Source organism: Dysidea avara, chromosome 2 (assembly GCF_963678975.1).
Source record: "Dysidea avara chromosome 2, odDysAvar1.4, whole genome shotgun sequence".
NCBI lineage: Eukaryota > Metazoa > Porifera > Demospongiae > Dictyoceratida > Dysideidae > Dysidea > Dysidea avara.
The window spans coordinates 21,704,687-21,993,044 of record NC_089273.1 but is presented as its reverse complement, the minus strand read 5'-3'; the positions used below and the strand labels follow the sequence as shown (position 1 = coordinate 21,993,044).

At 36.4% G+C, this 288,358-nt stretch overlaps 15 protein-coding genes and 7 long non-coding RNA genes across 57 annotated transcripts in view; 12 read left to right on the top strand and 10 right to left on the bottom strand.

Annotated features, from left to right (window-relative positions):
• LOC136243626 (uncharacterized) overlaps positions 1-5,580 on the top strand; it is a 10,555-nt gene extending 4,975 nt beyond the window's left edge. Inside the window, exons 2-3 of the long non-coding RNA XR_010694933.1 lie at positions 3,718-3,809; positions 5,497-5,580. This is a non-coding gene — a long non-coding RNA (uncharacterized lncRNA). The remainder of the gene's footprint in view (positions 1-3,717; positions 3,810-5,496) is intronic.
• A 28,311-nt stretch (positions 5,581-33,891) lies between these two features.
• Positions 33,892-41,159, bottom strand: LOC136246851 (uncharacterized). 2 transcript variants are annotated; one of them, XM_066038453.1, is made up of 7 exons: positions 40,674-41,159; positions 39,067-39,096; positions 37,781-37,876; positions 35,682-35,783; positions 35,361-35,454; positions 34,740-34,979; positions 33,892-34,165 (listed from the first exon to the last, which is right to left on the bottom strand). In XM_066038453.1, the coding sequence occupies exons 5-7, from the start codon at positions 35,383-35,385 to the stop codon at positions 33,951-33,953; spliced, it is 480 nt and encodes a 159-aa protein (XP_065894525.1). In that variant the 5' UTR covers positions 35,386-35,454; positions 35,682-35,783; positions 37,781-37,876; positions 39,067-39,096; positions 40,674-41,159; the 3' UTR covers positions 33,892-33,950. The 2 variants fall into 2 exon arrangements, with proteins under 2 accessions (XP_065894525.1, XP_065894526.1); XM_066038454.1 differs by lacking the exons at positions 39,067-39,096; positions 40,674-41,159 and having other exon boundaries at positions 37,781-39,015.
• Positions 41,160-55,108: 13,949 nt separating this feature from the next.
• Positions 55,109-58,120, top strand: LOC136246849 (uncharacterized). The gene is made up of 2 exons (XM_066038451.1): positions 55,109-55,510; positions 57,389-58,120. Exons 1-2 carry the CDS (start codon positions 55,183-55,185, stop codon positions 57,964-57,966), a joined length of 906 nt encoding a protein of 301 aa, XP_065894523.1. The 5' UTR covers positions 55,109-55,182; the 3' UTR covers positions 57,967-58,120.
• Positions 58,121-60,444: 2,324 nt separating this feature from the next.
• Positions 60,445-130,175, top strand: LOC136246844 (zona pellucida sperm-binding protein 3 receptor-like). Of its 8 annotated transcripts, XM_066038437.1 has the most exons (14): positions 60,580-60,595; positions 81,578-81,808; positions 90,240-90,341; positions 90,390-90,533; positions 90,601-91,302; positions 92,429-92,602; positions 93,010-93,174; positions 93,352-93,531; positions 94,302-94,472; positions 94,894-95,058; positions 95,232-95,411; positions 95,763-95,939; positions 98,153-98,335; positions 99,171-99,657. In XM_066038437.1, the coding sequence occupies exons 4-14, from the start codon at positions 90,521-90,523 to the stop codon at positions 99,338-99,340; spliced, it is 2,280 nt and encodes a 759-aa protein (XP_065894509.1). In that variant the 5' UTR covers positions 60,580-60,595; positions 81,578-81,808; positions 90,240-90,341; positions 90,390-90,520; the 3' UTR covers positions 99,341-99,657. The 8 variants fall into 8 exon arrangements, with proteins under 8 accessions (XP_065894512.1, XP_065894509.1, XP_065894510.1 ...); XM_066038440.1 differs by lacking the exons at positions 98,153-98,335; positions 99,171-99,657 and adding exons at positions 128,720-128,902; positions 129,783-130,175 and having other exon boundaries at positions 60,445-60,595; positions 90,240-90,533; XM_066038438.1 differs by lacking the exon at positions 60,580-60,595 and adding an exon at positions 70,792-70,892 and having other exon boundaries at positions 90,240-90,533.
• Positions 61,352-65,628, top strand: LOC136246847 (serine/threonine-protein kinase Nek6-like). Of its 2 annotated transcripts, none has more exons than XM_066038448.1 (8): positions 61,352-62,721; positions 62,778-62,919; positions 63,252-63,557; positions 63,617-63,809; positions 64,628-64,796; positions 64,849-64,966; positions 65,015-65,137; positions 65,189-65,628. In XM_066038448.1, exons 2-8 carry the CDS (start codon positions 62,884-62,886, stop codon positions 65,567-65,569), a joined length of 1,326 nt encoding a protein of 441 aa, XP_065894520.1. In that variant the 5' UTR covers positions 61,352-62,721; positions 62,778-62,883; the 3' UTR covers positions 65,570-65,628. The 2 variants fall into 2 exon arrangements, with proteins under 2 accessions (XP_065894520.1, XP_065894519.1); XM_066038447.1 differs by having other exon boundaries at positions 62,775-62,919.
• LOC136246848 (uncharacterized) lies at positions 65,421-71,539 on the bottom strand. 2 transcript variants are annotated; one of them, XM_066038449.1, is made up of 10 exons: positions 71,089-71,539; positions 70,954-71,039; positions 67,499-67,592; positions 67,371-67,450; positions 67,214-67,311; positions 67,034-67,170; positions 66,161-66,226; positions 66,067-66,113; positions 65,877-66,022; positions 65,421-65,823 (listed from the first exon to the last, which is right to left on the bottom strand). In XM_066038449.1, exons 1-10 carry the CDS (start codon positions 71,320-71,322, stop codon positions 65,624-65,626), a joined length of 1,188 nt encoding a protein of 395 aa, XP_065894521.1. In that variant the 5' UTR covers positions 71,323-71,539; the 3' UTR covers positions 65,421-65,623. The 2 variants fall into 2 exon arrangements, with proteins under 2 accessions (XP_065894521.1, XP_065894522.1); XM_066038450.1 differs by having other exon boundaries at positions 67,034-67,151; positions 67,214-67,246.
• LOC136246850 (uncharacterized) lies at positions 69,448-70,459 on the bottom strand. The gene is made up of 2 exons (XM_066038452.1): positions 69,877-70,459; positions 69,448-69,825 (listed from the first exon to the last, which is right to left on the bottom strand). Exons 1-2 carry the CDS (start codon positions 70,427-70,429, stop codon positions 69,518-69,520), a joined length of 861 nt encoding a protein of 286 aa, XP_065894524.1. The 5' UTR covers positions 70,430-70,459; the 3' UTR covers positions 69,448-69,517.
• LOC136246846 (zinc finger MYM-type protein 1-like) lies at positions 77,602-79,652 on the top strand. Its single transcript, XM_066038446.1, has one exon. The coding sequence runs from the start codon at positions 77,661-77,663 to the stop codon at positions 79,152-79,154; it is 1,494 nt and encodes a 497-aa protein (XP_065894518.1). The 5' UTR covers positions 77,602-77,660; the 3' UTR covers positions 79,155-79,652.
• LOC136246856 (uncharacterized) lies at positions 82,144-85,822 on the bottom strand. Of its 2 annotated transcripts, none has more exons than XR_010696874.1 (5): positions 85,598-85,822; positions 85,116-85,457; positions 84,997-85,069; positions 82,349-82,448; positions 82,144-82,301 (listed from the first exon to the last, which is right to left on the bottom strand). It is a non-coding gene; the product is annotated as an uncharacterized lncRNA (long non-coding RNA). The 2 variants fall into 2 exon arrangements; XR_010696875.1 differs by having other exon boundaries at positions 85,116-85,369.
• On the bottom strand, positions 95,074-97,020 carry LOC136246858 (uncharacterized). Its single transcript, XR_010696877.1, has 2 exons — positions 96,500-97,020; positions 95,074-95,359 (listed from the first exon to the last, which is right to left on the bottom strand). It is a non-coding gene; the product is annotated as an uncharacterized lncRNA (long non-coding RNA).
• On the bottom strand, positions 110,807-113,206 carry LOC136246853 (uncharacterized). The gene is made up of 4 exons (XR_010696860.1): positions 112,672-113,206; positions 112,591-112,625; positions 110,992-111,091; positions 110,807-110,944 (listed from the first exon to the last, which is right to left on the bottom strand). It is a non-coding gene; the product is annotated as an uncharacterized lncRNA (long non-coding RNA).
• LOC136246857 (uncharacterized) lies at positions 123,748-134,254 on the bottom strand. The gene is made up of 5 exons (XR_010696876.1): positions 133,945-134,254; positions 133,015-133,070; positions 132,867-132,959; positions 125,341-131,911; positions 123,748-124,014 (listed from the first exon to the last, which is right to left on the bottom strand). It is a non-coding gene; the product is annotated as an uncharacterized lncRNA (long non-coding RNA).
• A 13,623-nt stretch (positions 134,255-147,877) lies between these two features.
• LOC136246854 (uncharacterized) lies at positions 147,878-150,553 on the bottom strand. 13 transcript variants are annotated; one of them, XR_010696869.1, is made up of 6 exons: positions 150,037-150,552; positions 149,917-149,990; positions 148,810-148,887; positions 148,690-148,763; positions 148,324-148,638; positions 147,881-148,276 (listed from the first exon to the last, which is right to left on the bottom strand). It is a non-coding gene; the product is annotated as an uncharacterized lncRNA (long non-coding RNA). The 13 variants fall into 13 exon arrangements; XR_010696873.1 differs by having other exon boundaries at positions 148,690-148,752; XR_010696868.1 differs by having other exon boundaries at positions 147,882-148,276; positions 148,694-148,763; positions 150,037-150,551.
• Positions 150,554-158,498: 7,945 nt separating this feature from the next.
• Positions 158,499-165,549, top strand: LOC136246845 (sushi, von Willebrand factor type A, EGF and pentraxin domain-containing protein 1-like). Its single transcript, XM_066038445.1, has 10 exons — positions 158,499-158,618; positions 158,711-159,412; positions 160,003-160,095; positions 160,152-160,388; positions 161,333-161,506; positions 161,911-162,075; positions 162,252-162,431; positions 162,785-162,961; positions 164,046-164,228; positions 165,066-165,549. The coding sequence occupies exons 2-10, from the start codon at positions 158,725-158,727 to the stop codon at positions 165,233-165,235; spliced, it is 2,067 nt and encodes a 688-aa protein (XP_065894517.1). The 5' UTR covers positions 158,499-158,618; positions 158,711-158,724; the 3' UTR covers positions 165,236-165,549.
• Positions 165,550-166,909: 1,360 nt separating this feature from the next.
• Positions 166,910-186,375, top strand: LOC136247927 (protein NLRC5-like). The gene is made up of 8 exons (XM_066039746.1): positions 166,910-166,949; positions 175,235-175,518; positions 175,981-177,634; positions 178,245-178,610; positions 182,989-183,209; positions 183,269-183,976; positions 184,711-185,868; positions 185,983-186,375. The coding sequence occupies exons 1-8, from the start codon at positions 166,910-166,912 to the stop codon at positions 186,373-186,375; spliced, it is 4,824 nt and encodes a 1,607-aa protein (XP_065895818.1).
• Positions 186,376-199,896: 13,521 nt separating this feature from the next.
• LOC136247926 (uncharacterized) lies at positions 199,897-201,972 on the top strand. The gene has a single exon (XM_066039745.1). The coding sequence runs from the start codon at positions 199,897-199,899 to the stop codon at positions 201,970-201,972; it is 2,076 nt and encodes a 691-aa protein (XP_065895817.1).
• Positions 201,973-205,857: 3,885 nt separating this feature from the next.
• Positions 205,858-206,626, bottom strand: LOC136247925 (uncharacterized). Its single transcript, XM_066039744.1, has 3 exons — positions 206,389-206,626; positions 205,936-206,346; positions 205,858-205,871 (listed from the first exon to the last, which is right to left on the bottom strand). The coding sequence occupies exons 1-3, from the start codon at positions 206,624-206,626 to the stop codon at positions 205,858-205,860; spliced, it is 663 nt and encodes a 220-aa protein (XP_065895816.1).
• A 3,486-nt stretch (positions 206,627-210,112) lies between these two features.
• Positions 210,113-213,409, top strand: LOC136246843 (nucleotide-binding oligomerization domain-containing protein 1-like). The gene is made up of 3 exons (XM_066038436.1): positions 210,113-210,174; positions 210,267-210,530; positions 210,587-213,409. Exons 1-3 carry the CDS (start codon positions 210,141-210,143, stop codon positions 213,052-213,054), a joined length of 2,766 nt encoding a protein of 921 aa, XP_065894508.1. The 5' UTR covers positions 210,113-210,140; the 3' UTR covers positions 213,055-213,409.
• Positions 213,410-219,290: 5,881 nt separating this feature from the next.
• LOC136246842 (leucine-rich repeat-containing protein 74A-like) lies at positions 219,291-223,529 on the top strand. Of its 6 annotated transcripts, none has more exons than XM_066038435.1 (4): positions 219,291-219,802; positions 220,151-220,432; positions 220,486-221,320; positions 222,498-223,529. In XM_066038435.1, the coding sequence occupies exon 4, from the start codon at positions 222,527-222,529 to the stop codon at positions 223,334-223,336; it is 810 nt and encodes a 269-aa protein (XP_065894507.1). In that variant the 5' UTR covers positions 219,291-219,802; positions 220,151-220,432; positions 220,486-221,320; positions 222,498-222,526; the 3' UTR covers positions 223,337-223,529. The 6 variants fall into 6 exon arrangements, 5 of the variants coding, with proteins under 5 accessions (XP_065894507.1, XP_065894505.1, XP_065894503.1 ...); XM_066038433.1 differs by having other exon boundaries at positions 220,486-222,314; XR_010696859.1 differs by having other exon boundaries at positions 219,311-219,401.
• Positions 223,530-240,872: 17,343 nt separating this feature from the next.
• LOC136246837 (serine/threonine-protein phosphatase 5-like) lies at positions 240,873-286,435 on the bottom strand. 3 transcript variants are annotated; one of them, XR_010696857.1, is made up of 17 exons: positions 286,308-286,435; positions 279,127-279,296; positions 277,436-277,507; positions 272,855-273,002; positions 263,991-264,109; positions 263,599-263,664; positions 262,860-262,958; positions 257,807-257,912; positions 256,890-256,950; positions 256,667-256,748; positions 254,151-254,238; positions 253,457-253,497; positions 243,053-243,137; positions 242,831-242,924; positions 242,203-242,484; positions 241,109-241,187; positions 240,881-241,047 (listed from the first exon to the last, which is right to left on the bottom strand). XR_010696857.1 is itself a non-coding variant. In XM_066038421.1 (16 exons), the coding sequence occupies exons 1-16, from the start codon at positions 286,393-286,395 to the stop codon at positions 240,988-240,990; spliced, it is 1,458 nt and encodes a 485-aa protein (XP_065894493.1). In that variant the 5' UTR covers positions 286,396-286,435; the 3' UTR covers positions 240,873-240,987. The 3 variants fall into 3 exon arrangements, 1 of the variants encoding a protein (XP_065894493.1); XR_010696856.1 differs by having other exon boundaries at positions 240,924-241,047; positions 242,187-242,484; XM_066038421.1 differs by lacking the exon at positions 242,203-242,484 and having other exon boundaries at positions 240,873-241,047.
• Positions 264,603-272,156, top strand: LOC136246841 (uncharacterized). Its single transcript, XR_010696858.1, has 4 exons — positions 264,603-264,642; positions 265,481-265,534; positions 271,519-271,648; positions 271,817-272,156. It is a non-coding gene; the product is annotated as an uncharacterized lncRNA (long non-coding RNA).
• LOC136246839 (uncharacterized) lies at positions 267,758-270,171 on the top strand. Of its 6 annotated transcripts, none has more exons than XM_066038425.1 (9): positions 267,758-268,187; positions 268,242-268,422; positions 268,471-268,569; positions 268,760-268,864; positions 269,118-269,182; positions 269,239-269,267; positions 269,358-269,450; positions 269,895-269,959; positions 270,019-270,171. In XM_066038425.1, exons 4-9 carry the CDS (start codon positions 268,854-268,856, stop codon positions 270,092-270,094), a joined length of 339 nt encoding a protein of 112 aa, XP_065894497.1. In that variant the 5' UTR covers positions 267,758-268,187; positions 268,242-268,422; positions 268,471-268,569; positions 268,760-268,853; the 3' UTR covers positions 270,095-270,171. The 6 variants fall into 6 exon arrangements, with proteins under 6 accessions (XP_065894497.1, XP_065894496.1, XP_065894501.1 ...); XM_066038424.1 differs by having other exon boundaries at positions 268,471-268,633; XM_066038429.1 differs by having other exon boundaries at positions 267,764-268,187; positions 268,915-269,182; positions 269,318-269,450.
• Positions 286,436-288,358: the final 1,923 nt, after the last annotated feature.

Below are 288,358 nucleotides of genomic sequence, written 5' to 3'. Positions count from 1 at the left end.
TCGTGGCCATCAAATACGCACCTAAAACACTCGGTACATTCTCGTATACTATGTCGTGTACTAAACTTACCACCTGGAGGTGACGATTATAAACAGGCGCAGATAGTCACTACGGAGCTCTATGAGCGTTTCCAATCCCGCGTCCGGAGGTATATATTATCTATGGAGAAACCCACTAAACGTTGGCTTAGGAAACATGGTGTCTGTTTATATAGGCCTACAGAAACTAGAACAAAGCTATTCTAAACTAAGTTACTCATGCGGCACTTTCTCGAAGTGGCTTTCCTTAACTTTTGTCTTTAAACTGAATGGCCCGCTCGAGGGTAACAACTCTTCGTACAATTCCCTCGAATTACTGAAGTATTATTGATGTACACAATGTTCCAGACCGTTTTTTTTGTTTAGACTAATTAGTTTAAGGTGAATTCCCATAGTCTTGGTAACAGGTGAATCCCACAATACATTACGCATTGGGAAAAATGACGAACCGGGTTCAGAAACAGTGCTGGGCCCACGTATCCGCTGCAGCTACAGTCTTGAAAATAAGGTGGAGTATTCCTTAGAGGTATGTGCGTAATTAGCAGACCTTTTTTGTTGGTATCACTACGTAATGTTGTGGGCACTTCGAAAATGCATGAAAATCACTGTGTTTTTACACCATTTTATGCATTTTACGTACTTTTGGGGGCGTGTCCCTTTCAATATTAATGTATTGATTATTAACCAAATAAATTCAATATGATGTGTAATTAATTTTGTTGTTTTGTATGGTGTGTGTTGTCATGTTTTATAAAGTACATATAGTTGTGTTTGGACAGTACCTTGTACAGGCTTGTGTTTTGTACTGCTCCTTCCCTTTAATGTGTTAAATTGGTAGTAAATAAATACTAATACTAAATGGTATAGTGCTAATTTAACAACACTCGATGTCTTTGTGACTTCAACTTAAAACTTGAAGAAAAATAGGAGAGAGCTCGATTTTATCAATTTTTGTAATACGTCAGAGTTGTAACCACCGTATCACCGCTAGCTATACCAGCTGCTGGAACCCTGAATTTTAGACAATACAGTGGTCAATAGTGATGCACCGATACTGATAGTAGTATTGGTATCGGCCCTATTTGGTGATATCGGACTGGTATTGGTAAAGCTGTAAATGTCTGATACCAAGCGATACTTTGTAAAGTTTGTATGACATCATCTGATTGCTTTTTAAGATGGTGGCATACATAGTGCATCAAGCGAAAGTGATAAGCCACGAATTCTTTGAAAGAATCGTATAGTAAGCCATGAAATATAATTCCTTGTTATCCTCGTGTTTGATGGCCATAAAACCAGCAAACTGCAGTTTGTGAAATGTTTAGTAAGTTAGTCTATCAACTACTATTGGTATTACATAGCTGTTTCGTGAGTAATACTTCAGTGTGGCAAAATATCAGGATCAGATCAGTATCGGCCATTTTCATCTAAAATGTACTCAGTATTGGTAGTGAAAATGTGGTATTGATGTATCACTAGTGGTCGAAAGAATGATTTTAACCCAAACCCTATCTCTAACTGAATTTACTAGCTAAAGCTGAATCCAAACCCCAACTTTGAATTTTTCGAAGTAGAGGTTAGTGGTTCTCCCTATTATAGTATGTACGTAGGTGTTGAGATGAATCCTCAAAAACGTTTATTAACTCATGGATGAAATTACACACGATCTTGAAATTTGGCTCATTTGTAACACTGTTTGACCTGCTAAAAATATTTTCATTCAAATGCCCAACACAATATTTATGGCCAATCAAAATTTTCACCATACATTTCCTATGGGTAGGCCATCAAAATATGGTATCCATTGTAGTGTTGCACTGATAGCAAAATTAGCCGATTATTCTGATAACCGATATCAAGTAACAGAATTAGCGGATACCGATAACTGATCCAATATAGACTAATAACACTAACACTCATCTTCATCATTATTAAATGACTCACGTTAGTGACATAAGTGTTGAAATACAGCTTATTCTAGGCTAAAATGTAAAGTTAAAATGTATACCACAAGTAAAAATTACTCATGGTAAACAGGTTTTAAGTAAATTTTACTACTGCTATACAGTTGAGACAAGTGGCTGATATTACATAGAAACCTAAAACCTCAGTTTACTTTGGGCTTGGCCTAATAATACCTGACAGTTTACTATAGGAGGGAATATGTATAGGTTATTGCACAAATCCAGGTATCTTCGCTATTTTAGAGACCTGAGGAATGGCACAATAATGACTGAGGGTGAAGCCTGATGTGATTATGTGCCATGTCAAATGTCTCTAAAATAGCAAAGATACCGTGGATTTATGCAATAAATGATTTAGACTATGGCTCATGCCACTCTGGTCACTGCCAGTAATGGCGACTTCCTGATCAAATTAGTGCTAAAATAACTCACTAGTAGGCTTCCTAGATGAATACGATCATCTTTATGATCCAATGATGCTTTCTTTACATTCTAGTGATGATTTCTGATGGCTGTTGTGATTGGAATCCAGCAAAGCACATGACAAAAAGAATTGTCACAGGTGTCTAGATACCTACTCGCGGGTATCCAATGGATTTTAAATACCTCATTAACGATTAAACTTAAAAGTATACTGTGCGTGCCGTAATCTAATTTTTTGATATACACTGTACTTCATTAATGCATCCCAGGTATTCTTAGGAATCATAAACTGTGGTGTCTCCTCTGCTGTAATATAGTGACATTTCACAGGATCGATTGTGGGTTATAAGTTTTGTAAAATGAAAACATGTAGACATGGATAGTTTGTTGCTTTATTGAATGACTGAATGAAGGTCACAGGTTAGTGTTTTGATTATATTTGACACCTGGCATGATGTCACATATAGCACTGGGCATGGCACTAAATTGATTAGGCCATTCGACATTAACTACTTTAGTTTAATCATGTCTAGTAATGTAAATACTTTAGTGGACTCAAGTGGGCTTGCATTTTCGTCTTTATTTTGTTGTTTTGTAAACATCTGACGCAATCTCAACTTGGTGTGGCACTTAATTGATAGCTTTGTAAACATATTCACTACTTTAGTTATTCATAGCTAGTAAGTACAGTGGAACCTCGATTATCCAAACACTGATTAACCGAACACTCGATTATCTGAACGCCAAATCGACTGCTCAATTAGAGTATTTTGTCAACAAATGTATGCTTTATTAGAGTATTTGAGCAAAGTTCAGTATATGAATGTATAGATGTTTGATTTTACGCACTATTCGATTTTATGAACATCCCCCAATTAGTTCCTTAAAACATTACGAGCTCGCATTTCAGCTTTCTCTGTTTATTTGCATACCCGCAATCAAAGCTATCTACATGCTCGTATTGATACAATTATGTTTGGCCTCAGCAGAGATTGTTCTTGCATATGTTATCCACAACGAAATTTACATGGTTCCATATAAATACACTTGTGAAGCATTTCTGTAGTTTCCCACACTTGCAGATGAGTCACCCAAGTGGAATATATTAGTCTGTAACATGGGCACTTGTGATTTACCTGAAATATGCACATTTATACTTATACTAGCAGCTCTCATGCTCATGCGTATATTTCAGACAAATCACTTGTTTCCATGTTGCAACTATTACATACGTATGTCTTTGTGTATGCCAACACATATGTATGTAACTCACCCTTCACTTGTTTGACAGGTGTGCTGTGGGGGTGTCGCACAGGAGCGACCACACATATCCACTAAGGGAAATGGAACGAAGTGGCAAGCATAACAGAAGCTGTTTGAAAGGTAATCAATTACTATTGCACAAATTATCTGGTAAGCAACTGTAAGTCGGATTATTGGCCAAATTTTAGCATTATCAATATCGGTAATTATTAGAAGAATTAGCCGATTAATTTTACTGACCCTGATGATCAATAAAATGGCAGTTTTGCAAAATACATGTGGAACAGTTGTTAAAACATCTGATTGGTCCGTATCTCAGAAATGTCCGCAACTAAGAATAACATGCTATTATGTTAAAGTGACTACAAGTAATGTTGTTATTGCTATCAGTTAGTGGTATGAAGTTTAGTGGGTAGAGGGGGAAGTCACTACAAAACATTCATGGTTACTCTCCTAAGCTGTAAAAAATGCATTATCACCTAGCAACCAAGTGGTAGTTATTATTAGTAGAATAAACAAGCCACCAAACAGATAAACAGCAAGTTTTAGGCTCCCTCCTTGTGCTTTCATCTAAACCAAACTTCATTATGGTCAATGAACTACAAGCCACATGGCCAATTTGGGCTGTCCTGACAATGGAGGTGCCCAGATAATAGAAGTCTGGATAAGGAAGGTTCCACTGTGTATATATATACACACACAAGTACACTAAAAATTTGAGTAGTGCACGATACTAAATCACAGTAAAACAATAAGAAGTGTTACATCCCTACTGTGCATTTCCATTATGGTATCTTGAGCACAGTAGGGATATACTACTTCTTATTGTTTTACTGTGTTTGTTGACTTGTTTGTAAATAATAATTATTATGACTGGTGAACCCACGCATACCACATCAATAGAAAGAAATGGCGCCGCATGCCCTAACTATATAAATTATCACCTGAAAAGTGAAGTATCCATTACGCTTCGTTGTTAGCTATTTTCAACCCATTACACAGCATTATGAATCAAGAACTATTCGAAAAGCACCTCTGCAATCCACGCATATCGCATCAAAAGAAAGAAATGGTGCCACATGCCTCAATTATCATCTGAAAAGCAAAGTATCCAGTACGCATCCATGTCAGCTATGTTCAACCCATTACACAGCATTACAAATCAAGAACTGTTTGAAAAGCACCTCTGCAATCAAAGTAGCCACTATGAAAAATATGAATGATTTTCATTACAAAGGGAAACCATCACGTGCTACCACCAAATTGACACATTTTGTTGTCAGCAGAGATGAACGGGACACAAAGGAGGGCACTGATAGTCCATAAACAATACGTTGTATGTACTGTGGTATGCCAAAAGGCATGTGTCCGGCTGAAGTGACGTCAAACAGTGAAAAAATCAAGCCCATAGCCTTAGCCGTTATCGAGTTGTACTTGTCTGAAGGCATCAGTCAGTCAGTAACTCAGCCAGTCATTCACTAGAAAATTCCGTCAAATATTTTATTTTTTAAATTCCGTAGCAACTTGTTGAAAGCATTTTGAGTCAATCTGAAGGCTTGCTTAGTTTTATGTCATCAGGGAAAAGTGAGGCTGGTTTTGGGTGATGTTTTTCATGGACCATACCCAAACCTTTTTTGGTCCCTACTATTGTACTGTATGATTTGTGTTTTGTCACCTTTCATTTATCTTCCACACATGTTAATTAATGGTTTGTTGCTTGATTTTAAATGAAATCCCATGTAACTGATGCTTGATTCCATTGTGTATTTAACATTAATAATACACATGCATATTTCTATTATACTAGAAAATGAAACATTTAAGGCCACTGTAATTGATGGATATCCTGCCGAAGAAGGCAATGAATTACAATTAGAATTAGGAGAAGACATTATGGTTCTTAATAGTGATGATGAAGAATGGTGGTTGGGCAGAGGAAAGCATGGAGTGGGGTGGTTCCCAAAAGATTTTGTGAAAATCATTACAGACACTTCTGCATCGCATAAGCAAACAAGGCTATGCCATACTAAAACCAACCCACTAATGGAGGCAGTTCACCAGAGCCCAGGTAGTTACACTGTGGCATACTTTTTGCCATATCTCATTTATGGAATACAGTGGAGAATCAGTTATCTAAACGTCAATCTACCGAACTGTCAATTACCTGAAAACCTAAATGATTGTTCTATTAGAGTATTTTGTTACAGTGGATGCTCTATTAGAGTAATTGAACAGAGCTCTGTATATAAATCAATAGGTGTTAATTTAATGAACTATATGAACACACCTCTACCCATATTAGTTCAGGTGATTGACACTCCACTGTACCAAGTAAAAATTTTGGTAGCAAAAATGGGTGAGAACTTAAACAAAATTATATATTCTTTTGTATCCAGTAACAAACTACTACTACATGAGGCTAGGGACTGTACATATCACTACTAAGCAATACCTCGAGAAGTAGCTGTCAAACTATAATTCTAACCTTAAGATTAAGAGGGTACACAGGGGGCATACTCCTTCCCCCCAGAATTAACAGAGCCTATTCGTTATTTAACATAACAACTATTTTAAGGTGTGATATTCAGCCAGTAATGGATAGACACTAACTGGGGATATTTGTCCTCCTCCCCCTCGTTCCATCACATGACAGGACATATCTCAGTATTGGAATAGGCTACCATAGGGTAACTTATTATTTTCGAGAATCTAAAATTTCTAATTTTTTGTTTAGAAAAAAATCCAAGGGTTACGGGCAAGCCGCGAAAATTTACTACTGATGTTTGCATCTCTTTTCAAGTAGGGCATGACTGCATAGCACCGTGTGTAATGGTTAGCGTGATGTACACTCAGCCTCTTGCATTATGCAGTATTGATCAAAGGCTATGCCGACACCCCGCACTAGCATTACACAATTCAATCATGCACTACTGCAAATGTTGGTATTTGCTCTATCAATGGACGTAGCGCAAGAATGTTTGTATGGGCCCCTCTTAAGCAATTCCCCATCATTACTGGAGTTAAATCATGTGCTGAACTTCCTTAATAGCGGTGACTATTCCATTCGTAGATGTTGTGCCTTAGGCAAACTGCCAGTAAGTGATAGTAAAGGGGTCTTGACCTCTGCCTTGAAGTATTTCCACAGTGCCATTTCACCACCATGTGACCACCAAAACTTTTCAGTTCCATGGTACGAGAGAAGCAGAAAATTGCAAGGATGTTTATTTTCGTGGTTTAATGACTCCACGAAATCCTCGAAGTTTTTTATCCTCTAAAATAAGTCATCCTACAGTATTTGAATGCTGCAACTTGTATTAAAATGATGATTAAATGTTAAAACACACACTGATAATTGCATGGCCATGGCGTGATGGCACAAAAAGGTTATGGACAATGAAATTTTGTAAAAGTAAGCAAATTTTATTAGTCCACAAGCCCTGTTTTTGCAATCCCATTCACATACTTTGTAATATAGCTCCAATGGTATACCTGGAACTTTTCATGATATTTTATGCACTTTGTTGGGATTACGTAAAGATCACAGAACACTGTTGCTTGATTCAAAGACTTTTGTTCTCAACCAAATGGCTACGAAGAGTATGGATTGGTTTTTACTACAAGCGTCATACTGATTGCCAAAGTATGTCTGAACCAAGTAGCACTGTAGCAGCAATCCCTGTGGGGAATGATGACCAAGGTAATAAATGTGAGAGTTGATAATCAAAGTGACTGATACAGAGAAAGCCAAACATCCTATATGTGATATCCACATAGTACTAGCATCAAATTGCTGTTATTTCTTCACTGCACTTGTCAACAGTCATGACTCATGCATAATTTTCATGTGATAAAATTTTATGGTAGCTTTGCTAACCACAAAAACTGTAAAAATTATGTACCACGAAAATTTCCAGCTATACACGGTATATTTTACAAGCAGTCAAACACTCTAATAGAACAGTCACCTGTAAATATATACACTGTAATACAATTGCACAAGTTTTCAAGTGTGTAGACTATGGAATGCTGCTTCAAGTACAAGCCTTACTGTGCTTTACATTATCTAATAGTACTTTGCGTGGGCAAGATCAAAGGAAAAAGTGTACTTTAAATTTCATAAAGTACACTCTCAGCCGGCCAATAGTGCTTCATGACCACAAAGAGTGCTTTATTGCACCGCAAAGAGTGCTTTATTCGTTCAATAAAGCACTCTGTGGGCAATAAAGCACGGTTGCCCACGTGCCTTGTTGCAGGCTAATAGCCTGCGGGGCTCGCGCCAGTACGACTAATCACCCACGGTAGTGATGGCTGATAGCCTCGCCGTGCTGAGTGATCAATCACCCCAGCCAATACGAGTTTCACCACTGGATTGCTTTTATAGACATACCTAAATGCTTCGATGATGGGTGGGAGAAGGTAACGTTGCTGTTACGTTTTTAAATGTAAACGGACAAGTCCTGGAGATATCACGGAATTATTTCACTGTGACTCACAATAGAATCAATTGTGGGTTGCGAGTAAAACCTACCAAAATACGAGATGAACGTCTACCATGCCAAACTATGGTGAAATACGTGTGAGTTACTTTGTTAAACTAGTTTGTGTGCATTCAGGCTGCTAATAGTTCATGCAACGCGTGTTAATTACGAGTCCTAGTGTATGGTGAAGCTACACGACTAGAAAGTTCCATAAATCATTTAAAGCATAGCCTTGCTCGTGCTATATGAAAAATAAAGTACGAGGCGCACGACCAAGATGCTAATAAAGCACGAGGCGAAGCCTAATGCTTTATTAGCATCTCGGCCGCACGCCTCGTACTTTATTTTTCATATAGCACTCGCGGCTATGCTTTAACATATACATAACTTCAGTAGATTTCAGCCAATCAGAGCCTTGTTGGTAGGCCACCATACACTTCCTGTGCTTTACCAATATACATTATCCCTGTGCAATACTATGATAGTATTGATATTGTACTTAGTATCAATACTAGTTCTTTACATCACTATACTGTCAACTTACTCTAATAGAACAGTCAAGTTTAATCTATAGCTGAGCTGAGAAAAAATGTGCGACCCCCAAAAGGCCAGGTCAAAAAATCTAAGGTGGTGGCCAAGAAATGGCTGCAAGGATGCTAGCATCCACCATCTTTAGTGATAAGGTATCATTGAATTTGAAACACATTAGTTTCACTGCAGCCATTTCTTGGCCACCACCTTTGATTTCACAACTTTTTACCCTGGTCTATTCTTTTTCACAGTTCAGTTATTTTTTTTTTGTATAGCTTCTTACTGTAAGTGTAAGTCCCAAAACCAGTCACATGCCAGCTTTGGAACTGACTTTTTACCTTTAGGAAGAAAAGAAAAATCTTGCTTTGAAATGATTATTTTGTTGTTAAAATTATAGTTGTGATAAAGTAAATTAACCTGAATCAAGAGGGTAACTTGTAATATAGCTCCTGCAGAACTCTTTACAGAGTGACTTGTTTGTATCTCATCATGACCTTTATACTGGGTGACTTGTAACATAGCTGAGCTCTCTATCAGGAGATTTTTAATGTATGTAGCTGAAATCTCTACAGGGTGACTTTTTACAGAGCTGAACTCTACTGAGTGACTTATAATGTTGTCATTTGAATAAAGCTGAACTCTCTACGGGCTGACTTGATTTAGTTGAACTCTCTACTGGGTGACTTAAAATGTCTCTCTACAGGGTGACTTGTTTGTAGTTGAACTCTCGACTAGCGGTTTTGATATTTCATAGACAGTACAATATTGTTACTTGATATTGCGGTATAACTATATTATCTAGTTAGATGTCATTTTTAGTGTTGCACCGATATGCATTTTTTCACATTTGCCGATACCGATTATTTGCCTATTCCCGTAACCGATATGCCGATATTCTTCAGAACAGGGGAGGAGGAGCAGAAAATCACCTAAAGTTTATGTGTATAAACTGCATTTGTAATTAATTGTGTGGGCGGCCGACTTTTACAATATTTTATATAGTTTTACTACTATTTCCTTTCATGGAAAAGGAAGCCAAGTAGCTATAAAACAGCTAAGCCAGCTTATCAAACAGTGTTTTTAATGGGACTACAGACCCTTTGTGAAGAGTGATCAACTAATTGCGTGGGCAGTCAATAAATATACACAGCCTACTACGTATAGCCTTGCAACCATATTTGTGCAAACAAACAAGCAAAAACAGTTACAAATTAGTTACAGCAAACCACTTACTTCACCACCTTCCTTACTTTCACCTGTTCATTGCCATCAATTTAACGATTGATTGTGGGTTTCAGTTAATCGGCAAATTATTCCGCTTCGTAGCCGATACCGATACTTGTAAAATTAGCTAATATCGGTTGTTACCGATAATTCAACCGATTATCGGTGCAACACTAGTCATTTTAGACCTCTACTACTAAATCCAGATAAAAGTACAGTTTTACTTGAGACACAATTGTGTTAGCAAACTTATATTGCAGTATAATATTGTATGTCCTTTCATGTGTACACCTTTCATACAAATAGTGAAGCTTTAAAGACTGTTTTTGTAAAATCCATGGTATTGCGGTGTTAAGAAATTAGATGGAGTAAACAGATACCATGGTTTAACTAAATACTCAGTATATTTATTTATTAAGGCTTTACAGCATGAGTGCTGAAGGTCTCTGGTCCTACAGCCTGTTTAAGGTTGTTACAGAAAGTGTGTTTGAAAAGGTGGAGAAAGCAGAAAAAATCCATGACTGGACCTAGGCAGCCTCAAACCTACAGCCTATATTACGTAGCACTATACTAGGTGACTTATAATGTAGCTCTAATGGTGACTTTTAAGTAGCTAAACTCTCTGCTGGGTGGCTTGTAACTCTCTACTAGGTGAAGCTGAACTGTACTGAGTGAATCATAATGTATGAAATGTTGGAAAAACTAATATTTGGCAGTTTGCTATAAAATTGCAGTTGGTGAGATTTTAATTTGGCCAAATGCTCTCACTGAAAACTGATGACATATCACTGCACACAAGATTGTACATGGTCTAAACTGACAGAAGGATGAAGCGTGCATGCTATATAATCCTTTTTGTGCTGAATTGTTAATCTTATGGATTCAGTTACTGCATGCATCTGCGGTCAGGTCATCCAGGTCTGAAATGACATAGAATATCCAGGTCCTGCTGCAACCCATTTTCTTTTGTGGGCCATGCCCACTTATCAGGATCATGTGTTTCTGTAGAACCTCACATGGCATATGTAGAACCTCACATTTGTGTATAACTCCATTGTTCTTTATCTGATCTGTATGAAAATTGGACTGTATAAGCTGTGTTCATAGGCGGTTCTAAAGGGGGCCATGCCATGCCCCCTCCACCTGCTGAAACAAAACCTTTTTAAAATCTTGGAAATTTGCGTTATAGATTTGCATTGTTTATATTAGCATTTTTCATGTTTTTCGCATAAATTTTAGGCTGTTTTCAAGTCTTTAAATTGCAAAAATCCTACAGCTTCTGGGGGTTGCACCCCCAGACCCCTGAAATTTTGTTTTATATTACAGCCAAATAACAATAATTATGCTGTTCCCTACTTGGTCCCCTGCAGGTCAGGTCTACAATCACCACTGACTGTGTTATGATCTTACTTCCCTGTTAATTTGCATTACATCGACCATAGCACATGCTAGTTATTTTGGTTTTTTGTAAAGTGTGCAAAAAGAAAAAGAGAATTGAAGATAAATACAAAGAAAGCAATACAAACTTTGAAAATGCAGCCAGATTCAACTCAAATTTGGAATGGGAGATTCCCTACTCCAAGGGAGTTTCCACGCACTATCGTGCTATGCATACATGAAAACGACATTTTCTTGGTTCCTGTAAAATACATACCTACTTGTCTGTCACCTGCCTGCACCAGCTGTACTTGACTGCATGACGCACTATTGCCATGGTATCTACTCTAGTTGAAAATTCCAATTTTTGTATACTTGTATATTAAAGATCATAACAGCTAGCAAAATATCAAATAGAAATCAGCCTCACCACAATGACTTGGCAGCATTGGATATAATCAAAACATTATTGTATGACAAAAAGCACGCCCCCAATCAAATTAATAAAAAGTAATGTGTAACAGTTTCACATAATTTTCAACCACGACATATAATGTCCTTCCCATTAGAGGTTCTACATACGGAAAACAGTACAAGAAGCTAGCTACTATGACTGTTGTATATGCAGTACAAAAAATGCAGATAGTTTTTGTTTTCTAAGTGATCGGCAATGCAAAGCCACTGGTGCACCACCACAAAATGACACATTGTGCTGTCAGCAAGTCGAAATGGGACACTAAGGAAGATAAGGGTAGTCCATGATGCATGCATTTTATGCAATGTAGTATGCCAAGACACCTTGGGCTGAAACATCGAACAACAAAAATGGCTTCTCTGAATGAATCAATCCGTCAGTCATTCAGCAGATAATTTTCTTTTTTTTTAAACTTCACAGCAACTTATTGGAATCATCTTGGGTTGCACTAAAGACACTTTTGGGCTTGAGTATACCTGACCTATAATGCAGAGGCACTGCAAAAGTATTGTGAGGATAGTTTCTGGTCAATCTATTATGGGAAACTACAAACTTTAATGATCCCTAATATACAGTACTACCTATTGTATGACACTACTGTACTTGAATATTCTATCAAAACAACAAAACACATACATTCAAAGTTAGCTACATGTGACTGCACTACTAGGATAAGATGTTCTACAGTATTAAAGTATGCAAATGTGAACATGTTATTTGATAGTAAGCCTGCACAGCTTTTGCTCAATGCTCTTTATAGCCTGTTATGCCCTAAATGTTTGCTAGCATAGTGTTTATGATGATAACTACATGTATGACGAAGATGTGAGAGTGAATCAACATTGGAGTCTTAATAAGCAATACTAGAAACCCATAAGCATCGCAAAGCACAATAGTACAGTTAAAATCCATATAAGGCTTTCTATACATGGTTGTCAAATTCCAACTGTCACCAGAATTCTTTTTACTGATAATCATAAATTGTGTTTATGTATTAGCAAGGGTTCGTGGGTTTATATCATTCGTTCTCTGTAATGACTTCTGAGCACTGTAAAAATCTAGCAATCTAGCATTGTTCGTCCCTTTATCCACATCTTCACTGCCATTGAACTTCTTTACACAGCAGTGGTGAAAATTTGCTCATGATCTCAATAAGAAGCATAACACAGCATAGTCATAAACAAGTGCTACAAAATTTGTGCCTATCTTTATCCCTTCAAGTGCTGTATGTGATGAATGCTTCATTACAATGTTTCACTCTCTCCATCAAGACATCGATAAAAAGTACTGAAACAAGCCAGAGTAGTGCACGACATTGATTCACAGTAACAAAAAATAAGAAGTGTTGAATCCTTACCATGCATAAGATACCATATGTTATAGTTAAAGCACTGCCGCACATGTGTATGGAAAATACAGCACAAGAGGGTGTGTTGAGAGACTAATACAGCACAAGGCGAAGCCAAGTGCTGTATTTGCCTTGAGAAACCCCCACCACCCCCCGATTGCTGTATTTTTCGTATACACAAACATAGGTGGTGCTTTAAGTGATAATTATATTGTACTTCCTGGTCATCAGAGCAATTTTCTCTAGTACTCAAACCGCTGTGATTTCCAGTGATCAGGTTATCAGTAAGTGTTCATATAATCTATTTCTAGTCGTGGAACTAACTAATAGGATTAGTTAGGCTAGTTTTAGCAATTTGCAGTGTCACACATGTGATCAACCGTGCTATCTTAGTGGTTGAAAATTCTAATTTTTGTGTACTTAACTTTTTTTTTGCAAAATTAAATTATGATGAGTGGTGAACCCACACATACCGCACCAAAGGAAAGAAATGGTGCTGTTCGCCCCAGCTACCAATCATCGTCTGAAAGTGAAGTATCCATTACGATTCATTGTCAGCTATGTTCAACCCGTTACACAGCAGTATGAATCAAGAACTATTCGAAAAGCGTCTCTGATATCAAAGTAGCCACTATGAAAAATACGGATGATTTTCATTATGAAGGGAAGCCATCACGTACTACTGCCAAATCAACATCTTTCGCTGTCAGCAAAGATGAATTGGATACAAAGAAGGACACTGGTAAGTCCATGAAGAATGCATTGTACATACCACAGTATGCCAAAACCAAAGACGCGTGTGCAGCTGAAGCAACGTCAAACAGTGCAAAAATCAAGCCCATAGCCTTAGTTGTTATCAAATTACACTTGCTTGAAGGCATCAGTCAACTCAGCCAGTCAGTCACTAGAAAATCCATTAAAGTTTTTTTTTTTTTTTTTTTTAATTCTATAGAAACTTGTTGAAAGCGTTTCAGGTTGATTTGAAGGCTAGTTTGGGCTTAGTTTTACCTAACCAATACTGCCTCTTCATCATCATGAGGCTGGTTTTGGGTGATGGTTTTTCATGTGCCATGCCCGAACCTTTGTGGTCCCTACTATACAGTACTATCATACTGTATGCATGATGTATATTAGTATACGTACAGTATTATTTAGTGCAAATTTACCACCTGACATGTTTTGTAGTGTAACACTACATTAATTTGTTTGTTCCAAATTGTTTAAGATGTCACTTTATGTCTTATAATATATTACATAGGTAAACTGCTGCAAGAAGTATCAGAGTGTCTTCAAAAACAACATCAAAACATAATCCATAATTCTGAGGTAGTTCAATCACAATGGCCTCCTTATAAGTCTAGTACTATTACAAGTGTAATTCTAACTTACCATAATAATGAATATATCTGTAAAACTACACTGGAGATTTGTAGTACAATCAACCAAAAGAACAATAATGCTAGCATTCGAAGGGGTACCAAAGATGAAGCAAATAATTTAAGTGAACATCCTAAAAGTATATCAGATTTATTTGCTCCATTGAAGGACAAACCAAAGTTGATCAATCCCAATACGATTCTAATTGAAGGTGCTCCTGGCATTGGTAAGACTATGCTAGCCAATGAAATTGCTTCAAAATGGAAAAGCATTCCACTGTTATGCAATAGAGAGTTTTTGTTTCTAATATATCTCAAAGATCCTCAGGTACAAAAGGCTAAGAATTTAAGTGATTTATTACATATTATATTCCGAAATGATGAACTATCTACTAGTATCAATGACTTCGAAAAATTGATATTGATGAACAATGGGGCTAATCTTGCAATCATATTTGATGGGTATGATGAACTACCCCGTCACCTTATTAAGACTTCATTCGTTTCTTCGATTATCAGCAGGTCTTGCTTAAAGTCTTCTTTATTAGTCATCACTTCTCAACCTTCAGTTGCGAAAAACTTGCATATGTTATCATCCTGCAGGAGGGTTGAACTATTGGGATTTTCCAAAGTAGACAGGGACCATTATCTTAAAGTTTCCTTAAGTGAGCATAATGAGTATGCTGCTATTATCGAGCATATTAAAAAATATCCAGCTATTGATGCCCATAGTCGCATTCCATTCAACTTGAACATATTGCTGTATTTACATTGCAAAAAGGGTTGTCTTCCAACAACGAAAACAGAAATATTTGGAAGGTTTATTCATTTTACCATGTCTCATTTCAGTAGCAAGTCAGGTGGTTTACCTGAGTATATACACAAACCCAAAACTGATAAAGAGTTTCGTATAATTTTGAAAGAATTTGGTAAATTATCCTTTCAGTGTTTGAAAGCTAATAAGTTAGCCTTTTCACATCAAGACCTTCAAATAACATGTAGAAAATATCTTAAAATAAAGCAAGATAATGTGGAATGTCCATATGGTTTGTTACGGATTTCACGTTGGTCAGGTTCTCAGGAAATTTCCTACAGCTTTTTGCATGTGAGCATTCAGGAATATCTTGCAGCGTGGTATTTATCTGAGGAGGATCTTCTGTGGAGCTCACCAGAAGTAAAATCAATATTAGATCAGTACTTCTGGGATGAGAGGTTCTTCAACATGTGGGTGTTTTATATTGGTATCACCAAGGGAAAACAATGTACATTTGTAGAATTTATCACAGAGCAAACCTGGTGGGAAAAGGATTGGTATTATAAAGCAGCCAAATTACCGAGTATCCTGGATGACAAAATGAAGTGCTTGCATTTAGTCCAGTGTTTTATGGAAGCTGAGGATAAAGATTGTTGCCAAATGATCAGTGGTTTTCTTTTTGATGAATTTGTTGATTTGAGTAATCATCATATGTTATATGAAAGTCTCAACACACTTTGTTTTGCTATAATTCATTCTTTAGAATGCTGCTTGACTGAACTGAACTTAGCAAATTGCAGAATTGGGGATGATGGTTGCATGTACATCCACACTCAATTAGTTTCAACACCATCCAACTTCACTATTAGAGTTTTGAATCTCTCTGAAAACCAACTTACCAAGCTTTCAGTAAATTTTATTGTAGATTTAATAGTAAAATTTAACACTAAAGCATTAATGTTGTCTGGCAACCAGTTGTGCTGTAAAAGTGCATCAAAGTTAATCCAGAAATGTTCCACCTTACATTTTCTAGACATCTCAAGTAATAATATTTTGTCAGAAGATGCGGCTTTGTTGAATTACTTTTATAACACAACTAGTGATCTGTCAATAGTATTCTCTAAAGAAACTGTTTGTTTAAGTAACTGTGCATGTGTAAAAAAGGAACACAGCACTTGTTGCTACTATAGACTTAAATTTGACTATCACTCTTTTTCAGTAATTTTAACAATGGATTCCAGTGAATCAAGTAATTATATTGACAGCAAGTTTGAAAATGTGAGTCTCAGATCTTTATATCTAAATTGCACTCTAAACAACAACTTGGATATTATTTGTGCATGGATGAAAGTGTTGAGCCTTAGCAAATTGCATCTCATTGTAAACCCAAAACATTCTGAAAAGGTGCATTCATTAATTACAAATATGAGAAGCCTTAAAGAAGTACACATCAGTCATTTAACTGATGACATAACAGATAAAATTGCTCAGAAATTAGATTGTTCAGTAAAGTTGAGATCGATATCCACATTTCAGGCAAAGTTTATTCTAAATGCAAAAACACTGTTTGCAAACTTTCACACATTTAATTTCCAGTCACTATGCACTTTATCAGTACAGAAATGTAACATTGATGTTGAAATGTTAGCAGCTGCGATTGTAACTAGCAAGCATTGGAACTTAATCAGCCTGTTTGAATGCAACCTTGGTGATGACGAACTAAATCACCTGTATGATGCCCTGTGTCCATCAGAGCAAATTACAGTGCGCACGCTTAATCTGATGAGAAACAATATAAAACATGCTGGAAGCCTTAATAATTTACTGCATCAATGGAAAACTAAGCAGCTATATTTAGCGTGCAATGATTTGCAATACCCTGGTTTCATGGAGATCGTTGTATTCGCAAAAAGTGGAAATCTTGAACTAGACATTCTTGATGTACGAAATAACAATATATCTGAATTGGAAGGTTTATGTGAGCATTTATTATTGGATGTAAAATACAAAGTAAATTTGACACTATTAAATGGTGACTATGTTGTATCTAAAAGAATTTCCTACACAACTGCAATAATGCAGCATTTAACAAACAACAGGTCGCTTAATCTCTACATGCTACCTGTATCTGATTGCTTTGATACATTAAAAGCTATTGCTACTTTGTGTACAAAGACATTGCTCCGAAAGTTATATATGTGTTCTTCTAATATAGACTACAAAAGCATTTCATTGTTGGTACAAATGCAAGTAAACAAACCATTTGAACTTTATTTGAATACCGCAGTAATGGCTGATAGAGATATTGATGATTTATTTACAATGTTTACACATAAATCTCTATGTGTACAAACGAGAACAAGTCTGATCGCAAATAATTTTAGAATAAAAAGAAGTTTGCTTCTTTTCCAAGATAAAATAATAAGCTTGGATCTTTATAAATGCTTATTAGAGGAAGATGTTCTGTATGAATTTGGTAAAACAATTGCTAACAGTAATCAAAATTTTGAGATGGTTAGTCTTTGCGAGTGCGGTTTACATGATGCTGATCTTAGGTTGTTGTTGATGAAGAAGAAAAAGCATTGGCCTTTCATTAAAGTACTGAGTTTATCTGGTAATGCTTTATCACCATTAGCGGCTCCTAACATTAATGAACTATTATGTTTCTGGAGAGTACAACATTTGTCTGTGCACAGTAATCATTTGCAAGATAACGGAATTAATGACATTGTTAAGTGTGTAGTACAGCGTAATAATGTCAGGAGTATTGATCTTACCAATAATGATTCTAGTTTACAACTGAACGAAGTATGTGAAGAACATTTCTTTAAAGAGCACAACAAGTTTAGTTTTGTACTGATGGACAATGGCTTGTTTGCTGTACAACACATCAGTGAGGTGCATAGAGACTTTAAAGGAGTAAAAGGTTTGTATATATGTATTAGGAGCTTAAAAGAAAGCCCAGAAATTAATGTCTTGCTCTTACCACAAAATTGTGGCTCTTTAAGATATCTGTATATTGCTTGCAGTCAAATTTGCAGTGATGAATTTAAAAGCTCTTTGCAATCTCTTCATCAATTAGAAGAATTATATCTACATGTTGAAAACCTTGCAGGAAAAGATGCTGATGCCATAGCAGATGGTTTTGGGGAGCGGTTAGTTGGTTGTGTAATTGTCTCTCAAACTAAATTAAAAATAATTAATAGCAATGAATTGCTTACTTTTGTAGGTTTGTCAACTTGTAGAAATTCTGTTGTGATTGTTGAACTAATCAACTGCATGATCAATTTTCCGAGGGCCATTCAGTATTTGGCTATGATAGTTAACAGTAGCAGCAGAAATTTATTCCAAGCACTTAGTCTGAAGAAATGCTACCTAGAAGATCACCATTTCAAAACTTTAATAAATGCTTTGGATGATAAAAGTAAATTGAGGATCAAAGAAATAGACTTGTCACATAATTTATTGTCTTCGGCATCATTGAGTGATCTTCAGAGAATGGTTCATACATTTTTGCCTGAGTGTCTAGTGATTAGCAATAACAAATTATCTTCTGATGGTATTTTTATGCTGTTAAATGTTATTAAACATGACTACCACAATTTAAAATATCTGTCAATACAACACAATGATATCACTCACTCCGATGCAGACAGACTATGCAAACAGGTTGCCTTAGATCACAGTTTTAAACTTTGGTTTTTTCTTATAGCTGAGAGTATGGTAGTAGATGTAACTGCTTGTACTGAAGAAATTCAAAGCAAGATCAAAGGAGAGAGCTTAACAAAACTGTACATTAAATTGTTTTCATCAATTCGTGAGAGAAATAAATACGTGAAGTATCTAAAGAACTTATTATCATCATTTTCTTTGCTGGAAAGTCTGTTTATATTCATCAATGGTCCATTTGATTTAGAAAAGAATATTCTAAACATTCTTCAAAGAATACAAATATCAAATAAACTAGTAGTTTATGCAGAAAAGCTGCCAGACAATACATTTTCAAAATTGGCAGCATCTTTTACATCCTCCATCAAAATAGAATTGTTTTCACAAAAGAAGGTGTGGATTTCCAATTCTAATTGTAAAATGATAAATGAACTGTTGGATTATATTAGCTGTGATGATGTAGATCACGTTTCCATTGTCAACAGCCCTAAACTCCATGAAGATGTGCATCTCCTTGCTAACTTTCTTTTCTGCCAATGCAAACGGATAAAGCATCTAAGTTTATCAAGCTGCTGCAGTACAGATTCCAAGTTTGATGTATTACTTCAGACAATCTCTTCACAGTTGCAGCAGGCTTCATTCAACATGCTAGCACTTCAAAAATTAGATTTGTCATTTAATCAATTATCACCCCATTGTATTCCAATTTTAATTAAGACTGTCTTCATTACTAGAGTTGAAGAATTGATACTGGCTGGTAATAAAATTGGATATTTTGGGGCTGTATTGCTTGTTGAAGAATTGACAGTGAACTTGAGTACTGTGAAGTACATCAATATGAGCCAAAATGAAATTTATAAACCAGAAATTCTTTGTCAAAAATATTTTATTGATCTAAAGTTTGAATATAGCTTTTTGGCCACTAGCAGTGGTATTATAATTACTAAAGGATTTCTCACAGATTATCCAGCTATATGGCAGGATAAATATTTAACATCATTTTCTTCAGTGTATTTGGCAAGGAAAGGTTTGTTGTCTAGTCTTGAATTGCAGAACATCATAATCAAATCAAACCAAAAGCTTAAGCAGCTATACATGGTATTACTACAAAACAGTGAATTGCAGTTAAATTCAGATCAGATGTATTTAGTGGACATCCAAGAGCTCTGTCTGTTTACTCCATTGCTAGGTAGTAAAAGTAGAATAAACATTTGGGGAAAATATTGTCAAAGTAAAAGTGACAAGCAAAAAGTATTGTTACTTTCAAAAGAAGCATTGCAAGCAAAGAACTTTGAAAGCGAAGATAGTAGCAATGTTTTACTTAGGGCCTTTGAATACTGCCGTAGTTTGGTGGTAAATATTCAGCTAATAAATTGTAAATTATCTCCTTTGATTATGAATAATTTAACCCAAGTGTTAATAAATAACAGAGAATTACATCATCTGGAAATATGTGACACTGATGATTGTGAAATAGATTCAACCATTCTGAACAAACAAGATATTACAGTACGGATAAAATCCATCACTTTATTTAACAACAATTTGACCATGACATTTCTGAACAGCTTTATCAGTTTTGTTAATTGTTGGAATGTTGATGAACTGTTCGTCAAAGATAATGAAATTACTTTTGATGACTTTAGAATGTTAGTCTGTGCAACTGGAACTGGAAAGTCGCCAATAAAGACATTACACGCATTTCAAAATTTTATAGAGATTGAAAAAGCACAAGAACTGTGCAAAACAGTGTATTTTGATTCAGTCTATTCGATCGATTGCTTAAGGTTAAAAGAAAACAATTTTGATTTCCTAGTAATCAAACCGACATTTACTAGTTATAATGGAATCCGTTCATACACACATGACTTTGTTAAGTCTCATTATCGGTCAAAGGATAAGGAGAAACACAGTGCCTCTCAATCCTCCTTGTTTATTGAGACAGGTTATGACTCAATTGATCCATTAGTATGGACATGTGCTAGCAAATTATGCATAGTGGCTCCAGTGAAGGATCAAGAGAGGCTGGTGTCTAATCTAAAAGAGAATAAATATCTTACTGAGATTTATTTGTACGTGAACAGCATAATAGATTGTTCTTTGAAAGAGATAAGCAAAAATTTACCTGCTCCATGTCAAACAACAGTGTTCTTAACAGCAGAAGTGTTTGTAGCAAAGAATGCAGGTCTCCTTTATGTTGATAAGGGATTACAGATTTTGTCTTCTACTACAACCATTCTTCACACTATTATAATAAATCATTGTTCCCTTAGTGTTGAAATGTTAACACTCCTAAATTATATTCTGGAACATGGCCATTTATGGGAATGTCTTGATTTATCTCATTGTTCACTTGGTGACAACATTAAACATATTTTACAACCTTTATCTGGTGAAATCACTGTAAAAGCTGTCAGGTTGTCTTTTAATGGACTGCAACAGACTACAGCAGCCTCAATTATAAAAACTATACTCCACTGGAACACTGAGGAACTCTTTATTAATGACAACAATTTAAGAGACACTGGAGTTCATAAACTTGTTGCCGAAGTATGCAAATACAGCAAGAAATGTCAACTAACTGTTTTGAATTTATTCAATAATGGTGTTACATTAGACAAAGCTAGAAGTAGTTTAATTAAAGTTCACAAAGCCTTATCTAGTAGGCAGTTGGTGTTGTCAATGGATGATGCAATACTAGTTCAGGAAACACAAGGATTTCCCAGTGGTTTAATTTGGACTTCAATCATACAAACTTCAAAACTGTTTTACAGCTTTAATTGCGGGCAAGAGGTAATTTCTTCTGTTAAACCCCACCTAGCAAGTATAAATGAAATTGTTGTGTGCAACAATGAGTTTATTGAAGGTATTTCTTCAGAAGCTGTGGTAGAGACTGCTGTAGATAAAAATAAAGAAATCATTATTATAACATTACTTGACCAAAGACTTATAGCACAACATTGTAGCTTAACCTTGATTCAGATGGTGTTAAATGAAAGCATCAAAGTTAACAGTTTGGATTTTACATTTTGTGAAGTAAGCAATAATCTTTTAATTCAGATTGCACATTTGATACAGCATAATAGAGATTTACAGTTGCTGAGTCTGAAAGGGTGTAACTTATCAAATGACTTTTGCAAATTTCTGTTAGAGCTGTTAAAGGATACTAATAATTTACAGGTGAACTCGTTAATTCTTTCCTCAAATAACATTACTTCATCTGCTGTGGAAGATTTGAGCAAGCTATGTTGCATTTTGAAGACAGAAAATTTACATTTGGATAACAATGAATTAGGTGACAATGGTATTGAAAGGTTGGCGTTAAATTTAAAAGGAGGGAATCACAACCTTCGATATGTAAAGCTCACAGGAAACAATACACATTACATGACTGAATATGAATTCAACAGGCTTTGTGATGTAACAGAAATTACCATTCTTGTGGACATAAACCCTGGTACACAGCAACTTTACAAGTCTCTGCCACTTTTCCTTGCAGACATGGATACGGCCAATAATCTCTATTGTATTGAGTGCACTTTCTCCATTCAGAGTTTAGCAGATGTTTTATCACTAAATTTGAATCGCTTGCACTTATTTGGTACTTTATATACAAGTGTAGGTAAATTTAGCTCTCTCCCAAAGAGTACGGTTATACAGGCAAGAGAAATGATAATTGTTTTAAAGAATTGTGATGACAAGCTGGCATTTGAAATCTTTAGACAAACAGATTTTCCAATTGTGATAGTCTCAAAGTTTTCAATACAAGCTAAAAATATTAAGGAAGCTGAATTAATTAATGTAGCTCTACGGCAGTGTAAAAAACACTGTTTAAAGAAGTTTTTATTTGATAGTTGTAATGTAACTAAATGTTTTGAAGAACTGGCATCACAACTGAATAGTGTGTGTGACAAAACTTTGGAGGATTTTCAAATGCGAAATTGTTCTTTAAATGACACTGACTTTACAGCATTGGTTAAACTGTTGACTTTGATCAGAATTACATCAGATGTAGTGGATTTATCCTATAATCAAATTACTGCCAAATCAGCAAAAATCATTGGAACTATGGTCAAAGACTGGCACATCAAAAAATTATGTGTAAATTACAACCAAATGTCAATGGAAGGAGTAGATTGCATACTTAGTACTTGCGTGTTAACGTACCATCTTCAAGACATAATGTTTGAAGGCAATGCTAATGTAGATCACCTGCAGCAAACTAACGAAGTAATAGACAGAGCTGTTGGCAAATTTTTATCCTTGGATTCAAGGACTTATTTTAATGAGAGCCTCAATAACTGCATTATTATGGTTGTTTGTAGACTGCAAGCCTTTTACTTTCTCAGAGTTTCAGTAAACACTTCTGAAAGAACCATTTTGGAAGGTGAACAAAGCAGTCTTGAAATGGCAAACATAAGAATCTATGTAAATGCAAGGAATTTAACATCATTCCATTATGTTAAAGGAATTTTTAAAGCAATTCCAAATTTGTATCATCGTTTGGAAGAATTTTTTATACTGTATGATGGAACATTATCACAGTTTTATAATGAACCAATGGCAACAAATTCAGCTCTGAATATAAAATTAATTTACTCAAAGGAAACTCCATTAAAGGAAATGGCAATGGTCAATTATCCTAGCTTTAAAATCCAAATTAATTCAAGTAACATCATCCCCAGGTTATGTAACTTCTGTATAATATCAGGTATCACAGAATTGTTCATAGTTTTACATGTAACACAACGATCATATGTCAATAATGCAATAGGATACTTGCTTAATGATGTCAACAATATTGTTGGTCTTAGAGAATTAATTTTTAACTCTTTTTCAAGTGATTATGTCACTGCTGTTTCCAAAATGACATCCAGTAATACCTATCTTGAGTCATTAAATATTACAGGTAATGACTTGGATAACAGAAGATTTCTACAAGTATGCAGTAAATTAAACCATCTAACATCATTACGTTATCTTAACTTGAGTCACAATAAGCTAACATCATTTTCATTGCCAAGGCTAATTCAGCTGTTGTCATCATGCCCAGTTGAGGAATTGATATTAGAAGGTAATCAAGTGAACATTGATGGTGCTAAAATGGTAATGGAAAATTTGAAAACATTGAAACATGTAAATTTCATTAACATCAGTGACAACGATGTATTTGGTGCAGATAATGACTGTCGGAAATACTTCTTTGATTGCAAATTTCAATTTAGCTTTATCTTAACTGAAAATGGAATCTTAATTGCAAGAGACCTTGTAAATCAAGGCAATGAATGGAGTTATGAAAACATTCAATTGTGTTCATTGTATATCGGAAATGACAAAACGTTAGGTAGTATAAACGGTCAGAACATTTTTGGTTCCATGAAACTTGATGACCTTTCAAGGGTTTATATTGTGTTGCTTCAGAACAGGCCAGAGGTGAAAATCACATACATACTTCCTTTGTTAGAAGTAACACAGGAAATTTATTTGTGTATTCCTTCCTTAAACAGCGCAGCCTTAGACGTGTTTTGCCAGCATGACAAATACAAATCTGTCCTGATACTGACGAGTGAATCTCTTTATGCAGCTAATTGTAAGGATACTAAAGAATTGGCAAATATTTTAAATTACTCTAGAGATTCCATCAAATCATTTGAGGTTTATAACTGTAAGTTATCATTTTCACTATTGCACAAGTTTAGTTTGTTGTTATGTAAACATGGTGGAGACAAAGAGTGGGACTGCATGTCATTTTGCAACTGCAGTTTAAGTGATGAACACTTGTCTTACTTTTCAGAAAGATGTAATGAGTACATGAAAGAACTAACAACCTTGGTACATTGTGTTAATTTATCCAACAATGCTTTAACCTCAACAGCGGTAGATAAGCTTGTTAGTTTACTTGATATGTGGAGAAGTAGAGAGCTGTACATTAGCCACAATGATTTACAGTATTCTGGATTTGAAAGATTGATTATTTCAAGCTCTAGTGGTAGTCTTTCTTTGAGGGTACTAGACATACAGTACAATACCATAGATTGCTCAAGTGCTGAAAAATTGTGTGAAGAAATATTTCTAAATTCCAAGATTTCTTTCTGCTGTCAAATGACTTTAAAAGAAAAGCATTACAGCTGCATTGTCTTGAAACATGCAACTACCACTTGTGTATCACCTAATACAAACAATTGTGCTACTTTATCTGACAAAAATTCTACCAATTCAAGGAGTTCTTTGTTTCTTCAAAGCAATGATAGTGATGAAGTAATTCATCAATTAAGTAAAACAATAATGTTGAATAAGTTATATTTAATAACAGATATCAGTGACCAATCAATAATTTCTACTTGCTTAAAAAATCGTCACCTAACTGAACTATATCTATATGCAAAGAACTGGTTATCAGACCCACTCATTATTAAACAGTTGACTTCTTCATGCCAATTGAAATTAATTGTATCATCAGACAGAATTATGGCTAACAAAGTTGCATCATTGCTTGCTATCACTGAAGGAGTTTCTCTTTTACCGTCATGTGTAGCACTTAACACAATCAAAGTTGGCCATTGCATAATGAACGAAGAATGTTTAATACTTCTTAATACATTTTTGTGGACTTCTACACAACCAAGATCACTAAAATGCTTAGATTTATCTTGTTGCTCTCTTGAAAAGAATATTTCATATATTTTGAAATCACCCATCAAACCAATATTTAACATTTCAATAGAAACTGTTGACTTATCATCGAATAAATTAGATTCTGCTACAATGGATTTAATTGTAAATTTTGCTATTTGTTTAAAAGTCAAACAGCTTTGTCTTAGTGACAACAAAATTGAAAATGAAGGAATAAAAAGACTTGTCAGCAATTTGATAGCTATAGAAGATTTAGTTAAATGTTGCAGGCTTGATTTTCTAGATATGAGTGGAAATCTTGTGGAATACAATGCCATAAAGTCTATGGTACTTAAAATTCATAAAATATTTTTCAACAGAATCTTTTGTTTATTTATGGATAGATCAATGCTTGTACAAGGTGCATCACAAATTCCAAGAGAACTCAAGCATGTACCATTGTTTACAACACATTGTTATGTTTTCAATTGTGGCCATGACATTGTTGACTATGTAAAAGAAGAATTAGGTGAATTAAAAGAAATTGTAATTTGCAATGTTAATTCATGCAATGCCGGTGAAATATCTACGATTACTAACCAGGTACAAGTTATTTGTGGGAGCAATTCAGAGGCTACTTATGTTACTGCAATGAACGGAGAAATTCATGCACATAAGCAACAAGCTGATTGGATTGAAGTTATTTTAAGTGAAATATCAACTGTAAATGTTATCAGATTAAAAGATTGCAGTATCAGTGATGGAGTGATTTTCATACTTGCTATATTGATCCAGAACACCAACATTATATCTGAAGTAAGCTTAACTGGATGTCAAGTTACAAGTGCAAATTGCAAACTCTTATCACAGTCATTGTGCAATAGTAGCACATGCTGCAAAGTAACTTCCTTAAATGTTTCAGGTAACCTAATTACTTCTTCAGCTGTAATTGAGATTGTTGATTTACTTTGTGCTTTGAAAATAGAAAAGTTATATATAAACAATAACAGACTGTGTGATAGTGGAATTAGACTTTTTTCTAAAAAACTAGGTAAATGTAAACATTGCCTGAGCTATGCAGAATTCAAAGGTAACAACACTAAATGTATTACAGAATATGAAGTCATAAGTAATTCTAGAAGTGAACTGATGCAAGTAGTAATTAACGAAAATGCAAAGTTATTCTATGGAATATTGCCACCAGTGAATCAATTTGTTGGTAACATAGAAGACTTGTATATTATCAATCACAACTTTAGTATTGAGCAATTGACAGAGACATTAGCACTTACACTTAAACGGTTATATTTACGTGGAACTTGTAATATCAGTACTTTTGATATACAAAGAATTAATATCCATGTCAAAGAGCTATTTATTGTTCTGGAAAACCTCAATGACAAAATAGCAAAGCAAATATTCGAGATTGCCCAGTGTCCAATTGTGATTGCTTCAAAACCTGCTGTACGAGCAAAAAATTGTCACCATGTAGAATTAATAAACATAGCTCTCTGTGAGTCCCGGGAACGTCATTTGAAATTTCTTCGTTTTATTGCCTGTGATTTTGTTGACTATGAGCAAGAATTTGCCACTGAATTACTCAATACCATTAACAAACATTGGAAATACTTTCAACTAAGAGAGTGTTACCTTGATGATGAAAGTTGTAAAACCTTGGTAAAATCATTGACTTCAGTTGAAATTGAATCAGAAATAGTAGATTTATCTCATAATTTGATTACCTCACAATCAGCTGAAACTATTGGAGATTTGATCAACAACTGGCAGATAAGAGAATTGTATTTAAATGACAATCAAATTTCACCTGAAGGCATGGAAAACATTGTCAAAGCTTCCATGAAAGCAAGCCATCTCCAAAAACTAAATCTCAAACTGAACAACAAAACCAAATACATCCACCATAGTGGAATGGTAATTGAAAGGATCGTGGATCACTTTTTATCTTTAAACAAGGAAGACTATTGCAAGCAAGCAGCAGACAATTTTATTATGGTCATTCGTGGAAATGACACGTTTTATTTTCTAACGGTGTCAGTTGTTAATGGTGAAGAAGTAATTAGTGGTGAACAAAGCATCCTAGAAAAGGCAGACACAAAGGTTTATATCAACGCAAGATCCTCCACATCATCACATTTCATTGATCAAATAATTAGATCAAGAAACTATGAAGAATTGTACATCCTTAGTGATGATAGAGTGTTTGATTATTACAAAAAAGACAGCTTGATGGAGACGGCATTAGATATTATTTTCACTATCTCAACCACTGCTTTGCATCCATTAAGGTGTAACTATCCAAGTTTAAAGATAATTGTTAACTCATGTCAAGTTATACCAAAGAAACTAATTAATCTACAAAATGCATGTTTTTATCTTCAAGTATTATTGCCAATGGACGGTGTAGTAGATGTAATCAAGGATTTTTTAAGCTTCATTGTTGAATTTTCAAGTATCAGAGCACTGTGCATTAATTGCAATAAAGAACTTTCAAGAGTATGTAATATATCTGGAAGCATTGTTGGTATATTAGCAGCCAATATTGATCTTGAGCGTTTAAATATATCTGGTAATAATATAGTTGACAGTGATTTCTCCAAAATATCAGAAAAATTAGTGTGTATCTCATCTTTGGAATCAATTGATATAAGCAGTAATGAAATTACAGATAAGAACTTCACTGCTATAGAACTTGTCCTGCAAAATAACCATGGATTAAAGGAAATCGATTTTTCAGATATTTGTATTAATGAAATGGCTTATTCAGCATCTTTGAGAAGGTTGACACAATTAACAACACTTAAACTAAGTCGTGCTCTCATTGGCATGAGCAAGAAAGCAGTTGCAAATCTCAGTGAAATAATAGCAAACAATGTTGATCTAGAATACTTTGATATAAGTGGCAATCAAATAGGTGACAGTATATCAAAAATTTTTGAGGCCATGCAACACCACAAATCACTTAAAATGTTAAATGTCAGTGGCAACCAGCTTTCCAGTGCAGCTTTTAAAAGTTTATTTACTGTTTTAGAAAATAATGTCAGTTTACAAGACATTGATTTATCAAACAATCAGTTATTGTGTGAAGATTGCATTAGTCATGGCAACCCTTCCATAGCTACATCATTGAAGGGAAAACAGCTAAAGAAACTAAATGTTTGTTGTACTGGAGCTAGTAACAGTGACACCAATGACTACATCTCTGTTTTGGAGGACTGCAATGTTTTAGAGGAAATAGATCTTTCTCTTGCAAATTTACAAATTGACAGAATTCTGATTGGAATGAACAACATTTCAACATTAAGGAAGATTTGCTTAAGAAGGTGCAATATTGAATTCTTTGACACAAGCAATTTAGCTAACTTAATAGGTCAAAATGCTCTTCTGGAATTCTTAGATATTAGTGACAATTCAATCGAAAACATTGGATTTCACAGAGTTCTAAATGCTTTAGTTAGTCATGCTAATTCTCATTTGAAGGTATTACAAGCTGCTAATAACACAATGTTCTTAGACAGTGCATTGTTGGAAGAAGTATCACGTAAAAAATTAGAACTCTTGGAACTGGATATTTCAAAAAATGTTGTAGAGGAATCGTTTATTGTTAATTTATTTGAAAATTTTATGGACTTGAAGTTACTGCAAATTCTGAATATTGGTCAAACTTCCTGTGGCCCAAGTTGTACAATAGATAAAGTCCTCCATAAGCTAATGACTTCAGCAACTGAACTCAAAGAATTGGATATTTCTGGTTACACACTTACTTGTGATATGTCATTAAACTTTCAGCAACATCAGAAACTCAAGTCAGTCACACTACGAAACTGTAATATAAATGATGGCAGAGTAGAAAATTTAAAATGGCTATTCAATGTGAATAGTCTAAAATGCTTAGATGTATCATACAATCCCATGGAAATTTCATTTATTGGAATCCCCATTAAAAGAATTCATACATTAAAGCTTCAGGATTGCTGTGTTCTTAAGACTAATTTGGAGTGGATACTAAACAACAATTCATTATGTGTGCTCCATCTATGTGAAAATGATCTGGGAGATGGGTGGTTTGTAAAGATGCAACCTACAGAAATCCTAGCCAGTTTTATAGCACGATCTGCTCTATCACTTCGTGAGTTATGCCTGCGTCAGTGCAACTTGAAAATTGACGAGATGATTCGGATCATTAGTGCATTGAAGTTCATTCATGGCTTAAAAACAGTGCATTTCTGCAACAATAAGATAAAATACAAAGGTTCACATCTCCCTTACCTAAAACATGCTTTGGAAACTAACGATACTCTGGAAATGTTGTGCATTCTTGGCAATTCTATGAGCAGAGAAGAAAACATGTGGTTTGCGATGACTTGTGCAGTGAACTGTGGTGCCATTAGATGCATACCAATTCCATGGGTAACACAATTTGATACATTGGCAAAAATCAGAAGTACTATTGAAGACATTAAAGAAGGAAGATCACAGAAAGGAAACTACAATGGCCTTTATGCTGTTTTCACCAAAGATGAATGTGTACACTAAACCAATTTAGCTGCGTCATCAGATAGTTAGTTACGGGACTGATCAGAGTAGATTTATATGCATGTTCAACAAAATAACATTTATGTAGCTATTAGATATGTCAAATATTGTAATCCATTAAGGTGTTTTCTTACTGAGATTTTTTTTCTTTGTGAGGTTTTCCTTTTAGCCAGTTATTATCTGTATGTAATAAATTCTATTGTATTAAAAATGTTGTAAAAAGTTGACAGCTAAGCAAAAAAAACTCACTTTTTGTATAAAAGCCACATTTGTTTGCAATTGATCATGATTCATACCACTAAAATTACCAATCGTATCTTGGACAAAGAATCCAATGAATAAACAAAGGCTTGAAAAACCCATCAAAGTGTTTAATACTGCAATTTGCTTTTTTTTCGTTGTAAAATAATTTTCATATGCAAAACTAAATATTTTACATAAGATCAAACTACTCTAATAAAGCAGTCATTCACGTAAACCATACAAAAACCAGTTATTACGAAGATTTTTTTGCGTGAAAATAAAGCAAATTATGTACAATGTGGCAGTAAATTATTGTTTATACTAAAATCTTCACATCTAATTGCTAAGTATTTATAAATTTCACTACTTTAGAATGCTGAGTTCCAAGGAATCAATATTGTACCAGCTATGGAATATTTATTATTATCATCATATATGTGACTGGATCTGTAAAAGGGGTCTTATAGTCTTTCCAATTGCGTGTACTTGGCTACCCATAACTTGAATTGTGAATATGTTACCGCCCTGAAATTTGGTTACATTGCACTCCTAACATAGGACTATTTAGCATTGTAATATGAAGGTGACAGGATAAACACTCAAGGAGTTATGAGAAGTCAAACATAGAAATTTGGAAAGGCTATAAGACTCCTTTTCGCAGATCCAGTCACATCTTCTGACTTCTACATCATCAAAGGATGACTTTTCCAAGGAACAGATGAACCATGGCTGCACATGCAGTATTATCACAGCAGTAACTTTTGGAGCATCCAAATCCTTCCCACAAAGCATCACTATAGTAAGGAGAAGCCTCCCATGTCATAATTTGAAAGCATTTCTCACATAGCTATGTAGTAATTCACATAACTAATTACTAGTAAATTTGGATATATTCACAGATTGGAGACTACAATCACAGCAATATAGGTTGTGGTTGAACTGTTCATATTTTATCAACAGTGGATAAAAATATAAATATATAGTCCGTAGTATTAGTTAACAAAACCGAGGTTCAAGATAATATTTCTAATTGCCACTTGAGCACTTGCTATAGCTATTAAGGTTACGGGATACTATAAACCCCACATGTACACTATCAATCATTTTTCATGATTAGGGGTTTGATTTTTCTTAATGTATTGTTATCAAATATTTATGCATTCTTAACTTCTCATTAATCGACATGGAATTCAAATGTTGTTATGGAAACATGAGTTGTCCCCATGCCAATTAGTGAAAACTATGAACCAAAAATCAGACCAATGAAGAACCATGAGAACTTACTAACAATTCTAAGGTTTGAAGAACATCACTTGTGAGGGACTGACAAGAGGATTTGTGAATAATGTGTATAGTTGCTGAAATATGACTACAATATGGCCTAAAGCAAGACACTGATCACAAAATTAGATATCACAAGCACTAGAAACATTATGTCTGACAAATGGCTCCGTCAGGACTTAGACAAGTAGCCAAACTAGTAGTCTGTTTATACAAAATGTTAACTAGTTTGACAGTCCCGATTTTTGGTTCAGGAAAATATCGCCATTAGTCAGCAAAACTATGCATACGCTTACAGGTACGCCAGTTGTTAAGTGTGTTGTTTCTATGTTCTCTTGTACTGTTACATGTGTTTTCTTGTACCTGTCCAGTCAGCATGCTATGATTCTCCCAACAATTTAAGCCTGTTACCAGCTGATACACAACACAACAACACCAAGTAGGGACCCGCCGATTATGCTGGCATAATTATGAGCATAATAGGTGTCTCAAAGCATTGAGCATAATGCTAGCATAATAGGTAGAATATTTGTGTAATAGTATGAATTCTTGCTTATCAAAATAGCTATCACAAAAAGATCGATATACTCTAATAGAACAGTCAGTAACTCTAATAGAACAATAATATAACTGACTGTTCTATTAGAGTATATCGTTACAAGTAGGTTTGTGCTTCAGCCACTTATTAAATTGGAAATTATTACTAGAGCATGGGAACTGAAGTATAAATAATTGGGCATAATTTGAGCATAATGGGTAAGTATTGAGCATATATTTAAGCATAACAGGTAAATTTTTGAGCAGTGCAGCATAGCATAATAGGTAAGATTATGAGCATAATCGGCGGGTCCCTAATGGTGGGTTTCTTGATTGATTTTGGTCTGCATAGTAGTTCTATATATCAAAAAGAGGCAAGGCTGAAGGGGGATAGGAGGGGAGGGGCAACCTGGATCCACCATTGTACATAATGATTTGTGAAGTTTGGTACTTCACAGCCTGCAATATATTAGTTATATAGTACAGCACACATTGAGAATATGGCTTAATAACAATTGTACCATAATGTGTGACCCAGTCTGCGCAAAAAGGGGTCTAATAGCCTTTTCAATTGCATGTACTTGGGAACCTGTAATGTGACTTGTAAATGTGGTATCACCCTGCAATGTGGTCCCCTTATCCCCTAACATAGCACTATGGCTTGGTGTAATATGAAGGTGATAGGCTGAAAACACGAAGAGTTATAATTAGTCAAACTTGACAGTTTGGAAAGGCTACAAGACCCCTTCTGGTATATTTTACTTTAACTGTGTGAGATGCAGTGATAGACGTATACCATTGCTGATCAGGCTTGCGAAAACTGAACACACATGGGCACCGTATTATATAACAAAACAAGTCATACAGCAGTAGAATTCCGTAACTTTTATCTTGTATTACAGTAGCAATCAAAATTTTAAAAATTAAGGCAGCAATTTAATAATTAAGGCAGCAAGCAACTATGTCCTATGGCTTCCATATATAAAATAATGTGTACCATTATTTGAAATTGTAAAGCCAACATAAATACTGTCGCCACCTGATGAATAACACATGAGACATTAAACTTCTGCTTAGCAGAAATCCGAGTGAAAATGTACACGTCAAGTGGTTACAAAACACTGTAATTTTTACACTAAAATTGATTCTTCTCCTACAGCTACATTATTGTGAAACTCCCCAAAAATGTTTGTATTGGTATTATCTTTAAAAAGTACGGTAACAGATTTTTAGGTATGATTACTATGGCTTTAAAAGAAGAGAATACTGTTTCCTAGAAAAATAACTCATTTGAATAAATATTTCCAAATTTTACTTCAAAATTTTTGTTACAAATATTATCATACTTTGGTATAAGAGAACAAAGTTTAAGAAACACAAAACTAAAACTGAGAGACCAGATTCAAAATTGGTAGAATTATTCTAAAACACTAAACCAAGTCTTATGTCAGTACTTCTAACTGGAGATGATGATTTTTAAGTACCACAAACACATCTGAGAGAAAAGGGAATGGAAACAGAGCAGAGATTAATGATAACAATGTCAAGCCATAGGAATTAGTAGCATGCCCACATAAGGATGACTACAGTAAAGTGGTATAAAAAAAGAGAGTTACAAATCGAATCTTTGAAAAAGCAGGTGTAACTCAAATTATTCAGCTGCCAACATGTCCAGGTGGCCATTTATTACACACCTGGTCACATTTTTATATCTGTGCAGAAACATGCAGTAATGATAACAACTTGACTTATGGAAAACTGTATTGCATAAGTTTGAAGTAGAAAAATAAGCACTTGTACATTTAAGACAATAAAGAATTTATAATAACACTACTTATACAGCCAAAACAAAACAATACAAGCAATGCACACAACCATCCCACTCTGTTGTAAAATAATTTTGATTTTCTCTCTTGGTCCTGTAGCATCTCTTTTAAAGATTGGATTTCTACTTTGTTTTGTTCGTCCATTTTGTGCAGCCCTTGCATCTTTCCTTCTAAGGTTATCAGAAGTTTGTCTGTAGATAAATATCAATGACACATTATTATGTGTAGGTTATGTGTTATTACTGAGGTGCATGAATACACAAGGAATTTTAAACTACATTTGGGATTATTGTACTTAAGGAGAAACATGTTATGAGAAGAAAACCCTATACTGATCCACTTAAAAGACATCAGAGACAACCAACCACAGACTTCAGATCATTTACTTTCATGCATGATAACTGCTCTACATGAAAACCAAACATGCAAAAAGCTTGCTGAGATTTGGATGAACCTTTATCAAAACCAACAAATGTTCACAATTTGTGTACCACACTTCATATAAAGGCCAAGATATTCTGATAGAGCCAAACACTCTATTTTATCCATGCAATTACAGAGATGTACTGTTGAATGCTACCAAATTGACACTTAGGGGAATGCCCTCAGGTTTCCTAGTATCAGCATCCTTCAATTTGCACACCTGTACCACCCACATCACACCAAAATTTTCTAAATGAATTGTTACACCACATACAGTATCTAGCTACTGTATAATGTACACATTGTTTAAAACACACATTGTTTTAATATGAAAGACGTTACTTTGCTTTTGTAGCTGCTGTTGTAACTCTTGTACCCGTTGCTCTGACTCAGCCCTCACTGTTTTCAGTCCTGTGTTGCTATCCTTCTCCAGTCTAAACAGTGACTGATTGGTATCTCTTTTCATATCTTGTAGCTCTTTTCTTTGAAATCTAAAAGCTTGACTAAGTGAATCAAATTTTTCCTCTGCTTCCTTCTTCACTGTTTGTAGACCGTCCGCAAGTTTGTTGAAAACAGGTGATACTGCATGCAAATGAACGTATATTATATTTTACAACCATAATCAATTAAAAAGATCAGTGGTGTATAAGTGATGACTGCTATAGAGTTGGTGCATTAATATACTGTATCACTTTTTAACTTTTCAATGGGATTATTCTTAAAAAGTAACTGTACTTAAAACTGTCAACTGTTGTAGACGTGTTAACAAACCTTTCGATATTCTCTAATTACCAAAGGGTCTTGGTCTTAATCATACTAATTATGCACAATGCATAATATGTGGGACCAACCTCATCAAGCAATTGATAATTTTAATAGACTCAACTGCAGCTAATAGCTACTGTTGCACACTTATCAATTTCTTGTTGAAATACAATAGTTAAATACACACAACACACACACCTTCAGGTAGCTTATTATTCCCCATTATTTCAAGCTTGTATTGTAGTAGTTCTTCATGTTCTCTTACTATTGTGTTGAATTTTGTTTGATACTCCTATATGAACACAGTAGCCATAAACAACATTAAGTATGTGTAAGCAATATAATACAGTGTGGACAACCATTGAAACATCTAGTGCTCTCTAAGTACATAATAAAATTACATATGTACAAGTGCATGTACTATAATTGTACCAATCATAGCCACATATCATCCCAAGGAAAGAATCTCTCATTATTCATCTAGATACTTACTCTTACGTATGCATTCACAATGCCAACCTGATCGATAGTTGAGATGTCTTGCTTGCAACCATTGATGAAATAATTGACTGCAGAATTGTTGTCATTGTCAGCAGCCACCTGAAGTGGCACCTTCCCTTCCTGTAATAATGCACACATTTCTGTAGTATTAGAAGTACAGTGCCAGCGCTATGAATTAGACTATGGCACGCATAGTATGCTTTGAAGTTTAGTCATTAATGAGGTATTTAAAATCCAATAGATACCCATGGGTAGGTGTCTAAACTAGTTAGATACTCGTGACAAACTATTTTGTTACAATACAAAAGGAAAAATGGTATTTCGCATACTTCACAATGTTTATACATTGTATACTTAAACTATTACAGTTAATATCCAACAAGTTTGATACTGAAATTTGATTGGTTGAAAACATAGTCTCTAAATCCCATAGTGTTACACTCGACATGTTCTATAGAGACCACACTACATGCCTGTAATATTGGCAACATTGGCAAATTACACATACGTATGTTGTCTACTTACTAAAGTTCAGAAACTTTGTACAAACAAATATTCCATGGAAATAGCTCCAGTGAACACTACAAGTTACAAACAAAGAGACATTGTGCCATGTGCCACACAAAGACAGAGACTTGTTAGAATTTCTTAATACAGTGGTCCCTCGATTATCCGAACTCGTTGGGCCCTGAGTGTGTTCAGATAATCGAAAAGTTCGGATAATCAAAGCCCATTCATTCATATATAGAGCCTGGCTCAATTACTCTAATAGAACACACACCTTATATAAAATACTCTAATAGAGCAGTCATCGCTACAGTTCGGATAACCGAAAGTTCGGTTAATCAATGGCCGGATAATCAATGGCCGGATAATCGAGGGACCACTGTACCAAGTCCTTGATTAATACCCCCAGTCACTGAAGGTGCACTGAAGGTGTGAAGAATGAGTGGCCTATGCTAAGCAATCCAGACCCTAGGTGCAAAAGCAGGCATTTATATTTTATAATTGATCAAGGGAACCATGACAGAGAAATAGTGGTCTGGCAATGGAGACTAGCCACTGTAGCTTAAAAAGGTACATATCTAGTACAAGTATAGAATGTGTAAACATTGTGAAAAGTGTAAATTTCCAAGAAAAGTTGGGTACCTCGGTCCCTGGGTCCTCAGTCCCAGGATCCTTGGTCCCCAGCATCCACTGTATAAGTTTATACCAACTCAGGGAAAGGGTCTGGTGCAACTATACAATGGCCAATTTGCCCTGAATCCCCAGATTTTAGGGATTTTTGCAAGATGTTTTCATGTTCTTTGCACCTGCTACAGCTACCGAGCAGATTTCTGTGACAGCCACATGAAACACAAAATATAAACCATTTTGTTTTACTCATAGCTTGTTTGTAATATGTTTCAAACACTCCTCAAAATCTGGGGATTTGGAAAAAAAATACACATGGCTATTAAAGTTACACCAGACCCATTTCACCCCATCCAAATAGAAAAGGGAAAAAAAGTGGCCTAAGCATGAGACTACTTTGGTGGCTATGTAGGTAAAATTTTCCCTGAAGATGTAGATATTTGTGGTATTTTAGAGCATCTAGAATACAAGAAGCAGCCACAACAGTTTCCATCATTCAAGATAGATGTTTTCATGAGTGTTGGTAGATTACAAGTCCTCAAAAAGCAGTGGAAGTTGGAGGGTGGTGGGTGGGAAAAGGTTAGGGTTCAAAATGCACAAGTGTCGTGCTGGTAAGCTTCAGGCCAAATTACGTTTCCCTGGGAGGTCTAGATAGAATGCAATGACACAAAATATATACACATTTCATATTAGCTGAATTTTGTCAGCCACTCCAAATCTGAAGTCATCCTTTCATTAGCCATTGTTACTACCAACATTACAGGCCTTAGCTTCCTGACAGGTTTCTACTGGGATAGTACTAATGATGATGATTAAAGGACAGTGTTAGAATTTGGCAAAATACATAATTATTCTGTTACCAATCACTTCAAAGACTATGCATAATGCTACACTATATATGTACATACACAAATCATTTTATTCATGTACTTATAAAACATTTAAATATGTTAACATATAGGTATGTACACATGTAGTCTCACATGATTAATAGCAGTAATATCAGCTCCTAACTGTACTAATGTTCTGATACTAACGAGATTTCCACACTCTGCAGCATAGTGTAAAGCTGAGTAGGACTACAAATGCATATAATATATGTACTGTATGTTAGGGCTGAGCGATACTGCCATTTTAGTATCACGATCGATACTAAAGCCACTATTCACGATACTGAATAGTTCACGATACTTACAAATATGTCAATCATAGCTGGTGCTACATAATGTATTGCTCAGTATTCCTGCAGGAAGTCTTTAAAAGTAGCATCAAACTAGCCACTGTCATCCTTGTTTACAGTAACAGTTATTGTAACACATGCTTTGAAGTTATGTTATGGTGTTCACACCTCTCTGCAGGGGTAACCAGGTTATGACTTACAAGGATTCTTGAGCCTAGTACAGCATAACAAATGGATTTTTAATGACAGTAATGTACAGGCATGGTATCACAATAGTTAATAACAAAATATCGCGATATCAATACTTTCAAAATATCGCGGTATATCGCTAAAACGGTAGTATCGCTCAGCCCTACTGTATGTACATAAATATTTACACATATTCATACATAATACCTACAAAAAGAATAATGAGTGAAATACATGCCATATATTTTATTATACTCAATGATGAAAACAGCCCTTTGAATTCTAGTAAATTAATCATTTGGCAAAAAGCACAAAGCTAGTCGAAAGCAAGCTCAATATGAACATTGTTTTGGATCCTAAGCTTTCATTATGGTGTGATACATTTACCATTGTCAAACTGTAAAGTGTATTATAGTCAATCATGACAAAAACATAAATATTTGTAATGTTATTACATAACTATATATGCAAATACTTCACTGTCAGTGAATAATGATTATATGCAATTCCTATTCCATAAAAATAATCAGTCATGGAGCTAAAAACGAAGTTAATGATTATGTGACCGAATTTTCCAAAAGGGACCTTCCACACACATCCAATTTATCAACTTTGACAATTCATAAATTCAAATTAGAAAAATGCTGCAATTTGCTCAGTAGTCAGTACCTTAATGCATGGAAAAAATTTCAGATTTGTATATTTCTTGGAGAGTAAGTTATGGTATTCTAAGCTCATAGAATTGGATAGGTGTGGAAGACCCCTTTTCACAAATTCAGTCACATATTTCCATGGCTCAATTCCAATACTTGGTTCAATAGCATAACAGCACACTATAAAACACTTCAGTGTACAATGCACCGTGCAATATAGTAAGTACATGCATGCTACATAACTTACAATCTCTGTATCGAACTGAAGCACCAGATTCTGTATAAGTACATATATAAGAAAAGATAAAAAGACATTATGTATAATCATACAAAAGGCACTTATCATTGGAGTAAAGTTTTCCATTATGATCATTGCTAATTTTAAACCCTATCTGGCCACCTCCACATTCAACCTCTTCATGAGGAGCAACATACACAAGATAAACTTTTCTATAATGGTGGTAAACTGTAGGGGCTGCTTCTAGTACTCTAGATGCTCTAAAATGTCATAAATGTCTCCATCTACAGTGAAAATTTTACCTGCATATCTGTCAATGTTGATAAGTTGCTACCATTTAACATTTGTGCCCAAAAGGTATAGGTTGGACCCAAATCAGGTCACGTTTAGGTATATACTCACGGAATATATGTGACTGGATTTTGGAAAAACTATCCAAATCGCACATTAGAAGTTTCGAGATAAACGGTATTAAAGATTTCAAGTCAGCATAACTTGCCAAGGATAGCAAACACAGGTATGAAATTTACACAAAAGATGCATCAACCTATTACATTTCAGACCACGTCCAGTACTTGTAGCTGCTTGTAGAGTTTCCGGCCAAACAAAAAAGAAAATCTGAGTAGTTGGATAAGCGAAGTAGTATCATGAGTGCTCACAAGGGGTGGAGGGTGGCGGGTGGTGGGGTGGGTAAGATATAGGCTTCAAAATGGAGGCAGACCATGATTGGAGTCCAAACACAAGATTACAGGGCTGTGCTGGCTCCTTAGTGGCTGATATGTAGCAAAACCAACAGAAAAAGTAGGCCAACATTATCAGGCTGGCCATCAGTAAACCAATGATTCTTTCCAAGCCAGGTCGTTCGCAAGGCAGGAAACCGCCACTCAAGCACTTCACACTACCCAGAAAAGACATCAGCCTCTAGTAATTTGAGTAGTACTGAGGGTTAAAACTAGTAGTATGATAGTGTAGTTATCCACTGGTGGTATTAGATAGATCTTGTTTGATGTGCGATTTGGATCGGTTTTGTAAAATCTGGTTACATATGACTTTAAGGCTCCCTGTTATTCTTTCTAGCTATTCATTTCTCCTCTCTTCACCTATAATTCCCCAATTTATTTGCTAATACACATGAATTTAAGAAATTCCCAAAAAACAGCTTCATCACATCTGTTTTATCTGTAACTCTGTATAGAGGCAACTACTAGTAAGCATATATTACAGCTTAAAAGATTGAAATTCTCTAACAGAACAGTCACATTTCATTTGGTAATGCATACCAGGGTAGGTGGATGCTGTATTAGAGTATCTTGATTTTTGCTACTCAAATCATTTTTCTAGGAACTCCCAGTTCTACCTCTAAGTTAATTATGCTGACTATATAAGTAAAGGAACTGAGCTTTGTTTTAAAGAGACTCGCAAACTGCAACTATGTACAAAAATAGAATACAATATTAAGGATAAACAGAGAATGCGGTTTTTAAAGTTACAAGTCATGTGCACTAAATATTAAGTTTAAAGTTCAGACCCTTCAGTAAACCATCACTGGGGAGCATACATGCATGCACTACCTACAACATAGTTTGATATGATACACACACAATCAGTTAACTCACAGCGTAATTCTAAATGTATCCATCAGAAATGATACCATGTAATAAATGAAATTAACAAAAAACACGTTACTATTATTATTGTAACATATGTCACATATTATATTGTACGGTAGACTCCGGTTATTAGATGGAGATGATTACTAAGCAGATATTTGCTTGTTAAACTCTACTTGTGTAAGACACCTATTTGTAGAGCACTTATAGTTAAAATTGCTGCTGTAAGCTTGTGCTAAAGCAGAAGATCATTAGAACAAACCCAAAGTGTCATAGTACACTTGATGCCTGTCTAATAGAGCTGTGAAACTGGACAGAATATCATAACCAGTTTCTGAGCAGATCATAACTGCCGGTTATCTGGTAGTTATGCAAATGTTCAGCAAATGTTATGCTATACCCAGTATTTAGGCCTTGCACCTTGAAATTTGTAGTATGGTTTGTCAAATTGTCTTTATGGTGGCCAAAGTACATAATAGGCACCATGTATATACTACAAGTATGACATCATAATATTTGGGAATGATGAAAAAACACATTGTTGATTGAAAATGGTAGAGATCGGTTTTTTGGTTATGCAGAAAAATAACTGATAAATATGATAGGCATGAATAACACTAGCAGGAGCTCCTTGCAGCCATTTATAAGCACATGTGCTAGAAAGTTTCACAAACAATTTCTCTGAAAATATTAGTCCATGTGCTTAATAACTGGAGTCTACAGTATGGAAATATGATAATTTTCAAAATTACATCCACACAATATTGCATACGCCTTCAGTAAGGAACTTCACATTTTTAATACCTATATATAGCATGAGCATATTTACTGAATGTATGTGGAGTGGCATTTGTGAATAGCTAACTACTCAGTTCAAAAGTAAATTATGCCTCATATGTATGTATTATAGCAATGGAAGATCAGCAAGGTGAACCTCTTGTGACCAACTGAGGTTAGAAATTTTTGAAATCACTAAAACCGTGATAAAAATATGAAAACCAAAATTTCATTAGACAGTTAAATAGTAATGCAAACTATACATTCATTGACATACAGTGTTATTTCAATAGAAAACACATTTAGTGGCATGTATATATGTTGTGTTACAACATAATCAAGCAAGTGTACAATACAAGCATCTTACCCACTGCATATTCCATTAAAATGTGCACAGCAAAAATTATGTAAAGAAAAAAGATAAGTTATGTACAGACATTGCAGTAAAAAAAGCAGCCATGTTCACAACTGTACAACTCTATAGACAGCAAACTTGTGAACAAGCTTAAAAGTCTATATCTTGTGGTTAAGCAATTAACAATGTAATAACAATATCAAATAACAAATTTAAAAATAATTCCTTAATACAAAAAGCACAGTGATGCATGGCTTCAACTAGCTGACATCCAAGCATGGCTTACGCATGTGTGAATACAGTGGACCTTCTATTATCTAAATCCCAATGGTCTCAGACAATGATAAAAGTGTTCTGGCAGAATTGTTTAAATAATTCAAGCCAATATATTTGCTGGATATGTGAATAGAACTGCGAATCAGACTTATGGACTTTTGTATATAAATTATACACAGAGGAGAGTCAATTATCCAATTGGGGAGAGTATAAAATCAAACAGCCATTGATTTATAAGCAGGGCTTTCCACAATTACTGTAATAAAATTGTAATTGACTCTCTACTGTAAAAACACTTATATAAACCATAAATTTAATAGCAGTACACTTCATAATGTATCAATATGCTGTTCTGCAAACTAGTAAGCATATATGTACATATTATGTAGTTACACACATATATACACAGAGACCCCACCCCAAACTCCTTAAGCTATTATATTTTACATACACACTTAACATAACTTACAACCTGTACATGATCATCAGTAGAAATCAGACAATACATAGAAAGACAACACAACATTAATCCTCCAATGTGATAGATTTGGAAATGATAGCATACATGTAACCAGCTAAGCACAAACACTACCATTGTAGCTACATTTGAACCACTATTGTACTGTACATGCATAAACCATAGTAATAGATCATAGTTAAAATATGTGAAATTGGTGACAGGGAGAACTTCTTCTACTTGTAATCTTGTAAAGCTGTTTTTCTCCTTTTCGCTATTGTTACGTATATATTCTAACACCCCTCCATTACAGTGCATGGAACCTGCCTAAGCTGTCACATTTGGGCCAAAATTTTTTGACCTTAATAAACAGGTGACTGCATTACACAGGTGCATTAGCGTGCAAACATATCATTCAAGCTGCGTGATTGGTGTTCTTTCTGTACAGGTGGCCAGGTTTCACTGTACTAAAAACTCTCAATACAAAAATAGCTCTGTCTCATAAACTACCAGTATGCACATTCAGGTAATTGTACAAATCCTGTACATCCTGATCTAATCAAAAACAGCCAAGCTGTAAAAAAAGGGTGCAGCCTCCAAAAAAGCTAGGGTGAAAAAAGATGTGAAATCAAAGGTGGTGGCCAAGAAATGGCTGTGATGGTAAGTTAATGGAAAAAATTTTAATAACGACAATTCAGGTGAATTTGTGTTGCCTCTTCCAAGGATTCAGCACCAAATTCACCTGAATTGTCGTTATTAAAATTTTGCCGTTAACCTACCATCACAGCCATTTCTTGGCCGCCACCTTTGATTTCACATCCTGGCTTTTTTGGAGGCTGCACCCTTTTTTACAGCTTTGATTAGATATCTCTTCTTTTTGTAATTTCATGCCTATAAAGCCAGCCTATGGCCAACTTTAGGTATTTTTTTTAACTTGTCTTTTTCTTTACTACAGAGAGAAGATTATTTCATATGAAGAAGATTTTGATGATTTGTTTAGCTACATGTACATTTAGGCAATAATTTACAAACATTGTTGTGTTGATTGATCATAAAGGTTGAACTGTTTGCAGCTGACCACTCTATGGGAATTGTGTATGTAGTTCTACAGGGAGCCTCACAATGTAACTGTACTCTTTGACTACATGGCGGATGATTGGTAGTTGAACTCACCACATGATGACTTATTTCTAGCTGAAACACTCTACGAAATGTATCATTATGTTTATTATTATTATTATTATTATTACTAGGACCGCGTCACATACAACCAAGTACATACACCAATGTGACAGCCCCCTGGTGAGGCTATTAGGTGGTGAAGGCACAATCCCCAAATCAACTCAATATGTCACAGTAGTGACAGATACAACACAATAGTGGCATTGTAACTAAAGGCCACCAGTACATACACAACCTAAGTGCCAGTACATCATTGGTATGGTAATGGCACAATGATGTGCTAAGTACCAGTACATCATTGGTATGGTAATGGCACAGTGATGTGCTAAGTGCCAGTACATCATTGGTGTGGTAATGGCACAGTGATGTGTACACAGTATATGCATACACAACCTACAGGAGATGCACAATACTGTAGGAGTATACAAGCCAGGTGAACCAGATAAAGGAAGACAGCCAAGCCAGCCAGAGCCTAGTAAGCTAGGTAAAGGAAAAATATACCAATAATACAAGAAAACATTTAAAACATACCACACTCTTTACAAAACATTAGTACAAACAGACAACCAAACCAACCAGAGCCTAGCAGGCCAGAAAAATATACAAGACATATGTACATTACAATACAAACAAACATACCTGTCCTTGTGCAGCTGGCATGTCAAACCTATTCAGGTGTCCTGCAGCCATACATATACGGAGCGCATCCACTTGCAGCTGGCATGGCGACTTTAGACTTAGTATGCCAGCTGGCAACACTTTCAAACACAATTGAACAGCAATTCGCTCGTCTAAATAGCCATTTGGATCTGCCCGATTGGTAGTGGGTATATCACATGCTGTTTTGATCGACATTAAATAGAATTGTCGTACGTTTCTATCACCTCCACGAAAACATTCACCCATTATACGATTATCTCTTCATACAACATGGATTCCATTCCCGGTGAGTGCGAAGCCTTAGGCCTTGTAGTTTTCTCAAACATTATTTATTAATTATTTATTTATTTATTTATTTATTCATTCATTATTAATGACGTAATTTTAACCGCGTTTCGTATTATTCTTAGTACTTGGTTGTATAATTACTAAGACCGCATCACATACAACCAAGTACATACACCAACGTTGCAACCTACCCATTGGGCAAGTATAAACAGTGCCATAGGAAACACTAAGAGCAGTGTGCGTGTACCTGTGGAAATGATACATACGCATCCGTACACAGGCAAGGGAGTTTAACTGGCATCAGAAAACCACAATACTAAAACACAAACTACACAAAACCAAGTTAAGTTAGCTATATTGAAAGTAACTATATATTGTAGGTGTGACGTGTCTCTGAAGATGACTCAGCAGTGAAGTGAGGCTATGCAGAATAAGGGATATGGTGAAGGCACGATTAGCAATTGATCCCAATCAAGCCAATATGGCACAACAGACTCTGTTGTAACTAGAGGCCACTGGTGATGTACCTGTATATCAGCGGTGTGGCATTGGCACAGTGATCACAGTCTATAATATTATGCATACAGCCATGCACAACATACAGGAGATAGTTACACATTGTTGTATATGCAGCACTGCATCGGCTTCTTGTTTAGCTATTACAGACTCACAGTAGACTAGTAGTTAAGCCGAGTGGAAAATAATTCCAGCCGCCAGCAAGCCAGATGAAGGTGCTGGTATAACGAAAATAATTCCAGCCGCTAGCAAGCCAGATGAAGGATGAAGATGTAGACCTATAATACAACTACCGGTACAAGTATTACATTACTCATTACCTTGCTGTTCCAGCTGGTTGTTTATGAGCACATCAGCTGGTATCCCAACTGGTCATCAGCTGGTCGTTCACTGCATGACGCCTGGAGCACATATCCTGCACACAAAATACACAGTTACAAACATTTAAACATACTTGTAATGTTGTTGCTTACCAGTAAAGTGGCGCCTGACCTCTCTGCCTCTCCGCAGATGTTTACTAATCTTCTCGTTTGAGCAATCTGTAATTAAACAAGGGCGTGGTGCCGGGTGTTATATAGAATTACACGTACGATAAAGTCATCAGCACGAACAGGCGTACTTATTATACGGTTGTGCCTTCATTCACAGGCGAATCTATCCCCGCTTACTTCATGTCTTTAGGCCTCGTAGTTTTCTCAAACATTATTTATTATTATTTATTTATTATTTATTTATTCATTCATTATTAATGACGTAATTTTAACTGCATTTCGTATTATTCTTACTACTTAGTTGTATAATTATTAACACTTTACAGTGACCAGCACTGTAGCTGAATTCTCTCTTGTTTCCAGCTGATCTCTCTACAGGGTGACTTGTTTCTATAACTGATCTCTCTACGGGTGATTTGTTTCTAGCTGATCTCTACAGGGTGAATTGTTTCTAGCTGATCTTTCTACAGGGTGACTTGAAATGTAGTTGAATTCCCTACTGGGTGACTTGATCAAGCTGATCTCTCTACAGGGTGATTTGTTTCTGGCTGATCTCTCTACAGGATGATTTCTTTCTAGTTGATCTCTCTACAGGGCTGCTTGTTTCTACTGAGCTCTCTACAGGGTGATTTGAATAATACTTGAACTCTTGCAGGCAACTTGCCTAACTGATCTATCTACAGGATGATTTGTTTCTAACCAAATACTGTACAGGGTGATCTATTTCTAGCTGTGCTTTCTACTGAGTGATTTGTTCATAGCTGGGCTCTCCATGGGGTGACTGGAAAAGTAGTTGGGCTTTTACAGGGTGACTTGATCATGCTGATCTCTCTATGGGTGCCTTGTTTCCAGCTGATCTCTTTATATAGTAGAGTGATTTTCTAGCTGATCTCTCTACAGTGTGATTTGTTTATAGCTGATCTGACTTATTTCTAGCTGAACTCACAGTAAAGAGCCTGTGAAAATGCGATGGTAAACCATGAAATTTCATGTAGTTTTCATGGACACTACCTATAAATAATTGACAATTCATGGACACTTCCTATGAAAATTTGACAATTCATGGCCACTGCAACCATGAAATTTTCTTGTGCCATGAAATAATTTGTCGGTAATATGAAATTATCTTGAAATCTCCACTTTTCATGAGTATTTCATGGCATGGATATTACTGTACTATGAAATTTCAATGAAATGACTTTCATTGCACTTTATAGGGATTATTTTACTATTCATGGTTAATCCATAGGTTTTTGATGGTACTGTTCTCTGGTAGTGCTACACGGTGACTTCATTCTATCTGATCTCTCTTTAGTTCTAACTTGTTTGAGGCTGATATTTTTACAGGTTTATTTGTTTCTAGCTGATCTCTCTACAGGGTGACTTGTTTCTAACTGATCCTTCTATAGGGTGACTTGTTTCTAGCTGACCTTTCTACAGGTGATTTTTTTTCTAGCTGATTTCTCTACAGTGTACTTCTTGCTGGCTGAACTCTCCACAGGGTGACTTGTTTCTACCTGATCTCTCTACAGGGTGATTTGTTTCAAGCTGATCTTTCTACAGAGTGATTTGAAATGTAGTTTATCTCTTTACAAAGTTAATTATTTCTAGCTGTTCTCTCTACAGAGTGACTTCAAATGTAGTTGAACCCTTTGCAGGATAACTTGCTTCTAGCTGATCTCTCTACTGAGAGAGTTTGTAGTTGAACTCTCTGCAGGGTTGCTTAATTCTAGCTGAATCACTCTACAAAATGTAGCTGAATTCTCTCTAGGTGGTTTGTTTCTAGCTGATCTCTCTACGGATGACTTGTTTCTGTCTACAGGGTGACTTAATTCTAGCTGATATCTCTACAGGATACAGTGGAACCTCAGTTATCCAAACCTCTTGGGACCAGAGGTGGTCCATAAGTCTGAAAAGTCCATATCTCTGAAACTGTGCATAAATAACATTAAAATGGCATAATCAAAAATTTTAAAATATCAGTATTTCAACTATCCTAATAGAACAGTCACTAACAGTCATTTCCGTAATTTGGTTAAACAGAGAATCTGGACAAGTGGGGTCCAGATAACTGGGGTTCCATTGTAATCTGTTTCTAGCTGATCTCTACAGGGTTCCAGCTGATTTCTCTACAGGGTGACTTGAGTCTACCTGATCACTCTACAAGGTGATATGTATCTAGCTGATCTCTACAGGGTGAATTGTTTCTAGCTGATCTCTACTAAGCTCTTTACAGGGTGACTTGAAATGTAGCTGAATTCTCTACAGAGGGATTTGTTTGCTGATGAACTGTTTTCAGAGTGTAGTTGAACTCTCTACAGAGTTATTTGTTTTTGATACTAGTTGAAGGGTGACTTGATTGTAGTTGAACTCCCTTGTGGGTGACTTGTTGTTAGCTGAACTCTCTATACGGTGACTTTATTGTAGCTGAACGTTCTAATAGAGTGCATTGCGCAGCTGAATGTTCTATTAGGGTGACTGCACTATTAGAGTATCTCGATTGTGCACTTGTTACACCTACTGTAGTTCACTTTCATAGTGTAGCTCAGTGGATTTTAATCTGATTCCTTGTAAACCATTGAAAGATTGTTCTAAAATGATTTGTCTACCTCTCTACCTGATTCCGTTATCTAGTTTACCTGGTAAGTGTGGCAAGTATTACTGTTCAGTTGCAATCCAAGTTTCACTCTAGGAGCCATCAAGAGCAACTTCAATCTGCCAATCATTTGTTCGATGAACTTCCTCCTAGCATGCGTTCCTCAGTCATATTGGCTCAGGAGAAGGGTGCATCGAATTGGCTCTCTTGTCTTCCATTGAAGTCACATAATTTTGTGCTTCATAAAACTGCTTTTCGTGATGCAATTGCGCTTCGCTATCATTGGCTACCATCTGCCTGCCCTACTTCCTGTGCCTGTGGTCACTCTTTTACCATAGAACATGCTCTGTCTTGCCCAAAGGGCGGGTTTCCTTCTCTGAGACATAATGAAGTGCGTGATCTAACTGCCAATTTACTTTCCGAGGTCTGTAACAATGTTGTCACTGAACCCCACCTTCAGCCTCTTTCTGGTGAGACCCTTCAATACAAAACAGCTAATCGTGATGATAACGCAAGGCTTGACATTGCAGCTAATGGTAGACGATTTGAGAGGTCATACTTTGATGTCAGAATTTTTAACCCTAGTGCACCCTCAAATCAACCCCTACACTCTGCATACCGACGTCATGACAAGGAAAAGAGACGTGAATACCAACAACGGGTTCATGAAGTAGAGAATGCCTCATTTACTCCCTTAATTTTTACTACTACTGGTGGAATGGGTGATGCTGCTACTCAGTTTTATAAGAGATTGGCCAACCTTTTGAGTGCAAAGCACAGTCTTTCCTATGGAATAGTGATGGGATGGCTGAGATGTAAATTGAGCTTCTCTTTGTCGAGGTCTGCAATTATGTGCATTCGCGGTGCCAGGTCCAGTTTGCGCTGTCCCATTGCTGAGGCACCGATTGCTGTGCAGGTCGCTGAGGCCCATATGTAAGATAATTTGTTTTTGTTTATTATGTACTGTTTTATCTTATGTCATTAATTTGTAAAAAAAATAAAAAATAAAAAAATAAAAAAAAATAATAATAAAAAACTAGATCTTGTGCATTTTACATATGGTTGGTATTTTTGTTATAACTCCATGACTGTTACTGTGATTTCTTTCAAACTACAAAAGGTTTGTACTACAAAGGTTACTCCATGTACAATTCGATTTTCAAGTCATTCCTTCAAATGGTTTACCTTGTGGCCGTGACAAAAAATCGTTATCGAATATTTTGAAACTCGTGTATAACTCCCTCGTTCTTTATCTGATGTGTGCGAAATTTGGACTGTAAATGTGCTTTATTACGTTCTTACTGCCCTCCAAATTTGAGGAAAATCGACTAAAGCATGCGCAAGTTATAGCGATTTTTCTCGAAGAATAATAAGAAAAATACGAAGAAATTAAGACGAACTTTGAAGACACATATCTGAGTGATGAATTGGCAGATTCAGCTCAACTTTGAAACTGGAGGTGCCCCACCCCTAGGGAATTACCACAGCAAAAATTAGAAGATATTTCACTGGTTGCGTGTATGGATGATCTTGTGGCACTGTACTGTAGAAAAGTATGAGGCTTTATGATGTTGACTGTTTCATAGTGGCCAAATATTCAATTCAGCTACAGATGCGTGAAAACGGCATTTCCTGGTTCTTGTAAAATACCCACTTATCTGTCACGCGCCCGTAGTCTACTTGGCCGCATGACACACTATCTTGTGTCTTGATTGACCATCCAAGATTTCGCTGACTAGCTATTCAGAGCTAGGAACTAGAAGTGCACTGGCTTGGAATTTATCAATATAGAGAGTACAATTATAAAAGTGACAAAAGTGGTTGCCAAAACATTTTTGTAAAATAAACAAAACACTTTTGAAAACTGAGGTGTGATGTAAAGGTTTGGGCAAAGAAATAATAATCCTAACTTGGGAATTGAATATTTGGCCACTATGAAACAGTCAACATCATAAAGCCTCATACTTTTCTACAGTACAGTGCCACAAGATCATCCATACACGCAACCAGTGAAATATCTTCTAAGTCAAATTTTTACTGATTTCCCAATATTACAGATATCATCCTCCTAGAGTGATTAAACTTGCTTAGACTCTATTTAGGCTGTTTTGGGTGGGTAATAAATCTCATATACTCCACTCCTTCAGGTACAATATAACATACGTTCAAAATCTAGGTTTGTCCAACCGCTATGCATTGTTCATGTGAAGTTATTTAACGAGCGCGATTATTTTGTCACGTGAGGATGCATAGTTGCATGGCGCTAGTATTATCGCAAGAAAACCAGCCGTTTTTGCCAAGCTTACAGCAGAAACAGCTGTGGACAAGGTAAGTAATCGGAGTGTAAGGTGAAATAGAGTCTAAAGCAGTTATACAGGCACAATGTGGAGTCTATGAATTTTATAGCCCTTAGTAGCGCCCTCGTTTCGCTCGTGCGCTACAGCCTGGGCCTTCGGGTTTATAAATTTCATAGACTCCACATTGTGCCCGTATAACTATTATTTATCTATACACCTTAATTGATATTGCTACAAAATGAAGACGTAGTTCTATTCTTAGGGCAAACTATAGCTGGCCTTCAGGTGTATCTGACCAAATTTAGTAGAGTCACACTACTGAGTTAATGGAGTCCAGTAATTGTGTTTGTCTTTAAAATACTCATTAGATTTCAAAACTATTCAGGTTTGAACCAAGTAGTGTACGTAGGTGATTTTATAAGTTTAGCGAAGGTATAGCTAGATTGTTTTAGAATGATCGGTTGAGGTAGTCATTCTATTTAATGCTCATCCAGTTACTGTTTATTCATTACCGTGGTGTGCCAATATTGCCATGCAGAGCAGTTACAAGGAAAATAAAATATATTGCTATAAGATTTGTATAATCTGCAAAAGATATTAAAATTTTGCTTATTCTGATATTCCATATTCCATGTTTTACAAACTCCCATAATATACGTAGATATGATTGGTTGCTCTGAAGATACTTTTGGGGTTGGTTCTACTTAACCAATACTGCTGAGGCACCATGAAGTTATTATGAGGCTGGATTCTTTTTTTTTGTGAGAAAATGCAAACTTACATGATCCTTAATATATAGCACTACCATATTTGATTAAAACAAGATATACGTATTGCTTGTGTAATAAATAGCCACATGAACACAAGGGGTATTTTTATATGCTACTCACATGCACATTGCCATTGACATCAATCAAATCAGTGTTGATCATTTCAACTATAGTTTCTTTGTCACCATTTTCTATAGCTGTACGCATAGCCTTCCGTTCTCCCTATAACAATGTGATAACAACATTGACTGCAATTATATTATTGTGCATGTATCTGAACAGTGTTGTACATCTACAGGTTCATGCTATAAAATTACATTATTTGTAAGCACTCTATATTGTAATAAATATCACTTGATTGCTAGAAATTTAGTATATATTTTTATTTGCAAGCAACGTTAGTGACCATATATACAGCATAAACACTGTAACAGGAGGGGAGGTGGAGCAGGCCATAAAGTGAGAGGGCCAACTTTTATGATGAATTTTACACAGTGGACTGAAGAGTTAGAAGCATACAACAGATATGGATGTTATTCATGAGGATCTGGGGCTTGCCCCTAGGAAAATTTTCATATAGTAGAAACTCTGAGAGTGTATTTCAGATTATTTCACTATGTTAGGCCACGAAAAAGTTAATTATATGTTTCTGGTTTCCTTTCTGGACATAGTTTGAATTAATTGTGCAATCACCATACAATAATTTATACAAGTGCACAGAAAAATTTGGAATTTTCAACTAGAGTAGGGACCATAGCACATCGATAAAAAGTACTGAAACAAGCTGGAGTAGTGCACGATATTAAATCACAGTAAAACAATAACAAGTGTTATATCCCTACTGTGCTCAAGATACCATAATAAAAATGCACAGTAGGGATAGAACACTTCTACTGTGATTTGATATCGTGCACTACTCCAGCTTGTTTCAGTACTTTTTATAGATGTGCTATGGTCCCTACTCTATTCCAAATTTTCTGTGTACTTGTTTGTAAACTTTTTTTGTAAATATTATTATTATGACTGGTGAACCCACGCACACCACATCCGAAATGGTGTTGCGTGCCCCAACTATTTGTCTGAAAAGTGAAGTATCCATTACGCTTCATTGTCAGCTATGTTCAACCCGTTACACAGCATGCATTTCGGACCTAGAACTGTTTGAAAACACATCTGCAATCTATGCATACCGAAAGAAAAGGTGCCGTGCGCCCCAGTTATATCAATTATTGTCTGAATAGTGAAGTATCTATTACGCTTTGTTGTCGGCCGTGTTCAGCCCATTACACAGCATTACAAAACAAGAACTGTTCGAAAAGCACCTCTGCAATCAAAATAGTCACTATGAAAAATACGGACGATTTCCATTACGAAGGAAAGCCATCACGTGCTACCACCAAATCGAGACTTTTCGCTGTCAGTAAAGATGAATGGGACACAAAGGAGGACACTGGTAAGTCCATGAAGAATACATTGTACGTACTGTGGTATGCCAAAAGGCACCTGTCAGGCCGAAGCAACGTCGAACAGTGAAAAAATCAAACCCGTAGCCTTAGCCATTATCGAGTTACGTTTGTCTGGAGGCATCAGTCAGTCAGTCAGTCAGTCAGTCAGTCAGTCAGTCAGTAGAAAATTCCATTAAATAAAGTATTTTTAAAATTCCGTAGCAACTTGTTGAAGCGTTTTGGGTCAATCTAAAAGCTTGTTTGGGCTTACTTTTACCTAACCAATACTGCCTCATCGTCGTCAGGAAAATTGAGGCTGGTTTTTGGGTGATGTTATTTCGTGGACTACGCCTACTCCTTTGTGGTCCCTACTATACACTACTATCATAGTGTATTATATATTTTTACGTCTTGTAAATACCTTTTTCTTATAAAGATGCACTAACTTTATACATTAACTTTGTTTTCCCCTACAATTCCATGTACTGCTATGTCAAATGCAGTGCACCACATCAAAAAGTTGCAAAAACAAAACAAAACAAAAAAACAAGCCTGGTCATCTGGTCAGTTTTGAGGAACAGTAAACATGTAATTAACTTTGCATGGCCTTATTGCAAATAAATTAAGTTCTACTTACAATTTTTGAAAGAATGTAAAGATGACTGTTCTATTAGAGTGATTGACTGCAGTATATCATCTTTAGTTGCAAGTATCGTCCAATGAAAGTGCCATGGCTCCCCTTGTCCCCTGTTTCAATGTCCTATGCACTATAATTACTTTCTCCACGTACAAAGCAATAAAACCACTAATTTAATATTTACAAATTGGCACCAGGGTTGAAACTGGGTCAGTACTGTTGACTCCGATTACTTTAGCAATCTGGGTCTGATGGCTCAGATCCTGGTTTAATTACAACCAACGCATGCACATGTTAGGTGCTTCACTGGCATATTAAGTAAAAATGTAGCTACATATCTATATGATAAACAATGTAGATAAGTTTTACAATTGATGAACATGATTCCTACAAACGTTTCCTATACGAGGATGTAGCTTCACACATATCTAACTAACTTCAACAGATCTTTACTGATGAATTAACGTGGCTCCACATATGCCTACAGACAGTATCACATAATCCTAGTAAGTGGGAGTGGCTCACCAAAAAGCTGGTATGTTGCAAGACTAGACTATGACTCAAACAGTAGCAACAGATTAGTGGGCATGGAGCTACATAAGTCTGCAGACAGTAACTGACATTGCTTCATTCACACAGACAGACTGTATCACATCTAGTCAAATAGTAGCACAGTGAAGGCTATGGATTTTGATTTGTGGAATTTTGCTTGTCAGGAACATCTATATACATCAGTAACTTAATACAGTATCTGTATTATTACTATTGCTTGGAAAAGTTGTATTGTGTCACATAAGTATTGCTACATGTAGTTAGTATACACTAGAGTATATACCCGAATACTAAAATTCATCTTGTACTAGAGAGTAAAGCATGGTTGAAGCCTTACAATCCTGCATGTACGTACTCAATTATCAAGGATGCATGCCATCTAATCTGCTAATTAAGGAATCACGGAAAGCCAATTACCTTACATGTCTTTGGAAGAAAAATGGTAGAATATGTACATGTCAAAATATACATACAAAAGTATATACATTAACTTATAGCAACAGGATAATATTTTCCATACAGAAACTCACATCAGACAAGTAATCTCGTTTTTGATAATGAGACATGTTGTGTTTGTAAGGTCAAAGTAATATCACTGTAGAACAGATGATATAACACATAAAGCTACTGGCAAATATTTGATAAATACAATACAAAGTAGAGTACACATCTCTATGAGCCATCAATCTAACCATGATATACACACATTAGCTACTGTAATTGCTATTTCTCTTTGCACGTGAAATCATGGTGAATTATGTATATTGAATAAAAAATTTACACCACTTCAGTATTATCTCGGTCCCTTTTCTGTTTCACTTTACAAGTCATTTAAGTCTAAGCCCTTGCAATCATTGTTAGGTCAGGTAATCCTATAAGGCTACAGCACATGTTGCTGCCAGACCTTCAATGCTGGTCACTGTAAAGCATTAATAATAATAATCTGAAACAAATTTCAACCAAGCAATCAATATTACTATTAAACAAATTTTACTATCTCAGATCACAACTCTATCACAGATTCATGTCCACAACTCTATAGAATTGTGGTTTTGACTGTTGTTGTTGGTATAGTTACCAAGCAACACTTACTGTTTAGTAAGTAGTAAACAACTTCTGTGGATATAAATATCACCCCATAATTGAATAAGTTTAGTTCAGTGTCTATAATACAAAGAGTATTGGTAGTCATTATTGCTGCATTAGCCTAACAACTATGCTTTTGTGGGGGGTAGTAGTATTTGGACTAATTTTAGGAGCTAAGGTAATCCCCATGGAAGGAGCTAATGAAAACCCCTATGAAGGAGCTAATGAAACCCCCATGGAAGGACCTAATGCAATCACCATTGAAGAACTTAAACAAAAGCTTCAAGAACTTGAAAACAGATTAGCTGCTACAGAAAAGCAGTTAGGAGGACTTGAAGAGCTTGAAAACAGAACAGAAAAGCAGTTAGGAGGACTTCAAGATCTTGAAAACAGAGTAGCTGCTACAGAAAAGCAGTTAGAATATGGAGGAAAGCGTTTTGGAAAATTATTAGAATTAAGTAAGTGTCACACGACATATGCAAAAATACATAATATTTCTAATTAAACTAGTGCAGTTCTCACAGGTCCCTAGTGAAATAGCACTCACAGTACAATTAAGAAGTAATTTTTGGGTGCAAAAGTTGTATATTGCCACTTTGAGGTGAAGTATTCAACATCTACATATGCACAAAGGAGAAAGGGTACATGCTGCATTATGGGAGATAAAGTTGTGCTAAGTACACAGGGACTAGTTGTGTCAATTCAAGGGGAGAGTGAGACAAGGATCGGTCCAAAACAGCTTATCTTAACTTGTCAACTATACATTTTGCAACTACCATAAACCAAGATTATTTGTGCAGTTGGGATGCAAACTGTTTCTTCATAACTGTAATCTTTACAACATGCAGTAGTGATTCATCGTTAGTGTATAAATTAGTTTCAAAATGTAACCGGGCCTGCAAAATAGGGCATGTGGGCATAAACTACATCCGATCACATAACAGGTCATATCTCAGTTCTGAGATGGAATATTTTCATTCTGTAACTTGCAATCTAAAGCCAACTAAACATTTAATAAGTGCTGAAAATTGCATGGCCAAGCTACGATGGAATACAAAGTTATGACACATCAAAGTGTGAAAAAGTAGGCAATTTTCATGTGCCCACATGCCCTAATTTTGCAGGCCCAGTCACAACTGTTATCTATATAGGTAGTCTTCAATTCTCCTTAAATTAAGGAGGAAAAGTTTACAAAGTGTACACATTTTTTTTATTCTGCTGGTATTGTCATGATAAAAGTACTGTCACTTTTACAAGACGTAATTATTTATTCATTAGTAAACAATATAAATCGTAGTATGGCATATCATTTTGATGTTGAACTATAGCCTCAAAGTGATAAATATTGGCCTCAACAAAATTCATTTTAAATGCCTCAGCCAAAATGTTACATTCTTAGCAAAAGGAAGCTCATGCAAGCAATGTAAGCCCCTTAGTTCCAACACTGAGAGACCAGTTAAACTATACAATAAAGTAGACAATTTGGCCATGCAGCAGTAGTATGTATTGTTTAGTGAACCCTGATTTTGGCAGTAAAATGGTGAGCAAGAGTTTGCACTATCAGTGCTAATTTCAAATAAGAATCAGCTACTATATAGAATGTTGCTGTGAATCAGGATATTCGTCATAAGGTACAAAAAATAAACACATCAGAGGTGTCAAAAAATATATATAATTAACATTCAGAGCTCAGCTAGAGCAATATGCATGTTTGTAAAATGTGTACAGTGTACGTAGCTTTGCTCAACATGATTATAGTATATCGCATTTGTGACAAATAAACACATTCTATCTTGCACATTGTATTGGCAATAATACAATTGCTGCAAATAACTTTTGACATAATAACCACAGTGTATCACTAATGATACATGTTTACTGTTTACCATATTATTATTTTTAGTAAAAATGGCTTCTCAGACTTCACGTCAGACAACTCTATAGATAGTGGTTGACCACTTGTTGTTGCACCTTTCCAAGTAATAACATGTCTCTATGTAGTAAACAACAACTGAGCATATAAAGCCAATCTGAGTTAGTTCATTTGGTGTTTCACATCTAGAGATATTGCAATCATTATTACTATACTAGAGTTGTGCTTTGTAGCTATCAGCACAATAGTAGCTGAACTTCGTATATATATATATGAGTTAAGGTAATCACTAACTTGAGCACCACCTTGAGAAAAGAAGAATAAGAGGGCAATACGCTACCAAACAATGCCACTCAGTAATTATTTATTATACTACAGTATCTAGCTACATGCATGTCATAAAATGTATAAATTTTGTATATTATACAAACTATAATAGCACTTTGTATTGTTACTTGTACAGGTGAAGTACCATTAAAAGATCGGGACTACATTAAACTGCAGTTTTTGGGTGCAAAGGATGCTTGGCTTGGCTGTCCTAGTACTTTTAACGGTGTTTGTGACATACGGACGTGTCCAAACTATGGACAGTATCGCTACTTTGATGGAAGATGTTATGGAGAAGATTTTCAGATAATCAATGAAGGTCTCGACTTGAGCCCAATTAAGTCAGGTCAACGCATTCGAATTCGCTATCTTCATGAGCAAAACACATGGCTTTCATGTCGAGAACATGCTAACAACCATTGTAATAAGAAAACTTGCTCAGGGACAACTGCACAAGGAAAAGATTTTACAAATAACAGATGTTGGGGTGAAGTCTTCGTCATTTATGCAAGAGGTAGAAGGAATGGTGATATAATTTATAATGGAGATTTTGTGATGTTATACTATCGACAACTTACACGATATGTGACAATTCAAGAAGAACAGGTATACAGTGATACAAGTCTCAACAATTGTCCTGGTGAAGTTCCACCTGCCTACCTGTCTTATAGCATATGCTCTAAAAACGTCTTTCGCATCTACCGTAAACCATGATATACTAATATGTACATGCTACTAAGACTATATTTACACCTGAAAACATTTACAACTATGCTTTTATTAGTGTCTGCATATACTACATAGCAAGACTATTGAGTTATACATTGTACTACATTTCTTCTATAATGGAGATAGTGCGTGCAGGAAATTACTAAAACATCGCAAAAAAAAGTGACGTTACATCATAAATTCAACTGCGCACATATCCACCTAAGCTATGTGTACTGGTATCAACATAATTATATATAGGCATGTACACTTTGACCATACCATACCAAAAATGATGCACCTCTTGAGTAGCTATATAGTGGTACCATAAATAGGAGCTATAATTTTCACAAATCACAAACAATCACCCTTCAAATAATTATTTAGGTCACCACACATGTAATGCATGAAGTTTGATTGATCAGTCTTACCAACTAGTAGCTGTCTTGCATTACATAATAACTAGGAGACACATGCATTATAGAATTCTAGCTAGCAAAAATCGAAGCAGGATGGTGATCAATGACTGATACAGGTTATCACATGAATATTATGCATTAAACAAACATACTCCTTTGCAGCATATATACGTAACTGCTGATACTCTAATAAATCAATCATAACACTATTTGGGATTGCAGTGATGGCTAGTACTAAATTTTAAATAAGGTAGTAAAATTCAGGACCTAGACCTGCAAGTCCAGTGCATTATTAATATGCCAGTAATCAATAGGCACGAAAATGCTATACAAGAAAAAATATTGTAGTATGTCATCATTATAGCAACTATTGTAAAGTAATCAGTGCAGCCACAACTGTAACAAGATAACCACATACACTGGTCCCTCCATTATCTGGCCATGCATCAATTATCCAAACTGTAGAAGTGACTGTTTTATTAGACTATTTGTGACTGGATCTGCAAGAGCCTCACATGTTAGTGTATTATTTGAATTCCACTTTATTCCATTTTCTTTATCCAGATAGTTAAAGGAATGGTCAGCCAAAGTTTCAGCTCTAAAAGCCAAGAACTTTTGAAGCTACAGTATTACAAAGTGGCAACAACAGAAAGATTGATTTGTACAGTGACAATATGAAAAATAAACTACAAGCACTTGATTAAACGGTCATAACTTACAAACGCAGTCCTCCATGAACAGGCAAATCCATTGCTGGGTAAGTTTTTTTCTCCTAGGTCCTTCCAGGGCTAAGGTGCATGAAAACATCAGGAAAATGTCAGGGAACCACTTGTCCAATGCAAGGCAGACTAACACTCATATCTTTCATCTACTTAGGAGTACTGACATGAAACAAACTCCTCTTGCTTTGGGGAACATGATGCTACCAAGGTGTTTGCCTTTAGCACCTTCCTTCATGGTGAAGCAAGAGCTTTAAAAATTTACAGATATTTTTATGTTTTGCATACATTTTATCCATTAGCATATCAAAACATTTGTCAACTTTTGCTTTTACCATAGATCCTTTACCGTACATTATAAAAATCTGTAACGTAAAATATACGTAAAAATGACACCGTTTATTATACATGGCATCATAACTTCCACATACTTCAATTTATGGAGATCTGGTATGGCTCATCAGAACCCTCAATGGCGAATCGAGTGATATATAGGAGTCTGTGAAGTTACCAAGAGAAAAGCCATGATAGAGCCTTGTATTGCCAAATTACACATTCGGATATGTAATAAAACAGTGGGAAAACCCCATTTTTTCGTATGTTTTATAATGTAACTCGGTATAATAATTGGTTAGGCATTTACTTCAGGTGGATTCTTAATCAACAAGTGTTGACACGTAGAAATGATAAGAAGTTTAGTGAATTTGGTTGAGGGTAACAGGTTGCTTTTGGAGGGTTTTCCCACTAGAGTAATTAAATTTTCCAACATAAATTGCATGGGCGTATATTATGTTGTAATCAATAGTAAATAAATGTCACTATGGTAACACTAGAGCGTTACTTCGGGCGGAATCGTGTAGAGCAATTCAAGGGCTTTAATTTTTTGTATAATGTCCTGTAGAGATTATGAATGCTAATGGTTGCTTTTTTGTATTTTCTGTATTTAGTACAAAATGCATGTATTTTACATAGGACAAGAAATGATGGGTGTCCATATCAAAAATAGCCATTGGATTTACGAATCTAATAAAAATAAGATAAATTTACATATTTTAGTGGGATCCCGCATTTTAGCACACATGATAAGGCTCAAAAACATACTAAACTGAACTCTAGGAAACATAAATCATGATGAAATAGGCTACAACAATCAAGAACAACATCTTCATCAACAATTTAACTCACGTAATAGCTTCAAGGGTGACTCAGTCGTAAATCTTGTAAACAAACTGAAAAAGCAGACCCCAGGAAATAGGCCTCGGTCCAATTCCTACGAAATATTGATGGTTAATCAATATATACAGTATACCCGACCGTACTATGTCATAAATTTTAAGGTGAATTCCCATAGTCTTGGTAACAGGTGAATCCCACAATACATTGCGCATTGGAAAAATTGATGAATCAATGGCGGAAACTGTGAAAAAGCACAATTCGAATACGTATATATCTACTGCTGCTATAAAAGGGGAAATTCATATGGAGCATTCCCAAAAGGTATGTGAGTAATTATCCATCCGTATTAGTTGGTTATCCCTTCGAAATGTTACCAGCGTTTCGAAACTAGTCTAGAATCACGGTCATTTTGCACCATTTTATGCATTTTACGTTTTTGGGGGCGTAGGCTTTTCAATAGTAAAGTACGGTAAAAGTTCTAAACTTTTTGATATGATCAAGGTTTCTCAACCAACTGGTTTGACCAAGCTAAGACTACCAAAATGACATGGGGTTGATTTTTAGCTGTTATATTACATAATTCATAAGAACTAATAGTAAAACTTGATGTTATGTAAAATTTTATTTTGACCACTTCGGTTTACAATTCCCAATAGCAAGTTTTGATATGGTGCATTGTACATTCTATATGGGATTCTTGCAGATCCGGTGACATTTGCCTAAAGTGTATGTTCTATTAGAGTATTTTAACTGTATGTATGGGTCTACATTTATCCAAACTTTTCCGCCATTATTCGAACACACTGACCTAGGACCCAATGAGTTCGGATCATCAAGGGGGTGTCACGTCAGCTCACGTTGTAGGTAGATCTGTGACCGCAGTCAAAGTCTTGACCGGGAAAAATTTCACCTTCACCCTTGACTTGCAGCGTTTATCGTCTTTGACCTGTGACTTAAGCATTTCTTGTCGAACTTTTGACTTGCACTAATTTCTCTATTTTCCTATACGCATCTGCGCTTGTAACCTAGTATAATATTTTCTTAGTGCGTGCTACCAGCAGCTGGGAGAGAAAAATCATTATAATTACGGCGAAATACCTGTTGGAGCTTTAATACATCCTCTTAGAGATCCTTACTTCTTGTGAGTTACATATAATCCCATAAACTTGATAATAGCTACGTATACTTTTCGATTGTGGGTTTCGAACCTTCCATATCATCTTGACCCTTGACCCACTATAAGAGCTATTTAGTGGCCTTGACCGTTGACTTAGAGTTTGACCGCGGTCGCAGATCAACCTACAGCAAGAGCCTGGCTGACACCCCCTTGATCATGGAGAGACCACTAGATGTAAGACTACTACCCAGACTGCTTTACTCTGGCTGACTTTCTAGCTGAAATCCTATGTCACACTCAGCACATACTCTAGTAATAAGCAATCTAGTCTTGGCTCTAGTCTCGTGTTCCCAACCCTTTCAGTACGAACCGGGCCGTGCTCAAGCGTACACCGACCCAACTTTAAATTATACGGTGCTCATGGTAACTGTTGTTGTACGAGTGATCATATACTCCCCACCATCCCACTTTTGTGATACAGCGTTTTCCAAATCCCAACTTCTGACCGACTGAGGTAGGTGGGGCGTACTCTGGCCGTGTACATTGGCATAGGCTGGGTGAATGCATACTCTAAGATTTCCTTTAATATAGACAGCTGCTGCTTGCAACTTTACACGAAAAAATTAAGTGTAGATCAAAGTCCCAGGCCAGTGAAGCCCGGTGAAGCCATGTTAGAGTATATTGACAAAGAAACAAGACAAGAAATAATTTTCAGGCGCTAGTAGCTATCTCTCGATATGAATACAAAGTTACAGAAGCTACTCACCCGTGTCTACTCACTGGCAGTGAAATCGTTGACAAAGTTCAGGGGTAGAATGAGTCAACTCCATCTGCGGTCGACATGGGATTCCTACGGTGGCCGGTTCCGGGAGTTTCTCACTTCTTTTCTCAGTTATTTCCGAGAAATTTCTCAGTTATTTCTCACTTCTCGGTTATTTTCTCACTTATTTCTCAAATATTTCCCATTTCTCACTTATTTTCCCGATTATTTCTCGATTATTTCTCACTTCTCAGTTGTTTTCCCAGTTATTTCTCAGTTACATTTCCCATTTCTCAGTTACATTTCCCATTTCTCAGTTACCTTCTCAGTTATTTCTCAATCGATCACGTGGTTTTGGCGCTTATTGGCGGGAGAAATTAAACCCTCGTGTTATGATGGATGAAGTAAAATTTCTTTATGAGTGTGTGAAAGCAGGAAAACTTTCCAATGCAGAAGCCAAAGAGTTTCTATCTTCTGGTGGGTCGTCTGAGAGTCGAGAACGAGGTCAACAACTGAAAGTCGCAGCGGGGGCTGCAACGGTTCCAGCGGTTCGAAATGAAGCAGATACAGGTACGTATATAACTATTCTGAAGACAATTAGTGGCTAGTTGTTCCTTGTACAGCAGTAGGAGTATTAAGCAAGAAAGCTGATTTGATGGCGAAATACAAAGCGATTCAAAAGGCAAACCGACAAGACAGTTTGAGTTCAGGTAAAAAGGTTGGCGGTATTAGATGAAGTCCACCGCTCGTAGCCCAGTCTTGATGAAGGTAAGTGTTGAATGTATCAAATGAGCTTAGATTCTGGTCTATATGTATACATAATGGTACTTTTGCACTTGTGAATTGTCCATTTACCAGTACTGCATGATTGGTTTAATTTCATGCTGCAATTTTCCCGGACAATGCCCAGCTCCCAAAATAGAATGAACTTTCAACACTTTTACCACCCAATTTGGTACCTCTGCCACTCATTGACCTGCCCTTGAGCTGATTGTTTCAAGACCCAGTCCTGAAATTCATTTCACTTTAATGATCATAATTATAACTGGGGCATAATGGGGTGTACATTCACTCACTGCACGGTGTATTTATTCTTTTAGATTTCCATGGGGGGTATGAAATTCAATGACCTCAAGCAATGTGGGACACGATGCAAGGAATTGGGTCCAATGGTTGCTATTTCACTACGCCCTACAGCTACATATGAAGAGATAGTGGGAATGGCCAAGCAACAATTCTTTGCAGAGTCAAATGCCAGTACTGATGAGGAGAGATATGAGTACTTTTTGGCAGACCCACAAGGTAGTAAACTTATGAACTCGATTGCTGGAAAACCGTGGAGTTTAGCACAGTACATTCATGTCCATGGATACTACCCATCAAAAACTAAAATTTACTGTGTTCAGGTATGTGCACATGGTAAACTACGTATGCACTTTAGTATGGTTGCATGCACACCTTTTAGTGTGACAAAGGTCAAAATGCTTTAGAAGAATATGTAATGAAAAAAGATTCCAACGCAGAAAAGTTTACACACATAGGCAGCAACAAAGACTCCATGAATCATTCATCAGCAGACATATGTGATAAGCGGCCATTAGTCATAGAAGTCAGTGAAGGCGCTCCAGGAAACTTAGAAGTGACAAAGAAAAACAAAGGTATATCCCTGCTAAACGCGTTTGTAATTTTGTGCATGTTAGTATATTGTAGCTATAGTTTGCTGTTTGACTGGATACTGTTAGGCCATCATTATTTCATTCTTTGTTTACTATCACCACCCACATCTGATTATAGATAGTCACACCAAATTTTATAATTATTATTAATGTTGATCACATGGATGCACTATTATGTTAAAGAGTCAATTGCTTAAGGGAGATATGTTATGTATGACTCAATTGTCAAGGTAAATGCACTAGCTATATGTACATAAACATGTACTAGTTGAGTGGTTGGAGTTTCTCCACTCTTGTTAAACAGGCTGCATACCTAGAAGTCTAGTAATGCAGTCACAGACTAAAATAGCTAGAACAATCTAGTGTGCAACTGATTATTGCCCATTAACATCAGTTTGTGCTGCACTAGGTGACGGGAACAAGCAATGTATTAATAATGGCCTAATCACATCTCTGCATATGTGATATCACACTCAGCAATTGAGTATCATAATCCTGGGGTCATCACACAATGGGGGACATGTTAAATGGCTTTTTAAAATTAACTGGCATTGACAACCAGCATGGGTTAGAACACTGTATTTGTGTATTTAAGTACGAGTTGGTAGGTATGCAGTTGCTCTCACAGTAGGATGTTATCAGGCTTGTTATAATAGATTATCTATTTGGCAATACTAAACTTGCAAGTATGAGGGGAACATGGAAGCCTCTTGTGAAAACTGACCAGTACAACTGTTGCATGTAATCATTGATGCACATGCTAATATCACTGTGACAGTCAATCATGTTCTTGCACACAGATCCGTTCTTGTTGTCTGGCACTCAAATCTCACTTGGGAGAAAATTAGGAGAGGGTGGGTTTGGGATGGTGTATTTGTCACATCTAAATGGAACTGAAGTTGCTGTCAAGCAACTTAAACTAGACAAAAGGGCAGATGGAGACCATATGGACGAAGTAAAAGCATTAAGGTAATATTAACTTGAGCTTTATGTGATCAAGATGTTATGCTATGTCAAATAGTGCTCTTCGCCATCCAAACATCGTAGTCTTCATGGGTTACACGTGTGATGACAACAGCATTCAAATTGTGACCAACTATGTTCGTGGGAGTGACTTGTACAAGCTACTGTTCACTGAAGTATGCTAGCTAGTTAACACAATGACTTGTGTATGATTCTGCATGCAGAAAAAGCAGCTAACTGTGAGTAACAGGAACTTCATAGCTGAGCAGATTACCCTAGCCTTGACATATATGCATACTTTGAGCCCTCCAATGATTCACCGGGATATAAAACCATCAAATATACTGGTTAGAATTGCACAATGTCATTTATGTACTAGCTGTTATCATATGTTACAGGTAGAAGAAAGTACACTTCATGTGTACTTAACTGATATGGGTATGGCAAAGGTTAAGTTTAGTTGTTCAACACTCACAGAAGCTCGTTGTGTGGGAACCCCATACTATGCAGCCCCTGAAACCTTCGACGGAGTAGTTGGAAAAGCTTCAGATATATGGTCGTTAGGCATCGTATTGATAGAATTGTATGGCCAGCAACATGCTTGGAGAAATGTCAAGACCAACAACCAGCTAATGATGCAATTATTAACAAAGAAGTTACCAACATACAGCCATTTAGATCAACATGTACAACAAGTATGTGAATCCTGCTTAAAATATGAGCCTAAGCAACGCTCATCTGGGGCTGAAATCTTGCAGTTAATCAGGACATCAAACTAACTTGCCTACTGTTATTACTGTATTTGTGATTATTCAAAGAGATCAACTTTCAATTCAAAGTATTGCTGACTTTAAATGTCTATATAATGCCAGTCCCTCGTCAGCATTAGTGGGACTATTAATTCTAGCTTCAGCCATGAGTAGCTCAGCTAATTCCTTAAACTCAGGTGAAGTAGGCTCTGGTTTCAAGCAGCTGTATTCTTCAGCAGCTTCAATGTCATCATTGTCAATAGGGTGCTTGTATGACCGACAATCTAAAACAGACATAATACAAAACATGATCATTAAAACATATTTGTCACTGAACTGTTTTGATGTGGAAGAAAATACAGAACATCTGGAACTCCCCCTGGGTTCTGTGCACTCTGCCTTATTGTATGTACGTTCCACTCATTTGCTATTATGATTAACTCTTGTTGAATCAGTGACATGAAAGAAAAACGTAAACAGTCCCTATTAAAAGTAGATTTTAAATAAATTCTATCAGTTTAACGAACATTTGAATATCACAAGAGTCATCCAATTCTCCATTAGTCCTTAATTCCTATTAAATTTTATAGATTAATTATTTAATTAGTTGTGTACGTGTACCTTGAAAAAATCCATCCACCAACCAGCACCATTTTTTCGTAGCTGCCCCCACCATGCTTCAATTCGCTAAAATGACAGAAAAATGAAATAACCCATGTTCATTACAAATGGTCACTCAAGTATGTTTACCTCAGTAACTTCCTTTTGGGGATCATTAGCTATACACGTACGTGTTCAATGCAAAAATGATAGCTGGTACGTAGCCAAAATGTGCGTAAAAGAATACTATTTTTCAGGGAAGACAGAATCAGCCTAGTCAGGCTGCTTTTCAGATGTGCCCTGATTACATACTAGGGCTGAGCAATACTACCGTTTTCGCGATATTTTGAAAGTATCGATATCGCGATATTTTGTTATTAACTATCGTGATACCATGCCTGTACATTACTGTCATTAAAAAGCCATTTGTTATGAAGTACTAGGCTCAAGAATCCTTGTAAGTCATAACCTGGTTACCCCTGCAGAGAGGTGTGAACACCATAACATAACTTCAAAGCATGTGTTACAATAACTGTTACTGTAAACATAGTTGACAGTGGCTAGTTTGATGCTACTTTTGAAGACTTCCTGCAGGAATACTGAGGAATACACTATGTAGCACCAGCTATGATTGACATATTTGTAAGTATCGTGAAGTATTCAGTATCGTGAATAGTGGCTTTAGTATCGATCGTGATACTAAAATGGCAGTATCGCTCAGCCCTATTACATACAATTTTAACAGTTGGGTGGATGAATCATCAACATCATCACCTGGGATGAATCATCATTAATTCAAAGGAGAAAATTTTTGAAGAATATTAGTTTGCCCAACACCACCAGCAATCCCCTTGTTTATACCCTAATTATTTCAGGTTCTATTGTACAACTAACCTGGTTTGACGTAGACTTTCCATACATGAAATTTTCACCTCTAAATTGATCATCACAGGACTCTCGTAGAAAAGGCTGAAGAAATGCAACATTGCAATTTTCTGTCCCTCTATCTGATCTGACAATAGTCGGACAGCCTATACTCATGTTAAATACTTACAAGTAGCTAATGACTCATACCTTTTAATGTTCTGACACACTCCAAATAATACCCTGCAATAATATAGGGATCATTATTAGATGGGCTAACATGAAGCCATAAGATTCGACGAGAGTAGCTGCATAAGAATTGTTTTAATGTAATTTTATATACTTCACCATCACATGTACAACTTACCCGTCAATACACCCATGAATGGCAAATCCAAATGGTTTTAGCTTATCATACCCATCCATGTGCCATATAAAATCTGGTCCCTTAAATATTGTGCATATTACATTGCATAATTATTTAAATTCACTTACCTTGCTGTGGTACTCTCTTCTTTTCAATTTATGCTTTTTTCTTTCTAAAGCCCCATCTGGATCATTAACTGCTGATAGCATCATGACAGTGTCTCTAAAACATGTAATAGTAAAATTTATGGAGTACTATATGGGACAAAGAATCTGTCGAGGAGTCATCTAATATTTTTGAACAAAGCCTTATGGTTTTGAAAACAGAGCAAAAAACAATTACTGGGTGTGGAGTCCAAATATATCAATATTTTTGGACTGAGGGAACTAAAATAGGGACCTAATTTTTTCATGACAGGCCCATGTAAATACCCATGTGAGAATTGAAATTTTTGTCACTGACAAGTCAATTCAAAGCTCAACACACTATCAGATTTCAATGTCAGACTTAGTCAGGGATACTAGTCTACTTCTACTTGCTGCTTTTTCCTGTCCCACTGATCTGTACAACCTCAATGGCACTCTGACTACAATGCAGCTTTGTGGTGTTGGACTACACTGATGGGTTAAAACAATGAAACAATTGCAGTGGAAGCTGTCTATAGCGGTCACCACAATTTCTAGGGAGGTGGCTGTTTTATACAGGTGGATAAGTGCATTAACTACTCATTTGGGGAATTGTAGGGTGGGCTTTGTAGAGAGGTGGCCGTTAAGGCAGGTTCCACTGCATTTACATTCATCCTCACATGCATGCATGTAACAAGAGGGCGGCACTCCAATATACACCATTCTCCAATCTCATCCTCAGACAAAGCGGTCAAATCAGCCTTCTTGTCTAAATTCCAGTATATTTTGTGAATATACATTCACATTAAAGTATACACTGAAAAAATAGTCTTTTGTCCTTGACATTTCTCACTTTGATCGAGGACAATTATCAGCGTAGTTGGAGTGCCACCTCCTTGGTATAAACATAGATATAGGCACTTGGAGTTAGTATATCCATAGATAATATATACCTTACCCGGGATTGGAAACCGGACACACTTCAATACAAAAATCGCGAGCCGTCAGCATTGTAATAATTAACACTTTCGCTTTGATATGTAAGGTTTCACCTCGCCGATGGAAGAAAGGAAAAGAACGGGTAGATAAGCTACTAGTTGTGAACATGAAGAGGATTTACCGTGGTGGTAAGAACAATACTGTTGTATTACTTGCATACAATCGTCAAAATTTTGAACAAATAGTGTTTTGACGCGGTTTATGCAAAAAATGGCTTTTTAGTCGTACCCTCGACTTTTGGGGTTCGTAGAGCAGTGTGGGAGCGACATTTTTCGATGTAAACTACACTGTTTGAAAGCTGAGACATTAGCGGACAAAATCATGCAACTTAAAACCCTTAGTTTTACCGTTTATGCCATCAAATTGCAGCGCAACTGCGAAACAAGCGATTTTGAGGTGTTACGTTTTGAGGCCTACAGGTCATTTTCTAAAGGCTACTAACTTTCTTTCTTAAGTATTTCCTGTAATTCATATGTATACAAACAAAATAGGATAGTTTCAAGGCTGCTGACTTGTACTGATGTAGGCGAAATCCTTGAATCTTCAAGTGAATGCAAGTATTTCCTTTTCAGAACTGTTGCTTTATTATTATGCATATATAGCTAGCTATAGTTTGGACTGGATTTTTTTGCAGATGAATGATAGGAGAGGTCACAGAAAGCTTAGACTTCATAGTAACAAACACTGGCAGCCTAAACCTAAGAGGCTACCAGTTTCAATTCCTTTGAGAGATGTGTCAGTGCTGAAGGTGTCTCTGCCACTGTCATTTCAAGTGTCTCTGCCTTTGTTGATGCACCATCAGGTCTTTGGATATTTTGCACAGTAGACTGAAACAGTGTAATGGCATTCCTTCAGGTATAGTGACACAGTGTGTGCAGATGCTTAGCTAAATCATTCCTTTTACAGGGTGGATTGATACAATCCAAAATGCAGAATTGAGAATATTCCAACTGGGTTATTTTGGGTAATCACAAAATAAAGTTGTGTTATGCATAGCATTGCAAATGTTAATAATATAATATACTATAAGCTGCTATCATACAAGTCTCTACGTAAGCTTTTTGACCGCTGTGTACTCTTTTTTGCTGACTGCTTAAATTTCTCCATCCAAAAGCTCGCATATGAAAATCCACGGATAGTCACATAAAGCTGCACTATTTCCTTAAGAAGTGCACTATGTACCTCCTTCTCACCAATCTTGAAATCTGCAGTGGAAATCAACCAATAAAATTCAACATCATCACTGGAGGTAACTTTTTCAACAATCTCCTCTTTTTTTCCAGCTGCTGGGTTGCTACCAAGTAACATTTTTAGGCATTCTCTCACTTCTTCTATTGCAATAAACAATATAAATGTTGTTTCTTTAACATACCATAGCCCACCTCTATCTAGTGCTAATGTCCATTCTTCAGAACTGCCACATTCACTATGTTCTTCGGGTGTGTCCTTTGTTAAAGTCATCAGGCACAATACCATCTCTTCCTTAAGCTCATGTTTACTGCGTTCGATTTTCTTACGTAAATGTCTACAAACATAGCCGGCAGCATAACGAAGAGCATTGCCTTCGCGTTTTGTTACAGCTGGTGCTGGATCAACCTTGGTTTCAGCTGTACACCCTGTCACATGATCACCAATGTATCCCCTGAACAAAATATCAGTTAAATGCTGATACAGGATAGGTGTAGCAGCCACATTAGCAGAGTCCAAAAAATTTACCCAGTCCTCTCGAAATTTCTCTGAAGAGCGCAACAGAAAAAAGTTTCTCCAAAGTTTCTCACGATTGCATGATTTCTTTTTACAAGAGCTCATTGCCTGTTTCAGGTCTTCTGACAATTTCAAAACAAATGTTGTAAAACAGTTATTGTTGGCAGCATCAAGACACCAGTCCAACAGAATCTGTGCCGCTTTTCTTGCTTCAATTGCTTCTGAGGACATTATTTTAACTGAATCATCATTCAATATGCTTCTGAGTGCTTCCACAAAATCATCTTTTGCTTTGGGACCTGCATTGAAAGAAAAAGACAGGTATGGTATAGCATAGTAAGGTATATATTATCTATGGGTATAGCTAATGAATGGCTACATCAACATAACTTGCACACAAACAAGGCCAGGCCAGGCACATCAGTGATTGAATGTTTAAGCTGTAAAAATGCCCAAATTTTGCTACCAGCGCTGGTTGTTTATTGTTAGCTATAATGACAACGAACCAGCATCGTCATTTCCATCGGATTCTCCGCTCTTCTGCTTCGAGCTCTTCTTTCTAGCACGAGTTCCAGCATTCACCATTTTATAAAACACGGACTGAATTACGGAATTACGTTACACTAAACTCGCGATACTACAACGCTGAGTGAACTTGTTGATAGGTGTTGATTGCCTCCGTTTCCAATCCCGGGTAAGGTATATATTATCTATGGTATATCTATGATGTAAGACTTCGCCCAGGTAATACGAACCTTCCCACCCTTAGTTTATGCTTCTGAAGTAAACGCTGATGCAACATTCTATAGCCAAGGTCCCTTCCTGATTCATTTCGTTCCTCCTGTATATAACATTAGTTATAACATTACATGTCACAGTAGCTAGCTAACCTCGACTGCTGCTTGTACTTCTTCTAAGGAAGACTGAACTTCCTCTCCCCGCCGCTTCAAAGCAAGCTTCTTGAGTCTCCATCTTAACTGGTCTGTTAACTCAATCCCATGCTTGGTTGCTAGAAAGCTTCTTATATTTTGGTATGTATATCCTTTCTTAAAATAAAACTGTATCAATTCATCTTCATTCAAGGCGGAACCGCGATGAAGAGCTGCACAGTCCGCAACAGCCATGCAGGCGGAGGTTGCCAGCGTATAGTCGCGTCTGGTACTGTAGCTGGTAGCTGCTAAACACCACTGAAAAGCCAACTGAGAAATGAGAAATAACTGAGAAGGTAACTGAGAAATGGGAAATGTAACTGAGAAATAACTGGGAAAACAACTGAGAAGTGAGAAATAATCGGGAAAATAAGCGAGAAATGGGAAACATTTGAGAAATAAGTGAGAAAATAACCGAGAAGTGAGAAATAAGTGAGAAATTTCTCGGAAATAACTGAGAAATAAGTGAGAAACTCCCGGAACCGGCCACCGTAGATTCCCCTGCCGGGTCCCTGGAGTTTCAAGTGTTACCTCGAGCGAGGCCCCCCCGACCTCGAGCGATCGATTCTAGTACGCACAATATGTTTTCCAGATGGGCACTGGTGGTTCATACAACTGAAGAGGATTGAGCCACGTACTGATCATGAGGTATGCACATCAGTAGCTACCTAGATAGAGCTATAAACTTGAATTTCAATGGTTAGTGTCTTGGTGATGGGTATTCTGTTGATGTACGTATTCGGTGTGCAGTACACTGATTTCAATGCCGTTTTCAATCAGAAGTGACTGTTTTGTTAGACTGTTTTGTTAGACTATTTATATAAGTGTTATTCCGACACTTGTTTAAATGATTTGTCAGAAATGGGAGGACGACACTTAAATAATGCACCTATCAAGTAAAGCACCACTACCACAGGCACGGGCTGAGGTGGGGATTTGCATCACTGAAAATTACAATTCCTCACCTACTGGGGAAGTACTGGCAATACAAACCCCCACATATCCCCAACTAATCTCCCAGTAGCAAAACCCAGGGTTAGTGGGGCTATGTACATCACTAGCATCCAGTTGTAAGTTACTTCAAGCAGGTTTTAGTGTTACAAATAGTAAGTCAGATCCATGAAAAGCTACATTGGTGTGCTTCTTAGACAATTACAAATCCGGGGAAACTTAGCAGTCTATTCCCCCACCAACCACGACCTTCTCCCACCCTCAGCCTATACCTGTGGTAGTCAGGCATTACAATGATAGGTGAATAAATTCACAGGTGCTGGCTGATGTATGAGTGTGTGTTTTTTTCTACATTTTCCTAATCCACTAGAGCTTTTGCATACCACACTACACACGCCAACAGTGTGTGTGTGTGTGTGTGTGTGTGTGTGTTTGCTGCTTTATATAAAAATATGGAGACTGCTAGGTATTGTGGTGATATAAGTTGCATCTCTGTACAGGACTGCATTCATAAGTTATGACCATTAATCACACGCCCATAGTCCATTTGCTGTATTGTTACTGTACAAATCAATCTTTCTGTTGTTATTTGCAGCACTATAGCTTCAAAAGTTCTTGGCTTCTAGAGCTAAAACTTTGGTTGACCATGCTCTAAAGAAAATACAATAAAGTAGAATTCAAAAAATGGGCTAACATGTGGGCTTCTTGCAGATCTGGTCACATTATGTCAAAACGAAAACAGAGTTACACACTGCAGAGATCGAACCCAACCCCTAGCAATCTGTAATATAATCTGTCACCTTAATCACAATTCAATCTCAAGGATAATTTTTAATGTTAAAACTAATACACTGTAAGGATATACTACTATTCAATATGATCTACAACTCAATCTATTAGCTAGGAAAATTTTTTTTGAATCAAATAACTTGTCTATTTGACGAATTTAAATTTGACGGTTCCTTTTTCTCGCAGGGCCTGCGCTAATCATGCACTGACTGCATTCAGCAATAATCATGGCATGATATAACCGATTATAGCTTATTACGATTATAGCTACATCCAAGGCCAAGACCACTATTAAGTTACAAATGTAACTACAGTAGCTATCAAGGATGCATCAGTAGGATAGTTACTTGGAGACACCTTGCTGGTGTACAGCAGTAATAACAATAACAGGTATCAGTGCAGGTGCCCACATACGAGCAATCTGAAGGTACAGAGCTAGCTAGCTACTAGCGAATGTCCAACTGAATCTGTGGGACCATGCTCAGTAGCTAGCTAGCATAGGTATCTTCCAATTGTAGCTAGATCTTCGTCAGTATAAACTTTGTGTGTTTTTGATCTCTTTAGCAAGCCAGATATTTGGCAAATTTAAATTTGATGGTTTCCGTGAAAATTCATCAACCACCAAATTTAATTCCCTGTGCTTATATGGTAGCTAAATTTTCCTACAGCTTAGAGAAACTACATATCAAGGTACATATGAAACAAACGTAAAGATGAGGCTAATGCAAAAGCCAACTTGTGTAATGAACACAATTAATGAACCAATATGATTAAATAGTAACAGTATTATGCATAGCAAAAATCTTCACTTGTGACACTAATAAAACAGTCAAAGTAGCCAAGTCAATAATTATTCTTCTATTACTGTGCGTCCTCCACATGCATAATATATGATTAAAAATCTAGCAAGACATCTATATACACAAGGGTCATAAGTGTGGTGTCAGCTTTATACTAAGTTTCAATGTTACAAGTTCTTTTTAAAATGTACATACCAAGAAAATTACAGTTATAGCAATGAACACAGAAAAGTGGAGAAATGAGTGATGTATGAAAGTAAAGTAATACGTAGCTGAAGGGTGACTGCTGTATCAAAAAGTTGAAAAAGAAAAGCTTCAGGGCTATGGCTTGTAAGGAACAAATGATAGTTAACTAAGTACAGTGAAACCTCATTAATAAGACCACCTTGTTATAGTGGCCAGGTCCAGAAAGTCCAGATGTATCTTCCATACTATTCCGTTGATTTAATTTTTGTTAATAGGGCCACCTCATTAATAAGGCCAGTGGCCACATACTGCAGGACCAAACTGGTAAAACTAACACAACATTCCCTTAATAAAGGGGCCAGCTGAACAGACAGTCAACGTATCACTACAAAATTGCCGTTCCTGAGTACCTGCCAAAAGCTATGCCAATAGTGTAGCAATTTGCTTCGTACTTTTAGCAGCCATTATGCCTCAGGTAATGGATAATCCTATCTGTGCCATTATGATGAAACCTGTAGTACAGATATATAGCTGTTACAGCAACTATAGCCAGGTGTTGATTTGTTGAAAATCTTGAAATAAGGCCACTTTGTTTATGGCCAGATTGATGTGGTAATAGGGCCACTTAATGTGGGTACAAAGGTGGTCCTATTGACGAGGTTGCACTGTATAGGTGTGAAAAGGGTGTGGCATTTCAGTGGCGTAGCTACCATTGAGGCAACCGAGGCAGCTGCCTTGGTAAAAATGCTCTCAACAACTGGCTGAGCAGGCCTGAGTTTTGGCACCCCGGATTTTCTACTCAAACGTTACTGTACCCCAGTAGCTGAAAAGTGGTCCAGCACCATGTCACCATAGACTCCAGCCCTGCTTAGTACTACAGCCATAGATTCTATTTTGTGTGGCTTGAATTTGTATACTCTAATAGAGCAGTCATCGTAATAGAGCATTCAATACAGATTATAGCCACTGTTCTCATTACACTGCTTGATCATTTACATTTATGTTAATTGTTTTCACATTACTTTTTAAAAGTTCCAATGAGTCAACTGCACTGATGGCATTACATTGAGCTAATTGATCATGCATATCATGCATTAGCAGTTACACTAAAAAAATAGCCTCAATATGCCATTTCAAAGTATATATTTTCAAAAATTTTCTTGAGAGACTCCCTATCTTGACATGCTTAGCACGTGCAGTTGAGCATCAGATGAAAGAGATAATTATCTCTGACTTAAACATCACATCTAACCTAATCTAATCTAATCTAATCACATCAGATCAATAAAAAGTAGTGTGCATGACTATGAACTCCGTTGCAGTCCATGGATGGCCTGTCCACTCATAATATCTCTGGAGTAAGTTATGTTACATGCAATTAAACTAGTCTAATATTTGAAGCATGGTATACTGTATAGCATTAACTATGCTGGAGAATTACTTATGACATGTAGAAAAATGCTCAGAGTCTTCTGAAACTGTTTCCTCCATCCAACCAGATAGTCAACCTGCAAATGCTGTACCAGTATTTGTGAATCAGTTGAGTCAGAAGCAGACCCTCTTAATTTGGTCGACAGTGTATAAACTTTGCCTTGGTAAATATTTTTTTCTGACTACTCCACTGGCAGCCAATGCTGGACTGTGTCACCATGGATTCCAGCCCTACTTAGTAGTACAGCCATAGATTCCATTACGTGTGGTACAGTAGTGCTGTCTAGTAATGTTCGAGTACAAAGTTTGGGGTGCCAAAACTCAGGCCTGCTCAGTCTGAATTGTTGATCATGCTTTTACTGAGGCAGCTGCTTCGGTTGCCTCAGTGGTAGCTACGCCACTGCTTATGACATGTAGAAAAATTTTCAGAATCTGAGCTTCTGAAACAGTTTTTTTCCATCCAACAAGACAGTAAACATGCAAATACTGTAGCTACCACCCATGTTTGAAACTCGATGTGTTTGTGGATCGGGTAAGTCAAAAGCAGGACCTCTCAATTAGATCAATATAATATAAACTTTGCCTTAGTAAAAATTCTTTCCTGGCTACGCCACAGTGACTGCATTTGTAAATTACTAGTGTGGATAATGGTGTGGGCTTAGAAATAGTTTCAATGGCATCAATGTCAATAAATCTGTAGTAATAACTTGTAGACTGATTATTGTAGCTATGTATGTAAAAGACTTGATTCAAAATTTATTTATGCAAGAGATTCTTCTTCAGAAGTGTGTAGGTTTTAGTACACTGTTTTAAATGAAAATCAGCGTAAAGTGAATATTATAATATACCTCAAGTTCAATGGATTTTCTATGGATCAAGATGGGATCATGCCTATGTTGGACCATTGATAAATCCACAAACAAATTCACACACCTGCCACATAATCAAATTCACAATTTTATCCTTATTGTAGTCTTTGGCTAATTAATTACCACTTGTCACAAAAACCTCTCAACACACACACACACACACACACACACACACACACACTCTTCTGCTTGTCTGGAGATCATCATCTCTGCTCTAACCAGGTGCACACTCACCCAGCCAGGGGATGCTGAATAACCCAATTACAGGTTACGTTAGGAGAGAGACCTAACCTAGCTAGGGGGTGTTGAATGACCTATTCTGCAATTTAGGCCAGACCCCCAGGAGGGTGGATAGGTCATAGACAATTGCAGGGACCCAAGTCAGAGACTTAATCCACCTCATGCAAAGGATGGTATATGCACAATGTAAAGCTCTCTTATTGTCTTGCAAGGCCAATGCAAGGGGAGCCCCCTGATATTGCATACCTGGTCTCCACCACACCGCAGAGTCAAGGGTACTGCCATTATCAACAATGATATATTACCATGTCCACCACAAAGAGGCTGGTGGCAGGGTGGACACACAAATTTTGCATGCACCAGCACTGTCATATTCGTTGTGTATATATATTTATATACAGGGGCGGCGGAATAGGTCCGGCAGACCCGGCAAGTGCCGGACCAAATTTTAGCTACTTTTAAAAATTTATTTTTTTAATAGTGAAACGGAGGGAAACCCACAATCGGTAGCCTTCACTTGAATGATTCCACGTGAACCGTTGTGGTGATGTCCAGGTCTAAGATGAGTTCATCTTCAGCCTCATCTTCAGCTACTTCTAGTCAAGAGCCTCTCAGTCTGTGCAGCCAATTTCGTCCGTCACGACTGTTTAAATTTCCGAAACGCACGTTTGGTAAGAATGGACAGAAGCGATCATTTCGAGCAGAGTGGTGCCAGACCTACAAGTGGCTTCATTATGATGTTGACAAGGATGCCGCGTTTTGTTACTTATGTATGCAAGCTGAGCATGAGAAGAAGTTTTTAGCTAGCCGGAAACGTGAGCCGGCTTTCATTTCCACTGGATACACTTACTGGAAGGAGGCCACAACTGCATTTGAAAAACACCAACTCAGTGCCACTCATCGAGAGGCTGTTGAATCTCTTGTGTTGTTGCCTTCACAGCTACAAGGTGATATTGGTGAGATGTGTGACCGGGGCCATCAAGAAGAAAAGAAGAATAACAGGAAGATGTTTATATAGATATTGGAAAGTTTAAAGTTTCTAGCTCGCCAGGGATTGGCTTTAAGGGGAAGTAAGAATGATTCAGAAAGCAACTTCATACAGCTCTTGCGCCTGCACAACACAGATGGTAAAGTAGATGCATGGTTACAAAAGAAATCTAACAAATATACTTCTCATGATATTCAGGATGACATTCTACGGGAAATGGCTCGAAAGGTCCTCACTGATATTGGAGATAGTATTCGTGATGGTGGATTTTATAGTATAATGGCAGACGAATGTACAGATTGCTCAAACAAGGAACAGTTCACAATCAACTTACGGTGGGTTGATTCAAAGTTGCAGGACCACACAGAATTTATTGGTTTATATGCAATGGATGCCATTGATGCTAATTCTCTAGCATTCAGCATCAAGGATGTTTTGCTTCGAATGACCTTGCCACTATCCAACTGCAGAGGACAGTGTTATGATGGAGCATCCAATATGAGTGGGGCTAAAAATGGAGTCGCAAAACAACTTTCAGATATTGAGAAACGAGCACTTTACACACACTGTTACTGCCATGCACTCAATTTGGCTATTGCTGATACCATCAAGCAGTCAAAAGTTTGTCGTGATGCACTTGATGTAGCTTTTGAAATCACTAAGTTGATTAAATTTTCACCTAAGAGAAATGCAATTTTTGATCGAATTCGATCAGAAGATGAAGATGGCAGTACAGTTGGTATCCGTACATTTTGTCCAACTCGGTGGACTGTGCGAGGTGATTCTATTGAGAGTATCTTATCTAATTATGATAACTTGAACAAACTATGGGAGGAATGCTTGGAGACTTCTCTCCTACCAGATGTCAAAGGAAGGGTAATTGGTGTGCAAACACAAATGTCCAAATTTGATGTCCTGTTTGGTCTCAAGTTATGTGTGCGTATTTTGAAGATCACTGATAACTTGAGTAAAACCCTGCAGAAAGATTCGCTATCAGCAGCAGAAGCACAGAGTGTTGCTAAACTAACTGTGACAACCTTGAAGAAGATGAGGGCTGATGAAGGTTTTGATTTGTTCTTCAAGCTAGTGCTAAGCTTGCAAGGGAGTACTGGAACTAATCCTCCAATTTTGCCCAGAAAAAGAAAAGCACCACGGCGATATGAAGTGGGATCTGGAGAAGGTTATCACAGTTCCACTGTACAAGATCTGTATAGGCAACATTACTATGAAGCTCTAGATGGTGCTATTGCCACCATCGAGAATCATTTTGATCAACCAGGGTATGTGATGTACTGTAATCTAGAAGGTTTGTTAACTAAGGCAGCTAACCAGCAAGATTTCACACAGGAGTTTCAAAAAGTTACTGAATTTTATGGAACTGACCTAAATGCCAGCAATCTGTCTGCTCAACTTACCACTTTAGCATCACAGTTCACAGGCTCAACCGATCCAGTAACTCTTAGCGACTGCCTTAAGTACTTACGAAGCTTACCAGAAGGGAATCGGTCCTTTTTTAGTGAAGTATGCCAGGTAGCTAAGCTACTGCTTGTGATGCCAGCTACTAATGCATTCAGCGAACGTAGCTTTTCAGCAATGAGGAGAATTATAACATATTTACGGAGTACAATGGGCCAAGAACGACTTAATCATTTAATGCTTCTCCATTTGCATAAGGACAAATTGGATGGTCTTGATCTTATAAATATTGCAAATGAATTTGTCAAAGGCAGTGAACACCGTTTGAATTTTTTTGGAAAGTTTGATGCAAAGTAAATAGTGACTGAGTACATGTAAATTGTATATAACATTCAGTTAATGTTGTACAAGTTATCAAATATCATCTCATCATCTTATATATAATAAACTTGGTCACCATCATCATAATAGTTATTCTGTATAATACACATATGCTGGTTTCATCTGATCTTTTAACTGCATATCTTAATCTGTAAATAGCATGACAATTATTAAAATGAGCATGCACAACAGATATTAAAAGTGTTCATCAATTTTTGGACTGAAGGTACAGGGTAGCTCAATTTCGCGCCAGATTCAACCTCAGAGGGCCTCTTTTTAAAAAATTTCGTGGGGGGGGCATGCCCCCCAGACCCCCCTAGAAGCCTGCATGCTTTGCATGCAGGACAGTGCAACCTTGTGTTCACCTCTTGCTGCCACACTGCCTGACCAAAGTGAAATTGCTTCCTCCAGCCCTGATATATAGTGTAAAACCTCAATATTTTATACCCTGAAATGTAAATCCCTTGATAATCATAGCACATATTGATGGTTTCATAGTCTTACCCATTTGTATATATCACATTTCAAACTTTGAAAGAACATTCTTCTTTTTTTTTTTACTATCCAAATACAATAAATACTTTAGGATTAAGGAAGAAAATCCATCCCTCCTGGAGGAGACTGAGTGTGGCCCCGACTAGACATTGGGTGACCTGCAGTTCGATTCCTGGGGTTGGAAGGATTTTTTTCCTTACTTTGGCCACTTTTCTGTTACACCTTTTCAGCTATAAGTCACTAAGTCTAAGTCCTTGAAATTAGGTTAGGTAATCCTAAGGCTGCAGCACATGTTGCTGTAGACCTTCAGTGCTGGTCACTGTAAAGCATTAATACAATACAATACAATCCTGGAACAAATGGGGCTCGAACTTTGGAAGCATGTACATCACAACTAACGACTGTTATACAGACTATGTAATGTACATAGATGAATTACAGTGGAGACTTTTGTAGTTTTATTCACTTATTTTGCACATAGTTTATGAACAGTGAAACCGAACAGTGAAACCTTTTTAGTCTGATTAGCTTGCTGTCTGTATCCCCATAACTGACCGTAACTGAGAAATGCATGCTAAATATGGTAAAGTAAATAGATTTTGTGTTGTGGGTAGAGGGGAAGTCACTTTAGAACATTCATGCTCATTTTCTTGTTTTCTTTTATGTACTTTCACCTAGCAACCAATTGGTAGTTATCATAAGTTGAATAAACAAGTCACCTAACAGGTACTGTGTCCAACCCAAACTTAATTTTTGTCAATAGACTACAAACTAGGTGAATGCATGTATACCATCGTAGGGAAAGCCTTGTTTAAGTAGGTATTGCTTGCTTGTACAGATTGACTAGTCATTAATCATGTAAAGAACAACATTATTAATATCACATGTGTGTTAGATTAATAATCTATGATACGTAGAAGGAATTGAAGTAATAAAAAGATCAGCTTTTATATTGACAAACTTGTTATACCAACACACAGCAGCATCATATAACTGTACAAATGTTACACAAAGCTACCAGTTATCATTTTTGATAGGCCAAAATAAAAAGTATAAGTGAAACTTGTAGTACTTCATGGTTACTGTAGGTGGCTAAACATAGTAACATGGCTTGGTTAGCACTTAGGTGGCTTTTTTGGTATAATGTTTTGCCTACACTACCTTCATCCCTTCTCCTTTGACAAACAAGCAAAATCATAACAACACTGCTGTTCTCATATGGTGGGGCTCGCTAAGGCTAATTGCTATGCAACAATTTCTTCACTTCTAATACTGTACATATTTGTATATGCACAGCTATGATCTACTTAATGTAGAATAAGAAGTAGACAAAATGCAGGATTAGTCATCACAATATGTACGTACATATTGTGATGATGTGTAGAAAACTGTTGTAAGTCTAATACTATCCCAGTGGATAGATTAATTTCTTGTATAGAAAACTAGACAGGTTATGTTAATGTTTGAAATGTTTGCAATAGTCATACCTACCTAATGACTCATGAACATCATCACAGTATGTTAATCTTGGAAATTGTGCTTTGTTGACAGTTTCACATCAGATTTAGCTCCATAAAAAATATCCCTTATTTTGAAGAATAAAAAGTACCATGTGTATCTGTTACATACAGTGTATATAGTGACTATAGTTCTAAAAAGAAAGTTGCTAACATATCCTACACATGTGTACAGAATTGCAACTGATTATTACTTTAATATTTTTATGCTTTTCTTGAGGTACTATTTTTGTGTGATTAAGTTTGTATCTGTAGAGTTGGTTCTCATACAGTGAAAAATTCTTTATAACACTGTACCGAAATATAAGTAATTAGACCACAGTTTGCTGAATCAATAAGAAGAATTATAGTTTGTGTAAGTATGTGTGATAACTTCCTTAATACTAGACTGCTGAGAAATGGATTTTTCTCCTATGATGTTTGAGAGTTCTAATATTTGAAAAACCTCCAAATGGTCAACAGTCATACCTACGTAAATGATTCATGAGTGTTGGAGTACCACCAGACAATTGTGTTTTGACTGAACACTGACAAAGGAGCTTGTCACATCATACCCAGGCTTGGCTACTTGCTATTCTCGGTTTATGAAAGTATCCAACATCCTTATTCTATATGCAAGTAAGTACTTTTTGTTGTGTAAGTTATGATGCTATGAATACAGTTTTGTAGCTAATTATCATCCACTGTTCCCATGGCAAAGTACCATGAAAAGTATACCCTGGTGCTATTTGTTTTTAGATTAGAGTCAGTCATTCCAATCACATACTTACACTGATGGTAATAAGTTTTATACACAGTAGCACACACATACACTATTTCCCATACGGAACAGGCAGATCTGTTGCAGGCCTGCTACAGTAGACTCTGTTTCAACCTAATGACAGGTCTGTATTTGAAACTGTTGCTTAGCTGCCACATGTCTGCTGCAGCGCAGTAATTTGGTCTGTCACAAGTCGCTGAGGCTAATTTATTTACCACAAATGTTATACAGAGTTACCACAGACTTTATTTAACCACAATGCACAAATTATGGCTTCTACAATGATATTATTTATCAGCTTGCTTTCAGTGTTAGTCCTATAGAAGGAGCTCCTATGCTTCTTTGAAGTATCTGCAGAGGACAGCACATAAATACAGAAAAGAACAATGTGTAATTACCAAGTAGACAATCATCCATGATGATAGTGCCAACATATCATTCAGTGGATTTACTTCAGTAGTTTAGAGTGCACCAATCAACAATTTCATTTGGTCTCACCTACGTGATATGTACAATATCATGATAATGTATTCTTGTTGACTACATGAGTATACACTGCACAAAATCCATCCATAGACTCTGGTTGTTAAGTGCATGCACTTATAAATGATTGCAAGGAGAAAGACAGTGAGTTTCTGCTAGGAGAAGTATGAGTTAGTTTTGTCAAAGAAACACGAGTTGTTCCAGTCGGGTGCAATTATCCTTGCTCTATACATACATGTGCCATGATGACTCAGTAATGGAGTAGTTGCTACGTCCTGACGTAGGTTGAACAGTAGTCTGACTTTTACCACTTTATAGCAAAAGGATTTCTTTAGTGCCCTGTTAAATAACTTCGTACAAGTACAACCGTTCACAAATTAAGCCATAATTAACTTTTTTACTAATTCGTATAATAATCTTCTAGAATACGTACGAAAAGTATTGCCTTATCGGTATTCAATTTCTACTCAGTTAAAGAAATTCTAAGGATTGAATAAGCATACAGAACTTAACAGCTTGAGGGCAACTTGATGCCCACACATGGGAATCTCGACCACAAAGTTCTATAGTCTTGTGCCCAGCGCCCCATGCTAATAGGGCAAACACTATCTGGTGACATTTCTAGAGATTCTTGGACCGTTCAATCTAGCCAAAACATTGGTGTGCCAATCACAATCGATGAGATGCATAATTGCATGAATTGGAAGTTGATCGAAAAGTAGGCGATTTAAAGCCGTTTTGTTATAAGTTCTCCCCGAGGTTGTTCAAGAGGTGGTTGTCAAGTCGTTCTCTGACCTCACTATTTTAAACCGAAGAATCATGACTCAATGTTTAACAAAAACTAGATATCTTCTCTACTCTTACAAGATACAATGTGTGGAGAGATTACTTCAAGTAAATCCATTAGAAATTATAAGCAAACACAAAAGCAAAATAAACTCTACTACAATTACAGTACCACTACTACTGTTGCTACCAAGATTAAAGGAGATTGTCATCATCAGACACCCCTGCAGACCCATATCTGAGGATCATTCTAGCATTGTTAGCCCATAAGGCAACAGACAGTTGCTGGAGGAAATTTTTTCTTGCCAACTTGGGAGGAACATTACTACGAGTCGGCAATGATGCTAATTTGAGTTTTACTTTATTTCTAGCCATTTTCAAATTATTCTCTACTGTTTGTAAACAATTATGCAACTCCTCATCCTATTTTTTAGCTAGATTGAACTTCTGGGTCCAAGTAACTCTAGCAATGTCACCAGACAGTGTATGCGCTATTTGCACTGGCCAGACTGGGAACAAAACTATGGCAGTACATGTACCTGTAGGTTTTTGTGTGGGTACTCTCTATCCATATACAGTACCAGAAACCCTTTAGCCTGTAATTCATTGTCACAGGGTTGCCTCTAGCAGGTTAACCCATATTACAGGTATATAACTACATGTACGTATAATATTAGACTACTCATTAATGCTAGTTACTTTTATACGAGGGGTCACCAACTGCTTCGAAATCTCGTACACCTTCAGTGAAATCCTGCCTGAAATACGAAATCTTATGTTGTTATCGTGATTCTGATTCTATACTCGTTCTGGTACCGTAGCTCACACTCAACTGCTCCTGCACAAAAATAAGAATGAAATCCGATGTTCTGCTCCGCTTCGGATTTGTATAATCAAGTTGTGGAAGCCGCACAAAACCAGGAGCTGTGGGAAAGAAGCCGTACAAAACCAGGAGAGAATCGAATTAAGAATGATATCCGATGTTCCGCTCCGTTTCGGATTTGTATTAAGCGAGTTGTGGAAGCCAAACAAAACCAGGAGTTGTGGGAAAGAAGCCACACAAACCAGGAGAGAATCCATGCAAATTGCTCAAAAGTAAGAATAAAATGCGGTGTTCCGCTCCGTTTCGGATTTGTATTAAGCGAGTTGTGGAAGCCAAACAAAACCAGGAGCTGTGGGAAAGGAACCACACAAAACCATGCAAACTGCTCCTGCACAAACGTAAGAATGAAATCCGATGTTCCGCTCCGCTTCGGATTTACTTAGCAAACTACAAACTTAGCAACACACCAACTACAAAAGCAACTTAAGCATACAGATGCTCCTGGTTTTGTGGGGTTTCACACCAGATAGAGCTTTGACAGTTGCTCCTGGTTTTGAGGGGTTTCGCACGGGATTTCCCCTGAATGATTGGCCTTGTTTCCTGGTTTATAGGGCTTCAGCTGCGAGTTGCTCCTGGGTTTCATTTAATAGTTATGTCTTGGCTTTACTCCTGGCTTTATATGGCTTCGAAATTCCTCTCAATTTCGTGAGGCTTTGCTCCTACATGCCTGCTGAACTTCTGTTTCTTTCTCCCACTATTTTTTGGTGATTTCAGAACTGATCACTCTACACCAACCTGTAATTTAAAATCAGATTTTGCAGCTCTCGTTCGATTTTGTGAAATCTTTTGAAACCCGTGAAATCTTGAGAAATTTGTTCAGGATTTTGAAATTCGTACCCCTTTTTCGTGAGTTGGGGACCCCTCGCTTTTATATATCACTAATACAATTTTTACCATCTTTTCAATTCTAACTGTATTTATACTGACGCTGGCTTCCTTTAATAGTGTCATACAGATTTGCAAAGCCCTAGAATAATAAATAATAGTGTGAAAGCAGCTCAATGTATGATTACCTCCTAAAGTGCCTTGACATCATTTGAACAATCTTTTGGTTGACAATCCAATAATTTTTTTGGCAACTTCTCAAGTAGCTTTTTTTTATCATTTCCAATAACCAATGAGGTAACTCGTATTCACCATTTTTCTTGGGGTATACTTTGAAAGAGACCCCACAGCTTCAAATTGTTTCAATAAGCTTTGAGATCATTGGCCTTTCCAGTTCCTCCTCAGTGTCATTAGTGTTCCATAATGTGTTTCAAGTTACGACCTTTAGAGACGTGAAAATATAGCCTTTGATGTTAATAGTGTATCAGTAGACAGCAAAGAGCTCAAGTAATCATAACTGGCCACTGAAACTTAATGAGAATTCAGTAGCTAACAAGGTCATACATCTATGGTGTGCGTTATATGGAAGAGAAGCTTGTTCCATAGGATATAAGGTGTCAGGCTACTAACATGCATAGTTACTAGTATAAGCACTACAGTAACAACTTACTAGTGTCCTCATAGTGAAAACAACTTTTGTCAGTGATCTATCTTCCATGAAAAGCCTGTTAGCTAGAAAGCCTGCTCTTCCTTCATAAATCTTCTTTTTAGGCATAAATCAATATTCATCTAGAGATCAGTTCGGTATCACTTTGTCTTCTACTGTTGCAAAACAGAAATAAGCTTCTTTGTTTAAAATCTTTCTTTGTTGTTGAAGCCATGTATGTACAGTGGTTTTAAATTCATGACCTGTGGTAAACCTTTGACCTGTATCCTACAAAGTTTACACATAGTTTCAACAGATAGTGTAAGTTGGAGACAGCTCTGTGAGAACTATGTCTGTTGTAGGTGCTTGACATATTATGGTCTGTAGCAAGTCTGTAACAGGTCTGCTGGGTTAGGGGTGGGCAATATTTCAATAATGTCAAAACATTCAATGTTTTACTGATATTAATGTGCATTAATGATATCGAGATACGCTGTACAAGTACAATGTGTTATAGTTGCTGTTACCTTTGTAAGTATGATGCAACATCTTGTACAAAAAACATTATTGGTTTTTTTTTGTTTTGTTATTATTAAAATGCACACATAAACAGTTCAATCAGACAAAGGGAGCTTTCCATCACACACCACCAGAGAGAAGTCTGTCAGATCTCTCTGGAGCCAACCAGCAGTAGAATGACTGCCACGAAGACACATAATGACTGATCGCAATAGGGAAAAAGATAATCTGCAGTGAAGAAAGGAGATGACAACATTATATTTCTGGCTCTGCTTTGTAGCGAGAAGTGAAGCTAGTCGTTTGTATGTAATTTCTGTTGATTTGCTCATTCCACCTAAAGCAGAAAACACAAGAGGTGTGAATGATACCGTCTCTATTTCACGAACACGTTGTTCATAAGTCCTTTGTTTTTCTTGGTCATGTGATTGGAAACAGCTGGCAGAAGAAGTGCAACGATTTGTGGCTGCCAACAGATTGAAAACACAAACATCAAAGAAAGCTTGTTGATGGTGAACAACCCAGAAACCTTGAGCTTTTTACGTCCAAGCGAGCACCACATTCAGTGAAAGAATCGTTCATCGGTAACAGGCTGCAAAGTAGGTTCAGTGGCTACATTAGGACACACTTCTGACATTAATTGGGCTGTAAGGTCTCTGATCTCATTGTGACATATAGTTGGATAACCGCCATGGGAGCAAGTAAGTGCATGTTCAACTGTGAAAGAAGTACCACAAACACACTCAATAGGTAGATGAGGTAAAGGCCACCCATGTCGAAGACAAACTGCATCTCGAAAATCACTCTTGTACAATGAAAAACCATGCTCATCAATTGGTGGTACAGTCAACTACCCTTCAAACTAGCAAACTCTCTTGTTTGCTGCAACTCTAAAGGAAGCAAGGGGTAAACAGCAGCAGCCAGCTCCTCAGAGCTATGACGATTTGTAAGATGGACTTCCTGCTTCAGTACATGTTGTTCATTGAATGCATTGACAGTAAACTCAGCTCTGCTCCACAAGTAGAGATAGGGTGTGGTGTGAACATACACACTAAATGATACCTGGTGGTGTAGACACCTCCAACTCTCGGGCACAATGCCAAAACTAATGATTTAGACAATTAATGGTTACATTTTTGGTAGTTAACTATCTTTTTAAAGTAATTTACAAAAAAATTGGCTATTATCCAGATATATAAACCTATCATCCTTATCTTGATAAGTCTTATGATATCTCAATAATCAGATATATCCGATGATCATACAGCCTATCATAATACATTCCCATGACTTTAAGTAACAAAGCACCATCCAAACGGTTCCCTGGTACTTTCATAAAGTTAACAGTAACCTTTAATCAGCCATTAACCACATATTTATGGTTGTTTTATATCTGTCTAATAGAATAGTTTCATACTCAGTGACAAACACACACACAATTTACACTACATAAGTAACTAAAGAGTTTTACTAAGAAACATTATATCACTATAGGCTTACAAGTTTACATCTATATTACAGCCATGTTTTGTATTGTACTTCCTTTATTGTCTATTACCTGTACATGGGTACCGTTTTGTTGGTGGCTTCAGTTTAGTAGATTTTCTGGTGTTTGCAACTATATAATTATATTTTATTACATGTGATGTAGTAACCTACTGAAAGTTGTCTTGACATGGTTTCTTTGTGGTTTATGACAGTGTTTGTGCAGTTGTGTGTTTACTTACCGCTATATCTGTATATAGATGGTTCTCTTGGTAATACACTGCATATTTAGTAATGACGTACCCACTATTATTGCTATTTGAAATATTCGATATCAGCAATCATCACGTTAGATGTATTGGCACCTGAAATCACTCGTGCTCAGTGATAAATATATATTGTCATTGCATGACAAAGAATTTGTTACATTGACATTACAGTACATGCACCCTCGTATATGTTTTTTGTTAGAGCCATGACAACTTGTTGTACATTCATAAGAGAAACATGTAAGAAAGGAAATATTTTACATACTGGAGTGTTAAATTTACATGTCCTTTCTTAAATTGGTGATGTACAGTGATTTCTCACTTTTCTAATAAGATCATCTTGTTATAGTGCCAAGGTTATTAACAAGGCTAAGGTGTATCTTATGATGTAGCCATCTCTGTTGAGTCCATTTCTATTAGTATTTGAGATAACTATACTTTGAGCTTGAATTTTGCTGGCCTTAACAGACATTTTATACTTGCTGTGATGTTTTTACTTTTATTATTAAGGACAGCACAAGTGCTGAAGGTCTGTAGGACACCTGGTCCTACAGCCTGTAGGACCAGGTGTCCTACATATGTTGGAAATAAATGTTCTCAAGAAATGCTTCCTGGTCACGGCATACATTTAAACTACATACGCTGCTGGCTATTTCTCTTTTTTCGTTGAAGGACATCAACAACATGTATTCATGTAACAGAGCACGTCAATTCCAACAAATATGGTAAAATTTTGCTTGCCGAGACAACTTTCTCCTATCATACAGTACGATAGTACTGTATTAGGGACATCGAAGGTGTGGGGGCGATCCGTGATATAATATAACCCAAAAACCTGCCACGATTTTTCCTCACAATGACATGACAGTATTGGTTGGGTAAAACCAAGCCCAAAAGTGTCTTCAGATCGACCCGAAACGTTTCTGTCAAGTTGCTACAGAATTTTTAAAATATTTAGTCAATGGAATTTTCTACTGCGCCTGCCTGCCTGCCTGCCTGCCTGCCTGCCTGCCTGCCTGCCTGCCTGCCTGCCTGCCTGCCTGCCTGCCTGCCTGCCTGCCTGCCTGCCTGCCTGACACCTTCAGTCAAGCGTAGCAGAAATCTGGCTACAGCTACAGCCCTAATTCTTTTGCAGAAACGTTTCTAGATTACTTAAGAAAAAACCTTTGGTATAATGATAAACATACATTGCTTGCGCTATTGTCTTACCTTTTATCCTTCTTTACCATGGCCATCAGTCAAGGTTCTACCGCTGAGTGTTAATAGACTACAGTATGGCTTCCATACCAGTGTATATTGCATCAAACTATTCGAATACACGTGGTCGCCGGTTGTACCAAAAACACATGCATACGTCAGACTCGCTGTTGATATCAATCAGAGAGAGCAACTCACGGCGAACTATATAGCAATGTGTAAGTCAATAAATATAGTTTATTTATTAACAATGTTAAACCGAGTCGGGTCATCCAGGTCCTGCTTTACAGATTATTCGGCCCCCACGTGCTAAATTAAATATGGACGTGAAACCACATGTCATAGCGTAGCTCTGCTTCTTTCGTGAGCCATGCCCACTTATGTAAATTACAGTCTGTAGACATATGGTAGCCACATCCATTCATCAGTGTGTAGGTATGCACGAATCCACGCCCACTTACGTAAATTACTGTCTGTAGACATATGGTAGCCACGCCCATATAGATATGCACAAATCCACGTCCATTATTGTCTGCAGGCTTATGTAGAGCCACGCCCTCTGATCAGTTTTTATTGTATGAGTCATAATCTAGTATAATAGTGCTGTGAGTAACTCAGCAGCTATTTAGTGGTCATGAGCTTGCAAAAAAACTTCAGAAACAAGTATAAGAAAAAAATTGAAATTTTAAATTAGATTAGGGACAGTGTATAATGCTGCAATAAAAAGTACTGAAACAAGCTGGATCGGATAGTACGTAATGTCCGAATACTGTAAAACAATAAGAAGTGAATATCCCTACTGTGCATTGTATAGCACAGTAGGGATATTCACTTCTTATTGTTTTACAGTATTTAGACATTACGTACTACTCCAATCCAGCTTGTTTCAGTACTTTTTATTGCAGCATTATACACTGTCCCTAATCTAATTTAAAATTCCAAATTTTTTCTTATACTTGTAATTTAACACATCAGATCTATTACACTCTTATGGTGGCAGATTCAATCTACCAAGACAATTATATACTTTAATTTTAACAACATCGACAAAACATAGTGATTCACTAAATCAGATTTGTTTTAACTGTGTAATACGAAGTATTTATTTGAACTAATATGGTGTGCACAAACCCAATTAATGGTTAGAGAGAAATTAATCATTAACACATGGCTTCAATCAGTGTATGTATTGTTTACAGGGAACTTTCCTCTCCAAAATAAGTACATGAAGGGATACAGTGTTGGTGACTGAATGTGAAGTCACATAAAGATGAACAATTGATGAGTTACATCCATATATGGTAACAATAAATGTAACATGTGGCTTCACATGGCTATAAAATTACCAGTTTAGTCCATTCAGCTTCAGTCTGGTGGTGCCTGCAGTTAACTATTGACTGAGGCTATACCTGGTGATTTCTACCAAATTGACAGTGCTGCCTAACTAATCTTGATCCAAATATCAACAAGTGAGGACTGGATGTTCCTTTACTGTATGTTGTACATAATTTGTCACATAGTACTGTACAGTTTGTGATTGATTCTTTTTCACATATTCAGCTGAGAGATACCAAATGAAGGGTGCATTAATCATCATCTTTCTGACTATTCTTGCAGTCACACTAGCCCAGCAGCCATTCTGGGTTACCACACTTAAAGCAAAGTGTCAATCAAGTGGTGAAAAGTCCAGTTGTCTTGGAGCCATCATTTCTGATGACTGTTTGATTACTGCTGCCAGCTGTTTTTCTCACTGTGCACAGAATGATTCCTTGTCAATTAAAGCTACAGCCCTGCAATACTCTACATCTGGTAAATCAATGAGGATCAAAGTGGTAAAAGATGGTATTACAATTCATCCCGATTATGCTACTTCTCAAGCTGCTGATCTTGCCCTGGTAAAGTTTGAGACCCCCAAGTTTGTACTGGCTAAAGCGACCATTAGTGATAACTGCAAACAAATAAACAAAGCTGATGACCTTTCTGTTATTAACGTTATCAACGAAAAGACTATCACCACTTCACCTATCCAGAAAGATGTAAATAAGAAATGCAAAGACATATATAAGCCCAATTGGCAGGGATCAACCCAGACCTGCTTTAATACTTCTGCATGTGCCGAGAAACCAGGCAGCTTCATTGAAGATGACAACACACTATACGCCATGACAACATTCGGATGTATGCAAGGGTCCAATACAATAGCAGCACTGTTAATCTGTAAATATTATGAATGGATCAACGATCACTTTACTACTCCAACAGGTAAAATAAACACAGGAGGTAAAATCATGTCCTTTCTGGTGTACAGCATGTGTTCTAACATATGGCTGCATTGTGGTTTAATGACATCTTTTAAGGAGAGCCACCTCTACATATGTTGTAATTGGCTTGTAATTGCAAACAATTTGGCCTATGAAACTTTTATTTTACTTACATTTCCTTTTTTGTGGCTGATTAAGTAAACACCTAGATATCACCACCCAAGCAACTGGTGGTTTTGTTTTAATTAAGATTAGAAAATTTGTGACACAATTATGTTAACAGTTGGTGGTGGCTGATTATTCAATTAATGTTCTGAGATCAATTGAATCACTACAAAGTGCACAGTTTCTTTGTGCACTTTGTATTACCTAGATTAAAACACATACATAACATGGAGTGTGTGTGTGTGTGTCTAAAGGTCATTATTGTGTTAAAAAATAACATTGTACACTTAATTTTGTGGTGTGGTGTTTTTGTAAGTGATAGTTCTCAGATGACTTATCCTCATTGTATGAATAGTTGTGTGTGATGATTGTGATTATGTATTAATGTGACAAACTGCTCATCTACTTATTTGTTAATGTTTAACAGGACCAACCAGTCATATTCCCAAGTATCATAATTATGTACATACATATGTTATTTAATATGGTAGTGATTAGCCCCCGCATTTGCTTTTTTTAATAAGTGATCATAAGGGAAATGTTGTGTAAAAACTACACACTATCTAATTTCCTATTGCAAGTTTTGAAATACGTTTTATGTGGCAAAAACTGTACATAGGTCTATTCCCACTGTAGCAACCTGCAAATAGAAACAACCTGATTAACTTGTTATTTGAATGAATATAGTCTGCAAAAGTGATATTATTGCTTCCGCAATCCTTTAAGTGATAAGTTCACTTAGTAGCTTGTTATTTTCATTTGTGATATGATCAAAGCACCAGTTTGTAACTAAAATATCACACCCAGACAACTCATGTTACAGCGTTCAGTCATTCATTACATTCAACAATAAATAATCATTATAGCAATGTGAATGGAGTGTATACAAAGATACCCACAAACTTAGTGTAGGATATAATAACTCACAGATGTTTTTATTATGAAATGTGTATCCAATGCAGCACCAATGTGTGACGACCCTCCTGCTATATCCAAAGCATTAATTGATATTCCTGATTCTCTTGAAGAAGGAGCTGTAGCAACATATACCTGTGCAACACGTTATGGTTTAGTTGGTGACAAGCAGCTTACTTGCAAGAATGGAAAATGGACAGGTGTTGTACCCAGTTGCCAAGGTATGTGTGCAGTATATAATATTCATTCAATGACCATGTGTGTGGTCCACTCACTGTGGCATGTTATACCCTCAACCATGCACACTGTGAGAAAGAACTTCCTACACTATTACACAACTAAGCACATAATAAAGTACCATTTTGTCCTATGTAGAGATTCATTGCCACATGAATAAAACTGAAGCACTCACCAAATCTTGCATCTAATACTGTACATCTGTATATAGCCAGTTTTTGATCTATATGTACATAAGGGTGAGGTGATTACAACATCATGTAATTCTCAGTGAGTTCAGATAGTCTTTAAGAAGCCATAGCTCCATTTAATTGCTAATCTCACCATCTATCTACGGTATATTAGCTATATACAATTTAGTAGTCAATGTGTGTGCATTTTGTCATTACAGATTGTCCACCATTTAACCTTTGCAATGGCAACTTTCGTATAGTAGAAACTAGTGTATTTCTGTATACCACAAATCTAAAGTGCAACAAAGGATATCAATTGAATGGAGGAGAAGTCAACTATTGTGATCATGGAAAATGGAGGTTTCCACTTCAAACGTGTACTAGTGAGTTACCAAACATGATATTACAAACAAATTATTTGTATTTTACATTATGCCATTGCTTTATAATACAGACATGCATACATATATTCTACCATTCTAAGAACACATTATAAACTGTGTATAGACTTGATTAGTTTATCTGGTAAAGTGAGTTAACTGGTTTACTTCCTCATGTAGTTAAGCAATGTCCGATCCCTGAAAACATTCCTATTGGGTCTGTACAGCATAATAACCCACCAATACATGGCTCCCTAGCAGTTTACAGTTGCCCTACTCGTTATGCAGTGTCAGGTTTCCAGAAACGACTATGTAGTGATGGCAAATGGGAAGGATTTCCACCAAAGTGTGTATCAAACAGTAAGTTATAACATGTATGACTACAAGCAGTATAACAAATACATATCATATGCCACAGTACAGAGACTTTCATGACATCTATAGTACAGTTTAACGACATGATTGATTGATTGATTGATTGTTTATTACCTCTAAACAGTCAGACAAGGCCATTTTTTTTTCCTGCCAGAGAGGCACACATACATACAACAACATAAAGTACAACAAACATATATCAGTAGAGGTAATACATATATGTAGCTTAAGTCTCCTGTGCATTGATCGTTCAGTTCAAAGATCACATTCTTTCTTTTAATGAGTGATCATGAGGGAAATGTTATGTAAAAACCCTCCAAGTACGCATTATCTAATTTCCTATCACAAGTTTTGAATTACATTTTATGTTGGCAGAAATTGTACATAGGTCTATGCACACTGTAGCAACCTGCAAACAGAAACAATCTGAGCTGTGCATTAACTTGTTATTCTAATGAACTGTACATAGTATAGTCAACAAAAGTGATCTATATTATTATTGTTTCCACAATTCTTAGTAGCTTGTTATTTTTATTTGTGATATGATCATTTGTAGCTAAAATATTGCACCCAACAGGCTGAGTTAGCTTGTGTTACAGTATTTAGTAATTAATTGCATTCCGAATTCAGCAATAAATAATTGTTTTAGCAATGTGAATGGAGTGTATACAAAGATACCCACAATTTTAGTGTAGGAACATACAGTGTAAAATAACTCACAGGTGTTTTTGTTATGTACTATGTATCCAATACAGCACAGTGTAACAACCCTCCTAATGTATCCAACGCAAATATTGATAATCCTGATCCTCTTGAAGAAGGAGCTAATGCAACATATACCTGTACAACACGTTACGTTTTAGTTGGTGACAAGCAGCTTACCTGCAAGAATGGAAAATGGACAGGTGTTGTACCCAGTTGCCAAGGTATGTGTGCAGTATATAATATTCATTCAATGACCATGTGTGTGGTCCACTCACTGTGGCATGTTATACCCTCAACCACACTGTTAGAAAGAACTCCCTACACTATTACACAACTAAGCACATAATAAAGTACCATTTTGTCCTATGTAGAGATTCATTGCCACGTGAATAAAACTGAAGCACTTACCAAATCTTGCATCTAATGCTGTACATCTGTATATAGCCAGTTTTTGATTTATTTGTACATTAGGGTGAGGTCATTACAACATTATGTAATTCTTAGTGAGTTCAGATAGTCCTTGATATACTATTGATAAGAAACCATAGCTCCGCATTTTTAATTTAATTGCTAATCTGACCATCTATCTATAGTATTAGTTACATATAGTAGTCAATGTGTGTGTGTGTTTTGTCATTACAGATTGCCCACCATTTAAACTTCGCAATGGCAACTTTCGTAGACTAGAAACTAATAAATTACTGTATGTCTCAAGTCTGAAGTGCAACAAAGGATATCAATTGAATGGAAGAGCAGTCAACTATTGTGAGCATGGAAAATGGAGGTTTCCACTTCAAACGTGTACTAGTGAGTTACCAAACATGATATTACAAACAATATTTTACATTATGCCATTGCTTTTTAATACATACATACATACATACATATATTCTACCATTCTAAGAGCACATTATAAACTATGTACAGACTTGATCAGTTTATCTGGTAAAGTGAGTTAACTGGTTTACTTCCTCATGTAGTTAAGCAGTGTCCGATCCCTGAAGACATTCCTATTGGGTCTGTACGGCATAATAATCCACCAATACATGGCTCCCTAGCAGTTTACAGTTGCCCTACTGGTTATCAAGTGTCAGGTTTCCAGAAACGGCTATGTAGTGATGGCAAATGGGAAGGATTTCCACCAAAGTGTGTAAGCATCAGTAAGTTAGTACATGTATGACTGCAAGCAGTATAACAAATACATATCATATGCCAGTACAGAGACTTTCATGACATCTATAGTGCAGTCTAACTACATGATTGATTGATTGATTGTTTATTACCTCTAAACAGTCAGACAAAGCCGTTCCTTCCTGCCAGAGAGGCACACATACATACAACAACATAAAGTACAACAAACATACATAGAGATAATACATATGTAACTTAAGTCTCCTGTGCATTGATCATTCAGTTCAAAGATCAAATGCATCGATATAATGTTGTTAATATGAATACTGTGTGCACAATGGTTGCAATTAGTGCATTTTTCTCTGTCTTTGTCTAATTAGAAAAACGCTGCCCACAATATGAATTTCTACCATGTGGAACAACATCCAACTCTGGTGGTACTAAAGCCGGTGCTACAGTTACATATACACCTCTCCCTAATTTTATGCTGTTGGGACCTTCTGTAATAACATGTCAACCAAATGGAACCTGGTCATCACCTATGCCAAAATGTCGCAGTAAGTTGATATAAGCTGGTAGTAGCTAAATTTATGTAATAGTTGTATCATGTACCCGAGTGATTTGCCTGATATGTACACCCAAGCTCGAGGGCCGTTATGTACACCCAAGCTTGAGGGCCGTTAGGCCCGAGAGCGTGGGTGTACATATCAGGCAAATCACGAGGGCACGTGATACAACTGATATGTACCATGTAGGCTAATAGCCTACTGTGGTGGGCGACTAATCACCCAAGCCAACACGAGGCAACCCGCTGGATTTATTATATAGAGAGTCTTGTAAAATTCGATTATGGGTCAGCAGCAAGTAACGTTGCAGTTACGTTTGTTAACATAAACGGAAAAATCCTATGAATATCACGGAAATACTCAATTTTGTGATTTAACAAGTGTTTCAAAGTTGCTACATCGTTTAACCACTGTTTACAATGTTTTCTAAACATCCAGAGGGGTAAGCTTCGCTGTAGAGTGGTTACCTCGTGATATACGAAAAGTGGGCGTGGTACGTAATCAAACACGCGGACACGCGATTGTAAATTAACCATGGCACTAGTTCTCACCTTAAACTTCCGTCTGTCAACTCATAGGGTGGTAAGGGTGTCGAATCGCCTTCGTATGAGTGCTGTAGAATGCAAAATCGGGTTCATGGTTTTCATCACGTGAGTAATAATAAACTCCCACAATCGAATACTGCCAGGATTCTTATGAAAACAACGTTACCTCATCAAATATATCAAGGCCATGGTACATTTAAATGTATCATAGCCAGCCATGGTTTATTTTTAATGTACCATAGCCAGCCATGGTTTAACTTAAATGTACCATGGCCAGCCAGGGTTTATAATAGTCTGGCGCTGCCCGCCCCTTCGCATAAAGTAAGGGTCTGGTGAAATACAGATACTAAATCATTTCTAGCGCCCAGATTCGGCGCTAGCCAATTAGTGCATGCCAATGACGTTCACACAGAAATCGCCTTGGCAACACAATGCTTTTGTTCGAATTGAAGTGCAATTATCTGACGTAACAAGCATTACGTGTGCTGTCTAATTGAATTCCTTTTGAAATGATTAGGTATTTGTATTTCACCAGACCCTTACTTTTTGCGAAGGGGCGGGCGGCGCCAGACTAGGTTTATAAGATATGTACCCTGGAATTTGGCTTTGAAGTTAGGTGGTTTCATGGTACATAAGGGGATATCCTATATTTATTGTCTATTTCTAATACAAGTTTTCTATTGAACCAATATTGAAGACATAGCCAATAATTAAAAAATCTAACTAGTCATTATTTTGAGATAATATACTAATAGTATATACCAGTATAGTATGAACACTGTGGCTAAATTAGATTTCTCATATGCTTTCCAATATTGTAATCCTTTTATTTTTAGCTACCTATATGACCAATCACAAAAGTGTTTACTAATCCAAATTAGTCAGTGCAATAGCATAAAAAATAGACCACCAAAAAGATGATACAAAAATCTCTAAGAAACAGACAAAACCTAACTGATTTGGGGATTCAAACTCATGCCATGCAATTCATACTAGTCAAGGAATTCACCACTTTTCACAGGCACTTATGATTTTAGAGTGCTTTTTTAACAGTACTTTTATAATATTATTTTTCACAGTACTTATAACTGCTCCAGTGTTGTGTTTCACTGCATGGGCAAGACCATGAATACGACAGTCGAAGGATTTATGTGTGTGTGCATGCGGGCGTGTTTAAAGTCCATTGTTGATGTGTACAATATGCTGAATGATGCTAAACTTTTCCTTATGGTATATGTATGTTATTAATACGTAGAGCTGTACCGATACTGATATTATATCAATGGATGAGTATTGGCATTGGTCAATTGCAGGTCTATAAAAAATATGGATATTTTACATGTTTCTAACTCCCTGTATTCACAGGCTTTTAAGCTTTCCCACAGGAATAACATTCACAGAATTTCACTTTATATACAAGTACTGAAAGTCAGTGCAGGAAAATTTTCTTGGTGGTAGCCTGTAGGAAGTTGTACCATGTCTCACATGAGAAGGTGTTGGTATCCAAAGCCTCATTGGAACATCACCTGTTATTTGAAACATACAGACAGTTGGCATTTGCTTCCACAGGTACCCATTAACACTACTAGATAACCTGCTTCTACAGTTTACACACACATAAATACACACATATGCAATTTATTTGCTGATATTTTATAGGATTGTGCCCTATGGATTTTAATCTGGAGAATGGAGATTATGAACTGATAATGGATGACATGAAAGTTGAATATGATATGAAATTGACCTGCGATAAAGGATTTATAATGAAAGGACTTGAAAAGTTTACCTGTACAGAACTTGGTGTATGGGACAGAATCCCTAGTCAAACTAAATGTGTCAGTAAGTGCTCCAACTTGTTTGTATAGTAGCATGACATATCATACAGTAAGGTAGTACTACATATTAGGGATCATGAAGGTCTGGCCAAAATATCACTCTAAAACCAGCTTCACTATACCTTCATGGTGGTTTGGTTAAGTATAATGTTTTAACCAAGCCTAAAAGTGCCTTCAGTACAATCTGAAATGTTTCTAATAGGTTGCTACAAATACTGACTAACTGCTTGACTGATGCCTTACTCGATAACGGCTAAGGCTATGGACATGCTTTTTTCACTGTTCGACATTGCTTCAGCCCGACAGTTACCTTTTGACATACCACATTACATACATTGCATACTTCATGGACTTACCTGTGCCCTCCTTTGTGTTCCATATACATAATATATCTTTGCAAATTTGTTGTAGTGCCACATGATGGCATCTCTATAACTATATTCATATATAGTGGAATCATCTGAGCTTTCACTGTGACTGTATTGATTGCAGAGGTTCTTCTTGTGGTGTTCTTCATTTGAATGCTGTGTAACAGGCTATACGTAACTAAAAACGAAGTGTAATGGCCACTTCACAATTCACTATTTCAGTATTTGATAGTTGGGGCGCGCACTCAGGCTACAACAATATGCCTAGCACCATTCTTTCTTCTAATACAGTATGTACAAATAAGAGAGGTTGCCTATACCTGAAGATATATGCTAGTATACATTTAATCCCTACCCTCAATTTTCCCTAATCGTACTTAAAATTTCTAATTTTTACTTGTACTTGTAATTGGTACAGCATCAAAATATATTATTGTGTCTAAGTTTATGTTTAATATTTGTTTTGTTTAGAAGTATGCAAATGTTTGGATGTTAACAATGGAGATGCAACTTGCCAAAAAATACGTGATTTCTTATTTGCCTATGTCACATGCAAACGAGGCTATAAACTTCAAGGTAGTAGCCCTGCAATATGCGAAAATGGAGCATATATTTTAACACCAAAGTGTGTCCGCAAGTAACTCACTCATTTACATTTACAATGGACAACTATATTTGCATTAATGTTTTTATTTTCACATTTCACATCATGACACATGCACACACAACTAAAGTATCGGTTTGATATTTATTTTTTGTATGGTTCTTCCCCTTTTTATAATTAATCTTGTGATATTATTCAGTCATATGTGTGTTTTAACTAGTAGTCACCCATATGTACAAAACATGACAATGTATAACAACTGATATGTTCTATACTTCTTTTACCACTTGTATACATGTATATTGTGACATTGTACATAATGATCAATTTTATCCAATTATTTTAACTGTGTGATATTATAGTGTACTATCCAGGCACAGTTAACATACTATAATATTTTACTATGCATGTACATATACTAAGAGGTAAGAGTTAAATAATATTATTTATGAACTCTGGATAGCAGAAATGTGTCTTATTCAGTAATGTAACACAACATGGGTAATTTAAAGCATGTCAGAATAGTGGCTGAATATACAGCAGTAAAAGACATGAACACCAAATATGTATCATAGTGCTGATAGCCAGATTTGCAAAAAGGGGTTTTCCACATACATCCAATTTACCAATTTTGACGACTCATAACTTCAGATTGCTTGGAAAAACGATTGAATTGAAATTTGGGTAGTAGTGAGCACCAACATAGCTTAGTAGGTGAAAACTTTTCCAGGTTATTCTATATAATATAATGTTTGTGTTTTTGAGCAATGAGTTATGGTCTTCCAAGTTCATAGAATTGGATGTGTGTGGAAGATCCCTTTTTGCAAATTTGGTCATGTTTGCACCATATACTATTTTCAAATTCAGTATGACAGCAGGTAATGAATTCGAATTTGAAACTGCCAGTACCAGTCTATGCAATAGCTTACAATTATAAGCAGTAGCTACTGTACAATTTGGCACAAACATTTAGAAGCTCCTATATAGACTTCTGGATCCAGTCCATGGTGCATAATATTAATAATGCAGCTTACAAGTAGTCGTGCTGTACAGCACATCGATCAGCTGCCATTGGAAGAAACACATCCACAAAATCACAAGTCACTGATACTTACGACTATACAATGATTATTGATATCTATACATGATATGTCAAGAATTTTTCACCAAATTGCTTCATATACACTAATCTGTAATACAGCTGTAGCTGCATTACATGTACACTTGCATGTATGTGACTGAATTTGACAAAATGGTAGGTAGAATGCAGTACAGTTATAATGAGATTATGAGAAGCACATGCCTGTATGCCACATTTTGCAATTGGATGAAGTTTCCATCAGATTGATTTCTTTGTTGTTGTTCTTGTTTTCCCTATTGATGCACCACCCTGGGGAAGCATGTGCCTATATATCACACCCACTTTAATAAATTCGAAGTACAATTATGTCTTCAGGTCTTAAGTTTTGTTAGTACTGGACATTAATATAGGTCAATAGCTATGGTTAGTTAAAGTCAAGAAATTGTATGTGTGTGATGGAAGCCTGATTTGCTAAATTTGGGTTTTGCAAATACCAGTCTTATTACCTTCTAATCAATAGACCCCATAACTTCATATTGAAAGTACTTATCAGATTGAAACTTTCAATGCAACAAAACATAACCATAGTGTTATCAATTTCACACAGTGAACATGCATGCCAAATTGTGAAAGTAATTAAGAAAGTGCAGTACAACTTGTTGGACATGCCTACATCAGCAGATGATCTGTGTTGAGCTATGCAGACAGCGTGGGCATCTATAACGATCTTGTACCAGTAAACAGTCACTATTAGTACCTCATGTCGTTGTCACCTCTGTGTCTATATATCCATATTTTAACAATGACATACATGCCAGAGTGCTCATAATTACATTGTTGCTGCTCATGAGTTATATGAATATTTCTGTGGATAATAATTGTTTTGAGTAGTGGCCTGCCTATATAGGTATTTTGAGATGCAAGAATTTATAGTATTGCACAAGTATTCCACCTCAAGCACCTATTATGCTCATAATTATGTCAACATAATCAGCGGATCCATAGTTATGATTTCCGTCAATGATGAGTTCAGTATAGCTAAAGAAAATTCATGAAATTAATTTTGTCTATATACACACCATCATCAGATCCAATGACAGATATGAGTCAAGTAATGTTGCATCTTATGGGGTACAGTAATGCCTGCAACTATAGTAGCTGCTACACTGACTATGAACAGCAGTCAAAATGATTATTGAATTACTGATTATTGTTTTTAATTAGTTAGTTGACATGATGTTTAGGAAACTAAGTGAAGTAGTTACATGTTAGTCTACCAAATCAATGATTGGACTGATCCATGAAGACCAGAAACTAAGTGAAGTAGTTACATGTTAGTCTACCAAATCAATGATTGGACTGATCCATGAAGACCATGATGTTGATGGTACCACCACATACACAACATTGAAGGGTTTCTAGAGTAGTAATTTGCAACTTTTCTTTCCCACCCCCACACAAAAGAAAGAAAAGGATCTGGCTACGCGAGACTAATTCCTCACCCAGTAGGGAAGTACAAACCCCCACATACCCCCGACAAATCCCCCAGTAGCGAAACCCGAGGTTAGTGGGGTTATGTACATCACTAGCATATGTACGTGACCTGTCACAGAGTAGCCATTCCAGTTGCAAGTTACTTCAAGCCAGTTTTAGTGGTACATATAGTAAGTCAGATCCATGAAAAGCTGCATTGGTGTGATTCTTAGACAATTACAAATCTCCCACCACCTTGGGGAAACTTAGCAGTCCATTCCCCCACCAACCACGACCTTCTCCTACCCTCAGCCTGTACCTGTGGTAGTCAGGCATTACATTGATAGGTATATAAATTCACAGGTGCTGGCTGATGTATGTGTGGGTTTTTTTCCAATTCACTAGAGCTTTTGCATACCACAGTTGGTGTGCGTGTTTGGTGCTTTATATAAAAATATGGATACTGCTATGTATTGTGGTGATATAAGTTGCATCTCCGTACAGGACTGCATTCATAAGTTATGACCATTTAATCACATGCCTGTAGTCTATTTGCTGTACTGTTACTGTACAAATCGATCTTTCTGTTGTTATTTGTAGCACTATAACTTCAAAAGTTCTTGGCTTCTAGAGCTGAGACTTTGCTTGACCATGCTCTAAATAAAGAAAATATAATAAAGTAGAATTCAAAAAATGCGCTAACATGTGGGCTTCGTGCAGATCCAATCACATTATGTCAAGAACGAAAAGAAAGTTACACACTTCAGGGATCAAACCCAAGCCCGCCTCAACCTGTAATATAATCTGTCACCTTAATCAAAATTCAATCTCAAGGGTTAATTTCAATGTTAAAACTATAAATACACTGTAAGGGGAAAAAAATACACTGTAAGGGTATACTACTATCCAATATGAACTACAATTCAATCTATTAGTAGGCATTCCAGTATCTGAGATTTTTTAATTAAAAAATTCTCCGTATATTCCCCAATAGAACCCTGGCACAAAATAACAACTCGTGTTTAAACTTGGGATTGCTCCGTTATCCGAGCTCCGATGAGGATGAAAATCGCTGTGGGGTTTTTCCACACGCTGATCATCATGAAAATCGTAGTTTTATCGTGCGCGTTACATATAAGTAAGTTTTGTGTTGTTTTGTAATCTTTTCAAGCCTTGTAATGTATGTAGAATACTTTAAAACTAAAAAAAACGTACTGTCAGGTGGAAGGTAGTCACTGGTGCTTACTTTAAAGTGCGTAGTTACTTCGTTCTGGTTAGCGATTTTCAGCTCCAGAGCAATCATGTTTTCAGATGGCTGTGTCATCAGCTCAAAAATGCAAACCACTTCAAAGTCAGCATAAAAACAATGCCATAATTGAAACCACAACTCCACCTTAGGTATTGTTGCATCATTGTGACACCTCCACTTTAGTTGTTTACCTTTGTAAGTTGTTAACTTGATGTTTCTGCTTACTTGACATAGCCTATGGGTATACACCATTGTATTGAGGAGTGTGTAGTAGGTGAAACATATTTGCTTACCACAAAGCATATACAAAGATCACTGAGATCTGATACGATCTGAAGTTACTCTCATTACATGTACAAACTTGCAGCTAGAAGCAACAAGATAGTCCAGATTGCTAGATGGCTTCCTGATTTAATTGTGCCTGTATGGAGAGCCCCGGAGAAAAAATGTACCTTTTTTCAGTTTTTAAGCTAATTCCAACCTATATATTTCTGAGATCGGCAATCAATACTCTATCTATTGAGCATATAAAAGCCCATTTTTCCAAAATTAAAAATCGGGCTGGAATGCCTATTATTAGCTAGGAAAAATATTTTTTGAATCACATAACTTGTCTATTTGAATTTGATGGTTCCTTTTTCTTGCAGGGTCCACGCTAATCATGCACTGACTACATTCAGCAATAGTCATGGCACGATATAGCCAATTATAGCTTATTACGATTATAGCTGCATTCAAGGCCAAGACCATGCACTATTAAGTTACAAATGTAACTACAGTAGCTATCTGGGATGCCAGTGGCGTAGCTACCATTGAGGCAACCGAGGCTAAAAATGCTCAACAACAGGCTGAGCAGGCCTTTTTCCTGGCTACGCCACTGGATGCATCAGTAGGATAGTCACTTGGAGAACACCTTACTGGTGTACAGTAGTAATAACAATAACAGGTCTCAGTACAGGTGCCCACGTACGAGCAATCTGAAGGTACAGAGAAATGTCTGACTGAATCTGTGGGACCATGCTCAGTAGCTAGCTAGTATAAGTATCTTCCAATTGTAGCTAGATCTTCATCAGTATAAACTTTGTGTGTTTTTGATTTCTTTAGCAAGCCGGATATTTGGCAAATTTAAATTTGATGGTTTCAGTGAAAATTCATCAACCACCAAATTTAATTCCCTGTGCTTATATGGTAGCTAAATTTTCCTACAGCTTTATTGAGAAACTATGTATCAAGGTACATATGAAACAAACATAAAGATGAGGCTAAAGTAAAAACCAACTTGTGTAATGAACACAATTAATGAACTAATGTGATTAAATAGTAACAATATTATGCATAGCAATAGTCTTCACTTGTGACACTAATAAAACAGTCAAAGTAGCTAAGTCAATAATTATTCTTCTTTTAGTTCGCGTCCTCCACATGCATAATATATGATAAAAATCTAGCAAGACATCTATATACACAAGGGTCATAAGTGTGGTGTCAGCTTTATACTAAGTTTCAATGTTACAAGTTCTTGTTAAAATGTACATACCAAGAAAATTACAGTTATAGCAATGAACACAGAAAAGTGGAGAAATGAGTGATGTATGAAAGTGAAGTAATATGTAGTTGAAAGGTGACTGCTGTATCAAAAAGTTAAAAAGAAAAGCTTCAGGGCTATGGCTTGTAAGGAACAAATGATAGTTAACTAAATACAGTGAAACCTCAATTAGTCGCCACCTCATTAATAAGGCCACCTTGTTATAATGGCCAGGTCCAGAAAGTCCAGATGTATCTTCCATACTATTCCATTGATTTAATTTTTGTTAATAGGGCCACCTCATTATTAAAGCCAGTGGCCACATACTGCAGGACCAAACTGGTAAAACTAACACAATATTCCCTTAATAAAGGGGCCAGCTAAACAGACAGTTAATGTATCACTACAAAAGTTGCTGCTCCTGAGTACCTGCCAAAAGCTATGCCAGTAGTTTAGCAATTTGCTTCTTGCTTTTGGCAGCCATTATGCCTCAGGTCATGAATAATCCTACAGTATCTGTGCATTATGATGAAACCTGTAGTATACGTATATAGCTGTTACATCAACTATAGCCAGGTGTTGATTTGTTGAAAACCTTGAAATAAGGCCACTTTATTTATGGCCAGATTAATGTGGTTAATAGGGCTACTTAATGTAGGTCCAAAAGGTGGTCCTATTGACGAGGTTTCACTGTATAAGTGTGAAAAGGGTGTGGCATTTGTAAATTACTAGTGTGGATAATGGTGTGGGCTTAGAAATAGTTTCAATGGCATCATTGTCAATAAATCTGTAGCAATAACTTGTAGACTGATTATTATAGCTATGTATGTAAAAGACTTGATTCAAAATTTATTTATGCAAGGGATTCTTCTTCAGAAGTGTGTAGGTTTTCGTACACTGTTTTAAATGAAAAAATCAGCCTAAAGTGAATATTATAATATACCTCAAGTTCAATGGATTTTCTATGGAACAAAATCAAGATGGGATCATACAGCAGAACAAAGTGTATGTTTGGAGTTTAAGGCTTTTGTGTACATGACTTATGCCTATGTTGGACCATTGATAAATCCACAAACAAATTCATACACCTGCCACATAATCAAACTCATAATTTTATCCTTATTGTAGTATTTGGCTAATTAATTAGCACTTGTCACAAAAACCTCTCACACGCGCGCGCACACACACACACACACACACTCTTCTGCTTGTCTGGAGATCATCATCTCTGCTCCAACCAGGTGCATACTCACTCAGCCAGAGGATGCTGAATAACCCATTTACAGGTTAGGTTAGGAGAGAGACCTAACCTAGCTAGAGGGTGGTGAATGACCTATTCTGCAATTTAGGCCAGGTGAGAGGACCCCCAGGAGGGTGGATAGGCCATAGACAATTTCAGGGACCCAAGTCAGAGACTTAATCCACCTCATGCAAAGGATGGTGTATGCACAATGTAAAGCTCTATTATTGTCTTGCAAGGCCAATGCAAGGGGAGCCCCCTGATCTTGCGTACCTGGTCTCCACCACACCACAGAGTCAAGGGTGCTGCCATTATCAACAATGATATATTACCATGTCCACCACAAAGAGGCTGGCAGGGTGGACACATGCATGGACACACAAATTTTGCATGCATTTTGCATATATAAATATATATATATATATATATATATATAGTGTGTGTAAAACCTCAATATTTTATACCCTGAAATGTAAATCCCTTGATAATCATAGCACATATTGATGGTTTCATAGTCTTACCCATTTGTATATATCACGAAAAGAACATACCTCTTTTTTTATTACTATCCTGGAACAGATGGGACTTAATTTCAAATGGAAGCATGTACATCACAAGATTCACAACTAACCACTGTTATTCAGACTATGTCATTTACATAGATGAACTACAGTGGAGACTATTGTAGTTTTATTCACTTATTTTGCACATAGTTTATGAACACTGAAACCTTTTTAGTTTGATTAACTTGCTGTCTATATCCCATAACTGGCCGTAACTGAGAAATGCATGCTAAATATGGTAAAGTAAATAGATTTTGTGCTGTGGGTAGAGGGGAAGTGACTTTAAAACATTCATGCTCATTTTCTTGCTTTCTTTTAATCTACCTTCACCTAGCAACCAATTGGTAGTTATCATAAGTTGAATAAACAAGTCACCTAACAGGTACTGTGTCCAACTCAAACTTAATTTTTGTCAATAGACTACAAACTAGGTAAATGCATGTGTACCATCGTAGGGAAAGCCTTAGGTGTTGCTTGCTTGTACAGATTGACTAGTCATCAATCATGTAAAGAACAACATTATTAATATCACATGTGTGTTAGATTAATAATCTATGATACGTAGAAGGAATTGAAGTAATAAAAAGATCAACTTTTATATTGACAAACTTGTTATACCAACACACAGCAGCATCATATAACTGTACAAATGTTACACAAAGCTGCCAGTTATCATTTTTGATAGGCCAAAATAAAAAGTATAAGTGAAACTTGTAGTACTTCATGGTTACTGTAGGTGGCTAAACATAGTAACATGGCTTGGTTAGCACTTAGGTGGCTTTTTTGGTATAATGTTTTGCCTACACTACCTTCATCCCTTCTCCTTTGACAAACAAGCAAAATCATAACAACACTACTGTTCTCATATGGTGGGGCTCGCTAAGGCTAATTGTTATGCAACAATTTCTTCACTTCTAATACATATTTGTATATGCACAGCTATGATCTAGAATAAAAATAGACAAAATGCAGGATTTGCATTTTGTAGTTATCACAATATGTACGTACATATTGTGATGATGTGTAGAAAACTGTTCTAAGTCTAGTACTATCCCAGTGGATAGATTGATTTCTTGTATATAAAACATGTTAATGTTTGAAATGTTTGCAACTGTCATATATACCCACAAGATGATTCATGAACATCATCACAGTACGTATGTTAATCCTGGCAACTGTGCTTTGTTGACAGTTTCACATCAGATTTAGCTCCATAAAATATCCCTTGTTTTGTAGAATAAAAAGTACCATGTGCATGTAATACATACACTGTATATGGTGACTATAGTTTTAAAAAGAAGGTTGTTATACTTGTTAACATATCCTACACATGTATAGAGAATTGTAATTAATTATTATTTAAATTTTTATACTCTTCTTGAGCTACTATTTTTGTGTGGTAGGTATGTATCAGTAGAAAGAAAGTTGGTTCGTACAGCGAAAAACTCTTTATAATACTGCACCAAACTATAAATAATTAATTTGATCTGACCACAGTTTGCTGTACCAATAAGAATTATAGTTTGTGTAAGTATGTGTGATAACTTCCTTAATACTAGACTGCTGAGAAATGGATTTTTCTCCTATGGGGTTTGAGAGTTCTAATATTTGAAAAACCTCTAAATAGTCAACAGTCATACCTACGTAAATGATTCATACTTGAGTGTTGGATTACCACCAGACAATTGTGTTTTAACTTAACACTGACAAAGGAGCTTGTCACATCATACTCGGGCTTGGCTACTTGCTATTCTTGGTTTATGAAAGTATCCAACATGCTTATTTCATATGTATTTAGACCCTTTTGGTGGTGAATTTGGTGGATTTTGGAGGTGTCTAAGTTACTTAGACCCTTTTCATGTTTACTTAGGCTCTATTTAGGCTGTTTTGGGTGGGTAATAAATCTCATATACTCCACCTTGTTTTCTAATATACTCCACGCCTTTAAGCACAATATGACATATGCTCAAAATCGGATTTGTCCAATCGCTATGCGTTGTTCACGTGCAGTGATTTAACGAGCGCAATTATTTAGTCACGTGAGGACGCATAGTTGCCATGGCGTTAGTATTATCGTAAGAAAACCAGCCGCTTTTGCCGAGCCTACAGCAGAAACAGCCATGGATGAGGTAAGTGATCTGAGTGTAATGTGAAATAGAGTCTAAAGCAGTTATACGGGCACAATGTGGAGTCTATGAAATTTATAAACCCTCAGGCCCTTAGTAGCGCCCTCGCTTCGCTCGTGCGCTACAGCCCGGGCCTTCGGGTTTATAAATTCCATAGACTCCACATTGTGCCCGTATAAATAATAGTTAGACTTCAGACCACAGGGGTCTAAGTAATTTAGTAACCCGATGGCCCTGTGTCGTGGCGCCTGAGCGAAGCGAAGGCGCTACTACAGGGCCTGAGGGTTACTAAATTACTTAGACCCCTGTGGTCTGAAGTCTAAGTTGTTTAGACCCTTTATGTAGTTGTTGTACCTTAACATTGTTGACAGCTGCTTGTAACAGAGAAATGTAGCGTTCATTAGTAGAAACAAGCCATTATTCTGTTGTTACGGGTTTAAAATTAATTTTCAGGTGGCGATGCGTTGCCAACGCTACCAGTCCGGGTGCGCGTAATAAACATGAAAAGGGTCTAAGTAAACATGAAAGGGTCTAAGTAAACATGAAAAGGGTCTAAGTAACTTAGACACCTCCAAAATTCACCAAATTCACCACCAAAAGGGTCTAACTATTATTTAGACCCTTTCATGTTTACTTAGACCCTTTTCATGTTTATTACGCGCACCCGGACTGGTAGCGTTGGCAACGCATCGCCACCTGAAAATTTATTTTAAACGGTAACGGGTGGAGTAATGGCTTGTTTCTACTAATGAACGCTACATTTCTCTGTTACAAGCAGCTGTCAACAATGTTAAGGTACAACAACTACATAAAGGGTCTAAATAACTTAGACTTCAGACCACAGGGGTCTAAGTAATTTAGTAACCCTCAGGCCCTGTAGTAGCGCCTTCGCTTCGCTCAGGCGCCACGACACAGGGCCATCGGGTTACTAAATTACTTAGACCCCTGTGGTCTGAAGTCTAACTATTATGTAATTACTTTTTAGCTATGTAGCTAGGATAAGCAGTGGGTCCTGAGTATGATCTTTAAAATGTGAATCAATAACTATAACAGTTGCTAAGTTATGATGCTATGAATACAGATATACAGCTATAATTATCATCTACTGTTCCCATGGCAAAGTATCATGAAAAGAACTCCCTGGTACTATTTGTTTTTAGATTAGAGTCAGTCATTCTAATCACATACTTACACTGTATGGTAATAAGTTTTATGCACAGTAGCACACACATACCAGGGGCGTAGCCAGGATTTTTTGAAGGGGGGTTCCAGCACCAGCATTGAGTTACTAGAAGCAGGGGTCTGGGGGCACAGCCCCCAGCCGCTGAGAGACTTTCAATATTTTAATAAATCAGAACTCAGCAAATTGCTATATTTTATGCAAAAAGTACATTAATTATGACGCATTAAGTGCCCCTGGGATGAAGGTAGTACTAGATAAAGTCACCTAGTGGAAACAGACAGCATAGCACATAGAGACACATATAGTAATCTGAAGTGATGGTTATATCTCACTGTGGTATAGGAGCCATGAATCCATTGATACAAATGACAACCAAAACAATATAACTATACAAATATGCATAGCATGAATTTACTGTATTTTGCATAACACAAGTGATAAATTACTGGAGCTCTATATCTTTAAACACTGCACACCAAAGCTATAGCAGAATAAGGTCATGCTAAGTTTTGCATTAATGTTGGAATGTCTGATAAATTTCATATGGACATGGATATTTACATGCATGTTCTATTAGAGTATACCTGACTGCTCTATTAGAGTATATACCTGACTGCTCTATTAGAGTATATCGATCTTTTTAACAAGTTTTGAAGAGGGCTCATGTTACCTCCGTAAATCCTTCCCTGAGAGATGAATGTAAGTTGTATCAATTGTTGTGCTGTGCCATTACACTATATTTCTCACTCATTTTGTCCTGCCACACTAAATGGTGTGTTAGGATCCTGCTTGCAGAAGTCTAAATTTTGCAGGGGGGGTTCCTGAACCCCCCGGAACCCCCCCTCCCTACGCCCCTGCGGATACACTATTTCCCATACGGAACAGGCAGATCTGTTACAGGCCTGTTACAGTAGACTCTGTTTCAACCTAATGACAGGTCTGTATTTGAAACTGTTGCTTAGCTGCCACATGTCTGCTGCAGTGCAGTGATTTGGTCACAGACCTGTGACAGAGCTGAGGCTAATTTATTTACCACAAATGTTATACAGAGTTACCACAAATGTTATACAGAGTTACCACAGACTTTATTTAACCACAATGCACAAATTATGGCTTCTACAATGATATTATTTATCAGCCTGCTTTCAGTGTTAGTCCTACAGAAGGAGCTCCTATGCTTGACTCCATTTTTTCGAAGTATCTGCAGAGGACAGCACATAAATACAGAAAAGAACAATGTGTAATTACCAAGTAGACAGTCATCCATGATGATAGTGCCAATATATCATTCAGTGGATTTACTTCAGTAGTTTAGAGTACACCAATCAACAATTTCATTTGGTCTCACCTACGTGATATGTACAACATCATGATAACGTATTCTTGTTGACTACATGAGTATACACTGCACAAAATCCATCCATAGACTCTGGTTGTTAAGTGCATGCACATATAAATGATTGCAAGGAGAAAGACAATGAGTTTCTGCTAGGAGAAGTATGAGTTAGTTTTGTCAAAGAAACAGCAATCCTGATGAGTCGTTCCAGTCGGGTGCAATTATCCTTGCTCTATACATACATGTGCCATGATGACTCAGTAGTGGAGTAGTTGTTACTTACTTACATAGGCTGAACAGTAGTCTGACTTTTATCACTTTATAGCAAAAAGATTTCTTTAGTGTCTTGTTAAATAACTTTACAAATTAAGCCATAATTAACTTTTTTACTAATTTGTATAATAATCTTCTAGAATACGTACATAAAGTAATGTCTTATCTGTATTAAATGTCGACTCAGTTAAAGAAATTCTAAGGATTGAATAAACATACAGAACTTAACAGCTTGAGGGCAACTTGATGCCCACACATGGGTATCTTGACCACAAAGTTCTGTAGTCTCGTGCCCAGCGGGCCCGTGCTAATAGCGCAAACAATGTCTGGTGACATTTCTCAAGTTTCTTGGGCCCGGACGTTCAAAATTTTGGCTGGCCAATCACAACTGATGAGATGCATAATTGCATGAATTGGAAGTTGATCGAAAAGCAGGCAATTTAAAGCCGTATTGTTATAAGTTCTCCCCGAGGTTGTTTAAGAGGTGGTTGTCAAGTCCTTTCTGACCTCACCATTTTAAACCAAAGAATCATGCCTCAATGTTTAACAGAAACTAAATATCTTCTCTACCCTTACAAGATACAATGTATGGAGAGATTATCTCAAGTAAATCCATTAGAAATTATAAGCAAACACAAAAGCAAAATTAACTCTACTATAATTACAGTACCACTACTACTGTTACTACCAAGAGTAAAGGAGATTGTCATCATCAGACACCCCTGCAGACCCATTATCTGAGGATCATTCTAGCTTGTCCGTCCATAAGGCAACAGACGGTTGTTGGAGGAAATTTTTGTCTTGCCAGCTTGGGAGGAACATCATTACAAGGGGTGATTCAGTCGGCAATGATGCTAATTTGAGTTTTGCTTTATTTCTAGCCATTTTCAAATGATTCTCCACTGTTTGTAAACAATTATGCAACTCCTCATCCTATTTTTTAGCTAGATTGAATTTCTGGGTCCAAGTAACTCTAGCAATGTCACCAGACAGTGTTTGTGCTATTTGCACTAGCCAGACTGGGTACAAAACTATGGCAGTACATGTACCTGTAGGTTTTTGTGTGGGTACTCTCTATCTATATACAGTACCAGAAGCCCTTTAGCCTGTAATTCATTGTCACAGGATTGCCTCTAGCAGGTTAACCCATATTACAGGTACATAGCTACATGTACGTATAATATTAGACTACTCATTATATGCTAGTTACTTTTATATATCACTGATACAATTCTTACCATCTTTTCAATTCTAGCTGTAAGATTGCAAAACCCTAGAATAATAAATAATAGTGTGAAAGCAGCTCGATGTATGATTACCTCCTAAAGTGCCTTGACATCATTTGAACAATCTTTTAGTTGACAATCCACTAATTTTTTGGCAACTTCTCAAGTAGCTTTCTCTTATCATTTCCAACCAATGAGGTTAACTCGTATTCACCATTTTTCTTGAGGTATACTTTGAAGGAGACCCCACAGCTTCGAGTTGTGTCAATAAACTTTGAGTCAAACATCTATGGTGTGCATTATATGGAAGAGAAGTTTGTTCCGTAGGATATAAGGTGTCAGGCTACTAACATGCATAGTTACTAGTATAAGCACTACAGTAACAACTTACTAGTGTCCTCATAATGAAAACAACTTTTGTCAGTGATTTATCTTCCATGAAAAGCCTGTTAGAAAGCCTGCTCTTCCTTCTTAAATCTTCTTTTTAAGCATAAATAAAATATACATCTAGAGATCAGTTCAGTATCAATCACTTTGTCTTCTACTGTTGCAAAACAGAAACTAGCTTCTTTGTTTGAAATCTTTCTTTGTTGTTGAATCCATGTATGTACAGTGGTTTTAAATTCATGACCTGTGGTAAACCTTTGACCTGTATCCTACAAAGTTTGCACATAGTTTCAACAGGTAGTGTAAGTTGGAGACAGCTCTGTGAGAACTATGTTGTTATAAAACAAATCTGTTGTAGGTGTTTGACATATTATGGTCTGTAGCAGATCTGTAACAGGTCTGCCTTTTGTGTATGGGTTATAGGGGTGGGAAATATGTCAAGACATTCAATATTTTACTGCTGGATATCGATGAGCATTATTGATATCGAGATACACTAGTACAAGATGCAACATCTTGTACAAAAAACATCATGGGTACAGTTCAGGCACACAACACTAGGTATTGCTGGACTACCTGCTACTATGAAATAAATCAGCATTCTAAAGCAAATTGGACAGACAGGTCAGTTGATATGGACTAGTTATGAGTTATTCAAGAGACAGTGCAATATTAGTAATCAAAATAACGTCCCAAAAACTATCGATATTTGTTTATGAAGATATCACCCACCCCTATATAATATGCAGTCTTTACATTATTGCCGTCACATGACAAAGCATTTGTCACATTATATTAAGGCACACACTCTTGTTATGTCTTTTGTTATAGCCATGACAACAGTGCTGTACTTGCATACAAAAAGCACATGCGTATATAACTGAAATACGTATCTATACACTGGGGCTTTAAATTTATACGTTCTTTCTGTATTCTGTTCTTTATACTTTATAGAATTCCCAGTTTAAAGGGTAATTCCACCTTTAAGTTAATATAGTGTCACTTTTATTAGCAAATGTAAGGTGTACTAAATGAACTAAGCTATCTCTGTTGAATCTTTCAGTTTTTATTGCATCTGAGATCACCCTGAATTTTATTAGCTCTTACAAGGATTTTGTACGAATTTAAAAGTTACAACACTGTTATTACACGTACAGCACCTAGACTACTGTATATATGGTTGGTTCTTTCTCAATTAGTTTAAAGACATTGACAACTTGTTCTGATGTAACAAATCATGTCCGTTTAAATTCTTATGGTGATAGTTCAATGTATCACCAAGACAATTGTATTCTTTTCTTTAATTTTACTGATGTCAACAAAACACTGTGATTTAGTCAATCTGAACTAAATAACATGATTATATATGGTTCCCAATGGTTAGAGAGAAATTAACCACGAACACATGGCTTCAATCAGTGTGTCTGTTTAACACGAACATAAAGGGGTACAGAGTTGGTGATTCAATTTGTGGTCACATAAGAAAAAGCATGATGCAAGACCATCTCACCAAAAGAAGTGTGAAAGAACCACCTAACTACGAGTAAGATGTGGGAAAGTACGTATATATAGTAAAGGAGCGGCGTAAGTACTTTCATTGGTTTCCTTTGATTTCATCATTTTAGTTTTACCAGTGGACCTGTGCTTCTTACAAATTAACTTCTAAGACTTCTGTTAATAGCTATTGGTGGTGTTTTCTAAGGTGTTTTATTGTTTGGCATTCTATTGAGATTTTGACATAAAACTCTACCATGAACCACTACTGTGGTTCATGATAATTATATGTGTAGGAGTTTTTTCTCTATTAGTGTGCAATCTCCTGACGCTGTGGACAGTGCATACATGGGATTAAAGCACATTTTATTGCAGCATTTAAAGGGCATCATGCAACTATATACACTATGGTAAAATCATATACCAATAGACCCAGTAGTTAAATATTGAGCATATACGTACATGTACACCCCAAACCACAGATATATGAACATGTAATGTACTTGGGAGCAAGTACTGTAAGTATGTAGGTGTCTGGATCTGATGAATCAGCCTTGTCACACATGACAGCAGATTCAATTTTCACCAAAGCAGCTACAGTACATATGTTTCCATACTGACACTTACGTTCTCAGGAAATATATACATTTTCCACAAGAAATGTCACAATTCATGCATGTACATTTCCTGGATGAAATTTGGCACATCCCTAAAATAGTTACTGAAATTGTGACAATTCCTTGCACAATTCCACTTACATTTCCTTTAAACATATATTCCTGCCGTCAAGAAAATGTCACGATTCGTTACACGTTACCTCAGAAAAACAAATTGTTGTGCAGTTGGACTTGGTGGAACTCTGGCCTACCTGGGATTGACTACATCTCCTGAATGACCTGTAACTTGGCCTAATTCCCTCCTGTTCCATTAAAAAGCAACACTTGACCTCTCAACTACTCCTATTAGAGCTCACCTGATGGACTCTACCCGTCAGAAAGTTTAATGTTGGTTATTTTGTAAAGAAGATGTTCTGGAAGGAAAGGGCATAAAACACACTGATTACTTGACTGGCATTTCTCAGTACTTAGAAATAAGACCAGTTTACAGTTAGTTTTATACCTTTGTACACACATATTTCACTACCAAAATGTGTTTAAAACTCATGTTTATGAAGTGGTTGAATTGATTATTACATTTACCACTGGTTGTTAGTGGTGATGAATCATAGAGAAGCTCACGTGAGTTTCTTTGCTAAGATACTCTGTGTATGGTAAGTAATTGTATATGAACCATGGCTTCAGTGTCTTCCACTTATAATATGACCCTCATTCTTGGTCATACGATTGATGAACTGACTTCACATTAAGGTCATAAGGAAATGTGAAAGCCACTTCATAGTCATGGTATTGTTTAGTATGCTTTAAAGTTTAAGCATTAAAGAAAGGTATCTAAATTGATTTAGCTACCCATGCATCTAGTAAAATAATTGTAACATGTGTCTAAGTTGAAATCATCACTGTATAAAAAGATTATTATACTCAGCTATAAAGTTTACCAGTGATCTAATTCTATCAGGAAGTTGCAAAACCACATGAGTTATAGTTATTGCTTCACTCCAGGCTACACTGACAATTGTGCCATTCCAAAATACTCGGACACGTGCAATAACCATACAGATACAACTTAAGTACATGAAACAGGAAAAATATTGAAACAAGAAGGATGTCTATATACATTACTTGTTGCTATACTCATTCACCTACTTCAGTCATATACAGCTTGTCAATAGTATGGCCGACTCAAGTAGGGACTAAACAAGCTGCTGGTGCAGATTACCTCCCTTGTTTCATCACTTTTATTTCAGTTTAAATTTAATTTTACTTTTTTGTAACATCATGACTGGTTCACCAGCACATATTGTATCAAAGTATAGAATGACACCAAATTAACTGCATGACTGAACTCATACCCATAACTTTCAATTGCTGAAAAGGCCCTTTCACTTAGTTATCAGCTTTGTTCCACTGTTATATGGCATTACAAACAAAGAACGATACAAGAGGTGCCTTCACTCACTACAAAAACTCACAAATGGTTATCATGGTAGCCAGTAAAAGAATCCATTTTATAATCTATCCAAAAATCAACACCTATGTGATAATGAACTAGAAGACAAAGGTAAGTCCATGATACAGCATGTACCAGTCAGTATGTATGGTATTAGAATTTGTTACTAATCGGCAAAATGTCAATTGAGGTTCAAAGCCCTAGTATATGTGTTCATAGCTTTTTGTGTGAAAGTGACTAAACTATGAAAAAGGCGTGGTCTTTATTATTTGTTAGTGTGAAATAATGTAATATCAGAGATGGCTCAATAAAATTTGTAACAATATTATATACGCTTCATTGCAGATTTCATTAAACCAGGTGTGTGCCCACAACCGGCCAAAAGCTAGCTATAATTATATGCTGTGAAAAACACTTAATCAGTGTCAAGGAAATCTTCATAATTGTATCTATTGCCTAAGTAGAAATCATGAATCGGGATAATATACTTGAACTATTTGTTCCACAACCAATTTGTGTATTATGAGAATCATTCAGCAGATTTGTTGAATATGACATCTATATAAATAACCAAAACACTTGTAATGTAACTACAGCTGACTGCATTGTTACTAAGCTGACACCATTGTGTATTGGATTTTTGAGGAATCAGTGTACATGATAACTGTCCATGTTGGACCAGTAATAAACCCACAACCATAGAAACTTATTCATGTACCACATAATCAAATTCACAATTTCATCCCTATTGGCTATAAGAAGTTTGTGAATTGTCACACAAACAGTCTACCACAAATTTTGTCTGATCCTCTCATTCTGATAAGCTAAACCAGCTGTATGCAACCCTACCATGTGTAGAGTGGCAACCCTCACCCTGAAATGTCAACATATAAATAGGTCCTACCATGCCTGTACAACCTCTGTAAAAACAAGCACTCCATTCTAATCAATCCAAAACAGATAGTTCAAGGGGTATGGTGACTACACATATGTGTGTATGGTGAACAATTGTTGTTTTGGTTTGATTGTTGCTAGTTTTGTAATTGAATCCCAACAAACTACCGATTTTCAAATTTGTGGAGTGAGGTTTCATTTTGAGTTCACATTTTCCATACAGTTTAATCCTGATACAAGTAAAATCTTGGATTTGAGCAGTCTGATTTATGCTGCTGCCTGTATCTCAGAAATGTCTACAACTGAGAAGTACATGCAAAATTAAATGAAAGATTGAGCGTGTTATTGTTGCTTTCTGTTAGTGCTATCCACTACAAAACATTCATGCATTTGCGGTCACTTTCCTGAGCTGTAATATCACCTAGCAACCAAATGATAGTTATTATTAGTACAATAGACAAGCCATGCACCTAGCAGGTAAACAGCAACCCTAACACTCCATTCTTGTATTTCTTTCTAGTACAAACTTAATTATTATTGTTAATAGACAGATCTAATTGGGCTACCCAAATAAAAGGAATCCAAGTGAAAGAGCTTTCACTATATTCACAAAATTTCATGGATGAAAATGTTGCAGACAACCAAGCAACTGCAAAATCTGCAAAAAAATATACAAGCCTTGAAAGTTTGTTCAGATGTCATGTACATGTATATCCCAAATGTGAACACCTCTGTCCTCTATAGATGGTGCCATATCAACACCATGCATAAATTTAAAATTATGGTAGTTCATGAAATGAGTAGTTCATGAAACAGCCTAAATGTTTTAATATATTCACATGAATTCATAAATATTCTAATAGAGCAATCAGTCAACAGTTCTTATATAGTTCCTACATTCCTTTACTTTTCACCATAATGAAATAATGAGTTCCTCAGTGCAGAATAAGTATCAGATGAAATGCAATATTTTCACACTATATGTAGGTAACAGTGTCAAAAACTACTGTAATCATCCAGTACTACCATATAGCCTATGTATTTGAGGGGCAAAATTTTTTGAGGTTGAGCAATGTTACCTAACTCACAGATTTGAAAACATTCCTAGACTATATGGAGGTCTAAATATTTCAAAGATAAAATGTTTGCTAAATATGGCCAACAAATGTACTTATGTATACATAAATGATGGATAAGTGTCAGAGTATTATTGGTAGCTGTGCTTTGTTGACATTTTTACAATAACACTTTATCACATAAATTTCACCAATAAAAATGTCCGTTGAATAATGAAAAGTGCTTGCATGTGTGTGTGTGTGTGTGTGTGTGTGTGTGTGTGTGTGTGTGTGTGTGTGTGTGTGTGTGTGTGTGTGTGTGTGTGTGTGTGTGTGTGTGTGTGTGTGTGTGTGTGTGTGTGTGTGTGTGTGTGTGTGTGTGTGTGTGTGTGTAACACATAAAGTGTCTATGATTTTAAAGATGGAGTAAATGTTGCTACAGTATTCTACGTATGTACTGAGAGTGTATGATACATGTTTGTAGGCTATGATTTATGTAACACTATACACCCAAAGGCTTCCTGGTAAATTTATTAATGATAATATATTTCCTTTGAACTATGTACGCTAATTTGTTCCATGATAAACTGTCAGCAGAAATAAAAAAGCAAAAAACTTTTGAATGTGGCAGCTCAATAATTAATTTGATCTGATCACAGTAACTATTTATAGTTTGTGTAAGTATGTGTGATATTTCCTTAGTATGATAAATGGATATTTCTCTTATAGCACCAATGAAACAGGGATTGTTTATGGCTTTATGTTTGAGAGATTTAATGTTTGAAATATATATTGAAGTTCTAAATGGTCAACAGTCATACCTACGTAAATGATTCACGAGTGTTGTAGTACCTCCAGACAATTATGTGTTGTATTAGCATTTTGATAATAGAGTTTGTCACATCAATAACTGTAACTATAGTTAGGGTGTGGTGTGAACATATACACTAAATAATACCTGGTGGTGTAGACACCTCCAACACTCGGGCACAATGCCAAAGCTAATGATTTAGACAATTAATGGTTACATTTTTGGCAGTTAACTAGCTATCTATAATATACAGAAATTTGGCAGATATATGAACCTATCATCCTTATCTTGATAAGTCTTATGATATCTCGATAATCAGATATATCTGGATAATCATACAGCCTATCATAATACATTCCCATGACTTTAAGTAACAAAGCACCATCCAAAGAGTTCCCTGCTACTTTCATAAAGTTAGCAGTAACTTTTAATCAGCCATTAACCACATATTTATGGTTGTTTTATATCTGTCTAATAGAATAATTTCATGTACAGTGACAAACACACACACAATTTACACTACATAAGTAACTGAAGAGTTTTACTAAGAAACATTATGTCACTATAAGGCTTACAAGTTTAGATTCTATATTACAGCCATGTTTTGTTTTGTACTTCCTTTATTGTCTAATACCTGTACAAGGGTACCGTTTTGTTGGTGGCTTCAGTTTAGTAGATTTTTTGGTGTTTGCAACTATATAATTATATTTTATTACATGTGATGTAGTAACCTACTGAAAGTTGTCTTGATGTGGTTTCTTTGTGGTTTATGACAGTGTTTGTGCAGTTGTGTGTTTGCTTACCGCTATATCTGTATATAGAGGGTTCTCTTGGTTACCGCTATATCTGTTTGGTGTTTGCTTACAAGGCTAAGGTGTATCTTATGATGTAATTATTAAAGCCATCTCTGTTGAGTCCATTATTATTAGTATTTGAGATCACTATACTTTGAGCTTGAATTTGGCTGGCCTTAACAGACATTTTATACTTGCTGTGATGTTTTTACTTTTATTATTAAGGACAGCACAAATGCTGAAGGTCTGTAGGACACCTGGTCCTACAGCCTGTAGGACCAGGTCCTACAGGCTGTAGGACCAGGTGTCCTACATATGTTGGAAATAAATGTTCTCAAGAAATACTTCCAGGTCATGGCATACATTTAAACTATGCTGCTGGCTATTTCTCTTTTTAAGTTTAAGGACATCGACAACATGTATTCTTGTAACAGAGCATGTCCATTTCAACAAATATGGTAAAACTTTGCTTGCCGAGACAACTTTCTCCTATAATTTAACACAACGAATCTATTACACTCTTATAGTGGTGTACCAAGACAATTATATTCAATGTACCAAGACAATTATATACTTTAATTTTAACAACATCGACACAAAACATAGTGATTCACTGAATCAGATTTGTTTTAACTGCATAATATTATAAAGTATTTGTTTGAACTAATATGGTGTGTGCAAGGCCAATTAATGGTTAGAAAGAAGTTAATCATTAACACATGGCTTCAATCAGTGTATGTATTGTTTACAGGGAACTTTCCTCTCCAAAATTGGTACATGAAGGGATACAGTGTTGGTGATTCAATGTGAGGTCATATAAAGATGAACAATTGATGAGTTACATCCATATATGGTAACAATAAATGCAACGTATGTGGCTTCACATGGCTATAAAATTACCAGTTTAGTCCATTCAGTTTCAATCTGGTGGTGCCTGTAGTCTACTATTGACTGAGGCTATACTTGGTGATTTCTACCAAATTGACAGTGCTGCCTAACTGTTCTTGATCCAAATATCAACAAGTAAGGACTGGATGTTCCTTTACTGTATGTTGTACATAATGCTGTACAGTTTGTGATTGATTCTTTTTTCACATACTCAGCTGAGAGACACCAAATGAAGGGTGCATTAATCATCATCTTTCTGACTATTCTTGCAGTCACACTAGCCCAGCAGCCATTCTGGGTGGCCACACTTAAGGCAAAGTGTCAATCAAGTGGTGAAAAGTCCAGTTGTCTTGGAGCTATCATTTCTGATGATTGTTTGATTACTGCTGCCAGCTGTTTTTCTCACTGTACACAGAATGATTCCTTGTCAGTTAAAGCTACAGCCCTGCAATACTCTACATCTGGTACATCAATGAGGATCAAAGTGGTAAAAGATGGTATTACAATTCATCCCGATTATGCTACTTCTCAAGCTGCTGATCTTGCCCTGGTAAAGTTTGAGACCCCCAAGTTTGTACTGGCTAAAGCGACCATCAGTGATAACTGCAGACAAATAAACAAAGCTGATGACCTTTCTGTTATTAACTTTATCAACGAAAAGACTATCACCAATTCACCCATCCAGAAAGATGAAAATAAGAAATGTAAAGATTTATATAAGCCCAATTGGCAGGGATCAACCCAGACCTGCTTTAATACTTCCGCATGTACCGAGAAACCAGGCAGCTTCATTGAAGATGACAACACACTATACGCCATGACAACATTCGGATGTATGCAAGGGTCCAATACAATAGCAGCACTGTTAATCTGTAAATATTATGAATGGATCAATGATCAGTGTACTACTCCAACAGGTAAGATAAACACAGGAGGTAAAATCATGTCCTTTCTGGTGTACAGCATGTGTTCTAACATATGGCTGCATTGTGGTTTAATGACATCTTTTAAGGAGAGCTGCCTCTACATATGTTGTAATTGGTTTGTAATTACAAACAATTTTGCCTATGAAACTTTTATTTTACTTACATTTCCTGTTTCGTGGCTGAGTGAGAATCTTAGTAAACCACCTACATATCACCACCCAAGCAACTGGTGGTTTTGTTTTAATTAAGATTAGAAAATTTGTGACACAATAATTTCATTATCTTAACAGTTCATGGTGGCTGATTATTCAATTAATGCTCTGAGATCAATTGAATCACTACAAAGTGCACAGTTTCTTTATGTGTACCTAGATTAAAACACATACATAACATGGAGTGCATGTGTGTGTGTGTGTGTGTGTGCGTGTGTGTGTGTGTGTGTGTGTGTGTGTGTGTGTGTGTGTGTGTGTGTGTGTGTGTGTAAAGGTCATTATTGTGTTAAAAAACAATATTGTACACTTAATTTTGTGGTGTGATGTTTTTGTAAGTGATAGTTCTCAGATGATTTATCCTCATTTATACTATCACCAATTCACCCATCCAGAAAGATGAAAATAAGAAATGTAAAAATTTATATAAGCCCAATTGGCAGGGATCACCCCAGACCTGCTTTAATACTTCTGCATGTGCCGAGAAACCAGGCAGCTTCACTGAAGATGACAACACACTATACGCCATGACAACATTCGGATGTATGCAAGGGTCCAATACAATAGCAGCACTGTTACTCTGTAAATATTATGAATGGATCAACGATCAGTTTACTACTCCAACAAGTAAAATAAACACAGGAGGTAAAATCATGTCCTTTCTGGTGTACAGCATGTGTTCTAACATATGGCTGCATTGTGGTTTAATGACATCTTTTAAGGAGAGCCACCTCTACATATGTTGTAATTGGCTTGTAATTGCAAACAATTTTGCCTATGAAACTTTTATTTTACTTACATTTCCTTTTTTGTGGCTGATTAAGTAAACACTTAGATATCACCACCCAAGCAACTGGTGGTTTTGTTTTAATTAAGATTAGCAAATTTGTGACACAATTATCTTAACAGTTGGTGGTGGCTGATTATTCAATTAATGTTCTGAGATCAATTGAATCACTATAAAGTGCACAGTTTCTTTGTGCAGTTTGTATTACCTAGATTAAAACACATACATAACATGGAGTGTGTGTGTATGTGTCTAAAGGTCATTATTGTGTTAAAAAACAATATTGTACACTTAATTTTGTGGTGTGGTGTTTTTGTAAGTGATAGTTCTCAGTTGACTTATCCTCATTGTATGAATAGTTGTGTGTGATGATTGTGATTATGTATTAATGTGACAAACTGCTCATACTACTTATTTGTTAATGTTTTAAAGGACCAACCAGTCAATCAACCACCCCTACCAGTCAACCAACCATCCCTACCAGTAAACCAACCAATCCACCAACTACTCCCAGCACCACTCCTGGTAATCAGAGCACGTACACACATAAGCATATTTACCGATAGTCATATTTGCTATAGGATGCCCTCCACCTCTTGAAATACAAAATGGAGTAGTGCAATATGATTCTACTACTGATGGATCAGTGGCTCGTTACCAATGTAATCAGGGCTATACAATGAAGGGTAATAAGAAGATAAAATGTGTTGGAATTGAGTGGAACAGAAATCCTCCAAAGTGTGCATCCAGTCAACCAACCAAACCACCAACCAAACCACCAACCAAACCACCAACCAAACCACCAACCACTCCCAGCACTAAACAACCTACCCCTATCAGATTACCACAACCAGGTATTATGTTAATAATAAACTATAGATGATAGTTTTGACAACAAAGTTTAGAATAACAACAATATGACCACACAACAGTAGAAGTCAGTGACAAAGTGGTCAATCAAATCAAATATTTTGTTGTTCATGTATTCATATAAAACTACTTGACAGTCAATCAAAAATGCTTGTAGTATATAGTATACCAGGAACTGGGTTAGAGCTGACACCACTTTGTTACGATTAGTCACAGTAGATGTGATGTGTTGTATACAACAGTATTGACTGCAACTAGAGAAATAAGTGTACTAATGTTTTAGTACATTATTACAGTGTATTACTACTCCCAGTAGCCACCTCTGCAGTTGGATACTATATATTATGTGTACATACATTCATACTTTTGCACGTAAATACACATACTTACAACCACATACATACATACATGTGAATGCATCAAGTAAAAATCAGGAATTATTCACACCCAATTTTTTTTCTCTTTATTTATGATATCACTACACAAGGCATTAGCTACATAGTATTAAGTTTTGATGCAATTTTAATGTAATAATTGATGGCATTATGTAAAATTTTGACTGCACACATATTTTTATTGAAATTCTTTATCAAAATACAAATGGCAATGACAACTTTCATATGCTATAGTGTACTAACTTGAAATAAAGTTCAACAGATTTGCTACATCATTTACAGCAGTTTTTGTTGATAGGACCAACCATTCCAAAGATATGAATATGTGAAAACAATGTATGAATGTTGAGGTAATGAAGGACAAATTAACTTCAAGAACTTGTTCTCGGGATTTCTAAACGTGTTTTATTCCTGAAATTTACTTGATGCGTTCACACATACATATGCATGTACGTACTTACATATACATATGTACGTATGTATGTACATGCATGCATACATACGTACGTACGTACATACATACATACATACATACATACGTACGTACATACATACACACATACATACATACATACATACACACACACATATATGTATGTACGTACATGCATACAGCGTGTGGAAAGACCCTGTTACTAATGCATTATGTAATGACAACCTTCATATGATGACTTCATATTTCCAAGCATCATAATTATGTACATACATATGTTATTTAATATGGTAGCGATTAGCCCCCACATTTGCTTTTTTTTAATATAAGGGAAATGTTATGTAAAAACCTTCCTAGTACACACTATCTAATTTCCTATTGCAAGTTTTGAAATACGTTTTATGTGGCAAAAACCTGTACATAGGTCTATGCCCACTGTAGCAACCTGCAAACAGAAAAAACCTGATTAACTTGTTATTTGAATGAACTGTACTTACTATAGTCAGCAAAAGTGATATTATTGCTTCCGCAATCCTTTAAGTGATAAGTTCACTTAGTAGCTTGTTATTTTCATTTGTGATATGATCAAAGCAATAGTTTGTAACTAAAATATTACACCCAGACAGGCTGAGTTAGCTCATGTTACAGCGCTTAGTCATTGATTACATTCAACAATAAATAATCAATATAACAATGTGAATGGAGTGTATACAAAGATACCCACAAACTTAGTGTAGGAGATAATAACTCACAGATGTTTTTATTATGAAATGTGTATCCAATGCAGCACTAATTTGTGACGATCCTCCTGCCGTATCCAAAGCATTAATTGATATTCCTGATACTTTTGAAGAAGGAGCTAACGCAACATATACCTGTGCAACACGCTATGGTTTAGTTGGTGACAAGCAGCTTACTTGCAAGAATGGAAAATGGACAGGTGTTGTACCCAGTTGCCAAAGTATGTGTGCAGTATTATAATATTCATTCAATGACCATGTGTGTGGCCCACTCACTGTGGCATGTTATACCCTCAACCCCACTGTGAGAAAGAGCTTCCTACACTCTGCACATAATAAAGTACCATTTTGTCCTATGTAGAGATTCATTGCCACATGAATAAAACTGAAGCACTTACCAAATCTTGCATCTAATACTGTACATCTGTATATAGCTGTTTTTTGATTTATATGTACATAAGGGTGAGGTCATTACGACATTATGTAATTCTTAGTGAGTTCAGATAGTCTTTGATATACTATTGATAAGAAACCATAGCTCCACATTTTTACTAATCTGACTATCTATCTATAGTGTTAGTTATATACAATTTAGTAGTCAATGTGTGTGTGTGTTTTGACATTACAGATTGTCCACAATTTAAACTTCACAATGGCAACTTTCGTGTGGTAGAAACTAGTGTATTTCTATATGTCTCAAGTCTGAAGTGCAACAAAGGATATCAGTTGAATGGAGGAGGAGTCAACCATTGTGAGCATGGAAAATGGAAGTTTCCACTTCAAACGTGTACTAGTGAGTTACCAAACATGATATTACAAACAATATTTTACATTATGCCATTGCTTTTTAATACAGACATGCATACACATATTCTACCATCCTTAGAGCACATTACAGGTGTACAGACTTGATCAGTTTATCTGGTAAAGTGAGTTAACTGGTTTACTTCCTCATGTAGTTAAGCAGTGTCCGATCCCTGAAGACATTCCTATTGGGTCTGTATGGCATAATAACCCACCAATACATGGCTCCCTAGCAGTTTACAATTGCCCTACTGGTTATGCAGTGTCAGGTTTCCAGAAACGACTATGTAGTGATGGCAAATGGGAAGGATTTCCACCAAAGTGTGTAACCATCAGTAAGTTAGTACATGTATGACTACAAGCAGTATAACAAATACATATCATATGCCACAGTACAGAGACTTTCATGACATCTATAGTACAGTTTAACTACATGATTGATTGATTGATTGATTGTTTATTACCTCTAAACAGTCAGACAAAGCCGTTCTTTCCTGCCAGAGAGGCACACATACATACATACAACAACATAAAATACAACAAACATACATAGAGGTAATACATATGTGACTGGATCTACGAAAACCGTTCTTATCACCCAAGACAGGAAGTTTGATTTTTCATACAAACACAAAGCTTAATGAATGCACTATCAAGTTTCACTGCCACATTCGACCAGAGTGAAGCGGTCTGCTTTTGCTGGCTGCTTTTTTAAAGCACGGTGGCAAGCCGTACGGGTGATCTGGGGTCTTGATGGAGCCCTGGCCAACCAGGAGATGGCTGTGTGTGACTGTACAGCTCTGTGGTACTGAACAATGACCTGTGCTGTAAATTTCCTTTCATTTTAGCCAGTTCTGAGCCCTGAATGGCCCATAACTTGGCCTAATTCAACCCAATAAGTTTCTTTTCAATTTTTGAACACCATCTTGCCCGCCTTCCAGGGCCCCTGCCTCCCACCCTTCTGGAGCTCGCCTGATACAGGCAACCTCGGTTTAAAAACTATCTAAAATGGTGGGAAACTTAGCTGTTGACTACTTCTTCAGTGGATGATCAGGAAGGTAAGAAATTGTTGTGAAACGTGTGAAAATTTGGTATGCGTCGCTACCACCATTGGCCAGTTACAACACTCTGAATATTTAAAACCGACGTTTCTCGATACTTTTAAATGGGCGATAAGACCAGTTTTCCCAGAGACAGTAACATATGTAGCTTAAGTCTCCTGTGTATTGATCATTCAGTTCAAAGATCATATGCATCGATATAATGTTGTGAATATGAATACATACTGTGTGCACAATGATTGCAATTAGTGCATTTTTCTCTGTGTTTGTCTAATTAGAAAAACGCTGCCCACAATATGAATTTCTGCCATGTGGAACAACATCCAACTCTGGTGGTACTAAAGTCGGCGATACAGTTACATATACACCTCTCCCTAATTTTATGCTGTTGGGACCTTCTGTAATTACATGTCAACCAAATGGAACCTGGTCATCACCTATGCCAAAATGTCGCAGTAAGTTAATATAAGCTGGTAGTAGCTAAATTTATAAGGGGATATCCAATATTTATTGTCTATTTCTAATACAAGTTTTCTATTGAACCAATATTGAAGACACAGCCAGTAATTCAAAAATGTAACTAGTCATTATTTTGTGATAATATACTAATAGTATATACCAGTATAGTATGAACACTGTGGTTAAATTAGATTTCTCATATGCTTTCCAATATTGTAATCCTTTTATTTTTAGCTACCTATATGACCAATCACAAAAGTGTTTACTAATCCAAACTAGTCAGTGCAATTACTGCAATAGCATAAAAAATAGACCACCAAAAAGATTATGCAAAAATCTCTAAGAAACAGAAAAACCTAACTGATTTGGGGATTCAAACTCATGCCATGCAATTCATACTAGTCAAGGAATTCACCACTTTTCACAGGCACTTATGATTTTAGAGTGCTTTATTAACAGTACTTCTATAATAATATTTTACACACTATTTATACTGCTCCAGTGTTGTGTTTCACTGCATGGGCAAGACCATGAATACGACAGTTGAAGGATTCGCGTGTGTGTGCATGCGGGCATGTTTAAAGTCCATTGTTGTTGTTTACAATATGCTGAATGGTGCTAAACTTTTCCTTATGGTATATGTATATTATTAATACGTAGAGCTGTACCAATACTGATATTATACCAATGGATGAATACTGGCATTGGTCAATTGCAGGTCTATAAAAGATACAGATATTTTACATGTTTCTGACTCCCTGTATTCACAGACTTTTAAGCTTTCCCACAGGAATAACATTCACAGAATTTCACTTGGCCTAATATATAAATTATATAAGTACTGAAAGTCAGTGCAGGAAAATTTTCTTGGTGGTAGCCTGTAGGAAGCTTTACTATGTCTCACATGAGAAGGTGTTGGTATCCAAAGCATCACCTGTTATTTGAAACATATAGACAGTTGGCATTTACTTCCACAGGTACCCATTAACACTACTAGATAACCTGCTTCTGCAGTTTACACACACATAAATACACACATATGCCATTTATTTGCTGCTATTTTATAGGAATGTGCCCTATGGATTTTAATCTGGAGAATGGAGATTATGAACTGATAATGGATGACATGAAAGTTGAATATGATATGATATTGACCTGCAATAAAGGATGTATAATGAAAGGACGTGAAAAGTTTACCTGTACAGAACTTGGTGTATGGGACAGAATCCCTAGTCAAACTGAATGTGTCAGTAAGTGCTTCAACTTGTTTGTATAGTAGCATGACATACTGTATCATACAGTAAGGTAGTACTATATTATTTATTTATTATTAACATTTTACAGTGACCAGCACTGAAGGTCTACAACAACATGTGCTGCAGGGATTATGAAGGTCTGGCCAAAATATCACTCTAAAAGCAGCCTCACAATACCTTCATGGTGCTTTGGTTAAGTATAATGTTTTAACCAAGCCTAAAAGTGCCTTCAGTACAGTTTCTAATAGGTTGCTACAAATACTGACTAACTGCTTGACTGATGCCTTGCTCGATCACGGCTAAGGCTATGGGCATGATTTTTTCACTGTTTGACATTACTTCAGCCCGACAGTTGTCTTTTGACATACCACATTACATACATTGCATACTTCATGGACTTACCTGTGCCCTCCTTTGTGTCCCATACACATAATATATCTTTGCAAATTTGTGGTAGTGCCACATGATGGCTTCTCTATAACTACATTCATATATAGTGGGAATCATCTGAGCTTTCACTGTGACTGCATAGATTGTAGAGGTTCTTCTTGTGGTGTTCTTCATTTGAATGCTGTGTAACAGGCTGTACGTAACTAAAAACGAAGTGTAATGGCCACTTCACAATTCACTATTTCAGTAATTGATAGTCTATAACAATATGCCTAGCACCATTCTTTCTTCTAATGCAGTATGCACAAATAAGAGAGGTTGCCTATACCTGAAAATATATACTAGTATACATTTAATCCCTACCCTCAATTTTCCCTAATCGTACTTAAAATTTCTAATTTTTACTTGTACTTGTAATTGGTACAGCACCAAAATAAATTATTGTGTCTAAGTTTATGATTAATATTTGTTTTGTTTGTTTTAGAGATATGCACATGTTTGGATGTTAACAATGGAGATGCAACTTGCCAAGAAATAGGTGATTTCTTATTTGCCTACATCACATGCAAACGAGGCTATAAGCTTCAAGGTAGTAGCCCTGCAATATGCGAAGATGGAGCATATTTTTCAACACCAAAGTGTGTCCGCAAGTAACTCACTCATTTACATTTACAATGGACAACTTTATTTGTGTTAATGTTTTTATTTTCACATTTCACATCATGACACATACACGCACAACTAAGGTATCAGTTTGATTTTTTTTTGTATGGTTCTTCCCCTTATTATAATTAATCTATTATTATTCAGTCATATGTGTGTTTTAACTAGTAGTCACCCATATGTACAAAACATGACAAGTAACTGTTACAACTGATATACTCTATGCTTCTTATACTTGTATATTGTGACATTGTACAAAATATACAATTTTATCCGATTGATTATAACCATGTGATATACAGTGTACTATTGCAAGCACAGTTAACGTATTATAATATTTTAGAGTTAAATAATATTATTAATGAACTCTGGATAGCAGGAAAAATGTGTCTTATTCAGTAATATAACATAACATGGGTAATTTAAGTGGTGGTGGCTGTATATACAGCAGTAAAAGACATGAACACCAAAGATGTGCTGATACCCAGATTTGTGAAAAGGGGTCTTCCACACACATCCAATTGCAATTTAACAATTTTGATGACTCATAACTTCAGATTACTTGGAAAAGGCTATTGAATTGAAATTTGGGCAGTATAGTGAGCACCAACATAGCTTAGTAGGTGAAAATTCTTCCAGGTTACTAATATTATATATAATATGTGTGTGTTTGAGTAATGAGTTATGGTCTTCCAAGCTCATAGAATTGGCATGGATGTGTGTGGAAAACCCCTTTTTGCAAATTTGGTCATATTTGCACCATATAATATAACTATTTTCAAATTCAGTATGAAAGCAGAAAATGTATTCGAATTTGAAACTGCCAGTACCAGTCTATGCAATAGCCTAAGTAATGTAACTATGAGCAGTAGCTACTGTACAATTTGGCACAAACATTTAGAAGCTCCTATCAAGACTCACGGTAGTGAGGCGCGCGGCCAAGAAACTACGAAGCACACGCTCAATTAAAAGACGCGGCCACTACTGTGAGTTATTTACGTGTAGGGTAGGGTCGGTTTCGCAATATTAGCCCTGGATTATGCAACATCTCTCAATGGATTTGTATTGCGTTACGTAATAAAAAAATCTTTAGTCATCGTCGTTTTCTTGCGACCTTGCTAAAATAAAGAATATAGCCGTATTTAGATATATTTCACTTTATTTCTCTACCTTGTGTTACACGTATCGTCACGTTATACCAGTCATCTTACCCGTGTTTGTACCGGCCATCTAGGCCTGACATTGTCTAATTCTGGTTGGTCCTACACGAATTTTCTCCATTCAAAAATGTAATCCCTACAATAACTTTTAAAGACACGATGTGGACACAAGCCCTAATGTCTGACAAACATGTTGTGAAAGCATGCAGACCCGTAAGTTCCCTAGGGAAGTCGTTTTGAGGAGAAATCTTTTAGAGTCTATTTGGTGCCACGCTCCATGCGAGCACTTATAATCGGCAGATGTCTTATAAAACAAAGTGTGAAAGCGTGAAGAAGGTACAGACACTATAAATCATTAGTCAATACTCCATTTAGTGCCATGCACCACTTATGATACAAGAAATATTTTGTAAGTTGTGTGGAATGACCACTGAAAATCCATGTACATGCAGTCACAAACCACAATCCAGACAATACTTTGTTGCCCTACATTAGTTTACGTACATAATGAAAGCCACTACACTCCACCTTAAACTGATGGTGCTTTGTGGAAGTGTGAAACTGCTGTGGAGGTGTGAAACTGCTGTGGAAGTGTGAACTGCCATGATAGAACAAATGAGGCAATTCTAATTGTGGATAAGATGGCTGCAAAATTCATGAAAATTTCTTGCGGTAGAGTAAACATATAACAATGCTATTACAACACATAACAAAAATTTAATAAACATCGGTTTAACACCAAGTGATTATTTCTTGGATATCTGCATGATGACACAACATTAAGTGAGCCCTGTAAAAGAACAAGCAGGCACTGAATTAAACATTTAAAAAAATTATATTTAAGACTATAAGTGAATCTCGTGTACCAGTGGCAGATACAGGGGGGTTGCAATGGTTTCAGCTGAAACCCCCTCTGGAAATAGCACACCCAAAATTTATTGACGAGTCATCGTATGGGTGTAAAATGAAAAACTTCATACGTTAGCCTTTGAAATCACAATTACGATGTTCTACAGCAGGTTGTGACACAGCAGGTTGTGACCTTTTTTTTTTTTTTTTGGTCTTTGACTTATAGCTAGGCTGAAGTTGAGTGGAATCTGAAACCCCCTCTGAAATTTCTAGATCCGCCACTGTGTACCAGAGGTAACATAAATATGTTTTGGTGCCTAAGTACGTAAACATGAACAGAAGGAGACTTGTCAAACAACAAGTGGCCACCAAACAGAATGTACAACATGGTAAATATATTTCTTAGCTATACAACAGGAAATTCAGGATTGCAATTGTACCAATTCCCACTTTTAAGCTAAGTGAATACCTGACAATATTGTTTAACCCATTTTACAACCAATACCTGATCTTAAATAACATTAAGTTACACCAAGAGTAAATAATGGAAGAGAGAGTATCCAACTGCCATATACTACATCAAAAATGAGCATGTCAAGTAGAGAAGCCATCCTGTAGTGCTTTCAAAGGCAGTGTTGAATGAAGTAATAAACACCTGCTAGCTCAGACTGTTTGAAGTGTCCAGGCCTGATTTGAAGTCAAACAGTCTGAGCTAGAAGGTGTTTATTACTTCATTCAACACTGCCTTTGAAAGCACTACAGGATGGCTTCTCTACTTGACATGCTCATTTTTGATGCAGTATATGGCAGTTGGATACTCTCTCTTCCATTATTTACTCTTGGTTACACTAGTGCATAAAAGTACAACTTATAAAGCTGTGAACTTGTGCACAAACCTGAAGTCAAAGCTGCTAATCAGACAACTGGCCAATTATCACTAGGCCTAGGGCTGGGTTGTGGTCACCACAAAACACAACTTGCTTGGTAATCTGACAACACAAGAGACCAATCGTATGAAATTCACAATACTAATAAAGCTCCTACCTGGTCCAGAGTTAAGTCATCCACTGTTAGTGGGTGAATCACTATGACTAGATTGCCTGTAAAAATAGATAGGTGAGCATTAAATACAATACACTTAAATTTATCACTTAATAAACATTTGGGGATTTTATTCATTTAAACAGTTGACATTATTACACAGAGACCTGAATAGACAGGCATATAAAGAAGTTTGCAGACATTCGCTATACTTTTGTTCATGGCAAAAATGCCAGCTGGAACAGCATGTCCAATACATTTCAATTGAAAAATCATTAAAAATTAAATTAATTATCGTGTACCACCTACCTCAAGTCTGTTTAGTAACTTTCTGAATTTGATACATGTAGAGCAACTCTCTGCGAGTACAATGATGCCTCCAATTCATGGAAATTTTGGCTTGTCAAAATGGCCTAAACTGACCGGGTGTAGCAAATTCCCCCATACATTTTGTATTGAGTGTTTTGAAGTCATGCAATAAAAGGCATAATAACCCACGACACGTGATAGATACCTCAGATTCCAAACCAGATTTGGAAATAGCAGTGAATAGTGATTAAGATGAGCTATAGTAGAAGGAAATCAGAGGAAATTTAAGCTCGTCATTTTAAGATTGAAAATCACTTACTTTTTCTATGGCGAATTGAATGCCAGATATTTGGAAAGGAACGCTCTCATCTATTTTGATGTCTTGACAGCCATTATTAACCTTCACTACATTATTGTTACAACTGAACAAAAGCACTGTGAATTAGTTCTGCAGGTTAGTTTGTGAAAATGACAGTGTTCCGTGATTAAACAAAATAATGTCCATCCCATGCAGCAAACTTCTTCATATGTTTCACTGTACATAAATTCAGTAATTTAGACCAGAACATGTGAATGGGTATACTTTTTCATACAAACATCAATATCTGACACAGATTCACTTACTGACTTTTCATCTGCAGCCAAAGTTCCAAGACTTCTGATGATGATGTAAGTGGCAAATGATAAGATAGCCACGGTTTTTTTGGTCCGTACACCTTGTCACTACAATCTCGCCATGAGAAAATACAAGCTATAGTGGAGCTACTAGAAGTTTTCGCCTGGCGGGACTCTAAAATACTGCAAATGCGGTTAATCGGTGTGTGTCGATGTTGATCTAATCCTCGATCTAATCAGTTCGTTAACCTCCACTCGTTACTCTCACTCTCCTTCTTGGACTGCCATTTCAAACAACATTTGTTCAATTTTAATTAAAACCGCGTATCACGTGTGTCCGCTTGGGACGTTGCAGGGACATTCCAAGGGACTTCCCCTAAATAGATCACGTGATAATTGTCAGTCTTGTGTGGTACTTGTCCTTAGTCATGGCTCAGCAATGCGGTACGTATGTACTATAGCCTAGCTATAGGATTTTTTGTGTGATGATGCATATGGTCGCATAGAACGCATGATGGTAGGGCAAATGCCCGCCCCTAGCTATGTCTATGACATTAAGGCCCCTATTCGGTGATTATTAGGCCACTCCAAGTCATACCTTAGTTTCTGATCACTCCCAAGCCTACAAATGGATGCGGGCGGGCGGATGATCAGGACTTCAGGACTATAGATTCTACTGTGACAATATACTGTATGGTATTATTATTTGCTCAATTTAGCAAATTCATGTTGATTTTGTTTTTAGTCAAACTTAACCAACAACATCAGTAGTTGTACTTCGGCAAAAAATGCACTAGGAAAGTTGTTGATGGATCATGGCTAGCTATACACTGATGTATAGCATTTAAGTATATTTATTTATTTATTTAGAATATACTATAGGAAATGTTTTGCTCATGTAGCTACTTATGCTTTCCAAGTGAAATAAATGTCTCATTAGCTATGTCAGGAAAGTATTACTATGACTTATAGCTAAGTTGTTCAAATGATCATGATCCAAAATGAAATTTAACTTCTATTTTCACATCAGAAATTCTTCATTCAAATGTGAAGTCTTAGCCCACTAGCTATATGCGTTTCCAGCCTTCTATTCAGTAAACCTTGAGAAAAGTAACTGTCAAAGTTTTGAGTCATTGAGTGCTCCAGACTAGTGTTTTTTAGTGATCATCTGGGAATGTTTAAACTATAAGGGTTTCTACTTGCCAATCTAATTTTAGTTATGGAAAAGTTTAAGTTTAATTAAGCTCACCGAATGTTGCCGGCTTTCCATACCCCTGCAGTGCTCAGTGATAAGGAATTTGAAGTTACTAGACTAATCATTAGAGGACTACATTTGAATTATAAAGTTAAAGCTATGGCCCATCTGCATGGGCTGGTAGTTAATCCTACTGAAATTACTTTGGATACAGAAGCATTAGTAACAGTTATAATCTAAACAGCTATATAATCAAGGACAAAACTAGCTATAGTTAGAAACATTTTATTAGTGTGGCATATATATCTAATATTAGAGTTAAGAGTAGTGTGACTGCTCTATTGGAATCCCTGACTGCTCTATTAGAGTATCTCGATCTTTTGCAGTAAAAAATAAGTGTCTTGCTGGGTCACATTCACTGAAGCACCTGTAATATTAATAATAGTCCTCATAAACTAGGGTTCCAGGTTTACCATGCGGGCGGGTGACCAGAAACTAAGGTTTGACTTGGTGTGGCCTTAGTTTCTCATCCAGCCTTTCTAATTATTATGATGCAGGCGGGAGGGTATTACCATTATGCCATTATTTTATAATATTAACACTCTGATGTACAGACCTTGTCCAAATTGTCTTTCTTTCTTACTACAAACATTGCCTTCACCAGCTGATTCTACTTTTCGTGATCGCCAACTGTTTTTCGACAGTCAGCTGAAAGCCTGCTTTGATGAAGTCGATAGAGCACGATTGCAATTGGCACTGCAGCAATTTGCTAAGGAAAACAACAGTTCTCCTGGTGATATATAGCGCATTGTAGCGTTCATCAACAAAAATTATAACAGTTTGGTATCACGTGTTCTTCTGAGCATGCGCAGAGTAAATAATGGCTTATCATGCGGTAGCTTAAGAAGGATGCGGGCGGTGGATGAGAAACTAATAATCACCAAATAGGGGCCTAACTAGCTTTTTCTATAGCTACTATTATGTTGCTGATACATCAGGGGAACCAGAGTAAGGTGAAAGTGGTAGCTAAGGCTAAGTCAACTGGTCTATATAGTCTGGGCCTCTGGGACATACTCCCTCAGAAAATTTTAGCTAGCTAAGTGTAGCTAGCTACTGCAACTTTTAGCTAGTCCTTCAGTGACCAAATTCGCTTCATCAAGTTTGAAAGTTCTAGTCAAAAAGGCTCAGATCTCAATGCACTGGTTGTATCTTCTGATGCCCTATATACATTGTCCAAAAGATAGTTAGAGTCCCATATTAAAATGAACTCTTGTTATATGCTTGTATGGACTCTTGATAATAATGACTATATGTATTTATTTATTATTATTAAAAAGTGCTATCCCACTAGGGTTTAGCTTTCAGGTTGCGTATACAAGTATTCTTTCATCTGCTAGTATAAATTACTATTCCATGCACTATGAGGCCTGGGAAATGTAATGCTCTAGCTCCACACTAAGAATCAAATTATATAATGTTCAACACAATGATAAGATAATTGTCAGAGCAGAGTTCATGGTTATTGTATCAGCAAAGAGTTTTGAATATTAATTGAGATGTTTATTTAAGTGCATTTTGACTGTTCCTCCTATAATTCTTGTTCAATTAACTGATATCTTGTTGGTTTCCCTCCATCCTCTTTACTGATCCCTCTTTATTGATTTTATATGACTAGAAAATCTGTACACCTTGTCAATCCAGTTACAACAGTTGATCTAAATGTGATGATGATGATGCAGTTATCGAGACGAGGAGATGCATAGCGTTTCCCTACAGTGCCACAACACAAAAACACTTGAAATGTAATCTGAGACTTACATGTATATAGCTGCAGTGAACTAAGTAAGATAACTATAGCTGCTGGTAAGCATTGCGTCGTATTACCATCAATCAGTGCTTGTGCAATAAATTGTCTGTATTATGAATTCAGTCAAAATTATGCATAGCTAGCTGTGTAATAATTTATTACGCATCCAGTTAACACTTAGCTAAGTCTGAGCATAAGATGCCTGAAGTATTCCACAGATATATTTTGTAAATAATATTATAAAAAAAGATAAATATACTCTAATAGAACAGTTAATAGCTAGCTGTGTAGTAATTGTGAACTAATTAGGCACTTGCTAATTATGAGCATAATCTAAAGCATTTTTTACCACAGATATGAGATGTTGTAAATAGTAAATGAATGCCACTGTAAACATAAATCTATAGAACAGTCTGTCTATTCTACACTGTAAATTCATACTTCCAAATTTACAGTGTGAACAGTCTGTAATGTGCATGCCTTTGTCAAACAAGATGACAGGTGCATATGTTTGACTCTCCAAGATAATAATATTATTGCTAATTTCCAAATATCAGTCATCTAAATGTTACCATTAAATTTTTTAACAATTTTGTTGTTCCCCCAGTGGGACTATCAGTCTATCACTATAACAAAAATGAGTGATATCCACCTCAAAAACACCTTCGCTGTAAAAAAAGGCGCGTCCAAGAAACTACAAGTACCTGTAATCCAATCTAATTAAAAACAGCTCAGTTGTAGGGAAAGACTTCATAAAAGTAAAAATAACTGGTAACTTAAAGAGCTGATATCTGGAGAGGCCAAGAATCAATCTTACTCATACTAAATTTTTTTAATCCATGCAAGAACACCTTGCATTGGCTGTAAAAAAAAGTGCACCCATGAAAGTAACTGGCAATTGGAATAGCTGATATCTGAAGCGGCCAAGAATGAATGCTGATATACAACTAATTGGAATTAACAAAAAGTTTAACATCAAACCTTTATCTTTCAGCTGTGTTCTACATTCACTCTTGCTGCATCATAAATTGATTTCTTTTAACTTCAATTGGCTGGTAATTTGGCCACCTTTTTTTTGCTCTATACACTGAAAAGGCAGCCAAATTACCAGCCAATTAGAGTTAAAAGAAATCAATTTATGATGCAGCAAGAGTGAATGTAGAACACAGCTGAAAGATAAAAGTTCGATGTTAAACTTTTTGTTAATTCCAATTAGTTGTATATCAGCATTCATTCTTGGCCGCTTCAGATATCAGCTATTCCAATTGCCAGTTACTTTCATGGGTGCACTTTTTTTTACAGCCAATGCAAGGTGTTCTTGCATGGATTAAAAAATTTTAGTATGAGTAAGATTGATTCTTGGCCTCTCCAGATATCAGCTCTTTAAGTTACCAGTTATTTTTACTTTTATGAAGTCTTTCCCTACAACTGAGCTGTTTTTAATTAGATTGGATTACAGGTACTTGTAGTTTCTTGGACGCGCCTTTTTTACAGCGAAGGTGTTTTTGAGGTGGATATAGACCTCTGGATCCAGTCCATGCAGCTGGCCGTGGTGCATAATAAAGCAGCTTACAAGAAGTTGTGTACCGCACATCGATCAGCTGCCATTGAAAGAAGCACATCCACAAAATCACAAGTCACTGATACTTACGACTATACAATGATTATTGATATCTATACATGATATGTCAAGAATTTTTCACCAGGTTGCTTTACACTAATCTGTAATACAGCTGCAAGCAAACACATGTACATGTACACTCACATGTATGTGACTGAATGTGACAAAACAGTAGGTAGAATGCAGTACAGTTATAATGAGAAGCACATGCCCGTATGCCGCATTTTGGATGAAGTTTGTTTTTCTTTGTTGTTCTTATTGTTTTCCCACTATTGATGCACCACCCTGGGGAAGCATGTGCCTACCATACCCACCTCGATAAATTTGAAGTATATAATTATGTCTACAGGTCTTAAGTTTTGTTAGCAGTGAACATAGGTCAATAGATATGGTTGGTTAAAGTCAAGAAATTGTATGTGTGTGATGGAAGCCTGATTTGCCAAATTCGGGTTTTGCAAATACCACTCTTATTCCCTTCCAATCAATAGACCATAACTTCATATTGAAAGTACTTATCAGATTAAAACTTTCAATGCAACAAAAAATAACCATAGTGTTATCAATTTCACACAGTGAACATGCATGCCAAATAGTGAAAGTAATTAAGAAAGTACAGTACAACTTGTTAGACATGCCTACATCAGCAGATGATCTGTGTTGAGCTATGCAGACAGCGTGGGCATCTATAACGATCTTGTACCAGTAAACAGTCACTATTAGTACCTCATATCGTTGTCACCTCTGTGTCTATCCATATCTAACAATGACATACATGCCAGAGTGCTCATAATTACATTGTTACTGCATGCTCATGAGTTATATGAATATTTCTGCGGATAATAAGTGTTATGAGTAGTGACCTGCCCATATAGGTATTGCACAAGCATTCTGCCTCAAGCACCTATTATACTCATAATTATGTCAACATAATCGGCAGATCCCTAGTTATGAGTTCCGTCAATGATGAGTTCAGTATAGCTAAATGAAATTAATTCTGTCTATATACACACCATCATCAGATCCAATGACAGGTATGAGTCAAGTAATGTTGCATCTTATGGGATACAGTAATGCCTGCAACTATAGTAGCTGCTACACTGACTCTGAACAGCAGTCAAAATGATTATTGAATTACTGATTATTGTTTTTAATTAGTTAGTTGACATGATGTTTAGGAAACTAAGTGAAGCAGCTACATGTTAGTCTACCAAATTAATGATTGGACTGATCCATGGAGACCATGATGTTGATGGTACCACCACATACACAACATTGAAGGGTTTCTAGAGCAGTAATTTGCAACCGGCTTTTCTTTCCCGCCCCCCGCACAAAAGAAAGAAAAGGGTCTGGCTACGCGAGACTAATTCCTCACCTACTGCCCCAGGAAAAGTACTGGCGATACAAACCCCCACATACCCCCGACAAATCTCCCAGTAGCGAAACCCCGGGGTTAGTGGGGCTATGTACATCACTAGCATACGTACATGATCTGTTACAGAGTAGCCATTCTGGTTGCACGTTACTTCAAGCAGGTTTTAGTGTTACAAATAGTAAGTCAGATCCATGAAAAGCTGCATGCATTGGTGTGCTTCTTAGACAATTACAAATCTCCCACCACCTCGGGGAAACTTAGCAGTCAATTCCCCCACCAACCACGACCTTCTCCCACCCTCAGGCCTCAGCCTGTACCAGTGGTAGTAGGGCATTACATTGATAGGTGTATTCACAGGTGCTGGCTGATGTATGTGTGTGTTTTTTTCCTAATTCACTAGAGCTTTTGCATACCACAGTTGGTGCGTGTGTTTGCTGCTTTACATAAAAATATGGACACTGCTATGTATTGTGGTGATATAAGTTGCATCTCCGTACAGGACTACATTCATAAGTTATGACCATTTAATCACACGCCTGTAGTTTATTTGCTGTATTGTTACTGCATGTACAAATCAATCTTTCTGTTGTTATTTGTAGCACCATAACTTCAAAAGTTCTTGGCTTCTAGAGCTGAAACTTTGGTTGACCATGCTGAGATAAAGAAAATATAGCTAATAAAGTAGAATTCAAAAAATGCGCTAACATGTGGGCTTCTTGCAGATCCAGTCACATCATGTCAAGAACGAAAAGAAAGTTACACACTTCAGGGATCGAACCCAAGCCCGTCCCAATCTGTAGTATAATCTGTCACCTTAATCAAAATTCAATCTCAAAGGTTAATTTCAATGTTAAAACTAATACACTGTAAGGGTATACTACTATCCAATATGAACTACAACTCAATCTATTAGCTAGGAAAAATATTTTTTGAATCAAATAACTTGTCCATTTGAAGTTAACGGTTCCTTTTTCTCGCAGGGCCCGCGCTAATCATGCACTGATCATGACTGCATTCAGCAATAGTCATGGCACGATATAGCCAATTATAGCTTATTACGATTATAGCTGCATCCAAGGCCAAGACCATGCACTATTAAGATACAAATGTAACTACAGTAGCTATCTGGCGTAGCTACCATTGAGGCAACCGAGGCTAAAAATGCTCAACAACAGGCTGAGCAGGCCTAAGTTTTGGCACACCAGATTTTCTACTCAAACGTTACTAGACAGCATTACTGTACCACACATAATAGAATCTATGGCATAATAGTACTAAGCAGGGCTGGAGCCCATGGTGACACGGTGCTGGATCACTTTTTAGCTACTCAGTTGAATTCAGTTGTAAAAAGATCGAGATACTCTAATAGAGCAGTCATCGTAATATACTCTAATAGAGCATTCATCGTAATATACTCTAATAGAGCATTCAGCTCTAATAGAGCATTCAGTACAGATTATAGCCACTGTTTTCATTACACTGCTTGGTCTAAATCATTTACATTTGTGTTAATTGTCTCAAAAGTTCCAATGAGTCAACTGCATGGTATTGCATTGAGCTAATTGATCATGCATGTCATATGCATTAGCAGTTACAATCAAAAATATAGCTACCACATGCCATTTCAAAGCATATATTTTCAAACTTTTCCTTGAGAGAGCATGCCTCCAGGCTCCCTAGCTTGACATGCTTAGCACATGCAGTTGAGCATCGCATGAAAGAGATAATCTCTGACTTAAACATCACATCAATAAAAAGTATAGTGTGCATGACTATGACCTCCATTGCAGTCCATGGATGACCTGACCACTCAAAATATCTCCAGAGTAAGTTGTGTTGAATGCAATTAAACTAGTCTAATAATTGAAGCATGGTGTACCATAGCATTAACTAAGCTGGAGCATTATTTATGGCATGTAGAAAAACGCTCAGAGTCTTTCTTCCATCCAACCAGATAATTAACCTGCAAATGCTGTACCAACCATACTTAAAAGTATTTGTGAATCAGTTGAGTCAGAAGCAGACCCTCTCAATTAAGTCAATGACTCAATGTATAAACTTTTCCTCAGTAAATTTTTTTTCCTGGCTATGCCACTGGATGCATCAGTAGGATAGTTACTTGGAGAACACTTTACTGGTGTACAGCAGTAATAACAAACAGGTCTCAGTACAGGTGCCCACATACGAAACAATTTGAAGGTACAGAGAAATGTCTGACTGAATCTGTGGGACCATGCTCAGTAGCTAGCTAGCTAGCATAGGTATCTTCCAATTGTAGCTAGATCTTCGTCAGTATAAACTTTGTGTGTTTTTGATCTCTTTAGCAAGCCGGATATTTGGCAAATTTAAATTTGATGGTTTCAGTGAAAATTCATCAACCACCAAATTTAATTCCCTGTGCTTATATGTGTTAAATTTTCCTACAGCTTAGAGAAACTACATATCAAGGTACATATGAAACAAACGTAAAGATGAGGCTAATGCAAAAGCCAACTTGTGTAATGAGCACAATTAATGAACCAATATGATTAAATAGTAACAATATTATGCATGGCAGTAGTCTTCACTTGTGACACTAATAAAACAGTCAAAGTAGCCAAGTCAATAATTATTAGGGATGCGGCGATTATGCCGGCATAATTTCGGGCATAATAGGTATGTGTGGGAATCAGGAATTATGTTAGCATTTTGAGGTGATTATAAAGCTTTACCAGTAGGAAAATCTGCAGATTGCACAATTCCATTAAAAAATCGAGATACTCTAATAGAGCAATCAGAAACTCTAATAGAACAGTCACTGTCTCACTGACTATTATTTACTCTACTAAAGCAGTCACATTGAAATGAAATACTCTAATACAGCAACCAGCTAAAGAATTCGAGACTATTTGAAGCTTAAATATCAACGAAAATGGTATGATACAGCAATAAACTGGCATTATCAACCAATTATGGTGGCATAATTTTGGGAATAATATAATGGGCAATTCTCAAAAGCATAATAGGTGATTTTTTGAGCACTGCTCAAAAGCATAATGCTCAATTTTTGGAGCATAATAGCCTCATGCCTAATAATTATTCTTCTATTAGTGTGCGTCCTCCACATGTATAATATATGATAAAAAATCTAGCAAGACATCTATATACACAAGGGTCATAAGTGTGATGTCAGCTTTATACTAAGTTTCAATGTTATAAGTTCTTGTTTAAATGTACATACCAAGAAAATTACAGTTATAGCAATGAACACAGAAAAGTGGAGAAATGAGTGAGTGATATATGAAAGTGAAGTAATATGTAGCTGAAGGGTGACTGCTGTATCAAAAAGTTAAAAAGAAAAGCTTCAGGGCTATGGCTTGTAAGGAACAAATGATAGTTAACTAAGTACAGTTAAACCTCAATTAGTCGCCACCTCATTAATAAGGCCACCTTGTTATAATGGCCTGGTTCAGAAAGTCCAGATGTATCTTCCATACTATTCCATTGATTTAATTTTTGTTAATAGGGCCACCTCATTAAAAGCCAGTGGCCACATACTGCAGGAACAAACTGGTAAAACTAACACAATATTCCCTTAATAAAGGGGCCAGCTGAACAGAAAGTCAACGTATCACTACAAACGTTGCTGCTCCTGAATACCTGCCAAAAGCTATGTCAATAGTTTAGCAATTTGCTTCTTGCTTTAAGCAGCCATTATGCCTCAGGTCATGAATAATCCTATCTGTGCATTATGATGAAACCTGTATCATTACTAGTATACGCATATAGCTGTTACAGCAACTATAGCGGGGTGTTGATTTGTTGAAAACCTTGAAAATAAGGCCACTTTGTTTATGGCCAGATTAATGTGGTTAATAGGGCCACTTAATGTGGGTCCAAAAGGTGGTCCTATTGACAAGGTTTCACTGTATAGGTGTGAAAAGGGTGTGGCATTTGTAAATTATTAGTGTGGATAATGGTGTGGGCTTAGAAATAGTTTCAATGGCATCAAAGTCAATAAATCTGTAGTAATAACTTTGTAGACTGGTTATTATAGCTATGCATGTAGGGGGTTACTATTCAGTGCAGGGGCAGATCTAGGATTTATAATAGGGGGGGGGGGGGGGCTAACTCAAGGTACTAATCTCTTGGGTAGAGGTGTGCAAAGTGCACTTCCCAGCATGTGAAGCATGCTGGAACTAGGGGGGTCTGGGGGCATGCCCCCCCAGGAAAATTTTGAAAAATAGATACTGAAATACTGCAATTTGGAGATATTTCCACATAAAATTCATAATATTTTCTACCTGTAGATATTTTATATACCGCCTTTAGATTATAGGTATGGTTCTCTGAAGCATTTTGCTAATGGAAAAGTTTGGGTAGGTACAGACAACCAAGTACATGATGCACCCCTCTCACAATTGCACAACACTGAAAATGTGCATGTTAGAATAAGAATGTTGAAAGTGGAAAATTTAGGAATTTAACAATACAAGATTGAATCTGAGAGCATTTTCAATGGAAATTGTGCACCTGAATTAAGTATTGCCATACATATTAACTACAAAAGTAGATGAATGAAGCCCTTTAAACAAACCAATGCACTTCATTGTATGTATAGGTGCAGGTAGATTTGGAAAAATTCCATATCAGAATCAACTACATGTTTTCAGTGAACGTTTTATTAGAGTAGTTAGCTGACTGCTCTATTAGAGTATCTCGATCTTGTCCACCTCCAATGCTGATCCGGGTCCTTGTTGCATAAACTTTAGCATAAATCCACTGATAATGCATTGGAAAGATGTTAATAAGGTGGGTTTATGAGTATTTGCATTGTTAGTGATCATGTAATTATGCTAAGACAAAATTTCATTATAATACTCAGCATATTGATCAAGTAAAGCCTAAATATGAAGGGGGGGGAGGCTTCAGCCCCCAAAGCCCCCCCCCCCCCCCCCCCCCCGGATCCGGCCCTGCAGTGGACTGGACTACTGGACTGGAACACTGGACTGGACTACTGGACTGACATATTTTTGATTTCTGCACATTCTATGGTTGGATTTATGGAGTCTTGCTAGTAAGTACCCTTAGGGCACCTGCAGCCCACTTCTAAACGCTGAAGACGAACAATGGAATATGCGAAAACCAGGGGCGGATCAGCCTAAAGTGAATATTATAATATACCTCAAGTTCAATGGATTTTCTATGGAACAAAATCAAGATGGGATGTATACAGCAGAACAAAGTGTATGTTTGGAGTTTTAAGGCTTTTGTGTACATGACTTATGCCTATGTTGGACCATTGATAAATCCACAAACAAATTCATACACCTGCCACATAATCAAATTCACAATTTTTATCCTTATTGTAGTATTTGGCTAATTAATTACCACTTGTCACAAAAACCTCTCACACACACAAGCACACACACACACACACACACACACACGCACACACACACACACACACACTCTTCTGCTTGTCTGGAAATCATCATCTCTGCTCCAACCAGGTGCACACTCACCCAGACAGGGGATGCTGAATAACCCATTTACAGGTGAGAGACCTAACCTAGCTAGGGGGTGGTGAATGACCTTTTCTGCAATTTAGGCCAAGCGAGAGGACCCCCAGGAGGGTGGATAGGCCATAGACAATTGCAGACTTAATCCACCTCATGCAAAGGATGGTGTATGCACAATGTAAGGCTCTCTTATTGTCTTGCAAGGGGAGCCCCCTGATCTTGTGTACCTGGTCTCCACCACACCACAGATTCAAGGGTGCTGCCATAATCAATAATGATACATTACCATGTCCACCACAAGGAGGCTGGCAGGGTGGACACCCGCATGGACACACAAATTTTGCATGCACCAGCACTGTCATATTCGTCATATATATATATAGTGTAAAACCTCAATATTTTATACCCTGAAATGTAAATTCCTTGATAATCATAGCACATATTGATGGATTCATAGTATTATCACGAAAAGAACATACCTCTTCTTTTTTTTACTATATATCCTGGAACAAATGGGACTTAATTTCAACGAACTTTGGAAGTATGTACATCACAACTAACCACTGTTATACAGACTATGTAATTAACATGGATGAATTACAGTGGAGACTTTTGTAGTTTTATTCACTTATTTTGCACATAGTTTATGCGCAGTGAAACCTTTTTAGTCTGATTAGCTTGCTGTCTATATCCCATAACTGGCCGTAACTGAGAAATGCATGCTAAATATGGTAAAGTAAATAGATTTTGCGTTGTGGGTAGAGGGGAAGTCACTTTAGAACATTCATGCTCATTTTCTTGTTTTCTTTTAATATACTTTCACCTAGCAACCAATTGGTAGTTATCATAAGTTGAATAAACAAGTCACCTAACAGGTACTGTGTCCAACCCAAACTTAATTTTTGTCAATAGACTACAAACTAGGTGAATGCATGTATACCATCGTAGGGAAAAACCTTGTTTAAGTAGTTATTGCTTGCTTGTACAGATTGACTAGTCATTAATCATGTAAAGAACAACATTATTAATATCACATGTGTGTTAGATTAATAATCTATGATATGTAGAAGGAATTGAAGTAATAAAAAGATAGATTTTTATATTGACGAACTTGTTATACCAACACACAGCAGCATCATGTAGCTGTACAAATGTTACACAAAGCTGCCAGTTATCATTTTTGATAGGCCAGAATAAAAAGTACAGGTGAAACTTGTAGTACTTCATGGTTACTAACATAGTAACATTGCTTGGTTAGCACTTAGGTGGCTTTTTTGTTATAATGTTTTGCCTACACTTTCCTTTGACAAACAAGCAAAACCATAACAACACTGCTGTTCTCATATGGTGGGGGAGCTCGCTAAGGCTAATTGCTATGCAACAATTTCTTCACTTCTAATACATATTTGTATATGCACAGCTATGATCTAGAATAAAAGTAGACAAAATGCAGGATTTGTATTTTGTAGTTATCACAATATGTATGTATATATTGTGATGGTGTGTAGAAAACTGTTGTAAGTCTAATACTATCCCAGTGGATAGATTGATTTCTTGTATATAAAACATGTTAATGTTTGAAATGTTTGCAACTGTCATACCCACATGATGATTCATGAACATCATCACAGTACATATGTTAATCCTGGCAACTGTGCTTTGTTGACAGTTTCACATCAGATTTAGCTCCATAAAAATATCCCTTGTTTTGTAGAATAAAAAGTACCATGTGTATGTAATACATACACTGTATATAGTGACTATAGTTTTAAAAAGAAGGTTGTTATACCTGTACTTGTTAACATATCCTACACATGTATAGAGAATTGTAACCAATTATTATTTTAATTTTTATGCTCTTCTTGAGCTACTATTTTTGTGTGGTAGGTATGTATCAGTAGAAAGAAAGTTGGTTCATACAGCAAAAAACTCTTTATAATACTGCACCGAAATATAAATAATTAATTTGATCTGACCACAGTTTGCTGTACCAATAAGAAGAATTATAGTTTGTGTAAGTATGTGTGATAACTTCCTTAATACTAGACTGCTGAGAAATGGATTTTTCTCCTATGGTGTTTGAGAGTTCTAATATTTGAAAAACCTCTAAATGGTCAACAGTCATACCTACGTAAATGATTCATGAGTGTTGGAGTACCACCAGACAATTGTGTTTTGACTTAACACTGACAAAGGAGCTTGTCACATCATACTTGGGCTTGGCTACTTGCTATTCTTGGTTTATGAAAGTATTCAACATGCTTATTTCATATGTATGTAATTACTTTTTAGCTATGTAGCTAGGATAAGCAGTGGTGGTCCTGAGTATGATCTTTAAAATGTGAATCAATAACTATAACAGTTGCTAAGTTATGATGCTATGAATACAGATATACATCTATAATTATCATCTACTGTTCCCATGGAAAAGTATCATGAAAAGAACTCCCTGGTACTATTTGTTTTTAGATTAGAGTCAGTCATTCCAATCACATACTTACACTGTATTGTAATAAGTTTTATGCACAGTAGCACACACATACACTATTTCCCATACGGAACAGGTAGATCTGTTACAGGCCTGTTACAGTAGACTCTGTTTCAACGTAATGACAGGTCTGTATTTGAAACTGTTGCTTAGCTGCCACATGTCTGCGGCAGCACAGTAATTTGGTCACAGACCTGTGAAAGAACTGAAGCTGGTTTATTTACCACAAAATTATACAGATTTGTTTAACCACAATGCACAAACAATGGCTTCTACAATGATATTATTTATCAGCCTGCTTTCAGTGTTCGTCCTACAGAAGGAGCTCCTATGCTTGACTCCATTTTTTCGAAGTATCTGCAGAGGACAGCACATAAATACAGAAAAGAACAATGTGTAATTACCAAGTAGACAATCATCCATGATGATAGTGCTATCATTCAGTGGATTTACTTCAGTAGTTTAGAGTGCACCAATCAACAATTTCATTTGGTCTCACTTACGTGATATGTACAATATCATGATAATGTATTCTGGTTGACTACATGAGTATACACTGCACAAAATCCATCCATAGACTCTGGTTGTTAAGTGCATGCACTTATAAATGATTGCAAGGAGAAAGACAATGAGTTTCTGCTAGGAGAAGTATGAGTTAGTTTTGTCAAAGAAACAGCAATCCTGATGAGTTATTCCAGTTGGGTGCAATTATCCTTGCTCTATACGTACATGTGCCATGATGACTCAGTAGTGGAGTAGTTGTTACTTACTTACATAGGTTGAACAGTAGTCTGACTTTTACCACTTTATAGCAAAAAGATTTCTTTAGTGTCCTGTTAAATAACTTTGTAGAAAATACAAATTAAGCTGTAATTAACTTTTTTACTAACTTGTATAATAGTCTTCTAGAATACGTACGAAGAGGTAATATCTTATCTGTATTAAATGTTGACTCGGTTACAGAAATTCTAAGGATTGAATAAGCATACAGAACTTGACAGCTTGAGGGCAACTTGATGCCCACACATGGGTATCTCGACCACAAAGTTCTGTAGTTTCGTGCCCAGCGGGCCTGTGCTAATAGCGCAAACAATGTCTGGTGACATTTCTCGAGTTTCTTGGGCCCGGAAGTTCAAAATTTTGGCTGGCCCATCACAACCGATGAGATGCATAATTGCATGAATTGGAAGTTGATCAAAAAGCAGGCAATTTAAAGCCGTTTTGTGATAAGTTCTCCCCGAGGTTGTTTAAGAGGTGGTTGTCAAGTCCTTTCTGACCTCACCATTTTAAACCAAAGAATCATGCCTCGATGTTTAACAGAAACTAAATATCTTCTCTACCCTTACAAGATACAATGTATGGGGAGATTACGTACCTCAAGTAAATCCATTAGAAATTATAAGCAAACACAAAGGCAAAATAAACTCTACTACAATTACAGTACCACTACTACTGTTACTACCAAGAGTAAAGGATCATCAGACACCCCTGCAGACCCAATATCTGAGGATCATTCTAGCACGTTAGTCCATAAGGCAACAGACGGTTGTTGGAGGAAATTTTTTTCTTGCCAACTTGGGAGGAACATCACTACAAGGGGTGATTCAGTCGTGCTAATTTGAGTTTTGCTTTATTTCTAGCCATTTTCAAATGATTCTCCACTGTTTGTAAACAATTATGCAACTCCTCATCCTATTTTTTAGCTAGATTGAACTTCTGGGTCCAAGTAACTCTAGCAATGTCACCAGACAGTGTTTGCGCTATTTGCACTGGCCAGACTGGGCACAAGACTATGGCAGTGCATGTACCTGTAGGTTTTTGTGTGGGTACTCTCTATCCATATACAGTACCAGAAGCCCTTTAGCCTGTAATTCATTGTCACAGGATTGCCTCTAGCGGGTTAACCCATGTTACAGGTACATAGCTACATGTACGTATAATATTAGACTACTCATTATATGCTAGTTACTTTTATATATCACTGATACAATTCTTACAATCTTTTCAATTCTAGCTGTATTTATACTGACACATGGCTTCCTTTAATAGTGTCATACAGATTTGCAAAGCCCTAGAATAATAAATAATAGTGTGAAAGCAGCTCAATGTATGATTACCTCCTAAAGTGCCTTGACATCATTTGAACAATCTTTTACTTGACAATCCACTAATTTTTTGGCAACTTCTCAAGTAGCTTTCTTTTATCATTTCCAACCAATGAGGTTAACTCGTATTCACCATTTTTCTTGGTTTGAAAGAGACCCCACAGCTTCGAATTGTGTCAATAAACTTTGAGTCAAACATCTATGGTGTGCATTATATGGAAGAGAAGTTTGTTCCATAGGATATAAGGTGTCAGACTACTAACATGCATAGTTACTAGTGTAAGCACTACAGTAACAACTTACTAGTGTCCTCATAATGAAGACAACTTTTGTCAGTGATTTATCTTCCATGAAAAGCCTGTTAGAAAGCCTGCTCTTCCTTCATAAATCTTCTTTTTAAGCATAAATAAAATATACATCTAGAGATCAGTTCAGTATCAATCACTTTGTCTTCTACTGTTGCAAAACAGAAACTAGCTTCTTTGTTTGAAATCTTTCTTTGTTGTTGAAGCCATGTATGTACAGTGGTTTTAAATTCATGACCTGTGGTAAACCTTTGACCTGTATCCTACAAAGTTTGCACATAGTTTCAACAGGTAGTGTAAGTTGGAGACAGCTCTGTGAGAACTATGTTGTTATAAAACAAATCTGTTGCAGGTGTTTGACATATTATGGTCTGTAGCAGGTCTATAACAGGTCTGCCTGTTGTGTATGGGTTATAGGGGTAGGAAATATGTCAAGACATTCAATATTTTACTGATATCAATGTGCATTAATGATATCGAGATACACTGTAACAAGCACAATGTGTTATAGTTGCTGTTACCTTTGTAAGTATGATGCAACATCTTGTACAAAAAACATCATGGGTACAGTTCAGGCACAAAATACTAGGTATTGCTGGACTACCAGCTACTATGAAATAAATCAGCATTCTAAAGCAAATTGGACAGGCAGGTCAGTTGATATGGACTAGGTATGAGTTATTCAAGAGACAGTGCAATATTAGTAATCAAAATAACATCCCAAAAATTATCAATATTTGTTTATGAAGATATCACCCACCCTTATAATATGCAGTCTTTACATTATTGCCGTCACATGACAAAGCATTTGTCACATTATATTAAGGCACACACCCTCGTTATGTTTTTTTTGTTATAGCCATGACAACAGTGCTGTACGTACTTGCATACAAAAAGCACATGCGTATATAACTGAAATATCTATACACTGGGACTTTAAATTTATACGTTCTTTCTGTATTCTGTTCTTTATACTTTAATTCCCAGTTTGAAGGGTAATTCCACCTTTAAGTTAATATACTGTCATGTTTATTAGTAAGTGTAAGGTGTACTAAATGATCTAAGCTATCTCTGTTGAATCCTTCAGTTTTTATTGCATCTGAGATCACCCTGAATTTTATTAGCTCTTACAAGGATTTTGTACGAATTTAAAAGTTACAACACTGTCATTACACGTGCAGCACCTAGACTATATATGGTTGGTTCTTTCTCAATTAGTTTAAAGACATTGACAACTTGTTCTGATGTAACAAATCATGCCTGTTTAAACTCTTATGGTGATAGATTCAATATATCACCAAGACAATTGTATTCTTTTCTTAAATTTTATTGATGTCAACAAAACACTGTGATTCAGTCAATCTGAACTAAATAACATGATTATATATGGTGCCCAATGGTTAGAGAGAAATTAACCACGAACACATGGCTTCAATCAGTGTGTATCTATAACAGGAACATAAAGGGTACAGAGTTGGTGATTCAATATGTGGTCACATAAGAAAAGGCATGATGCAAGACCATCTCACCAAAAGAAGTGTGAAAGAACCACCTAACTACGCGTAAGATGTGGGAAAGTACGTATATATAGTAAAGGAGTGGTGTAAGTACTTTCATTGATTTCATCATTTTAGTTTTACAAATTAACTTCTAAGACTTCTGTTAATAGCTATTGGTGATGTTTTCTAAGGTGTTTTATTGTTTGGCATTCTATTGAGATTTTGACATAAAACTCTACCATGAACCACTACTGTGGTTCATGATAATTATAGGAGTTTTTTCTCTATTAGTGTGCAATCTCCTGACGCTGTGGACAGTGCATACATGGGATTAAAGCACATTTTATTCCAGCATTTAAAGGGCATCATGCAACTATATACACTATGGTAAAATCATATACCAATAGACCCAGTAGTTGAATATTGAGCATATACGTACATGTACACCCCAAACCACAGATATATGCACATGTAATGTACTTGGGAGCAAGTACTGTAAGTATGTAGGTGTCTGGATCTGATGAATCAGCCTTGTCACACATGACAGCAGATTCAATTTTCACCAAAGCAGCTACAGTACATATGTTTCCATACTGACACTTACGTTCTCAGGAAATATATACATTTTCCACAAGAAATGTCACAATTCATGCATGTACATTTCCTGGATGAAATTTGGCATATCCCTAAAATAGTTACTGAAATTGTGACAATTCCTTGCACAATTCCACTTACATTTCCTTTAAACATATTCCTGCCAATACATGTCAAGAAAATGTCACGATTCGTTACACGTTACCTCAGAAAAACAAATTTTTGTGCAGTTGGACTTGGTGGAACTCTGGCCTACCTGGGATTGGCTACATCTCCTGAATGACCTGTAACTTGGCCTAATTCCCTCCTGTTCCATTAAAAAGCAACACTTGACCTCTCAACTACTCGGACTCTACCCGTCAGAAAGTTTAATGTTGGTTATTTTGTAAAGAGGATGTTCTGGAAGGAAAGGGCATAAAACACACTGATTACTTGACTGGCATTTCTCAGTACTTAGAAATAACACCAGTTTACAGTTAGTTTTATACCTTTGTACACACATATTTCACTACCAAAATGTGTTTAAAACTCATGTTTATGAAGTGGTTGAATTGATTATTACATTTACCACTGGTTGTCAGTGGTGATGAATCATAGAGAAGCTCACGTGAGTTTCTTTGCTAAGATACTCTGTGTATGGTAATTGTATATGAACCATGGCATCAGCGTCTTCCACTTATAATATGACCCTAATTCTTGGTCATATGATTGATGAACTGACTTCACATTAAGGTCATAAGGAAATGTGAAAGCCACTTCATAGTCATGGTATTGTTTAGTATGCTTTAAAGTTTAAGCATTAAAGAAAGGTATCTAAATTGATTTAGCTACCCATGCATAAAATAATTGTAACATGTGTCTAAGTTGAAATCATCACTGTATAAAAAGATTATTATACTCAGCTATAAAGTTTACCAGTGATCTAATTCTATCAGGAAGTTGCAAAACCACATGAGTTACAGTTATTGCTTCACTCCAGGCTGCGTTAATAATTGTGCCATTCCAAAATACTCGGACACGTGCAATAACCATACAGATACAACTTAAGTATATGAAACAGGAAAAATATTGAAACAAGAAGGGTGTTATACATTACTTGCTGCTATACTCATTCACCTACTTCAGTCATATACAGCTTGTCAATAGTATGGCCGACTCAAGTAGGGACTAAATAAGCTGCTGGTGCAGATTACCTCCCTTGTTTCATCACTTTTATTTCAGTTTAAATTTAATTTTTTACTTTTTTGTAACATGATTTATGACTGGTTCACCAGCACATATTGTATCAAAGTATAGAATGACACCAATTTAACTGCATGACTGAACTCATACCCATAACTTTCTATTACTGAAAAGGCCCTTTCACTTAGTTATCAGCTTTGTTCCACTGTTATATGGCATTACAAACAAAGAACGATACAAGAGGTGCCTTCACTCACTACAAAAATCACAAATGGTTCTCATGGTAGCCAGTAAAAGAAGCCATTTTATACTCTATCCAAAAATCAACACCTATGTGGTAATGAACTAGAAGACAAAGGTAAGTCCATGATACAGCATGTACCAGTCAGTATGTATGGTATTAGAATTTGTTACTAATCGGCAAAATGTCAATTGAGGTTCAAAGCCCTAGTATATGTGTTCATAGCTTTTTGTGTGAAAGTGACTAAACTATAAAAAAGGCGTGGTCTTTATTATTTGTTAGTGTGAAATAATGTAATATCAGAGATGGCTCAATAAAATTTATGACAATATTATATACGTTTCATTGCAGATTTCATTAAACCAGGTGTGTGCCCACAGCCGGCCAAAAGCTAGCTATAATTATATGCTGTGAAAAACACTTAATCAGTGTCAAGGAAATCTTCATAATTGTATCTATTGCCTAAGTAGAAATCATGAATCAGGATAATTTACTTGAACTATTTGTTTCACAACCAATTTGTGCATTATGAGAAATCATTCAACGAATTTGTTGAATATGACATCTATATAAATAACCAAAACACTTGTAATGTAACTACAGCTGACTGCATTGTTACTAAACTGACACCATGATTGTGTAATGGATTTTTGAGGAATCAGTGTACATGATAACTGCCCATGTTGGACCAGTAATAAACCCACAACCATAGAAACTTATTCATGTACCACATAATCAAATTCACAATTTCATCCCTATTGGCTATAAGAAGTTTGTGAATTGTCACACAAACAGTCTACCACAAATTGTGTCTGATCCTCTCATTCTGATAAGCTAAACCAGCTGTATGCAACCCTACCATGTGTAAAGTGGCAACCCTCACCCTGAAATGTCAACATATAAATAGGTCCTACCATGTCTGTACAACCTCTGTAAAAACAAGCACTTCATTCTAATCAATCCAAAACAGATAGTTCAAGGGGTATGGTAACTACACATATGTGTGTATGGTGAACAATTGTTGTTTTGGTTTGATTGTTGCTAGTTTTGTAATTGAATCCCAACAAACTACCGATTTTCGAATTTGTGGAGTGAGGTTTCATTTTGAGTTCACATTTTCCATACAGTTTAATCCTGATACAAGTAAAATCTTGGATTTGAGCAGTCTGATTTATGCTGCTGCCTGTATCTCAGAAATGTCTATAACTGAGAAGTACATGCAAAAGTAAATGAAAGACTGAGCGTGTTAATGTTGCTTTCTGCTAGTGCTATGCAGTTAGAAAAGAAGTCCACTACAAAACATTCATGCATTTGCGGTCACTTTCCTGGGCTGTAATATCACCTAGCAACCAAATGATGGTTATTATTAGTACGATAGACAAGCCACCTAGCAGGTAAACAGCAACCCTAACACTTCATTCTTGTATTTCTTTCTAGTCCAAACTTGATTATTATTGTTAATAGACAGGTCTAATTGGGCTACCCAAATAAAAGGAATCCAAGTAAAAGAGCTTTCACTATATTCACAAAATTTCATGGATGAAAATGTTGCAGACAACCAAGCAACTGCAAAATCTGCAAAAAAAATATGCAAGCCTTGAAAGTTTGTTCAGATGTCATGTACATGCATGTCCCAAATGTGAACACCTCTGTCCTCTATAGATGGTGCCATTTCAACACCATGCATAAATTTAAAATTATGGCAGTTCATGAAATGAGTAGTTCATAAAACAGCCTAAATGTTTTAATGTATTCACATGAATTCATAAATATTCTAATAGAGCAATCAGTCAACAGTTCTTATATAGTTTCCTACATTCCTTTACTATTCACCATAATGAAATAATGAGCTCCTCAGTGCAGAATAAGTATCAGGTAAAATGCAATATTTTCACACTATATGTAGGTAACAGTGTCAAAAACTACTGTAATCATCCAGTACTACCATATAGCCTATGTATTTGAGGGGCAAAATTTTTTGAGGTTGAGCAATGTTACCTAACTTAAATATTTCACAGATTTGAAAACATTCCTAGACTATATGGAGGTCTAAATATTTCAAGGATAAAATGTTTGCTAAATATGGCCAACAAATGTACTTATGTATACATAAATGATGGATAAGTGTCAGAGTATTATTGGTAGCTGTGCTTTGTTGACATTTTTACAATAACACTTTATCACATAAATTTCACCAATAAAAATGTCCGTTGAATAATGAAAAGTGCTTGCATGTGTGTGTGTGTGTGTGTGTAACACATAAAGTGTCTATGATTTTAAAGATGGAGTAAATGTTGCTACAGTATTCTACGTATGTACTGAGAGTGCATGATACACGTTTGCAGGCTATGATTTATGTAACACTATACACCCAAAGGTTTCCTGGTAAATTTATTAATGATAATATATTTCCCTTGAACTATGTACGCTAATTTGTTCCGTGATAAACTGTCAGCAGAAATAAAAAACCAAAAAACTTTGAATGTGGCAGCTAAATAATTAATTTGATCTGACCACAGTAACTATTTATAGTTTGTGTAAGTATGCATGTGTGGTATTTCCTTAGTATGATAAATGGATATTTCTCTTATAGCACCAATGAAACAGGGATTGTTTATGGCTTATGTTTGAGAGATTTAATGTTTGAAATGTGTATTTGAAGTTCTAAATAGTCAACAGTCATACCTACGTAAATGATTCATGAGTGTTGTAGTACCTCCAGACAATTATGTGTTGTATTAGCATTTTGATAATAGAGTTTGTCACATCAATAACTGTAACTATATAGTTAGGGTGTGGTGTGAACATATACACTAAATAATACCTGGTGGTGTAGACACCTCCAACACTTGGGCACAATGCCAAAACTAATGATTTAGACAATTAATGGTTACATTTTTGGCAGTTAACTATATCATGTAATATACAGAAATTTGGCAGATAGATAAACCTATCATCCTTATCTCGATAAGCCTTATGATATCTTGATAATCAATATATCTGGATAATCTTATAGCTCTATCATAATACATTCCCATGACTTTAAGTAACAAAGCACCATCCAAAGAGTTCCCTGCTACTTTCATAAAGTTAGCAGTAACTTTTAATCAGCCATTAACCACATATTTATGGTTGTTTTATATCTGTCTAATAGAATAGTTTCATGCTCAGTGACAAACACACACACAATTTACACTACATAAGTAACTAAAGAGTTTTACTAAGAAACATTATGTCACTATAAGGCTTACAAGTTTAGATTCTATATTACAGCCATGTTTTGTTTTGTACTTCCTTTGTTGTCTATTACCTGTACATGGGTACCGTTTTGTTGGTGGCTTCAGTTTAGTAGATTTTTTGGTGTTTGCAACTATACAATTATATTTTATTACATGTGATGTAGTAACCTACTGAAAGTTGTCTTGACATGGTTTCTTTGTGGTTTATGACAGTGTTTGTGCAGTTGTGTGTTTGCTTACCGCTATATCTGTATATAGAGGGTTCTCTTGGTAATACGCTGCATATTTAGTAATGACATACCCACTATTATTGCTATTTGAAATATTTGATATCAGCAATCATCAAGTTAGACGTATTGGCACCTGAAATCACTCGTGCTCAGTGATAAAATATATATATATATATATATTGTCATTGCATGACAAAGAATTTGTCACATTGACATTACGGTACATGCACCCTCGTCTATGTTTTTTGTTAGAGCCATGACAACTTGTTGCACATTCATAAGAGAAACATGTAAGAAAGGAAATATTTTACATACTGGAATGTTAAATTTATATGTCCTTTCTTAAATTGGTGATGTACAGCGATTTCCCACTTTCCTTATAAGATCATCTTGTTATAGTGCCAAGGTTATTAACAAGGCCAAGATGTATCTTACGATGTAATTATTAAAGCCATCTCTGTTGAGTCCATTTTTATTAGTATTGAGATCACTATACTTTGAGCTTGAATTTTGCTGGCCTTAACTTTTGCTGTGATGTTTTTACTTTTGTTATATTAAGGATAGCACAAGTGCTGAAGGTCTGTAGGACACCTGGTCCTACAGCCTGTAGGACCAGGTGTCCATTGGAAATAAATGTTCTCAAGAAATGCTTCCAGGTCATGGCATACATTTAAACTACGCTGCTGGCTATTTCTCTCTTAGTTTAAGGACATCAACAACATGTATTCATGTAACAGAGCATGTCCATTTCAACAAATATGGTAAAATTTTGCTTGCCGAGACAACTTTCTCCCATAATTTAACACATCAGATCTATTACACTCTTATGGTGGTAGATTCAATGTACCAAGACAATTATATTCTTTAATTTTAACAACATCGACAAAACATAGTGATTCACTGAATTAGATTTGTTTTAACTACGTAATACGAAGTATTTTTTTGAACTAATATGGTGTGCACAAGGCCAATTAATGGTTAGAGAGAAATTAATCATTAACACATGTCTTCAATCAGTGTATATATTGTTTACAGGGAACTTTCCTCCAAAATAGGTACATAAAGGGATACAGTGTTGGTGACTCAATGTGAGGTCACATAAAGATGAACAATTGATGAGTTACATCCATATATGGTAACAATAAATGCAACATATGTGGCTTCATATGGCTATAAATTTCCAGTTTAGTCCATTCAGCTTCAGTCTGGTGGTGCCTGCAGTCAACTATTGACTGAGGCTATACCTGGTGATTTCTACCAAATTGACAGTGCTGCCTAACTGATCTTGATCCAATTATCAACAAGTGAGGACTTGATGTTGCTTTACTGTAATATTGCTCTTTATTGTCACATAGTACTGTACAGTTTGTGATTGATTCTTTTTTCACATACTCAGCTGAGAGACACCAAATGAAGGGTGCATTAATCATCATCTTTCTGACTATTCTTGCAGTCACACTAGCCCAGCAGCCATTCTGGGTGGCCACACTTACAGCAAAGTGTCAATCAAGTGGTGAAAAGTCCTGTTGTCTTGGAGCCATCATTTCTGATGACTGTTTGATTACTGCTGCCAGCTGTTTTTCTCACTGTGCACAGAATGATTCCTTGTCAATTAAAGCTACAGCCCTGCAATACTCTACATCTGGTAAATCAATGAGGATCAAAGTGGTAAAAGATGGTATTATAATTCATCCCGATTATGCTACTTCTCAAGCTGCTGATCTTGCCCTGGTAAAGTTTGAGACCCCCAAGTTTATACTGGCTAAAGCGACCATTAGTGATAACTGCAGACAAATATACAAAGCCGATGACCTTTCTGTTATTAACGTCATCAACAAAAAGACTATCACCAATTCACCCATCCAGAAAGATGAAAATAAGAAATGTAAAAATTTATATAAGCCCAATTGGCAGGGATCAACCCAGACCTGCTTTAATACTTCTGCATGTGCCGAGAAACCAGGCAGCTTCATTGAAGATGACAACACACTATATGCCATGACAACATTCGGATGTATGCAAGGGTCCAATACAATAGCAGCACTGTCAATCTGTAAATATTATGAATGGATCAACAATCAGTTTACTACTCCAACAGGTAAAATAAACACAGGAGGTAAAATCATGTCCTTTCTGGTGTACAGCATGTGTTCTAACATATGGCTGCATTGTGGTTTAATGACATCTTTTAAGGAGAGCCACCTCTACATATGTTGTAATTGGCTTGTAATTGCAAACAATTTTGCCTATGAAACTTTTATTTTACTTACATTTCCTTTTTTGCGGCTGATTAAGTAAACACCTAGATATCACCACCCAAGCAACTGGTGGTTTTGTTTTAATTAAGATTAGAAAATTTGTGACACAATTATCTTAACAGTTGGTGGTGGTTGATTATTCAATTAATGTTCTGAGATCAATTGAATCACTATAAAGTGCACAGTTTCTTTGTGCACTTTGTATTACCTAGATTAAAACACATACATAACTTGGAGTGTGTGTGTGTATCTAAAGGTCATTATTGTGTTAAAAAACAATACTGTACACTTAATTTTGTGGTGTGGTGTTTTTGTAAGTGATAGTTCTCAGTTGACTTATCCTCATTGTATGAATAGTTGTGTGTGATGATTGTGATTATGTATTAATGTGACAAACTGCTCATACTACTTATTTGTTAATGTTTTACAGGACCAACCAGTCAGTCAACCACCCCTACCAGTAAACCAACCATCCCTACCAGTAAACCAACCAATCCACCAACTACTCCCAGCACCACTCCTGGTAATCAGAGCACGTACACACATAAGCATATTTACCGATAGTCATATTTGCTATAGGATGCCCTCCACCTCTTGAAATACAAAATGGAGTAGTGCAATATGATTCTACTACCGATGGATCAGTGGCTCGTTACCAATGTAATGAGGGCTATACAATGAGGGGTAATAAGAAGATAAAATGTGTTGGAATTGAGTGGAACAGAAATCCTCCAAAGTGTGCATCCAGTCAACCAACCAAACCACCAACCACTCCCAGCACTCAACAACCTACCCCTATTAGATTACCACAACCAGGTATTATGTTAATAATAAACTATAGATGGTAGTTTTGACAACAAAGTTTAGAATAACAATAATATGACCACACAACAGTAGAAGTCAGTGACAAAGTGGTCAATCAAATCAAATATCTTGTTGTTCATGTATTCATATAAAACTACTTGACAGTCAATCAAAAATACTTGTAGTATGTAGTATACCAGGAACTGGGTTAGAGCTGACACCACTTTGTTACGATTAGTCACAGTAGATGTGATGTGTTGTATACAACAGTATTGACTGCAACTAGAGAAATAAGTGTACTAATGTTTCAGTACATTGTTACTGCTACTCCCAGTAGCCACCTCTGCAATTAGATACTACATACTGTATGAACAGTATGTCTGTATATGTGTACATAGATTCATACTTATGTACGTAAATACATATACTTACAACCACATACATACATACATGCATACACACACATACATATGTATGTACATACATACATACGTACATACATACATACATACATACATACATACATACATACGTACATACATACATACATACATACATACATACATACATACATACATACATACATACATACATACATACATACATGCATACATACATACATACAGTGTGTGTAAAGAACCTATTACTATTATGTACATGTATGTAATAACCTTGTATTATTGTTTCTGCAATCCTTGAAGTGATAAGTTCCTTAGTAACTTGTTATTTTCATTTGTAATATGATCAAAACACTAGTTTGTAGCTAAAATATTACACCCAGACAGGCTGAGTTAGCTCATGTTATAGCGTTTAATCATTGATTACATTCAACAATAAATAATTATTATAACAATGTGAATGGAGTGTGTACAAAATACCCACAAACTTAGTGTAGGAATATATAGTGTATATAATAACTCACAGATGTTTTAATGTGAAATGTGTATCCAATGCAGTACCAATGTGTAACAACCCTCCTACCGTATCCAAAGCATTAATTGATATTCCTGATACTCTTGAAGAAGGAGCTGTAGCAACATATACCTGTGCAACACGTTATGGTTTAGTTGGTGACAAGCAGCTTACTTGCAAGAATGGAAAATGGACAGGTGTTGTACCCAGTTGCCAAGGTATGTGTGCAGTATTATAATATTCATTCAATGACCATGTGTGTGGCCCACTCACTGTGGCATGTTATACCCTCAACCACACTGTGAGAAAGAACTTCCTACACTATTACACAACTAAGCACATAATAAAGTACCTATGTAGAGATTCATTGCCACATGAATAAAACTGAAGCACTTACCAAATCTTGCATCTAATACTGTACATCTGTATATAGCCAGTTTTTGATTTATATGTACATAAGGGTGAGGTCATTACAACATTATGTAATTCTCAGTGAGTTCAGATAGTCTTTAAGAAACCATAGCTCTGCATTTTTAATTTAATTGCTAATCTCACCATCTATCTACAGTATATTAGCTATATACAATTTAGTAGTCAGTGTGTGTGCGTTTTGTCGTTACAGATTGTCCACCATTTAAACTTCGCAATGGCAACTTTCGTATAGTAGAAACTAGTGTATTTCTGTATGCCACAAATCTAAAGTGCAACAAAGGATATCAATTGAATGGAGGAGGAGTCAACTATTGTGAGCATGGAAAATGGAAGTTTCCACTTCAAATGTGTACTAGTGAGTTACCAAACACGATATTACAAACAAATTATTTGTATTTTATATTATGCCATTACTTATAATACAGACATGCATACGTATATTCTACCATTCTAAGAGCACATTATAGACTGTGTACAGACTTGATCAGTTTATCTGGTAAAGTGAGTTAACTGGTTTACTTCCTCATGTAGTTAAGCAGTGTCCGATCCCTGAAGACATTCCTATTGGGTCTGTACGGCATAATAACCCACCAGTACATGGCTCCCTAGCAGTTTACAGTTGCCCTACTGGTTATGCAGTGTCAGGTTTCCAGAAACGGCTATGTAGTGATGGCAAATGGGAAGGATTTCCACCAAAGTGTGTATCAAACAGTAAGTTATAACATGTATGACTGCAAGCAGTATAACAAATACATATCATATGCCACAGTACAGAGACTTTCATGACATCTATAGTGCAGTCTAACTACATGATTGATTGATTGATTGTTTATTACCTCTAAACAGTCAGACAAAGCTGTTCATTCCTGCCAGAGAGGCACACATACATACAACAACATAAAGTACAACAAACATACATAGAGGTAATACATATGTAACTTAAGTCTCCTGTGTATAGATCATTCAGTTCAAAGATCAAATGCATCGATATAATGTTGTTAATATGAATACCGTGTGCACAATGGTTGCAATTAGTGCATTTTTCTCTGTTTTTGTCTAATTAGAAAAACGCTGCCCACAATATGAATCTCTGCAATGTGGAACAACATCCAACTCTGGTGGTACTAAAGCCGGTGCTACAGTTACATATACACCTCTCCCTAATTTTATGCTGATTGGACCTTCTGTAATAACATGTCAACCAAATGGAACCTGGTCATCACCTATGCCAAAATGTCGCAGTAAGTTAATATAAGCTGGTAGTAGCTAAATTTATACAGGGATATCCAATATTTATTGTCTATTTCCAATACAAGTTTTCTATTGAACCAATATTGAAGACACAGCCAATAATTCAAAAATGCAACTAGTCATTATTTTGTGATAATATACTAATAGTATATACCAGTATAGTATGAACACTGTGGCTAAATTAGATTTCTCATATGCTTTCCAATATTGTAATCCTTTTATTTTTAGCTACCTATATGACCAATCACAAAAGTGTTTACTAATCCAAACTAGTCAGTGCAATAGCATAAAAAATAGACCACTAAAAAGATGATACAAATATCCTTAAGAAACAGACAAAACCTAACTGATTTGGGGATTCAAACTCATACCATGTAATTCATACTAGTCAAGGAATTCACTATTTAGCTACCCAGGCACTTGTGATTTTAGAGTGCTATTTTAACAGTACTTTTATAATGATATTTTTCATAGTACTTATACTGCTCCAGTGTTGCATTTCACTGCATTGGCAAGACCATGTATACGACAGTCGAAGGATTCGTGTGTGTATGCATGCGGGTGTGTTTAAAGTCCATTGTTGTTGTTGTTTACAATATGCTGAATGATGCAATAGAGGATAATTTACTGCTAACTTTTCCTTATGGTATATGTATACGTAGAGCTGTACCGATACTGATATTGTATCAATGGATGAGTATTGGCATTGGTCAATTGCAGGTCTATAAAAGATACAGATATTTTACATGTTTCTGACTCCCTGTATTCACCGGCTTTAAGCCTTCCCACAGGAATAGCATTCACAAAATTTCACTTGGCCTACTATTTATATATAGGTACTGAAAGTCAGTGCAGGTAAATTGTCTTGGTGGTAGCCTGTAGGAAACTGTACCATGTCTCACATGAGAAGGTGTTGGTATCCAAAGCCCCATTGGAACATCACCTGTTATATGAGACATAGATAGTTGGTATTGCTTCGACAGGTACCCATTAACACTACCTAGATAACCTGCTTCTACAGTTTACACACACATAAATACACACATATGCAATTTATTTACTGCTATTTTATAGGAATGTGCCCTATGGATTTTAATCTGGAGAATGGAGATCATGAACTGATAATGGATGACATGAAAATTGAGTATGATATGATTTTGACCTGCGATAAAGGATTTATAATGAAAGGACTTAAACAGTTTACCTGTACAGAACTTGGTGTATGGAACAGAATCCCTAGTCAAACTAAATGTGACAGTAAGTTCTCCAACTTGTTTGTATGATGGCATGACATATCATACAGTGAGATAGTACTACATATTAGGGATTATGAAGGTCTGACCAACATATCACTCTAAGACCAGCTTCACAATACCTTCATGGTGCTTTGGTTATGTATAATGCTTTAACCAAGCCTAAAAAAATGCCTTCAGTACAATCTGAAATGTTTCTAATAGGTTGCTACAAATACTGACTGACCGCCTAACTGATGCCTTACTTGATAACGGCTAAGGCTGTGGGCCTGATTTTTTCACTGTTCGACATTGCTTCAATTCCTTTTGACATACCACGGTATGTACATTGCATGCTTCATGGACTTACCTGTGTCCTCCTTTGTGTCCCATATATATATATCTTTGCAAAATGCGACAATTTGTGGTAGTGCCACATGATGGTTTCCCTATAGCTATATTCGTAGTGGGAATCATCTGATCTTTTCCCTGTGACTGTATTGATTACAGAGGTTCTACTTGTGGTGTTCTTCTTTTGAATGCTGTGTAACAGGCTGTACGTAACTAAAAACGAAGCATAATGGCCACTTCACAATTCACTATTTCAGTATTTGATAGTTGGGGTGCACACTCAGACTATAACAATATGCCTAGCACCATTCTTTCTTCTAATGCAGTATGCACAAACAAGAGAGGTTGCCTATACATGAAGATATATACTAGTATACATTTAATCCCTACCCTCAATTTTCCCTAATCGTACTTAAAATTTCTAATTTTTACTTGTGCTTGTAATTGGTACAGCACCAAAATAAATTATTGTGTCTAAGTTTATGATTAATATTTGTTTTGTTTATTTTAGAAGTATGCACATGTTTGGATGTTAACAATGGAGATGCAACTTGCCAAGAAATAGGTGATTTCTTATTTGCCTACGTCACATGCAAACGAGGCTATAAGCTTCAAGGTAGTAGCCCTGCGATATGCGAAAAGGGAGCATATTTTTCAACACCAAAGTGTGTCCGCAAGTAACACACTCATTTACATTTACAATGGACAACTTTATTTGTGTTAATGCTTTTATTTTCACATTTCACATCATGACACATGCACACACTACTAAAGTATCAGTTTGATTTTTTTTGTATGGTTCTTCCCCTTATTATAATTAATCTATTATTATTCAGTCATATGTGTGTTTTAACTAGTAGTCACCCATATGTACAAAACATGACAAGTAACTGTTACAACTGATATGTTCTATGCTTCTTATACTTGTATATTGTGACATTGTACAAAATATACAATTTTATCCGATTATTTATAACCATGTGATATACAATGTACTATTGCAAGCACAGTTAACGTACTATAATATTTTAGAGTTAAATAATATTATTAATGAACTCTGGATAGCAGAAAATATGTGTCTTATTCAGTAATGTAACACAACATGGGTAATTTAAGTTGTGGTGGCTGTATATACAGCAGTAAAAGACATGAACACCAAAGATGTAGTGCTGATACCCAGATTTGTGAAAAGGGGTCTTCCACACACATCCAATTGCAATTTACCAACTTGATGACTCATAACTTCAGATTACTTGGAAAAGGTTATTGAACTGAAATTTGGGCAGTAGTGAGCACCAACATATATAGCCTAGTAGGTGAAAAATTTTCCAGGTTACTAATTATATTATATATAATATGTGTGTGTTTGAGTAATGAGTTATTGTCTTCCAAGTTCATAGAATTGGCATGGATGTGTGTGGAAAACCCCCTTTTGCAAATTTGGTCATATTTGCACCATATATATATAACTAATTTCAAATTCAGTATGAAACAAGAAATGAATTTCAATTTGAATCTGCCAGTGCCAGTCTATGCAATAGCCTAATGTAACTATGAGCAGTAGCTACTGTACAATTTGGCACAAACATTTAGAAGCTCCTATATAGACCTCTGGATCCTGCAGTCCATGCAGCTGGCCGTGGTGCATAATAAAGCAGCTTACAAGTAGTTGTGTACCGCCAAGAGTTCAATCAGCTGCCATTGAAAGAAGCACATCCACAAAATCACAAGTCACTAATACTTACGACTATACAATGATTATTGATATGTATACATCATATGTCAAGAATTTTTCACCGGGTTGATTTACACTAATCTGTAATACAGCTGTAAGCAAACACGTGTACATGTACACTCACATATATGTGACAAAATAGTAGGTAGAATGCAATACAGTTATAATGAGAAGCACATGCCTGTATGCCGCATTTTAGATGAAGTTTCCATCAGATTGTTTTCTTTGTTGTTCTTATTGTTTTCCCACTATTGATGCACCACCCTGGGGAAACATGTGCTTACCTCACCCACTTTGATAAATTTGAAGTACAATTATGTCTTCAGGTCTTAAGTTTTGTTAGTAGTGAACATTAATATACTTATAGGCCAATAGCTATGGTTAGTTAAAGTCAAAAAATTGTATGTGTGTGATGGTAGCTTGATTTATCAAATTCGGGTTTTGCAAATACCAGTCTTATTCCCTTCCAATCAATAGACCATGACTTCATATTGAAAGTACTTATCAGATTGAAACTTTCATTGCAACAAAAAATAACTATAGTGCTATCAATTTCACACAGTGAACATGTATGCCAAATAGTGAAAGTAATTAAGAAAGTACAGTACAACTTGTTAGAAATGCCCACATCAGTAGATGATGTGTTGAGCTATGCAGACAGTGTGGGCATCTTTAATGATCTTGTACCAGTGAACAGTCACTATTAGTACCTCATATCATTGTCACCTCTGTGTCTATCCATATCTAACAATGACATACATGCCAGAGTGCTCATAATTACATTGTTGCTGTTCATGAGATATATGAATATTTCTGTGGATAATAATTGTTTTGAGTAGTGATTTGCCCATATAGGTATTTGTGAGAAGTAAGAATTTATAGTATTGCACAAGTATTCCGCCTCAAGCACCTATTATGCTCACAATTATGTCAACATAATCAGCGGATCCCTAGTTATGAGTTCAGTCAGTGATGACTGAGTTCAGTATAGCTAAAGAAAATTCATGAAATTAATTTTGTCTATATACACACCATCATCAGATACAATGACAGATATGAGTCAAGTAATGTTGCATCTTATGGGGTACAGTAATGCCTGCAACTATAGTAGCTGCTACACTGACTCTGAACAGCAGTCAAAATGATTATTGAATTGTTTTTAATTAGTTAGTTGACATGATGTTTAGGAAACTAAGTGAAGCAGTTACATGTTAGTCTACCAAATCAATGATTGGACTGATCCATGAAGACCATGATGTTGATGGTACCACCACATACACAACATTGAAGGGTTTCTAGAGTGACAATTTGCAATTTCACAAGTCTATGTACTAAATGATATAGAAAAGAACACCTTACTACAGTTGTAATTGGTTACAAAAATAGACATCTAAATAATAATAATAATAATAAATACATCAATATAATCAATCTTGAAAGAGTCTACAGCTGTATACTGTTAATAAGTTACCATGTCTTGTTCTTGTTAAAGTTTAGAGATTCAGTACACATTAGCATTTATACTGTACCTATCAAACTAAAGGTACCATTCACTCTGCAGGGTTAAATTTGATGAATGAGTATTATGCCTTATAGTAACTACTAATCATGCTGGGGATTTTAGAAGCCATTTTATGTATTTTTGAGGTAGATAGTGAAACCTGTATAATACATGTCAGACAATTTAGTTACTAGTTCATTTATATTACCAAATATGTCATTTTTATGTGACCTGCCTAATGTGGTCATGTCTTATTAGCTAATTTCAGAAAATTATTCCACAGATATGGGTAACCACATCTGATTCCAGTCAACCACAATGACAAACTAGCACACAAGACTGTCTGCAGCAAAAGTTAGCATATTATGTATTTTACAATAAATAATATATTTTAGTTATGACATTTTTCTGGTGAAAGTTTTGTATAATAATTTTATGTGTCTGTATAATCTAGATAGACTTCAAAACACAAGTTCTATGGATGGAATGTTGTAATCTGATGACTTAGGGGCCTGAGGGCTAATAAATTACATAGGGCCCTGTGTTTTACTAATTTATACATTATTGAACTTAAACAGTTGCTTGCAATACAGAAATGTAATACTATAGATAGCTAAGCAACATACTGGTAGTATTATAACAGCCACACCATTAGTGTAATGGGAATGATTTCAATGCTACAACTTATGTACTGGATTTAAATTTGAGTATAATTTACTTTACTGTGGTCCACTAAAATGTGAAAGTTTTGTCAAACTGACATATATACCATTTGAGCAATTCAATGTGAATTCAAACTTAGCGACAAATCCATAAGCACTGATGACCACAATGACATGAGAGATGTGAAAAGTCCATGAGGTAGTGTTATTTTTAAAAAAGTGAGAAAACAGTCCAGGTTCAATTGGTACCAATTACCACAACACAGACTGAAGTACAAGTAATATATCTATACAAAGGAGTGGACAAAGCAGTTTTTAACACAATACACAAACACTGTAACTAACTACTGTACCTATTATAATGTAAAACACGTTGCTACTAAAGACCTCACTATTTATTCACAGTCCCTTAACTATGTTGATGTAGTTACCAATGCATGATATTGTAACTCCAATAAATGGATGTGTAACTGTGTAGTGTGCACATTACAAAATGCTGTCTACTTATTAGTGTTAAGTTTCATAATCACATGTGAAACTAAGATCAACTGTCAAGGGAACAAGATTTGGTTACTAATGTTGATCGCGAACAGCAAAAGTGTTTTAGTGTACAATATTCACATCTGTATATATTGCAACAGTACTAGCCTTGCCTCATTACACCACAATTATTTTCTTAATGGATTGTACACAGTGCCAATAAATAGCATATATAATTACTATATTGTGATACTTTTCTTTTGGACTTTATACTGCAGGTATTCCCAAGTTTAGTAGCAGTTATCTATTTCAAGCCAGATCAATGTACATAATTATGCGGTCAATTGCTGATATGTTGTGGCCAATAGCTTAGAAACAGCGATAAGGTACCACCCTAGAGTATATTAGCAGTAAACTAATGGTTGGATTGTTCTTCCTACATAATATACATACTCTGCAGTCTATCAAAACTGTTTTGTGTGGTGTTGTACATACTGTGTAGCTATATTCGTAATGTGGCTTTAGTATACTTCTCTGGTCACAAGTTTTTGAAGGACATGATGAGATCATTGCATTCTGACATACAGTGATCTCTGTTGTGTTATCGTCTAGACCATATAATGTTATGCAGCTTAACTATAGTTATATCCAATTTGTTGTAATATGTGAATAGCTAAGTTAGATACATGCAGAGAAGCCCATGGAGTTAAATTTTTTTTATGATCATTGACAAAAAATTAATTTATTGGTAGTCAGTTAGTAATTAATCTGGCATCACTGTGCTGTCTCAAACTTTAATTCCACTGCATAACTTCACATCAACATAAAATTCCTAGATTCTTAAGCCATAGACAAATACTAGCTATTGTATTTGAGGGGACAGATAATTAATGTGAAACTGTGTGAGTGCTAATTAACCATATTTGACCAAATTTGACAAAACAAGGCTTCCACACACATCCTATTCTCTGAATTTAACCAACTGTAACTTGACTACTCAGTAAGCTAGTAACCTACAATTTTGCCACAATTCTTCCATAGCATTGTGAAATAACAGGTCAAAATTTGAAACTAATGGCATACTCCTACATTCAGTTACGTATCATGGTACTTTAAAGTCATAAAAGTGGATGTGTGTGGAAGCCTAGTTTTGTCAAATTCATTCACATAATTTATACGATTTCCAATGAGCTTTAGGAAGCAGTATTTTACCATAGCAAGTGCTTATGTTCCATGCTACACGAGAGCAGTATCTGCGATTTTCATAAGATTATAATAGCTGAAATGTTCTTAATTCTTCATAAATACCTTGTTGCCTGTGAGGTCACAATGCAGAAAACCAAACATGTGATTGAAAGCAGTTATATTTTTAAAACTTGTAACCTTCACCATAATATGTGCAGAGTCATGAACACCACAACACAAAGAATGCTGGTATTTACTGCATAAATTATTACAAACATTGTTATATTAATTATCTATAATGTGATAAACACATAATGTACTTATCATGATATGTTGGAAAGTCCAGTTTCATTATGACGCAACAAATGAGGCAAATTAAATCAAATATTATCACTGTGTATGGTGGCTATACAGCCAAATAAACATTCAGCGGAAATAAATAACTTGGTAGTGCATGCTATTGTATGACAATTTATAGTTAAAATTTTCTGGTGCTAATAAAACACAGGTGTATATATTTTCTGTATCCTTTCTAGATTAGACCAATAATCACCCTCTTGAATTATCTAACCAAACTTTTAGGCTACACTGTATATTAGATGTGTTTTATAGCCTCATGTACGTAAATTAGGAATCTAAATGATTAGTACATTTAACAATAGGTACAGACACATGACCACACAGTAGTAAATTACTACATTTATTATGGTGAATATGATATGCATGCATGTATGACAATCCTATAATCACATGATACAAATTGTCACTTTCACCTACACTTGTATTTATCAACATTGCTGAGTCTGGCTGATGTAAAATCTTGCCTCAGGGCATGACGCTCCAAAAGTTCAAAATGCCCACTGAACCATCAACAAGATTTTATCTTGAATATATAAATCTTTTATAATACAGCCAAGTAGTTGTACACCCACAGTAGCAAAGGCATCAATTTCATGATCATGTAAGATTTAAAAAAATTTTAACAGGACACAAACATGTTTAGAGCAGCTGGGTTGTAGACCTTCCCATAAGCAGTGACCAAAAGAGTCGGTACCATTATGTTATTATGTTAGCATCTAAATGTACAGGCCAGGGTTGTTACTGGCATGATTCAGAGAATATGTTATTAGTAGATCATAATTGTGCACTAAAATACGCACAACAAATATCTAGTTATTGTATATTAGCAGATTCTAATTGTTCCTATCAGTGAAAAAGTTATTTGCATAACTGGATCTGCGAAAAGGGGTTTCCAAATTCCTAAGTTTGACTCATAGTACTCATAACTCCTTGAGTTTTTATCCTGTCACCTATTACACTACAAAATAGTGCTATGTTAGGAGTCGAATGTGTTCAAATTTTAGGGTGGTACCATATTCATAATTCAAGTTATGGGTTGCCAAGTACACACAATTGGAAAGGCCTGAGACTAAATGAACTAGTGACAAATTGTATTACTAGCAGTTCTAGAAGGACTAATACATTTATGCATCATGGCTAAAGTTTTCTTGGCAAATCCAAGGTTCACTGTGCAATTATTAGACATAATTATAATATTACAGTCAACTATACGGTAGTAAACAACAACAGAAAAGTTAACTCACGATCTCCTCCATGACTTCATAATTGTTTCTTACTTGAAGCCATTTAACTATGGTAAGTTATGCTTACAATTTACTTAGTTACATATTTCTCTATTAGTAACTTCCTTTGGAAATGCATGATGTAATTGATGAATGTTACACATACATACCATTTAATTTTCATGACCACCATCAGAGTCTACACTGCACTATGAATATCAAATTTTGGTTAGTCCAATTTCCTGGAATGTGATTTACCAAAGTACAATAGCAAAGAGAAGCCCGTTATTTTACAAATGATTTACACTGTTATCCCCAAACAATCACCATCATGTAGTAAACTAAACTATCTGTCTCTAACTACTGCATGACATCACATCAATGTATGAGACATGCAGGCACAGAAAATTTATATGTGAAGAGTGACAGATACGTTTTAATGTTTTCCTTTCTACATGTAAAATTTGGGAGAAATGGTGTGGCCATATCGTGTATGTGATTTGGATGGGGTTTAGCAATACATTTCCTATTTGTGAATACTATATGTATGATATAGGAATTAGGGAATAATTTCCTTACTATTCTTACAAAATGAACAAAGGTTAACTTGTCAGATATCAAATAGCAAAGGTATGTTGGTTAACAGATCTACATGAGTAGAAAGTTAACTTGCAGCCACCTTCATAGCTTCTTGGTGCTCCTCATATAATTCAAGCCATCCAATATACCTTGGTAATTATACTGTATGGTTAGTTCCTTCTCTAGTGGTACTATAGCTTCATTGTTGAGACATGATGTGATTCATGAATGACAATATACATACATACACCTGTAGCCTATCAACAAGACTATATATATACGGCACACATCGATTGTACATCAACTTTTTGGTTATCAATTTGTTCTATGTCCTAGAATGTGAACTGGCAAAGCACAAAATGTATAAGAAAGACCATAATGTTTGCATTATTCTACAAATGATTTAATGTTGTCATCACCAAACAATTACTGAACTTATCTATTATTGTCAACCTGTCTCAGACATCAAACAACACTGCAACATGGAACAACTTTAGACAGAGACCAACGCACGTGTACTACAAACAAGGCAATGGCATACATCATTCATCATCTTACATTCTATGGCATCAGCATGAGCTGTGTTTGTGCATGATTCACTCAAACACGTGCTATCTAACCTCAACTATGTCTACAGCACGAGCAGTTATGTTGCATGATCAAGCATGCACACTCCAATGGTGAACTTTAACAATCTGTAATGTCTTCAACTTCATTATATGCAGTGTTACATTATTGTACTATAATGTGACAAATACATGATGTACTTACAGAAGTATGTAGGGAAAGTCCATATAGTAACTGATGGTTTGGGTATTGTATCATGTACCAGTATAATTTTGTATACCAGTAATCAGTTTCTATGACCAATGATGCAGCTAGCAGGATAACCTCAGAAGTGAACCTCAGACCTTGCAATGAATGAATCTATGACAACAGAATTCAAAGTTGCCCCAAGCAACTTGAATATTTAAAATATTTTTACAGGTGAATGGCTAATGTACTTATCAATATTACGCCCCACTACCCCTCCAGGGGAATATCCTCTCAAGCATATATGGGAGATCCAATTTGATCTTAAAAATCACCCCACTTTATAGTCAGGATTTTTGTCTTCCACTTAGTGCTTGCTCAACTTTACGGGCTATGCACCTCCTGCAAGAATAACAGGAAGGGATTTGACGCTCATCGTGTCCCCACACATGGGTCAGGAATTTGGATTTTGTAAAGTCACCTTCCCCTACTGATTCCCAGGAAGGGGGGGATAATCACTGGGAATAATATAGTTTCCAAATTTTAAAGGATAGCATTCATAGGTCATGAGATATAATACTGAGTTAAAGTTTGTAGTTTCTCATACATTATCTATGTGAGGAGCCAACAATTATCCCTTCTGGTCAATCACATAGATAATGTATGGGATGCATGTGAATGTCAAAATTAGCTTTTCCAAGTTTTAAAATCATAGAGTACTGTTGCATATAGTATATAAAAGTTGTGGTTTCCCCATACATTATCTATGTGATTACTGATTGCCCAGAATTATCAAAGGGGAAACTGTTGAATTGCCCTCTCATCACAGATAATGTATGGGAAAACCGCAAACATTAAATGTGATCTTTCTAATAATTTATGTGACCAAATTTAGAAAATCGTAGACCTACGTATACATGCACACCAGTAAAGTTCACTTTTCACCATGAATAGATAAGCATACCAATACACCATCACGGTAATGCAACTGATTCACCCAGGCTGTTTTTCACAAACGGATTTCTGGAGATTTGTGCCAGCCACTGGGAACATTCTATCGCCACTGGTTAGCTGAAACACAGTATGAGGCTACTAGAGACATGGACAGTGGCTGAGGTGGCTTCTATGTGTGTGTGTGTGTTTTTTTTTCAGTGACACTGTTGGTGTCCCCATTACCACCTAGGTGTTCCAGACACCGCTGTGAAAAAAAGTTGTTCAAAATTACAGCTATATTGGTACAGTAGTTAGATTACTATGGAATAAAGTGAGAGAGTTTTCCCACATATAATGATATGGCAAGGTTTCTTAGACATTCATCCCTATAAATATTGTAAATCATCAGATTGCTACAGGCAATGGATGAAAATTATTAGCATGCCAATGGCAAAGCTCCAACTGCTTGCTCACGTACATTATTATAAAGTATGTGCATATAAAATTATGTATAATAATATACATGCAACATTCTTGCGATTTTTAATAATCGCAGACATGTCACATTCTAGATGAAAATACTCAAGTTATGTACACAGCAAAACTCAAAATGGACTGATACAGACTCCATCTTATAAATTATCATGACCACTTGTCCAAATATGATGTATTTGATTTAACATAATAATATGCCAAGCGTATTATCTCAACACCACTTAGGATTGGGACCAGTAGACCAGCATTTAGGCCTGAGTCAAATATGTTCAAACTTTTTGTCCAAAATGTTTCAAAAAATTTCACCTATTATGCTCCTCAGTGTTCCCATTATGCTTGCATTATGCTCCTAGGTTAACAACTTTAATGTTCTTACAATTATCCTGGAACATTTTAATTAATGAATGTTCTATTAGAGTATTTCACTACAAAGTGACTGTTCTATTAGAGAATATCGATCAAAGAAGCTATGTACAATATAATTGAGTGCACTATTGTTTCCACTGACTGCTTCGTTAGGGAGTATCTGGTATAGACATGAAATGTGTGTTACACAGTAATAAAGATAAAAGTGGTAGAACAGTGGTTTGTATTGGAAAGCATGTGCATTTTAGATGTTCTGTAAAATTATGTGCAGAGACTTACTGTCTGACTGTAGCTATAAAATATACCATTAAGTAAAGTCAATTTTAATCTTATTATTTAGCGAAAGCATGTGGGATCCTTACTTATTTAAGTTATGATGTGTATCACCATCATGTTATTTTGTTTTAGAGTGTGCAGCCAAACCCAAATTAAAAGACTTACATAACTTTGTAACTCCAAAATATGCTGCTAAATGGAGGGAAATTGGAGAGTCCCTAGGTATTCAAAAAGGTGTATTAGACAGCATAGATCACGACTATTACCATAAAGCTGAAGATTGCTTTAATGCAGTCTGGGAAGGTTGGCTTGACTTAGACAGCAACGCATCATGGAAGAAGGTTATATCAGCCATTGATTTGATTTCCTCTGATATTTCAGGTTCTGGTAGTAGTTTAGAGGTGGAGATTCCTGAAGTAACCAGTATCTTATAAGATATGTATATTAGAAAGCGGTTTGAGGTCTGTGATGATGAATGGCCTCCATATCAACCTGAAGTGTATACCACTGTAGCCCTTATTCATCATATAGAAAAATGATTACTAAAAAAGCAGTAATTTACATTGCAACACAAATGCACAAAGGAGAAATCACATCACTGAATGATATAGCTATAGCGATGAAGAAGGAATAGTTGCTGAGCAATATCTTACAAGCTGTAAATATACCAATAATATCTATGAAATCTTTCCGTCATGTTCAGATGATGGTAGGTCAACTTCATACACAATACTAATGCACCAGGAATTGGTAAAACAGTTCTATCAAAAGAAATTGTATTTCTCTGGGCAAACAGAATGATGCTAAAACATTAAAAAGTCTTGGTTTTGATATTTTTACGTGATCCTAGTGTTCAAAAGCTTACCTCTTTTGCTCAGTTAGCTCAATATATCACATGTGCTTGTCAAGGAAATCAAATGGTAAAAACCTTCTCTGACTATCTCATTAATACTTCTGGTAAAGATCTCTTATTTGTGTTTGATGGTTATGATGAACTACTAGAGATACTCAGAAAAGAATCATTTGTTGTGGACATTATCAACCAAAACGTCTTACCATGTTGTGATATAGTGATTACTTCTCGACCAACAGTATCTGCACGTCTTCACAAAATAGTGGATCGTAGAATTGAAATTTTAGGATTTACTGATGAAGATCGAAAAAAATATATTTGCCAAGCTTTTAAAAATAACCCCACTAATGTTGATGAAATGTCAGCATATTTACAGTCTAATCCATTTATCAATAGTTTGTGTTATATTCCATTAAACATGACTATATTAATGTGCTTATTCACTGAAACAACTCAGTCTGAATTACCAAAAACTCAGACTGAAATAAACAACCAGTTTATATGCATGACCATCTCAAGGTATTTTAGAAAGAAAGAAAGTATACCACTCAATATCAACTCATTGTTTGAAATGCCAGGGAGGTATAAACAGGTAATGAAAGAATTGTCAAAACTTGCATTTAATCTTCTTGGCAAAGATAAAATAGTATTTAGTAATGCAGATGTCTCTTCAAAATCACTCCAGCTTTCCAAGAACATAAATGGTATGGGATTGTTAAAAGCTGTGAAGTACTTTAACTTTGTAGACAATTGCGAACAGGTTCCGTTTAATTTCATGCACTTTTCTCTTCTAGAGTTCTTGACTGCATTTCACGTAGCTTCATCGTCTACTTCAGAACAAGAGAAAATAATCTGTGGAAATTTTTGGAACAGTAGATATCTTAATACATGGATTATGTACTGTGGGTTAACTGGAGGTAATTCTCTTGCCTTAAAACACTATTTATCTGGAAATCGTTTCTTACTGTTTAGTAGGTTTTTTGGTGCAAGTGGTGTATTACAAGATATGGTCAATGATAAAATTAAATGTCTCCACTTGTTCCAGTGTTTCTTTGAGGCAGGAAATAACACAATGTGTGAGCAGGTTGGAAACTTTTTGCATGAGAGGAAAATTGATCTTAGTGGTCAAGTATTGTTGCCTAAGGACATGCACACTCTTGGTTTCTTCTTGACCAGATCATCTAACAAACAGTGGGAAGTTTTAAACCTGTCAGAATGTTATATTGAAGATCGTGGTTTTAAAATATTTGTAAAATTATATCTTAACCAGCTAAATACTTCTATTCTAAAACTTTTAGACATTTCAAGTAATCACATAACACCATCCTCTCTTTCTGATGTTTGTAACTTGGTGCTTTATTTGAAAGTTCAAAAACTAATTACTGTAAACAACAATTTAGCTGATGAAATAATTTTAAAGGAGCTTCTTAATTGTGCAATGGTCAACCATGCCCACACCTTTTATATACCATTAGTTGTTGTGAGTGACTCGGGAAGCTTTACCAGTCAGGATTCCATAAACCATGGAAGCGTAAAAAAAGAATCAGTATATATTATCAACACTAAATCTAATACCCGTTTGAGAGAACTAAATGATATGGGAACATTCAATCATGTCCCTGCATTGTACATATGGAATTGCAAGATTAACGTTAATGATGTCATAGTGTTGCTTACAAGTAATCCGAGATTGAAAGTAAGCATATTTAACATCAGCTTGGATAGTAGTGAGATCGTTGAGTGGCACATACCATATCAGCCACATGCTGTGCTACAAGACACTGTGTTACAAGATCAAGTAGATAGGAGTCTTACAAATAATGTCAGTTATGCTTTCAAATCTGATAATATTCTGTTAATTTTCAGAGCACATTTATATTTTAATAAAATCATCTTGCTAAACACTACTTGTCAGTTTATGACAGTGCTCCAAATAACAAACTGTTATCTCACACATGAAATGTTAGGTGAAGTAGGTGTTATCATACATATCCAGTAGTGAGCAGTGTTGGGAAGTAGTTGATTTATCAGATTGCAGGATTGATGATAGGCGTCTTACAACATTATGCGATCACATTTCAAGCACTAAAGCTGTAATACAATTGTTGAATTTGTCCAACAACATATTGTCAACAGCTTATTCCATATCTTGTATCATCAAGTTACTTCAGCTGTGCATAGTAGATGAGTTCGTTCTTTCATACAATGGTGTATCTGATGATGCATTAAGAGATGCTTTACTTTCTGAAATATGTATACAGCACACCACTATATGTAATTGTATTACAGAACGTCCCTTGATTGTAATTAATGATCCAGTAGACATTGACTTGCAAGTAACAAATGATAAATTTTGTAGCATGTATTTGATTAACTGCAGAATTGATGATAGCATCTTACAATATCCATTACAGAACAATTTGGCAGTTGGTAGTCTTGTTGTATCTGAGTCATCAGATGGCATTATAACCACCATTGTGCCCTTTTTACAAACTGTGAAAGTTTCAACAATCAGCATTGTTCAAGTTGACCATACTGATGAAGCTGCTTTAGGAACTGCCATGAAGTTGAAGGAAATTGTGGCTGTCCATCAGACCATTGAGGAGATGCAATTTGTATTACTGTCACAAACACATTTGTTAGCTTATGGGACTTGTGAAAAACAAATTAAACATGTTGTTTTGCATTATCCTTTAAATAAAGTCTGTGTGTTACAGATAAACAATTGCAACCTATTAGATGATGGAGTATTGGATGCTGTTTTAACTAACTGCTCACCTGATTTGTATTCCATTGATGTTTCAGGATGCTCAATTAGATCTGTTTTACTCATGTATTTGTGAATGAAAGAAAGGTCATTTCACTTAAAGAAATTTGACCTCTCAAATAATGACTTGACTAGCTACTTCTGTTATTAAATCGCTTATTGAAATTCTCTGTCATTGTATTGTAGAAGAGCTTGTAGTAGCTAATAACAATATTGATTACAGCAAACTGAATAATGCCATTATTTCCAACATCTCTCCTCAATATAAAATCCTTAACTTCATTTCAAATGTGCCACTGATCAAGACACACGGTAGCGTGTCGTGCGGCCCAAGAAGCCGGCGCGTAACACCCGTGAGTATATTGACAGGAAGAAAGAAAACGAAATTTTCGCACCTCCATAGCTCTGTGCTGCCTTGATGAAACAAGACGATTTTTGCTGTGGACACTCCCTCCACCTTCAGCACTCCACATTCCAAATTTGAGCGAAAGCGCTTCAAGCGTTCCCGAGATATGCGACTTTAAAAATTGGCTTAGTTTCTTCCTTGTTTTTTTTCTTCTTATTTTTCTTCCTCTTTTCGCACACTTACAAAAACTGCTAACGCCATATCCGATCGCCTTGAAATTTAGCACACAGAAGGGGGATAAAAAGGCGCATCTCTGTACCAACTTTGGCTGGAATACGATAAACAGGCAAAGAGTTATGAGCGATTATTCACGAAAAATAACACCAATATGTTGTCACGCCTACAGGGTAAACCGCGTATGGGAAGAAGCTGAACATCGGTGGGTGAATAGGTTAACTATTAAACCTCAAACCTTTTGTGGTTTGAAAGAAATCAAGCTAAAAACCAGGAAGATACAATGAAAAAACCAACAGTGTGTAACAATTACGCAATCAAGATTAGCTAATAAAAAACGACTGCTTGCCACGCCTACCAAGTAAACCACTTGGGCTAATGCTTTGAAAATCGCTGTACAGATGGAGTTATCATCTTAGAAAGGCTCTTCAATGGTATAGAAGAATCAGACTTAAAGCCACGGAGTTATAACACGAAATCCAACTTGGTGTAGCAAGTGCGAGATCGAGATACTCTAATAGAGCAGTCATCCTAATAGAGCAGTCATCCGAAGAGAATTCAAGAGATCAGTTAGAAACAAGTAACCTGTATAGAGATCAGCTACAAACAAGTCACCCTGTAGAGAGATCAGCCACAAACAATTCACCCTGTAGAGAGATCAGCTAGAAGAAATTACCTTGTAGGGAATTCATGCAACTATAGAAAGAGATAATTCAGCTAGAAGAAATCACCTTGTAGAGTTCAGCTACAAAGAAACCACAATGTAGAGAGTTCAGCTACAAACAAATCGCCCTGTAGAGAGATCAGCTAGAAGAAGTTACCTTGTAGAGAGTTCAGCTACAAAGAAACCATCATGTAGAGAGTTCAGCTGCAAACAAATCACCTGTAGAGAGTTCAGCTACAAACAAATCTCCCTGTAGAGAAATCAGCTAGGAGAAGTTTCCTTGTAGAGAGTTCAGTTACAAAGAAACCACCATGTAGAGAATTCATTTACAAACTAGTGACCCTGTAGAGACATCAGCTAGAAGAAGTTACCTTGTAAAGAGCTCAGCTACATAGAAACCATTCTGTGAAGAGCTCAGCTGCAATCAAATCACCTGTACAGAATTCAGCTACAAACAAATCACCCGTAGAGAGATCAGCTAGAAGAAGTTACCTTGTAGAGAGTTCAGCTACAAAGAAACCATCATGTGGAGAGTTCAGCTGCAAACAAATCACCTGTAGAGAGTTCAACTACAAACAAATCTCCCTGTAGAGAGATCAGCTAGGAGAAGTTTCCTTGTAGAGAGTTCAGTTACAAAGAAACCACTGTGTAGAGAATTCGTTTACAAACTAGTGACCTTGTAGAGACATCAGCTAGAAGAAGTTACCTTGTAAAGAGTTCAGCTACAAAGAAACCTTTCTGTAAAGAGCTCAGCTGCAAAAAAATCACCTTTACAGAATTCCACTACAAACAAATCACCCTATAGAAAGATCAGCTAGAAGAAGTTACCTCGTAGAGAGTTCAGTTACAAAGAAACCACCATGTAGAGAATTCATTTACAAACTAGTGACTCTGTAGAGAGATCAGCTAGAAGAAGTTACCTTGTAGAGAGTTCAGCTACAAATTTAAAGAAACCATCATGTGGAGAGTTCAGCTGCAAACAAATCACCTGTAGAGAGTTCAGCTACAAAGAAACCACCATGTAGGGAGTTCAGCTAGAAGAAGTTACCTTGTAGAGAGTTCAGCTACAAAGAAACCATCATGAAGAGAGTTCAGCTACAAACAAATCACCCTGTAGAGAGATCAGCTAGAAGAAGTCACCTTGTAGAGAGTTCAGCTACAAAGAAATAACTATATAGAGAGTTCAGATGCAAACAAATCACCCTATACAAAGAAGAAGTAACCTTGTAGAGAGTTCAGCTACAAAGAAACCACCATGTACGGAGTTCAGCTAGAAGAAGTTACCTTGTAGAGAGTTCAGCTACAAAGAAACCATCATGAAGAGAGTTCAGCTGCAAACAAATCTCCCTGTAGAGAGTTCAGTTAGAAGAAGTTACCTTGTAGAGAGTTCAGCTACAAAGAAACCATTCTGTAAAGAGCTCAGCTGCAAACAAATCACCTGTACAGAATTCAGCTACAAACAAATCACCCTGTAGAAAGATCAGCTAGAAGAAGTCACCTTGTAGAGAGTTCAGCTACAAAGAAACCACCATGTACGGAGTTCAGCTAGAAGAAGTTACCTTGTAGAGAGTTCAGCTACAAAGAAACCATCATGAAGAGAGTTCAGCTGCAAACAAATCTCCCTGTAGAGAGTTCAGTTAGAAGAAGTTACCTTGTAGAGAGTTCAGCTACAAAGAAACCATTCTGTAAAGAGCTCAGCTGCAAACAAATCACCTGTAGAGAGTTCAGCTACAAACAAATCACCCTGTAGAGAGATCAGCTAGAAGAAATCACCTTGTAGAGAGTTCAGCTACAGTAAAAAGAAACCACCATGTAGAGAGTTCAGCTGCAAAGAAATCACCCTGTAGAAAATTCTACCACAAACAAATTGCCCTGTAGAAAGATCAGTTAGAAGAAGTTATCTTGTGGAGAGTTCGGCTACAAAGAAACCACCATGTAGAGAGTTCAGCTAGAAGAAATTACCTTGTAGAGAGTTCAGCTACAAAGAAACCATCATCTAGATAGTTAAGCTGCAAACAAATCACCTGTAGAGAGTTCAGCTACAAACAAATCTCCCTGTAGAGAGATCAGTTAGAAGAAGTTACCTTGTAGAGAGTTCAGCTACAAAGAAACCATTCTGTAAGCTCAGCAGCAAAAAAATCACCTGTACAGAATCCAGCTACAAATAAATCACCCTGTAGAGAGAACAGCTAGAAGAAGTTACCTTGTTAATAGTTCAGCTACAAACAAATCACCCTGTAGATCAGCTAGAAGAAGTTGCCTTGAAGAGTGTTCAGTTACACAGAAACCACCATGGACAGTTCTGTAATAAATATATGTATTATATATATATAATTTGTACATTTACTAATTAAATCTGAAATATTTAAGGTACATCTGCTTCATCTTTTCTTCTTCCTGTGGTAAAGAAAAAAGATAGGTTAAAAAGTCCCAAAGCAGGCCATAGGCCGGCTTTGGGGTATACAAATACAAAAAGAAGTGAAATCTAATCCAAAACAGCCAAGCTGTAAAAAAAGTGTGTGGCCCTCAAAAAGGCTATGGTGAAAAAAGATGTGAAATCCAAGGTGGCGGCCAAGAAATGGCTGTGATGGTAGGTTAATGGTAAAAATTTTAATAACGACAATTCAGGTGAAATTTGGTGCCGCTTGGTCAATTGGCACAAAATTCACCTGAATTGTCGTTATTAAAATTTTTACCATTAACCTACCATCACAGCCATTTCTTGGCCGCCACCTTGGATTTCACATCTTTTTTCACCATAGCCTTTTTGAGGGCCACATACTTTTTTTACAGCTTGGCTGTTTTGGATTAGATACTAACATTTGATATACAGTAACCTTAGATCAACAAAAGAGTATAGGTTACATTACTTGTGCGTATGTCTATATTGTTAATTGTACTCTAACTGCTAATTTCGTAAATGAATTCAATAATTTGTCACAGGAAGGAACATTCATTTATGGCCTTACACTTTACAACAACCAAATGAGTATGAGTGATTGTGTATATTCCTTCATTTTAGCCGAAAAGAAATACTTAATGATTAAAATTGGTGAAGAAGATAATGGCATTAGTAGCAACAACCTTAGTGAGAGATTGAAATGCAATTCAGGTCCTGCACCAGTTAACGTTGATACAACACCTATTAGAAATTACAGAAATTACATTATGGTATATAACAAGCTGTTCATATTTAGGTTTGTCTGTCAGCAACTTACTGAAGTGTTAGCAGAACATGAAGAAGTAGATTCCTTGGAGTTTGTTAACTACTGTACAACATGTTAGATTCAGACCTAAAGCAGGTTGGAGGGATTATATCATGCTCCAACAAGCACTGGAAATCCATTAACCTATCAGGATGTAATATTGGGGATCGTGGGTGTAATGCACTGTGTCCAGAAAAAGGCACGTACTGTGGTGTAACTGTTACACAACTTAATCTTTCCTGTAATCATTTAACATCATCATCTTTGAAAGACATTGTTCAAATGTTCTTATGCTGGAAAACTGAACAACTTATTATTGCTGGCAATGACATTAATCAATTTGAACTTAGACGTATCATTACTTCAAATGTTGAACAAGGCATGTTTGAATGCTTACCATTGCAATTGCAAGTTATTGCTACAAACAGGAGTGTCATCATTTGTGATAATAATAAATATTTGTCTTCATCTGTGCAGCAGGATACCATTAAACTCACTGCAGTTGTTAATCACATTGCAATAGGTGGTGCAGAAATTTTACAGTCTACTAATGCAACTGTCTCTGTGCTAAACAGCTTGGGTGTTACATGTATGGTTCTTCTCTTTGAGATAGTACAAATTCAATCCTTAAATACTGTAACTAATATTATAGTTGAGGAAAATAAATCAAAATCAAATACAATCAGTGAAGAACTAGATGAAGTTGAATATGTTATACATGTTTTTCAGCTGATACGGTTTAGTACCCCACTATGTCATCTCAGTATTGTAAACTGTGATATTACTGATGAGGAGGCATGTCAGGTAAGCAACAGCATTGGTCATGATCATGAATTTTTAGAATCTTTTGAACTGATGAATAATAATATAAATGAACAATGTCTCATTAAAATAATAACCGCTCTACAACATTCTTCAGTGCTAAGACATATTTGTATTAGTACTATAGTTATTTGTAACAAGGCAGCTAAATTACTGGCATCAGTCATAAATTGTAATACCTGCCTAGAACTTTTGTGTTTAAGTCATTTTGAACTAAAGGAACAAGGAATGCTCATGATTATTGAATCCTTAAGAATGATTAAGTCACTGAGACATTGTGACTTCAGTGATAATTACATTACCAATGAGAGTGCTAATTGAATTGTAAGTTGCAACAACAGGGACTGTATTACATTTTAGATGCTTTAAAGGAAATACCAACATTAACTTTTCTTAATTTATCCTCTAATATTATTGATACTTCTTCAGCTATCCTGTTATCCAAGGTTGCAGAAGCTAATATTGAGTTAAGTCATGTAGATCTGAGTAAGTGTATGATAAGAGAAGAAGGACTCATGATGATAACAATTTCACTATCTGAACTACCTTCATTGTGTTATATTAGTTTAAGCTATAATGTAATCAGTGATCAGGTAGCAGATCATTTATCCCATTGTTTTACAAACATTAAACATGTGCTACTGAGAAACTGCAAGATGCAATTAGGTAGCCTTAACAGTATATTTTGTGCTTTACAAAGTATATCATCATTACAGCAACTAGATATCAGTGAAAATGAGTTGGCTGACTTTACCACTAGCCAGTTGGAGAATGTTTTAGATGCAAATAAAGGAATAAATTGGCTGAATTTGGCATCGTGTGTTTTACCAATGGACAGCTTTTGGCCAGTGAAGTCTTCATCTATTGAATACCTTGATATGAGCGGTAACACCTTTAATAATGTGACTATCGAACATGTTAGCACAGCTATTCTCAAGTGTGATCTGCTAAATCATTTTAAATTATCCGATTGTCTTTTTCATGGAACGGATGTTAAATGTATTTTTGATTGTTTGAGAGATAACAAAAGCATTTCTTTTTTGGATCTTAGTGAAGCTGCCATGTTGTTAGCATCAGGAATAGTCAATAATCACACACTGAAACATCTATTCTTACAGCATTGTAATATACCAGAAAAAGAATTACTTGAAATAGTGAATGCTTTGAAGAGTTGTGATTGTTTGAGCTGCTTGGATTTCAGTTACAACAACATATCCAGCACTGTTGCACGTGTAGTGAAAGGAGTCATTTCAGCTAATAGTAACCTTACGTACTTAGCAATTGCTTCATGTGGTTTAACTGAACAATGCACTAAGGTGATTTCCAATGGTCTGGCAAAGGCAACATCATTAATTCACCTTGATATTAGCTACAACACACTGGAAAATATCAGTGTTGAAAAATTGGCAGTTGCTGTAATGGGCACTGCAACTTTGAAGCATTTAGACTTGTCTTACTGTGAGCTTACTGAGAAAGGATTTATTAGAATTTGTAAATTTCTTAGCTCAATTTCTAATTTGAGGTATCTGAATATAGCAGAAAATAGAATAAACAATAGGGTTGCTGAAAGCTTAGCTAGTGCTCTTAGCTGCAATTGTAAGCTAAATTATTTAAATCTTTGTAATTGCCAACTACAAGAGCTAGGAATTAATAGAATATTAGGCACTCTGTGTGAAAGCAATGTATTGCATCATCTGAACTTAAATTGGAATCCAATATCTGATCAAATAGCATACGAAATCTGTGATTTGATTGCTACAAGCACTTCTCTAACTGCACTTGAAATCAGTTCTTGTAATGTATCTGAGGAAGGAATGAAAGTTATATCTGAGTCTTTGATAAAGGACAATAATACCCCATTACAGTGTTTGGATGTAAGTTGTAACATAATAGGTCCATTAGTTGCTGCAAACATTCTTTCAGCAAACAAATATCTGAAGCATTTAGATATTTCTGAGTGTAATATATCAGAACGACAATTTATATAGTTGGCTACATCTTTGAGGAACAACATAAGCTTAATTCATTTTAATGTTAGTAATAATAGTATTACTGACGATGTTTCCACTGAAGTAGCATCGATCATTAATCAAACTGTATCTCTACAATACATCAACTTGTGCAATTGTAATCTTAGCAGTGTTGGACTTATAACTATTACTGATGCACTATCAAGCATCAACACACTGAAGACACTTATTGTGAGTAGTAACACGATTTCTGATGCTGGTGCTAATCATATAGCTGCTGTTATTACAAGGAACACTTCACTGAAACACATTGATCTGTTAAAGTGTACGTTACAAGAGGTAGGGAAGGCTATCATCGCTCAAGCATTACAGCAAGTCTCCACTAAATTGAAGCATATTGAAATAGATTAAGAACATTTAATAAACATTATACAAGTTTGTTACAACACTACACGTGTGTACACTGTTCATTCTGAATAATTATTTGTGTGTAATTGTTAGTTTTTCATGCTGTAAGCTACGTAGTACAGCAGTCAATCCTTTTTTTACAGTAGATATTTTATTTAGTGTACTGTATATTCCCTTTTGTGTGTCTTGTCATCTATTTTATCATTTAAGTAATATTATAGCAATATTTTGTGCCATCCTATTATGTTGAATAGACCATATAATAATACCAGAAATTACACAGAAGTGTATTATGTAGTTTCTCATCTGCAAATACTTAGTGCTGCAATGATTTTGTAACTGTTTCCTCAAACAGTTAGAATTAAACTGCATGCATTGCTTAGACTACAACTTGCTTTGTCAGGTCTGATTCAGTAGTTGCTACCCTCAGAATGTTGTTTGATGGTAATACTCATCCATCAACAGTTACAAAAATCTTTGATACAGTAAAAAGTGATGCAAGATAGGATGAGATAAGGAAGACAGCATGCAGTGTGGCCTTATGCTGGCATAGTAGATGTATTTGTAATTCATTGTTACAACTACCTTGTGACTGTGGGATGGTGTGTAATACTTAACTGGAGTTATAGCCTGATATGATGTGCAAAAGGAGTACTGGTAGATTGCAGAGAGAATTTGGTTGGCTATGTGGCTCTTTAATTACACACTTGCCTATCATCTTAGGTTAACATGCTAACTTGAGCACATACAGCACATTATGGCATGCTTTCCTACACAAACCACCCTTCCACCGCAACAAGCTCTATAACATTACGGCATGTGACAACAACATAATACAATAGCACATCACTATACAAAACCGGATACACACATTTAGACATACATGTACATACAACTCTTTGTAGGGCACAACAGCCTGGATTGGTGATGTGCGCTATCGGTTATTACCCAATAGAGTACATTCAGCATCACTTACATCAGCATTACCAATGCCAAACATTGCTAACACCCGACATTACACCATAGCATATGCTGGACTGCAACCTCTTGCAAGTCATGGACACCACACATGAGTAACGTTACAAGCACTTAGTCGTCAACAAACATTACAGACATATAGTCGCAACAAACATTACAAACATTTAATCGAAACAAATATCACAAATGTTTAGCCGTTACAACATACAATGTTTAGCCGTAACAATAACACCATCACAAAAATGCTGTTGTAACAAACATTGTTGACCTTCACTTGCAATGAAATTCCAAACATTTAGGCACAACAATCAGAACATTGAAAACAGAATTTAGTGATAACACACACCATTCAGTCTAAACAGATTTTAGACACAGCTTTTTGCACTCAATTTCCCCCAAAGTTGTTGTAAACAGTTAATGACACACAATGAACAATTATTAATGAACCACAACTTGTATAATTCTGTGTAGTAATTCAGAGCAAGCAATTTCAGTTTGACATATGTGACTGAGCCTGCGAAAACAGGGCATGTGGGCACAAACTACACCCCATCACATATCTCAGTACTGGAACAGAATATTTGCATCCTGTAACTTGCATTATAAAGCCAATTAAATGCTTACTAAGGGCTAAATATTTCAATGCCACAGCTGAATTGTATAAAAAGTTATGAAGTTTTATAAGTAGGAAAAATCATGTGTCCACCTGCCCTGTTTTCACAGGCCCAGTCACACATATGCATGCTCTACTATTTCTACAATGACAGTGGATTCTGTAAATTCCTTGTCATTATTATAATGACCTTTAGTTTGAAATATTAACACTCAACCTCTGTTCTAATGACAAGGAATGATAATGTATATGGTGAACATGAATATGCAGGTAATCAATGCAGTTATGTGCAATTATAGCACTCTTGATATAACACAAGGATCAATTGTGTGCTGTATGTATGGGTGTGTAACTTTCGGGATGTGCACTTGACCTATATAATATATATATATTACCGACATCGAACATTTCAAAAGTACTAACACTCCAACAATGTAATGCAGCATGACCCGTGTAATTCACCAACATGTATCACAAACATTCGCACAGCATAACTCATATACAAATACTGCCTGTATTTATTCCATCTATGTATTGGTGTTGGAACTAATTTTATCTATGCTTAGACAAAATCAGATCACAGGCCCCAATACTGAATAGCATTGGAGTCATTTATAAATTTGTGGTCCATTTTCTCTCATTATAGGGACTTTTTGAATTAGTTGTTTCAATACTGACTAAAGACGGAATTTGTATAGGTAGTATTGAAACACTATTTTAGCTGTGTCGGTTGCCACAAGCTTTACAAACATTGAGTAGTAACAAGCATCATAAACATTTAGTAGAGAGTTCACAATGTCAGTCTCAACATATGTTCCTACATGACAATGCAGTATAAACCGTGTAATTCATCAGCATGTACTGTATTGCAAGCAACACTACAAACATTCAGTCACCATAAGCATTACAAACATTGAGTTGTAACAAATATTAGAAACATTTAGTAAGGGAGAGACATCGCACAACGTCAGTCATAACAGGTGTTCCTACGTGACAGCCTTAGAGTGGACAATGACATGTGTGATTGAAGCTATATAAATGTTTAATGTGTGTGTGTGTGTGTGTGTGTGTGTGTGTGTGTGTGTGTGTGTGTGTGTGTTACTGTAAATGACACTCAATTGTTTTATCCGTAACACACCAGCTTCTCAAAATGTGTATCTGCAAAAGTTCATTCTTTACAGAAATCGCTCTTAAGGGTTGCTCCTGCCTGTAACAATGGTAAATTAAGGAAGGCATGTTAGTAGCACTTGAATATCTTGAAAACTCATTAAAGCAAAATCTAACAGCAGTTCTCTGGATTGATTCTAGCTTGTTTATATTCAACAAGGTGTGGGGGTGCAGCATATTCAATGATAAGACGAACCATAATCTTGTAACAATTACATTTAATGAGATCCTCACTGTTCTGGAAATTTCTGCTACTCCAATATGCTGATGAATGATGACACCACCCTTGGACACACCCCTGAAGAAGCTGCTAATGAACTCATAGCTTAAGCTTCTAAATCAGTTGGCCATAGATGGTAGAATGGAATTGAATTTCTCAATATCACAGTTTAGGGCATCTAATCATAGCCAGATACCTCTTATTATTGTGAATAATGCTGTACTGACATGAAAGTTGTTCCATGTTAGTGTTTGATCATAAATTTATACTGGGACCACCATGTCTCAGAAGTCTGCAGTAGAATTCCTTATGTCATTCACTATCATTGGATTGTTTTTGGTAAAATTACAGTATCACTGTGCACCTCCAGCTTCATTAATTGCGGCATGCTGTGTATACCACTACATACATACACCTATTCTGTTTGGCAGGCATCACCATCGTGATACTGGAACATGCCTCTTCTATGTTGATCTTCCTAGGTACCATCTAACATTTTTACAGAGACATATCCGATATACGGGTGTATACAAGGCCTCACAATGGTGGAATGGTTTACCTAATAACAATTAAAGCTTTATTGCTGCTTTTAATGATAAATTTGTTTTGTACCCATCCCATCTGTGCATGGAGTTTTGTACTTGTTAGCTAGCTATGTGGTTTTGTCTATTTAGTGCACTCTTCTGGCAAGGTTGCCGATTGGCAGATCGAGGGCTGGTTAACCATAAATCATTCAATCCAGATGGTTAGAATGGTCGCAGCTCTCTCAAACTTGATATGTAAACATTCAACTTTGTTACCATCTGCTAAAATATAGCTAGCTAAAAGAAGAATGACTGGGTCCAAACATACTTTCAGAAAAAGTGGACTGGGTGTCCAAATATTTCATATCAGTCTCTGGTCCAAATAGTTCAGTAAATTATCTGAAATATTGGTTCCCCCTAAATTCAGAAGGGGTCCAAATCAGTTCCCCCTTAATTCAGTAGGGGGCCAAATGTTATATTTGGACCAGGGAGTCCAAAATATTTCAACAAATTAAATAGTCAGGCTGAGGGGAACAAAAGTAGGGGTCCAGTTTTCACATGACAGGCATATGAGATATTAAAATCTGCATCATGACTTTACTTAAAATTCCTAGCTCTTTTGGGGAGTGATTATGCTCAAATTTTGAGCTCAGACTACTGCCGGAAGGTGGAGGGAATTTTCTAGTCTCGCGTGGCCAGACCACCTGCTTTTTCTCTGCACTACACTTATTGATTGGAAATTATAAATGCCTATTTTCATAGCAGTAGCTTATAATTTCCAATCAATAAGTGCCATGCAGTTTGGCCATGTGACACCAGGAATTTTAGTAGCAAACTTGTCTCATTTAGTAAAGCCACCTATGTGCATGCATCTTGAGCTGCACTGCCATAGATATTATATACCTTAACACATTGGCGTGCACATGTCTTGATTCCTTAATAATTGTGACCAAATTTGACAAAACCTGACTTTCACACACATCCAGTTCTTTGAATTTAACCACATGTAAATTGACCACTCAGGCTGTTATGTGCACAATTTTTTCATTGTATTGAGCAATAACAGGTGAAACGTTGAAAGTGATAGCATATACTCCTACTTTGAGTATTAAATTCACAAAGCAGGATGTGTGTGGAAGCCTGGTTTTGTCAATTTAATTAATTTTGTTATCAAGGCTCAAATTAATATGAGTGTAATGCATATATCAAGTTAACATACACTTAATCAGTTAATAAATGTGACTGGGCCTGCGAAAACAGGGCATGTGGGCACAAATTAAACTACACTCCATCACACAAAAGGTCATATCTCCATATTGGAGTAAACTATTTGCATTCTGTACTTGTGCTATAAAGCCAATTAAATTTTTAAGTGATGCTGAAGATTCTATGGCCATATCATGATGGAATAAAGCACTTGATGCCCACCCCCCACCCCTGGGCGTCCCCACACCCTAGGTGGGGATTTGACATTGCTTCTTGTTCCCACCCCTGGGGCAATTGGCAGTTGTCCAATTTACTGATAGATTATCGGTAGTTGCAAAACAATAAAATCACACTTGCTATAATTTTACTAGCTACAGGGCAGGTTTATTACTAGTTGCATGCATGAAATATACGCCGCTTAGTCATCCTTGAGGTGTTGTCAAATCCCCTACTATGGGGTTGGAACATAGTGGGGATTTGACAGCTGATTTTGCCCCAGTAGTGGGGAATTTGACACCACGATTTGTCAAATCCCCTGTATTCCCCCACCCCCCGGAGTGGGGCATGACAAGTGCATAAACAGTTATGAGTGGTGAAAGTTTGAAAAAGTAAGCAAATTTTATGTGCCTGCATGCCTTTTTTTCACAGGCCCAGTCACAAATGAACATAAGTCAGGAGAATTAACTGTTTCTTCTGGCAGAGAGTTTCGTAGCTAGTCATATATGGTAACATTTATTTTTGTTTATTTGTATGAAATAAAATGCATATTTAATAACAGAAAAATAGTTCACAAAAGTAATCCAACCCTTGACTGGATGCCCCTAGTCTCGCAGATTGCACTGCGCGCGGCGCTTATCGATTGGAAGTTATAAGCACCCGTGAATTATAATCGACAAGCGCCATGCAGAGAAAAATCGATGCGGTTATGCACCTATCAATGTAATGCCCGACTACCACTAATACGGGCTGAGGGTGGGGGAAGGTTGGGGATGGTGGGGGAATTGATCGCTAAATTTCCCCGACATCAGATAGTGGGGATTTGTAAAGAAATTCACTCAGACAGCAAAGGTTTGTGCTTTCAGTTTGGAAGGAGTGTCTCGGGTGCTAGTTATTACTTTAATACTAGAATCCACTCGAACTAACTCATCACTAGACTAATGCACTTGTCAATTTCATGCCCCACCCCCCCACCCCGGGCGTCCCCACACCCCGGGCGTCCCCACACCCCGGGCGTCCCCACACCCCAGGTGGGGATTTGACATTGCTTCTTGTCCCCACCCCTGGGGCAATTGACAGTTGTCCAATTCGGTTTCGGTAGTCAGTTGCATTTATAAACAATAAATCGCACTTGCTATAATTTTACTAGCTAGCTACAGGGCAGGTTTATTACTAGTTGCATGCATGAATTATGCGCTTAGTCATCCTTGAGGTGTTGTCAAATCCCCTACTAATGGGGGTGGGGATTTGACAGCCGATTTTGCCCCAGTAGTGGGGAATTTGACACCACGATTTGTCAAATCCTCTGTATTCCCCCACCCTTCCCGGGGGTGGGGGGTGGGGCATGAAATTGACAAGTGCATAATGCCACACAGCCGCACAAATCCCCTCCTAGCCCCAGTATTACCGGGAGTTGTAGGTCGAGAGTTTGCATCGCTAGTACTTCCCCACTGAGTAGGTGGGGAATTGTAATTTTCAGTGATGCAACTCCCCACCCTCCCCCACTTCAGCCCGTATTAGTGGTAGTCGGGGATTACATTGATAGGTGCATTACACGAGACTGCCAGAAAGTGGTTATTCTAGGGCTGTTGGGGGAGGGGTAAGGCTTCCCCCCCTAAAATCTCACCTAAAATCTCAGACTCACCCCCTAAAATTGGTCGGGCGGGCGGTCCATTTCCATTATATCAAGCCATTATTTGCCTAGCACAACCATAAAAAGCTGCATGAAAGTATGCTTAAACTTGTTCTTTCCTTTCAAGTTAAGTTGCAAAATAACACAAACGTGAAGTCTGTGCCGACGTGTTAGCACTGCTGACACGTGAGTTGACACTGTTTCAAGATAGCTTTTACTGAGTCTGTCAGTATGCAAGAATAACCGGAAAACAATAAAAGAATACGAAATAATGGAATAATTTAGAGCTGGCAGTAACCAGATGCGGGTGGTGGACGGGAAACAGAGAATTTATTTGGAGTGGCCTTAAATTGGCACACAAAACTTATTAAAAATGCTCTCAGTCTAAACCTCAGAGCACTAAATATGCAAAAATTTCCCAGATTAAGGTTACAGGATACTGTAAACCCCACATGTACACTATCAATCATTTTTCATGATTAGGGGTTTGATTTTTCTTAATGCATTGTTATCAAATATTTATGCATTCTTCTCATTAATCGACATGAAATTCAAATGTTGTTATGGAAACATGAGTTGTCCCCATGCCAATTAGTGAAAACTATGAACCAAAAATCAGACCAATGAAGAGCCATGAGAACTTACTAACAATTCTAAGATTTGAAGAACATCACTTGTGAGGGACTGACAAGAGGATTTGTGAATAATGTATATAGTTGCTGAAATATGACTACAATATGGCCTAAAGCAAGACACTGTGGTCACAAAATTTATTTTTTAATCTCGTTTTTAATTGATATCATAAGCACTAGAAACATTATTTCTAACAAAAGGCTCCGTCAGGACCTAGACAAGAAGCCAAACTAGTAGTCTGTTTATACAAAATGTTAACAACCAGACTAGAGTTTGACAGTCCTGATTTTTGGTTCAGGAAAATATCGCCATTAGTCAGCAAAACTACGCATGCACTTACAGGTGCGCCAGTTGCTAAGTGTGATGTTTCTATGTTATCTTGTACTGTTATGTGTGTTTTCTTGTACCTTCAGTCAGCACGTTATGATTCTCCCAACAATTTAAGCCTGTTACCAGCTGATACACAACACAACAACACCAAGCCCGCCTTAGTTACATAATAAATTTTTTGTTTGACAGTCGCTCAGTAGCTATCCCGTAACCTTAAGAAGTGCAAATACAACCTTAAATGCTCTCAGGTTCAGAATCAAATCATTTAATTTATAAAAGTCTCCTATAGGGTAGCTAGCTACATATATGACTAACAAAAGTTCTTACATATAGTGATGGCTATATCTGAGAGGCCAAGTTTACCCAGTTTTCTAAGTAGCATGCATGCTTAGCTCTCAAAATTGTCCAAGTGTAATTTTGTAAAATATTCTAAGCTATGTAGTTACTTTCAAAATGGCATGTACAGCCAACAAAAGTATCCCCAGATTTAGCTAATCTCAGCAAGCCTGATAATAAAGAAATTCCTTCCCATGAATATTCAATTTCAAATAGTGTAAGTTTTCTTGCAATACATCCACCTACATATGTGACCAGGCCTGCGAAAACAGGGCATGTGGGCACAAACTACATCCCATCATGTTGCAGATAATATCTCAGTATTGGAATAGAATATGTGCATTCTGTAACTTATATTATAACGCCAATTAAATGCTGATTAAGTGCTGAAAATTACATTGTCATAGCATAATGGTAGAAAACGTTATGAGTGATGAAACTTTGAAAAAGTAGGTAAAAATCATGTGCCCACATGCCCTATTTTCACAGGCCCAGTCACATATGCAGATCTTTTAATTTGCTATATTGCTTTGTGGTATAATACAAGTATGGCCAATACAATATCTCAGTGATTTCACACAGATTGTTTATTCAACAGATTAAATGCAATCTACACAGTGCACTACCAATGGAATAATTCCATACAATAGGTGCAAATGGATGGTTGTCCTATTACAACACAGATACATCAAGTTCTACCAACCATAGAATCTGGTTTCACCCATGCAATCACAAAAATAAATCAAAATCAACACTCAATGACACAGTCTTAAATGATTAACCAGTTTGGCAAATATTACGTAAACTTGGACAACTAGATGTATAACTATTATAGACTCACCTGGTCACCCCCCAAATTCCTGATTCCCCCCAAAGGGGAAATTCTAGAATAAACACTACTGCTAGGGGCAGCAAGGGGAGGGGCACAAACAAGTTCAGATCCACACCATTAAAAAAGGGGAAGCTAGCAGATAGTATAATAGCTATAGTTATAGTTGATGTTTTGGGATTCATTCTGAAAGCCTCTATAATCATGAAGTCATGATAAAAATCACCCTCACAGTTATATCTTACCATTCCAGGCCTTTAATTTGTAGCTAGATATATACTAGCTATATAGCTATCTGAAATCTGTGAATGGTCATTGTAAAGCTGTCAACAATAATAATAAAACATCAGCAGATAAACTCCAAAATGATAATTATTTTTAGAGGTGTTTAGCTAATATACTTGATAGTGTTGGAAGAGCAATATTAGGTGATTTCGTGTAAAGAGAACAGATTTGATAACTTAGGTAAATATTGTTGTATTAAGTGATTTTGGGTCAGACTACCCTATAGCTAACTTTCTTTTTGGTAACTAGCTTAGTTTTTGATATTAGGTTATATAGGATAGGTAATCCAAAGGCTGCAGCAGAAGTTGTTGTCAAAAATCTTCAGTACTGGTCACTGTAAAGCTTTAGTAATAATAATATTAAAAAGCTGATTGATTTACAGAAACCAGTGAAACGACTCCTATAGGCCTAGCTATATACATGCACCACCTTTTAATTAATCAATTTCCATTACCTAAAAAATGTGAAGTTGTTATGTATGGATCTGAGTTGGGGTTCTCCAATCAAACAGCTACCTCCAAAAAAATTACCCAACAGGAATCTGCTTTTGAAGGTACATTGCACTGGTGTGAATTTTAGGTGAATTATCACACTTAAACCTGTAAATGGATAACAATTTAACGCTAATCATACACCATTTTCAAGAAGGCAAAAGTATGCGCTTTTCGGCTTCTTGTAAAGTAAAAGCCTCTTTTTCCATAGGAATTGCCTTCACCTTTGAGATTAGCTGCTAATCCCTTAATATGGAAAGCTTTTTAGAGCCAAACTTTGTTAGATAGCATTGGGACCACATAATGAAGACAATAGTGGTGCAACATTGATAGTGTATGAGTTGTCAAAACAGGTAAGGTGAAATCTTTTAGTGAGGTAGGCCCTTACTGCATGGTGAAATATTTATATCATTTCTGGCCTTAACTTGTAGCCATTAGGCCCCTATTCGGTGATTATTAGTTTCTCATCCAGCCTTTCTAATTATTATGATGCGGCCGGGAGGGTATTACCATTATGCCATTATTTTATAATATTAACACACTGATGTACAGACCTTATCCAAACTGTCCTTCTTTCTTACTACAAACATTTCCTTCACCAGCTGATTCTACTTTTTGTGATCGCCAACTGTTTTTCGACAGTCAGCTGAAAGCCTGCTTTGATGAAGTCGATAGAGCACGATTGCAACTGGCACTGCAGCAATTTGCTAAGGAAAACAACAGTTCTCCTGGTGATATATAGTGCATTGTAGCGTTCATCAACAAAAATTATAACAGTTTGGTATCTCGTGTTCTTCTGAGCATGCGCAGAGTAAATAATGGCTTACCATGCGGTAGCTTAAGAAGGATGCGGGCGGTGGATGAGAAACTAATAATCACCAAATAGGGGCCTTAACAAAGTATTGTACTGTACTCATAGGCGGCGGAAAGGGGGGGGGGCTAGGGGCTGAAGCCCCCCTCAGAAAGATGTTACGCGAAATTGCGGCTTCTTGGAGTGGGGCTGAAAACGGTGATCAAGATCGAGATACTCTAATAGAGCAGTCACTCTAATAAAGCAATCATAGTATTAGAGCAGTGTGTAGCGAGCTATGTAAGGATTTTATGTAGTTTATCAGTATAATTCGTAGCTGGTGAGGTAGGCAGCTATTGTCAGCTGGTTGTGACTTTTTTTTTTTTTTTTGGTCTCACCTTACCAAACCAGAGACAATGTAGATCATTTCCATAAGTCTGGGTCAGCCCAGCCCCCCTTCATATCAACTACTTCCTCCGCCCCTGATTGTACTGCTTCACTAACTACATATACCATATAGCCTAAATATTTCGAGGGGCAAATTTTTGGAGGTTGAGCAATGTTGCTAAAAATAAAATTTCGCGGATTTACAAACACTCCAAAAATGTACTAGACTATAATTATGGATGTCTAAATATTTCAACGATAAATTTTTCGCTGGTAACCCCCAAAAATCAGTGACAAAGTTCCCCTCAAAATATTTAGGCTATACGTAACTAGTTATCAGCAATGATAATGGTGTTTCCTTAACATGTATATATATAATCAACCATTAGGTCTTACAGTTTAATGGATGTATGTACTATTGTTTCTGATAGGGTTCCTTACTGCTCTAACGTTTATCTTCTGGATAACACACACAAATGATTTCACATGTGAGTAATTATTCATATATAATATTACCGCACCATTAATATCATGCTTCAGGGTGTGAACTACCAATATGCACTGTTGTAAACAACACTCCTAAAGTTTTTTAAGCTATCATCAATACTGCATGTGCAGTATGTAAACTGAGTAGAAAGAGAATGCACGCCAAATAAATGTCATAATAAAAATGTTATGATAAAGATTTTCGTGTAGCAGAAAGTGTATGTTGTTAACTAACTAACATATTGTATGTAGTTAAAGTGTATCCTAACTTACACAGGTAATTTACATGACTAGTAGAGTATCTAAATCTTTCGCATCCATATAACATGTTCTTTGATGCTTATTGTGTTTTAGTTGAAAGCAAATAGCTATTGTGTAACAGCACTAGAGGCAGCAAGTTAAATGTTTGAAAATTTTGCTAAGTATCTCTAAGATGTTGTGCATGTAGAATATTTTTGCATATATAATTTTGCATATGAAAATTATTTTTACAACAAAAATAAAGCAAATAATTAATATTTTAGAGCCATTGAAAAAGAATACTTCACAGAAGCTACATGCAAATTGCACAGCATACATTGGTTGCTTATTGAATTATTATACTGTATCGCTTACCTGATGATGTCAACAGCTGGGTTTACACAATGTGATTACACCATCACACAATGTCTATTTTGAAGAGAATTAAAATCCCTAATAATTACACTTTACATAATATTATGTTTATTACATGCCATACTAATCACTCACTGGATTGTGTGGTGATACTGTACACATGAAAATTTTGAAATCAAACCTGTCCCAGAATATACATTTCATAGAACACCATAAATATAAGATTTACTGTAATCTAAATAGCATACTGCGCACTTAACAAACATAATGTATGATCCAGAAACTTTTTGTGAAATTGGCTGTCATGCTTTGTATACTGTAGGTGAATTTATGATGGTATTACCTTTAAAACAATAAGGCAACTTAAAATGGTGAATGTCTACTTCACTAAATTTCAAATCACAATTTGAGGGTGTAGTACATTACACCAGTTGGATACCTATGATAGTCAGATGATAACTTTATCACATATGACCACTACTATGAAATCAAGCTCTTGGTGATATCAGGAGTTAATCCCTACCATTATTAAATCTTAATAGAAATGTTCCTAATATGTGAGCTCTTGTATATAATATTCAACAAAGTACTTCTCCAGTGCGGGTATTCTTGACCTAATGTTTGTGTCAACCATGAAGTATCAACAACAGTGAACCAGCAACACCGTTCACCATTCTTCATCTAATCTTTGCTCACTAACATGTCTTGTATTAAATTCAAACATCAACTTCTCATTGAAGTATACACATAGTCAAAGTGTTTATATAGTCATAGAAAATGTTGTACCTAAATGCAATACACCATAGCTATTTTTTTTGTTTTTGAAATTAAAGGACATTATACTGTTCATTTTTTATGATTTACAGTGAAACTCGTCTATGTTACCTGCTTTTCCCAAATTTGTGTAAATGACTAGTGACTACCTGCTTAATAAGGCCTGACCACATTTTGCTTAATTTACTGGTGCTTGTCTCCTCCATCACAAGGTATATCCACTGCATATTAACAGTATGTTCCCTGCATGTGATGTACCAGTGGCAGATCCATAAGGGGCATGTGTCCCCCCCCCACCCCCCCCCCCCCCCCCCCACACACACACACACATGCACACACACATACACGCACACACTCACAAATTCTACACACAAGATCAAGACGCTCTAATAGAGCAGTCAGTCAAAATCAAATACTCTAATAGAAACGGTCACTGTATTAAATCTCCACTTCTTACATTTGGCAGCCTGCAAGGAATTTTTCACAAAATAAATTTATTTGGTCCTTTGCATTATCAATTTACTTTAGGCTCACATAGTTGAACTAGCGATTGTCACTGATCCCTTCATGCAGCTCTTGATCAATGTAGACCACTTAGAAAGTCACCATAATTTTGTGCAAAGAGCAGTTGTGAAATCAAAGGTCATGGCCAAGAAAAATGCTGGCATTACAGTATTTGGTTGGCAATAACACCATTGCAGCCTTTCCATGACCATTATACCTTTGCAAAAGGAGGAGAAAAGAATGAAGAAATAAATACATTTTAGAGAGTTCATAGAAAGGATAAGGTTTGGTATGTGGAGTACCAACATCTGAGAGTATTTTCATAGAACATAGAAAAAACATCATTTAGTTATGTAAAGGTAGCACTGACTGAGCTATATATGTATGTGGGAAAATGGTATATTGTTCTCCATATCATGTTAAGTGTGACTTCTTGGGCTGCATGATACACCACTGTGCATGTGTCTTGATGCAACTGCTACATTTAATTTTATCAATCTTATATAGATGTTGACAACATCAATATTACTAGCAAGTATTGCTAGCATTGGATACTGTATTGCACCAGGATATGACCCACAGGAAAAGGTTATTAACTGCACTGAAGGAAGATCTGTTGAAAACACATGTGAAATCACGCTGGTGGTTGAATACCTTACCTCCATGACTTACTATAACATCACCACTGAACTCAAACAGCTAAGAGGATATAGAGCTGCTTTTGATTCTAATGGTAATTTGGTCACACTTTTACCGGGTGTTGATACTACAAAATTAGCTGTGGAACCAATTCAAACTGATGGAACTTACAGAACAATTATAACTATCAATGCTCAAATGCCTGGACCAACTATCATTACTCATGAAAATCAAACACTCCAAGTAACAGTTTATAATGAACTAAGAAGTGAAGAAGGTATAACTGTTCACTGGCATGGAATACATCAAGTTGGCACAACAGAGAATGATGGAGTTGCCTTTATATCACAACTTCCCATCGAACCCCTGCACCACTTTATTTACACATTCAAAGCCTCCCCATCAGGAACACACTGGTACCATGCACATAGCGGTTTTCAGAGAATTGACGGATTATATGGTGCAATAATTGTGAAGGATACAATTCCAGGAAATATATATGATGAAGATCTTCCAGATCAACATACGCTCATACTAATGGACTGGTATGGTCAGCCATTTCTTTCTGAATATCTAAATTATGACTTTCTTCAATTTTGGTTTAAAGAGTCGCAAGTAAATGACCCACCATACGTAATGTACAATGCTACCATGGCAACAGATCTTTCTTTTATTGAAATTGTTCCATTTTGGTCAGCCATTATCAATGATAAAGGAAGACACTTTGATGAAAATGGTGACACAAATATTACGCCTCAAAGTCTGAACTACTTTAACGTCACCCGTGGTAGCAGATATCGCTTCAGACTTATTGGTGCACAAGAGTCTTCTCCATTCAGATTCTCAGTTGAAGGGCACAAGTTGACAGTAATAGCTTCTGATGGCAGTCCAATAAAGCCAATAGAAAATGTGAACTATGTCATAATTAATGGTGGTGAAAGATTTGATGTGGTTATCCATGCAAACAACACAGAGCAGAATGACTTTTGGATATGGGCACAGACAATAGAAGACATAGACCTCAGCAATAATGAAGTGTTCTTTAACCCAATTACTTACCACAGAGCAGAAGCAATACTACACTATACAGATGTTGAAACTATGAATATTTCCAGTATCAATGAAACCTGGGACTGTGATGCTATATCAAAATGTACTGCTGTCAACTGCCCATATACTGTGTATGGTACCATCTACAATTGTACTAATTTTGAGGTGATTGAAGGGCTTGAGAATGACACAGTCCCAGAAGAAATTTATTATCCTAATAGAACAATATTCCTTAATTGGGGATTCCAGGGAGAGGCTTCAACATTTGGTAGTGCTGTTGATGGAGTAACCTTTCGATTTCCAGCTTATCCTCCTGTGACCCACTTTAATGACTTTGAAAATTCTGGTGCAATTTGCACAAGAAGAGGTTGTGATACCACTACTATTAATCAATGTGCTTGTACTCAAGTTATAAACATTAGCGATCTACTGGAGGGCAGTGTAGTTGAAATGGTCTTGACCAATAGGGATGCAATTCCGAACTTACATTTAGGTGTTGCACATCCAGTACATTTTCATGGTCACTACTTTTATGTTGCTGACATAGGCTATCCTACCTATGACTCTAATGGCTTGTTTGTAAGGTCAAATGAGAATATCGAATGTGTTGTAAATGCAGACAATAGTTCTTGTACAACTAGATTTGTCACAATTGGAGATGACGATGACTTTATACAAGAAATAAGGTGGAAGAATATCACTGATGACTTATACAGCACAGGGAAAATATATCCCAGAAAGGATACTGTCACAGTGCCATATGGTGGATACACTGTAATTAGATTTGTTGTGGATAATCCAGGATGGTGGCTTCTACATTGTCATGCCACACATCATCATGTCAGTGGAATGACTGTTTTAATTAAAGAGCTGCAATCAGGTTTGAACATATAAACACAATTGCATTATATATATATATATATATGTAATATATAGCTTTACCACAGCTGCGAGGGATCTTGCTGATATCTATGTTATACACCTGAAGCACAAGGGCCGCAGACCCAAAGGCTAAGGGTGTATATATCAGCAAAACTTGACGCAGTCCATTGTATTGCTACATGCAGCCAAAAAAGCTATTAATAGGAATAAAATGGCATGTATAGATCCCAGGTCTTGTCTCAAAATTACACCAATTTTTACATTATAATATTATTACTAGCATAGGTAAAACACCAAATTTGGTCCACATTAATTTTCTTTTTCTTGGAGGTCTAGATTCCTATCCACCAATTTTAACTCAGGTCTTTTAAAGGCTGCACCAAGGTGGCTTCCAGATGATAGTGAGTTGTAATTATCGGTGCAAGAATTTGAAGGTTTGCCCTAAAGCATTTTAGCATTGACAGAGTTTACTTCAAACTTTGCTACTGTAGATTCATCATTTACAATAATTATACTCTATGCTTATTCCCCTTTTAGTTACCAAATGTTGGGACAATCATGGATAGTAGTATCCTAATCTCAAATTGAAAAATCTCAAGATTCACCTATTAAACCATTTGTTTTAAGTTTCTTTAATGCATATTAATTTTAATTCATTTCTGAATGCTCTGTTAGATTAGTTCTGACTGTTCTCGTCTTACTACTCTATTAGTGCTCCTCCCTTAATCACACTTTTGAGGAATCAATGTAAGTTTTGTATTTACACTACCTTAACAACAAATGTGTAGCTGTGTAGGTGATACTTTTTTGTCTACATAGTTCATTTTTTCTTTAAATAATTCATCTCACATAATTATTAAATAGGACAGTTAAAGAAAAGCTAGCTAGATGCACACAATACTCTGTGCAATAGAGAGAGCAGCTGGGTATGTAGTAGACTTAAGTCAATTATATAATTATATTTTGAAATACTTTAATATGCTTGCAAGTGTATGTTGTCAAGATAATGCACAATAGTTGACGGCTTTATTGGAATAGGTGACCACTCTATTTTTTAATCAGCTGCGTAATTGTTACATGTAGTAAACGATAAATAGATGTTTGCATTCTTTTGGGTGCATACTCAAAAATTAGTTTTAAAAGCTTCTGTTCAATATAAAAATTTGTTGTGCTCATCAAGGTGTATTATAGTTTTGAATTCAATTGTTCATCTTGCTTCTGCTACTCTGCAAGGAAGTGCATTCCAATCTTTGATAATTCTTTGAGAATAAAAATGTCATTTCACAACTTTGTTTAAAAATTGCCTGAATAACTTGTAGGGTGTCACTTGTATTTGTACAACTTCTTGTCAACAACAGCTGTTCGTCAACATTAATTTTAGGTTGCCATGTATAATTGCATTTAATCTCCATGGTACCTCCTACATTATAGTGATGGTGAATTAATATGTATTGCTGCATAGTCACTACACTTCACTTTTATAAGTATAAAAATCTGAACCTCATTATACACAAAGCTCATGTTAAAATACTTCATACACTTTAGGCTAAATACTCTAATAGAACAGTCACTTCCACAGATTGGATAACAGAAAGTTTAGATATTCGATGGCCGGATAATGGAGGGACCACTGTACTAGCAAGAGTTCATAATACTGAGAGTGTCTAACCATAGACTCATTCGAAATCTCACTGTGTAGTATAATAGACAGCATCAATACCTTAGTAGAACAAAGGCATTACCTTATTCAACACCTATAATCAGTTCTCAACACTAATCAACAGTTTTCTATCAGCAGGAAAAACGTATAGTTTTATCAAAAGATCAACCATCCATGTCTATACACAGTGATTTTGTACAGGCTATATTGACAGTTAAACACTCTCCCTCACTATTTTATGTCATGAAATCTTGATACTATTTTTGCTCATTGTTCTACAGCACAATTATACTAATGTAACTGTTTTATTAGAATATCATATTGATGATAGGATGACTGCTTTATTAGAGTATCTTGAGTGAGCTTCTGGCCTATATAATACATCACGTTGCGTGGTTGCCATGCCTTGTTTTCACTATGCTATCATAAGCACAGCTAGACTAATAAATGGACATGGTCACAGTGCTTGACTAAAATCAATGTAGTTGTACAGGATATGGTCACCATACTTGATTGTTAAGTAGTTGTCATGCTCTATTTCCAGTGATAGATCAATCGCACAGCAGTTATCTACTAGGGGGCATCCCCAAACTGATTTTCTGATATGTTTAACATTTTAATAACATAAAGGGTGGGTTAATTCAGTTCATGAAGTTATATGAACGTTTCTTTAAAGCAGCCATAGTGTAAACATGTTCATAGTTTAACGTTTTTGCTTCATAACTGTCTGTAGCCTCTACTGTATGGCTTCATTTATCCAAACTTTTCCATTGTCCAAACACATCTAGAGCCCAATGAGTCCGGATAATGGAGGGACCACTGTACATTACTTTATAAATGAATTAGGGATTCAAGCAATAATAGCAGTGAAACAAATGATATGACATAAATGGCATTACAACATAACTCTGTGGGCAAATCCCTATTGTGTACATAACTTGCAAGTACTGGTGCTAGCCAAATTATTTACAAGTTTTCTAAGGTGGAGGAATACATGCATACTTCCTGTTAACAGATAAATTATAGATACTACGTGCTAATGTATACTCTCTGAAGTTTTGTCTTATGTTACATAATGTATAAAACCTAATTCCACTCATATACTTAGCTCGTTGCTTAATTAAATGTTCTACACAGATTCCAGTCTGATTGTTGGACCAGTGTGGACGATACTTGCAGGATTAACAATTGTAATGGTGTCCATCAACATTGTGATGTGACATGTGTATCGAGAGAAAACAGTGTGTTGGACACAAGCTATTTACAAGTGTTGTTTTAGGATTTCTTTGGATTTAGTTTAGTTAGCAACACGTTATTCAGTATTTATTCGTTTATTTATTCTTACTGGACAGACAGTGTGCTGATGGACCCAGGGGATGAATAATACCACAATGAAAAGCACACACATGCATAGTCACAATATAGCTTATTGTAAACTAAATATTATTACACGTGCATGGGCCAACAATTAACGTACAAATTGGGTGATTTGTTCAGGTGCTGGAATGGCTAAAACTGAGTCTTAGACAATATGATACATGCCATTTAATTGCAGAAAAGTACCAAGAATACTTCATTAAACTATTAGAAATGTTTTTTTATTAAAGTATTTTAGATGGTAAGAATGGAATTATTGGTAAACAAAGTGATTTGTCACCCTCAATCACTCACAGAACTCATACATTGCTTACCATTGTAATGTACAGGAAAGAAAATTGGCCATATCTCAGGAATGCTTAAAGATATTAAGCTGAAATTTTAACACAAGATAGATGACCACCCAATACCTCATTTAAGCTACAAAGCAGAAAATTGGCCAATGTACCAAAAAGATAGGTTTCCAAGATCAGGTCACATATATATCTAGAAAATATGTCAATGTTTTCTGACTCAATCACTGAAGTTGGCAAACTGTTCCAGTTGATGATTGTTCTTGGGGTGGTAGCTGGCTCTAAATGGATGACGTGGTTAGGATGGTGGTGTCTAGTTAAATGTTGTGTGTTTAATAAGTATTATGCTAATGATAGGCCAAACAAGTTGTGGATTCCCTTGTAAAAAGTTTGCAGCAGCCTTGCACTCTGCCGTTCTTACTTCTTTTTTTTTTTTCTTTTTTTTCAATTTATTTAAACAGGGAAGGTAGCATCAGCAAAGCTGTTTTTCAGCTACGCCCTGTATACAGCATACATGTATAAAACTACATACATTTACAAATTAATATTAACTACAATTATATTGTTCTAAATAGCTACTCCTGAATTGAAATAAAGTTGATGCGTGATACAAAGCAGCTGGCAGAGCGTTCCACAATATAGTACCTCTGTAATATAAGCTTCTTTTCCCATAATTAGTCCGTAGCTGTGGAACAAACAAGCAATGAGCATTTCTGCTGATACGTCCCGTAACATTAACAGCATATTCAAATATGCCATGGAGATAATCTGGAGCCAACTTGTGCAATACTTTGTAAGTTTGTAGAATGGTATGAAACTTGCGTCGTTCAGTAAGGGACTGTCCTGAGATAGATGAGTCATTACAAAGAGAAATGTACTTAGAGTGAAATCTTTCTAAACGTCTAGTTTGGCTTGCATTTGTTGGTTGCCACACCACATCACAATATTCTAGAATGGGCAGAAGATACACTTGGTACAGTAACTTCCTGACAGTAGGAGGAGGTTTTAGGCGATTAATAGAGTAGATTTTTCCCCTCACTCTTTTCAAAACATAATCTATATGATTTTGCCACGTTAAATATTGATCTATAAACAAACCTAGATACTTGGTTGATGTCACTTGCTTCAACATACTGTCATTAAGTGACAAGCATAAAGTCCCACCACTAACTCTTTGTCGTGTACCAATCAACATACAAACTGATTTATCAATGTTCAATTTAAATCCATTCACTGACATCCAGTTAGAAACCTCCTCAAGGCCATTCTGAAGTACTTGCTCCACTCTTTCCAGTTGACTGCTACTATAGTGCAACTCTGTGTCATCAGCATACATGTTAACATCACATAAAGTAATTGAATTTGGCAAATCATTCACATATATTGAAAACAGCAGAGGTCCCAAAATAGACCCCTGAGGAACTCCAATAGTAACAAGTCCCTTGGATGAAAGGGCATCTTTTACACTTACTTGCTGTGTTCTTGAGTGTGGCCCGCCGTGGGCCAGTTTAAAGTTGATCTGAAGTTACCTAGCTGTGTAAGTAGCTAACTACATTGTCTGTAATCTGATATTTTAATTCTGTATAAAGTTATTTTGTACACATAAATTTTAGAGGCATATCCAGCAACTAAAATAGTGTAGCTACGTATATGATTACATGTAGAAAGTATCATGCAATTGCATGCAGTACTTAATGATGTCCATTCTCCCTTTTATGCTATACAGTCAGCAGCATTCATCACATTTATTAATAAAATACTTGCTATTTCTCTAAGATACGTATAGTACATCATCATCGAAGAACATTAATTTTTTTGCTACATGGTCTGATATAATCATCCATATCTCCTAGGAAAAAGAAGCTATGGGTGTGAAACTTCACAGCAAGAATGTTTAAAAGTTGCTTTATCAAGGCCGGAGGAGGCGGTCCGGTTGGTCAGACCCGAGCCGGACCAATAATCTGGAGTTGAACCAACTAGCTGACAGTAGGCTGACCAGCTCGAACTACATTACTCTCATGCAATCTTTAGACGATCGCATCTACATGTAGCTACGTACGTTTTACAGATGTTATTGAAAATACATGACACGAGCAGTTACCTAGTTTCTCAGCCTAACTAAGCACAGAACTACACGTATAATACCTCCAATTACCTTACAGTACAGCATAACATTCGTATCGTTTTGTACAGAAATGATTGTGGGTTCTACGTACAGTATCACGTGTGCTGACAGTTGGCATTTATCACGTGTAAGGCAGGTGCCTTCTTTGATTCTAAACCAGCACACTTATATCACAATTCAATCTTCATAAAATAATCATTAGCATTCCTTGGCTTGTCTCTCTTGGCTTCTTTTACTGGACGAAGGGCTGGCAGTGACAAACCAGATGACTCATTCCGCGGCAAGAAGCTGTACACCCGCACATTACATGGTGGCCATCTGGATGAGATGTTGAGTAGAAATCACTCCTCTTCAACTATCCACTCGTCCTGTCGAGATACTGAGCAAACTGTCAGTCTCACCCACATCGCGCCATTTTCGAATACTGATTGGTCTCGTGACTGTCCACCAGTCTATTTACATGATGATCCGTTCACTTCATACAAACCAGTATGAAGTGAACGGATCAACGGCAGTATACTGTATTTTGTAGCTGTGTAGCTTTTTATTGCAACTGTGTGAATTCACTGTATAGTAATTATATCCTAGCTATAAAGGGGGCCATGCTGCATGGGTTCCCTGTGAAATTTGGGGGGGAAAGTTGCAAGTTGATAGCTAGTTTTACTTTACAATTTAGCATCAATTTTAAATTTTAAGGCATTTTCAAGTCTTTAAATTACAAAAATTCTGCAACTCCTGGGGGTTGCACCCCCAGATCTGCCTTGAACTTCTAATTGCTAGCTATAACTAAATGAACCACACAGCAAGTTTCATGCTGTGTCCCCTGTATGTCAGGTCTACAATTATACATAGTATAGAAAGTCTAAAGAACAACAGATAGGCTTGAGCATATTTATATAGCTAGCTAGCAGTGAAATATCACTATAAAATTGCATATCTGAGTGTCTAATTTTCAAAAATTTCCTGTGGGGGCATGCCCCCAGACCCCCCTAGAATGCTCGTGCTTTGCACTTTGCAGAGTGTGGAAGCACACTGTGCAACAGCTCCTCTCTCATTGGCATATATATAGTAGCAATTTCAACATTATAGTCAATGGCCTGACCAACTCAATTTTCCCTCCTCCGGCCCTGTTTATCCAAATGTGCAAAAAAAAATTAATGCTGAAACTTTCATTTGAGTTCTCCCAAAAAGTTTGCTTGCACCCAAAAAATGTAGGTTTTTCAAGATCAGGTCACATTTTATAGAATTCACACAGCTTTGTAATAATCAACACTTGCAAAAGTAGTGATTTGTACAACTAAGCTTTTCTTTCATCAGAGAAAACTAAGCTACCTGATCTACAGAAGCGTACAATATGCTGTTAACAATTCTCTCTATAAACAACACACATCTATATGAACTCATTGGCAAATGGTGTTTACCGTCCAAGTGCTTCCATGCTAATGTAATTAACTTAATGTTATACATTGACTGTTGGCAGACATGCAAACTTCCCCTGTATGACATAAGTAATTATGTAGAACAATCAGCACTGACAGTGCATTTATGTACATGACCAATTCTCCACTGAGTTAATAGATGGATCATTGTGTGGTATAATGTGCACTGCAATGACCAACACTCAATTTTTTAAATATATCTGCTCAAATAAACTTTGCAATAATTAAACTGTGTAACTTAATAGATGTATGGGAGGTGATTGAAGATAGAAAATATACTTTTTGACCAACTAAAGTTTTACAACAAATGTCTGTTAAACCTATCATAGATTTACAAAATTTTGTTTATAGTGTGTACATTCAATAGGAAGTTCAGATTTTCATCTACACAACATATCCATGCATGCATCCTTACCTTATATCAGCAAGATCACATATGTGTTATAGTGAAAAGTCATTCACACTACTGTCCCATGACTTGATAACATATAATTGATCATGAACTGACCTGTGTCACAGTATGGTATCCAAAATTGAAAAAAAATGCCTTGATGATATTTATACTCATTTCATGCTGAATGTGGTGTACCAAAAATGACTTTTTAAAACTAATATTGGGAGTATAGACCATATAGAAGCTATGCACAATAGCAAGAGTTATGGACTCATGTGCAGTTTATGGCTAACTTTTAAACTACTTCCACCTCTGGAAGACAACATGTATTTATACATTCATTTAAAGAAGTGTAATCAAAGCCTATAAGTGCAGCAAAAATTGAAGCCATCCACAACTGACATGCTTATTTAGTCTTATTGACATGTTGTTTGTGAACTTGACTGCTTGAAAGTGTGGGATAGATAGCCAGTTAAATCACACCTGCACTCATTGAATATCTAGTTATCAACACCTCAGCTTCTGGCAACTGTGATATCCTAGGGTTTAACTATAACTTAATTTTAAGAACTTTAGATGTGCTGCTAAGATGTAGTACTAATTTTTGTGTAAATTATCTTGAGGTCATTGTCAAAACCAAAGTACCACAATTGTGTACATGTAGTTGAATTATGCAATATCATTACAAAGCAATTTTGGTGAGTATGTAAAGTGTAAACAGCATACAATACAAAGGGGTTTTCACAGAGATTTCACCTAGTCAAGGGTAGTTTCCTTACATAATGTAAAATGACATCAATACTCTGCAGTGAAGGTTATTATATAAGCTGTGCAAGTATACAGCTTACATTTCAAGCAACTATATATAGAATGCCAATAGTTACACTGTACGATGTCAGGTCTCATTATTCCAGTTGGAAAATCAAGTAAGCCATTCACATATACATATGTACCATAGTGAAGTTTATTATTAATTACTTTTAACTACATTGATGTGTGTACAATATTACTGTATTAGGAGATGAGCATCCAAACTGGGTGGATCTCACCAAACACATTGTTGACCAATATGCAAAGCACTGGAAAATAATTGGGACCATCCTTGGACTAAAAGATTACAAGCTTGACAACATCTTAGAAAACAATGCTCACCATCCACGTCAAACTGAAGAAAGTTTTGGTGAAGTCCTAAAAGTGTGGGTCAATGAAGGTGACTCACCAACGTGGGGCAAATTGGAAGATGCTATCAAAGAAGCACAACAAAGATCATCCTCAGTTTCAGGTATGTCAGAATCATTACTCACCACAGTTTACAACACGTGCATGATTTAATTATAGATGATGGTGATGACTTATCTGATCATCTGGTAGAATACTACACTAACACAAGATTTTCATCTATAAATGATGTTTGGCCTCCAAAACAACTGAAACATTTTTTTCAGTTAGAGATGATTCAGCACACAGTAGACAACTCCAAGAAAGATACACAGGAACAGATTACTGAAGCTCGAAGAACAGATCAACTTGAAATAGTTGTTCCTCCAAATCAACCAACTTCATCAGGCAGTGCTGAAGAAGATCCAGAATACATCCCTGTCACTTTAGAACAGTGCATGGACCTGCTGGAACAACCAGAACATTTACGTACCTTACTCATAGAAGGGCCACCAGGCATAGGTAAATCAGAGATACTGAAGGAAATATCATATCAGTGGGCAAAATACAAGGTATTGAAAAATTGCAGGTTCCTTTTCCTGCTTAACCTCCGTGATCCAAAAGTACAACACGTGCAAAATCTTTCAGACCTCATCCATCTTTTCAGGCAACTAACTACTCCAGAAAATGTCTTGGCACAAAATGGTGGCAAATCTGTTGCCTTACTTTTGGATGGTTTTGACGAACTTCCAGAAGAAATGCAGCACAGTGGCTTTATTGCTGATGTACTGCAACGTAAGGTTTTACCAGGCTGTGTAATAATAGTTTCTTCTCGGCCTCATGCTTCAGCAGGCCTACGTCCAGATGCTATCCATATAGAAGTCCTAGGGTTTTCAAAGGAGTGTCAAAGTTCACTAATTCAGAAGTCCCTGACAAAACAGCAGCAGAAAGATCTCCAAGCATATCTCAGAAAATATCAAAGTATTAACAGTCTCTTGCTTGTTCCCTTTAACATGACCGTGTTGCTGTTTCTGTACAAGCAACATCAACAAGGGTCAGTAACACTTCCAACGAATTCAACTGAATTCTATAATCTCTTCATCTGCCAAATTATCCGTAGCAATTTGGCTAGGTTAGGAATTAGTTTACAGCCTGTTAAAGATTTCCATCACTTCCCATCTCCATACATTGATATCTTAAAGGAACTTTCCAAACTGGCTTTTGAAGGATTAAATAAAGCTGAGCACGTTTTCATGCTTGAGAAAATTCAAGCTGAGTGTCCTGAATTGCTTAAACTTCCAGGAGCCATAAATGGGTTTGGTTTACTAGAGGCCATAGAGCATGTTGGAGTCAATGGTAAAGTTGCATCTTTCAGCTTCCTGCATCTTTCAGTACAAGAGTACTTAGCTGCTCATTACATTGCTCAATTATCCCTTTACTCACAGTTCACAATAATCAAGGAGAGATTCTGGAGCGGGAGCTTTTCCAACATGTTTAAGTTTTTTGTCAACATTGTGTTCACCAATGAAGAACCACAGGCATTAAGATGGTTCCTTTCAGGTAAAAACATCTGTAACCACCAGGCGATTGCATTTTTCTCACACTTCAAAATCATCCCTTTACTAATGAATCATGTATCTACATGTACTCCAGTGAATGCTTACCTCTTCTCAAAAATTCTAAATCCTTGTCTGAGATTCATATCAAAACCATTTCTTAAAACAACCACATACAGTACAACTACTCTGTCTAACTTCTTCACAAGGTTTCTTTTTAAACCTACCTCTGATGATGAAATCACTATTGCAAAAGAATTTCTAGAAGACAAAGTGAAGTGTGTATTTCTTTATCGGTGCTTTAAAGAAGCAGGTGATCACAAAATGTGTCAGTCAATTGAGACTGTGTTTTCAAACAGGGAAATTGACTTTGCCAACATCAAGTTATCACTGACCGATGTAGAATGCATTGCGGTTTTTCTCACCCACTCTTCCAACAGAGATTGGGTAATAATGAATTTTATTGGTTGCCATATTAAGGACCAAGGCCTGGTTATTCTTCATGGGGCACTGCAGGGAGGTACTATTAGGATTGGAGAGCTTGTACTTGGATACAACGGCTTAACCACCTCATCATCAAGTCTCATCAGTGACATTGTCATTACTTGTGGAGTGGATGATCTAACAGTGGGAGGTGACGACAAAGCTGTCGGAGAGATGGATAATTTCTACCCCACCCTTATTGCACACCCACTAGCCAAGTTAGAGAAACTGTCCTTGGGTAGAAATAAAGTTACAAGCAAATCAGCAATAACACTATTTCATTTGATAACAGAAGGAAAAAGCAAACTTGAAATGCTGTACATTAACAACAATGACATAACCGATGAAGCTGTTGAAACTATCGCTGCTGCATTACAAAATAACAAAACACTTCAAGTGCTAAAGCTAGAACAAAACAAAATATCCGGAGAAGCTGCAGAACGCATAGTCAAAGCAACAGAGCAAAACAATATTCTCAAAAAATTGGTGCTGTCTGCATATCCCAAGGACATTGAACAGAAGATAACATCACTAAAAGAAATGATCAATGAGAAGAGAAAAGGTAGAGGTTGTCAGGTTGAATTGGAAATCATATTCTTAAATTTTTAAACTTAACGCTAACATTCCCTACATGAACTTCATAACACCACTTTTTTGTACGATATGCTACAGTTGATTTTATCTGTGTGTCTACTATTATTACATTTAGAAACAGAAAATGTTATACAGTTTGCACATGTCTAGGTACCTATTAACTAGGGCTGGCAGATAATTTAGATAAAAAGATAACCTAGATACCTAAATCACCTATTGTAAATTAGATAATGATTTTCATTATCGAGATAATAATAAATTTCCGTAATCTAGTGTATATCAACCACAGTCAGATGAAAAAACCATTGGAAGTATCGAATTAAATGAGGAACAGGTAAAATTTCTGACTTGACAAGGACTTTATGTTAACAAATATGTAAAACTGTGCTTACAATATTACATTATTATCGAGATTAAATGGTTGTCACTTATCGAGATATAGGTTTTACTATTATCGCACAGCCCTACTATCAACAGTGCATAAAGATAAATTACAATATGTGATCACACCCTCAAGTCAATTAATTATAACATGAAAATAATACACATTAATGTGTCAACTGCTAGCCACTACGCCACTATGTCATGAACCACGGTAGTGGGTTTATATTGGGATTGGCCATGTTTTTGTTTGCAAAAGTCCTGTGCACAAAGCCTTTCTCCTAGATGAATTTTTCTTGTGATTAGCTAGTGTATGTGAGTGGGTTGCTTATACTGCACAATCTATCACGGCTCAGTAAACTACTATGTTTGGTCTAAGTTGGTTTCAAGAGCTCTGTTTCACTTTTGTTTCAATAGTTTATTACCTCCCTTTGTTCTGTACAAACTATAGTCTTGTGGTTTGTATACATGCTAACCACAACATAGCTGGCCCCAGCACTATAGGATAGTGTTTAGCCAATGGGAATGGTGAAAAGCTTCTACACCGTCACCAACTGGGCTGATAGTGTACAGTAACTGACTGTTTAACTTACACTCATCAGAATTACCAGCAGTTTTTATGACAAGTAGATAGCTTAGTACAGCATCTTGTGTTTTAAAAGTGTGACAACGACTGAGATGTACTGTAGTATGGCAAGAACTACATAAAAGCTTGGCTCTTAGGAATGTATCATGCACATCTTATACTGTGTGTATGCATTCACAAATCAGGTGTCAATACCCTAATTACAAATTACAAAGCAATACAAAAAGTATCTAGCTAACAATATTATCTGATGAATCTCTATTCCACTCATGTGTCTAGCATGTTATAATCCATAAATGGATTAGGAAAAATGTAGATAAACTAGGAGGCTTGGGAACAAACCTATGAAACAAGAAGGGATTGCTGGAGTAGATTGACAACAATCGTGGTTACATCAAGTATACCCACAAATTCCTATTTTGACTAGCTACGATTGGCAATGTTGTGCAAAGTCAAAAAAGGGATTTGTGGCCAATTGTGGGTTTACTTGATGTAACACGATCACTGTCAAACTACTCTGGTGATCCCTTCCTGTTTCATAGGTTATTGCAGTGATCACTATACCTTTTAAAATTTTTTTTAGTAAGTCTACAGATGTAGTACTGTCATGCACCTTCACCAACCATTCTTATCCACATGACATATCGTGCATGTTATGATGGTGAAACATGAAACACAGGAGCACAGCCAGTAGGTACTTGTTTCTATTATTGGCCACAAGTTGTCTTGAAGGGATTTTCTATGGGACATTCTTTTGAACTTTTTTTCTTATGACAAGGCTAATGAATATCATTACTGAGAATTCCATTCACGCTATAATTCAATTTTAATCCGTTGTTTACTTCCAATATAGTAGTTCTACAATGATACCACAACCTCATGATTGTGAGGTGGCTGACTTACTTCATAACTAGCAGCAGATTAACAATTTTGTTACAACTATAGTGACAACGTACATGTACAGAATGATGTTTTAATTGCAGCTACAACCACTAAAAACTGCAATTCAGTACATTAATACCAATTGTTGATGCTACACATTTTCAGACATGGTGAAAGAACTCTCAAAGACACTACTAATCCAAACTTTGTTATGTATACAATTACTACTCATGAATTTAGTATAACATTAGTCAGCAAACAGGATGTGAGCAGTCATCGTCTAATCCATTTGTGATTATGATACACTGCTTTTTAACGTTACAGTATACCAGAAGTTGTTTAAAATCATATTAATGTGTTCTCTGCAAACTACATTACAGTTCTAGCACACAGAGCCTACATGTTACACACAGAAGTTTGGTTACAATTGAAAGAGCAAGGTATCATCTATTCTCAGTTGTAAATTCAGCTTTTTATTTGCCAATTTACATTATGAGTTACAAGTACCATTAAAAGTAACTATTTGGCATCAAATTGCAATAATAAAGAGAACATGTACTAAGCCACTATCGCAACAATGGACATTAGTAGTGTACAAACTACTGGTTAGTGACCAATAACACAGAACACTGTACTAGATAGGTTTTAACACAACGGAGCTATTAGCAATTATCATTTTCTTGTCATTTGCAAAGTTGTGAAACGTCACCTGTACTATTCACCAGACACAACTGGTCATCATACCTACAGGTGTATGCATATTATACAATCCAGCACAAACACAGAGGTCTCAGTGCTCACAAAAAAAAACAAAAAAACAATGCAGAAAGTGCTGTATTCACCATTTAGGATGCCATACTAAATCACAAACTATTCTTGCTGTCCAAGAAACATAAGAAACAATATTATGGTAACATTATAGTTATTTGTCATATTTCTGAGATTCCTATATTATGTTAACCTTAAAGTATTACATCAACAACATTAAAAATGGCTAACGGGACTACCCAAGGGACCATAAATAAACTGCAGATACCCAAGAAGACAAATTAGAATTGAAGAGTACATACTGTACATACACGACACACTCAGTGACTGTCTCCTCAATAACACACATCAACATTCTTTTAGTTTTGTTGTACACATGAGGTGAATCGTTGGTAAATTATTAGTGGGGGATTAGATAACTGGTTACACCCCAGTAGTGTGGCTCTTGCTCTTGCAAATTGTCAAATACCTACCTAATCTCTGCATAGCCCATACTGGATGGGAAGGGTAGAGGCATAGCATTGATAGATCCATTACCTGAATTTACCTTTACTATTGAGTACTACACGTCATGATAAATTATGCATTGAGTAGATTAACAACAGTTCACCAGGAAAGTACATATGATCAATATTTATGTCTTAAACTCTTACATCTAATTACATACACAATTTTACTGTACCATAAATTGATTACAGTAAACTTTGGATTATTAAAGCCCAACCAACTTCCTAACAAAATCATCTTAGTCTGAACCTTTGATAAGCCCATAAGCCACTATTGTTCCTCCCATATAGATGGTCCTATTTGTGAGGTTGACGGCAGCATAATGATGTAATAGAAATGTATACAACCAGTACAATAGGGAAATATGTATAATATTGTATATTATAATAAAATTTAAAATATAAAATAGATCCTAGTCCAAAAAGTGGATTGGCATACTGCATTGGTCGGACATTAGGGTGTGGCTGGATGGCAGAATAAAACCATAATAATATAAAGCATACTTTAAAATAGCTGGACACTCACCACTGCTTCGTAAGTGGTAAATTTTGGCTTCAAACCATTAGTCACAGTGATGAAGGCTCCTTTATAGCCCATTTGATCACTGTACTATTTTACATGATGTTAATGATTGTTACTACACTTACATGTATGCATACACAAGTACAAAGTCCACATACAAGTGGTAAAGAACACTGAAATCTAATATTTATTGCATGTGACTGGATCTGCAAAACCTGACACAATCGTGCATTTTTCAAATTCCTGTTTATTAAATATTTATAATCTACTTAGCCAAGTGTACCCTCAGGCAAAGTTTCAGCCTCATATGCCAATAACTCTGTGAGTTACAGTCAGCAAAAACCGAAAATTTAATTTGTACAGCAAGTATAGGAAAAATAAATTACAGGCACTTACTTGTACTAAAATGGAATGTAACTTACGTGCAGAATGACATATGGGTATGGAGTTGAAATTTGTACCATCATGTTTGCCATGAATAGGGGAATTGATAGTTCTCCTTGTATCACCTCTCTTCATTGCATACAAAGGAAAAACATATTAAGAAAGATTAATTGTGTACTATCGTTTTGACGTGACATAAACAAATGCCCATAACTTGCATATCTTTGGGTCTACTGCAACGAAACAAAGATTTGCAAACTCCTCTTGAGTAGGCGAATTAGATGATATCCATGTATTTGTTGTTAGGCCTTTTCTTCACTAAGAACAAAGCATTGAAAAAATTATGAATTTTTAAAATACTAATACACAGTATTTCACCCATTGTATTCAATGCTTTATACTGTAAATTCAGAGGCTTGCATGATTGTGTTGGGTTTTTGCAGATCCACTCACATATGTATGGCCAAAGTTTTTTGATTATAATTTAAGGACAAATTGAGCAGGGGCGGATCCAGGGGGGGGGGGGGGGGGGGGCACAGGGGGCACGTGCCCCCCCTCCCTTAAAAAATGTATATAAGATCGAGATACTCTAATAGAGCAGCCAATCACCAATCACTCTAATAAAGCAGTCACAGTGTTCATGGGGAAGTGCAGCTTACTTAGGAAGCTATAAATAGGATTTTATTTATACATAACATACGTGATATAATATATTTGGTAAAGGATAACTAGCTATTATTGTTGTGACCTTTTTTTTTCTTTTTTTTTTTGCTCTTCAACTTTTTTTTCAGCAAGGTGCCCCCCCTCTTTCCAGACTCTGGATCCGCCCCTGTTGAGATTCCCATATTTTTATCAAAAAGAAAAACACTAGGTATTGTTTAAAATGGTATTACTTGCACAGTCAATCATAGCAACAAAGTTTAAAAGTTACAGATGTTTGCATGTAGCTACAGTATCTATAGAGATGCCACTTTTAGTGATTTTATGATAGAATAATCATTTACATTAGGCCACTCCAAATAAATTCTCTGTTTCCCGTCCACCGCCCGCATCTGGTTACTGTCAACTCTAAATATTCCTATATTCCGTATTCCTCCATTATTTTCCGGTTATTCTTGCATACTGACAGGCTCAGTAAAAGCCAGGATCAGCTCATGTGTCAGCAGTGCTATCAAGTCGGCACAAACTTCACGTTTGTGCTATTTTTGCAACTTAAAAGGGAAGGAACAAGCTTAAGCATGCTTTTATGCAGCTTTTTATAGATGTGCCAGGCAAATAATGGCTTGAAAAGTTGCCAATCTGATAATGAAATGGACCGCCCGCCCGCATGCAAATATGCTTGAGTCCAGGACGGGAAACAGAGAATTTATTTGGAGTGGCCTTATCCATGTTGTGTTTGCTGTGTTATCAACTTCTCCTTCCGGTTACTGTTACTTCCATAAATGATATAACTGCAGGAACAATAGTTCTAACTCGAAACCTATTCCTCGACCTATTCATCTCTCAACACATCATCAACAAATCGTTCTGGGTGGGACTTGTCTGGCCACGTGATCTGTTTTAAATACGCTGTGGGCATGCTCTGAATCGTGCTAAATGCGAGCCTGTCTGGGCACAAGACTAGTGGTACCCGTTCGCTTATAGTGGGGCGTTCATAATACAAAGTGACAGAGGTATCTGGAAAACTGCCTACTTGTTTATTTAACAGTTAGCTACCAGCTATTTTCATGCTTTACAAGGTGTAAAAATCGCTACTTTTATTATTTTGCTACTGTTAACTATGAATGATTCACATGCAAGTTGAGGAATGAACTGCAACCTGCACATATACACTGTACAGTTATACGGTATAGACAGACAAATTGTAAGTCATAAGTTCCAACCTTGTAGCTCTAACCATAGATAGTATATCTATCTATGTTCTAATACTATGTTGGTAACCTTGTGTAGCAGTATTTTTAGTTAACTATATACTTGTATATATTTACTGTGTCTGGCATTGATGTGTCCATAACATGGTAGCTATATTACTACTAAAAAACCACTGAACCATATTGCAACCTATGCAAATCAATTATGGTTAAGTGTTGATTACACAATACAATATAAAGGGATTTTCACAGGGAATTTAACATTACAAAACGCAACTGCATTACATAATGATATTGCATAATATTGGCCTGTATAAAACTATCATCACCCTTCACAACCCATATTTTTAATCTTAACTACTACCTCAGTTACATATTTGCTCTGGTCCATCAGTATACTGTTTTATTTACAATGTCAGCAACTACATCAAGCTTCACAATAATCCCTGTTGGTAGATCAAGTAAGCACCTTAGTAACTAAACACTGAAACAAGTACAAGTTCAGTTAAGGAAGAAAAAAATAAAGAAGGGTGGCCGGTTGTCTCATTTTCTGCAGATATACTGATAAACATTTAATAGTTGTACTTGTTTGTTTCCTTTTTGTAATTATGACTGGTGAACCTGCACTTAAGAATGGTACCAGACATATCAAAATTAGTTTGGATCTAAATGTATATATTCCCCAACTATCAATTACTGAAGAAGTGAACTAACCATTAAACAAATGAAGAAGTACCAATATGGAAAATATGGACTATGTTCCTGTTAGTACCTGAAATGTAATATCCAGCATAGGGAAGTCATTACATGCTATCACAAATTGACACCTTGCTTTGTCAGCCAGAAATGGGAAACAATTAAGGTAAGTCCATGAAGCATACAGTGTACATCATACATACTGCATATAAGGCACTTGTCAGGTAGAAGCGACATCTAACAAAAATCAAGCTGGAAGCTTTGCCATTTATGAGTTGCTGTATGCTGTTGTCTGAAGGAATTAATTAGTCAGTCAGTCAAAAAAATTCCACTAAGTAATAAAATTTAAAATTTGTTGGAAGCATTTTGGGTCTCGAGCTCACTGAAGGCATTTTTTGGCTTGGTTATACGTACCTAACCAACACTGCCAAGGCACCATGAAGGTATTTGTCTATAATCCGTAACTACTGTATATAGCAGCTGATGTTTCAGAAGTTACTCCAGTTTTCTGTAGGTGATGACACCCCAAAAATGGGAGAACTACGCATTCATGTTGTTGAGCAATATGCAGTTGACTGGCAGAAACTTGGACAATATCTTGGACTAGCAGACTATAAAATAAATAATATTGCTGAAAACAACGATAACACACATCACAAAGTTCAAAAAAGTATTACTGACGTACTACAGCTATGGATTGATGATGGGGAATCACCAACATGGGGTAAACTTAATGAAGCTATTATGAAAATAAAAAATATACCACCAGTTCACACCAGTGGTGTTGATCATGCTGGTACGTTATACTATAAATATTAGCACAGTTCAATGAGTATTATTTTACTTCAGATAATGATGACAAACCACCAGACCAACTGGTAGAATACTATAGGAACAACAGGTTTTCTTTTGACGAAAATACTTGGCCACCACAGCAACTTAAGGAATATTTTGAATTGTCATTAATTCATCATCTAACTGATAGTTCCACAAAAGCAATCCAGGAAGGGTTTATGGAAGCTAGAAAGACAAACCGCCTTGATACTGTTGTTCATTCACCCATGAAAGAAAGAAAATATGTTTCTGTAACTTTGAAAGGAGCACTTGATCAATTAGATCAACCAGAAAAGCATACTTTACTCATAGAAGGACCACCAGGTATAGGTAAATCAGAAATATTAAAGGAAATTTCATATCGGTGGGCAAAAGGCGAAGTATTAAATAAATATAAATTCCTTTCTCTTCTTAAGCTTCGTGATCCCAAAATACAAACACTTAAAAATCTTTCAGATCTTATCCACCAACATTTCTGGAAATTAACAACAGAAGAAACCCTGATTCAAAATGGTGGGAAAAATGTTGCAATACTTTTGGATGGTTATGATGAACTTCCGTAACACATGCAACAAAGTGGCTTTATTGCTGATATACTTAAACGTCAAGTGCTACCAGGCTGTGCAATAATAATTTCTTCTCGTCCTCATGCTGTAGCAGACTTGCACAATAATACTGTTCACATAGAAATACTAGGTTTTTCAAAGGAATGCCAAACTTCACTTATTGAGAAATCATTGACAGAAGAGGATCAAAGAAGAAACCTCAAAGCATATCTGAGAACCAACAAAAGTATTAACAGTCTTCAGGGGCGGATCCAGGAGCTGGCAAGGGGAGGGGCACAAACAGGGTAAGTTGTAGGTGGTTGGAGAGAGCCAGATTCTCTAGTTCAGTGCTGCATTTTTGAAGCAGCAAATAATCACCTCTTAGTAGTGTCTCACCGTTGATTTTTGTCATTTTGGCCTTTTCAGATGGTTGTGAAGTTTTAAAATCTATTTAAAGGATCTGAATGTCTTAAACAACAGCAACACGATAATTGTTTTTAACGAAGGTGCTGGGTGACTATTTTACAGCTAGTTTGACTTTGGTCCGTTTTGGTTTCAGGTGAATTTGTAATAATGCCACTAAAATGTGCATATTTTCATGAGTTGATAGCTAAACTTATCTTGGCCTGACATAAAGTTTAGTAGCTATTTTAATCAGAATGGCTGGCTCCTCCGCAAGGTGGGAGGGGGGGGGGGCATTTGCCCCAAATGCCCCGTCCTGGATCCGCCATTGGTCTTCTACTTGTTCCCTTTAATATGACTGTGTTGCTGTTTATTTTTAAGCAAGACCCAACGGCTCTTCCAGAAAACTGTACAGAATTCTACAATCTTTTCATTTGTTTAACCATCCGTGGCAATGTATAGCTAAGTTAAAAATTACATTAGATCACGTTAAAGATTTTCATTGTTTTCCGAACCCATATTTTGATATCATAGAAGGCCTTTCAAAACTAGCCTTTAAAGGATTAAGTGAAACTAAACAAGTTTTTACAGTAGAGGAAATTCAAACAGAATGTCCGGCTCAAATTATTAACTGCACAGAAGCCAAATACGGGTATGGACTACTACAGGCCGTGAAGCATGATGGAGTCTGTGGGAAAGTTGCATCCTTTAACTTCCTACATCTTTCAGTACAAGAGTACCTAGCTGCTGACTATGTTGCACAACTACCTCTTTGCTCACAGCTCAAGATAATCCAGGAGAAATTTTGGATAGAAAATTTTTCCAATATGTTTAAATTTTATGTCAATTTCACCTTTGCTAATGGACAACCTCAAGCATTGAGATGTTTCCTTTCAGGTAAAAACATTCCACCAGTCATGTTTTTATCTTACTACCATACACTAATAATGCACATAATACTATCTATATACAATCCAGTCTTTGCCTCAAGGTATCTGGACTGTGTCTTTAAATTCATATTAAATTGTTTTACAAATCTGCTATTTAAATATAACTTAGATAAAGAAATTATCATTGCAGAAGACTTTTTAGAAAACAAGCTGAAATGCATGTATCTATATCAGTGCTTCAAAGAGGCTGGTGATGACAGAATGTGCCAAGCTATTGAAACTGTTTTCTGCAAAAGAGAAATCAACTTTTCAAAGATAAAGTTATCACTAACTGACATTGACTACATTGCGACCTTTCTTGTGCATTCTTCTATCAGACAATGGGAGATAGTGAAATTTTCATACTGCCATATCCAAGATGATGGCCTGGATATCCTTCACAGTGCACTGCAGGGAGGTACTGTTAGGATTGGAGAGCTTGTACTAGCGTACGATGGTTTAACTGACTTATCATCAAAACACATTAGTGACATAATACTTACTTGTGGAGTGGTTGATGTATCAGTGGGAGGTGATGACAAAGGTGTTGGAGAAACAAAGGGTTTCTACTCCACCATTATTGCAGACCCAAAGTCCAAGTTAGAGAAACTGTCTCTAGGAAGAAATAAGGTAACAAGTAAATCGGCAATAACAATATTTCAGTTAATGAAAGAAGGAAAAAGTAAAATTGACATGCTGTACATTAACAACAATGAAATAACCGATGAAGCTGTTGAAACTATCGCTGCTGCACTACAAGAAGACAAAACACTTCGAGTGCTAAAGTTAGAACAAAACAGAATACCTGGAGAAGATGCAGAACGCATAGTGAAAGCACTAGAGCACAATAACACTCTACAGAAATTAGACCTTTCTGCATACCCCAAGGACATTCAACAGAAGATCATGTCACAAAAAGAAACAATCAATAAGAAGAGAAAATGTAGAGGTTGTCAGGTTGAATTGGAAATCAACTTCTTGAACTTTTAAATTTCATTAGTGTACATTGCGTATATAATGTTAATAGTTATCTTTATCCATATGATATGGAAGGTGTTCCATTTTTTTTTTGTATAAGTATGAAGCATGAAGCACACCACAAATTAAAGCAGTATATATGTATTTCTTCTATAGTTGTCATGTGTAAGGGGTTTCTTTTAATGGATTAAATGACTTTTTAAGCTTACAATAGACCTCTGTAAGTGGATCGACCAGAATCAGATGTGCATTCAAACTGCTTTTGAAGTCTAGTGCGGAATTGCCTCTACACTGCAGCTGTATGCATGTGATCTTACTGATATGCAGCATAGATGGATTGTGAGCAAATCAGAATTCGCTATTGAGTGAAAACATACTTATCTACTAAATGGGTTTTATCAAATCAATTATTAAACTTTAGTTCAATATTCATTTACCTCCCATACATCTATTTGGTTAAACAGTTGATTATTAAACATTCCAAGAAGTTTATTTGGGCCCCACACCAGACATCAAGTGTTGGTCATTGCAGTGCACATTATATATACCACACAATAATGTGTAATGTAAAGAATTATGTCATCACGATTGCAGTGACTATTGACACTGATTGTGAAAAAGCTATTGAGATCGATCAAGCACCAAACACACTAGTTATATGAAGATAAGTTTTTTTTGGTGAGTTTGAAGCGAGCTAGGGTTGGAGGGAGCAAAGTGACCGCCTCAAACTCACCAACTTACCTTTATATAGACAATGAAAGACATCATTATGCTTAACAAGCAAACTTCTGTGTCAGGTCAGGTTCAGCTTTGGTTACTTCTTCAATGAATATAGCATCCTTTTTGACTCACGTGTATAAGGTAGAAAAGAAGAAAAGTTGGTATCTGGCACTAGTAGTTGAATGGTTAGCACAGTGGACTAGAATAGGTGGCCAAGGGCTGGGTACCATAGACACAGACAATAATAATAGTGCTTTAGCGCAATTTTTTTTTCTATGTTTTTTGTCCAAGTTTTTGCTGATCTGTATTATAGCTTCAAACAGCACTTATTGACACAGAATATAAGTGCCGAAGGGGTCTTTGCACCCTTGGCACTTATAATTATAAGCTCCTGTTGACACCAATATATGTCTCATCATGGAATGTGATCATGTGTCACAATAACATTGAACAATAAGATAATCTTGCTCAATGTGGTACATCAAACATTATATAACACAGCCACATGGTTATACAACTCAGTTTTTATAGAGTCACTGAACCAATGGGAGAACATAAACAGTTGTGACTATGTAGAACCTATGCACAATACTACCATATACCTTCGATGACTTTAGATCTCTAATTATGACATAGACATTGTACCATACTCATATACTTTGAGTTTTACAATTAATAAATATAAATAAATAAATGTACAACTTATATTAAATATGCTGCTGCTAAGATGTAGTACTATGTTGTATATATGTAGTAGTATAATTACAATGTTCATAAAAACCAAAGTACCACAATTGTGTACATGTGGTTGAATTATGTAATATCATTATTAAGCACTTTTAGTGTGTGTGTAAACACAAATGGGTTTTCATAGGGATTTCACCTAACCAAGGTTGATTTTCTTACACAATGCAAAATGACATCTTTAGTCTGCAGTGAAGCTATTATAAGCTGTGTAAATACGTATGTAGCTTACGCTTAAGCAATGCTAATAGTAACACTGTATGATGTCAGGTCTCATTATTCCAGTTGGAAAATCACGTAAACCATTCACACATACATATGTACCATAGTGAAGTTTTATTACGAATGCAAAATGGTTTGAACATACTTTTAACATGTGTGCAATATTATAATGTTGTTATTGTCCTAGGAGATGAACAGCCAAACTGGGTGGATCTCATCAAACACACTGTTGACCAATATGCAACATGACCTCATGACATTGTGCACGTTATAATATGAACAAAACAAGTCAGTAGGTACATGTTTCTGCTATTGGCCACAAGTTGTCATGTAAGGGGTTTCTAAAGGACGTTCCTTTAAACTTTTTCTACCACCAGGGCTATAGTTAATAACATTGCTGAGAATTCATTCACACTATAATTCAATTTTAATCTGTTGTTTACTTCCAATATATAGTTCTACAATGATATCACAACCTCATGACTGTGAGGTTGCCAACTTCATAACTACCAACAGATTGACAATTGTGCTACACTTCCTACGTACAGAATGATACTTTAATTGCTGCAACCACTTACAACTGCAGTTCGGTATATTATTACCAATTGTTGATATTACATTCTGACTTAACACACATTTTCAGACATGGTGAAAGAGCTCTCATAGACACTACTAATCCAAACTTTGCTATGTATACAATTACTGTCCATGAATGTATATTAGTCAGCAAACAGGATGTGAGCAGTCATCCTCTAATTCATTTGTGATTGTGACACACTGCTTGTTAAGGTTACAGTATACCAGAAGTTGTTTAAAATTACAGTTCTAGCACATAGACCCACATGTTACATATAGACCACCCACATGTTACACACAGAAGTTTGGTTATAATTGAAAAGGTACAGTATCCTCTTCTGTCAGTTATAAATTCAGATTAGTAAGTACTTTATTTACCAATTTACATCATGAGTTATTAGTACCATTAAAGGTAGGTATCAACTTGAAAGAGAACATGTACTAAGCCACTATAACACATCGACATTCATTTGCATGAAATAAGTTTCGCTTGTACACGTGAGGTGAATTGTAAATTGCAGTGGGGATTAGTGAGGGCTGGCAATGCTCCAATAGTGCATGGGGCTTTTGCTCTTACAAATTGTCAAATCCCCTACTATCCTGTACTGGGGGGCAGCGGCTTAACATTGATAGGTGGACACATCATGGTAAATTATGCATTGAGTAGATTAACAACAGTTACCAGGAAAGTACATGATCAATTTGTCTTAACCTCTTACATCTAATTGCATATATGGTTATACCATAAATCAACAGTAAGTTTTGGATTATTAACTTCCTAACAGATTCATTGTTGTCTGAGCCTTTGATAAGCCTGTAAGCCACTATCACTCCTCCCATATAGATGGTCCTATTTGTCAGGTTTATGGCAATAATAGAAATGTATACAACCAGTACAATAAGGAAATAAGTATATTGTAACAAAATTTAAAATATATAATACAATAAAATAGATCAGCTAAAATCCTAGTCCAAAAAGTGGATTGGCGTACTGCATAGGTCGGACATTAGGGTGTGGCTGGACGGCAGAAAAAACCATAATAATATAACACACTTAAAATTGCTGGACACTCACCACTGCTTCGTAAGTGGTAAATTTTGGCTTCAAATCATTAGTCAAAGTGATGAAGGCTCCTTTATTGCCCATTTGATCACTATAATATTTTAAATGATTTTAATGACTGTTACTACTAGAGATGTACCAATTCAACGTTTCTGAGCTTTACCGATACTGATCTGATCTAGGAAATTTATTACTGATCTACCAATATTGTACTGATCTAACATCATTATCTATTATAATGACTGATCTTGAAAAGGTAGTTCTTATAGCATTTTATAATCTCAGACTAAGTTAATTGGTCAATTGTTAGCTGAATGATGATCACAGCATTGTTACTGAAGTCAATACCAATGGTGGTGTGGCCTCAATTACACCACCCTGACAATCAGCAGTGACAGCACCCACAAATATTTTAATGCAGGCTCCTGCCAAGACTTGCCTGAAGTGGTTTGTAGGAACAATTCTAATAGTTTAGTGTATTCCATATGGTGTAGCACAATTAATTGTTTTCCGCCTAAGACCTCTGGTAAGTTCAAGGGTAAATTTCAGTTACTAAAACAGCTAATTTATATGGCTTCTCATAGTTTCAATGGGCACCAGGAAAAGAAATGGCTCTATACTTTAGCTTATTTTGTACATGGAGCAGAGAAATGATAGAAGGAGTCTAGTATGTTTGAAGAAATGATGGTTAGAAAGATCGGTATCATGAATCGGTGGCTTCAACAGAAAATCAGTTCTACCGATTTTCCTCAAATTGTTGATATCAGTACTGAACCGATACTAGATCGGTACATCTCTAGTTACTACACTTACATGTATGCATAAACAAGTACAAAGTCCACATATGAGTGGTAAAGAACAGTGAAATCTATTATATGTGACCAGATCTGCAAAAGCCCAACACAATCATGCATTTTTCAAATTCTTGATTATCAAATAGATTAACTTATAATCTACCTGCATCTTCTTGCAAAGTTTTAGCCTCATATGCCAATAGCTCTGCGAGTTATAGCCATAAAAAGTAGCAAAAAACTGAAAAATGGGATTTGTACAGTAATTATAAGAAAAATAAATATTACAGGCACTTACCTGTAATGTAACTTACGAGCAGAATGACATACAAGTAAATTTGCACCATCATGTTTTCCATGAATAGGGTAATCTATTATTGGATAAGTTTTCCTTGTATCACCTTCTTCACTACATACATATGAAGGCAAAACATACGTATAAAGAAAGATTAAATGTGTACTATCGTTTTGATGTGATGTAAACAAACGCTCATAACTTGCATATCCTTTGGTCTACTGCAACAAAACAAGATTTTCAAATTCCTCTTGAGTAGGCGAATTAGTTGATATCCAGATTTTTGCTGTTAGGCCCTTTCTTCACTAAGAACAAAGTGTTGAAAAAATTATGGATTTTTTTATTATTATGCAAGTTACCCATTGTATTATACTGTAAGTTCAGAGGCTTGTGTGATTGTGTCAGGTTTTTGCAGATCCGGTCACATATGGCCAAAGTTTTTGATTATAATTTAAGGATGAATTGAGATTCCCATACTTTTATCAAAAAGAAAAACACTAGGTATTATTGTTTTAATCTTTATTTTATCACAAATAAAATGGTATTACTTGCAGTCAATCAGCAGCAAAGATTTTTTTTAAAAGTTACAGATGTTTGCATGTACAATATCTATAAAGAAATGCTACTTTTAGTGGTTTATCATAGTTTTTTAATACAATTATTACTTACCAGTAATTAGGGGCAGAAAACACTGTTATACATTTTCCATTGTGGGACACTTCGTAGCTGTTATCCTTGACCTCATGACTTCTGATGATAAATTCTGTCAAAATACAGTAAAAATGTAACAATCTAAAGCTTCGGGTAAATAAGAAAGACATCTCACACCTATGTACATGTATATTCCAGTTTAACTATAGCAAAACACACACATGTACGTATATGTACTTTTAACCTAATTTGCTAAGACTATAGGCTTGAGTACATTATGCTTTTTAAATTACCTATTATTTTTTCTGGCAATTCTTTTTTTATTCATTTATTATTCCCAAAATTATTCCAAAATATTTCCTGGAATAATTCCTGGAGTTGTAAAAGTTAAATGGATATTCTTCTGCAGCTGAAAATATAACCACTTGCAAGCATAAAAACTATGCCCAAAGATCGAGATACTCTAATAGAGCAGTCACAACTAATTTGCTTGACTGTTCTATTAGAGTAAGTGACTGCTCTATTAGAGTATCTCAATCTTTTCGCCCGATTTTGTACTAGTCATGTTTGTGGATGTTCTTTTATGAATTCTTTTGTGATACTACACGAAAAATGTGTGAATTCTAATTAATTAATCTGGAAGATCACCCTATTATTCCGGAATTATTCCTGATTCTTTTTACCACCGATTATTCCAAAAATTATTCCAGCATAATGTACGCATGCCTATACAAAACTGTTCAGTAACATCAGGTCAAAAATGAATCCCTACTCCTCTCTTGCTTGGAGAACGTCCATTCTGTGGCAAAAGATTTTCAATTTATATACAAACTTGATATCACAAACAGTATGGATCAGAGTACATTACATGAAGTTGATTTCTGTGTGTGGTTGTGACTCAGTGTTGTATTAGAGTATCTTGATCTCGCTATAGTACTACGCTGTAGATTGAGCTAGGGGGCGTGGTATAATACCTTGCTTTTTATGGAATTAGATCACCAAGAGGCGTGGCCTCAACACTAATTATTAGATGTGTACGTAGTATTGTGTTCAGGGGCATGGCCCATTTCAATCCTTCTATAAGCCCAGCTTAGCTGAAGGATACTATAGTCCGTTAAGCACCTCAAATAGTTTCATGGCATCTTAATATGTATGTCCCTTTAAGGAAAGTGTTGATATGGAAATTTACACTTTAGTATGGTTTCCTGACATGAAGAAGATGACCACTTAAATGGTGGCCATACACTGCTTTGTTTGGTGAGTGATTTGAACCCTTGTTTTAGATCCATATCAAAGCCATTTCTAAAAACAACCACATGTATTGCAATTAGTCTGTCAAACTTCTTCAAAGGGTTACTTTTTAGACCTATCTCTGATGATGAAATCACTATAATGCAAAAGAAATGCAAAACTATTGTTGCTGCACTACAAAATAACCAAATGCTTAAAGTGCTAAAAACAAAATAACCGGAGAAGCTGCAGAATGCATAGTCAAAGCAACAGAGAACAACAATACTCTCCAAACCTTGATGCTGTCTACGTACCCCAAGGACATCAAATAGAAGATCACATCACAAAAAGAAATGATCAATAAGAAAAGAAAAGGTAGAAGTTGTGAGGTTGAATTGGAAATCATATTTATCAGCATGTGTAATTACAGTATAATTATACAGTACTCTTGGTTGTACACATATCATACATAATACTGTATACATGTACTTCTCAACACTGCTTATTATATCCCAGGGCATGGAAGGGTCAAAGTACCATGCTGGGTGATAACTACCATGCAGCTAAACAGAGCATCTCTGCTCCTGTGTAATAGGCTGTATTACACAGTGATAACTAACTTATCACCTTGTGGTTGAGCCACTCAGACTGGTTCGTGACATTATACCAATTCCTATGTACTGCAGACTAGTCATGGATAGGGATGGGAGGAGTTGTGTGGTACCCATCTTACTGGACCACTGAGGAGAATCATTGTTTATTCAAGCTTTCTCAATGTTGGTTATGAAGTATGTCTAAAGCACTCAGTGTATGCATTTAGGGAAATCAATACTGGAGCTGGAGCTTTGATGTCAGTCCAGTTGTCATTGTTTAGTTTTAGCTTCTATAATTCATGCAACATAATTATTTAGAAAGCAGTATAGCTATAAGCAAGCTGGATACATGTATGCACTTTTAAACAGTTGCTATTTTTTCAAAGCAAATGTGTAACAAAGAGTCTATAGAGATGGACTCACTATGTAATTTACATGCATGGGAACAGTTACACAGATCTTGTGCCTGGGCAATCCTGAATGCTATATAGCTAGCTACACCCCTGCATCAGCCTTATATGTATGCACAAGTAATGCATTTTATTTTTCTTATATTTTTTCTTTATTTTCTTCTAATTCTTCTTTTTCAATCAAGTCACTACTGTAGAGAGCCAATTCAGCTCCAAACAGACTACAAGTCACCTTCCTGAGTATTCAACCCCACTGTAGAACTTGCGGTAGATAGTTCAGCTATATAATTATATATCACCTTCATACATTAGGCGTAGCAAGCACCTCATGGTTGGAAGGGGGGAAGACAATGATGAGGATAAAGTGAAGCATGCTAAACGAAGGGGTCTGGTGGCATGCTTCCAGGAAATGTTTTGCTCTAACATTGAATTTCAGAGTATTTTTAGTATTGCAAACATTCTTGACTCATTTCAGCACCAGTGCATTCTTACTTGTGTAAATTACTTCTGTTTCAGTCACACAATATTGCTTTATGAAAAAGTTAATTTTAGAGGTGCTTGCCACAATCGTCCATCTTAGGGTTTGCTGATTGAATAGAAAGGTTAATTATAGAGGCAATAATATGAAACATTGGGGGAAGTAGACAGTAAGAGATTACTTGGAATGGCTATCCAATTAAATAATCCCCCCCATTTCGTATGCCTATGTTTACATCAAATTTACCATTAAATTTAAAATAATTACCTTGAAATTATATACATATGTGTATATCATACAGTACAATAGTACCGTATAGTAGGGACCACAAAGGATAAGGCATGGCCCACAACATATTATCATCCAAAAACCAGCCTCAATTTTTCCTGACAACCATGACGTAGTATTGGTTAGGTAAAACTAAGCCCAAACAAGCTTTCAGATCAACCCGAAACACTTTCAATAAGTTCATACGGAATTTTAAAAAAATATATATTTAAAGGAATTTTCTACTGACTGACTGAGTAACTGACTGCCTGATGTCTTCAGACAAGCATAACTTGATAACGGCTAAGCTAGACTATGGGCGGCTTGATTTTTACACTCTTTGATGTTGCTTCAGCCTGAAAGGTGTCTTTTGGCATACCACAGTACGTACGGTGCATTCTTCATGGACTTACTGTACCAATGTCCTCCTTTGTGTCCCATTCATCTTTGCTGACAGCGAAAAGTGTCGATTTGCCGATAGCACGTAATAGCTTCCCTTCATAATGGAAATCGTCCGTATTTTTAATAGTGGCTGTTTTGATTGCAGAGGTGCTTTTCAAATAGTTATTAATTCGTATTGCTGTGTAATGGGTTGAACATAGCCAACAACAGTAATGGATCATGTGCTTCACTTTTCAGACGATAATTGATATAACTGGGGCACGCGACACCTTCCTTTCTTTTGGTTTACTATGCATAGATTATAGAGGTGCTTTTCGAACAGTTCTTGATTCGAAATGCTGTGTAATGGGTTGAACATAGCTGACAACGAAGCGTAATGGATACTTTACTTTTCAGATGATAATTGATATAGCTGGGGCAAGCGGCACCATTTCAGATGTAGTATGCGTGGGTTCACCAGTTATAATAATGTTTTGAAATGAGTTAACAAACAAGTACACAGAAAAATTTTGAATTTTCAGCTAGAGTAGGGACCATAGCACATCGATAAAAAGTACTGAAACAAGCTGGAGTAGTGCACGATATTAAATCACAGTAAAACATTAAGAAGTGTTCTATCCAGTACTTTTTATCGCTGTGCTATGCATGGTCCCTACTCTAGCTGAAAATTCTAAATTTTCTGTGTACTTGTGTATATATATATATATATATTATATCATTCAACCCCCTCTAAAGGCAGCACTCCTGGGATCCAATCACATCCTGCACAAAGTTTTAGATCTCCATGAGCTCAGGTAGGAATCATGTTCATGCCACCTGTACAATTTGCCCAACAATTTGGCAACTATACACCCTACAACTACCTTTCTTTGCACATTCAAATCGAACACAATATCCAAGATACCAAGGCACTATAATATAGAACCATCTGCCACAGGAATTGAAGGAACCAATGCCTAACTTTTATGATGCCACCAACAGTTATTTTTTATCTATTGAATGACTTTGTACATAGTTAATTATTATGTGTATGTGTATATTGTACTGCTATTGTCTCTGTGTGTTCTACCATGTTTGTATGTATGTGTGTGTGCGTGCGCGCGCGCGCGCGCGCATGTGTGTATGCATGTATGTACTTTATGAGGAAGAGCGGTTCTGCCGATCATTGAGAGGTTAAATAATCAATCAATCAATCAATCAATCAATCAATCAATCAATCAATCAATGATATATAGATATCTGACTGAATACAAGAACTTTAAAAACAATAATGTATAACCATTGTCCAAATACTAAAAATAATACAAAGTTTTGTAAAATTATGAATGATGATAGATGGCTATGTATGTTACTATAGTTGTAGGTTACACATATAGTTCAGATAGCTAGTCCAATTTCTGAAGAGTAATCTCACCCTGAATATCATAGGCAACAATCATGTTCGCATGTATGCTTGACTTGAGCTGAACCCAATCCGGCAACCAAGGAAACCAATAATGGTGACCATCCATTGGTTTGGGATAGTCACCCCCAGTGTATCCGACAATGTTGATCGGTATTTCTATCTCAGCGTTCTCCTCCTGCCATCTGATATCAAGCCTTACGAGCACAGAAGAGTTCGGTTGCAATGTAATATCGACAGAATCCTTAATTGTAATAGTATCAGAAGTTGTGGATTCAGAGCTAACGGAATTCTCAATTTCAAACTCATAGTAAAGTTCTGATGTAATGCCCAATTCAACTGAAGTAATGCTAATTTTCTCGCTAAATGAAAATGAAGAAGTCCTTGTTACTGAGAGACTAGCCGATTTTTCATGCGTTGCTTCTAACGTCACTGAGAAAGTTGCTGGCTCGTCCCAGTAATTCTTGAGCGTCTTTAGATCTCCAACAATGTTACGAGGCATGATAGATTTGCGAAGAACAGAAGCATCTCCCAGGATGTTATAGCAATATTTACCATACTCCTTACTATGTGGGGGGCGACCATAATTCTGTTTATATAATTTAATGAGATCATGTCTTGACAATCCACCGGCTTCTAAATCTTTCCACGTGGTAAGAACTTTTTTGACATCTTGTTGTTCGTTAGGTACAGGAATTGCTGAGCATACTAACAGGGCTGAAGGCTCAGTAATAATAATGATCATAATCATAATCGCTGAAAAATTATAAGCCATCATGTCTAGTACCACCGTGATCTCTCGCTACTTGGAAACCGAGTCTTTAAGTTTAACAGTACGCCGGTATATTAGCAGATGTGAGAAAATAACCGTGCTGTCAACTTCACTCACGCTATTTATGGACGGGTTTAGCGGAAAGGCGTGGTCGCAACTTTAAAACCATGTGAATTAATTAGTATGCATAGTACCAGTTTTGTCGGGCGACAGCTTGACATAATTATGCAGTGAGAGAACCCCACTTTTTGCGGGCAATGTTTTTTATATCCATGGATAATTAGGATAGTTCAACCGTCTGGTCGCTCCACATACTTATTAGTTTGCTTCAGTTTTGAGAAATTATGGCTAGTTGGGACTTTCACTAGGGTTCTTCACGGTTTAATCAGTTTTTTTTTTTCACAGGAATGACAGCATCAGCCAAGAAGGCTGTTCTTCAGCTCAGGGGCGGATACAAGCAAGATCGCCAGAGCAGTCACAGTATTAAAGCAGCGTGTAGCGAGCTATGTAAGTATTTTTATGTACTTCATCCATCAGTGATAAATGCGTATAGACTAGTTGGCGAGGTGGGTGCATGTGTTGTCAGTTGGCTGTGACTTTTTTTTTGGTCTCACCGCACCAAACCAGACAATGATAATAAACGTCTTATTGATTATATATTAAGACCGAGATTAAGACAATATACAAACAGGGGCCTAGACTCAGGATTACCATACATTGACAGCCAAAGAGTGATCAGTGCAGGAACCCTGCCAGGACTTACATTACTTAGCTAACTTACAGTACAAAATTAACTACACAGTGACAAAGTTCAGGTCAAGAGGTCCAACAGATTCCACTCCGGGGAAGCTCTAGAATTGAAAATTCTGTAAGAGCAGGAGATGGCAACACGAGCAGCCTGCTCATACAGTGACTGTACAGTTTTCTTCGACACACAACAAGCAGTAGCCACTTGAGCAAGTATTTCTAGTATAAAGTGACCCATGCAGACATCCTATCTCAGTAGAAATGAGATCAACAACTAACCCAGGTAATACAATAAAGACCCATATCTATCTTCCTTCCGAGCTCTTGCAGCCAACAAGTGTTGGTGGGAATGGTATAGTGCCTCAGTTCATTTTGACCTCCCTTTCCATAAGTCTGGATCCATCCCAGTTTCAGCTGTGCCCTGAATTGTACATATGTATGCAATATGTTCCCGGTTTAACAGCTGGGTGGCTAGAGAAATGGGGGTAAAATTTCTTGCTCAAGGAAACAATAGTAGTAGTAAGTCCCAAACCTGGCCTTCTCAATCACCAGGCCAATGCCCTACCACCTGGGCTACTACTGCATGCTTGTAAGATGCCTGAATAGAGGTGACACTGTACTAACATACACTTTGTAAGACCACAGATATTCTCAGAGCAATCAAACATTACAATTAACAGTAACAACAGTCATTATCAGGTTAGTTTAGTACAGACTCAAAAATTTGAAAAGAACTGAAGATAAAGCTAAGCAAGGCAGAAATGGCTTCTTACAACAATCAGTTCAGTTTAGGAACCTATAACCATTCCAATACCGCATGCTTCCAGGTCTGCTATGCATTAGTATGCTAAATAAATATTATTAGCATAATATTATACTACTCCACAGCGACAGTGACATGCAATATTTCCATTGGTATTCATACACAGATAATGTATTTACATATAATTCCACTGTAGTTTACTTAAGGATAGCTTTAGCATTCATAAACATTCATGTTCAAAGTGCAGTGGTAGCTAATAATTTAATAGCTATCAAAACAACATACCACTATTTGTGTACATGTGGTTGCCCATGGAGTTATGCAATACTGTTATTCAGCACTTCTACTGTATGTGAACAGCAAGCAGTACAAAGGAGTTTTTGGAAGTTGTGTAATTATACAAAGCATGATTAGTTTGCTCTCTGGGCTGAACTGTGCATGTAATGTAGACTCCAGTAACCTATAATATGTTCACATCTAATAAATAAGTTTGTGCCATTTAGATCAATTATTCATACAGCTATAAATGATTGGCTTTGTACATAATATGACTTGCTAAAGAAATAGATAGTTAACTATGTCTAATGGAGTCTAAACTTACTTACTTACTATTATTGGGAGTTGCTGACAATAAAGAACACCTACTATACATAGCAACAAAGAGTTAGTTACTTAAACACAATGGCTGCATTGTATATAATTCACAACTTGAGAGGATGCTGTTACGGATTTTGTTATATAGCTGAAATTTTGTTGTAATCACGTAAACAAAGGTCTGTGTCTATTTGTTAATTTCCTGTAACTGAGATGACTTAGTAAATCTAAATATTGATACGTCAAACACGATACGTATAACTACGTATATCAAATATTTTTCTAGCTTAGTGTGATTATAAGGTGTCTGATGGTCCATGAAGTAGATGTCAAGCTCATGTGATAAAAACTATGATACAAAATTCTTGCAACCATTATACAAATTGAGAAATGAACTGCATTCCTGCTGTACAGTATACAGACAACTAATTATAAGTCATAAGTTCCAACCTTGTATACTGTGTCAGCACTCTATATAATCATTATAGAGATACCATGGTTGCTGCTAAAATAACCACTAAACCACATTGCAACCTATACAAATACATCATATAATGTAATTATACAAAGGGATTTTCATAGGGAATTGGGAATTTTAACATTACAAACCAACTGCTTTACATAATTTGATTATATAATATTGACCTGCAATCATCACTCTTTACAGCCAAATATTAATTTTTATCTTACTACTTCAGCAAAATATCTGTTGTGGTCTGTCAGTATACTATAATACGTCTATGTCAGCTTTTTATTTCCAATGTCAGCAACTACATCAATTAAGCTTCACCATAATCCCTGTTGGTAGATCAAGTAAGCACCTTAGTAACTAAACAAGTATACAAGTCCAATTAGGGATCACTGAGAAAAAAAGTGACTAATCATGAAATGCTTTGTCTTAACCACAAATCTTTATTGGGTCAGGGACCTCTTAGCAAAAGCTAGAAATATAATTATAAGGATTTTTTTATAGAAGACGACAATACATTAATCCTACTTTTTTACATGCCCTTGAACAATCTTGTTCTTGTCATGAAATCATCACAGACTTTAGAAGGTCCTTTTCTGCTCAAAAAATAGACAGGAGGTTGTCTACATCTGCAAATACACTAGTAAACATTTAATACTTTAGTCTAGTTGTATAACATACATAATATGACTGGTGAACCTGCACTTAAGAATGGTACCAGATATATCAAATTAGTTTTGAGTCTAAATGCATGCCTTAAGTATGAAAAAGTGAACTGACCATTAAACATTAGAAGTGCCTCTACAGTCACTATGAAAAAATAATATGGACTGTGATCCCATTAACAAGACGAATGTGATAGCCATCATAGTGAAGTCATTACATGCTGCTGTAAATTGACGCCTTGCTTTGCCAGCAAAAAGAAATGAGAAACAAAGGAACACAAAGGTAAGCCCATGAAGCATATATTACAGGTACTGCATATACAGTATATGCCAAAAGGCACTTGTTAGGCTGAAGCAACATCTAACAAAAATCAACTGAAGGCTTTTGTCATTTATGAGTTATGTTGGTCTGAAGGCATTAATTACAGTAGTTAGTCTCAGTCAGTGAAAAATTCCACTAAGTAAAATTCGTAGCTTTTTTATTGGTAGTATTTTTGCAACACTGCCAAGGTACTGTACCATGATGGTATTATGAGGCTTGTTTCTGGTCAATAATTTTGGTGAGAAAGTGCAAACCTCCATAATCAGTATAAACTGCATACAACAGCAGACATTTCAGAAGTTAGTTACTCAAGTTTTCTGTAGGTGATTTCATGACATCCCAACAATTGGAGGTCTGCTCACTCGTGTTGTTGAGCAATATGCAGTTGATTGGCAGATACTTGGACACAATGGTGTAGCCAGACTTTTTGCCATGCCTGGGCACTGGGTGGGCAAGCCATTCAACTTCATGCAACACACATACACATGCCCATCTTCATATTGACATCAATAAACATTTAAAATGTGTTGTGCATCACTACCTACGTGTAATACAATGTAAGATAATAGCCCCAGTATCTATACACACAGCTTGAACAGGTTCCCACATTTCACAACTTTGCCTCAATCCAAGTTTTCATCACACAGTCCACACTTCACCACAAACACGAAGACACACTATCCCTATCTGTATAGAAAATTTTCTGTCTTTTTAGTCCTTTATCACGATGCTAACCACGTTTTAATTATGTAACCTCATTTCTATTTATTGCTTTTCATTAGCCATTAATAACACAATCAAATAACTTACAGTAAAACTCCAGGGGGAAACCCGGTTACTGTTCTTGTATAAGTAAAGTGATTGTTCATCAGTGAATTCAGCCCACCTCCGCAATTACTCTGGGTAGCTGATGGTAGGGCAAAGTGACTGATCTGGCTATGCCACTGCTTAGACAGTATCTCAGACTAGCAGACTATATAATCAATAATATTGCTGAACTGAAAACAACGATAACACACATCACAAAGGCCAAAGAAGTGTTACTGATGTACTGCAGCCATATAAAGTGGTTTCACCAAGATGTGATAAACTTAATGAAGCTATTATGAAAATGAAAAGATATCACTAGTTCAGGCCAGTGGCATTGATCAAGTTGCAGTATTACTTTACCACTTTAGACAGTGCTTACAAACCACCATATAAACTGGTAGAATGCTATTAGCGCTACAGATTTTTGTTTTGACAAAAATACTTGGCTGCCACAACAACTTAAGTTGAATTGTCATTAATTCATCATCTAGTTAACTGATAGTTCCACAAAAGCAAGCTAAGGTTTTTTGGAATTCAAAGCTAGAAAGACAAATCGCCCTGATACTATTGTTTAATCACCCATGAAAGAAACAAAATAATATGCTTCTGTAACCCTGAAAGAAGTACTTGATCTATAGTAGGTCAGTATTAGTGTAAAAATACTTTTAAATTTAAAGCATGGAAATAGAGGTCGCTGAAAAAGGTAAAGAAACAAGAGTCAAACAAGCCAGCATGTTAAACACACAGAGATCTCTATTTGGACAGTTGGACTCAAATAAACATTTATATAGAAGCATTCTGTATACTTCTTTGCCCCTGATTTATAGAAAACTGCTGCTTTTTCCTTAGTTTCTAGCTACCATATCCATTGAGTCCAAATAGATATCTTTGTGTTTAACGTGTTGGCTTGTTTGACTCTTGTTTCTTTACTGTTTTCAGCAACCTCTATTCCCATGTTTTAGTATTTAAAAATATTTTTTAAACTAGCTTGTTTACTTTTTATAAATCCATTTATGGATAGCTAACATGATAATAAGAGGTGATGATGATGCTTGATATCAACTATCAAGTCGTACATTAGATGTTAAATAGTTAGCTAATATTTTAACAATACCAATGTATATTGTCTCCTTACTATTAAATGCACTTTTTACTATACAGCTTTGATATGAACATAGCTGACAATGAAGCATAATGGATACTTCACTTTTCAGATGATAATCGATAACTGGGGGGCACGGTGCCATCTTTCTTTTGATGTGGTATGGGTGGCTTTAATAACTATTTTACAAAAAAAAGTTAACAAACAAGTTCACAAAAAATTAGGAATTTTCAACTAGAGTAGGGATCATACTGAAACAAGCTGGAGTAGTGCATGATATTAAATCACAGTAAAACAATAAGAAATTTTATATCCCTACTGTGCTCAAGATACCATAATGAAAATGCACAGTAGGGATATATAGTAGAGCAGCTAAGTGAAAAAATCATTCACTTTTTGATAAAAGCACCAAACTTGGTGCAACATTTGATTAATTCATACTATTTCATATTAGATATAGTGCCATTAAAATTACTAATCATATCATGCTCAAAGAACCTGACAAGTTAAAAATACATTTAAGAAACCATAAAAGTGTTCCATAGGAAATATACTGAAACTTTACATCTGCAAGACGACCAAGGGATGGTCACATCCAAAAGCTGAATGTGTCCATTCAGGTCATTAGCTTGCCATGTTAAGCACAGAGGGTTGTGGTATATGAAGCCATAATGTACAGTGTATTATTTGTGTCTGTACTTTTAACACTAAAGTATTGGCTCCATTAGAAGTGCTTAAATTTTTTACCACATTTTGTGAAGGTTTTTAGATAAATTTGAAATACTTCCATGTGATTTAAGCAATAATGAAGGTTACGAATGCACTTGTATGGTTTCTGACCAGCTAAAAATAGGCATATAACCCAGTTTAAAACATGCCCCAAGGCAATGAGATTGACGTGGCACCATATTTCAAATGATTTAGTATACCATACTCAACTTCCACAGAAAATTTGGTGCTTTTATCACAAAGTAAATGATTTCATCAAAATTTGTTGCTTAGCCACTTTACTAATAACACTCCTTATCTTTTACTGTGATTTAATATCGTGCACTACTCCAGTACTTTTTGTCGATGTGCTAAAGTCCCTACTCTAGATAAAAATTCCTAATTTTTGTGTACTTTATATGGTAAGCATTGCATCAGCAACATTAAAATGACTAATGAGGCTACCCAAGGGACCACTACATAAGTATGGTTTCAATAATGAATATTGATGTACAAATAAACTGCAGTCATGTAGACACCAAGAAGACAAGTTAGACCTTAACATAACTGTCACACTATTACATTAGCAAATTTCTTGGTCAATTAAAAGTTTGCCAAACACTTGAAATCACTCTTACAGATGCATCAGATCCGGCCAATTCTGGTGGACATTTTTGTGGAAAGTACAAACCTATACACATATGCTATGAAGCCCGTAAGCCACTATTGTTCCTTCCATATAGATGGTCCTATTTGTGAGTTTGACGGCAGCGTAATGATATGATAGAAATGTATACAACCAATACAATAGGGAAATAAGTATATTATAATAAAATTTAAAATATATAATACAATAAAATAGATCAACTAAAATCCTAGTCCAAAAAGTGGATTGGCGTACTGCATTGGTCGGACATTAGGGTGTGGCTGGACGGCAGAATAAAACCATAATAATATACAACACACTTTAAAATTGCTGGATACTCACCACTGCTTCGTATGTGGTAAATTTTGGCTTCAAATCATTAGTCAAAGTGATGAAGGCTCCTTTATTGCCCATTTGATCACTGTAATATTTTAAATGATTTTAATGACGGTTACTACTAGAGATGTACCGATTCAACTTTTCTGAGCTTTACCGATACTGATCTGATCAAGGAAATTTATTACCGATCTACTGATATTGTACTGATCTAACATCATTGTCTATTATAATGACTGATCTTGAAAAGGTAGTTCTTAGCATTTTATAATCTCAGACTAAGCTAATTGGTCAATTGTTAGCTGAATGATGATCACAGCATTGTTACTGGAGTCAATACCAATGGTGGTGTGGCCTCAATTACACCACCCTGACAATCAGCAGTGACAGCACCCACAAATATTTTAATGCAGGCTCCTACCAAGACTTTCCTGAAGTGGTTTGTAGGAACGATTCTAATAGTTTAGTGTATTCCATATGGTGTAGCACAATTCATTGTTTTCTGCCTAGGACCTTTGGTAAGTTCAAAGTTTCAGTAACTAAAACAGCTAATTTATATGGCTTCTCATAGTTTCAATGGGCGCCAGGGAAAGAAATGGCTCTATACTTTAGCTTATTTTGTACATGGAGCAGAGAAATGATAGAAGGAGTCTAGTATGTTTGAAGAAATGGTGGTTAGAAAGATCAGTATCATGAATCGGTGGCTTCAACAGAAAATCAGTTTTACCGATTTTGCTCAAATTGTTGATATCAGTACCGAACCGATACTAGATCGGTACATCTCTAGTTACTACACTTACATGTATGCATACACAAGTACAAAGTCCACATACAAGTGGTAAAGAACACTGAAATCTATTTATTATATGTGACCAGATCTGCAAAAACTCAACACAATCGTGCATTTTTCAAATTCTTGTTTATCAAATAGATTAACTTATAATCTACTTGCATGTTCTTGCAAAGTTTTAGCCTCATATGCTAATAACTCTGCGAGTTATAGCCATAAAAAGTAACAAAAAAAAAACTGAAAAATGGGATTTGTACAGTAATTATAGGAAAAATAAATATTACAGGCACTTACCTGTAATGTAACTTACGAGCAGAATGACATACAAGTAAATTTGCACCATCATGTTTTCCATGAATAGGGTAATCTATTATTGGATAAGTTTTCCTTGTATTACCTTCTTCACTACATACATATGAAGGCAAAACATATAAAGAAAGATTAAATGTGTACTATCGTTTTGACGTGATGTAAGCAAACGCTCATAACTTGCATATCCTTTGGTCTACTGCAATGAAACAAGACTTTCAATCTCCTCTTGAGTAGGCGAATTAGATGATATCCAAATTTTTGCTGTTAGGCCCTTTCTTCACTAAGAACAAAGCGTTGAAATAATTATGGATTTTTTATTATTATGCAAGTTACCCATTGTATTATACTGTAAGTTCAGAGGCTTGCATGATTGTGTCAGGTTTTTGCAGATCCGATCACATATGGCCAAAGTTTTTTGATTATAATTTAAGGATGAATTGAGATTCCCATACTTTTATCAAAAAGAAAAACACTAGGTATTGTTTTAATCTTTATTTTATCACAATGGTATTACTTGCAGTCAATCAGCAACAAAGATTTTTTTTTAAGTTACAGATGTTTGCATGTACAGTATCTATAAATAAATGCCAGGTTTATCATAGTTTTTTAATACAATTATTACTTACCAGTAATTAGGGGCAGAAAACACTGTTATACATTTTCCATTGTGGGACACTTCGTAGCCGTTATCCTTGACCTCATGACTTCTGATGATAAATTCTGTCAAAATACAGTAAAAGTGTAACAATCTAAAGCTTTGGGTAAATAAGAAAGACGTCTCACACCTATGTACATGTATATTTCAGCTTAACTATAGCAAAATACATACATGTACATGTACTTTTTACCTAATTTGTTAAGACTACAAAACTGTTCAGTAACATCAGGTCCAAAATGAATCCCTACTCCTCTCTTGCTTGGAGAACGTCCATTCTATGGCAAAAGATTTTCAATTTATATACAAATTTGATATCACAAACAGTATGGATCAGAGTACATTACATGAAGTTGATTTCTGTGTGTGTTGTATTAGAGTATCTTGATCTCGCTACAATACTACGCTGTAGATTGAGCTAGGGGGCGTGGTATAATACCTTACTTTTTATGGAACTAGATCACCAAGAGGCATGGCCTCAATGCTAATTATTAGAGGTGTACGTAGTATTGTGTTCAGGGGCATGGCCCATTTCAATCCTTTTATAAGCCCAGCTTAACTGAAGGATACTATAGTCCGATAAGCACCTCAAATAGTTTCATGGCATCTTAATTATGTTCCTTTAAGGAAAGTGCCGATTTGGAAATTTACACTTTAATATGGTTTCCTGACATGAAGAAGATGACCACTTAAATATGGTGGCCGTGCACTGCTTCGTTTGGCCTCTAGCCTTGCGACTGTGATCAGTGATGGCTAGCAAATGAAAATTTGGGTTTTGACAATTTTCTTTTACAATTCTATATCCGGCTGTCCGTAAGTGTTTTCTTGTTTTTTAATGCTGTCTTTGATGCTGAATGGTCCCATATGATATTTCTGTGATGGATTTTAGACACAGCAGTTATAGTAATGCATGTCATCAAGAGTTCATAATTTAAGAAAATATTCAATACCTTTTACCAAATCAGACACGTTGTTGATTGGCATTGATGGAGCGGGGAATCCTTACACACCATTGGATACTGCGCTTAAGTAAGACATGCGCATAACTTAGAATTGCACATGATGTTAAAAAAATGGACAATGGTGATGGTACGTGCTCAAGCAGAAGGCACACTAGTATGCGGGAAGAAGTCTCGGAAGCAACACGCACCCCAGTTCGTGATGCTGGCCGTGGTAGCGGTAACAGACACCTTGTGTTTAATGCCAGACCACAATTCTTGCCTAATGAACCACCACTAGCCGTCTCAGGTAATAGGACTCGTGACTACTGCAAGTATGTGCATGTACAGCTGGCCTTTTTTTCCAGTAGTGCTTTGTGTAATACCAACTTCCCAGGCATACCCTTTACGCTACAATATGGGAGCTATCCTGCTGGTCAATACTACCAGACTGAATGCCTCCTCCCAGTACCTCCATACAATTTGCCACCTGTGTTTATGAGGCCAGCACAACCTTTCTTCTAATATGAAACTGTATTTCCAATGGGCATAGGTACACAGCCACTTCAGAATGCAGCGCTACGCGGTAATAGAAGCTAGTCATTAGTTGGACAGAGCATAGGTAACCAACAAGAAGATCCATGAATAGTCTTACTCAGGATACAGCTTGAATAGTAGCTCAAGTACTAATGTGAGTATCCAGCCACTTGAAAATGCAGATGACAGCTTGGTGGCAACTGATCAGAGCATAGTTACAACAGGTGGAAGATATGCAAATTGCCTTATTGTATGTTTTATAGAAAACAACACGGATACTAGTGCAACTTTGAGAATGCAGCCACTTGAAAATGCACATGATAGCATTTTGTCAACTAATCAGAGCACAGCTACAACAGGTAACTAACAGATGTAGAAAGCCTTGTATAGTATTTACTATGCAGATGTACCTTTAAATAACCAGCAAAATGATGACATTATCAGATCTAACCAGACACAAGAAGAGAGTAATGATAATGTAGCAGCCACCACTGAGCCAACCAATTATGTTGAATACACTACTATCATAGAAGAGGTTATTGCAAAAGGTTAAAAAGCATATCCAGACCTACTGTAGTATTTACTAAAAGGATGGGAGATGGTAGTACTATCCTAGATGTAACGCAGAGTAATATGAAAAACATTTCTGGTGCTGGGTATATATCTGTGGCAAGAGTAATTTTTTATCCGTCATCTACTACTTTATGTTATGATGTTCAAGTACTCTTAACATCTATGCAGAAAGGAACAGTGCACAATGTAGATGAAGCTGTAATGGTGTGCCATATCATATCCTGTGAAGGGGACCACAAATTTTGTCCAGGATTGAATGAGAGTGAGTATTATGACAAATAATTTTCCATTATTTGGTACCACTTGGAAAGTGTCTGACTGTGGGATAGACCTTTTAAGCGCATTGACTCCAAAGACTGTGCCTTGTGGTATCAGGCTAAAAGTAATGCATCTGATATGCAGAAGAGCAGTGAAGTACTCTGCAGACCATGCAAAAGATTAAACAGTCATCTTGATTATCAGTGGAGAAGGTCAGATGTCAGTCCAGAAAGGTATCTGAAGAGGCAACAGCCGTCATCACGATATAAGTTGAAATATCTATCACCTGCTAATATTCATAAAAGAAAAGCTGCAACTTAGAAAGAACAGTCAAATGACAAGGCAAAATTATCTAGGCTTGGTCAGTTTGATATTACTCTCGAAGATGACCAATCTGATGAAGTTAGTGAAGTTCTCCAGACAATTAAACAGCAATATTCAGAAGAACTGCACACCATTCTCAAGGAGGCTGATGCCCACTCATCTACTACTGGAAAATCAATTTGAAGTTCATGGGAACAGGACAAGGCAAGTTGCAAGGCAGTTTTACAGTGATCAACTACAGAATGGTAAACTTGTGCATAAATATTATTATTATTATTATTTAATGGACAATTAAAATACAAAATTGATTAATAGGCCAAAGGCCTTTGACAATGTCCATGTCCAGTTTCTCTCCAATATTGGTCTAGTGAGTGTTTGAAAGAAGATATTGTTTTTGCCAGAACTACTTTGTCAGATAAGTCATTCCATTGTTGGATTATTCTAAAGTTGAAAAAGTGTTGACCAATGCTTCTGCAAATTCTTTGTTTAAAAAGTTTCATTGGATGGCCCCTGGTAACACTGTCTTGTTGTAATGTAAAGATATCTTTTGGGTCAATTTGATAGTATGAGTTTAGTATCTTAAACACTTCAATTAGATCTCCTCTTTGTCGTCTACAAAAAAGTGAGTGCAAATCTAGTTCTTGAAGTCTACCTTCATAAGATAGTGTAGAGATAGATGGTATCAGCTTAGTAGCCCTTCTTTGAACCTTTTCTAGTACGTCAATGTCCTTTGCTAAATGAGGGCTCCAGATTGGGGCACAATACTCTAGGTGCGGTCGAACTAAAGTTTTGTACAGCAGTGTAAATGATGGTGCTGATCTATTCTTGAAACTACGCTTCAGTCTTCCCAATACTTGGTTAGCATTACTTGCAATTTTGTGACAATGAAGACTTGAGCCCATGTCTGGTGTGATCCATACACCTAAATCTCTTTGTTCTGTTGTTAATTCTAGCTGACTATGAGCTCCTGAGGCCTGATCGTACAGGGTGTAGGTGTTGTGGTTTCCTCTACCTAAGTGTATCACGGTGCACTTTAAAGTATTAAACTTCAGTAACCAAAGTCTTGACCAGTTCGAGATAAAATTAAGGTCTTCCTGTAAAATATTGACATCTTGAGGTGTTTGGATAATTCTGTAAAGTTTAGAGTCATCAGCAAACATCTCTAGTGTACTTTGGAGTCCATCAGTTATGTCATTAACATACAGGATAAATAAAAGTGGGCCAAGCACTGACCCTAAATATACAGTATTTGTTTTGATGTTTTATTATTACTAGACACTGGAAAGAAAGGAAATCGTTGGAGTCTAAATACAATTCGAATCGGTATGTTGTCCTTAATATGAGTGTTTATTAACATGTGATAAACATTGTAGCACTTGCAGTTTATGTGCACAGTCCAGCAGCTTATGAAGCTTTAAAAAGCTTCAGTTACCATCCAAGTCCACCTTGCAATCCTATACCAGTGCTTTCTTGCATGAGCCTGGAGCATGTGCTGACAAGTGGCAAATGATGATCAAACAAGTGGCACAGTATACAATGGAGCAGTCATTTTTGATGAGGTAAAAGTCATACTATCTTCATATATGAAACTTCCAGTCACCACCTGGTTGGTTTAGCAATGTCATCACAGGAACAGGCTAATCTACAAGATATTTTTGCTCTTTTCGACCTCACCAGTTGTTTAAAGCAAACTAGTCACATTTTGCAGTTCTTGTGGCAAGATCTAACCTCAAGTTTTGACATAGTGGGTCCCTATATTACTAGTGAAAACCAGATGACTTCTAAATTTTTCATGGCATGTGTTCTGGAGACAGTCAAGCTTTTTCAGGTACGTGTCAGGATAATAATCAATTTGTTACTATTCTTATTACATAGGTTTATGGCTTTAAAAGGTAGTATTTTGCACCAGCACCAAACTTAGCAGCTCTGAGAGCCAGCCATGGGTGCTTTGGAGCATATAACGCTCATAGAAGCCTGTGTGACCAACATATTTTAAAGCCTTGGTTTACAAATCCATTCAATCCACATAATTGTATTTTTTGGCTGATCTGTCCAACACATCAAGTATACAATCACTGTCTTGTGAATTTATTTTTTTATATACTGTAGCTCATAAACATTATCAATGCTTTGTTCGCTTCTAAAGATGGTGGAGCCAAGATATTTAAAGCGTTCAATTTGGATGGCAGACAATAGTTGACACGTACCAATGGGAGTGTCAGAGGAGTGATGATGGTTGTGCCAGAATGATTCTTAGGCTTCGTGAGATACATATTATAAGGGATTCTTGGACAAAACTGAACGTGACACCTGCTAAGAGTATGCAGGTGAACTTTAATAAGAATTGATACGGTATATATATTTGATATACCCTGTACTGTAAAACTCACAAAGCTTGCTTGTAGCAGTAAGTGTGCTTGTAATACTCCTGATTGATACGCACTTGCATTTTGGACTGCAGTGCTCATGTGTAAATACTCACTTGTGTCGTATTTAATTTTTATAGCATGAATTAGTGTTGAATTAGTGTTGTCCGAGGTACACCAGTATGTTAACAGTATCCCAATGCCTAATGATGCTGCCAACATGAGATGCACCCTGGCATGTAATAACTATTTGAGAAAGGTTTTCTGAGACACTCTAAAATCTGTGATACCCAAGGAGATGTTTTGAAATCCATTGAACAGGGATATGTATGCTTCAAGAAGTGGTATAACAATCTTTATGGTTAGTAAACAGTTGTATGTCACAGTCACTATTTTATATAACACGCAGGTAATGCAGCTACAACTGATGCAAGATTTTTAAGTTGGCAAAGTTAGTTATACCATGAGCTGCATAATATATTACTGCAAAATTTGGCCAACACTTTATGAGGGAGTATGTCAATGCTACCAATGTACTATTAAAGTAATAGTTGTTTTGGAACTATTGGCTGGTCATAATTAATGGGCAAAGTTTTGAGACAAACGTTTTGTGGCTGAGGTTCAAAATGGTAAAACTTTTACGTGATGTCAACTGTAATAAGTTCTATACCAGATCATTCTTGGCATTGAAAATGCAATTAAACAAAAAAAAAAGCAAAAAAAAAAAACACTTGTTTGTAAAAGAGCACACAGAACTGCTCAAACTAAGTTGCATATATACCTTGGATATTTGCTCTAGCTATTATTATTGTAAGGGAATGGTAAATTTGGTAATACCCCAGGCCAATTAAACCTCTCCTCATTTACAGTGATTAGTTTGACATGTTTCACAATATTTCATCTACTCAAAAATACCAGTGTGCTACAAGTGAAACAGGTTAAACACTATGGCTACTATTACCTTAGTTGACAAAATTGATGCAGCAAATCAACCACCACTTCGATGCTCAAATATGATGTTTAAGTCTTAGTTTTTAAAATTGATCATGGCACTATTTAAGTGCGACTACTATTCGAGGTGCGGCGTCTAACGAAGTAAAATGGTATGTAGGTTTTAAGCCTACTTGTCTCATGTGTACAGTATTGCATACAACAGTTTATGTGTATGTTAATTCTTGTAGCCTGGGATTTGCTACGAATCTGTGTGTTATGGAATGACTGGATTTGCAGAGTGGTTTCTACACAAGTATCCCAACCACTTCATCAGTCTGATTCATTTGTCAGGAAGTGCAGTGGAGACCCTGTTCAGCCAATTCAAGCACTGCTCTGGAGTTCATCCAACTATGTTGTGGCCCGAGCATCACAACTGATCAAGCACACCGTGTCTTCCCACCATAGCTCAAAGGGCTATAGAGATGTGCCATTAGATCTTCCAGAGTGTGCACTGAAGAAGAAATATGGAAAATCAACTAATTCCAATGTATGTAGTAATGTATGATACAACCAATTCATAGTGCACCCTTTTCATAAAAAAAATCTTGCTATATCCATAAACCTATAATACAATACTTAAACATGGGCGAACTTTGTCTGTATAGTGACAAAACTTTATTAATGATTTGGTTTGAGGTTCACATGATGACCTAATAAACTGTTCCTCAGGTTCAGCCCACTTAAAGTGGCAGTTCCTTTTTTGCCACAGCAGATTGTTTATATGACCCCAAATAGAAAACCAATGTGATGCCATTATGGAAAAGGCTTTTACCCTCTGAGAAATCAACGCAGTAAGTCATGACTTCAATCCGTGATCAACACGGTAGATGATAATGCAGACTCTCGTACCAATAAGCACTGTCAATATATTAAATATTTATTAAAGCGCTTAAGTCCATTCGCGCACCAATGGCCTCATGGCAAGCTGATGCCTATGATGATGAGATAATGGAACAGGAAAAAAAGAGTACGAAGATTACGACGAAATAGAACCACCACCTACTACCTGTAAATGAAAATCGAAAATACCCACTTCTGAATGATGCAAGAAGGAGATTGTAAAACCACCCAACGACGTCATGTTTTGAAAAGAATAACGTTTTAGCTCGTATTTCGTCTACAATTAACGAATAAATTATCCTGAAGATTTTGTCTAATACAACAAAGGAGGTTTCAGTGGTAAGCAAATCGCTAATAGGATTTTGTGATTCCATCACTCCAGTTGCTCTATCGACTTTCACAGAGCACTTGAAAGAAACATTTGTAAGATTGTATGAAGAGTGCTCCACATTAAAAGAGTGATACTTACAGTTCCTGGCACGGCCACTGCAGTTATTTTCTTGTGTAGAAAAGCAGTGAATTGACAGATATAGGTCTACACCCATCAGATCCCTTGACAGTGAAAGTGGTGGCAGTCAGAAGTGAATGGCACAAAGTTTGTAGCACCTACTTAGTTAACAGTGATACTGCCAAAACATTTTTAATATCATATTTCAGTGCCATGTACAATGAATTACAGTATTCCGACAATGCCAAAGTCCAATCAAAGCAACTGGACCAATTCCAGTGGCAACAGTTCATGAAGATACTGATGATGCATACTACTGGTTTGGTGGAGGGGCCATTGCAGATGCATGCTTAAGACGAGATACCTATAGAGGGAAACTTTGGCAAATAGCAAGCTAAATCGCATTTGGCGAAATAAACTTTGGCGAATTCAAGCTCAATCTGTAGCTATGAAGATGTTAATCTCAGGCACCACGAGTAATTGGCGGGTTAAATTTTGGCGAATTTGTAGCAAATTGCCAAATTCACCAAAGTTATTTCCCCGCCAAAGTTTCCCTCTATACGGTACAATAAAATGAAAACATCCAATAAAGACAAGGACCAAGTTTCTTTAGAAATAACAGTTAAGTGTCCACATGGAAAATGATAAAATTGACATCCCGGCATATCTTAAATATCGAGATGAAAGCTACATGCCCAGAACTGTTGCCTTTCTTGAAAGTTGTTGATGTTAAGACAAAAGAACACACAAAAGTCAGTCAGTTTAGCAAACAGGGGACTGAGTTCATGAAGTCAGTTGCTGATGCCATGGACAACGACGCAGAACTAATGACAATGTTCTATACTACTGCTTTGGGGAAAATACCAGAAACAATGTCTTTTCCATATAAACAGCTAAATGGAATTTTCAGAGTTGGTTTGTAAACTGAGCCATACACGAGTTCCTTGACTACTCTTATATTTTCAAGTATTGCGTCCTATGACAAGTTTTTCATAAACCATTTAGTTGTTAACAAAGGATGATATTGAAGTCAAGTTACCAGGTATGGTTACAACGTATATAAAGGAATGTTATTTCTACTCAACCTTCAAAACCAGCCAAAAATTTTCAAAACCCATGTAAACTATTTAATTCCGTTGCATTATACCCATACCTGTTAGTTTTAGCTCAATATCTTCTTCCTGAATCACACAAACAATTGATCTTCGTTTGTTGCCCAATATCACCTGTACTTGAAAACATTAGAGTCCCCCAAATAGAGGTCGCCATTTTTTTTGCTCTGACATCATATGGAAAAGGCTTATTGACACTTGAACACTTTCTCCTTCTCCTATATTATGAACTCTTGATGTCATTAACCCTCCTAAACAGTACTACTGCATTGCTTGATATTTTGAAGTGACCATTTGATTAAAGTATCATCATAGTGACTAGTATGCTCTATTACACTAGCCGTTAACTGAGGAAACCATTTGGTTCTGGTTTAGTGAAATACAGGTAAATGCTCACAAAGTTTCACATAAACACATCATACAGTACAATAGTACTATATAGTACGGACACCAAAGGAGTGGGTGTGGCCCATGAAAAAAATCTCCCAAAAACCAGCTTCAATTTTCCTGACGGTGATGAGTACACATTGGTTAGGTAAAACTAAGCTTAAGCAAGTCTTCAGATCAACCCGAAACGCTTTCAACAAGTTGCTACGGAATTTAAACAAAAAATTAAATGGAATTTTATACTGACTGAGTAACTGACTGACTGATGATGCCTTCAGACAAGCACAACTTGATAATGGCTGAGGCTACACGCTTGATTTATTTCACTGTTCGACATCGTTTCGGCCTGAGAGGTGCCTTTTGGCATACCGCAGTATGTACAATACGTTCTTCATGGACTTACCAGTATCCTCCTTTGTGTCCCATTCATCTTTGCTGTCAATGAAAAGTGTAGATTTGGCGGTAGCACGTGATGGCTTCCCTTCGTAATGGAAATTGTCCATATATTTCATAGTGGCTACTATGACTGCAGAGGTACTTTTTGAACAGTTCTTGATTTGTACTGCTGTGTAATGGGTTGAACATACGTGTATGTAGCTGACAACAAAGCATAATGGATACTTCACTTTTCAGACGAACTGGGGTGTTCCCATCTCTTTCTTTTGATGCAGTATGCATGAATTGCAGGGGTGATTTTCGGCTGTGTAACAGATCTAACATAGCTGACAACAAAGTATAATGGATACTTCACTTTTCAGATGATAACTGATAAAGCTGGGGCGTGTAACTCCATTTCTTTCACGATATGCATGGGTTCACCAGTCATAATAATAGTATTACAAAAAAATTAACAAACAAGTACACAAAAATTGAGGAATTTTCAACTAGAGTAGGGACCATAGCATATCAATAAAAAGTACTGAAACAAGCTGTAGTGCATGATATTAAATCTCAGTAAAACAATAAGAAGTGTTATATCCCTACTGTGCATTTCTTGAGCACAGTAGGGATACCGTATAGCGGGTTTTTGTAGTATCCACAAAAGGCTGCGAATTAAAACAATAGCAACATAAAATTTAGCGAATAAGGACAACCGCTAAATTAAAATCCTGTACGTTATCAACTCTGCACAAAAATTTGTACTGCATATGTACTGCAACAAGTAACAAACAGCTGTGACCTCGTAGTTTGTCGTCTTACACAATGTTCTATTTCTTGCACTTCTGGTTTGTCTGAAGATCGTAATGGTACAAGCTCGACTTCACAATCAGTTATGACGATTTCATGTGAAGGAATAGATGCTGAAAGTTCAGCATAAGGGCTGGGCAACGGATCTTTCCTTTTTCGTAAGTAATAGAGAATGGCCATGCTCAACTCTGTCCTCAGCTGACACGAAGTACCTTGCGTAATTTTATTTAAGTTGCACAATATAATTATTATTGATGTCTCAAAAGATGCAAAATTTAATTTAGCGTTTGTTACAATTTGCTAAATTAAATTCCTCACTACTAAATCCCACTATATGGTATAACATTTCTTATTTTACTGTGATTTAATATCATGCACTACTCCAGCTTGTTTCGGTACTTTTTATCGATGTGCTGTGGTCCCTACTCTAGTTGAAAATTCCAAAATATTTTGTGTACTTGTAATGAAATACTCTAACAGAACAATCATGTTGTGTAATATATACATGTCTGTTCTATCACTGTCTATTTTATTAGAGTATTTTGAGAGATGATGGTGGTGAGAGCCAGCCCTGCTTGTTGTATGCAGCACACAACATTTTCCCGACAACTGCATATTATAAAGTTAGCTCACCATTGGTTGAGGATCTGACCATAGCAATTCACACATCAGCCCTACATGTACAAATAACTGAAATAATTACTATAACAATATAAACATTACAACATTGTACAGGATAGTGGACTCTTGGCTTCACAATCATAAAAGTATTTTGTATAGAGAACAAATGATTGAAATCAACAGATCAATATAGTACTTTATATATCCATTCCATAGTACATAGAGTATGTCTCTCACAACGCTTTCAGAAACCCACTACTCCAATGGGCATGAGAAACTATACCTGTCTGGATATTCAAAGCTGTAACTAACAACATTCTATCTTGACAAACAGTTTCTACTATTACGGTTATCACAGATACATTTTCACTTTTAATACTTCCAAAAAAATGTGAGTATTAAAAAATTTTAGATCTGACCATCTGACTACTAATAATAATCTGGTACACTTCCCTAGTAGAAAAAAAAGAAAAGAAGAAAGCCATATTTTTCCCATTAACCTCTCCCATCATAATACAGTATATGCCTCATGTAAATATGCATACTCCATGTATGTGTAATCAAATATGCACACACCATACAGTAGAAGCTACTACAGCCTGTAGGAAAATTTAGAAAATAGCTGATGAAAACCTCTCTGGTTTCCAATAATAATAATGCTTTGATACAGGTACAATGCACCTTGATAATGTTATACATACAGTACCTTCGTCACTTGGTTGACGGAATCTGTCAATTTTTCTAATTTCGTCCAGTTTGACATCATCTCTACTAAACAGTCCACCATGCATGACCTATAAACAGTGACAATTAAATTTGATACTTAGAAAATGGTATACATAATATGCTTCGATGTTTGGAGGATAACGAGGTCTTTAAAATCCACTAAGAGACCTGCTGGCAGGTTCTTAAAATGGTTAGAGACCTGCTAGCAGAAAGATCTCATGCATCACAAATCTCACTTTCGACCATTGATTTGCAATGCTCCTTCTAGGCTGATAGCCTGCAATGGGTGACCACTCACCCAGGCTAACAGGTGGTTAACCACTCCATTCATTTTATAGGCACGTCTAAAACAATTTGATTATGGAATCTAACATTGTACATACGTTTGTTACGATGAATGGAGAAGTCCAGAAATATCACGGAAAATTCTGTTAGTGCTCTAGAGTGTTTTAAGGCTGTTTTCGTCTCTATTGAACAACACTAAACATCTAAATGGGTAAGCTACCTTGTAGAAACGTTATTTTACACTACGTTTAATGTGGGTGGGGTCCGTATTCAAAACAGTGCTAGTAGATACCTGTGCTTACAAAATGATCACATGGCAACCATGCCCTTAAACAATCAGAACACCTTTAAACGATCACAGTGCAGTGACCTGACCACATCCCTTCATGATCTGGCTACAGTGTTTATGTAAAAAAATAACTACATGACAACCATGCAATGTATATACCATATTGCCTCGAATTACGGCCGGTCTCGTCTCGAGTAAACACCAGATCTCAAATAAACGCTGGGTCTCAAATAAACGTCTACTGCAGTCATTATTTTAAACAATTCCAGGCAGTGTTACTAACAATGAAGTGAAGAACGTTTTATAGAGTTCCTTGTAAGCTTGAGTCTGTGAAATATGCTGAGGGAAACATCAAGGAGAGTCCAGGAGAGTACAACACCAAGGTATGAAGTTGACTCGTGAATAAACACCGGTCTCGCATAGTATAATAAACATCAGGTCTCGCATAGTATAATAAACATCAGGTATATAAACACCGGTCTCGCATAGTCACCGGTCTCGCTTAGCAGCCGGGGTAAAAAAAGTTGCTTGAAAGAAATAAACGCCTGGGCCGTAATTCGAGACAATACGGTATATATATATATATATATATATATATATATAAGTAAGAGATTGAGATACTCTAATAAAACAGTCACAACCACAACTAGTGCAAATAATTTTAAGGGTTTTAGTGGTAAAAAGTAGTGAAACAAGAAGTATGAATGATGGTAGCTATTACACCATGACCCATTGGGAAAATGACACCTTACTTTGGGATGTTGTACTATTATAGTTCAATAATCACAAACATTCTAGCCTTGCTATGGCTACAGAGTTGTGCATTACAATATTACGCACGACTACAACCAGGAAAGTTCATAATATAAAATAGTATGAAGGGAGAAGTATACGATGGCTACTCCGTGAAATGCTGCCACTCATATTACATACAGTATAACTCACAGTCTACACTGTTAATCTCTTTACAAGTACATATAATATTACAACAACAATCATTATATGTGACCTAATTTTAGAAAACCGTCGATATACGCACAATAGTACTTTTGTAATAAAACGCATTCAAAAACAATGGGTAAAAAATGCAAACTTCAGAAAAAAATTTACGCAAGTTTTTATCGCCTTGGTGGTCGGTGAACTGACACTCCAGTGGATAAATCCTGGGCATCATTGTGTTCCCCTATTCATAGGGAGTTCAAAAATCCTTGTTTCATCTTCATACACAGGTGTGTTTCTGAGTTACGGACATTTGTTTACGTTGCAGTGACGAAAGAATTTACGACAACTTTTCAATGAATTTGCCTTCCTTCCGGACCACAGAAGAATATCTTTGGTAAAAACTATACCTTGGTGGATACACAAATTCATGCGAATACAATGAGCAAAGATTCAACTCCGTACGCTGTTGTATCAGTAAGTTATGATGGTTTATGTAAGCACCTGTAGACTATTTTCTCGATGTCTTCTGTACATATTGATTTATTCACTTGTCTGGGTGTCTACTGCTGTAATTCCCGCACTGCTTATCTTATGAAGCTGAAACTTAGCCAGTCCATTCCTGTCCCGGTAGACAACAAAGAACCAATAAAACGAATTTTGATACATGTGCATATATTGACGGTTTTCTAAAATTAGGTCACATATTATGTGTAACTACAAGAGATCATGTGTGGTCAGGTAAAATCACTTTGTAACTTAGAGGGCATCCATACTTTGGTAGAACAAAGGCTTTACCTTACTTAGCATCTATCAACAGCACTCAGCACCTATCAATAGTTCTATATCACCAGTATCAGTGTCATCTATTGGATGTTAAGCAGTACTTTTGTACAGACTGCATTGGTAGTTCCCACACTATTTATTACTCCCCGTCAGTATATTTCATTATGAACTCTTGCAACAACAAGTGATTAACTAACCAGTACTTTTTCATTGATACAATGAGCCAGAGGTAACCAGTTGAATATTTCTGTGAACAATTCAAACATGTGTGAAGAATATCTGAAGTTATTCAGTCAAGGATTTACCACATGTCTGTATTTCACAGTACCTCATGCTGAACCAGAGTTACATAATACCACACAGTGTATACAAGTTTTTCTATACAGCACATATGTATAAAGACAATTTAATAAAGGATACTTTGCTTTTGTCTCTCCTTCAAAGCCATACATCTGGTTCATGTTAATACTTTCATGATTACCTGTAATGTACACATACTTTCACTATGTACATACAAAACACAACTTATACAAAGCACACACACACGTATGTACTTGGTTAAATGCTATGGCTACTATGTACAGAAGGCAACACTTATACCGTAAGCAGCTCTGAAGTACAGCAATTATTCCGGATACCAATAAACATGGTTATTCTTATTATTTAGTAGCTCCAATAATACATTAATATGTGATGGGCACTAAAAAGGAACAAAAGATGAAAGGTACTGTATGGCCACCAGACACATGATGTAGAACGACTATTGCTCTTTTCCTTACATACTATACTACAGGAGTCTACCTCATCTGCCTAACACAAGAGTACACAGCTAAGTTAGCTACGTACTTAGAACAACACTTCTACATGAATTCACTAACAGCCGCAGCATTTATTTAAGGGTAGCGTTTGATACTCCTATTTATCTTTCAGTAGTCAATACTAGGAACATGTGGATTGTTTAATTTTATTAACTATATAGCTGAATCAGATGGCTCATAGCTAGGACTTGAATAGCAACTGTCTTAGTCTGATCAAGGTTAAAAAGCTGTTTTTAGCCATCAGTGGTACAAACAATCATTGGAAAAGGGTGGGAATGATAACCAATAATTTAGTTACGTGGCCTCAAGGACATTATGTAGCTACTATTCAAATGTAGCAACTAATCGAGGTTTGGCATTTAACCAGCATACTTGCTTTAGAACCGTTTCTAAGATGCGAAAGGTAGTACACTGTACACATACATGTAAGACACAACTTTACTCACACAGGTCATCAATAAACATGTATAGTAAATATAGATATGTATGGCGTGCACACAAGCATGCACACGCACACACCTCTTGCCATGTAGAAATGCTGGGGGTATAACACTTTGTATCCAAATAGTACTAAAATAACTTCAAATGAAAATGATCCTCTGTCTACAAAGTCACCATTGAATAGCTGTACACAATAGTTAAGTCAAATATCTATGTTTGAGATAATTACAGTAAATGATATCTAATCCAAAACAGCTAAGCTGTAAAAAAAATTTGCGGCCCTCAGAAAGGCTATGGTGAAAAAAGATGTGAAATCCAAGGTGGCGGCCAAGAAATGGCTGTGATGGTAGGTTAATGGTAAAAATTTTAATAATGACAATTCAGATAAATTTTGTGAAGCGGCACAAAAATTCACCTGAATTGTCATTATTAAAATTTTTACCATTAACCTACCATCACAGCCATTTCTTGGCCGCCACCTTGGATTTCACATCTTTTTTCACCATAGCCTTTCTGAGGGCCGCACACTTTTTTTACAGCTTGGCTGTTTTGGATTAGATTTCATTTCTTTTTGTATTTGTATACCAGCTTTGGGACTTTTTTAACCTACGTTTTTTTCTTTACTACAGGAAGAAGAAAAGATGAAGTAGATGTACTTTAAATATTTTATCAGAAAATGTACAAATTATATATACTGTATAATACATATTTGACCGCATTTGCGAAAAGGGGTCTTCCACACACATCCAATTTGCCAACTTTGACAATTGATAACTTCAGATTGGAAAGAGCTATTGCCTTGATATTTGGGCAGTGGTGAGCACCACTATAGCTGAATACATGGTGAAATTTTCAGGTTAATATGTTACTTGAATACTGAGTTATGGTTTCCAACGTTTACGGAATTGGATGTGTGTGGAAGACCCCTTTTCGCAAATCCGGTCACATATATTGATTACAGAAATCTCCATGGTGGTTTCTTTGTAACTGGACACTCTACAAGGTGACTTCTTCTAATTGCTCTCTCTACAGGGTGAATTGTTTGTAGCTGAATGATCTACAAGGTAACTTCTTCTAGCTGATCTCTCTACAGGGTGATGTGTTTGTAGCTGAATTTTGTATAGGTGATTTGTTTGCAGCTGAGCTCTTTACAGAATGGTTTCTTTGTAGCTGAACTCTCTAAAAGGTAACTTCTTCTAACTGATCTTTCTACAGGGCAATTTGTTTCTGGCAGAATTTTCTACAGGGTGATTTCTTTGCAGCTGAACTCTTTACATGGTGGTTTCTTTGTAGCTGAACTCTCTACAAGGTAATTTCTTCTAGCTGATCTCTCTACAGGGAGATTTGTTCGTAGTTGAATTCTGTACAGGTGATTTGTTTGCAGCTGAGCTCTTTACAAAATGGTTTCTTTGTAGCTGAACTTTCTCCAAGGTAACTTCTTCTAACTGATCTTTCTACAGGGTGATTTGTTTGTAACTGAACTATCTACAAGGTAATTTCTTCTTGCTGATCTCTCTACAGGGTGATTTGTTTGTAGCTGAATTCTGTACAAGTGATTTGTTTGCAGCTGAGCTCTTTACAGAATGGTTTCTTTGTAGCTGAACTCTCTACAGGGTGATTTGTTTGTAGCTGAAATCCCTACAAGGTAACTTCTTCTAGCTGATCTCTCTACAGTGTGACTTCTTCTAGCTGAACTCTCTACAAGGTGACTTGTTTCTAGCTGATCTCTCTACAGGGTGACTTGTTTGTAGCTGAACTCTCTACAGGTGATTTGTTTGTAGCTGAACTCTCTACATGGTGGTTTCTTTGTAGCTGAACTCTCTACAAGGTAACTTATTCTAGCTGATCTTTTTACACTGCATATTTGTTTGTAGCTGAGTTCTCTACAGGGTGATTTGTTTGCAGCTGAATTCTCTACATGGAAGTTTCATTGTAGCTGAACTCTCTACAATGTGACTTCTTCTAGCTGAACTCTCTACAGGGTGACTTGTTTCTAGCTGAACTCTCTACTGGTGATTTGTTTGCAGCTGAACTCTCTACATGGTGGTTTCTTTGTAGCTGAACTCTCTACAAGGTAACTTCTTCTAGCCGATCTTTCTACAAGGTGATTGAGTTTTTTGCAGCTGAACTTTTTACATGGTGGTTGCTTTGTAGCTGAACTCTCTAAAAGGTGACTTCTTCTAGCTGAACTCTCTACAGGATGATTTGTTTGCAGCTGAACTCTCTACGTGGTAGTTTCTTTGTAGCTGAACTCTCTACAATGTGACTTCTTCTAGCTGAACTCTCTACAGGGTGACTTGTTTTTAGCTGATCTCTCTACAGGGTAACTTGTTTCTAGCTGAACTCTCTACAGGTGATTTGTTTGCAGCTAAACTCTCTACATGGTGGTTTCTTTGTAGCTGAACTCTCTACAAGGTAACTTCTTCTAGCTGATCTTTCTACAGGGTGATTTGTTTGTAGCTGAATTCTCTACAGGGTGATTTATTTGCAGCTTAACTCTCTACAAGGTGACTTCTTCTAGCTGAACTCTCTACAGAGTGATTGATTTTTTTTGCAGCTGAACTCTCTACATGGTGGTTTCTTTGTAACTGAACTCTCTACAGGGTGATTTGTTTGTAGCTGAACTCTCTACAGGGTGATCTGTTCATAGCTGAACTCCCTATAAGGTAACTTCTTCTAGCTGATCTCTCTACAGGGTGATTTGTTTGCAGCTGAGCTCTTTACAGAATGGTTTCTTTGTAGCTGAACTCTCTACAAGGTAACTTCTTCTAGCTGATGTATCTACAGGGTCACTAGTTTGTAGCTGAATTCTCTACATGGTGGTTTCTTTGTAACTGAACTATCTACAAGGTGACATCTTCTAGCTGATCTTTCAACAGGGTGATTTGTTTGTAACTGAACTCTCTACAAGAAAACTTCTTCTAACTGATGTCTGAACAGGGTGAAATGTTTGTAGCTGAACTCTCTACAGGGTGATTTGTTTGTAGCTGATCTCTATACAGGTTACTTATTTCTAACTGATCTCTTGAACTCTGTTCAGGGTGACTGCTCTATTAGGATGACTGCTCTATTAGAGTATCTCGATCTCGCACTTGCTACACCAAGTTGGATTTCGTGTTATAACTCCGTGGCTTTAAGTCTGATTTTTCTACACCATTGAAGAGCCTTTCTAAGATGATAACTCCATCTGTACAGCGATTTTCAAAGCATTACCCCAAGTGGTTTATCTGGTAGGCGTGGCAAGCATAATAATAATAATAATAATAATAAAATTAAAAAATTAAAAATTAGCTAATCTCGATTGCGTAATTGTTACACACTGTTGATTTTTTCACTGTATCTTCCTGGTTTTTAGCTCGATTACTTTCAAACCACAAAAGGTTTGAGGTTCAATAGTTAACCTATTCACCCACCGATTTTCAGCTTCTTCCCATACGCGGTTTACCCTGTAGGCGTGACAACATATTGGTGTTATTTTTCGTGCATAATCGCTCATAACTCTTTGCCTGTTTATGGTATTCCAGCCAAAGTTGGTACCGAGATGCGCCTTTATACCCCCCTTCTGTGTGCCAAATTTCAAGGCAATCGGATAACGTGTTCGCGTTTTATAGCAGTTTTTGTAAGTGTGCGAAAAGAGGAAGAAAAATAAGAAGAAGAAAAAAAAAACGAAGAAACTAAGCCAATTTTTGAAGTCGCATATCTCAGGAATGCCTGAAGCGATTTCGCTCAAATTTGGAATGTGGAGTGCTGAAGGTGGAGGGAATCTACACAGCAAAATTTGTCTTGTTTCATCAAGGCAGCACAGAGCTACGGAGGTGCAAAAATTGCGTTTTCTTTCTTCCTGTCAATATACTCACGGGGTTGCGCGCCGGCTTCTTGGGCCGCACGACACACTACCGTGTGTCTTGATTCTACACATAATAGCATATCATTCAATTTAAGAAAGATACCAATTAATTACCAGACAATTGTATTACTGTACGTAAATGAAAGTGGAATTAGCACAGCCCCACTACCCTACCCTAGGGATCGAGTCCAGCATGTTATAAAAATCAGGAAACACAGCGATACCAATTACCTTTACCAGCTAACTCTTAAACAATTTGTTTGTACCGGGGATTTGTTACTTCTCGCAACATTGGAGAGAAAAATGCATAGAGCATAGCATGGCTTCTAAATGTAAATTAGCCACAAACATGCAGTAGTTCACTCCCAATATGGTAATTGTTTACTGTTACCATTCCTAATACGGATTGTAAAATAGCATTTTCAGATGTGCTTTAGCATAATTTGAGCATAATAGGTAACATTTTTGAGCAGTGCAGCATAGCATAATAGGTAAAATTCCAGCAAGCTAAGCAAGTTCCAGCAGCTCTTCACACGTCATGATGGATTTCACAATGTTCCTAAACTACTCTAGTAGCTAGGCAGCATAATAAACTAGTATGCTTACTGTGCAGCAGGCAGTGACCTTTAAATGCAGTCAGCTTCAGACAATTTTTAGAGGTGCTTATAATTTCTAATTGGTGTAAACATCGCGCGAGACACTGTGAGGGGAGAAAAAGTGGATTGGCCGTGCAAGACTACTTGCAAAGGTACCTAGTACAAGTATAGAATACGGTGAGGTGTATAAAATTCCAAGCAGAGTTGGATTTCCGTGGGTCCCCGGGCCCACTGTTTTTACCAACCCACTTGTTTACAGTAACAGTCACATGCTTTGAGGTTGTTATGGTGTTCACACCTCTCTGCAGGGGTAACCAAGTTATGACTTACAAGGATTCTTAGCCTAGTACAGCATAACAAATGGCTTTTTCAATGACAGTAGTGTACAGGCATGGTATCACGATAGTTAATAACAAAACATCGCAATATCAATACTTTGTGAAAACCATGTACAGTTCAACTGTTTTGGTCAAATTATTTTTAGGGCTGAGTGATACTATCGTTTTAGCGATATATTGCGATATTTTGAAATACGAGGATCAATACAGTTATAAAATCAAATGTGGTGGCCAAGAAATGATTGTAACAAAGTCATTGCTATAAATCAGTTAATGGTGAACACAAGTATCATCGAAATCCAAACACACCCTCTACCAGCATAGCACAGTACACATCACATAAAGGATACATATGGATTATCTTGTGATGGTACTCCGTTGAGTTCAAAGATGTTTAGTAGATCATAAAACTGTCCATGAATGTCACCACAGACTGTAAATTTGTTACTCTGTAAGAAATAGGGTATACTAAATACATTTACATGCAGATCTGCATATACATACATGTTGTATAGCATACATATACACATATAGCCCTGTACATGCATACACTGTACAGTAGAACTGTTTACCAGTAACAATAAAGTTTGTTACTGTGGATTGATACACCGCATCAGGTGGAGCATGCTAAATGCTATTACAGTAGGACCTCGATTATCCGAACTTCAATTATCTGAACTTTGATTATCCGAACCCTCGATTAACCAAACAGTAGCGGTGACTGTTCTATTAGGGTATTTTGTCACAGACGTATGTTCTATTAGAGTAGTTCAACAGAGCTCTGTATATAAATCAATGGGCTTCATTTATCTGAAAAAATTCACTTATCTGAACACTTTTGTGATTCAGCTGGCACACAGGTGTTCGGATAATGGAGGTCCTACTGCATAATTTTTGTTAAACTCTAACACCTAGCTATGGTAGATTTCAGTCAAGTTCTTTCACAGTAAATTTGATTGGTTGTACATAGATTCACTTACACTTAACTGATGAACATTACCATCACTTAGTGTTTATTGTAAACATACATACATTTAAACACTGTGGCAATATGGGAACATCTCAATATGTACACACACACTTACGTACATCAGGAATTTTAATATCACAGAGGGTCTGAGTTGCTTCAAACAGCTTTTTAGCTTCCAACATAATCTATTAAAAAAACATGTACACATAAAACAGTAGTCTCACATAGCAAGACCATTTTATTCTTTTGCTCCTAGGTGACAGAAGGACAAAAGTAGGAAAGGGTCTAACTGAGTTAGCCTAAGAATACAGTGTAGATACTTGTATTAAAGACATTCAGAAGAGATGTTTTACTCAACAATGTAAAGAAGTAATTAGAGATCCTTCCTGATTCCTAAAACTTAACAATCAAAGTACTTAATGATGGTTAGTTTGAGTTCATTTCTGGGTCACCTCTTTTAGTGGGACTTCCCCTGGGTGATCCTTACACCATTCACAACTGATGTGCTCACCTTGTAGCAGTATTTTTTGTGTAGTTTCTTCTGATCTTTAAACCACTGTAACATATTCTTCATAAATCCTGCACTGATATCATCATCCAGCTTGGGACCACTGTAGCTATCCTCAACATCTGAGTGTGTAAAGATAACAAATAATGTAAGAACAGTACAGTACAGTACAGCACAGTACAGTACAGTACAGTACAGTATTAAATAATAAAAGCAAATACACAGATTCTTCCATAGCATACAAGGATAAGGTTCCCATTAGGAGAATTACTATTTTATCACTAGCAAGCTGCTCAAAGAATATTAGTGAACATCAGAGTTTTGTTGTAGCAATACAGTCGAAACGCAACCGTAAAAAAAACGGGCGATTTTAGTTGCACGCGCAATTTACAAGAAGTTCAAAATGGCGTTTTCGACAGGCTATGCGGACGAGAGAAATGGCGTTCAACCAGTAAATTTCTGGCAGATTTTCGAATAAAAGCAGTTGAAGAGATGATTTATGAAGATAATTATGCCGTTTATTTAATCTTGAAACGTGTGGGCTGGGAGTATTTCAGTGTTAGAACTGAACAAGAATTTTACTACTCCCGATTTCACTTTGCTGTGGATAAACGAAAAAAAAGTGCACAAAATCTGAGTCAACGAAAGTGATAAGGTTTGTATGGAGCACGTGTAGTAGCTGTATGAAACCGTATACATTTGTGAAACGAATTTGTACTCCGTTAATATAGAAGAGGTTGTTATTCAGTATCTTGTTATACACAATAAATCATACACCACAGTGCCATAAGGTGTTAAACAACTTTTGTGGATTGCCAAAATGTAAAAGTAACTTTTTTGAAAGAAATTTTTGTAGTTCAGATATAGATCTCTCAATTGTGAAAATGTCTCAGTTGTTCCACACCTTTTGTACATGGACTAAAATCAAGTACAAGTAAAGATTCGCAACAGTGACATCATTATGGACAATCTCCGTTACGGGTTCAGTAGTCAACGGTATCAGCCTCAGTTTACACAAATATAATCTTCATATAAATCTTTAATCATTTAGTTGATACTGAAAAAATTCTCATGTCTTGGTGCTTAGAAATAGTGCCACAAAAAAATATTGGTGTTATACCTGCGGAACCATGCATAACGATGAAGTTTGAAACAAATTGGCTGTATGCCACCATGATGTGATAACACTCACCCAATGTAAAGTGATAAGGAAACTAACAAGATAATTCATGAAGAAACAAAGTTGAGTTTGTGAGATAGTCTGGACTCGTAACAAGGATTGCCTGTACATAAAACTATGGGAAAGACATCTCCCTACATTATCTATGATAAAATTTTGTAGATAAGATGCCTGCAAAATCCATACAATCTCTTTATCCCACAAAAATTTTGTGTTACAGTAGTTTCAAAATAATAACCATTACTGCTATCTTAGTTTCACACAGTGGTGTACATATTAAAAATAAATCATCAGTTACAACCTCTTCTACTAGGTCAGACTCTTGCAGTGCAACTGGATTCAGCAACTTGTGATTTCACATCCAATGGTAAGGGCTTGTTCCCATTGCTTACAGCAAATATTGGCAAGTTAGAACATTGCTGTATGTTATGTGGACTTAAATATTGTCCCACGGTAACATGGATTTTTTTACAGTCTTTATTTAGACCAGCTGTAGTTGCATTTTTAATGTGTTTTACAATGGTGCTTTACCACTGTACATAATTGCACGGAGCTACTACAGTGTAACCTCTCTATTACGGACATTTTGGGACCTAGAATTTTTGGCCACTTTTTTGCTGTAATATAGAGGTTTTCCTCTTCAGAGGTAAAAAATGTATTAAACAGACCTGTTGGGACCAAGTTTTTGTCCTTATTAGGGAGGTTTTTCTATTATGTGTCCTTAATTCGGGGCGTTAGTTAAGAGAGGTTCCACTGTATATATATAATCCACCCCAAAAACACCTTCGCTGTAAAAAAGGCGCGCCCAAGAAACTACAAGTACCTGGAACCCAATGTAATAAAGAAAAAGAAAAATCAGCTTAGCTGAAGTGTAAAGTAACTGGTAACTTAAAGAGTTGATATCTGAAGCGGCCAAGAATACAATTACTAAAGTTTAATCCATGCAAGAACACCTTGGCTATAAAACAGGTGTATACATGAAAGTAACTGGCAACTGAAATGGCTGATATCTGAAGCGGCCAAGAATGAATGGTCATATACAACTAATCCAAAAATGTAACACTGAACCTTTATAATTCAGCTGTGTTCTATATTCACTCTTGCTGCATCGTAAAGTAATTTCTTTTAACTCTAATTGGCTGGTAATTTGGCCGCCTTTTTTAATAGTAGTATAATAGAGCAAAAAAAGGCGGCCAAATTACCAGCCAATTAGAGTTAAAAGAAATTACTTTACGGTGCAGCAAGAGTAAATATAGAACACAGCTGAATTATAAAGGTTCAGTGTTACATTTTTGGATTAGTTGTATATGACCATTCATTCTTGGCCGCTTCAGATATCAGCCATTTCAGTTCCCAGTTACTTTCATGTATACACCTGTTTTATAGCCAAGGTGTTCTTGCATGGATTAAACTTTAGTAATTGTGTTCTTGGCCGCTTCAGATATCAACTCTTTAAGTTACCAGTTACTTTTCACTTCAGCTAAGCTGATTTTTCTTTTTCTTTATTACATTGGGTTCCAGGTACTTGTAGTTTCTTGGACGCGCCTTTTTTACAGCGAAGGTGTTTTTGGGGTGGATATCACTCATTTTTGTCAGTGATAGACTCTACATTTGGTTTAAAAGCTAATTTTTTGGAAATGAGCAATTAACATTAATGCAGAATATTATCTAGGAGAGTCAGTAAAATCCATACATAATAATGATTGTTTCATAACACTGTAAATTCGGAAGTATGAATTTACGGTGTAGTATAACTGTTCTATTAGAGTAAATTTATCTTTACTGCCTGTACGTCATGAATATATCTCATATCTGTGCATGTTAAATGCTTCAGACACCTAATTAAACTTGCAAGTGCCTAATTAATTCACAGTTGCTACACAGCTATAAATACATTAGTAATTGTTATCATCATAATCATTTATCATGTTATAACCATTTTTTAATATTTTGGTCACAACTTCAGGATTACAGCAGCAGAGAAAGGAATAGAGGACTCAACCATCAAGACTTGTATATGGGAGATGGAACAGTATTGCGATGGACAATGCCGGTACTAACCCCTCAAGGGTGTTGCAGTACAGTATAGATGCAAGACCAGAGCCTCAGTCGTCACCTTTTGACTGTGGTCACAACTTCAGGATTGGAGCAGCAGAGAAAGGAATGGAGGACTCAATCATCAAGACTCGGGGAGATGGAATAGTATTGCCATGGACAATGCCAGCACTAACCCCTCAAGGATGTCACAGTGCAGTATCGATACAACCACTCCAACCAGTGCATAAGACCAGAGCTTGATTATCACCTTTTGACTGAAATTTTTATACTTGATGAAGCAATTAAATCAAAAAAGTTGTAGTACTTGTACTTTCCTGAGGGAACATGTCCCCAGAGTCCCAGACTCCCTTGCCCGTTCAGCAGAATAATAGGATTGAGCCTTACTACCACTTTCACCTTTATTCTTGGCCTGAATCAGTAGCTGTAGATAATGCTAGTTAATGCCCCTAGGCAGAGCTATAGGGGTGGGAATTTTTCCCTACTATCATACTATCATAGTAGCTCTTCTCGCAGTTCTTTGCCTGGCCATCATCAACTGCTGTCAAAACATTAGTTTCGTCCCCCAGACCCTTCCTCAAGCATGCTTATCACACAAAAATAACTGTGCACAAACAATTATTCATTGACAGCTTATACTACACTTACCGCATTGTTGAACCATGTATACCACCAGAATCCACCAGATTGACAACTAACACGTAATCTATTTAGGGGAAATCTCGTGGAAAGTCCCTAATTACCTTAAGCGGACACTCATGATACGTGGCTTTAAATTGAATGGTTTAAGAATGTAACTGGATGGTGAGGCGTACTTTAATCGGCTCGACTTTACTGAGAAACTCGAGCCCCTCGTGAGAAACTACATCGCTTGAGCAACGCTTGAAAAAGTAAGAGTCCGGCAAGAATACTGAGGGACTCTATGATATATGCCGGTCTTGAATGCTAACGAAACGAGGAGTGAAGTTTGTGCAACGTGTCACATCGCCACACATTGATTCACCGTGTTTGTGCGATAGGGTTTTTGGACCTGTCCACCAGATGTTGAAAGGAAATTCATTCCAACTTGTGAAGTTATTGGTATACTCATTGTTGGGGTCCATGGGGACATCGATGATCATTTACCAGTCAGCTGTAAGTAATGTCACAACAGAAGGAAAGGAACCATTTCCATACCCCTATGGTATACTGATTTTCCAGGTCAGTTTATGTACACCCAACCACAGAAATGTAGAACTTTGGTTGTAGGTGGAAAATAAACACCATTTTACTCAGTTACAAGAGATTCACCCAGCTGGGATAAAATGTTGAAGTGAATGTCATTAGTACCTACTTGCGGTTCATCAGGTATTGGACAATTCCAAGTGTCCAGATTATGTAGTTGTCCTCATGTTCAAGTTTACACGTTTAGGCAAGTTCCACAACATCCTATAATCTATTACTATATCAGTGTGGAATAATGCTTATATAATATTTTTCATATTCCAGGCTTTAGGTATGTGTATTGTATTTAACACCTGCTTGTTGGTTTTTGCAGGCCATCTGGTCATACTGGTTTATCCACTAGCTGTTGAATGTGATCATGGTACATATGTAAGTTGAGACCATGCAGGAACAAAGATACAGGTGTCATGAATTTCAGGTCAGTTGACATTCAGAGGAATTGTATTATTGCAATTGTTCTTTTTGTAGTTATCAATTATCAGTGACCAGTTTGTGATAGCGTACTTTTGTTTGACTAATGACCAAATGTTCTGGTTTACATGCTTACCCAACAGTTATGTTACTCACTTAACCTGCATATGGGATATATATTTTTAGTTCATTTTGATTATTCATCCTTTATTGGTACAGCCTGGCATATTGATTTTTTGCACATTCTCTTTTTAATTCAGTGCCTGCTGGATTGTTTCATCAGATATCGAAACAGATGTCTTTGGTGTTGCAACCGATGTTCCAGGTCAGTTTGCATGTGTGTTTAATTTTGGACTTCAGTGCCTGCTTATTCTTTTACAGGTCTCGGTATTGAGTGTCATGAATTTCAGGTCAGTTGACGTACAGAAGAATTGTATTATTGCAATTGTTGTTTTTGCAGTTATCAATTATCACTGTATACTAGTGATGTGAATTTGCAGGTCAGTCTACTCAGATGTATCAGGCATAGTGTTGATGGGTTCGAACAAGTATCCAGTGTAGACTGTAGCGGCATCAAGGGTGTTAATTTCCAGGTCAGTTTACATGTTGTGATGTTAGTGATTTTTCCTAGTACCCAGATATTAAGTGTATTGTATTTAATGCCCACCTGTTATGTTTTTAAATTATGGTATATCGGTGTAGACAGTGCAACAGTAAGCCTTCTGTGTTGTAGTAACTATTTGTTTCATAATATTATGCTGTTGTCCCGGAATGGCACAATTTTTGGGCAACCAGTGTGAAGTCCAGTGGTACAAACATTGTATTATGACCAAGTTGTGATAGCGTACTTTTGTTTGACTAATGTCCTAATGTTCTGGTTTGACTAATGTCCTAATGTTCTGGTTTAACATGCTTACCCAACAGTTATGTTATTCATTCACTTAGCCTGGGATATAATTTTTGTTCATTTTGATTATCCATGCTATTATTGACACAGCCCGGCATATTGATTTTTTGTACATTCTCTTTTAATTCAGTGCCTGCTGGATTGTGTCATCAGATATCGAAACAAGTGTTTTTGGTGTTGCGACCGATGTTCCAGGTCAGTTGCATGAGTGTTTAATTTAAGGTTAACTTCAGTGCCTGCTTATTCTTTTACAGGTCTCAGTATCGTCATGCTGACATACAAGAAATCATCACTATTGTTGGAACTATTTTTAGTCAAGTCTTGATGTGATGTTAATTAACGTTGTTACACATTGTTGTATGTTTACCATATGGCAAGAAATTATCATGGCCATCATGAAATTTGAATATTGTGTAAGTTGTGTGGACCAACCCCAACTCATACATGGTCACTGGCAAACCACGAACCACATTCAAGCCACAACACCACGAACCACATTCGAGCAATCCATTACAAAATTTTGTTGCACCATTTGTGTGTGCATAATACTTAATGAAAGCCACAACACAAGCTACATGGTACACACTACATAGAGGCGGTAACCCCTAAAGGCTTGTTACCTTTTGTATTCACCTTATCGGCCTTTGTGGTTAATCTATTAAAAATTACATGTAAATAGAGAATTGAAGAGTATGCTTAAAGCACCTTCGCTAGTGATTTTGTTCAAAGACAACTGGCGATTTATAAACGCTCGCATGGGGTGTGGAATTTAAAAGATTTCTGCTTAAAACGCCATCCCTAGGGAACTTACGGTTCAGCACGCTGTCACAACTTGTTTATCAGGCATTAGAGTTTGTGTCCACGTCGTGTCTTTAAAAGTTATTGTAGGGATTAGAGGTTGATTGAAGAAAATACGCGTATAGGCAAACCAGGATTGGATAATGTCAGTGCTAGATGGACTATACAAACACGGCTATGTTGACTGGTTGACTGGTATAACGTGACAGTAGTTGTAACATAAGGTAGAGAAATAAAGTGAAATACGCCTATTTTTTATTTTGCGATGGTTACTTTTTTATTTTAGCGAGGTCGCAAGAAAACTATGAAAATGATGACGACTCCTAAAGATTTTTTATCACGTAACGCAATACAAATCTATTGAGAGATGTTGCGTAATTTAGGACTAATATTGCAAAACCGGCCCTACACGTAAATAACTCACAGTAGTGGCCGTGCGTCTTTTAATTGGGCGTGCGCTTTGTAGTTTCTTGGCCGCGCGACTCACTACCGTGAGTCTTGATATAATAATACAAATAACTCCTTGAAGTTTTGAATTTGTAATCACTGATAGTTACTCGAAATGGATGATTACCATAAGGCAGGAAATTTTAAATTATAAATACCTTTAAAAGTATGTTTAGATCTACAATTTCTTGATTTTTGAGGACATTTAATTTACCAAAGCTACTGAAATGTAGATTCATCAATTTTTCTTGTCGTGCGGTATCTCTTTTATGAGTCTCTGCTTTACAAACTTTTGTTCCTGTTAGCACCCCCTGATTTAGTATGATGGGCATTGTTGTCTTCTAAACTCTGAATTCGCTGAGAATTGTATTTGCTGGATTTTGATGGTGTGAAATGTACTTTTGTAGCATGTATGTATGTATGTGGGAAATGTCATGGAAGTTTTTTTCATTACTGCTGTAAGAAACTGTATTGTACCCATGTGTACTTGTGACGTTTGTACTGTACAGGTAACCTTGGTTTGTAAAAGCTGCCAGAACAAACTGATTGTACCAGATGCAGTGTCGTACCATAACTCCGTTATGGAATTAGAAGGCCCTTCTGAAATAACAATGACTTGGATAGATGAAAGTGGCCTTGGTAAGTTGGTCGGTATTGTGAGTTCTCTTTGTGGCTAGCTATCCATTCCTCAATAGATTTTAGTGTGATTTTTTTTCTTTTGATCAATTTACCTCACATTTAATAATACTACATTCTAACGGCTAGTACATCCAGTGGTATCTTTGATGTACTTTGAAACTATTACAGGATTAGGACTGTAATGGATGACCAGGCCTCTGTGTATCTCCACGACAGGAGCAGTATTATGCGGGATTCACCCTGGACACAGTAAGAATGGAGTCCTTGAAGATGGCTGTACCCCAAGCAGTTTCAAGTTATTGCTGAATTTGATGGTACAAACTTTCATCTCTGGTCAACTCGGAGTAGTGGCAGCAGTATTCTGGCACAGGAAGTCTCCACCAGATAACTGTTTTAGAAATTGTTGATTTAAAGTGTGCAAAAATGCTATTTGTCATCTTACTGTATGTGTAAACAGCAGCCAAAGTGCACAACTTTTTACAACATAATTATCAAGTTTGGGCTTTTGTCTAGTTGTGCAAATTAATTAGCAACACTAATATGGCTTGAAACAAATTGTACCCACACCTCAAAACCACCTTGCCATTACTCACCAGTTTTGTTCAGTGCTTTGTAGCTCGTTGCTAACTTACTGCACCTGTCGAATTTGGTTGCTGTGGGAGAGACTAGGACCTGTTGTTGCGTGACCCCCAGTGCAAACAGGAAAGAGCATTGCATCTGGCAGCTACAAGCGCTTGTAGTCAGACAGTGTTCTACCGGAAGAAGCGCTTGTTTCTTCGCGGGAAAACAAGCTGTGCAACTAAATACGCGTAAAGTTTCGACTGAATAAGGATTCACATGTGTAGGACAATGCAATGTACCACACAGAATCAAATGCACACACATGCGCGCGCGCGCACACACACACACACACACACACACGCACACACAAAAAGTAAGTCTCCAGCAGCCATACACAACTATTGCTGCCCAGCGAACCACCCATTACTGTTAAAGTTGGGTGGGCTGCTTCCCCAGTTGATACCAGACCACCAGGTTCCCATTACACAGCTGGGTAAAGTTTCTTACTCAAGTATACAACAACAACAACTTGGAATAATGTGGAACCTTTCAATTAACATGCCAATGCTCTAGCAACTTGGCTAAGCTCCCACACTACACACACACACACACACACACACTACACACAAACACACATATACTTACCAATGGTATCAAGGTTAATACTATCAGCAACAGATGTGTAGGTAGTATCCACTGCTATGGCCTTTTGGAAGGCCATCCACTTCACAATCTTGTTACACTCTTCATACTTTTGAATGGCATCTTTGTCTTTAGAACGAACCTTCTTAACCTGAACACAAAGGCAGCAAATGTAATGATCTTGAAAACACTACAGAATACACAATTTTACTTTAAAGTACAATATAGTTCGCTAGCACTAGTACCTACCCTACAGGTACGAGCAGGACTTTACTGTCCTGAATATTTCTGTATACTTACACATGTACTTAGTGGCTAAGATTGTAGGATCTACATAATATTTACTCATGTATTCCGAAGCAATGTCTGTTACAGGCTATATAGACACAGTGTAATATCCCACGCAAACACCACATCTTATCAAAGTTGCACAATTCACTGTAAGCACACCTACTGTACGCTCCTGCAGAGCTACACTCTGTACCCAGAAGCAACTGTTTATTCCAGGATTTTACTGTACCATAGTTACACTACTTCAGTAAGTGACAATGTAAGGATCGAAGAAGCTTCAAATGTTTCGTGGGTTTGAAAGATAAGTGAACTTCAAATTATAAAAGTATCCTTGAAGTTTTTCATAATGCACTTATAGTCTACGAAAGAATTACAAATAAATGTTGTTATCTTTATTGCAACTGCTTATTCATCTTGCATGATTGATGTTCGTCTCTTTGCAATCAATCTTTGTGTGCCCACCCACTTTTAAACCTCGCAGTTTAGCTTGCTACCATAATTGTAGCCTTAAAAAGTGATAGATAATGCATGGAAAACGTCCTTTTAGCCATTAGTTGGTGTTTACCTATGCAAGATTGCAGTATAGCAGACACACCCTTTCGCAATTGATTGATCGCGTCATTCAGTACTGCTGCTATGCACTTTCCAAATTTATTACATAGGATTAGAACGATAAAACTTAAGAAGTATATCCATAAATACAAGAAAACCTGTAATTTGAAAGCTAACACCGAAGCTTCGAATGTTCAAACATTTTATTAGCAAACGTTCGAAGGTAAACTTCAATATTCATCCCAGCCCTAGTATACTATTGAAAGGCAATATAGTCTTGTGTTTTCCACCTATAGCTCACCAAAATTATCCTTACAATGGAACCTGTCTAAGCAAGCCAAACTTTCTTGGCTGTGACAATAGCCACTTTTTACAGGTGTAGTATATGGAGGTCTCATTCTGTGGCAATCCTAGACATTTATGGAGGTCTCGATTGCAGAATTTATAGTTGGTTTTTATAGAGAGGTGGTCTGTCTATACAGGTGGCTACCAAGACAGGTTCAACTGTAAATACACCAATTATGAAATGATGTCAAACTATTATGTATGTGAGTGAGAATGAAAAGGTACACATTACAGAAAAAAGGCTGTACCAAAAAGAATTAGTATAATAGCAACAGAAAAAAGGTTCACAGTTTTTCCCAGCAAAATAAAGTAGAGCAGTAACACTATCAATTTGCTACCAACATCAGTCATTTAATTAATTCCTTTTACCACATCACAAGAATTTTGAGCACACTAAAATGGTTGCCTGAGCAAAAAAAATATATGTGCAGTTACCAACTGGATTTGAACTCAGAACTGATGAGCACGTGCCCTGACCACTAAGCTAAACTTCTCACATCAGCACCAGCTCAGTCTTAATGAATAAATGCATGCATACAGTGTAAGTTAACTAACATAGGCATTTACTTGTGGTTCGCATCCACTTTACAGGAAGAATTCAGGGCTTTTAATTCTTGCATTATAAACAACAAAACAATGGCAATTAAAAGCTTCATAAAATGTTAGTTTAATGTAGAGGTGCACCGATGTGGAAATTTTCCAATATACCAATAACCAATATATTGGCTACCAGAGTTGGGAGTAACACGTTACATAAATAACGTGTTATTACTTTTGTGGTAACTAAGTAATATAACGAAATACGCTATAAAAACGGGTAATATAACTCAAGTTACTTTACTTACAAATGTAATGCGTTACCTAAGTAATATAGTTACTGTAACGAGTCTAATATTATGTAATATTATTACTACAAGTAACGAAGTTACTAATCTCGTTAGTTATCCTCTGAGTAACGCCTAGCCACAACAAAGTAACGAAGCCTACTGAATGAAGCTTATTCACTTATAACCAAGATTTGCACATTGTCCAACGACGCAATCATGTCACGTGATAAAGTGGTAGTTTCACACGTGACAGCTTAAGGCTGTGGACACATACGTAATATAATATGTAATATTATTATAGTTACTTTATTTTATGAGTAATATGTAACTGTAACTAAATAGTTCAGTTGCAAGTAATGTGTAATATGTAACTAGTTACTTTTACAAAGTAACTTGCCCAACACTGTTGGCTACAAAAATTACTGATTCCGATACCGATATCTGAACATAAAAGGTTTTCAGTATGGACACTACAATAAAAGTTAAAAAAATGTGGCACAAAGTTTAAAAGGTGTTCACTAAAACCTATGTAAAGGAAAAAAGAATTGTGAAAAAGGTAGTGATAAAAAGGTATGTAAAAAGAAAAAAAAAATAGTGTGACCAATTCAGGACTGAACCCTAGCCATCACAAAAACCTCTCCATCATGAGACTCATGCTTTAAGGGTGCTCGCTGATATTTGAAGCCGTTTAAGTGCCAGCCCAGAAACCACATGCGGCTGTTGCATCATAATTGGCATTACTACCCATACTTGTAGTATCCATGTTAAGCGCCTGTGTTTTGCGCCAGAGAACGAGGAAGAGCAGCATGTTTTTTACTTTAAAATCGTCGCTGAAGTGTTAGCAAATGATTGTCTGATGGATCAAGAATTACACTAGCGTGAATTAGTCTAAAAGTAAGTATTATTATAAGGCAGACAAGTGTGAACGCATGTTTCGCTTGTAGCTAACATGCGTTCGTGCCTTGTTTTCTCGAGTGATAGGGTATGCTGGTAGTTTGTATTGTAATTGTAAGCTGCTTATGTAGGGGACTACGTTACCAGCTGGAATCACAAGGCGTTACAAGCTGCTGATGATGGTGTGCCTAGTGTAACCTGTGCCTAGTGTAACCTAATGAAGAGCGGCTTGCTGGAGACTCCAGGTGTAGCAAGAAGCTGTTCCCGTGTGTGAAGAAGAGAAAACAGAGCTTCTTTGTGTTTTGAACAGCGTTTATGACATGTTATTTTGAAAAGTTGGTGATTGTGGTTAATAGGAATTTGTGTGGTTATTATATCAATAATGTTGGGCGCACGCAATCTTTACACATGTTTACTAAAAATAAAACTAGTTTTTGAGTGACAGCCGTAAAAGCTTCAAATTTTGCACGGAGATAGGCAGATAAATTCTCTACAGGACTATGAAAAGATTTTGTCCATAGCACTATGGCTTCGCGAGTAATGGCGATGGAAACACGAGGGTTTGGTTAGTGAAACACACTTTCAGGGCTTACTTATTATCAATGTAAGCTATGGATTAATACTTTTCATAGATATGTGAGTTGTAACCTTTAGTATATTTAGCGCAATTTCCAGCGCTCTAGTGGTAAAGATGAAGGACTAGTTTCGATTTAAGCGCTCTGGAAAGAATTTCACGTAGCTATAGAACGGTAAAGGCTAGTGAAATTCTGTTTAGTTTGTGTTGAAGAGAAGGGGAACCACTACCAATATAAGTACCATATGGATTCATTTTACACGTTGTCTGGTTATAAGAGGCAGTACAAAATCATGCATTGTATGGCTTCAAATATCCGCGAGCACCCTTAACCATTGCACTACCAGGTCAACCAAAGAATACCTTCGACAATTATAATACTTATGTGTAATATCTGCTCATATCTTCTAAAAAGTCAACTTTTCACCAATACCAATATTGATATTGGTGCACCTCTAGTTTAATGAGTGTTTTGTTTGGCACAAAAACCACTTTCACTTCAATATGTAAGTGCAGCTGCTGGTGAGAAGAATGTGCAAACTTAAATGGAAAGCAGACGGACGAACAGCACTTCAGCTTTAAATGTACAAGTAGAAAGAAATATTTAGAATTTTAAGTTCGAATAGGGATCATAGCCATGACCTGTAGCAAGTACTTTTGGCGATTTATTGGAAGCATTTTTGACCACACCTTTGAGCTTGATTCTACCTAACCAATATGCTTCATGTCATGTTTCATTGTTGCAAGTGAAGATTCCAAACTGTAAGTCACTTAGGTACACTCATGTCATGGCTCATCTCATCTCATGTTAACTAATTCAACTATAGGTATGCACTTGATTTCCTCACTATTCAACATTGAAATGTTCCTTTTCACCATATGCAGCAGCTACAATGCGCACATCATGGACTAGTTTTTAGTGCTCCAGCATTTAATAAATGGACCCACGACCCAAGCACATGTATTCTACAGTTTGGTATGATGTACCACCTACTGTACCATGCATGGATCTTGCCTGTTAAATTTTGTTACTATAATTTTGTTAGCAGCACACACTCATATGTACTATACTCACATATCTAGTGTACAAAATATACTAACCAATTCATAATCTTTCAAGGCCAACTTGAACTTTCCCATAGCCATGTAGGCACTAGCTCTCCTGTAATAACCCTAATAGAAAACAGATACATTACATGTAGATACACACACAAATGTGTGCATTACAAAATAGGGAACACCAATAGACGGATGGATATGGCACAGATCCAATGGATAAAAATTTCTCACAGGACTGTTATATGAAAAACAAAAATGTACTGGATTTAGCAAAATCAACCATATGGGAGCAAGAGTCAAAACTGAGATAACACCAGCATGAAGTTGGGCTAACAATTTCCACATTAAACTTGCCTTCAACTCCTGCCTGTACAACCATGCCAGATGTCTGTACAGGTCTGTGAACACCACAGATGTACTACAGTATAGAGGGTTTGGACAGACGAACAGGGAGTTGAATGTGTGGTATATATGTGTCTGTTTTCTAAGATTTCAGCCTATTTGTTGCTTCTAATAGGATGTTTTGTAGTCTGGTACCATCAATTACCATGCTCGCATATTTTGCTGTCTATCTCTTTTGTCCACCCCCACCCCTTTTTGAGGACTTGTGATATGACAACAGTGGCAAAAAACATATCTGAAACTCTACAATTTTGGTCACCAGATACCCTTATAGTGCGTTTACACTAGCAGTTGGGCACGGTACGGCACAATACGCTTAATTTTGCTAGTGTAAACGGGTATCGATCCGAGCCAAACCCCGTTACGTGCTGGGCTCACCTGGCCCTGCTACTTCAACCGTGTTGGCTCGGTATGGCACGGCACGGTAGACAAATTGAAACAAACCTTGCTATATCCTTGGCTGCTGTACATAAATACGATGGCTTATACCATGGCCAAACGTGAAACAAAGTCCAGTTACCACGTTCGACTTGAAATGAGCTGTCCACCGAGCGGTAGCCGCTGATATTGTCCCTCAAACGGATTGCTGGTAACTTGTACGACAGCAACAGCTTGAAACGAGCTTGAAAACGGCAATGGTATCTCGTAGGACGATACTTTAGCCATCACGTGCTTATGTATAAACTTGCCCAGCATGGTTATTTCCTTACCAATGTAAACGTGCACTTAAAACGTAGCGTACCGTACCGTGCTGTACCATACCGAGCTGGAGCTACTAGTGTAAACGCACTATTAAACAACATGAATTGCTCCATCATTGGTGAGAAGCCCATATCATGTAGTTGCCAGAGCTGGTGAGTTACGATATTAAAACATGTTCTCTGTGAATCAACAATGCACCCATATAGGTGATTTCCAATATTCAGTCACAAAATGTATTCTTATAAGCTGCTGTTTCCTCATTTGAAGTACACAGGAACATGTCCAAGCTGGCTACTTTCAAGTCACATTTTTTGGTCTTAATAAGCAGTTAGATGAATAAATCTTTCAACTGAGAACTTAATAGTTGGTCACTAAGAGTACTATCATATACAGTGGAACCTTTCTATTATGGACATTTTGGGACCCAGAATTTTGAGCCAGAGGTTTTCCTCTTTCAGATGTAAAAAAGGTATTAAACAGACCTATTAGGACCAAAAATTTTTGTCCATATTATGGAGGTTTTTTCTATTGCATCCTTAATTCAGGGAGTTTGTTAAGAGAGGTTCCACTGTACATGTGTTATGTATAATGCTCCAAACACAAAACAAAGGTGTTAATGGTCTACTCACTTTAATATAATTCTTATCAAGTTCCAGAGTTTTACTAGCATCTTGTAGAGCATAACCAAATGCTTCTGTACGCAAGTGAGCAATGCTCCGGTTACCATAGTAACTAGCCACACTGGGGTTGAGGTCTATGGCCCTCGTATAGAACTCAACTGCCTCAACATATTTCTTGTCTACAGAGAAATAATACATTACTGGAGAACTACCACCATACATGTATACGTGCAGTGTATCTACATAATGAATACAACTGCTATGTAATACTGTCATACCGTATAAGCAGAAACTTTGGCGAGCAGAATATTTGGCATTTGCTTAATAATTTGCATTTTGCGAGAGTTAATAAAGTGGAGTTCCACATGGCAGCAATTGTGTAGCTAGTAGCTATATGGCTTCTCTTTCACAAAAGATGTCTAGACACTTACCTTGTTGACTCACATACTGGAGAGACTCTTTCATGTGAAACAGAGTATGGAGATTTATTCAATCCATAGGCAGTGCAGTAGGGGTAGACAATATACTGATGTTTAGTTGTTGTGCAATATTTATTTCTAAACCAAATAATATTTACATTACTGAGAATACCAGAATTTACCAGTTTTCAAACAGTATTATTGCAGAATTTGTTAGCAAGGGACTACTAGAAAGGTGCTAATGGGAGACCGGTGAATTATGGGAGTGCTTTGTCAAAAAAGTTTGTTGGTTAACACTTCCAATTTGTTTTCCCACTTGAAGAATAAGCACTACATAGTCTACAATGTGGGTATTGATGAAATGGAAGCTTATACATATTTAGTGGGTATTTACTGTAGTAACACCGAAATATTTATACCTAAAATACCGTGGTATGATATTGATCAATATCTCCCAACCCTACAGTGCAGTAAAAGGAAACAAAGTGATTTGGTGCAAGTATGATCTTGCATCTTAGCCCAGCAAAAGAGTAGAACCTTAACTTGTGATATTACAGACTATGACCACAGGCTGAGGTTCAGTACACCTAGACACGTACAGCAACTTGCTTCCTGCTTGGTCTCATGCCTGTTCACCGGTTAAAATATTAATAGTAAAATATGGCAAGATTGTATGTAATTTGGCAATTTTGCAAGCATCTCTAAAATCACCAATTTTAATTCCACGCCAAAATTTCTGCTCATACAGATTTTACTACATATAATTGCACACATTTACAGACAGTTGCAATACAATTTTTAATGTTACTACTATTACTGTATAAAAACATCCATGAAGCCACCATTAAATTAAAACAACCCACCTTAATATAAAGGAAACCAAAATCTATACATATACTGTAGCTAGCCTTCACTGAAATCATTGATAATTTAGTGGCCATTATACTGTAGGTACCATATTTGCTTGATTAAACACCGCGACATTTAGTTCCAAAAATCGATGTTCAAACTCTACCACCACTTGATACTCGTGAACAATGTATAAGCCATTATTTTCACAATCGATTGTGGGACCACTCAAGACTATTAAAGGTGTGGCGTTTAATCAAGTAAATATGGTACACTAAGTGTTACACAGCATACAATTGGTATGGTTGCGTACAGTATCCTTATTTCAGAATGTACAGGGATATATTAGAGGAAGGAAGACATGAAGTAAGCACTGTAACAAAAAGATTTCATGTTAATTGTATAGCTCGAATTTTAATCACTAAAGGATAAACTAAATGTGTTATAGGACTATAAGGCTCTCTGGAGCCATTTAAAATCCATTCTGGCCGTATTCTCTTCCCTGATGGATGTTTGTCCACCATTTCATATAGGGGGAGCTTTTGATCACATGACTAAGTCTCGCATGTATATTGAAATAGGGATAAAAGGGGGTTGATTACACACTAATGGATTAGCGTTAAATAAGTTTGCAATTGGTATGCATTTTTAAAGCAGTAATACATTCTCTCTATAAATCCTATGGCTCATGTGAACGTGTCGGCCATCAACATACATACACCTGCAGCACCAAATAATTTGCAAAAATATGTCATTTAAAAACATGCACCTTAGAATAACACTGCTCACTATCAAAAGTTCCTAACTAATTACATTAAAAACACCTGTACTTTACATGGGTTTACTCGCAAAAAAAAAAAAAAAAAAAAAAAACACCATCCAGACATGTTTTCCACCGAGCTCAGGAGGTTGGCTCTTGTTCACACTATTGTATCTGATACAAGATGAGGAGGTGTGTGTACCAAATAATAATGAACTAAAACAAGTGCACAATGTATATAATTTATTTAGGAAACTAAAATTACAATTAGGAATTTTATATTAGAGTAGGGACAGTGTATAATGCTGCAATAAAAAGTACTGAAACAAGCTGGATCGGAGTAGTACGTAATGTCCAAATACTGTAAAACAATAAGAAGTGAATATCCCTACTGTGCATTGACTGTAGCACAGTAGGGATATTCTTATTGTTTTACAGTATCTAAACCAAAACAGCCAAGCTGTAAAAAAAAGAGTGTGGCCCCCAAAAAGGCCAGGGTGAAAAAAGATGTAAAATCCAAAGTGGCAGTCAAGAAATGGCTGTGATGGTAGGTTAATGGCAAAAATTTTAATTACGAAAATTCAGGTGAATTTGTGTTGCCTCCTCCACTAGGATTCGGCACCAAATTCACTTGAATTTTTGCAATTAAAATTTTTGCCATTAACCTACCATCACAGCCATTTCTTGGCCGCCACCTTGGATTTCACATCTTTTTTCACCCTGGCCTTTTTGGGGGCCGCACTCTTTTTACAGCTTGGCTGTTTTGGATTAGATATCACTTCTTTTTGTATTGCAAGCCACAAAGCTGGCCATATGGCTTTGATGCTACCTTTAACTTGTTTTTTTTTCTTTACTGCAGGAATTGTGGAACAAAGGAAGTAATAGTGTGTATAGCTTTTGTCTGATGAAATATTTGTATAATCATTTAACAATGAATGATGATTATTACATACTGTAGTTAACAAGGTGACTTCTTACATAACTGAACTGTGGCTGAAACTCTCATTGTTTGTAGCTGAACTCTTTTCATGGTGATTTGTTTCTAGCTGAAGCCTCTACAGGATGATTTGTTTCTATCTGAACTCTCTACAGGGTGATTTGTTTGCAGCTGAACTCTCTACAAGATTATTTGTTTCTAGCTGATCTCTCTATAGTGTAACTTGATTGTAGCTGAACTCTCTACAGGATGGTTTACTTGTAGGTGATCTCTCTACAGGGTGACTTGTTTCTAGCCGATCTCTCTACAGGGTGAACTTGTTTCTAGCTGATCTCTCTACAGGGTGAACTTGTTTCTGGCTGAACTCTTTCCAGATGATTTGTTTGTAGCTGAACTCTCTACTGGATGACTTGTTTCTAGCTGATCTCTCTATAGCGTTATAACTTTCTCTATAGGGTTATAACTTGTTTGTATAGCTGAACTCTTTACAGAGTGGTTTTTTTGATTGGTTGCTGAACTCTCCAGCTACACATGTACAGTGACTTGTTTGTACTACAGAGTGACTTGTTTGTAGCTGAACTCTCTACAGAGTGACTTACTTGTAGCTGAACATTGTATAAAGTAACTTGTTTGTAGCTGATCTAGATGAACTCTCTACTGGGTAGCTTTTTTGTAGCTGAACTCTCTACGCAGTGACTTGTTTGTAGCTGAATTCTCTACAGAGTGACTTGTTGTAGCTGAACTCTCTACAGGGTGATTTGTTTATAGCTGAATTCTCTTCAATATGACTTATAATGTTCTAACTCTTAAAATATTGCGATTGGTTTTGTGAAAAGCAAGCTATTTAGTGGTCATGAGCTTGCAAAAAAACTTCACAAACAAGTATAAGAAAAAATTAGGAATTTTAAATTATCGTAGGGACAGTGTATAATGCTGCAATAAAAAGTACTGAAACAAGCTGGATTGGAGTAGTACGTAATGTCCAAATCAAGACACACGGTAGTGTGTTGTATTCATTTTGTAGGCATACCTAAAAGAATTCGATTATGGGAGATACAATCTAGCATTGTACATACGTTTGTCACAATGAACAGAGAAGTCCAAAAATATCATGGAAAATTCTGTTAAGCGCCTATCTGTTTCTAGAGTTTTATGGCTGTTTTCGTCGTTTATTAAACTATGGATGGACTTTACCAAGACCTAACTAGGTAAGCTTCCTTGTAGAACATTATTTTTCGTTACGTGTAATGTGGGTATGGTCCATATTAGAAACCATGCCTGTTCTTTGTGCTACTGTGGCGCCACTGAGGGCACAACTTGTGACAACTCGTTTCCATTGTATAAATCCACACAAGCTGCTTCTTTGACACACGTGTTCTTTACATTGCTGTGATGCCATAGGCACTGGCTACCGCTAACCCGGCTCAACATTATCAATCACTGCCGTTTCCCAGCTGTGCCAGATCCAATTAGTCTAACTTGCAAAAGGAAGCAGTGCGAGCTTCGATTTTTTTTTAACGCTTCAACAAAAACATGTTCAGTCTTCCGTGATTTCTCAGTGATTATTTTAACATTGCACAACGATTTCAGTACGACATATAACCCAATCCCACAATGACTCCACCTATATTCCCATATATATATATATAGTGCATACATTTTTCTAAGTCGATTAGAGACCACGCTCTCGGATCTTCGTGTATTTTATAAACCTCGTTTCACTCGGTTTTTAAAATCCATAAAGATCCTCATTCTAGGTCTCTAACCTACACATAAAATCCTATCCTGGGCCAACCTCAGGTTTTTTGGCAAGTACTTATACTCTGAGCCAGACTGGCCCAACTCAAACATCTAACTGCTCCACTGGCAGTAATCCACTAGGCCAATCACTTGAGTGTGTGGACATCACACTGGACCAAAGGAACACCATATTGTCTTATCAAAAACCCTGGCCAACCTTATCATCTTGTTGCCAAACAAGGCTCAATCAATAGACAATATGCATACTGTAAATTTTCTAATAAACACTTGATTCTTTAACACATCACAACAGTGACTGAATGTACTGTGGTGTATGGGGAAAGGTGCAAATCGCTACATTGCATCTACAGTAGACCAACTACGGACGACTCTTTGACAACAACAGCAGATTCCTTTACCTTAAAAGTAAAGTGTTGAGATTGAGAAGTCACACCCGTAGCTCTAGTGGTGAGTTATTTTCTGAGCTGCATTTGCTACCCATACTTTTGTATGGGATTCGCGAGATTCAGCCACACAAGCCTAATTTATCATTTTTCTTTCAAATAATTTAGCACACTGCAATTATTTTGAACCAGGTTGTGATGTACAGGTTATAGGTTATGTGAACAAAGTGTAACTACTTTAATCAAGGATGGTGTAAACACTATAGAAAGTAAACAAGGAATTAGAGACTTGTACCTAAAACTATGAAATACAGATACCAAGGGGAGTATGGAAAACCCGGAACGCCAGAACAACCCGGATCAGCATTATTTTTGCGATTGGAGTCACGTGCAAGCACTAGTATGCAAGATTATTAATACTACACAGAAGAATTTGTCTGCTAATATGTTCTATAGCATTTATATAATCCTTACTTGAAGCAAATCTGCAGGATATAAGATATATCAACAGAAAAGTGAGCGTTAATTAGGATTAGTGCACGTAACTGTGCATCCTAAACCAACCCAGCTATCTCAGCTACACTCCATACCCTTAACTAATAACCACATGATTTGAAAGATAATGCAACTTCTAGCTAGTACTGTGCTAAGTCGCTACAATGCATTTTTGTACTGAAGAATGCCTCTAATAAATTCGGTCACTGACCACCAGTAGGCTAGCTGGCTTGTGTTAAAGTGTAGCAAACTATGTCTTGGGATTGTAGTGATTGTGTAGTTAGGAATGCTTAGATGAAGTTTTGGCTGAGAAAGATGGTTTTCAGATATATGATTTGATGCGTATTCCAATTAACAATCACTCTCATGTTAATTCGTGGTGTACCCTGCAAATTTGTTACAAGTAAGAATAATAGCAATGTTGTAGAACATATTAGCAGACAAATTTCATTTATTCCACTGTGGAGTCTTTATAATCTGGCATGCTAGTACTTGCACGTGATTCCAATCGCAAAAATAACACTGTTCCAGCTGATCCGGGTTGTTCCGGCGTTCCGGGTTTTCCATACTCCCAATACCAAGTGGTCCCCACCAACATGCAATCTACAGTAGCTGTGTTTATTGTCTTGTAGTATCTCTATGTATGTTTGTTGTACTATATACTGTTACACCGTATTTCCTCGTATAAAATCTTGGACTTTTATTTCCTTCCTAGCATTTTTGACCAGGCCTGTAAACGAATAGGGCTTTTATTTGAGACCAGGCATTTATTTTTGATTGGTCCAACCGATGCCCGGAGTTTAATCGAATTAGGGTGGTGGCAGAATGGGATTACTCCATAGAAAACAGTGATAAAGTGTGTTCACTATATAAACGTGGCTTAAATGATTGGTAAACAGTTGTATCGTACATACCTGCATGCACTCAAGACTCGTCTGGACTACTCACGTGATTACTCGTAGTACTGTCATCCCTCAGAAGGCTCTAAACTCAAGCAGCAGCAACAATGAAAACACTTTAAGTAATCAACAGTAGACTCAGTAATAACCCAGGCCTCTATTTGAGACCAGACATTTATTTCTAAAGGTGCTAGAAACCCCCAGCCTATAATTGAGACAGGCGTTTAATTGAATGCATGAGCTTTTATGTGAGGAAATATGGTATGTATGTGTGCCTCTCTGGCAGGGAAGAACAGCTTTGTTAGACTGTTTAGATGTAATAAATAATCAATCATCAAACCAAAATCATCTACAGAGGAGCCTTAACAGATGGGATTAGGAATCTTTCTGCATTTAACCTGCAACATGACTTCTTGTCAACAAAGGGTTTTATCTGTAACCCACATGACCCACTAGTTACCTGTGAGAAGGCGGCTAAACCTGTTAAACAGAATATGTGCAGTCCAACCACTTCAGCCACCAGTATGTAAATCTCAAAAATGTGTGCACAACAAAAACTGGACTTGTACTTGCTAACACTCCTCCTGTTTTAACTTCAAGAAGACACGAAAGAAACGGACGACTTCTCGTTCGCTTCCAACACGTTTGACTCATTAACTCATCACGGTACAATAACATGGTCCATACCTTTAAAATACTCGTTTGCCTTGTTTTTGTGTTCTTCTGCCTTCGCTACATCCTCTGGCGTTGCACTGGGTCCTGATGAATCCGCCATGCTTTCTATTTTAAAATAACGCGCATTATATCACGTGATCCCAGGCATAGGGCTACCGTACATAAAATTGCTTATCATTATTTTGATGACAACTGGTGATTGATGAAAATCTCTCTTCAACAATATTGTCAGGTAGCTAGCTAAGGTGTTCCATTCTCTTAAGTATTGGGAAAGAAACTTTTCTGATACATTACCAGGGATGATAAACTGATGTTGATGAAGCTGTCTGGTTGGATACTGTATTGGTACTAGAAATATGATCGTAGTTGTATGGAAGGAGTGAGCTGATGAGCAAGTTTGTGGAATAGGTCTTCTCTCTTGTAGGGCTGGCCATTTAAGGAAATTATCTATCACACTACTATAATAACTATAATTGGGAAGAACCCATCTCAGCACGTCATTGGATTTTTATGATGTCATATATTAAGTATTCATGATAGGGGTCCCATACTGACGTACTCTAGCAATGGCCTTATAATAGTAAGGTAGGCATTGCTACTACATATACGGAAGTTACAACAAAGAAAATTTAAGGATCTGTTTGCTTTAATGCACATAGCTTGAATATGATGTGACCATTGCATCCTTTCATGAAAAATAATTCTCAGGTATTGATGTTGTTTTGTTACTTGGCAGGGGCATAGGGTAGGGGGGGGTTCCAAAGGGTTGAGGCCCCCCCATAAAATTTACTAAGACTTTTGAGTTTCAGCAGGACCCTATTCACCCTAACACACCATTTAGTGTGGCAGGACAAAATGAGTGAGTAATAGTGTATGGCACAGCATAACAATTGATAAAGCTTGCATTCATCTCTCAGGGAAGGATTTACAGAGGTAACATGAGCCCTCTTGAAAATTTGTTTAAAAGACTAACAAGGAGAAAACATCCTGACCACCTGGTAGACTCCTGTAAGCGTTCGAGCGTAAATCGGATGGCTGCAGGTTCGAGGCCACCTAGGTCCAGTCATGGATTTTTTCTCCTTTCTCCAACTTTTCAAACACATCTTAAGTAGCTAAAGTCTTTGAGCAGGCTGTAGGACCAGGTGTCCTACAGACCTTCAGCACTTGTGCTGTAAAGCATTAATAAAAAAATAATAAATAAAAAAATAATATACTCTAATTAGAGCAGTCAGGTATAATATACTCTAATAGAGCAGTCACATTTACTCTTATAGAACATGAATGTAAATATCTATAATTATGTTAAGGAACTTCATTTGTGGAGTTTTTCAGACTAGTGATGTGCAATATGTGATACATATCGAAATATCGTGATAATTTTTTTTTATATCGTGATATGATATAGACTCTTTATATCGTGATATAAGCCTAGGTATAGATTTTAGCTATAATTAAAGAAAAATGTACCCAAGATGTCATCGTACACTGTACTTTTTTTTATAAAAGAGCTTGCAATGTTGTATGCTAGTCATGTACCATGTTGTATTGTACTTCTAATACATCACTACTACAAGTGTCATCAGTGTAAATACACTAGCTGAGTGATGAGTTGTATATCGTGATATAAATCATATCGTGATATGTCATGTGCAATAATCATGATAGGAAAATATCCTATATCGCACACCACTATTTCAGAGATTCTAACATTAAATGCATGGCCTTATATTGCTATAGCTTTGGTGTTTTTGATTGTAAGTCATTCCATTTGTATCAGTGGATTCATGTTCCTATACCAGGAGATAACTACCACTTACAGATGTCTATATGCCTCTATGTGTTATGCTGTCTGATTCCACTAGGTAGTACTAGCTTCATCCCAGGGCACTTATATGCATTATAATTGATGTACTATTTTTTACTTAAAATTTTCTGAGCTTTGATTCATTAAAATATTGAAAGTTCCTCGTCAGCTGGGGGCTGCACCCCCAGACTCCTGCATCTGGTAACCCAATACTGCTGCCCCTTCAAAAAATTTGGCTATCCCCTGCTTGGAAAGTTCC

Excerpts from the sequence above, each read along its gene's own strand:
- LOC136246851 (XM_066038453.1), bottom strand. The coding sequence starts at position 35,385 with ATGGGGAATAATAAGCTACCTGAAG. Across the intron at positions 34,980-35,360 it reads GAATAATAAGCTACCTGAAG|TATCACCTGTTTTCAACAAA; the intron begins GTGTGTGTGTTG and ends ATTTGCATGCAG. Across the intron at positions 34,166-34,739 it reads ACAGCAGCTACAAAAGCAAA|ACAAACTTCTGATAACCTTA; the intron begins GTAACGTCTTTC and ends ATTTATCTACAG.
- LOC136246849 (XM_066038451.1), top strand. The coding sequence starts at position 55,183 with ATGCTTTTGTGGGGGGTAGTAGTATTTGGACTAATTTTAGGAGCTAAG. Across the intron at positions 55,511-57,388 it reads TGGAAAATTATTAGAATTAA|GTGAAGTACCATTAAAAGAT; the intron begins GTAAGTGTCACA and ends TTACTTGTACAG.
- LOC136246847 (XM_066038448.1), top strand. The coding sequence starts at position 62,884 with ATGAAGTCCACCGCTCGTAGCCCAGTCTTGATGAAG. Across the intron at positions 62,920-63,251 it reads GTAGCCCAGTCTTGATGAAG|ATTTCCATGGGGGGTATGAA; the intron begins GTAAGTGTTGAA and ends TTATTCTTTTAG. Across the intron at positions 65,138-65,188 it reads TAAAACCATCAAATATACTG|GTAGAAGAAAGTACACTTCA; the intron begins GTTAGAATTGCA and ends CATATGTTACAG.
- LOC136246850 (XM_066038452.1), bottom strand. The coding sequence starts at position 70,429 with ATGTCCTCAGAAGCAATTGAAGCAAGAAAAGCGGCACAGATTCTGTTG. Across the intron at positions 69,826-69,876 it reads GACATTAGCACTAGATAGAG|AAGAAGTGAGAGAATGCCTA; the intron begins GTGGGCTATGGT and ends TTATTGCAATAG.
- LOC136246848 (XM_066038449.1), bottom strand. The coding sequence starts at position 71,322 with ATGGCTGTTGCGGACTGTGCAGCTCTTCATCGCGGTTCCGCCTTGAAT. Across the intron at positions 66,227-67,033 it reads GAAAGTCTACGTCAAACCAG|CGAATTGAAGCATGGTGGGG; the intron begins GTTAGTTGTACA and ends CTGTCATTTTAG. Across the intron at positions 66,114-66,160 it reads GGTGGATGGATTTTTTCAAG|GAATTAAGGACTAATGGAGA; the intron begins GTACACGTACAC and ends AAAATTTAATAG.
- LOC136246846 (XM_066038446.1), top strand. The coding sequence starts at position 77,661 with ATGGCAGACGAATGTACAGATTGCTCAAACAAGGAACAGTTCACAATC.
- LOC136246844 (XM_066038440.1), top strand. Across the intron at positions 93,175-93,351 it reads TCCACTTCAAACGTGTACTA|TTAAGCAATGTCCGATCCCT; the intron begins GTGAGTTACCAA and ends TTCCTCATGTAG. Across the intron at positions 95,412-95,762 it reads ACCAAAGTGTGTAAGCATCA|AAAAACGCTGCCCACAATAT; the intron begins GTAAGTTAGTAC and ends TTGTCTAATTAG.
- LOC136246845 (XM_066038445.1), top strand. The coding sequence starts at position 158,725 with ATGAAGGGTGCATTAATCATCATCTTTCTGACTATTCTTGCAGTCACA. Across the intron at positions 162,076-162,251 it reads TCCACTTCAAATGTGTACTA|TTAAGCAGTGTCCGATCCCT; the intron begins GTGAGTTACCAA and ends TTCCTCATGTAG. Across the intron at positions 164,229-165,065 it reads TAGTCAAACTAAATGTGACA|AAGTATGCACATGTTTGGAT; the intron begins GTAAGTTCTCCA and ends TGTTTATTTTAG.
- LOC136247927 (XM_066039746.1), top strand. The coding sequence starts at position 166,910 with ATGCCCACATCAGTAGATGATGTGTTGAGCTATGCAGACA. Across the intron at positions 166,950-175,234 it reads TGTGTTGAGCTATGCAGACA|AGTGTGCAGCCAAACCCAAA; the intron begins GTGTGGGCATCT and ends ATTTTGTTTTAG. Across the intron at positions 175,519-175,980 it reads TAGAGGTGGAGATTCCTGAA|TTAGCTCAATATATCACATG; the intron begins GTAACCAGTATC and ends TCTTTTGCTCAG.
- LOC136247926 (XM_066039745.1), top strand. The coding sequence starts at position 199,897 with ATGTTGACAACATCAATATTACTAGCAAGTATTGCTAGCATTGGATAC.
- LOC136247925 (XM_066039744.1), bottom strand. The coding sequence starts at position 206,626 with ATGTATGCTGATGACACAGAGTTGCACTATAGTAGCAGTCAACTGGAA. Across the intron at positions 206,347-206,388 it reads GACATCAACCAAGTATCTAG|ATTATGTTTTGAAAAGAGTG; the intron begins GTTTGTTTATAG and ends AAAATCATATAG.
- LOC136246843 (XM_066038436.1), top strand. The coding sequence starts at position 210,141 with ATGTCAGGTCTCATTATTCCAGTTGGAAAATCAA. Across the intron at positions 210,175-210,266 it reads TATTCCAGTTGGAAAATCAA|GAGATGAGCATCCAAACTGG; the intron begins GTAAGCCATTCA and ends TTACTGTATTAG. Across the intron at positions 210,531-210,586 it reads AAGATCATCCTCAGTTTCAG|ATGATGGTGATGACTTATCT; the intron begins GTATGTCAGAAT and ends ATTTAATTATAG.
- LOC136246842 (XM_066038431.1), top strand. The coding sequence starts at position 222,245 with ATGTTTAAATTTTATGTCAATTTCACCTTTGCTAATGGACAACCTCAA.
- LOC136246839 (XM_066038425.1), top strand. Across the intron at positions 269,183-269,238 it reads TGTTGCAACCGATGTTCCAG|GTCTCGGTATTGAGTGTCAT; the intron begins GTCAGTTTGCAT and ends ATTCTTTTACAG. Across the intron at positions 269,960-270,018 it reads TGTTGCGACCGATGTTCCAG|GTCTCAGTATCGTCATGCTG; the intron begins GTCAGTTGCATG and ends ATTCTTTTACAG.
- LOC136246837 (XM_066038421.1), bottom strand. The coding sequence starts at position 286,395 with ATGGCGGATTCATCAGGACCCAGTGCAACGCCAGAGGATGTAGCGAAG. Across the intron at positions 256,951-257,806 it reads GCATTTCTACATGGCAAGAG|GTAATCATGAAAGTATTAAC; the intron begins GTGTGTGCGTGT and ends TGTACATTACAG. Across the intron at positions 241,048-241,108 it reads TTACCACATACGAAGCAGTG|CCACACCCTAATGTCCGACC; the intron begins GTGAGTATCCAG and ends TCTGCCGTCCAG.